The 288358-nt window shown below is 42.1% G+C and overlaps 2 protein-coding genes and 2 long non-coding RNA genes across 7 annotated transcripts; 2 read left to right on the top strand and 2 right to left on the bottom strand.

Moving 5' to 3' along the window:
* Positions 1–64964: 64964 nt before the first annotated feature.
* Positions 64965–67324, bottom strand: LOC138784437 (uncharacterized). The gene is made up of 3 exons (XR_011361841.1): positions 67235–67324; positions 65274–65344; positions 64965–65041 (listed from the first exon to the last, which is right to left on the bottom strand). It is a non-coding gene; the product is annotated as an uncharacterized lncRNA (long non-coding RNA).
* A 7628-nt stretch (positions 67325–74952) lies between these two features.
* CLVS1 (clavesin 1) lies at positions 74953–118443 on the top strand. Its single transcript, XM_069960008.1, has 5 exons — positions 74953–75341; positions 89867–90041; positions 103627–103737; positions 108923–109158; positions 117289–118443. The coding sequence occupies exons 1-5, from the start codon at positions 74953–74955 to the stop codon at positions 117374–117376; spliced, it is 999 nt and encodes a 332-aa protein (XP_069816109.1). The 3' UTR covers positions 117377–118443.
* A 16613-nt stretch (positions 118444–135056) lies between these two features.
* On the bottom strand, positions 135057–279664 carry ASPH (aspartate beta-hydroxylase). 4 transcript variants are annotated; one of them, XM_069957539.1, is made up of 30 exons: positions 279448–279664; positions 266328–266366; positions 253643–253783; positions 251014–251058; positions 248511–248579; positions 222271–222339; positions 217850–217915; positions 216873–216920; positions 216171–216242; positions 215015–215500; positions 212705–212761; positions 212505–212570; positions 211033–211056; positions 210029–210073; positions 208619–208645; positions 208232–208270; positions 207405–207446; positions 205995–206039; positions 191917–191952; positions 180171–180256; positions 173801–173887; positions 167661–167811; positions 159424–159560; positions 156854–156952; positions 154844–154933; positions 154042–154179; positions 145042–145177; positions 141858–141949; positions 141384–141517; positions 135057–136185 (listed from the first exon to the last, which is right to left on the bottom strand). In XM_069957539.1, exons 1-30 carry the CDS (start codon positions 279479–279481, stop codon positions 136035–136037), a joined length of 2751 nt encoding a protein of 916 aa, XP_069813640.1. In that variant the 5' UTR covers positions 279482–279664; the 3' UTR covers positions 135057–136034. The 4 variants fall into 4 exon arrangements, with proteins under 4 accessions (XP_069813640.1, XP_069813641.1, XP_069813642.1 ...); XM_069957540.1 differs by lacking the exon at positions 266328–266366; XM_069957541.1 differs by lacking the exon at positions 251014–251058 and having other exon boundaries at positions 135058–136185.
* A 217-nt stretch (positions 279665–279881) lies between these two features.
* On the top strand, positions 279882–286129 carry LOC138784434 (uncharacterized). The gene is made up of 3 exons (XR_011361840.1): positions 279882–279963; positions 280511–280755; positions 285614–286129. It is a non-coding gene; the product is annotated as an uncharacterized lncRNA (long non-coding RNA).
* Positions 286130–288358: the final 2229 nt, after the last annotated feature.

The following is a 288358-nucleotide window of genomic DNA, read 5'->3' as shown; positions in this document are numbered from 1 at the left end:
GAAACATTGTCTTAGTTTGTTGAATGCCCTGATAGCGTCTGGGGTCCAGTTTACCAGATCTGATCCCTTCCTGGTTAAATCCGTGAGGGGTTTGGCTATAAGCGAAAACCCCTTAATGAATTTTCTATAATAATTGGCGAACCCCAAAAACCTCTGCAGAGCCTTCAGGTTATTGGGACGCTCCCAGTTTTCGATGGCTATGACCTTAAGGGGGTCCATACCAAACGAGTTTGAAGTTATTTTGTACCCCAGAAATGAGACTTCCTGTATACCAAACTGGCATTTTGACAGCTTTGCACAAAGGTTATTGGCTCTCAGAAGCTCCATGACTGTACGGACATGCAGGATGTGTGAGGACCAATTGGGAGAAAAAATTAAAATATCATCAAGATACACAACTAAAAAACGACCCAGATACTCTCGGAATACATCATTTACGAAATGCTGGAAGACTGCTGGGGCATTGCATAAGCCGAAAGGCATAACAAGGTATTCGAAATGCCCTTCAGGGGTATTGAAAGCAGTCTTCCATTCATCACCCTCCTTGATCCTTATCAAGTTGTATGCTCCCCGCAAGTCAATCTTGGAGAACCATTTAGCACCCACTATCTGGTTGAACAAGTCAGGAATTAGGGGTAGCGGGTGTTGGTTCTTAACAGTGATCTTGTTCAACTCCCGGTAGTCTATACAGGGCCGAAGCCCACCATCCTTTTTACCCACAAAAAAGAACCCCGCCCCCAGAGGAGAGGAGGATGGGCGAATGTGGCCCTTACGGAGACTATCCTTAATATACTCCCGCATGGCCTCCCTCTCAGGACAAGACAGATTGAAGATACGACCCTTGGGATATTTGGCATCGGGAATTAAATCAATCGAACAGTCATATGGTCTGTGAGGAGGCAATCCGTCCACTGCACTTTCATCAAACACATCCACATAATCAGACAAGAACTCAGGAATTTCTCCCTCCCCAGGGGAACATTCTGCAAGAGACACAGCAACGCAATGGGAGGCACACTTAGGTCCCCATCGAACAAGTTCCCTGCTGGACCAATCGAATACAGGATTATGTGCTTCCAGCCAGGGTAAACCTAAAATCACATCAGAAGAAAGATTTTGCATGAGAAGAAAATCCAGGGTTTCAACATGAACAGACCCCACCTTAACTTCAAGGCAGGGGGTAACATACTGTACATTCCCTTGAGCAAACGGGGCAGAGTCTGCTCCAGTGACATTTACTGGACACTTGAGCAGCAGGGGACATACCTCTAAACCTGACCAGAAAATGGGGTTAATAAAATTTGCAGAAGACCCAGAATCGACCTGGGCATACCCAGAAATACATCTTCCCCCCAACATCAGAGAAATAGGCAATAAGAGCTTGTTCTTTTTGGTGAAGGTTACCTGTGCGCCTGAGTGACCCCCTCGATAGTCACTCAGGCGCCTGGAGTTTTCTGGTGGTGGCACCGGCCTGGAAGGACATCCTCTTACACGATGTCCAGCCTTGCCACAGTATAGGCAGAGGTTGCTCAGAAGACGGTGAGCTCGTCTGGTCTTGGCGTCTGCTTCCATGGTTTCTCCCAGAGTGGGTATCACAGGTGGGAAAGGTTTAGGGAAGGAGGGTCTGGTATGGTCTAAAGTACCCCTTTCCTGCTGTCGGTCCCTCAATCGTCGGTCTACCCTAATGGCCAGGGTCATGCTTTCCTCAAGGGTGCCAGGCGTCAGGTAGGCCACTAACATGTCTTTAAGTCGGTCGCTCAACCCGGCCCGGAATTGGAACCGGAGGGCAGAGTCGTTCCACATGGAAGGACCGCTCCACTGCCTGAACTCCGAGCAGTAGTCCTCAACCGGTCGGTCACCTTGCCGTAGCATAGTCAGGCATCGCTCAGCATTGGCTGCACTGTCCGGGTCATCATAAAGCAGTCCCAATGCAGAGAAGAACCGGTCGACTGTCTGCAAGTCAGGGCAGTCAGGTGACAAAGCCCACTCCTGAGGGGGCCCCAGGAGAAGGGACATAACAATACCCACTCTCTGAGCCTCATTACCTGAGGAGCGAGGACGCAGTCTAAAAAAATAGTTTACAACCTTCCCGGAAGGCTTGGAAGCTTCTCCTGTCCCCCTGAAATTTCTCTGGGAGCTGGACGGGAGGCTCAGGAGGTACCGGGGAGGTCATGGTAATTTGTCGGGGAACCGTCTCTTGTACCTGGACCCGTTCAGCAAGCTCCTGGACTGAGGTATTGAGCTGCTGCATACGGTCCACTATCGTTGTCAGGGCGTCCATGACCCCAAGGCAATTTTGGGCTGGTTATTCTGTCAGGACTGGCAGGCGTAGACAAGACAAGAGACAGTGGGCCCTAGATCTGAACCCACCCACTGTCACCTGCCTACTTGCCTCAGTCGGCCCTAGGCGGCCGTGGACAACCACGTTGACGTTCCCTGCGCTAAATACGTGCACACGGAACAAGACGGACAAACAACACAAAAGAATGGTCAAACAAGCCGGGTCCAAAATCCAAACAGGCAAAGCAGTACAAAATCAGCAATTAAACGGGTAGTCAAAAAGTCAGGCAGGAGGTCAGGGATCAAGTCGAGCAAAACAGAGGGATTAGGAGTGGGGATCGCAGGAGTAGACAAGGGAAGCTGGGATCAGGGTATTAACCCTTTGAGGACCAGGCCCAAAATGACCCAGTGGACCGCGCAAATTTTGATCTTAGTGTTTCCGTTTTTCCCTCCTCCCCTTCTAAGAGCTCTAGCACTTTCAGTTTTTTATCTACAGGCCATGTAAGGGCTTATTTGTTACAGGAATAGTTGTACTTTGTAATGGCGTCATTCATTTTACCATAACATGTATGATGGAATTCCAAATATATTATTTATGAAGATATAAATTGGTGAAATCGCTAAAAAGAATGCAATATGGTAACGTTTGGGGGGTTCCTGTGTCTACGTAATGCACTATATGGTAACAGCGACATGATACTATTATTCTATAGGTCAGCCCGAACACAACCATATGCAGGTTTACGCAGATTCTCTAATGTTATATATTTTTTTTAAATGAAATCCTTTTTTTTGGCAATTAATTATAAATAAAATGGGACTATTGTGACGCTTATAACGGTTTTATTTTTTCACCTACGGGGCTGTATGGGGTGTCATTTTTTCTGCCATGATCTCTAGTTTTTATTAATACCATATTTGTGAAGATCGGACGTTTTGATCACTTTTTATTAAATTTTTTTTATATATAATGTAACATAAAATCGGTAATCCGCGCACTTTTTTCCCTCTTTTCGTGTACGCCGTTTACCGTTCGCAATGACGCTTGTTATATTTTAATAGATCGGACAATTATGCACGCTACGGTATATTATATGTTTATTTGTTTATTTATTTTTAGATGTTTTATTTATATAATGGGAAAGGGGGGTGATTTCAACTTTTATTGGGGGAGGGGTTTTGGGGTTGTGTGTTAGTGTTTTTAACTTTTTTTTTTTTTACACATTTGAAGTCCCTTTGGGGGACTTGTACATACATTAGTTTGATTTCTACACTGATGAATGCTATGCCATAGGCATAGCATTGATCAGTGTTATCGGCGATCTGCTCATTGAGCCGTCCTGTGCAGGCTCAGTGTAGCAGATCGCCGATCGGACCGCACGGAGGCAGGTGAGAGACCTCCGGCAGTCCGTTTCAACGATCGGGACCCCCGCAGTCACACTGCGGGGGTCCCGATCGGTAAGTGACAGGGGACTCCCCCTGTCACTTACACTTAAACGCCGCGGTCGCGCCGCGATCGCGGCGTTTAAGGAGTTAATGACACGCGGCAGCGCGATCGCTGCAGCGTGTCATTACCGGGGAGGTCCCGGCTGCTGATTGCAGCCGGCCCCCACCTGCTATGAAGCGCGCTCTGCTCCGGAGCACGCTTCATAGCGGGAGAAACACCCAGGGCGTACAGTTACGCCCTAGGTCGTCTGGGGACAGACTTCCATGGCGTAACTATACGCCCTGGGTCGTCTAAGGGTTAAGCTAATAACCAGCACTGGAACTCTGTCTTAGCTTCCTATTTATACTGAACCAGAGCCCAGTCCGAATCCCCCATTGGACCGGCGCTCAGATATCCAGGTTCCAGATAGGCAGAGATTCCTGTCAGTCTAAAGACCTACTCAGCTGGAAAGATCAAGTCTCCTAGGAAATCAGATTAACTCCCGCATTGCCAGGTAGCAGAGAAGCAAGCGGGTGTGGCACACAGAAGCAAAAGCAGGTTCAGTTCACACCAGGTTTCAGCACAATCCTGACAGATGCCTGGCTGATGGTAAGTTAGCAGGGACACCCTTGTTGTTGGGGTGGTGCATGTATGTAAACCACTGAGAAAAAAATAAAAAAGTCATGCCATATACAGATGGGTGGCTCATCCACAATAAATAGACTGTATCCTCAAGTATGAACAATTAAATCTTTATTAGTGCATGGAACTACAAGTGCAAGACATACTAGGTAAAATCATTCAAAAACACTATAGACATGGGACTGTGTATGGTAAATACAGACTCGGACACCTCGACATGTACAAGTGTACCAACCCCTTCTACAGCTGATTACAATGGCCCAGGCTAAACAGAACCAAAATAATAAACAAGTATAAGAATATGTATGTAAGCCTATTACCTGATAGACACAAAGCAAAAATGGCAGAAAATAAATAAGGCCAAATGAGAGCCAAAAAAAAAAAAAAATCAATATCACCAAAGAAAGGAGTCCATGTCAGGGTCCGATGAACCCACGCATTCTGTCTCAATCACGAGACTTTCCCTTGTGAAAGTCTCTTGATTGAGACCACATTGACCAACAAAACACAGAAATCATTGAACTCAAGGAGATCAGTGAAAAAATTACAATGAAGTACTCAATCAAGAGTCTCCACTGATTCCCCCCAAAATTTAAATATGCAAAACAAGAGTCCGTGGAGCCTCGGTTGCGAGTCTCAAAACACGGGATAGCCAGATATCTCTAGCCTGTAGCCACGGGGTGCCTCCATGATGCGGAGAGCACCACACCAACCTGATAGGTAGCCACTTGAGACCACATTGAACACATGGCAGTAGGTATACTGGTATTAACACTAGGGACAGCCCTGAGTTTCATGGAGGGTCAGAGATGCGAGCGAAGCCTTAATTTACCCTTCAGGTTCGGTCATCTTCATCAGACAGACTTGCTCAGCTTTTATGCACAAAGCCAAGGCTTCCTCAGGGTCTCTCCCCTTCTCCTGCATATTGCACAAGCTGGGCCCTGCTTCCCTGTGATCTAGCTGTTACAGACAGCAACCCACCATTATGCAGAACAGTGAAAGGTAGGTTGAAGATAAGTCCAATGCATAGTAGCCAAGACCATTGTGATGCCCATGATGAAGATGAAAGTAATAGTGTAGGGCTATCTGGGAGAAGTAGTACTCTATTCTATGGTATCACAGTTGCTTGAAGGCATTAGCTGGAACTAGGGATGGTCCGAACCGAGTTCGGTTCGGGTTCGTACAAACCCGAACCCTCGGTAATGATTCCCGCTGTCTGCCCGCTCCGTGGAGCGGGCGGATCCAGTGGGAGGACTGCCTAGAAAACTGGGATACAGCCATAGCCATAGGCTGTATCCCAGTTTTCCAGGCATCTTTCTGATGGACTCATCAACCTTTGTCAATGAAGGACTGCATGTGGTGGAATAGTCTTCTACCCATAGTGATGTTGTCTGGGTGCATATGTCCCCATGATCTTAGATACTAAGAAGTTGGACTTAATTGTACACTTGCCTTATGTATGAGAAGAGATTTCAGTCCCCTTAGTAATTTGTGTGGGTCGCTTGTGAGGACCTGAAGCTCTTGTTAGTGTAGAGTCCAGGAATAGATTATCTCTGCTAAGAGGGGGTCTTGAAAGCTTGTCTCACCTTGATGAATACTTAGAAGACTCTTACTCATGGTTAGTTGCACTAAGATACCTTGTTGATACCGTGTAGAGTATAAGGTTGTGGTGTCAAAGTCATGTAGCACTAGCTCCGGTGTTTTTTTGCGTATTTTACTGTCAGTTTCACCACAGATGATATCCTTGACAATGAGTCATTCTGTTATGAAAATCTGCTGCACGCTTAAAGGGAACCTGTCACCCAGGAAAGTGGGCCGGCCCTACCCTACCCCTTAATAGTGTACCCGATACGTACCCCTTCCTGGCGGTCCCATTGCCCGGAAATTACCGTTGCTCCTATCGGTGCTCATTATGATAATGAGCAGAAATGAGTCCAATGTCCATAAGAAAATCACTGCTAAGTATCAGGCCCTCTATTAAGGGGTAGGGTGGCTTCTGCCCCACTTTCCTCAGTGACAGGTTCCCTTCCAATTTCCAAATAGAAAAAGTCTTCAGCATGTTGAGGAGCTCTGTGAAATCTCTCCATGCCCCCCCCCCCCCAATCCCTTTTGCTTGCTGTTCTCCTCTGTAGATTTCATCCACACAGGTCTGCAGGTAAGATTTGCAGCATTCTTGAAATGTGTGAGTTTAGCGTTTGGAGCGCTGGAGAATTTCTCTCTATAACAGAAGAATAGCTTTGCAAGGTCAAATATCTACTTTTGACTCGGATTCTGCAGAGCCACTTTTTTTCTAGTCGGGGGAAGAACTTCTCTGTTCCCTTGACAGTTCTGTAGATATAGGGACAACTAAAATAGCATCCTAATGGAAAAGCACAAAACAACAGCATAGAGGTCAACTTATTTTACCACAGAGTATAATTTAGAATAATGGAAGGAGGAGTGGGAAACAGGTTAACAGATAAAGGTGAATTTTGCCGATGTGCAGATCTCATATTTTCTTGGAGAAACTGACATGATAGTATACATAAACTATGCATCTTATACAGTGGTAATAAATTCTATATCGCTGTACAGAGAGTCATCATTAACATCAGTGCCTGTTCCTGCTGAAGCCTTTGTCCTATTTTGAACTTTTTATCGCCTTTTTAGCCCTCCTAGGGCACTTGCATGACGCCATTGCATTACACTAATCTATTCAATGACTGCCTATAGGAGGTTGTAAGAGATCAGTCATGGCAGCCATAGAAGCCTAGCAAAGGCCATGAGAACAGATTGTCCCAGGGTGCTGATCTGGCCACCTGAACCAAAAATGCACTTAAAGGGGTATTCCACCAAAAATCATTTTTACACTAATAAATAGCCCACCTATAGCTTTACATATTTATAAAAGCAAGTATTTATGAGTTCTGCCCCGTTTTACATCAACTCATGCCTTCTGGATGCTAAAAATCAGTTAGACGGAGTCCTCTCTGTCTCTCTCCTGCCTCGTAAGCCCCTCACTTACAAGACATGGATCACTTGTCCTCCGTCCCTTCAATGGGCTGGATTATCGGTTATAATATCTCAGTGGGCTGTGCCTCCAGGAGGTACCACTCCAGTAATACCACTCATGTGCCTCTGCCTGCTTCAGTATACTAGTTGGCACCATATTGAAAAGAATGCCAGAATTAGAAAAACTTTGATCTGGAGAATGAAAGCACATAGAAGCGTGAAAATGGTGTCAAAACACTCAGAAGAGCCTGGTGAGTACAACAGGGCTGCTTTGGTACTTATTTTAATGGGGGATGGGGTAGTAATTTTTTTGTGCGCTACAATCTATCGTTTTTATTAATATCATATAGAGGGGAGATTTTGATCGCTTTTCATGCTTTTTCCCCCTCTTTTCATTTATGCCTTTCTCCATACATAAACTGGTAAAGAGAGATGATTCACACTTTTGTTGTCATATTTAAAAAAATATTTTTTTAATTTTTTTAAACACTTTTTACTCCCCCCTAGGGGACTATTACACACACTTGTTAGATTGCTAACACTGATGTATGCCATTGCATAACATTTATCAGTATCATCTGCAATCATCTCATAGAGTCTTCATGGTTATCAGACTGCACAGAGGTGAGTATTTACCTGCAGCAATTAGGGAAAACTATTGTGACCCCCACAGAGGGTCCTGATCAGACAGGAGCCTCTCCTGTCACTAACACTTAAAAGCTATTGGCAGAGTTACTTCAATGAAACTGAGTTTCAAACCCCACCCAAACTGAAGACAACAGTAGGGAAAAAGTGGCCATGTTTTTGTAGCGCTGGATAACCCCTTTAATGTGTTTTGGAGTGTGGCCAGAAACCAGAGTGTCCTGTTGTATAATTAGAGTCTAGGCTTTCCCCTGTATACCAGGAATGAGTGCTGAGACACTACTTTTTGTATTATTGGGTGACAAATTCTTCCATCAGAATAACCTCAGTTCACATGCATATAAGGTATATTCATGTTATAGAAGAGCTGCACTGCTCAGGTCCTCCATCTTTGAGGAAGCAGCGCTTCCTTCTCCAGATGACTTAAGTCGTCTATGTTTTACTTAGATGGCCATTCATTTAAATGGCCAACGTAATACTTCATTTCATCTGCAGTGACACGAGCAGTCAACTGCATCATCCCCTGGCAAACTCAGCTAGTGGTTGGGGGTCTCTGGAGTCTCCGATTAAAGGGATCGTCTTCTCATATCCAAAGACAAAACATAATAGTCATGCTATGGTTGGGAAATAAAAGTCTAATTGCTTTACAGTATAAGGTTTATATCCCATTCCCGAATGATATTTTTACTTAATAGCATAGCACAAACACTGCATGATAAAACCTATAAAAGCAAGCCTGCTTGCTAGTGATATTTATAAGACCCCCTCCTGTGAGATATTCCATTATGTTGAGGTCTCACAACAAGACCAATGATTTATAGAGGCACCGCTACCCTGCACAGGCAATTACAGCCGAATATGAGGCTGGTTTTTACATAACACATCAAATAGTCATTAACTGCTTTAGTGGAATCCTGGAAACACTCAACAGCATTTATCAATGGAAATTCATTCAATTGCTAAGAGGAAATGTCTTCCTTCGCTGGAAGTATCATCATGAAAATAAAGGCCAATACACTTTATTGGGTGAATATTGACATTTCTTTCACAGAAAATAAAAAGCTGATGTTACAAATATTTTTTAACATGACACGAAACCCGGGCCGGACTAAGACTGAAATTTAGCTTCTGCATTGGAAGGCACAGAGGCCCACTAGCTGTATGGTTTATGTTAAACATGTTTATAGGGGTACACCGGCACGTAAAACCTTATGTGTTGCTACCCTTCTATGAACATAATAAACATCTTATTCTTACCTCACCATGCTCCTCCAGTGTACTCCTGCAGCATCTCCAAGCCACTTCCATGATAGGTACATCCCAGCAGTGAGATCAGTGACTGAGGCCGAGTAGGCTGTCATTGCCATTGCCATTGACAATTTCGCCTCGAAAGGAGGACACTGGGGGAGCATTAAAAGGTAAGAATAAGTTGTCCTCCATTCAAACAATGGACATATACTGTGTCACTAACATACCCACTACATATACCCCCTCATAAAAAACACCCACAAAAAGCCACAACCCTCGCTGTCAGAGCCAAAGTATCCCTGGAAAAAGTTTCCAAATGTTGGCAACTATGACATTGTAATCAGGGACATTGTACTTTGGGTCTTTTCTTGCCGCATGAATATTAGAGGCAGCTGGTGGAGGATCTATATCCGGCACGCAAAAATACTTCTGCCCTATGGACATTATATTTAAAAATTTTAAAAGTTTAAAAATTTTCAAGCGAGTCAGAAACATCAGTGAGGAATCATAAGCGGAGTCAGGTCCTCTCTGTATCCTCAGAGGTGACTGTCCACCTGAGGTACAGGGACCAAGATGGGTTCATAATGGGGTGTAACTAGAGATGAGTGAGCAATACTCGATCGAGAATTCGAACGAGTATTGCACTACCCGAAAGATTTATTTTCGATCGAGTATCCAATCGAATATTCAAATCTAATATTCAAACAGACTTATATACTGTTGGGGGCAATAAGAGAATAGGAACAGCATCCTCTTCCCGTCTATTCCATTATAGCAGGAAATTAATTAACTGTATATTAAATTAAAACAGCAAAAGTTAATTCTAATATTGCTATTGTAAGCAAAAAATATTAATATTAGAATGAAAATGTGCTATTTTAATTAAATATTTCGTTAATATTGATATTTTTGTTTACAATAGCAAAACTGAAACAAAAAAATGTTGTTTCAATTAAATATACTGTAAATATATATATATATTTATTTATTTATTTATTTACAGTATATTTCATTGAAACAGTATTTTTTTATTTCAGTTTTGCTGTAAATGAAAAATAGCAAAATGAAAACAAAAATTAGCTGTTTTAATAAAATATTAACTATAACGGGGATCAGTGTTATTGCTGGGGAACGCTAGTTACCGCTCCCTGTAATAGTGGTTTGATACTGCTTCCCTGCTTTCCCTGTTGCATTCCAGAGTTTTTGGCAACATTTTCTAAAGGTGTCATTATGGACTTAGTGACCTCCAAGTGGTCGAATTTAGGTTTCCAAGAAACGAGAATTTTTTTCCCTTTGACCTTAAAGGAGTTTGATACTCGATCGAATAATCAAGCATCGCCGTTTATTTGAATCAAATTTCGAGCTTTCAAATATTTTACTACTTGTTTATCTCTAAGTGTAACCAATGGGGCGATCGGGTCCAATTAATTCACTGATTATCTCCATTTGCCGAAAGTGAAGCTCAGACATGATCGGACAAAAGATTCCATGAAGTTGCAAATTTACTAAATATTTAGCAAAGAAATCCTCCACTGTTCAGCTAATAGAGTGGATACGACTGTTGCAAAACCTCAGCTCTGGGGAGTAAAGTAATGGAATGCAGCTCTGGGGAATAGTGTTTCTCATTGAATAAATCACCTTATGTGGAGTTCTGAAGGCAATGATTCATGGGAAAAATATACAAATTAGCTCTTTCAGGAGGAAAAACACACTGGCTGGTGCCACCTGGTGGAGGTAGCTGCTCTCTAAGCGAATGTATATCAGCCAAGCCTAGAACCCATATGTAGACAGTTGTTGGACATTAATCTACAGAGAAGCTACTTCCAATATGTGGCACTAGAGAGTTTTTTTTACTGGAAAAGAATGAATTTGCAGAAGTTTTTCCCAAGGAGCATTGCCTGTAAGACGTCACCCATATCTGGATCTCTTAATTTATAATCATCACCTCTCATATAAACAGAACAGAGATTTAATATGTTTAGACTTTCAAATTATTTGTCACTTTAAATCTACCAATACACAATTCACACAATGATTCTTGGGTGGACTCCAGCTTGGGCCAGGCACGGGCTAGCGGATCAGAAACACCCCACATTTCCTATGATATCACTCAAGAAAACATAAATGGATAGAGCTGCCTTAAAAGGGTACTCTAGAGAAGAAAAAATGTTTTCAAATCAACTGGTGTCATAAAGTTATATAAATTTGTAAAGGAGTTCTGTAAAAAAAAATCTCCAGTCTTTCAGTACTTATCAGCTGCTGTATGTCCTGCAGGAAGTGGTGTATTCTTTCAAGTCTGACACAGTGCTCTCTGCTGCCACCTCTGTCCATGTCAGGAACTGTCCAGAGCAGGAGCAAATCCCCAAAGAAAACCTCTCCTGTACAAATAGAAAGCAGGTCTTCAGGAATAGGCCATTAATGTCACAAAACCTTTAATACTATTATAAACAATTTTTTTTATGTTAAGTTATGTCGCTTTAGTTTATTTAATTATTTTTTTCCTATATTATTATAATGATATTGCAAAAATCAGCTCATTATTGCTAAATCACACATGCCATCTGTCTGCTCTTTACATCCAGTGTCAGGCCCACCAAATGAATACAGTTTTTGGGCTAACCAATTATCTCTGTCCCTTTTAACAGAATGAATAGTTATATATATACACACACACACAATTTTCAAATAATATGAGTAGAGAGCGCATGTGCGCGGGGTTCATGGCGGACGCGTCCTGCTGAGCTCCGCAGTCCCGCCAGCCTCGGCAGCGCTAATTAAGCGAATATACCCTCCGGTCCAGCTCCTCTTCTCCCCGAACAGCTCGGTGACTGTCCGGGCTACAGGATGGCGACGAGGACGGGCAAGAAAAGCAAGGGCACGGGCCACATTGCAGCTCCCCATGTCGCTACACAGCAACGGCCCTCCGAGCAGACTCGGTCCGGCGCCATCTTGCCTCAGCGTGCGGCCTCACAGGCTTCCCCCAGGATCGACACGGGACGGCGGGCTTCTCCCAGGAAGGAGGTAATAACTGCCCAGTCCCCCATGGCGTCCACCCGCGCCAGATCACCCAGCCCCTCCTCTGACATCTTTGGGGACCAGGATACACAGGGCTCGTCCCTGGATAAAGTAATGGCGGACATAGCCCTCAGTCAGTCAAGTTCTGACTTGGCACCCAGCCAGCACAGCCCGGACAGACATAAAAAGGAGGGAGGTGACATGGTGGATAGAAACTCTGCACACATGATGCACTATTCTCCTGATAAAGTTCTCCTGTCCAGATTTTCACTACTTTTACAACAAGAATTAGGGAAAGCCTGTTCCAGGATTACTGCTGATTTGAAATCTGACTTCCAGGAACTGGGGGTGAGGTTAGAGGCGATGGAATCTAAAATAGATGCTACTGTGAACACAGTTAACCAACACTCTTCCTGCATGGGGGAGCTATATGATCAACTTGATGTAGCACACGCAAAAATAGAAGACCTTGAAAATAGGTCACGCCGTGAAAATTTCCGTATTAGAGGCCTATCTGAGAGTGTCATGGACCTAGAGGAAGTGGTTAAAGAACTGTTTCATCTTCTTATTCCTGATCTCCCGGACCGCTACTATGACCTAGATAGGGTTCATCGGGCTCTGACGGCGCCCAGGGCTGACGGCCTTCCAATAGATGTTGTGGTTAAGCCTCACTACTATATGGCAAAGGAAAAATTGCTGAGAACTGCTCGAGATAATCCTCGATGTCGATGCTCGATGCTCCGCGACATGCCCATCCAGATATATGCGGACCTGGCTCCCAGTACGATCCAAAAGCGACACACGTTGAAGCCTTTGCTACAAATTCTGTGATGGCCTAATTGATGTTTGAGCATGTCCTGTCCTTGGACTTTGGTGTGAATGGGCGCTGGACTGTCACTGTTTCTATAGTACCCTTGCTTATTCAGTAATGTTTCTTTGATTTATGTTACTGTTTTGGCTTCATGTAGGGAGCCTGACCCACTATAGGCTGCCGTGGACTGATGGGGTTTTGCTCTTGTGCTCTCCCTGACCTCCTGAGCTTGCTCCTCTAATTATGGGGGGGCAATCTCTTAAGGTCCTGTTTTGGGGACCTTGGTCCCTTGTAGATTTTCTTTTAACTTCTTCTTTTCTGTTCCCTTCCTTCTCTTTTCCCTCTTGTTTGTCCCTCTGTCCCTCGCTCCCCCTTGGCTTGATGATTAGAGTGTTCAGAAACATACATAATGGCGTCCCATAGGTCTGACCTCAAGGTTGTTACACACAATGTCCAGGGTTTGAATAGTCCAACTAAAAGGAAAAAAGCTTTTCAGTTATATCATTCTATGAAGGCTGATGTTGTTTTTTTGCAAGAACTTCATTTCTCCACGCATTCTGTACCAAAATTCATGCATAACCATTATCCTGTGTTTTTTTTAGCTTTGGGGGACGAAAAGAAGAAAGGAGTGGGCATCTTCTTCTCCAGATCGGTTGATTTTACGCTATCCAATTCTTATAGCGACCCTGACGGACGTTACCTGTTGCTGACGGGTACTCTGCAAGGCTCCCCAGTCTCCTTTCTTTCCTACTATGCACCCAATACGGGACAGGTACAATTTTTCCAAAACATGTTTAAACTACTAGCACCCCACCTCGAGGGGCGCCTGATTTTTGCTGGTGACTCCAACTTGGCTTTGGACGCTTCTCTAGACAGAAAACCTGGAGGACTGTCCAAGTCCAGAGCCCCATCCAAACAGGGCCTTCTACTGGCCAAATTGTTTCATACTTACGATTTGATTGATGCCTGGCGGGCAGCGAACCCTACTACCAAAGATTATTCCTATTTCTCTGTAGCTCATTCCTCCTATTCTCATATAGACCATGTTCTTCTCTCTTCGCAACTCTCCTTTAATCTCTCTAAGGCTAGTATTTCCCCTATACCATGGTCTGATCATGACCCGGTTTCAGTGGTGCTAGATTCTTTATAGATCACCCCCGCTTTTCTGCCCTGGAGATTAAATGAGACCTTACTGACCAATCCTGTAGCTTGCGCTGAAGTCCTTTCAGGTCTTCAAGATTTCTTTGCTGTTAATTTACCTCATGAGACCTCGCCTGCGATTAATTGGGAGGCCCATAAGGCCACGATTAGGGGCACCCTAATTAAATTAGCTTCTAGACTCAAAAAGGAGAGGGATGCTACTCTACGGCAAAAACTATAGAATACAAGCGGCTGTGCACCCTCCATAAGAGGAACCCGAGCCCTGGGCTTTTATCTAAAGTTGAAGTAGCGAGGACTGAACTGAATATTTGTCTGACCTCGGTGGCACAGCGAAGCCTGCGGTGGACGCAGTATAGATTCTTTAGTCAGGGTGATAAGCCTGGGTTTCTCTTAGCTAAATGTTTGTCTCCAAAGTTTCGACATATGGCTATCCCCACTGTGAGGCTCCCTAATGGGACGGTTTCACAGCATCCCCCCTCAGTATTAGAAGCCTTTCATGGATTTTATTCTAAACTTTATAAACGGGAGGGTGAGTTTCAAAAACCAATGGCGCAATCCCTATTCGCAGACTTGGATTTGCCTACTTTAGCTGTAGCACACAGAGACTTAATGGATGATCCCGTTTCGCTGGAAGAGGTAAAAAGCGCCATTAAAGGGCTTAAACGCAGTTCCGCACCAGGGCCTGATGGCTTCTCCAGCTTTTATTATAAAAAATTTGTGGACATTCTAGCCCCACATTTAGTTTTATTGTTTAACTCTTTAAGAGAGGGGTCTGAACTCTGTTCTGACTCACTTAAGGCTTATATCTCGGTTATCCCCAAGCCCGATAAAGATCATCTCCTTTGTGAAAATTATCGGCCTATATCTCTTATTAATGTCGACATTAAAATCCTTACTAAAATTATGGCCACGCGCATTAACTCCTTTATAGAGCAATATATTCACATAGATCAAGTGGGTTTTGTCCCTAATAGACAGTCAGCGGATCAAACAAGGAGGGTGATAGACCTTGTATCCCTGGTGCACTCGCAGTGGGCTCCGACCTCCTCCAAACAAGCTTTGTGTTTGTCGTTAGACTTGCATAAAGCTTTTGACTCCCTTGAGTGGGAATATTTGTTCTATATTCTAGATAAATGGGGCTTCGGTCCTAATTTTTTAACTCTCTTACGAGGCCTGTATTCTTACCCTACAGCTCGGGTAAACATTAAGGGTCATATGTCTCCTGCTATAGGGGTAGAACGCGGAACTAGACAAGGATGTCCGCTGTCCCCCATTCTATTTATTCTTGCAATAGAATCCTTAGCGTGTCTGATTAGGGCACATGGTAGCATTAAAGGAATAGAGGTGAATGGTGAACAACATAAGTGTGTGCTTTATGCGGATGATATCCTGTTACTACTCACTTCCCCCTTGACCTCTCTTTCGAATGTATATAGCCTACTAGATAAGTTTGCTAGAGTGTCGGGTTTGGGAATTAACCATAGTAAGTCAGAAATATTGAATGTAAATATCCACTACGCGGCCGCTAAATTGATCCAGTTAAATTTTGAGATGCGTTGGAGAGAAGATAAGCTAAGATATCTGGGAATCACCCTTACGTCTTCTCTTTCCTCCCTCTTCTCTTCAAACTGTATCCCTCTTAAGAAGAAACTGAATGAGGATCTGAAACTTTGGTCCACTCTTAACCTTTCCTGGTTGGGCCGCATCGCAGCAGTTAAAATGACCCTACTTCCGAAATTATTATACTTATTTCGTACGGTCCCCATTGGTATCCCACTTCCCTTTCTCCGGGGTCTACAGAGGGAGATCTTGGCTTTTATATGGGGTCCTCGTCGTTGTCGCGTGCCTCAATGGACACTGTACTCCAGCCGGACTAATGGAGGCCTTGGTCTGCCTAATATAATTAAATATTACTACTCTGCCCGCCTGGCCCCAATCGTTTCTTTACATCGTACCACTGCCCATCCCGGCTGGGTTCCCATTGAACAATCTGCTTGCCCGGCCTTCCCGCTGGATCTGTTGCCGTGGCTTCCTATGAAGAAGCGTCCACCGATCTTATGCCCACTCCTTTCTTTTATGCTGTCCCTGTGGGATCGGCTTAATTGTTCTTTTGCTTTGGGATCGGGGCACACTCCGGCTGCTCCCCTTTTTGCCAACCCTGCATTTGCCCCAGGCGTTCGCTCCTCTGTCTTTAAATGGTGGTCTGACAAGGGTTTATACAGGATTGGCAACTTTTTTTTATAGACAAGGCATTCGCCCTAGAGATTTTTTTGTTGCAATTCATAAATTGCCTGAAGCTGAACACTTTAGATATAACCAGATTGTTCATTTTCTCACTGCTTGGAAAGATAGATGTGCGGATGTAACTGTGACTACGTTTTTTGAAGGTTTATGTATAAATTCCCCGTTAGGGAAGCATGTTTTATCACTGTTGTATGCCCATTTCACCACACCTTCAGATAAGTTGAGTTACATGGTGCAGTGGGAAAGGGATTTGGCTCTTTCCTACTCCACACGGGAATGGCAGGATATTGCATCCAATAGTGCTAAAATCTCAATTAACATGGCTTTAGTGGAAGCCAATTATAAAGTTCTTCTCCGCTGGTATTTGGTCCCGGCTCGTATTGCTAAAATGGTTCCTAACTACTCACCGCTCTGTTTTAGACAATGTGGTGGAGTTGGTACCATGAGCCACATTTGGTGGGACTGCCCAAAGGTAAAACGGTTTTGGAGACGACTTTTTAATTTATTATTCTCATTGACACAGTGCAATGTTCACATGTCTCCTTCTGTTGCCTTGCTGAATGTGAGGGTCCCGGGGGCGTCCAAGGCCGTACAACAGTTTGCCTCATTTCTGTTTCTGGCGGCCAAGATAGCGATTGCCACCTCATGGAAAAAAGGGGAGGTACCCCTGGAATTGGTGAGAGTTAAACTCAACTGGATTATGGTCAATGACCGGCTGCATGCTCTTCTTCACGATAGGGAAGAAAAATTCCTAAAGGTCTGGCAGCCCTGGATTTCTTATATATCATCCTCTACGTAGGGTTGTTGGCCCTGGAAGCCCCTGCGGTTGTATGGGCTTGGGTGGTGCGAGGGCCTTACACTACCTCCTTTCCCCCCCTTCCCTTCCCCTCTTCCCCTTATTCCCTTTCCTGTTTTTCCTGGTTTGTCTTGTCTGACTTTGTATTTCATTTGCAATTGTTTGCGGAACAAAACAAAAAACGTAATAAAACTTTTTGGAAAACAAATAATATCAGTATACAATAGATAAATATCACCATACATATTTTTGCTGTACTGCTGTACCGTTACTTGCCAGAAAGCAGAGACCAACATTTCCAATAATACCAATATAGGCTATGTTCACACAACGTTTTTAGTTCTGTTTAAAATTATGTCCGTTATTTTGAGTCTAAAATAACGGATTTTTTTTTAAGCCTGGCATCCCCTTGCAATGACTGGTGTTTGCACATTATTTAATTTGGAGTTACTAATTGCCCTTTGGCTGTGGCTTAATTGAAAAATCCATTGAATTTAATAGTAAAAACGGAGAAAGAGCGGTGACAAAAGAAGAACTGTGTGTGAACAACTAATAAAAAATGTCCGCTATTTGCAAAAAACGTCAGAAAATAATGTTCATGTTCATTATTTTGACGTCCACAGCAAAAACGTCCATTTTTCAAAACAATGTGTGCATAGGACGTCCGTCTTCCTATTGACTCCAATGCAATGGCATTGCAGTCAGTTAAATTGTGGCAAAAACGGACGTTTTTTAAAAATAGCGAAATCGTACGTTTTTCCTCCATTTTTGACGTTGTGTTAACATAGCCATACAAGGAGGAGAAAACATCACCATAGATACTATGTATTATACAAGGGAGGAAGATACTATATATTATATACAGGGGAGGCAATACTATGTATTATAAACAGGAGAGGAAATATTATGTATTATACAGGAGAGGGAGGGGTGGCAGTAGAACCTAACTAATATGTGGGTGCACAAAGGGCACAGAGGAGTACTATTTTCTACATGGAGCCCCACCTGTTTTTTATGTACATAGCATGTATCCCTCATATGACATAAGACAGCATTTTGATCCAGAGCAGTGTCCAGCAGCAGCGAGTACGGATCAGCTGTTTCAGCTGTACCTAATTGGTATCACTATTTCCATAACACTCTAAACTAGAGATATACAATTATTTATCCAGTTTGGTAAATGTTATATTAAATGTTATTTTGGTAAAAGTTATATGAACCCTAAAAAGCGCAACTTAAAAAAAAATAAATAATAATAATAGCAATATAGTCCAAATTGCCTTGGTCACTAAGGAGGATAAAGGTTATATCTTGGACAAAAAAAAAAGATGGTGATAAAATATTTTTTTTTTTTTGTTTTACGTTAAGCTTTAGAAAGTGAGATGCAACTTGTGCTCGTAAAGCAGACTTGGTTTTCGAATAGGCCTGTGCATTCTAAAGAAGACATGACTGAAAGCAGAAATAAAGTTGTCCCCCGCTGCTGCCTCATTCTGCCCCCACATTAGGTGTCATAAGGTGCATAACACTCAGCAGATTTCCCATATCAACTGTTTAGTTGAGTTAAAAGGGCCTATAAAGGGACATACCTGATACATGAAATATGAGGATAGAGTCACCCTATCTGGACCCCACTGTTAACCATCACTCTAAAGCTATCCTTATCAAATGGGAATAGCAACTTTACATCTGTACAGGTTATGCTGTTAACGCCTAATAGATGTTGGTTCTGCCTTTGGAACCCAAGAACGGCTGTTTCATAAATCCTATTGAAATGTACTGTATGTAAGAGATCTGTACACATGGGATTACAAAATATAACTAAAACTAATTACATGCCAAAAAATAACCACACGTGCAGTCAAACGTTTGGTAAAAAATAGTTAGGCCACGGCCATCTTTATTAAAGTCTAACTTCAGGGGGCAGTCCTATTAAGCAAAAGTGGTGAAATCAGATATATTCCACATGTTCACACAACGTTTCTTCAGCTCCGTTTAAAATGCCGTCCGTTATTTTGAGGCTAAAATAACGGACATTATTTAGCAGCCTGGTCTCCCCTTGGTGCAATGACTGATGTTTGTACATTATTCTAGTTTTAGTTACTAATTGGCCTTTGGGTGTGTCTTGATTGAAAAGTCCATTGAATTTAATAGTAAAAACGGAGAAAGAACGGTGACAAAAGGAAAACTGTGTGTGAACAACTAATAAAAAACATTAGTTGTTTGCAAAAGATGTCCGAAAATAATGATCATGTTCATTATTTTGACGTCTACAGCATAAACGTCCGTTATTCAATACATTGTGTGCATTGGACGTCCGTCTTCCCCTTGAATTCAATTAATTGCCATTGCAGTCAGTTAAATTGCGGCAAAAACAGCCGTTTTTTTAAATATGAAAATCAGACGCCTTTTCAATATTTTTGACGTTGTGTGAACATGGTCACATAATGTGAGGTAGTGCAATTATCCTGTTTTAAGTAAAATAACATACATCTCTTTACAGTTTTTCTCCCCCATGAATCTGATCGCTTCCTGGTTCTCAATCTAAACTGGAATTTCACTGTTGCCATGCAACAGTGCACAAACTTTTCCACAACCCCTCCTGCTTCCATGTGTAGAGAAGACTAACTGCCAGTACTATTGGGCCAGATCAGGATGACAACACATGGATGTCCAAAAGCGGGTCGTAGCGAAGGGCAACAGACAAATAAAACCAAGCAGACACATGAGGGAAGACTATGGGGGAGATTTACCAAACTGGTGTAAAGTAAACTGGCTCAGTTGCCCCTAGCAACCTATCAGTTTCCATCTTTTATTCCTCATAGACTCTTTGTAAATAAAAGGTGGAATCTGATTGGTTGCTAGGGGCAGCTGAGCCAGCTCTACTTTATACCAGTTTAATATATTTCCCCTATGTCTATATCTCTCAAAAGGAACATTCTCAGAACTGTTTGCACATTAGACATTGCCTAGTTTAATGTCCCCTACAGTAACTTCCTGATCTGCAAGTTTTACCAATAAAATTTGCTTGACTTGATGGGTTCATGCCCCATGGAGAAGACAAGGTGATAAGGAAGTGCAAAGTAAGTGAAAGATGGGAACTTGACAATCTACAGACTGACAACTTATTGCTGTCTATAATGACAAGCTGCAAATTTTATGTGACATCCACCTGAATAGGTACAGTGTGAATTTCGTATTTATGTCACACATTATTTAACATTTCCTGCAGCAATCTTCATTAGCAAGTTATTACGGAAATGAGTACAGTCTCTGGAAATGTATCTATAGAGAAACTATCACTGGGACAGCCTTTATGACTTATAAATCAAATGCCAAATAAACTCCAATATCACTTTTAGATGAAAGACTTGACATTTTAGATCAATGGGGAGAATTTATAAACTGTTTAAAGTGATACTGTATCCACTAAAACACACCCCACCCCCCAAACCGCTGATCCCTACCATTTGATGAGAGTAAGACGTTCCCAGTTGTGTCTTTTAAAATGTCCCGATGCCTTGGTTACGTAAAAAAATGATCTTTTAGGGTGCGTTCACACCTACAGGATCTGCAGCAGATCTGCAGCAGATTTGATGCTGTGTTCAGTTATTTAAATGAAATCTGCTGCAGAAAATCAGCTGCAGATCCTGTAGGTGTGAACGCACCATTAATCTGCAGCAGCCGAGTCAATGAGGCGTGGCATGTACATTGTTTAGATAAGCAATGTATAGGAGAAATACTGCTCAGGTGTGTTCCTTATGATGAGGAAAGTGGGGAGGAAGAAAGGAGAGGCGCCATAGGCCTAGGGTACAGAAGCTCTAGGCCACGCCACATTGACTCGGCTGCTGTAGATTAAAAGATATTTTTTTACCCTAACCAAGACACTGGACACATTTTCAAAGGCACAACAAGGAAGGACTTAGTCTCAACCAAATGGACAGTACCTGTGGTTTGGGGAGGTGGGTTGGTGGATACAGTATCGCTTTAAAGGTCCCCATACACATTATACTTTTGGTGGTATAAGGTATGTGGGGTTCTTTCGTCTGCCCACCAACAGAGGATGTTGGTGGAGATAGCGGTCAGGCTGTGGCTTAACCTTCCCCTTCCCATAGAGAACACAGGATCACTCGCCATGCCAAATGTTCCTGTGTACAGAGAGGAAGGGGGCCCCCTCAGTTATTAAAAGTGTATGGGGACCTTAATTCTTAGACACTATAAACATAGAGAGTCTTTAACCCCTAGACGACCCTGGACGTAGGGTTACGTCATGGAAGTCTGTCCCCAGACGACCCATGACGTAACCTTACGTCATGGGTGTTATTCCCGCTATGAAGCGCGCTCCGGAGCGGAGCGCGCTTCACAGCAGGTGGGGGCCGGCTGCAGTGAGCAGCCGGGACCTCACCGTTAATGACACGCTGCAGCGATCGCGCTGCCGCGTGTCATTAACCCCTTAAACGCTGCGATCGCGGCGCTACCGCAGCGTTTAAGTGTAAGTGACAGGGGGAGTCCCCTGTCACTTACCGATCGGGACCCCCGCAGTGTGACTGCGGGGGTCCCGATCGTTGAAACGGACTGCTGGAGGTCTCTTACCTGCCTCCATGCGGTCCGATCGGCGATCTGCTACACTGAGCCTGCACAGGCAGGCTCAATGAGCAGATCGCCGATAACACTGATCAATGCTATGCCTATGGCATAGCATTCATCAGTGTATAAATCAAAGTAATGTATGTACAAGTCCCCCAAAGGGACTTCAAAAGTGTAAAAAAAAAAAAGTTCAAAACACTATTACACTACCCCAAAACCCCTCCCCCAATAAAAGTCTAAATCACCCCCCTTTCCCATTATATAAATAAAACATATAAAAATGAATAAATAGATAAACATATAATATACCGTAGCGTGCGTAATTGTCCGATCTATTAAAATATAACAAGCGTCATTGCGTCCGGTAAACGGCGTACACGAAAAGAGGGGAAAAAGTGCGCAGATTACCGATTTTATGTTACATTATATATTAAAAAAAATCAATAAAAAGTGATCAAAACGTCCGATCTTCACAAATATGGTATTAATAAAAACTAGAGATCATGGCAGAAAAAATGACACCCCATACAGCCCCATAGGAGAAAAAATAAAACCGTTATAAGCGTCACAATAGGCCCATTTTATTAATATTTAATTGCCAAAAAAAAGGATTTCATAAAAAAATATATATATAACATTAGAGAATCTGTGTAACCTGCATATGGTTGTGTTCGGACTGACCTATAGAATAGTGGTGTCACGTCGCTGTTACCATATAGTGCATTACGTAGACACAGGAACCCCCCAAACGTTACCATATTGCATTCTTATTTACGATTTCACCTATTTATATCTTCATAAATAATATATTTGGAATTCCATCCTACATGTTATGGTAAAATGAATGACGCCATTACACAGTACAACTATTCCTGTAAAAAACAAGCACTTACATGGCTTGTAGATAGAAAACTGAGAGTGCTAGAGCTCTTAGAAGGGGAGGAGGGAAAAACGAAAGCACTAAGATCGAAATTTGCGCGGTCCACTGGGTCATTTTGGGCCTGGTCCTCAAAGGGTTAAAAGAGCCTGATTTATCATGGTGTATCAGGCTGTTTGATAAATCCAAAGGCTGTGTGGTGTAAGTTTTAAGTGTTAATTAGCTTACTTCCATGATTAATCGGGCAAGCTGGGCTTACATCAAGGAAAATTAGCATATTTTCGTGCAAACTGGGGGGTTTGTGTAAAAATCTGTGCCTTTTTCCTGGCAAACGCCAGAGACACAAATTATAAACTCCCCCGTGTGTTCTTTTACATATAGCAACTAGTTTTTACATACTTAGCAATAGGCTTAGGCTGGGTTCACACTACGTTTTTGCAAAAAACGGATGAAAGACTGATGCATTTGTGTGCATCTGTTTTAATCAGTTTTTCCATTGAGTTCCATTTATAAAAAAAAAAAAAAAAAGATCAGTTTTTTTAAGGACACAAAAATTAGGTCAACTACATTTTTGTGTACATTAAAAAAAACTATCCGTTTTGATCTTTTTTTTATAATGGAAATCAATGGAAAAACGCATCAAAACGGATACACACAAATGAATTAGTTTTTGTCATCCATTTTTCATGCGTTTTTTTTTTTTTTTTTTTTTTTTTTTTCAAAAAACGGATGAAAATAAAAAATATTGCAAAAACATAGTGTGAACCCAGCCTTAGTGGTTTCAAAGCAACTGAGAAAAATTAAATTTATAGGGATCAAAAAAGAGAAATGTCATGAGGCCCAAGCAGAGAAGAAGACCCAGGCTGACGTAGAGCAAGAGATGTGGCTGCAGAGACAAGCCCTGAACTGTAAACTACATGTATGTTTGGCCCATGAAGTAAAGTCTGGTGTATAATTTTCATGAGTGAAAAACTACAGCAGTACTAAATTCTATGTACCCTAAGGCCGGCCCTGGACCTTATTCACAAGTACGTTGTGCAGCCCATGATTGTGGACCCACAATTCACAGAACACTGCATTGGAAATACCAATCCTTTCTTCGTTTTTTTTTTTGCGACACTGAACTACGGACGTGTGAAAGAGGCCTTTGTTTCATGTAACTTTAACTAAAGTGCTCCAGCATCTGCAAGCAAAGGACTGTGTCTAAGATATTATTGCTGCAACATCTTCTCAGCAGAATGGTCACCACTAAGCTCCTAGCAATACCACCACTAAAATCCTGGGAGTCACCTGCAACCCACCACACACATTTGCCCGCTCTGAACACCCCCCCGCGGCACCATGACGTACCAGGTACGTCATGGGACGCTAAGGGGTTAAAGAAATACACTCTATACATTGCTATTATGGTAAATGACTATTCTAACTGCAAATGTCTGGTTTTTGGTGCAATATCTACATAGGTATATAGAGGCCCATTTCCAGCAACTATGACTCCAGTGTTCTAATGGTACAATGTGTTTGCTCATTGGCTCAGAAGGCTAATTGATGATTAGAAAACCCTTGTGCTATCATGTTCACACATCTGAAAACAGTCTAGCTCATTACAGAAGCTACAACACTGACCTTCCTTTAAGCAGATTGTGTTTCTGGAGCATCACATTTGTGGGGTCAATTAAACGCTCAAAATTGCCAGAAAAAGAGAACTTTGATCTGATACTCGACAGTTTATTCTTGTTCTTAAAAATGAAGGCTATTCCATGCGAGAAATTGCTAAGAAATTGAAGATTTCCTACAACGGTGTGTACTACTCCCTTCAGAGGACAGCACAAACAGGCTCTAACCTGAGTAAAAAAAGAAGTGGGAGGCCGCGTTGCACAAATTAGCAAGAAGATAAGCACATTAGAGTCTCTAGTTTGAGAAACAGACGCCTCACAGGTCCCCAACTGGCATCTTCAATAAATAGTACCCGCAAAACACCAGTGTCAACATCTACAGTGAAGAGGCGGCTGCAGGATTTTGGGCTTCAGGGCAGAGTGGCAAAGAAAAAGCCATATCTGAGACTGGCCAATAAAAGATTAAGATGGGCAAAAGAACACAGACATTGGACAGAGGAAGACTGGAAAAGAGACGCAGAACAAATGAAAAGATGCTGGAAGAATGCCTGACGCCATCTGTTAAGCATGGTGGAGGTAATGTGATGGTCTGGGGTTGCTTTGGTGCTGGTAAGGTGGGAGATTTGTACAGGGTAAAAGGGATTCTGAATAAGGAAGGCTATCACTCAATTTTGCAACGCCATGCCATACCCAGGGGACAGCGCTTGATTGGAGCCAATTTCATCCTACAACAGGACAATGACCCTAAACACACCTCCAAATTGTGCAAGAACTATTTACAGCAGAAGCAGGCAGCTGGTATACTATCGGTAATGGAGTGGCCAGCGCAGTCACCAGATCTGAACCCCATTGAGCTGTTGTGGGAGCAGCTTGACCGTATGGTACGCCAGAAGTGCCCATCCAACCAATCCAACTTGTGGGAGCTGCTTCTAGAAGCGTGGGGTGCAATTTCTCCAACTTACCTCAACAGATTAATAGCTAGAATGCCAAAGGTGTGCAATGCTGTAATTGCTGCAAAAGGAGGATTCTTTGACAAAAGCAAAGTTTGATGTAAAAACAATGTTATTTCAAATACAAATCATTATTTCTAACCTTGTCAATGTCTTGACTCTATTTTCTATTCATTTCACAACGTATGCTGGTGAATAAGTGTGACTTTTCATGGAAAACACTAAATTGTTTGGGTGACCCCAAACTTTTGCACAGTAGTGTGTATATATAGAGTACATATACAGTGGTGCTTTGGATTACGAGCATAACTCATTCCAGAACTGTGCTTGTAATCCAAGTCCACTCTTAAACCAAGGCAAATTTTCCCATAAGAAATCATAGAAATGCAGACAATTGGTTCCACACCCCAAAAATAATGATTTATTACAAACATTTAGAAACAGCAGAATATGTGATATTATAAGTTACTGTACAGGAATGGAGATGATGGGGAAAAACAAGGGCGGACAGAGACTGCAGGGAGCATGAAGGAATGAGCAGGGCATATGTCGGCACATAAATGCAGCACTCACTGTCAGGGCAGAGAGGGGTTACAGCTATGGAGAGATTACCTCCACAGTCCTGTCCCCTGATGCAAGCCCCAGCCTGAAGTGGATCTGCCATGATTTGGACTTTCTGGGTCAGAGTACAGTGCTGTAGACCAGGCTATGCAGGCCATGTCCCTCCTCCATTCGCACTCCCATCTAGTACAGGGAGCTCTTAAACCAAAATGCTCTTAAACCAAGTTACTCTTAAACCAAGGTACCAATAAATATATATATATATATATATATATATATAATATTTTTTTTTAATTTGTTGATTATTGTTGTAAATACTTCAAGAAATATCAAGAAATACTGCTGCTGCCACCTACTGATTTGCCAAGGCTGGGTTCACACTACGTATATTTCAGTCAGTATTGTGGTCCTCATATTGTAACCAAAACCAGGAGTGAATTAAAAACACAGAAAGGATCTGTTCACACAATGTTGAAATTGAGTGGATGGCCGCCATTTAATGGCAAATATTTGCTGTTATTTTAAAACAACGGCTGTTATATTGAAATAATGGCAGTTATTTACTGTTATATGGCGGCCATCCACTCAATTTCAACATTGTGTGGACAGATCCTTTCTGTGTTTTTAATCCACTCCTGGTTTTGGTTGCAATATGAGGACCACAATACTGACTGAAATATACGTAGTGTGAACCCAGCCTCAAAATGGAAACATATATTATTATTTAGTGCTAAGCAATAGAACATAATTCACCCCATGTTTATGGGCTTCTTCAGTATTACACATTTGGATAAGAAAACAAAGAATCTAAATGTAGTATGTTCAACCTTGGTACACCCTTTATTGCCCCAAATCATTTTGTATAAGCACAGCATTTGCATTTGGATTTTAGATTTCACTGAAACATACCTTTTGCAATGCCACAAAGATGGCTTTATTTCAGTTGTTTTCCCATTGTAGTGTAAATTATTATAGGTGTTTTTTCACTCTGCCTTGTTATCCTTACATTTTTTTCACTAGAAGTCTTTATCATGTGATTCTGGGAGTCTATGGGGTAAAAGTACAACATTTCTGTTGAAAATGAGAGCAGAGTCTGCTGCAATTTCAAAAAAACTGCAAATGTGCAGAAAAATGCCAAACTGCCCTTAAAAAACTCCATATATATATATATATAAAAAAAAAAAGTCCTTCAGGTATTGCATTAAATTTTCCTCATTGAGTTTCAGCTAACTTCTGGCCGCAGTCTTCTTTAACTAAAAAAAAAAAGTCATGTGCCAAATTTGGTAGTTTTAGTGGTGTTTTATAAAAAAAAAATGTCTAGTCCGAGTCCAGCCTTATGTTTGCTCATTGAATGTAAGAACTAAAATCACGTCAGCCATAACAGGGCAATTACTCTTGCCTACTTGTGCAACACACACATTTATATCTAATTCAAATAAATACAGGTCTGTGTGTCACAAGAATTGTTAATGAAAGTGAAAGAACAGAAAATATAGCGACGGTCTGCAGGTGCTGCCCCATGTAGTAGGAGTGACGGCAGCAGGCCGTCGATGAGCAAGTGATGTGCTGATCTGACGGGTCGGCGCTCGCTTGCTCCTTCAGATTGGGCCATGTAATAGGGCCCTTAGTGTGTACTGCAACTGAGCCATGTTAAGTGACTACCTTACACCAGAAGGCTGGCAGCTGAGACTCACCACATTGTCTCATCACCAATGCATCAGATTCAACAGCAGCATGCAGCAAGGGACAGAATTGAACAGGCAGGGAGAGATAAGGAGGATTCTGTGCAGTAAAGAAAACTCCATAGTACTTAAAACACTCTTAGACTACCTAAAAGTGTGTTGCTGGCCTTTTTGGAGTTTAAAACACTGTTAAATTCAAGTTTTTTTAAAAGCCTGATTAATTTAGAATTTAGATTAGAGTTGAAATTCTGCGAACCAGACTAACTGAACTTTTCTTAAATTTGTTCATCTCTAAAAACAACGCACTGGGGACTGGCATTATGCTGGATTATAGGATTATCTGCACAATCATATTAATCTGAGAAAGATATAAAGACACTTCCATACAATATCCAGCTCCAGATGCAAAAGAGATTTGGAAACTCTGATATTGACCTGTCCTTCCTAATATTGAACCAATAATTGAGACACTTTAACCCCTAAACCAATAAGCACACATGCATGTACATTTGGGGTTTCTTCCCTTTATTGTACTGTCCAGGAACCCGTGGCCACTGATGGGCTCTCTCTTAGTCCAGTCAGCCCTGAAGCTATTTCTGTATGGGTTGCCTATGTTCTCCTATATGCTATTTTCAGAGATGTCTTATTTTTTCCAGCACATTGAAGTCAATAGGAGTTCATTAGGAATGGTCAGAACCTGCCGAGGTTCGGGTTCGTATGAACCCGGACTCTCGGCAATGATTCCTGCTGTCTTAAACCTCCGTGGAGAGGATGGATACAGCGGGAGGACCGCCTGGAAAACCGGGATACAGCCACAGCCATAGGCTGTATCCCAGTTTTCCAGGCGGTCCTCCCGCTTTATCCACCCTCTCCACGGAGGTGGAAGACAGCGGGAATCATTGCCGAGAGTCCGGGTTCGTACGAACCCGAACCTTGGCAGGTTCGGACCATCCCTAGAGTTAATGCATTGGGTACGTTAAGTGATGTTTTACATGTGCAAGATTCCAAAAAGTTCTCACCAATGAGACATCGAGTTGCCTAACAGTTCCTCCACCAATAAGGGTATAGCCCAGATTTAGCCCTTAGGGGTAGGTGCTCAGTTATGGTTTATAGTCTTAGTCCTAGTTCCTGAGCTGTTGAGTACTACTGTTTTAAAGCATTTACCTCAGGGCCCACACCAACTACAGTCCTGATTTCTTTACATTTTACTACACAGCAGTATGGCCTGCTAAAACCCTAAGAGGGGTAACTATCGTTATGGGACCAAACCTGACTACGTCTGGGGTGACTAAGTTCTACAAAGTACAAAGTAAAACCGAAGTACCCCTCTAAACTTCACTTGAACACCTTGGGAAATCATGAGGGATTAGCTACACCCAGTTGTTTAAGCCCAGGGCCCATGTTCCTGCATCTGGCACTCTCTTCAAGGATAAAGTGGTATTTTCTAAACCGTGAGTACAGATTTCTTCTATCAAGGGTAAAGTGTTGAGGTCATCCTGACAGTTCTGCACTGCGTAGACAGGTACCCCTGGTAGCCCCCTATCTACTCTACAAAATCTATCTAAAAACCTACTAAAGAGACTGCCCTCATTTAAGTATAACCTATCCAAAACTATCTCCAAGTATTTTAAGTGATTGGCAATGATACTGAAGTGCAAACCATTTACTCTAAACTTGTGCAAAAGTCTTGAGCTGTATTGTCAACTAAACGAACATTTAACGGTGAGTGTTTGGGACCCAGGGTGGGCATATACCACTCAGGCCCTGTGACAAGTTAGAACGTTAGCAAAACCCTACATACATGTACGTAATTGAATTAAACAAAATGGCAGGTGTGACAGTTTAACTTTAACTATGTCCAGCAACTGGTGACAGTTTCCCACTAGCCGCAGCTGGGGATCGCTGTAATTGGTCTGTCATTACAGATGGACCAAACACAATGTAAAGCTTTTGACAGCTCTTCTGACTCTAATGTCCTCAGTTATGTGTGAGAGGAGATGAGAGCCAAAAGTGCTGAACAGTCCCACAGCATAATGTAAGAATAAATACATATTTAAGAAAAATGAGCCCCTTGCTCCGATGATCATTGCCCTTGTCCCTTAATGCTGCATCTAATTGTCATCCCTGTCCCCTGTTGCTGTACCTGATAATCGCCCATGTCTCCTGTTGCTATACTAATAGTTTCTCATATCCCCATGACTGTACCTGTAGTAACCCCTGTTACTGTACCTGGTCATCGCCCCTGTTAGAGTACATAAAGTTAGAAAGTTTTCTGCTAAACTTCTAAGCCATAAAACATGCTAAAAATTAAAAAAGGAACTTTACCAAACAGAGTAGACGTATTGTAAATGTGAATTATTATCTCACTTGTGTTGTGTGACTATCTTTGTTCCAATTTCTTTATAAATTTTTAACTTTGTTTTTCAATTGCTTTCAATTGAAACATTGTGCAAAATTTATGTCTGCCACAAGCCTTATGTTCCACGAGTCGTTTGGAGGAGCAAACGAGCGCTATTAGCGCTCGTTTGCTCCTCGTTCCCCGCTCGCTGCCGCCGCTATTCAACGCGGCTGCAGCGACCGGGTGAGTGCGGGAGGGGCTGCTCGGAGGATCGCTGATCGCCCGGGCAGCCCATAGGATATAGCAGCATCTGCTGCCGACGCTCCTATTGAATGGAGCGACGGCAGCAGATCGCTGCTATATCAGTCGCTTGTTTTTCTACATGTTGAAAAACAAGCGACTGCAACGATCAGCCGACATGAACGATGTCGGCTGATCGTTGCACTCTATTCCACGGGACGAATATCGCTCGTAGCGGCCGATATCGGCCGAATACGAACAATATTGCTCCTTTAAACGACCCGTGGGGACCCGACTATGTCCCCACTATGTAAAAAAGAAGGCTATCTTTCCAGACTTCCGTCATTTAAGCTCCAAATGACGGCCATCAATCGGCAATGAAGCGCATCATTTCTGATAGACAGTCATCATTTTAGCTCCATTACTGATAGACAAAGCCAAAATGATGGCCTTTCTGTAAAGATAGTCGTCATTTTTACATAGTGGAAACATAGGGGGAGGTTTATCAAACTGGTGTAAAGTAGAATTGTCTTAGTTGCCCCTAGCAACCAATCAGATTCCACACTTCATTTTTCAAAGAATCTGTGTGGAATCTGGATGCTAGGGGCAACTAAGTCCATTCTACTTTACACCAGTTTGATAAATCTCCTCCATAGCCTTATAGCTTTGATCTGTGGTGGTTCTACTCCTGGTTTTGGCTAGTAATACTGACCAAAATACTACAATTGAACCCAGTCGTGGTCGGTGGAGCGCTCGATTTTCTAATACAGAGCTCCAAATCCTCTGCATAGACATAGATTGACAACATAACACGCTGCCTGGGAGCTTTAGGCATAGCTATACATGGGATTCAACGACAAAACAGTATATCAAAATGGAATTTTTAGGTCTGAAATTCTGTACTGATTATTTTCTTATTATACCTCCATAGTGGTTTTGTTTTTCTGCTCTAGAGCTTCAAATTCCCTGCACAGACATAGATATAAAAGATAATGTGTTGGCCGCCTGCAGCTGCCATTAGAGGAGACGTAGCAGTATAATGCTTTCCGTCTCATCCATGCATTCAGTATATAACAATATGTAGTAAGCTCCCGTGCTCCCTGTAGTGGTGGCTGCAGGTAGTCTGCACGTATGATGTTATCCTTTCAGTCCATGTCTACGCAGAGGATTTGGAGTTCCCTATTAGAAAAAACAAAGCCCTAAATATATAAAGCTACATTATAAAAGCAATTGGTGCAGGATTTCTAAGCTAAAAACAATAAAATTATAAAAAGTGATATAATTTCTAAACTTAACTTTAACAATAAAAACAACTTCTGAGAGCATACCTGTCAACCACAAACATAGGGCATTCAGTTATCTCAATCCTATGTATAGGAGAGACGCAGAAAGTTCTGCAACAAATCTGCAGTGTGTGAATTCACCCTAGAGGGTAGACTTACTTTTTCAATCGCCTTCTTCGTGTTGGCTTGTTGTTTTCACATGTTTCACATGATAACATTCATTTCTAGTATCTATTTCTGGAAATTGATGAGGACATGATAAAGTAAAACAACAAACTGCACGGGTATGTTCACACATCACGGTTATATCACGTTTCTTGAGGCAATTTTCACAAAATGATGGCAATATACTGCTTGTTGGCCTCAATATGTAAATATACCGTAAGAAGGACATACTTTGCCATTGTGGAGGTTGTATTTAGGGTACAAACACACACACCGTATACGCAGCAGATACGCAGCAAATACGCAGCAGATCTGCAGCAGATTTGGTGGTGCAGATTTGATGCTGTGTTCAGTTATTTAGATCTAATCTGCTGCGTATTTGTTGCGTACTTGTTGCGTATTTGCTGCGTATCGCAGCAGTAAATACGCTGCGTATACGGTCTGTGTGTTTATACCCTTAAAGTTTGTTTTATAACTTTATTAACCACATATGTACAGTATATGTAATGTATAGTGATTACAGTATATAAAGATTGTCTGGCCACTTAAAGGATCGCTGTCACTTGCATAAATGTTTGACATGTCGTAGAAACATGTCAAAAATTTGGATTGGTCAGGGTATGGGGTTCAGGCCCCCACCTATAACCTGAATGAGCTGGAAAAGGGTGAAAGGGGGCTGAGCGACGGAATCCGCAGCAACTTATCCGAGTGATTTCCTTAGTGTGCGTATACTCTTAAGTTGTTGGTTCCACTTCTGGTATTTGCTACAAATATTAACAAAAATACTGACGGAAACGCTGGCTAAAATACCATGTGGGAATATAGCCAGAAACGAACCTTACCTTACTAACCCCTGCCACCCTTGTTCTTTTGATTCCAACTGGATTCACTACTTGTCTTGTCAACTGCTACTCCCTGGTCTCTCTAAAGATATATAAATGTACCCACTGCCGCCAGTCACTGCCTATAGTGGGGTCACGGATACCATTGATATGTCCTTATTAAGGACTATAAAATAGAGTAGAATGGCCATAGAGAAAGGATCAGAACTGGAGTGGTGGAGGATTGGTAAGTATGACTTTTATTATTTTACTACATTTTGAAATGTTTCTCACACTCAATAGTGAGAAAGCATAGCTGGAGGCAGATCTTTGATGCACTGGCCAGAATGGCACAGAGCAATAAACCACAAGTAAATATGGAGAAACTGAAGAACATGTGAAAGACATGCTGATGGACAGAGCCAAGGTTGAAAGTAAAGCAGCAGGCAATACCTATTGATGGTTTGTGAATCAGGGGGTAAAATCTATGGAGTCAAACTTATAATCCAGGAATCATAAGAAAGATCAATAACACAGTTGGAGGAATTTTAATGAACGAATCATAAGAAACCAACAAAGGTCTAACAGAGCAAAACTAACCGAACCAAGGAAATTCTGGAGAATCAGCAATATGGGCAAGATGAATTTTCTTCAGGTCCAAACACTTTCCATGCCATTAGAAAATGGGGAGATGTTATTGGCTGCCTGCAGTCATGGATCAGTACCCCATTTTCTATACTGTCCATATACATGTTTGGGAATAGAACAGTCATGACTAGAGATACAGTAGAATAAATGGTTTTAACAAAGATGCGTAAAAAAAAAACAGGACAAAAGAAAAGTTGCTGGTCGCCGACCAAACTCTTTTTACACAACAAAATGTTTCGCAAACAAGGATTTTTTTTTATTCACATAAAAGATTTTATCTTTAAGCAAACACGAGTTTGCTCATTTGTTGTTAGATTGATGGGAATTTAACATGGACCAACAGCTTTGACGGCGTCTTGAGGCTCCTGGTCTGTCTCCCATGAGAACATGCAGGCATGCCAGGCAGGGGATCATCTCCCTACCATATGTAAGTATGGCTAATCTGTGCTACTCTCCTCCCTGTGCACCTCACCTACCTATATCTATTGATAAGAGGGGGTCTCATTTTGAACTAACATGCGACATGTCAGAAGTTAGTTTAACTAAGAGTAATGATATAAGAGTCTTGATGCCAGATACTAAAAAACACTATTGGGAGTCTTGAGTCCACATCTCACAAAGGTGAACTACACAATATTAGTTGGTCTAAATGTTATGGCTGATCAGTATATAGTATGTAGTGGATTACTATGAATACTATCATATCGGTTAAATTTGGTACTGAGCTGGCTGGAATTCCCTGAACTTGTCCCTTGTCACTCCATAGCATCAGAATATACAGATAGTTAATGCATTAGGGAGTACTGGTGTACTCTGGTGATCGGGTTGGCTCAGAAGCAGAGGCCATTGGTGGCAGGAGTCCGCTATCAAACACACCAGTTGTTTATCCCCAAAAATACTTCAGTCAGGAATTACCAGTGCAGCTATGGAGTTGACAGGGGGAGGGGATTCCGCCTGTCAGCAGTTGCCAACCCAAAATAGAATTGTGGGTTTTCAATGGGTGCCATGGCAGCTGGAGGCCAAATCATGGCATAGGTTTTTCCAGCTATGGAAGCCTGTGAGGCCCAGCCACAGGCTGTCAGTGTACTAGTGAGAGTATATAGTACACAGCAGTATAGATGTGCTACTGTGTACTATGCTAGTGTTATCTGCAGTCTTCTGATAGAGTCTGCCTGAGGCCACACAGGTGTAAGTGTTTCTCTAGCAGTGTAACTCCAGTAGGAGAAAAAAAAGATTGGAAACTATGTGGACCCTTGCAGTCACACTGTGAGTGCCCGGTGGGACAGGGACAGGAGTACAGCTCCTGTCACTAATATTTAAACGCTGCAGCTAATAAGGGATTAATGGCAGGTGGCAGCGCAGTTGCTGTATCCCATCAATAATGGTGAGGGCCAGGCTGCTGATAGCAGCCCATCCACACTCTATATGAAGCGAGCACAGCCCCTGAGATCGCTTCATAGAGCACATTATCGCACATTATCATGTTCTGGGACATCATGATGTATGAACTAACTTATTTTCATGATGTCATTTTGTGGCAAGGGAATAAAATAGGTTCCCATCTTGACACAGTATGCCCTCTCCTCAGTATTCACGGGGAGGGGAATAAAGAAAATATTGCTGAAAATTTGTCCCAGCATCCGGACCGCTGTTGTCTTTGTTATACCCCTTTAAGTCCCCTGGGGAGAGAAAAAAATAATTTTGGAGAAAAAAAATAAAGTCCCTTATTATAAAAATTACACATTAAGTATTTCCGCATTTGGAACAACCCATGCTACAAAACTATGATATTATTTATTCAACAAGGTGTAAAGCCATAAAAAATTCCAACATTGCTCATTTTTGTCACCTTCCTTAAACAAATGGAATGATAATTATGAAAAGGTCCCATGTACCACAAAAATTGTATCATTAAAAAGAACACCCTATTCCACAAGTACAAAGACCCTACACAACACAAAATTGTATGAATTTAAAAAGCTGTATAAATTTGGCGTGGCTGTAATTGTACTGACCCACGGAATAAAGATAACATGTCATGTATACCATACAGTGAACAGCATAAAAAAAAATTGTGACATAATTAAAATTTTTTGGCTCACTTACCCAAAACACAGTTTGAGTGGAATTATAGTGCTTATACACAACCACTGGTTTACTCAAACGCGGCACTCAGACTTACAGGCTCCCATAGCTGGAAAAACCTATGCCATGATTTGGCCTCCAGCTGCCATGGCACCCATTGGAAACCCACCAATCACTTATCATCACCTGTAGATGGATGATAAATTGTATTGTTGAGATAACCATTATAGATTGATGATTTAGGGTAAGGTAAAAATGCTCCCTACGCCCTAATTGAATTTCTTGTGGGGTGTAGTTTGCAAAATGGGGTTACTTGGCAGGGTTCCCAGTGCAATGGTTTCTCCAAGGTTGTGTATATGTGACATGGTGCCCTGTAACCAGTCCAGCAAATTCAGGGTGCTCCTTCCCTTCTGGTCCCTGCTGTGTGCCCAAACAGCAGTATATGGTCACATTCAGGGTATAGCTATACTCAGGAGAAATTACATTGAACAAATTGTGGGGTGCATGTACCCCCAAGCTTCATGTGAAAATTTTTTTAAAAAAATTTAATATCTAAATTTTTAATAATTAAGTTTGCAACAAAGGCCTTAAAGCTAGGCCGACAAAATCAAGTACAAAGTAGTAAACAAACAAGTGTATACAAGCCATAAAGAAGAAGTACACTGTAAATTAGTAATATTAAGCTAAACGTTCATAATGTCTGAAAGGGGAGTATTTTCAAATCTGTGTGTGTGTGTGAGGGGTCCCATATGGAGGGATCCATTGTATTTACACCATGGGGGTACCTCAAATGCACATGGCTCCCTATGACCATTCCAGCTAAATCTGTGCTAAAATAGCAGTCATGTCTTTCTGAGGATATATGTATTCTTGTCTTGTAAAACACTGGGATTCACATATTAGATGTAAACAATTTGATAGAAATCATAAAAAGTTCCATTTATATAGTAACACACAGGGCATAGTGATGGATTGTACATGTAATTAAAAGGAAGCGCTGGAATATTCACATTAACATGTTGGACAGCAGAGGTCACTACAGTATTAAAATCGGTCTGCCTGCAATTTCTGCTTCTTTCTGCCACAGCATTCTGCTCCGGAGCCTCCTGCTACTGAGCGCTGGAGTAAGGACAAATAGAAGACATATTTAATTAGCATTACAGATAAGACTCGCAGGAGAAAATTAGAAATGCTGTTATCACAATTTGTATTTCATACCCTAGAATCTATATATATATATAAAAGGAAAAAAATATATATATATACACTACCGTTCAAAAGTTTGGGGTCACACTGAAATGTCCTTATTTTTGAAGGAAAAGCACTGTACTTTTCAATGAAGATAACTTTAAACTAGTCCTAACTTTAAACAAATACACTCTATACATTGCTAATGTGGTAAATGACTATTCTAGCTGCAAATGTCTGGTTTTTGGTGCAATATCTACATAGGTGTATAGAGGCCCATTTCCAGCAACTATCACTCCAGTGTTCTAATGGTACAATGTGTTTGCTCATTGGCTCAGAAGGCTAATTGATGATTAGAAAACCCTTGTGCAATCATGTTCACACATCTGAAAACAGTCTAGCTCGTTACAGAAGCTACAAAACTGACCTTCCTTTGAGCAGATTGTGTTTCTGGAGCATCACATTTGTGGGGTCAATTAAACGCTCAAAATGGCCAGAAAAAGAGAACTTTCATCTGAAACTCGACAGTCTATTCTTGTTCTTAGAAATGAAGGCTATTTCATGAGAGAAATTGCTAAGAAATTGAAGATTTCTTACAACGGTGTGTACTACTCCCTTCAGAGGACAGCACAAACAGGCTCTAACCAGAGTAGAAAAAGAAGTGGGAGGCCGCGTTGCACAACTAAGCAAGAAGATAAGCACATTAGAGTCTCTAGTTTGAGAAACAGACGCCTCACAGGTCCTCAACTGGCATCTTCATTAAATAGTACCCGCAAAACACCAGTGTCAACATCTACAGTGAAGAGGGGGCTGCGGGATTTTGGGCTTCAGGGCAGAGTGGCAAAGAAAAAGCCATATCTGAGACTGGCCAATAAAAGAAAAAGATTAAGATGGGCAAAAGAACACAGACATTGGACAGAGGAAGACTGGAAAAAAGTGTTGTGGACGGATGAATCCAAGTTTGAGGTGTTTGGATCACAAAGAAGAACGTTTGTGAGACGCAGAACAAATGAAAAGATGCTGGAAGAATGCCTGACGCCATCTGATAAGCATGGTGGAGGTAATGTGATGGTCTGGGGTTGCTTTGGTGCTGGTAAGGTGGGAGATTTGTACAGGGTAAAAGGGATTCTGAATAAGGAAGGCTATCACTCAATTTTGCAACGCCATGCCATACCCAGTGGACAGCACTTGATTGGAGCCAATTTCATCCTACAACAGGACAATGACCCTAAACACACCTCCAAATTGTGCAAGAACTATTTATAGCAGAAGCAGGCAGCTGGTATTCTATCATAGGTAATGGAGTGGCCAGCGCAGTCACCAGATCTGAACCCCATTGAGCTGTTGTGGGAGCAGCTTGACCGTATGGTACGCCAGAAGTGCCCATCCAACCAATCCAACTTGTGGGAGCTGCTTCTAGAAGCGTGGGGTGCAATTTCTCCAGCTTACCTCAACAGATTAATAGCTACAATGCCAAAGGTGTGCAATGCTGTAATTGCTGCAAAAGGTGGATTCTTTGACGAAAGCAAAGTTTGATGTAAAAACAATGTTATTTCAAATACAAATCATTATTTCTAACCTTGTAATGTCTTGACTCTATTTTCTATTCATTTCACAACGTATGGTGGTGAATAAGTGTGACTTTTCATAGAAAACCCAAAATTGCTTGGGTGACCCCAAACTTTTAAACAGTAGTGTGTATATATATATATATATATATATATATATATATATATATATAATTTTTTTTTAAATCACTACACCAGTAAGCCTCTGCCAAGTCAGATCATCTCCCAAAGATTTGTGGAAATGTGAAGGCAAGGTGGTTTCGTTCCTGGAGTTATAATGCTATGTTATTCCAATAGGGACAGGACAGGAGAATAAAGCATATTCTTTTCTGTGAGGGCTATTCCTGCTGTGACAACTCAGGGGTCAGTTAACTTATAGGGGTCGCCATCTTCTGGATAGGAAGGTTGGGATCAAGAAATGTCAATTTGATGGTATAGGTTTGAAATTAGCTGCAAACAGTTTTATTTTTCAACATGGGGAAATACTTAAACATAATCGTTGGTCATATGGTCTCTACCTAGTACAATACAGCCTCCCTAGCTGTCAGTCAGTATCCTCCTCCACTCCAAGGCGGGTAAAACAGGCGCAGGTCCAAGGGGTAATAGTGATATAAAATATCATAAAATTTATTAAAAGAATTATGCCAGCTACACAATGCGTTTCGAGACCGTTCCGGTCTCTTTATCAAGTGTCTAATACCATAATAATACAAAGGCACATATATATAGAGGGAAAAAAATATAAGGGTGGAACCACCACTGCTTACATCATCATGGGGAGTAGGGATGGTCCGAAACTGCCGAGGTTCGGGTTCGTATGAACCCGAACGCTCGGCATCAGATTCCCACTGTCTGCCCGCTCCGTGCAGCGGGTGGATACAGTGGGAGGACCGCCTGGAAAACTGGGATACAGCCTATGGCTATGGCTGTATCCCAGTTTTCCAGGTGGTCCTCCCGCTGTATCCACCCTCTTCAAGGAGAGGGCAGACAGCGGGAATCATTGCTGAGAGTTCGGGTTCGTACGGACCATCGGTTCGGACCATCCCTAATGGGGAGGATCAAACAAGGGTTAACCCTTACCATCCAAAAAAAATACATAATTTGCTATACCATAAATAACTCTCATGTATATAAATCCACTTTAAAAATACACATATCCCTAGCGGTCATAATAAACAGAAAACACCATGTTTGTCTTATCCCAGGCCGCTTCCTGGTTAGAGATGAGACCACCTGGGATGTGACATGTCAGGCTCATTCAGCCAGTCAGCACCCAAGTTGGTACCCCACTATGGCTAATGACTGGCTGGGCAGGCCTGGAACCTCCTGACCCAGGTCTCTTCTCTAACTAGTAAGCAACTGGGGACATTTTCTTTGTCGTGTTTTTTTTGGCCTCTTTGACCAGAAGAAACTTCTATTTGCACTAGATACATTCACACCATAACATGACTGTAGCCTTCACAGATTTCTCTATAAATGCATAGTTTATGCATTTTAGTGATTTGTTAGGGCCCAATTACACTCACAGGCCAGCTGGGCATTCATGCATTCTCAGTAGGAGTGGAATTAACCACCAAATGGGGAAATCCCACTGTCCGATTCTTCATTTCTTTTACATCAATGCCATCCCCATAGAAACTCCCGACTCAGCTGGTCACTGTCTTAGTTTTTAAATGTTTTTTGGGCGGCTGGAATACCCCTTTATGACCCTTTTGAAGATTGATACATTGCTACATTTTCTATCATGACAATATATTTCACAATATGTTCAGATTCTCCCCTTTCCCTACAGTTAAATTTATGTTCTTCAGTGACGAGTGGAAGTGTTTCTAGGAAATAAGGGTCTGATTAACCCTTTATATTTCACTCTAGCAATTTAGCAAACTCTAGTCAAAAATGTTCTTTCTCTAAGGGTATATGCACAGTAAGGGACATCCAGCAGAATCCTGACACATGAGTAGCACTTACTTAATTGAGCTGCAAGGACTCCTGTGGGGTGCTGGTTCTTTGTAAAAATAAGTAACTTGGCAGTCATAAAGTCTCTAGGCCTGGCCTGAAGCCCTAAAAGGTGCCAGAATGATATGGGCCTCCTGCACAGCATCTCCCTATTGTCACATCAGGATTTAAGCTTCCCTTCGCAGGAGCTGGTACGCCTCCAACAATGCTAGTCCTCCCTAGTTTAGGGGCCACAAAGGAACTTTGACCCTTGTTCCCTCCAGAAGGAATCCTGAAACAAATAGTTAAAGCATACTTTTATTAAGTCATCCACTCAGGGAAAACAAGTGGACTGCAACTTCAGTCAAACCTTTTAAACATGTTGATACCAAAAAAGCATCCATCCAGGCATTTTTGTCAACACCTGAATGCTGGTTTTCTCCAAAGGGTATGATGCAAAAAGGCACACCAAGCTTAAAGGGCAACTCCAGCGAAAATGTTTTTCTTTCAAATCAACTGACGTCAGAAAGTGCCAGAGATTTGTAATTTACTTCTATTTAAAAAATCTTCAGTCTTCCAGTACTTATCAGCTGCTGTATGTCCTGCAGGAAGTGGTGTATTCTATCCAGTGTTACACAATGTTCTCTGCTGCCACCTCTGTCTGAGACAGGAACTTTCCAGAGCAGTAGCAAATTCCTATATACAGGGCAGTTTCTAGGGCATTTTGGCAACCGGGCGAATCGCCTGGGGAAAAAGAGCCTGGGGAATGAAGGGGGGCTTTTATAAAGATTCGGGTTACCAGGAAGAAACAGTGTGTGTATTATGGCATAGAAAAGTGTTCCACCCCTACCAAATATTGTTCTACTGAATACAGAAACATCATTCAGTGACTCACAGGTGACGACTTCTTTGATCTATCTTCTATCTGGCCTGGACAACCGTTACAATTAAACTCTTCTGAACCTGCCAGACAAACATCTTAGGTTCCGCTCTTCCAGCAACATCCTTCCCTTTTTCCCTCTTATAGGCTCCGAAACTGTAGTAATTCTGCTGTTTGGTGCACTAAAGTCAGTAGGTATCTGGATTGCCCCTGTATGTAGGATCCCCTGCTGTACCTCCATGTAGTAATAATACCTCCTGCTGTGCCTCCATATTGTAATAATGTCCCTCTGCTGTGCCCCATATAGTAATAATGTCTCCTACTGTGCCCCTATATTGTAGTAATGTCTCCTGCTGTGTCCTCATATAGTAATAATGTCTCCTGATGTGCCTCCATATAGTAATAATGTTTCCCTGCTGTGCCCACATGTAGTAACAATGTCTCCTGCTGTGCCCCCATAAAGTAATAATGCCCCCTGCTGTGTCCTTATATAGTAATAATACCCCCTGTTGTGTCCCCATATAGTAATAATGCCCCCTGCTGTGCCCCCATATAGTAATGATACCCCCTGCTGTGCCCCATATAGTAATAATGCCTTCTGTTGTTCCCCATATATTAATAATGCCCCCTGCTATGTCCTCATATAATAATAATGTACCCCTGCATTGCCCTACATATACTAATAAGGTCTTCCTGCATTGCTCCACATATAGTAATAATGTCCCCTTACATTGCCCCATATACTTTTAATGTCCCCCTGAATTGCCCCACATGCAGTAACAATAAAGTCCCCCTGCATTGCCCTGATATACTAATGATAATGTCCCCCTGCATTGCCCCCATATACTTAGAATGTCCCCCTGCATTGCCCCGTATACTAATAATGTCCCCCTGCATTGCCCCACATATAGTAATAATAATGTCCCCTTGCATTGCCGCATATACTTATAATAACGTCCCCCTGCATTGCCTCACATATAGTAATAATGTCCCCCTGCATTGCCCCCATATACTTATAACAATGTCCCCCTGCATTGCCCACATATACTAATAATAATGTCCCCCTGCATTGCCTCCCTATACTAATAATGTCCCCCTGCATTGTCCCCATATACAGGGCCACTTCTGCCATGAGACGGCAGATTTTGTGAGTCTTCAGGGGGCCGGCAGAATTTTCCCTGTTGTTGTCGTCATTTGCACCCCAGGCCTCCCAACATTGTGCTCTGTCCCAGCTACCTCCCTAAGCAATGTCCCGATTTCTGTGTAATGAAATCTACCGCACTCCAGGGCAGGCCAATCAAGGAAGCAGATAGCACTTTGCCTCAGACAGGACTCCTCCCCGCCTGCAGGGGGCAGTATTCTGAAAGCAGCCAGCTCTGCTTACCGGCCATAGATCTGTTCCTGGCACCCAACACTGGTAGGCAAAGTAAGAAGCAAAGGTAGCAAAGGGTATTCCCTGACACTGATCTATGTTACACGGCAGCAGGGAGATGCCGGGGGATAGAAGAGTAAGAGGAGGGAGAGCCTGTCCATAGTGACTGGCTGCTCAGTTCTGACAGGGCAAGTTTAGGATAATAGGCAGGTTTAGGACAATAACAATCTGTAAGTCCTGTCCCTCTCAGAAGATCTCCAGCTGTCCCCTCACTGCTCAGCTGATTTCTGCACAGACCCTTCATCATGGCAGAGACCTCATGTGTACAGTATGTATACCAGTGCATTCACACAAGCTTCAGCTGCTGCATATTTAATATTTGCTGAATTTTTCCACAGTTTTTTTTTTAACTATTTTTCTGCCGTAAACTTGCTGTAAACTGTCTCCAGCGTTTTTTTTTCTGCTGGATTCCCATTTACTTGGCTGGCACTTAAATCTGCTGCAAACTTGACACAATAAAACACACAGCATAAAACAACTAAGCAGAAAACATGCAGCATCAGATATGTAACAGATTCAGTAAGGGGGTGTTGAACAAGTTCCCCACGAACAAGCGGAGGGCCAGGCTGCCACTTCATGCACACCAGGTAATTTATTATGTTGAAATCCAGCCCTCAGCCCCTCTGGGCTATATGCTGGAACTTGTAGTACAACAGTTACAGCTAAAATATAATTCTGGTTCTTTAAAGTAAGAGGCTTATGAGATTCTGCAGAAGCTGAGGTGTATTATGAAATTCTGCAGAAGCGAGGTGCATTATGAGGTTCTGCAGCAGCTGAGGTGTATTACAATGTTCTATGTGCATTATGAAGTAGGTTACACCAACCATAAGTTCCAGCATTTAGCACAGGTGCTGCAGAACATCATAATATGCCTCAGCTGCTGCAGAACCCCATAATACACCTCAGCTGCTGCAGAACCCCATAATACACCTCAGCTGCTGCAGAACCTCATAATACACCACAGCTGCTGCAGGACCTCATCATACACCTCAGCTGCTACAGAACCTCATCATACATCTCAGCTGCTGCAGAACCTCATCATATATCTCAGCTGCTGCAGAACCTCATCATACATCTCAGCTGCTACAGAACCTTATCATACATCTCAGCTGCTGCAGAACCTCATAATACACAATAACAAAATAATAAGTTTACTGATAGCTTGGATAATGCGGGAATAGTTGCTACACAGTTGATTCTAGCATCAAGAGTCGGGGGGGGGGGGGGGGGGGGGGCAAAATTTTAATTTTCGCCTCGGGCAGCATAAAAGCTAAAATCGGCCCTGCCCATATACTTATGATAATGTCCCCCTGCATTGCTCCCATATACTTATAATAATGTCCCCCTGGATTGCCTCCACATACTAATAATGTCCCCCTGCATTGCCCCCATATACCTCAGTCACCTGAAATGGTCTTCCAACAGTCTTGAAGGAGTTCCCAGAGATGCTTATTGGCCCTTTTGCCGTCACTCTGCGGTCCAGCTCACCCCAAACCATCTCGATTGGGTTCAGGTCTGGTGACTGTGGACACTAGGTCATCTGGCGTAGCACCCCATCACTCTTCTTCTTGGTTAAATAGCCCTTATACAGCCATGCCGCTACAATCTACAATTTTCATGAAATAGTCATGAAAATACAGAAAACTTTTTAAATGAGTTGTGTCCAAACTTTTGGTCTGCACTGTGTGTGTGTATGTACAGTATATGTATATATATATATATATATATATATATATATATATATATATATATTTATTATTTATTTATTTATTTTTTGCTAGAGCACCCCTTTAACGTATTCTTTCTGTAGAAAGGCTAGTTCTCAAGTGGCTTAACTTTCTTTCTCTGTGGCAAAACAGGCTGGGCTACAGTAGGCTTATCCCACTTGTTAGAATGGTGCCGAAAATAATATTTATTTCTACTGATTTATGCAGCATAACATATCAAGTATATAGGCTACATGTGGACATATCCTTACATAGCAGCATGGAACATACTGTAGCTTTATGGCTTTAAGAGTTCTGCTCCTCCTTGCACACAGCAGCTTATACTGAAAAGAACCTAGAAAAGACAGGTACACTTCAACAGGCCGTTATCAAAAGGTTATCCAAACTCAAGTTCAGTTCTGGCTGATAGTGTAAATGGTTTCACTATTATATTTGATGGATAGAGATCATAATGTGTCCGACCCCAATACACAACACAGCGGAGACCATTTTGGCTATGATTTATGTGCGAGACAGAGTTTTGTCTCAGGCTCCGGTGACATATTACTCATCAATTCCAGTTGCAGTTGAAAGGTTTCCATCTGTCTGGGATAAACAAAGCTGGATTCCGCCACAAGACAGCTCGGTCGCATTAGGTCCTGAACATACAAGGGGCGCTGTTAGTTTTATGTTTTTATAAACATAATGGGGGATTTATTGTGGCTTGTATGACAATTGTCTGGCACACATATATTGCAAAATGTTGAGCACTGCTTAAGTATGAAAACATTTGTGCTTTATGCCTTGCTCACTACTTTTAAGAAAGTGGGCAGGGCTTAGTAGGAAGGGTGCGTGCCCACCAAAGGCCAGTTTATTTATTTATTTAGGAAGGCTGCACCTCTTAGTAATTTTTCATCAGTCCCACATTCTGGCTAACAGTATCCTGCTAATAGTCTAAATTATAAAGGGCCCAAAACAGCAACACTTTATCCCCAGTTTGGGTGTGGTTTTGCAGCTCAGTTCCATTGAAGTGAATGGACCTGAATTGTAATACCACTCTCAACCTCAAGCCAAGGGTTGAGCTGTTTTTGCAAAAAAACAGCTGTGTGTTATATAATCCTGGAAAAGCCCTTTAAGTGTGTATTCCCACCTTGACATTTATGCTTGATAGATGTGGGTGTTCTGTGGTATGCCCTCAGATGATGTTCTAGCGGTGGGATGGCCGGTCACTTGCTAGGTGGAAGTGTGATGCCACTACTTTGGTGGGTGGCCGAGATACAGCCGGACCTTAGGGTTTTGTCACATGACGCCAGTGCCTTGTGGGCACACAGGTGTGATGGCATGCCTGCTTTTAGAGTGTAAGGCCGGTTGTACCCTTTTCCCCTGTGGTCGGTGTCTTGTCGGGTTGCTGCAGGGTCCCTTGGGATAGTGTTGTAGTAACCCTCCCGAATAGGGGTAGGACCCGCCACCCACAGAAAGGGGAAATGTTCCAAGGCTGCGGTGCAAGTGCTGTGTAGGTGGTAGTGAATAATCACAGACTCAGGTGATAAGGTTGACTGGGTTTACTTCTTGTATAGGTGCAGCAGGTAATACAATGAATCTCTAAATACACTTGATACAGTTCCAATAAATACACAAACATAGAACCACCAGATCTGTGAGATAAGTGCTGAGTAGGTGTAGTGGAGTTGATAAGGTTGTACTGAGGCAGTAGGAGAGTGCCGTGAGAGTCTCAACCCAAGTAGTAATGTGCTCTGCCGGGATGTTGGAGTGTATAGAAGAATACTTGTTGAAGAAGAAGAAACAACCTGTGCCTGTGTTTTGACCTTTTCCTATAGTCTTCACACCACCTGATGCCCACTAGCGTTGCCCGAACCGTACCAATGGGTGACACAGGCCCAGAACCTGTTACCTGGGATTAGCAGAATGGTTAGGATTTCCTAAACACACCCGTGCTGCGAGACGGAGTTCATAGATTTTACGTAACTTTGCTCCACCCGGATCAGTTCCTAGCTCTTTGGCTCTCTTGTGAATAGTATCCTGCACTGTAGTTACTCTTAGTCCTCTGCGTGGGTTGAGGTTATCTGTTGGCTAGTCCTCTCTTTAAGGGTTTAACAGTGCATCATACAGCTTGTTTGATGCTTCAAGAAAGAGGTTTGTAAGCGGACTCTGTCCCGTGTCCTACCCATGCGGGGTACAGACTAAGACTAGATACTGTAGAGGGGACCTGGCAGAGGGCCAGGGCCAAGGTAGAACCATGGTGGAGAGCTATCTGAGCTACTGTACATCCTTTTTCCACCAAAGCTCAGCTAAAACTCCTCCTTCACCCAAGAGACTAACCTTCTAACCAGCAAGTAAGGTGCGCTGTGGTTGGGTGGAAAGAGTGCAACAGAAGAGGGGAAAGAAGAGAGGCGATAGGACAAAAGAAAGGAAAGATGCTACTGGCTTACAGAATCTTGTACATACACATACAAAGAACCCTTGAGATACTTCAGCCGTGCAGCTTCCATACTTTAGTTACACAATACAGCGACATCTAGTGGTCATCTCTAGTAATACTGTAGCTGCAATAAGACCACACAAAAGTACAGACTTTTACAAAGGGTGTAAATAGGAGCAACACCCATAGTGGGACACCACACCTACCCCTGGGACCTGCACATAGCTCTAGAAAACGCACGTGCAGTTAGTTTGCCGGTAGAGGGGCCCCCAGCACCGGAGCTAGAGAGGGCCCTCTGCAGTGTCTGACTGGCCCACCAGAAGAACATCCGGTGGACCCCTAGCTTTACAACATGCACAAACACTGATTCACATGTCTGTTCTTACTATTCCTTCATTGGTGGGCCCCTAGGATCATTTCCTATGGTCGGCCCCAGATACCCCAGTCTGACACGGGTCCTCTGCATGGTGTCCCTCGCATCACCCATGACAGCACCCACTTCCTCCCGCTCAAGCTCACCAGTGAAGTTACTTGTGCAGTCAGAGCAGGGGAACAAGATACTGGAGGACTGCAGAGCTGCAGACAGGCAAGTATGACTTTTTTCTACATGAAGGGGATACCTATATGGGGGGGGGGTAACTAAAAAGAGAGAACATTTGGGATGCTATCTGGTGGAAGACTAACAATGGGATTACCTACAGTTGAGTACCTACTATATTGAGGGATAAGAACACAAAGAAAAAGGTTCGGGATCTGGTGATAAAAATTGTATACAACCAACAGTATATGGGGAGTATTGCAATACTAAAACGCCCCACTAGGTGTCACCAAATCCTACTGTGAACAACCCATAAAGATAACAGGTACACAATAAAGAAAACACATGGGTATAGTTCAAAACATTTTTTAGAATACTCTTTTTTTCACATACCGGTACATAAAAATTCTGAATGCACATGTACAAACAAGTATAAATTAAAGTGATCACAATTATCAAAAAGTAATGAGACACTGACAAGTATGATGGGAATTAGGCCTATAGGGTGCTGGACTACACTGTTACTAGACCATATATCACTATACGTGGTCTTTCACTGTAAATAAAGGTTCCTTGAAAAAGCTGGGTGGTGAAACGTACGTAGGGACATTCCGGGATGCTGCAATACGATGGGTGAGTGCGGGCTTTAACATAAGTTTACAAGTGGTTTGGTGCACTATTTCACTTTATATACAGTGAAAGACCACATATAGTGATATATGGTCCAGTAACAGTGTAGTCCAGCACCCTATAGACCTAATTCCCATCATACTTGTCAGTGTCTCACTACTTTTGAATAATTGTGATCACTTTTTTTACTTACTAGCAAACGTTTTTTTTTATTATTATTTAAACTTGTTTGTACATGTGCATTCTGAATTTTTATGTATGTGAATAAAAAGAGTAATCTAAAAAAAATGTTGAACTCTACCCATGTGTTTTCTTTATTGTGTACCTAAATGAGGAATACTACATACTGAGTGGGCTAAATGTCTTCTGGGGAGCAGAAGGGGGCTAACTACCAGGGGAGATTATCTATAGGGTGATGTCTACATGGAGTGTTCTATATAATGGGCGGCTACTTCTGGGGCAGATGCCTACCTACAAGGGAGATTACCTACAGGGGGGTCTAACCACTATATGGATACAAAGAGGGGCTCCCAACTATATGGGTGCACAGAGGGACATAAGTACTATATTGAGACAGTGGTCTCTAATGACTAGATGGGGGCGTAAATGTGACCCAACTATGATATGGGGGCACAGATGGTTTACTATCTACTCTTTGAGGTTGTAGAGGGGCCTAAGTACTATTTAAGGGCCCAAATTGGGTCTATATACTACATGGGGCACAAAAAGGGCATTATTACTGTGTGGAGAAATACAAACAGCCAAAAAAAGTAACTTACCACAGAGAGGTGCTGCCTAAATCAATGCTCTGAAAAGAATCTCCAGAGTTAGCGATGTACTTCAAAGGCAATTTATTGCATAAAAGTTTTGCATAAAAATGATAATGCTTTTTGGGGAATACCCCTTCATCAGATCCAAAATTTAAAAAATGCATTGCAATGCACCTAACAAAATACTGTTTAATTTTTTTCCAACACATTTCAAAGTCAGGCATACGTTTTCATCATCTGACAAAGCAATGGTGGCATACAGTATAGTGCTGAATTAATGCTTCTCTCATGTATACATAGAAATTCACAGATTCCTATTAAACAATATTGCATGCCTGGCCACTGCTGATAAAACGTGAAGCAGAGTAACCATTACAATACTGCAAAGTCTGACTAGCGGCCATATTAAGTAACACTTACATTTTTTGACTGATCATTAAGTCATGCTCTATAACGTAGAAATCTTTCTAATCTGCATGCAAATTTTACCATTCCCTTTCTAAAGAAACTATTAGCATTACACAGAGCCCGGATCTCTTCAGGGTGTCATAAATTCCATTAAAACGAACCACCACTTAAAGTAATATTTTTTTCCATCACATGAATAGAAAGGTCATTTTTAATGGTGTAAAACTAAAGTGTGTGCTACAAATTGTCAGGGGATGAAAACTTTAGAATGTGAAAACTCTGCAATTCCCCTGTTTTGCTAATGGCTTACAAGTCCGTACATATGTGATACTGCAATGTCTGTCTACATGCTGCTGAAGAATATAGGTACTAGAGCAGCTGTAGTTGGGCCTGTTCACATTACGGATTCAGCACAGAGATTTTTTTTTTTATTTTTATTATTATGTTAGTTGTTGGCCTAAAGTTTGTTTAGTAGGTATTCACATGCAAAAATGTTAATAACAACAATATCCAATCGTCCAGGATCACAGACTGAGAAAAATCATCCTGATGAGAAACGTGAAGTGGTAGAGAAATTTGCTTGATCAAAATGAGGCCAATTTGTGCAGTTTTATATCTTTATAAACGGCTAAGAGAAAACAAACACCAAACTAACACTATGATCAAAGAACGACTCCTGTTTATTAGTATGCAGAACCCAAGGAAACGGTCCCAATGGATATATAATATTGATAGTAATGTTAGTGGAGGATAAAAGTATAGATTCATCTGGATATATCTAAAGATTCTCTTAGACTGGCTGCTGTGAGCCTCAAAGGCAGTAAGAGTACTTGATCTCTCTATATCTATCTATAGGCATTATGCAGGAACAGTATCTTAGTAGTATATTACTGTAGAGTGTTCCCAGCTAAAAGATACAAGTCTCCTATGCATACTCATTTAGAATCAACAAGGTTGAACAAGTGGACAGAACATTTTAGAGTAATACCTCTGCCATGGTTCTGCTCACTTCAATACATAGAAAAAAAGAAATACATATAATATATATATATATATATATATATATATATATATATATGTCAACAGGAGAACTCTCCTGCCTGGCACTGGAGGTGATATACTGTATAATTCTGTGCATATTGTTATGCATCATTAGATTCTCTAATATATTATGCAAGGCCATAACTATAATGTATACAGAAGTAACACTGGTGTTTATTCTCTGTAGTGTGATATGACTGTATTCTTTATCCTTTCTTCTTAGCTATGTACAGCATATTACTTCTGTGCTCTTGTGTCAGTAATTATCCCTGTACTGCAGCGCTTCTCAAACTGTGAGGCGCAGGCCGCGCAGCTCACAGTCCGGTGAGGCGCGAGGTCTGGTGCGCAGGATGACACTTACAGCTGGAGCTGCTGCTGTGTGCTGCAGTGCCCTGTCTGTAGCTGCTTCCTAAGGAACCTGGTCACCCTGCAGTGTGGTCACACATAATACTGACCCCATCTGCAGGGGGTGCCAAGGAGGCGCTGCCGGGTGTACTAAGGGGACATGGGGTGCTCTCCCCGCAGGACCTGCTAGTGCACCTGTCATCAGCCTCTCTTCCAAATTTGCAGTGAAATCCACCGCTAATCCATGGAGACCCAAACATTTGGATTAGCGGTGGATGTCACCAAGATTCTATTCACTGACAGCAAGCACCAACTGAAAGCTGCTAAAGGGTTAACTATGCACATGCTGTTTTTCACATACTTGTCTGCCACCTGCTTCAGGAGCCAATCTGTCTGTATCTTTCCCTCTTTCTAGGCCTATTAGGGCCTTAGCACAGTCTCCCATTTTCTGTCAACCACTGGCCAAGTTACCTCAGGATGCCTACACCAATAGTAAAGCCTTCCTGTTGTATAGGGTGGTTAGTGCAGGCCTAGGGGTTCTCTCTCCAGAGATTGTTCCTGAGACTATTCCTGTACCAGGTAGTCTTCCTTCAGGGGTCTTGCTGCTGGCCAGAGCCCAATACTACCTAAGCTGCTTCTGTTCCTGCTAAACCTCTGGGTTGCGGCTACACCTTCGAAACTCAAGTCTAATCCTGCATTCTGCAGTGTGCCAAGTCTACTCAGGGGTTGAAGAAGCTGCATTTCTTGCCGAAGTGCCCCCTGCTTTCACCAAGTTTATCAAAGGTCAGCTCCTACCAGTGTTGCAGTGGTGCCAAGTACTCATGGAAGTGTAACCCCACAGACTTATCACAGCAATATCTAATTCTTTTACCGTGAGTACTGGTTGTCTCTTTCTATGTCTTTTAAGTAACTGCAAACCAACCAAAGTTGTCAGGACCCTTTTTTTTTTAGCTAAGCACAGTACTGTATGGACAGTGCCCCTTTTAGTAGTCCACCCTATCACTCTTGTCTAACTCTTCTACAAGTAACCTCAAGTCAGAGACTATACAAAAGCTGTCCAAAAGTCTTATTAACTCTGCTCAAAGCAGTGATTTCAACTTTCTTAAAGGGGAATTAACTGACAGACATGCTTCTTAACTAACCTGCCTTGTGAACTAAGTCTTGTATCTCTCTGAACTGTGACTGTTACTCTGTACCTGCAGCTTAAAGAACTTTTCAAGTAAAGTCTAATGTTCCGCAGTTATGGCAGTTCCGCGAGTCCTGGCTCTTCCCACCCTCTGTCCCTGCCTACTTGCCTCAGTCAGCCCTAGACAGCTGCAGAGAACAACGAAGGTGGTCCCTGCACTAGTGTAAGGGTCCTACTACACGGGAAGATTATCGTGCGAAAAATCATTAAATCGTTTGAATTTAAATGATAATCGTTCTGTGTAATTGCAGGCAACGCTTGAAAAATCGTTCATATGTGGTTGATCATTGATTTAGATCTGAACCTAAAATTATCGTTAATCGTTCCCTGTGATACCACATTCGTTCGCTCAAGTTCTGCATTTTTTCACTAATTGTTTAGTATAATTGCACATTGTTCATTGTTTTCCTGGGATCAGATGGAGTAAACGATCATAGTAACGATCGCAATAACAACCATAGTAACAATCATAAGTAACGATTATCGTTCTGTGTAAAATTGTGAACGATTTCAAGTTAACGATAAACAATCTCATTTGCAATTAGTCGTTAATCGTTAAAAATCGCTCCGTGTAATAGTACCCTAAGTGGAACACAGAGCACAGAAAGACAAACAAACACAATTAATCGTAGAGAACAGTCCGGTTCAGTAACAGTGGGGAACAAAGGTACAAGAAACAGAAGCAGTCAGATAGTCAAGGGTCAGGCAATACAGTCAAGGCAGGCGGCAAAACTGAGAAGTCAGGAAACAAGCGAAGGATTAGAAAACTAGCAAAAGGTTAGAGTACTATAAGTCATAGCAGGCTAGCCTAGCAAGGAACTCTAATAGCCAGCACTCTCTGCTGGACTTACACACTATTTATGGTGGATCAGGGACTCCAGCAGCTGATTGGACCGGTCCCTGATCCTCCTCAAGCTGCTAAGGCTGAACAAACCAGATATACACCTGAGCATTCCGCCTCAGGCGGCAGATTCTGCGGTCCTGCAGGGGGCAGCATAATATTCCCCCTGCTGTCAATTTAGTTTCACTAAACAAAAATGACAGCAGCCCTGCAGCCGCTCACCTGTCCTGCAGCAGCCGGCCTGCAACCCCCACTCACCGCTGTCCGCATGTTCCGCCAGGCTCCCGCGACGTCACCCAGCAGCCCTTCTGGCTTGGGTGAGTGCCCAGGGTTAAGATTCTTATATTGTGACATCACTGTGTTCATTACACCTGCACAGTCACATCATTTTGGTTTTTTTGTGCTTATACTGTAACATCACTGTGTTTATTGTATATACATACTTTGAGATCACTGTGTTTTTAAACTCAATAGTGTGACATGTGACATTATGTTTGTCATCCCTGTACTATGACTCAAAGAGGCGTTTCCAAGCTGCTTAAATGCTGCAAACTGAAATGTCTCATAGTTTCCTCTCTAATTCCAACCCCTTTCTGAAGAACAGTCTGGTGATAGATGAATCCCATACAAGGATAAAGAAGAGAGGTGTGCAAGGAGGTTTTACAGCTTGATGCATTTAAGAAGCCTGAGGAAGTCTCTGTCACTTTTCACCAGATAATAAGTGTTTTTCTATGCTATGGAAGCACAGATGATATGAAAGGTACCATGTGTTTCCTTAACAGCAGTTTGGATCACAAATTGCCACTAACAAATTAATTTTAAATGTGTGCCATGACCATCACTGTGTTTATTATCCATGTTCTGTGACATCACTGTTTTTGAGATCAGAATGACCAAGTAACCAGGTTTTGGAGATCAGAATAACCAGGTATAGAGATACAGATACCTAGACAGGGTATGTCCAGCACAGCCAGAGAGTCTAATAGCTAGCAAAGATTACTGGACAGACAAACACTTTATAGGAGGTCAGAAACCTGGCCCAGCACATATTTGGACTAGGCACACAGAACACAGACTGACAAAGCAAAGGATAGATGGAAAAGTAGGATGTCAATCACAAGCAAAACATAGATACTTAGGGCCCTATTACACCAACAGATTATTTGCCAGATTTTTTTGAGCCAAAGCCAGGAATAGACTATAAACAGAGAACAGGTAAGAAAGGAAAGACTGAGATTTCTCCTCTTTTCAAATCCATTTCTGGATTTGGCTGTAAAAATGTCAGATAATCTGTCAGATACCTGTTGGTGTAATTGGGCTCTTAGGGAAGAGATGGGTGTGGTGAACATCAATTACCAGAGAAGAAGAAATTAGCTGTATTCAGACAGTGTTCAGACTGGTGCAAATGAAAACATAGAATTCAAATACCAAACCACGGCTAAGAGAACAGTCATACCATGAACCGAGGACTGCGCCGAGGTCTGAACAGGCATAAAAAAGTATCCTGCTGGCCTTACAGGCAGCGGATTGACTTTGCACAATGCAATACAAACATATATTTTTCTTCCAGTAGTTCTACCAGTTTTATTCCCACTTGGAAAAATGTAGATTCTCTGTACCGAGATGCATAATTTTACATTAATCTACAACAATGTAAATTTCATTTTCCAAGTATATTCCCTCCAGGGCAAAAAGAGTATTATGATATTATCTTGGCGGATGAAATTAACAAAATGGCAGTAAAAGGGATATTGTAGATATGGGAGACTTCAGCATGCTGGATGCTGAATGGAATAGCTCTTGTGCATTTAGAATGCAATATAGGTATTAGAGGGGCACCTCCAAAACAGCTTGTGAGGTCACCCACCAGAGGAGAGAACATTCTAGATTTAGTATTAGATTGGAGGAAAAAGTTAAGGTAGAAGAAAATTTACTGTAGGTTCCAGTGACTACCAGTGTTTATGGTGTGACATACAAACTGACTGCACTATTCGGCTATGTTCACACAACGCATGTGATGCATAAATCACAGCCATTGTTGCAATTTGCTACAATTTATGCAAAACATACGTTGTATTTGAATAAATGGAATCCTGGCCGGAGTGTATACACATAGTATACGCTCCGGACGGTTGGAATCGGAAAAACTGACATGTCAGTTTTGTGTGGCTGCTATTCATTGAATGGCATCCGCACTCTCCATTGTCTGCAATAGTGAATTGGGATGCGGGCGCATCCCAATTCAACAGCAATGAAGATCATCTGGCCGGTACTGCAGTAGCGGCCGGGTTGATCTTCACTGACACGGGCCGTACTGTGACACAAAGATGCTTATGGTCTGACAGTGGTGAACAATATTTAATAGGGCCAACTTAAAGGCAACTAGGCTATATGTACTAGAAATTAGCAAGAGTGAAAGAAAGAAGGAACCTGAGGGATGGAAGCACTATAGTAAAAGAAAAAGTCTGACTATAGGAAGTATAAAGAGACTGGAAGTGTAGCTGACAGAGAGTTGTATAAAATTAGACACAAGGAGATAAAGCGCATTCAAGAAGTCTAAAAAGAGGAATGTATAGCCAAATCTGTTATGAAGGGGGAGGGACCCTATTCAGATATATTACTGACAGTAAGAAGAAAAGCTGGAAAGTTACAAAAATAAGCAATGGGGACAATACTCCCAAACAAATGTTTATTAGACATTTTTGGTAAATATACAATTGAAGTTAAAGGGAATCTGTCAGCTGTAATTCATCTCCCAAACTGCTGACACTGTTGCATGCTGTTAGGTAAAGGAGACACATGGTGCCTTTCATATATCTGTCTGTGCTTCTAGGGTGTAGAGAAATGCTTTTATTCTCTGGTACAAAGAATCAAAGAGGCTTTTCCAAACTCCTAAATAGCTGCAAGCTGGATGTCTCCTAAGCAGTCCTAAGCAGAATCAGGTATGGGAGGGGTAGGGAGGAGGTGTTAAAGCTTTCTACACTTCAAGAGCCCGTAAAAGCCTCTTTGATTCTTCTTACATATCATAAAAGCATTTTTCTACATTATGGAAGCATAACTGGATATATGAAAGGTACCAGGTGTCTCCCTGATCTATCAGCTATCTAACTGTGTCCATTTGGAACATGAATTCAGCTGTCGGATTCAGCTGTCGGATAATAAAGGAAATAAGATATTGTAGACTAGATAGTCCAGGTGGTCTTTTTTCTGCCAATAATCTTTTATGTTTCTAAAAGAAGCTACATACAGGAAGACCGAACTACATAAGATGAAGACTGGGCTGTGTTGGATCAAGAGTGAAAATATATATTTTTTTTCAATTTAATAAAAAGGTCAATAAGAGGTCTCAATTTTTACACCACCATAGGGGTACTGGAGAGAAGAAGCAGGTACCCTTAAATCAGGAGCACCAAAAATGATGCCTGATACTAAAAAAGCAGGGGGACCCCAAGGAATCTACAAAGCACAGCTTTACGCAAACTGCTGGCCACAGTAGAGATGTGCTGACACCCTGCTACACCAAAATTTTGCACCAGTATGACATCTTTAACCCCTTTAAGACCGAGCCCTTTGACGCCCCTATGTCCAGGTCAAATTAATACAATGTTCCTCCCCACCTTCTAAGAGCCATAGCGCTTTTATTATTCCACTTTAAGGGCTGGTTCGGGTGTCATTCTTTGAGCCATGATCTCTAGTTTTTAATAATTTATTGGTGTAACAGAAAAATTTTGATTGCTTTTTATACATGTTTTTATGATATATAATTTAATAAAGTCAGCAATCCTGGTGTATCTTTTCCTTTTTTTTGTTTATGACGTTCATCATGCGGGAACAATAATGTTATATTTTAATAGATCAGACAATTCCGCATGCTATGATATGTAATATGTTTATTGGGAGGGGGGTTTATAAGGGTTTTTTCATACTTTTAAAAACTTTTTTTATTGCATAGCATAGATCTGTGTTATCGGCGATCTATGCATAGAGCCTGCCTGAGAGCAGAATCTATGCACAGATTGCTAAACCGACAGGTCAGAGGTAAGAGGCATACCCCCACCCGCCAGTACATGCGATCGGGACCCCCAAAGGGATTAATGAGATGCAGCTGCGGGATCGCAGCTGCCTCTGATTACCTCCGGCCCTGGACACACTGATGTGTGCGGGACCGCTCTCACAGCAGCGGTCCCGCACACATCAGTAAGCCCCTCAATCAGGAACGTGTATGTGCAGTAGAACGTATATATATGTATAACTGACGGGAAGGGGTTAACACATGTATAACCACAAGATCAAGGACCTCTAGTTATGTTTTAAGGTGAAGAAAATAGGTCCCTAACCCTGATATGCAAATAGAATAAAGTTCAGTATAAATTCTTTATTTTGTATAGTTCTAGCAAATCAGATTTATAGTAACCTTTTTCAGTCGGCTCAACCTTCTTCAGGCCATCTGATTAGACCAAGGAATATAAAAATGCTTGAGAAAATGCAAGAACCCTGCTTCTTCTTTCTCTGGATTGGTGGGGTCCCAGTAGTTGGATGCTCACCAGTGAAAAAATGTATTGGCATCTCCTAGCAATAAGAAGCATTTTTTTCAGGATGATGAACTCCTTTAACTGGTTCAACCAACAACACCTGCTTTTTAACTGCAACACTTATCATTTCTAACTAAGGCTGGCTTTACGATGCGTTTTTGCAAACCGTTTTTTTTCCATCTGTTATTTTGCAAAAACGGATGAAAAAAATGGATGCATTTGCATGCATGCATTTTGATCAGGTTTCCATTGACTTCTATTATTAAAAAAAAGGATCAAATTGGATTGGATTTTTTTAACGTACAAAAATACGTAGTCAACCTCATTTTTGTGTCCATTGGAAAAAACAGATCAGTTTTTGGCTATGTTCACACAACATCAAAAACAGAGAAAAAACGTCCGGTTTCGCTATTTTAAAAAAAGTTAGTTTTTGCCGCGATTTAACTGACTGCAATGGCAATGCATTGGAGTCAATGGGAAGACGGACGTCCAATGTACACTATGCATTGAAAAACGAACGATTTTGCCACAGACGTCAAAATAATGAACATGAACATTATTTTCGGACATCTTTTGCAAACAGCGGACGTTTTTTATTAGTTGTTCACACACAATTCTTCTTTTGTAACCGTTCTTTCTCCATTTTTACTATTAAATTCAATGGACTTTTAAATTAAGACACACCCAAAGGGCAATTAGTAATCCCAAACTAAAATAATGTGCAAACATCAGTCATTGCACTAAGGGGAGGCAGGCTGCTAAAAAAACGTCCATTATTTTAGACTCAAAATAACGGACGTCATTTTAAACAGAGCTGAAAAAACGTTGTGTGAACATAGCCTTTATCTGGTTCTTTTTTATAATGGAAGTCAATAGAAAAATGGATTAAAACAGATGTACACGAATGCATCCATTTTTTTTTACAAAAGAAGGGATGAAAAAATGGATTGCAATAACGCAGTGGGAACCCAGCCTAAGGATAGGTTCACATTTGCATTGTATTTTCTATTTATCTGCATTGTCATTGGAGCAAGAGAACAAAAAGTAAAATGGAGTTCGGCTGCATGCCAGACACCAATGGCACCTGATAGACCCCATTGACTTTAAGGTCTGTCAGCTATCTGTCATCATTTGGTTGAAAAAAAATGTGTGTCTGGTGTTATGGACAACCCCCAACAGAGCAGATGTGAATCCAGCCTAGGGCATCACCTGCATGCAGCATATCTGTTTTCCCCATGCTTGTGCTTGGTTTCCTCTCGTATCCTAAATACATAAGGATAGATTAAATCTTCCAATGGAATTGGTTAGATTATATATAATACATTTTTTTCCATTTTACATATGCTATGCAATGTTGTTTTCATTGGCTTTTCATTTACCTCAAATAAATTCTGAATTTCATCACTTTTTAATTTCAATTCTCCTAGGCAGGATCATGTTCATTTTTTATATCCACCTATTTATTTATATTCACTTTTTTTTCTATTAAATAGTATAATAAATTCATGTATTATCTGCTGATCTTTTCCGCATATATTAGGCTACATCTGTTCTACAGAGAAACACAAAATTCACTTTCAATATTTGCTCCACAATCCCAGATCCACCAATGAGATATCAGGGGTGGGTCTGATCCTGCAAGCAAAGCTTTTTTTTTTTCTTTTTCCTCTATTGCCTTGAAGACAAGCACTGCTGGGGAGGACTCTTTCACTGCCTCCTTCCAGTTCATTCTCTGGCACGCAAGCCTTCTGGCAAAGCCCACAGCTGAAGACATTATTGTGGAAACTTGACTCAAGTAGACGGCTCATATTTCCATATACAAGATGGACAGCTTGATTCTTTCTTCACGGATTTGATGCGTAACAGGTATGTGAAGATTATACATTGTCCTGATTCTATTGTAGCTGCAGCATTTCAGCACTTCAGCTCATGGACAGCTCCCATCTGCAGTCTGTCAGCTCAAGCCTTCCCCATCCAACAATGCTCTGCATAATCTGCCACACACAGCCCCTATCACACAGACAAAAGGCACAGGAGTTCAGGACCAGGACATGCTGATGGTTCTGGTGAGTCAGCATTATGGGGCAGAAGATAAAATAACACGGACTCTGATCAAATCAATATGCAATAGGATAAATACTCAGAAAACCAAGGAATATTTTGCAATTTTATTATAGCCTTAAAAAAACAAATGAGGGTTTGTATTGATGAATGAAAGACAAAGCAATGAAAGCAGAAGGCAGCCGAAAGGGGGTTTAGTGGTGGGCAAGGAGAGGGCAAAAAAAGTGATTGGGTGCAATGGTTAGGAGGCTGCCGGTAAGGGGAATAAATAGTGTAAATGAATTTGTTAGAATAGACGATGCTGCTGGTAACCTTAGGTGTTTAGAAATGAATGGGTTAATGCAGATTAAAGGGAAAAAAAATAATGGTAGAAAAGACAGGGGCTTAGGTGAAGGGAAGAAGCCTATATGTGGAAGTGAGTTCCTGTTGAAATAACTGGGAAAATGAATTTATGGATACGGTATATCTATATAGTAGTATACAGGTTTCTGTAGAATCTGTATCTGTCTGATAGGTCATAGCTTTTCCTCTACTTTATTTTCTTGCTAAATTAAACAAAGATACATTTACATTATTTTTGGACATGGACATTGTATTCTGAGCTGTATGTATAGCTATAATTTCAGAGGTCAATGATGTTCCATAAGAAAAACATGTAAATTAGAATATTGAAGGGGTCACCTTTTATAAACTACATACATTTATATATATGGAATTTAGTTCTGCATATAAATGCTTCTAAGGAAACCTTATTAGTCATTGTGACCCATGTAAAGTATAGTCCAGGGAGTCTTGTCTTCAATAATGCTTCATCATGCCTCTAAACACAAATCTTCTGCATCCGGATATTCCAGCCAATAGCCTTACTACTGAAGTGGATTGGATGTCTGCCTTGTAACAATCTCTATGTGGAAAAGGATGATGGATGTAGTTCTTGTTACTTTTTTATTATGTTAATAAATTCATTTAAATGTGATAAACGAACAGCTCCATGTAGCTCTACAGAAGGTGCTGACCTGTTGGATGGATACAGATACAGAAAAACTTTAGGGGTTGTGTATTCGTTGTAACTATGTTGGTACATGGGACATTGACAGGGAGTGTTGCACTTCAGAAATTTGTTGGGGTATGACCTGAAGCGGAGCCCCTTGGTCACATGTAGCCTTGCCTCTGCCACACCCCTAGAGGAGAAAGAAGAACACATTTAGATATACAGGTGGGATAAACATTGAATACATTTATTCTGTATCATAGTTACTTATGTATTTGCACAGTTTCTTTGTTGTAGACAGTTTGTTACATGTGCCCCTCTTTACTATAAAATGCCTAATTCTGAAATCTCACTGCATTAGTCAGCAATTGGTTATATTTCCACTTGTACCTCCCCCATGATCAGCACATCATTGCTCCCCCATGATCAGCAACATCATTGCTCCCCCATGATCAGCAACATCATTGCTCCCCCACGATCAGCACATCATTGCTCCCCCATGATCAGCACATCAGTGTCCCTCCATGATCAGCACATCATTGCTCCCCCATGATCAGCACATCATTGCTCCCCCATGATCAGCACATCATTGCTCTCCCATGATCAGCACATCAGTGTCCCTCCATGATCAGCACATCATTGCTCCCCCATGATCAGCACATCATTGCTCCCCCATGATCAGCACATCATTGTTCCCCCATGATCAACACATCAGTGTCCCTCCATGATAAGCAGATCATTGCTCCCCCATGATCAGCACATCATTGTTCTCCCATGATCAGCAACTCCATTGCTCCCCCGTGATCAGCACATCATTGTTCTCCCATGATCAGCAACACCATTGCTCCCCCGTGATCAGCATATCATTGTTCTCCCATGATCAGCAACACCATTGCTCCCCCATGATCAGCACATCATTGCTCCCCGATGATCAGCACATCATTGCTCCCCCATGATCAGCACATCATTGCTCCCCATGATCAGCACATCATTGCTCCCCATGATCAGCACATCATTGTTCCCCCATGATCAACACATCAGTGTCCCTCCATGATAAGCAGATCATTGCTCCCCCATGATCAGCACATCATTGTTCTCCCATGATCAGCAACACCATTGCTCCCCCGTGATCAGCACATCATTGTTCTCCCATGATCAGCAACACCATTGCTCCCCCGTGATCAGCACATCATTGTTCTCCCATGATCAGCAACACCATTGCTCCCCCATGATCAGCACATCATTGCTCCCCGATGATCAGCACATCATTGCTCCTCCATGATCAGCACATCATTGCTCCTCCATGATCAGCACATCATTGCTCCCCCATTCAGCACATCATTGCTCCCCCATCATTAGCACATCATTGCTCCCCCATGATCAGCACATCAGTGTCCCTCCATGATCAGCACATCATTGTGGACTTACTACAAATGTCCCAGATGGGAATATTCCTTTAACTGTACTGTTAGAGTAAGTGCTTAAGATATATATATATATATATATATATATATATATATATATATATATATATATATATATATAAATATATATATACAGTATATGCAATTTCCTATGATCAGGGCCAACACTTACCGTAGTCACTGAAATAAAATGTGTCAGTCAGTTTTAGAGAGGTTTTGTTTTTGTTTTTTTAAATAAATGAAATGTATTGGTTATTTTATAACCTTTCTGTAATCTTTCTTACTTTCCTTCTGCAAACTCTCTGCCTTACTGTACTTCCCGTTTGGTGTACATCTTGTAACATATGTTCTGTTCCTATTGTATACTCTAGCTGGGAATTTAGCTCTATCTCCCTCTAAATACACCTTCTTCACTATAACCCCACCCACTATACCCACAGGAGCATCCTACATAGTGGGAGGGAGATAACATTAGCTGAATTCCTTGCTAGGGTGTGGAGCAGAAACAGGAAGTCTGCTACAGGATGTACTTTAGACAGGAAGTGGCATAATGTAGACAACAGAGAAGACAATGTAGACAACACAGAACACAACAAAGCAGAAATTAAGAAGTAGTAGGAAAGCATGAAAGACCAGAGAAGGGTAACAAAAACCTTAATTTACAAATATTTGTTCATTTATTTGTTAGTTTATTTCTTCGACAGCTCTGGCCACAATAGACCAATGATCTATCCACACAATAGCTCATCAGGCACTGACTGGCGGGGTGTTGACACCCATCACCCGCGCTGATCAGCTTAGGCAGCTACACTACACAATGAATGGCGACCTACACAGCTGTCTCTGGTCATTGGGTAGCAGTAGAAACCTGTAATTGCAGCTCAGTTCAAGTGAATAGGAGTGGAGTTGGAAATATATATATATATATATATATATATATATATATATATATACAGTATATATATATATATATAATGTCATTATTGGAATTGCCTCATGTAGCTGAGTTATGCCACCATATTAAAACGCATTTCAAATTTCCCATGATACAACTCAAGACCTGCATGGTTTCATCTTAATGCTGCAACATCTGTTTTACGGCAGCGCCTAGTCTGCTAATGGATTTGCAGGGTGACCACGATGAATCTGACATTCCCCTGGCAGCCATACAGATTATTGCTGAATCGCTCCAGCATCTAGGGAAGTATGTTAAATGATACCATAATATCCCAGATTTACTATGTACATAATCGCTCAATGTATTCTGTAATGCAGTTCGATTACTTAATTGAGCCAGTATATGAGCCCAATCTGAGATATCTGCTTCTCAGTATGCTACTCATAGATACATTTTATAACAACATATAAACCAAAAATGTGATTTCTTCAGCTGTGAATTCCCCATTGCACATGGTTCATGAGATGCTTCAGCTGAAACCGCTTTCCTACTTTCTTTCATAAAAGAATCCGCAGCACAGTGTTAGAGTTCAGTTCCCTGGTGCTGATGGTGGACTCTAGGTGGGGGCAGGGAGAGACGTTTGCATTACAATGTTTGTTTATATGTGCTCATCCACATGGATGAGATACAGCCACAGATAATACCCTATGGACTTATCCAATGTCTATTGATAAATGCCAGTAAAGAAACAATCTGCTGCTGCAATTCCCAGGACCAGAACACAAGGACTAGTATATTACTTTAGCCATTCTCTTTAGATGACCTCTAATGGGCACTGTTATATACATAAAGAGACATTGCAGAGAAAAGGAATATGTGCAATATTTTCTGTGTTGATGTGGAAGAACAAAACTATTTAAAAAAGAAACAGATCCTTCTTCTCCTGTTAACTACTTATATCAGGGGTGGGGAACCATGGCTCTACAGCTGTTGCAAAACTACAACTCCCATCATGCCTGGACAGCCAAAGCTAAATCCTTGGCTGTCCAGGCATAGTGGGAGTTGTAGTTTTGCAACAGCTGTAGAGCCATGTTTCCTTACCCCTGATATAAGAAGTTAACAAGAGAAGAAGGATCTGTTTTTCTGTTTTTTTTAAATAGTTGTGTTCTTCCACATCAACACAGAAAATATTGAACATATTCCTTTTCCTTCCATATTTCCTTATACTGTATGTAGTCAAAATGAATAAAGTGACCATAATAAAAAAAAAACCAAAACTATATAGTATCATATCAAAAGTATTTTTCAACGATCAGCGATTAAAAAACAAACAAAAAACAACTATATAGTATCATATCAAAGCGATTTTTCAACGATCAGCGATTAACGATAAATGATCGCAAATGACCGCTATGGTGACCAGCGTTCACCCAATTACATGGAACGATGATCGTTACTTATTGTTTTTGCGGTCGTCTTGTCGTTGCTATTGCGTTCGTCGCTACTGCAAATGACCAAACAACGTCTTATTCCATGTGAACGATTTGCAAACGATCAACGATAAAAATAGGTCCAAATTCTATCAAACGACCAACGATTTCTCGTTGATGGTTTAATCATTGTCTGCTGTTACACTAGATGATTATTGTTCAAATTCGAACGATCTAACGATTTTTCGAACGATAATCGTCCCGTGTAATAGGGCTGTTACATCTGCCGAACCCGCCACTCCTATTCCTGTTCAAAAGTATACATGACAATTGTTTTCTGCTGAAGGTTGATCAACAAAAGAATGGATGGATGACCATCCTACTAACCTGCCTGGGGCCAAAAATATGTGCAGCTTTTCATAGGTCTTTTTTATCTGTGCCTCAGCAGTGCTCAAAAATTGACAAAAAATGGATGGTCGAGTGGTAGACATATGCAAATTTACAAGCATTCGTTTGGGCCATATGTTCAGTGGACTATTTCAGAAGGTCCCATTGAATGTAAAGCCTGAATGTTGTGTGCTATCATTTCACACAGTCCAGATAATATTAGCCGTTTCCTTATTAAATGTTTCTTAACCCTGTATGTCATAATGTTGGAAATGTTATAGGGAGCAGCCTCATACTCTCCTTACATAGTGGGTACTGACTGTGTTTTACACCAACACTTGCCGTCAATGGCCAGGATCAGTGATAACTTAGCTCCTGGCCCTGTAATCCTTTAATTGCCATTGTCAATAGCAACCACAGCCACTGGGGGGTTAGAAATCAGGTTGTGCTATCCTCTCTCCTCTAAGTTGGTCCTTGTGGTGCAATGGCAGGGTGCTGCGGGGTTCACCAAGATATATAACTTACTAATATAGCGTTATTACTAATAGCACTGGCGTTTCACTCCTATAAGAAAGCTTCAAATAGAAAAACTACAAAATGTGTGTTGGTATTGTATACAAGTCTATGTCTCCTTCCTCTCTCCTTAGACAACACATCATCCTCTGATGTCACAGGAGGCTTGGCTGAATCTCGTCTCTGCGCTCTAACCCAGTGGCATAGCTACCATAGAGGCAGGGTAGGCAGCTGCTCTGGGGCAGTGAGGGAGGGGGAGATTTTATTTTCTGGGCACATCACCGAGCCTACATGTATATATGCAGTGATTTGTGTTGTGAATGGGGGGGGGGAGATTACCTCCACAGTCCTGTCCCATGATGCAAGCCCCAGCCTGAAGTGGATCTGCTATGATATGAAAGGTGAGGGAGACTTCCTGGGTCTTCCTGCAGACCATGCCCCTCCTCCACTCATGCTCCTACCCAGTACAGGGAGCTCTTAAACCAAAGCAATGCTCTTAAAGCAAGTCACAATTTTGAAAAACCGTGAGCTCTTAAACCAAAACGCTCTAAAACCAAGTTACTCTTAAACCAAGGTACCACTGTATATCTTTGTAGGACCTTTAGGAAGAGTGAGGTGTGTTTACAGCATGCTGCCTTGCGATGAATGATGTTACAGAATGAGCAAACATAGAGTGAATTCAGCAGGTGCTGCAACCTCCCTGATACTCACTCACTGTGCAATAGTCTACAGTGACATGAAATGTTCTGCAACAGACTCAGTAGTGGTAGAGGAAGGATGATGAGGAAATGCTGAGGAAAAGCAAAGCATTTTAGATATTATAGTACTGAGCAAGTGCTCAACCAGGTATCCCAATGACAGCATACAGAACTATGACTCCTGTAGCAAATCCCTGGATAGTACATTGCATGAGGATTGGGACTGCCACTAGACAATCTGAGTACATGATAAGGTCATTTTCTTGTAGAATAAACTTTCCTAATGGTGCATACAACCCATTGATTTCTCACGTTAATACAATACCACTTGTAATGTATAGAATGGTGATGGTCCTTCCCCTTCCACTGTAATAATTCAGCCACGCTCTATTTCAGCTGAGAAAACACAAGAAAACAAGTGTCTGATGTAAGAATCAGAGAATAATATTCAGATTCCTGGGTTTGGTTCATGCTCCTATTAATAGACGTGAAGCTTAGAACAATTTACAAGCAAAATTTCATTGACCAGCTGGTATTTGTGAGACGGTGACAGATGGGAGGCACACAAAGCAGGGATCTTAAAGATGCAGGGTGTAAATGAAATGCGCCAGAATAACAATTAGTTAACATTGATTTACTTCCATTGCTTATTGGAAAATCAGTATAACAATTAAGCGCAGTACAGTAGCTGTATTAGCATTGTATATTTTACTGTCATTGTATAATGGCTTACAGGTCATTGAGCCAATTATTTCACATCCATCTACAGTATCTACCGATCCGAACAGAGGACATATATATATGCAACTGGACACTATCTATTTATCTCTATCTACCACAGTATACATATATTTGAGTGAGGACCAGTATAAAGTCTTCAGGTTGCTGGCACCCACTACACTGCTGTGGCATTGCATCTCCATTGTGGACTTTGTCTATCTATCTCCTATCTATTATCTATCTATCTCCTATCTATTATCTATCTATCTATCTATCTATCTATCTATCTATCTGCGGAGGCCGCAGAAACGTCGCCTCAGACTCACTTTGCTGTGTTGCACTGATTATTGCTGCTTTGGATATGAAATAAATCACAACGTTTGAATTCTAAGCTGTGCTGTGGGGAATTTCTTGCTATATCTATCTATTTATATATCTCCTATCTATGTATCTATCTATCTGGCAAAAAAACGCAGCATTTCAAAAGTAAATTTAAAAAAAAAAAAAAAAAAAGGTGTTTATTTAACCCAAAGGCTATGTTCACACAACGTGAGAGCCCGGCCGGGTCACGGAACGTCCGGTCTCTGCACGAATCATCCTGGCCAGTGATCTTTTGGCCGCTGGGTTCTGATGCGGGCGCATCAGCACGCGCCTGCATCAGAACTCACCACAACACACAATGAAGCAAGCGGCTGGAGCCGCTCGCTTCATTGAGTGAACTGACAGGGTTTTCTACGGCCGCAATTCATTGAATTGCGGCCTGCAGAAAACGGACATGTCAGTTATTTGCGGCCCCGTACGGGATCCCGGCCGAATCGTAAACGATGTGTATATGTTCCGGCCAGGATCCCACAGAAGATAAGGCCCACACCGCTCGTTGCAGAAATGTTGCAGAATTTGGGTGCAATAAACACCACTTTTTTAATTTACTTTTGGAGTGCTGCGTTTTTTTGCCAGTACTTTCCGCTATTGCACCACTGATTATTGCTGTGAGGAGTGCTACAGGACCTTTTTTCTTTTTTTTATCTATCTTCTATCATCTATCTAATGTATCTATCTATCTATCTATCTATCTATCTTTATATCTATAATTAAGTTTCTGTCTGATGCATTCAGTTAGGGGCTGTAATATATAAGAGTGCATTGTCCCCATCTGGCACTCTTATTTGTAATATTTCATGTTCTCTTATTGCAGCCTTGCATTTAATTCCTTTGTGCCCGTTCTACACCCAGCCATGCAATATTTGTGGACTTTTGTGCATATTCTGACAGACTATTAGCATATGTGCACACATTCTTTTCAATGAACATCTGCTCCTTTGTAGAACACACACATCTTTCTCGGCTGCTTAGCTGATCTTGAGAAGTCTTTTGTGAGGCCGAGCATTACTGGGATTGAGGACCGCCCTGAACTATTTCATTTACAAGGCATTAAAGAATAGGCCGCCATAATCATGTGGTTGCATTCAATCTTTGTGACTGATAAAATGGCTTACCAGAAACCTTCAGAAAGGTTTATTTTGCAACATGTTTTTTATAAGATTTTTCTTTTGAGAACACTCTTACCTAAAGACGTCTCCTCCATTAAAAGGGGCTTTGCATTCTGCGACAACCTGGAAAACATTGTAGGTTAGATGTCACCTTGAAATGTTAGAAATTTGGTTAAAAAATTATAAAGTGATTCTGCACTTATTTGTCCATATTGAAGAATATTCACATCTTTGAATACAGTTGAAGGGGTTGTATACTTGGAATGGTTCATTGACAATAAGCAGATCACATAGTGTTTCACTGCTGTAATCCCAGCAATTAGCTGTAATATGCAAGGAAATCAAAAATTAAATGGGTTATCCAGCAAACATATTTTTCTTTCAAATAAACTGGTTTCAGAAAGTTATATAGATTTGTAATTTACTTCTATTTAAAAATCTCAAGTCTTTCCACACTTATTAGCTGCTGTATGTCCTGCAGGAAGTGGTGTTTTCTTTGCAGTCTGACATACAGTAGTGCTCTCTGCTGCTTCCTCTGTCTGAGGCTATGTTCACACTGCGTATGAGTCCGGCCGCATTTCGTACGCCGCCGTACATGTGCGGCTGAAACTACAGGCGTGGGAAAAGTAGACATGCGGCCGGATGCGTACGAACCGCGAACATACGCCCGTAGTACAGTAGTTTCGAAGCGATCTGAGGCAGGTCATTTACTAATCTTCGCCCAGCCCAGTAAACCACACAGAACCTTTTGGATAGAAAAATCAAGTTCAATTTGGCTGAAATAAGTACTTCGTACGGGACCGCATGGAAATCCACGGCCATGAGTTTCAACATTTCCGTCCTCAAACAATGGTCTTGTTCATTTTTCACGGCGCCGTATACGATCCGGCCGTAAGCTCATACGTAGTGTGCACTGTGCGGGCGTATATCGTATACTTTCAAGCGAACGCATCAACCTCAAAACAACGTGCGTATATTCGCCGTTCGCACTACGGCCAGGAAACATACGCAGTGTGATCATAGCCTGAGACAGGAACTGTCCAGAGCAGGAGAGGTTTTCTAGGGGAACTTGCTGCTGCTCTCGACAGTTCCTGTCTTGGACAGAGGGGGCAGCAGAAAGCACTGTGTCAGACTGGAAATATTACACCACTTCCTGCAGGACACAAAGCAACTGGAAAGTATGGGAATGTTGGCTTTTTACCACCTTACCCTACTGTTCTTGGAGGGATAAGCCATCACCGGCTGTAGCTTATCCCTCCCCATAGAGAATCCATGAATGTTCAGCCTACCTGAACCTTTAAATGTATGGGAAGGGCAGAAGAGACAACTGCCAAATGGAAGTTATTGAAAATGTCTGGCCACCTTTAGTTGTGTTAAATCATCTTGGCTGCAGAAGGCCACAGCCCTCATACTAAGGGCCCTATTACACGGGATGATTATTGTGCGAAAAATCGTTATATCGTTCCAATTTAAACGATAATCGTTCTGTGTAATTGCAGGCAATGATCTAAAAATCGTTTGTATGTTGTTGATCGTCGATTTAGATCTGAACCTAAAATTATCGTTAATCGTTCACTAATCATTCGCTGTAATTCCACGTTCGTTCGCTCAAGTTCTGCATTTTTTCACTAATCGTTCAGTGTAATAGCACATTGTCCATTGTTTTGCTGAGATCAGAAGGAGTAGGCGATCATAGTAACGATCGCAATAACGGTTATAGTAACGATCGTATCTACGACCATCGTTCTGTGTAATATGGTGAACGATTTCAGGTTAACGATAAACAATCTCGTTTGCAATCGTTTATTATTAGTCGTTAATCGTTAAAAATAGCTCAGTGTAATAGGACCCTTAAGGCCCTATTCCACCAACAGATCTGACGACAGATTATCTGCCAAAGATTTGAAGCCAAATCCAGGAGTGGATTTGAAAAGAGGAGAAATCCAGTCTTTCCTTTATGACCTGTTCTCTGATTATAGTCTGTTCCTGGGTTTGGCTTCAAATCTTTGGCAGATCTGTTGGTGAAATAGGGGCCATGGATACAGCCATAAAAAGTCATCTCTAAAAGCTCATTTTGACCTTTTACGCTACGTATGCTTAGTGTGAGGGTCGTGGCCTTCTGCAGCCAAGAGGATTTAACATAAGCATATGTAATATTTTGACAAATTGAGGATCATTTATGTGTATGTGTAAAGTATAAGCTAAAGGTTTTTATACACTTTGTACTAATGTTGGCCACCAGTCAGTGTAAAGTGTTTGGGGGTCTCCCAAGAGATAATCCACTGCCAGAGCTATGTAAATGACTAGTAAATATAATTGATATGTATAGCTCACTAGGAAGATGAAGTATTGGAAATAAGGTCACGTAAAACACTAAGTAAAACACTAAGGTGTCAAAGTGACTCTTGGGGAGTAGTAAGTAAGCCCAGGGGGGTTGAGAATCGCTGCTGTATGTCCTCCAGGAAGTGGTGTATTCTTCCCATTCTGACACAGGGCTCTCTGCTGCCATCTCTGTCGGTGGCAGGAAATGTACAAAGCAGTATGGGTTTCCTATGGGGATTTGTAACTGTTCTGGACAGTTCCTGTTACGGACAGAGGTGGCACCAGAGAGCACTGTGTAAGACTGGAAAGAATTCACCACTTCCAGTTTTGATCTCCCTTAATGTCTCTCTAATTGGTTTATTCAAGTCCTAAATACAATATTTCTATTTATGTGTCTGTATCTGTGTACATGTATTCATACTATAAATAATTGTAGAGAAAGATAGATGTTCCTGCTATTCACTTAAAACTAAAAAGAAAAAAAAAATCCTTTATGCCGGAGTGCCAGGCTTTTATTAGAGTACTCCAGGCATGACATGTTTATGTGTAGAACAATGTATAAAGTGGAAGATAATGTATTATTAATTGTACTATGAATACTTGACAGCTAGTTCATCTCTATCGTGTATTATTTTTCAATAGTGTTATAAAATTATAGGCAACTCGTTTCCACTCCAGCAATACACATATTAGTTCCACTCCAGAAATATACTTATAGGTTCAGAATTTACAATTTATTTACATTTATCTAAAATTGCCCACAGTGTAGAGTGCCCAGTGGTGTAGCTATAGGGGTCACAGCAAGAGGTGTAACTAGGATTCATGGGCCCCATAAAAAAAAACAAGATGGGCCCCCCCAACATGCTCACCTGGCCCGGCGCGGTCCTCCGGCATGTCACTCATGCGTCAGGGAGCTGGGAGAACAAAAGAATGATGCTCCAGGAAGATTAGTGTGTATATCAGGGGGGCTCTTGTGGCTGGAGGTGTACCGTACCACCATCCCCTCCTCTTGTACTGTCTTATCTGTTGCAGAACTACAACTCCCATTATTTGATTTAGTCCTGCAAATTACCACACACAACATGCTGGGAGATGTTCTACAGTTCTACAACTTACCCTATACAGCATGCTGGAAGATATATTCCTGCACACAGTGTGTGTGTATTGGAGGAGGGCTGGGGGGACGTGGGCAGGGCTGGAACATTCTGATGTAATGGTAGCCTGGGTCTGGGGGGGGGGGGGGGGGGGGGGGCGCTGTGACAAGGGGGAGGTTGAGATAAATGGCCCAGGCAGTGCTGGGATACTGGGGGGGGAGGGGGGTGGTCCACTGGGGGCCTTCTGACATGGTGGGGGGTGTAAGTGTGCGTCCCTGGGATGCTGTGCTGGGGGGGGGGGTGTTGGGCTGCTGGGGCCACTCTGACACTGTGCTCCTGTCGGTGTGGCTGTCATGGGGCCCGGGCCCCATGGAGGTTGCCTGGTTTGCCTCCATGGTAGCTACGCCACTGGTTACAACTGCAATCAGGCCCATAAGTCAGTGGGCCCCGAGATCCCCCTCACCTATTTAAGGTTGACTGCTTATGCCTGAGCTGCTACAATTCATCTTCAATGCTATGCATTATCAGGGCCGTTTCTAGGGCCGGGCGGGCCGGGCCACCGCACGGGGCGCCAACAGCTAGGGGGCGCCCGGCGGCCTCCGACAGCGCCCGACCCCCCGCACTCACTAAATCAGCAGGGCCTCCTCCACCGCATCGCCCGCCGCTATCGTGCGCCCCCCGGGAGGGGGGGGGGCGGGGGGTGGTGGTGCTGGTGCGGGGGTGCGATGGGTCCGCCGAGGTGAGCTTCCGGCACAGACAGCCTCTGTCAGACAAGCCGGAAGCTCACAGCTGCAGCCCCGAACCTCTCTCCTGCTCGATGACGTCATTTGTGCTGGGACCGCGGGGCTGCAGCTGTGAGCTTCCAGGTTGTCTGAGAGAGGCTGTCTGTGCCAGAAACAGCTCACCCCCGCCTTGTAACAGCATCAGAAAGGTGCCCCGGGCTGCTCCCCCTGCCCCCCCCACTGCTCCTCCTGCCCCCCTGTTGCTCAGCCTGCCCCCTCCCCCTGCTCGCAGACTGCCCCCTCCTGCTCCCTATACTCCCCCTGCCACCTTAGCTGCCCCCCTACCTGTCACCCCAGCTGCCCCCATCTTCTCCCCCTGCCACCTTAGCTGCCCCCCTGCCTGTCACCCCAGCTGCCCCCATCTTCTCCCCCTGCCACCTTAGCTGCCCCCCCTGTATGTCACCCCAGCTGCCCCATCTTCTCCCCCTGCCACCTTAGCTGCCCCCCCTGCATGTCACCCCAGCTGCCCCCATCTTCTCCCCCTGCCACCTTAGCTAACCCCCCTGCATGTCACCCCAGCTGCCCCCATCTTCTCCCCCTGCCACCTTAGCTGCCCCCCCTGCCTGTCACCCCAGCTGCCCCCATCTTCTCCCCCTGCCACCTTAGCTGCCCCCCTGCCTGTCACCCCAGCTGCCCCCATCTTCCCCACGCCACTCCAGCTGCCCCCATCTTCCCCCCTGCCTTCCCAGCGGCCCCCACTACCAACTTAGCTGCTCCCCCTGCCCATCTGCTCTCCCTGCCCCCCGGCCGCTCCCTCTCCTCTCCCTGCCCTCTGGCTGCTCCCCTTGCTCCCCCCCCAAGCTTCTCCCCCTCTCACCGTAGCTGCGCACCCTGTCCCTGTCACCCCAGCTTCTCGCCCTGTCCCTGTCACCCCAGCTTCTCGCCCTGCCCCTGTCACCCCAGATACGCACCCTGTCCCTGTCACTCCAGCTTCTCGCCCTCCCCCTGTCACCCCAGCTGCTCCCACTGCCCCCCTAGCTGCTCCCATAGCTTCTCCCCCTCCCCTGTCACCCCATCTGCTCCACTTCTAACCCTAGCTGCTCCCCCTCCCCCAGTCACCCCAGCTGCTTCCCCTGCCCCCCTAGCCACTCCCCTTGTCCCTGCCCCCTAGCTGCTCCCCCTTTCCCTGCACCCATAGCTTCTCCCCCTCCCGCTTTCACCCCATCTGCTCCCCTTGTCACCCTAGCTGCTCCCCCTGTCCCTGCCCCCTAGCTGCTCCCCCAGTCACCCCAGCTGTTTCCCCTGCTCCCCTAGCTTCACCCCTTGTCCCTGCCCCCCAGCTGCTCCCCCTTTCCCTGCATCCATAGCTTCTCCCCCTCCCGCTGTCACCCCCAGCTGCTCCCCCTGTCCCCTGTCACCCCAGTTGCTCCCTTAGTCACCCCCAGCTGCCCCTCTGCAAATGAGTTGTGGTCGGAGAAGTCTTCATGATGGCTGCGCCAGATGGAGAGGAAAGCAAAGAGTGAGTGAGAAGACGTCACCTGTGAGTCTTTAGTAACTGCACTGTAATCACTTCTGTAGTTTGCAGAGTCTGTGTACCATTGGTGTCTAAATGGGTAAGTGTATTGTTTGCGGTAGTGTACTGACACAGCCCTGTGGTCACTACAGTACACTAGCGCAAACTTTTAAACTAGCTGCCAACAAACTAGCTAGCAACAGCTGCCAGCACTACAACTCCCAGCATATCCTAAGGGCTGCAGACTGTCAGTACATGCTGGGAATTGTAGTACCTGCAGCTGTTGTAGTTGGGTCCTATACACTGGATGCTTTGTGGCATATAAGAATACATAGATCTGTGGGGGCTCAGTGTAGGGAAGTGACCCCAGAACGGCACTAATAAGGGACAGAACAAACACATCTCCCCCTATATCATATTAGTGATGTTCTGGGGTCACTTCCCTACACTGAGCCCCCACAGATCTATGTATTCTTATATGCCACAAAGCATCCAGTGTATAGTGCACCTAGGACCCAACTACAACAGCTACAAGCACTACAACTCCCAGCAAATGCTGACAGTCTGCAGCCCTCAGGATATGCTGGGAGTTGTAGTGCCTGCAGCTCTTGTAGCTGGGTCCTATACACTGGATGCTTTGTGGCATATAAGAATACATAGATCTGTGGGGGCTCAGTGCAGGGAGGTGACCCCAGAACATCACTAATAGGGGATAGAACAAAAACATCTATCCCCCTACCATATTAGTGATGTTCTGGGGTCACTTCCCTGCACTGAGCCCCCACAGATCTATGTATTCTTATATGCCACAAAGCATCCAGTGTATAATGCACCTAGGATCCATCTACAACAGCTGCAGGCACTACAACTCCCAGCATATGCTGACAGTCTGCAGCCCTCAGGATATGCTGGGAGTTGTAGTACAGTGTAGACAGATTTATTGCTCTACCTTCAGGGCTGATGGTTGTCACCCACAGATTGCCGCTACCGGGAGCCTCTGTACACAGTGATTTGTTAAAGGGTTGTCCGCTAAGAAACTACAACTCCCAGCATACCCTGAGAGCTGTATAAATGTAGGGGGTTCTCAGAGTTTTAGTTCGACTGAAAACACATGGGATTTGTCACAGATACAGATGTCTCAGCATGCAAGGAGCCTAACATGAACTCTAAACACAGGCCTGCTCTAGACCAGCAAGGTTTCTCAATCTGTGCCACGCAGGCTGAGGGGGTACGGCAGGAGGCATCAGGGACCAAAAGGAGAGGACCTTAATTTAAAAAAATCAGGCCAGGGCTGAGCAGTTAGAGCACTGTCGGCTCCTGTCACACGGAACCGACAGTGCAGTGTGTACACACTGCTTCTTCCTAGGGACCCGAATCTTGATAAAAGCCCCCGTTCCTTTCCCTGCGCTGAACTGAGTAAGGTCCAGGAAGGGGGGGGGGGGGGGGCGCTTTTATCAGGATTCGCCCTGTTGCCAAAATAGCCTAGAAACTGCCCTGGGTATCTGCCTAATACTGTGATTTCACCCTGGCTAAAAGGAGTCTTCAAATGCCTTTTCCACCCAAAGTAAAGATGTGGAAATGTCTACAACCTTCCTCTTGGCTTTCAGCAGGGCTCATGGGTCCCACTGGTGCAACCTTAGTATTTCTCTGGTGGGGAAAGTCACTTAACAGTCACAACCTTTCTGTAGTGAATATGACTTTTTACCCCTTAGGGAATAATTGAGGTTACATATGAATTGCAGCAGTTCAATAACTTTGCTGTGATTTATGGGGAACTGTGTGTCACCAAATAGCCCTATCAGCATTAAATGAGATATTGACATCCTATACATACCTATATTAATGACATTTGAAAAGGGAAAAAAAAAGTACAGTTCATAATGGCATTGTATATGGAAGAATACTCTTTACCAAAAAATTTTTAACTGAAACATTTTATTTCTTTTGTTTGTAGATATCAAGCCTTAGTTTCTGGATACACTCATCGCATTTCACCCGTCCATTCCCTTTATCCTGGTATACTGGGACACGGAAATAATAAATCATTTTGGAGGATTTGATGTCCAGCCTTGGTGGAGGGGATGAGCATTTCCACATCTATTTAAGCAGAAATTAAGGTTTAGCAAATCCACAGGTTTTAAAGATGACCCACTTACAAATCGGACTAAGTCCAGAGACGATAGAGAAAGCCCGCTTGGAACTGAATGAAAATCCAGACACTTTACATCAGGATATTCAACAAGTCAGAGACATGATCATCACTAGACCAGATATTGGTTTCCTACGGACAGACGATGCCTTCATATTAAGGTTTCTAAGAGCAAGAAAGTTCAACCAAATGGAAGCTTTTCGACTTCTCGCCCAGTATTTCCAGTATCGCCAACTTAATTTGGACATGTTTAAAAATCTTAAAGCAGACGATCCAGGGGTTAAGCGGGCTCTTATGGATGGATTTCCTGGTGTGCTCGAGAGCCGTGATCACTATGGGAGGAAGATTCTTCTTCTATTTGCAGCCAACTGGGACCAGAGTAGGTAAATGTAGATAGCATTTAGTCTTTCTACTGATTCTTACATTAAATGTTCTGTCCGTATTTTTATGGAATATTTTATTATCAGTATGTATAATTCGTTCAAATCATGATGAATGCTCCACTGTATAAAGAGGCCGAAACGCATTGTGATTTGAATAAATTACACTTTGTTATATGCAGGTTCGCTGGACTGTGTTCGCATTGCCCAACTGTAACGATTGCAGTTGGTGAAAAGTCACACATGTGGTTCTGTTGTTTTTGGGCTTGATCAAGGCCTGGTATTAGAATATATGCTTGAAGGAGATGCTACGAGGAAAATGTTTTAAGGTATACTTCACTTAAGAAAATTTAACCCTGTTGAATTCCTACCCATAATCTAAGCTTGTGTGTAATAGGTTTCTATTACATGAATTGGGTCGTTTGTCTGCAGCACATCCTGACTCCCACTCCAATCCTCTGTCCTCCCCCTCCCTTCTGAGACCAAAGTCACATGATCTATCTCTTCTGTTGCCAGGCAAGCTGTAACACCTCCCCTGTTACCCCACCCACCACTGACATCACACCAATCAGTGAGCCCCTGGTCAAGGAGAGGGGAAGCAACAAAACAGTAAAAGCCAGTATAGGGGAAAGGAGACACAGTTGTTTCATCTCTCTTTCCAATCTATTTATGTAGCTAGATAGATAGATAGATAGATAGATAGACAAGCTTGAAAATGGCGAAGATGGTTCTCTGAAACGTTGCTCCGGTTTTTTGTATGCTGCACTTTGCTGTTATTATGTTTGACGTGGATCACTTTTTGCATATGGAATAAATTCACATTTTTTCACCGTATCTGCCGAGTGCTGTGGATTATCTCCTGCTTATTTAATCCAGCCTTTGGTCAAGGCAAGATCCGCTGGCACCAACTCATCCAGGAGTGCTGCTGAATTATCCCCTGAATAGATAGATAGATATTTTGTTTACAGTGTAAGGGTATGTTCACACTGAGCGAATGGGGTATAATCCCACCTACTTCAGTATCAGACAGAATCTCTATGAGGGGACTTGTGCGCCTCCGCTCAAAGAATTGACATGTCAATTCTTTATGCAGAGAGAGGAGGAAAGCGGCAGGGCGCGAACTCTGCTGCGGAATTCCGCCCCAAGCAGAAGCAGATTGAGCCTGCGATGGGCAGATACTATAAGATGAGGTTGATACTTGGAAGGTGGCTCTGAGGTGCAATGCATGCTGGGAGATGTAGTTTCCCATCTGGCGCCATTTTGGATATAGACCAGCCTTTACAAAAACTTTTAACACAGGAACAGCCTCAGCTAGAAAGACGGAAGAAGGCTCAAAATATTCATGGGAGCTTGGTAAGACCAGCTAGGTTTGGGAGAGTTTCATTTTTTTAGCTCTTGGGTGGAATGCCCCTGTCAGGGCTGGGATAAACAGACAACAAAGGAACGTGAGCCCTGAGCTACCCCCAACCTCTGTCCCTGCTTATTTCTTCACCCATGCTAGACCGTGGGGCGACAACCACGATAACTGTGATATAAACCGACTAGGGTGCAGGGGATGGGAGACAAGAGACAGACAGACAAGCAAACACAGAAGAATGGTCAATAAGGCTGAGTCAAAACCAGGAGGGTGCGTCAGGACAAAATCACAAAGCTACCGGTAGTGAAGTACAAAGGGATCAGGCAAGGTGATGGTCAGAAACATGAAGCAAGGTCAGAACTGCAGAAAACAAACCACTAGAATAGCTGGTGCAGAGAAACTCAAACACTGGCAACTAGCATACTGTTTGCAGGCCTTAAATGCAGCCTGGAATTCCCACCCTCACAGGTGAGGGGAGGAGAAGCTCCATTGAACATTTAACCCTTCGGGTGACCAGGTCTGTACAACATAGCAATGGATTAAAACGCTTGCGCTCTCCGTTGTGCACCTAATGTCCAAGAACTCAGGCAAGCATCCACATCACCTGCAGAATCAGAGGTGGGACCAGCGGCACCGAAGTTATAACCGCCAGTCCTGACAGCCCCTTTAAAGGTAAACTGTCAAATAGAAGCTATGTTCTCACTATGGATTTAGTGTAAAATGATGACCGCAAAAATCATTCATGATCATTATTTGCAGCCGTCTGTATCATTTCTTCCTAAAATCCTGTAGTGGGAACAAAGCCAGAAAGTGAAGTCCAGCATACAGACAGCATGTTATACAGCTGAAGGCTGCGTTCACACTACGTATATTTCAGTCAGTATTGTGGTCCTCATATTGCAACCAAAACCAGGAGTGGATTAAAAACACAGAAAGGCTCTCTTCACACAATGTTGGAATTGAGTGGATGGCCGCCATTTAATGGCAAATATTTGCTGTTATTTTAAAACAACGGCTGTTATATTAAAATAACAGCAAATATTTGCCATTAAATGGCGGCCATCCACTCAATTTCACCATTGTGTGAACAGATCCTTTCTGTGTTTTTAATCCACTCCTGGTTTTGGTTGCAATATGAGGACCACAATACTGACTGAAATATACGTAGTGTGAACCCAGCCGAAAGCTGGGCAGACTGATTTATGTTTGTGGGACTAATTTCATAATAATTCATTTTTTATTTCTGGAAATGCTTATTCTTGCCTAAGTAGTCATGTGGGTGGTCCTACTCCTACTGCGAATGACAGCTCTTTCTCTATGCACACTTATACACAGATATCAATCACTCATTAGCTCTGAAAAAACAAACAAAAAAAATATACAGTATATATAAATATAAGTCTGCTCAGCTGATTCTGCTCCACAACACAATGCGTGCAGATTAGACTGCATTTTTATTGAGACAGGTTGTCTTTAAGGTGGCATACTACACATCCCTGCATTTTAATATTCAGCCGAGGTTTGCTATTTCATTGAATTACTTCTACTTGTAAATGTCTAAATAGCAGTTTACATGTTACCTAGAGATGCTGCATAGAATCTGCTGGAGGTGGATTCTGGTATTTGAACATAATTATTATGAGGTCTTTGGGTGGTTATTTCTATGTAAATGTGCTTACTCGCCTAGGACTGTAATTGCCAAGCAGCACGCCGTATGTTGTTGTCGGATTTGATTAGATTTTTATTTTTCTAAATGTGATGTTGAAGAGATTAGGAAGCTATCCGTAATGAGTAAACCTAGTGTTCAAAGTCCTTACTGTGCAATATTATTTAGACTTTCCTAAGAGAAGCTTTTGTCTGGAGGTTACATTTCATTGTTCTTAAAAAGTTCCTATTTTAGGAAAATGGGGGGGGGGTATTAGCTTATATAATACTCATTTATACTGAGTAGTCAAACATATCATTACCTTGATCACAATATAAGAAAACATCTCTTATTACACTTACTAGAATTCTGCAATGTCTCTGCTGCAAGTTTTTGTCTGGAAATTTATAACATTCAGTTAAAGGGGTGTTCCACTCAAACATAACTTTTCATATGTTGCTGCCCAGGGTGACATTAACAGTTCATTCCATACTTGTTATTATCTATTCAGTCTCCTTTTCCCAGTTCTAGGCTGCTGCTTTCTGCTGAAGACACAAATAAACTGTGTTTTAGTTTTACTCTCAGTCTCCCCCTCCTGTCCCTCCCTTCTGAGATGGCTGATGTAAACAAATCCATATGTACCTTTGTAGCTTCTTTGTAATGCTGGAATGATTAATTACAGTGAGTTCATCAGCAACTAGACCTCAGATTAACTCTCCCAGCATTACAAAGAAGGTACAAAGTTGCAGATAAAGCCTGCCAGGAACTTGCTTACATCAGCTGTCTTGAAAGGGAGGGGGCAGGAGGTGGAGACAGAGAGGAAGGACAGCTCACACACAGTTTTGTGTGTCTTTAGCAGAAAGAAGCAGCTGAGAATCGGGGGAAGGAGACTGAATAGATAATAACAAGTATGGAAGGGATTGTTAGTCTCACAATGTGCAGCAACATATGAAAAGTTATGTTTGAGTGGAATACCCCTTTAAAGGGGAACTATCAACAGGTTAGACCAGTGCTATTCAATTCCAGTCCTGAGGCCTCACCAACAGGTCATGTTTTGGGGATTGCATCAGGTATTATCACAGGTGTTTTTTGTATGAGAAATCCTCAAAACATGACCTGTTGGTGAGGCCTGAGGACTGAAACTGAGAAGCACTGGGTTAGACAAAGCTTCCTATAGTACACAGGGCCCTGAGGATCCCCTGCAGTTTTACATCACGTTCACACACCGTATATCTTAATTAAACAACAGTGCAGGTTTACAACAATGGCCGTTATTTAATGACAGCGGCCAATCGCTTTAATTACTAATTACTGTATACACTCCGTCCGGATTCCATGTGGATGCCCAAAAAACTGACATGTCAACCCTGAACTAAAGAACAAGAGGACACAGTGGGAGGTTAGTTGGGGGGAAAGATCAGAAGCAACGCAAGAAAATATTACTTTACTGAAAGAGTAGTAGATGCTTGGAACAAACTTACTGCAGATGTGGTTGGTAAACATATATCCTGGGATAAATATACATCTATCCTAAGATAATAAGAAGGGAAATACTAAAAAGGGCAGACTAGGTGGACCCAGTGGTCTTTTTCTACCAACTATGTTTCTATGTTTCAAAGGAGCTCTCTGTTGCTTATTTTATAAGTCTAGTATAACATATGTCCAAAGAAGAAGGCAGCAAGTAAAACTAATAAAGTAGCAAGGTAATTGTAAGGATGTGGCGCAAGTGAATGGCTGGTTCCTGCTAAGCTGATAATTGCACCAGACCAGCACTGCATTGCCTATATATAAGTGGTGTGCGTCACATAATTGACTACTAAAACTCTTTGTGGTTCAGACTTCTTGCAGCTGAACAGGATAATGCACTTTTTTTTCAAGACTGTATTTTACAAAGATTTGTCAATCATAGTAGGTTCAACCCATAGTATTCCTAATACAGACAAGAAGCAATGAGAGGTTCCTATGGTAGGGTATCATCCATCTGTGCATCACTTGGCAGAAATTTAGACAGATGTTATCAAATTCCTGACAAATCGAGAGGGTTAAACCCACTAAAAGCAGTAGATGGCCACCAACAGCTTCCATGGGTCTATGAGGATAGTCATTTCCCAACCACAATAGCAAGCTGTAAATTCAACTGAAAACAATCCATTCAGGAACTCAACCCACACATGACAGGTTGACAGTGTGGAAAATACTTTGTCAATTGTATGGGGAGACTTCAAAGACAAGGACAAATAGATAGAGCCATGCCTAGGTGGGAGAATGTGTGAATCCTGAATCTATTTCAGTGAAGAGACAGTATATAATCTTTAAATAACAGCTTGTTGAGTGGATTGAATTATTCTCATTGACATTTATTGCAAGATTTAATGGCAGGTTATACAGTATTTTCTTGTCAGTATAGCATTGTAAAAATGGGCTATATATAGCAGATTTCATATCGTACACATGGTAAGCAACAAATAAGCATCTAGCATTGAAAGTACAGAGAAAGTTTAGCTCAACCTTTTATTCCCTGCGCCAAGTTATACTCATGGTAGCCCAGGAAGCTGAAATATTGGGTGCTATCTGTATGACATATCCAAACTAGAAAAGTAGCCTATATTTGGCGTATATATCAACCTATTGGCATAAATGTATCCACATGAAACCTGTTTCAGCTTTTCTTGTGCATCAAAAACTGATACAAAAGGAAGAAGCTTACTTAGTCACTGCTTATTTTTCCTTTTTTTTTTTTTTTCATTTGCTTTTCTTTATTTGTTTTTGCAGCATTTTACATACTTTGCCAATTTTGATCCCTGTCCCCATTAGGGCTTACAATCTTAAGGCCCTATTCCACAGAACGATTATCGTCCGAATTCGGCCGATATCGGCCGCTATGGACGATAATCATCCCGTGGAATAGAGTGCAACGATCAGCCGACATCGTTCATGTCGGCTGATCGTTGCAGTCGCTTGTTTTTCAACATGTTGAAAAACAAGCGACTGATATAGCAGCGATCTGCTGCCGTCGCTCCATTGAATAGAAGCGTCGGCAGCAGACGCTGCTATATCCTATGGGCTGCCCGGACGATCAGTGATCACCCGGGCAGCCCCCCCGCAGCTCTCCGCCGCCCCTCCCGCACTCACCCGCTCGCTGCAGCCACGTTGAATAGCGGCAGCAGCGAGCGGGGAACGAGCAGCAAACGAACGCTCAGAGCGCTCGTTTGCTCCTCTAAACGACCCGTGTAATAGGCCCTTTAATTCGCCTATCTGTATGTTTCGGGAGGAAACCCACACAAACCCAGAGAGAACATAAAAACTCTTTGTAGATATTGCCCTGGGTGGGATTTGAACCCAGGACCCCAGCGCTGCAAGGCTACCATGCTGGATAATCCTGGATAAACATTATGGCTTTAAAAAACTATCTATACTGATGCAATATGAGAACAACATTTTTCAAATGTCTAAGCATTTCTGATAATGTACTTCTTAAGAGACATAGCCTTACTAATCCCCCATGAGCCTGCATTGTTTTGATAACCTGGTTACTGGTTGGATGGGCACTTCTGGCGTACCATACGGTCAAGCTGCTCCCACAACAGCTCAATGGGGTTCAGATCTGGTGACTGTGCTGGCCACTCCATTACCTATGATAGAATACCAGCTGCCTGCTTCTGCTGTAAATAGTTCTTGCACAATTTGGAGGTGTGTTTAGGGTCATTGTCCTGTTGTAGGATGAAATTGGCTCCAATCAAGCGCTGTCCACTGGGTATGGCATGGCGTTGCAAAATTGAGTGATGGCCTTCCTTATTCAGAATCCCTTTTACCCTGTACAAATCTCCCACCTTACCAGCACCAAAGCCACCCCAGACCATCACATTACCTCCACCATGCTTAACAGATGGCGTCAGGCATTCTTCCAGCATCTTTTCATTTGTTCTGCGTCTCACAAACGTTCTTCTTTGTGATCCAAACACCTCAAACTTGGATTCATCCGTCCACAACACTTTTTTCCAGTCTTCCTCTGTCCAATGTCTGTGTTCTTTTGCCCATCTTAATCTTTTTCTTTTATTTGCCAGTCTCAGATATCGCTTTTTCTTTGCCACTCTGCCCTGAAGCCCAAAATCCCGCAGCCGCCTTTTCACTGTAGATGTTGACACTGGTGTTTTGCGGGTACTATTTAATGAAGATGCCAGTTGGGGACCTGTGAGGCGTCTGTTTCTCAAACTAGACACTCTAATGTGCTTATCTTCTTGCTTAGTTGTACAACGCGGCCTCCCACTTCTTTTTCTACTCTGGTTAGAGCCTGTTTGTGCTGTCCTCTAAAGGGAGTAGTACACACCGCTGTAGGAAATCTTCAATTTCTTAGCAATTTCTCGCATGGAATAGCCATCATTTCTAAGAACAAGAATAGACTGTCGAGTTTCAGATGAAAGTTCTCTTTTTCTGGCAATTTTGAGCGTTTAATTGACCCCACAAATGTGATGCTCCAGAAACACAATCTGCTCAAAGGAAGGTCAGTTTTGTAGCTTCTGTAACGAGCTAGACTGTTTTCAGATGTGTGAACATGATTGCACAAGGGTTTTCTAATCATCAATTAGCCTTCTGAGCCAATGAGCAAACACATTGTACCATTAGAACACTGGAGTGATAGTTGCTGGAAATGGGCCTCTATACACCTATGTAGATATTGCACCAAAAAACAGACATTTGCAGCTAGAATAGTCATTTACCACATTAGCAATGTATAGAGTGTATTTGTTTAAAGTTAGGACTAGTTTAAAGTTATCTTCATTGAAAAGTACAGTGCTTTTCCTTCAAAAATAAGGACATTTCAGTGTGACCCCAAACTTTTGAACGGTAGTGTACGTAGTGCTGCCTTCTAAGGAATCCCTTGTGGCACCGCAAGAAACTGACATGTCAGTTTTCTATGTCCGCTATTCAGTGAATAGCAGCCACAGAAAACCCGTCAGTTCACACAATGGAGTGTGTGGCTCCGGCCACACGCTCCATTGTGTGCAGTGGGAATTTAGATTCGGGTGCGCACGGATGCGCCCGAATCTGAATTCAGCAGCAGTCAAGATCATCTGGCCGGTACTGCTGTACATGCAGGGATGATCTTCTCTGACATCGCCATTCCACGACCCGGCCGGGTCACAGAACGGCCGCTGTCTTACTACGTGGGAACATGGCCATAGACTGGATGGACATGGATTGTGTTTATAGCTGGCAAGTGCATCACAGCCACATATGAAATCATGCATGTAACCTTACTCTAAGGGCTCGTGGACGAAGCCATTTTCAGCTATGATAAGATTGCCATAGAGCAGGGATGGGGAACCTTTGGCCCTCCAGCTGTGCTTCAGCTGTCCAGGCATTATGGGAATTGTAGTTCTGCTACAGCTGGAGGGCCGAAGGTTCCCTATCCCCATCGAAGTACACAGAACTATCCATTTGTATGCCTCTGATTTCTATTTTTTTTTTTTCTTGGCTGATATTATATGAATATAAAAGAAGAACCAAAGTATTTTCTGCTAGAAAGACTGCTGTACTCTCCTTAAGGAATCAGTCATTTGGCTTCCATGCAGCCGTATACTGCCGTATAAACTCCGTGCCCGTGTGCATGAACCCGAAGACATAGTTGTACCTAATTAAAATTTATAAGATTTCACCAAGACACGGAGAAAAGTATGAGTCACCCGTTATTTCAGTCCTTGAATGAGAATATATGAAAAGAAAAAAAAATATTAGAATTTCTGGTGACAGCTATAGTTTAATGTATACAAGTCATGTTGATTAAAATGTCACAGCAAATAGCCAGAGTCCTTTAACATGACACATAGTAGATACATAAGTTCCATGGGATATTTTATTGACCAGGAAAAGAGCTGATGTGCATTGTCATCTCTATTATTTGCAACATTGTGTTTGTGATTGAAAAATCAATTATTGGACATTTCTGTAAGTAGTAGTTAGATAGAATCAGCCCCAGACAAAATCAATGTCTGCTGTTATTGCTAAGAACCTCCATACAAGTGGACCATAAGACACTGGAAAACATAACAAGATGTCAACAGAAATGTTCTGTAATCGCTAAGAGCCTGTGGTACCTTATGTTTTAGACATTGTAGGTGTTGCTCTTACATACAAATTTAACCTCCATATGGCTCATTGACATCTCTGATTCTAAAACTTTAGGAACAACGAATATTCTTTGGAATATATTTACAATATATCTTATTATTTTTTGATTTTTTGCATGGCAGATAAAAGCTGAGCTGTGATTGGTTGCAATTAGAGATGAGCGAACCTCGAGCATGCTCAAGTCGATCCGAACCCGAACTTTCGGAATTTGATTAGCGGTGGCTGCTGAACTTGGATAAAGCCCTAAGGCTATGTGGAAATCATGGATATAGTCATTGGCTGTATCCATGTTTTCCAGACAACCTTAGAGCATTATCCAAGTTCAGCAGCCCCAGCTAATCAAATACCGAACGTTCGGGGTCGGATTGACTCGAACCCGAACTCGGTTCGCTCATCTCTAGTTGCAATAAATCTTCCCCATAGATGGAGAACTAATATGTAATATCCTGACATTTGTATGAGTTTTCTGACAATAGACAATCCCTTAAAGCTGCTCACATTGAAATAAGATTTGCATTATCATATTCTGAAAATGTGCTCCAGCTACCAGCCATTGTCTGTTCTCACCACTCATGGATTGTGGACGTATGACATATTGTACATGCTGAAGCCATTATGGACAAAACTACATCATGGCCTGGAATAAATGGTGATGTGATGTGACAGCGTTATTGACGACTTGTGTCAGAATCTAAACACCCTAGGGACAGAGTCCAACAGAGTCCAGGGGCCTCAGCATATACAGTACAGTACAAAAATCCCATGTATAGGAACAGTACATTATAGGCATAAGAGAGGAGACATAGAAACTTAGGAAACTGAATGCAGAAAATAATTACTTGGACTATCTGATCTTTCCTTACATTATTTTCATTATTATTATTATTATTATTATTATTATTATTATCATCATCATCTCAGAATAGACTCATGCTTATCTAAAGCAGGTTTATATTCAGTAACTGTAAATTTACCAATCTGGATGATTGTTTCAAGCATCTACTACTCTTTCAGTAAAGTAATATTTTCTCACGTTGCTCCCGATCTTTTCGCCAACTAACCTCCCACTATGTACTCTTGTTCTTGTGTTTAATTTCTTACTAAAACACTTCCCTCCTGAACCTTATTTAGTCCTTTAATATATTTAAATGTTTAGTTCATGTACCTTCTGTCCTACAGACTATGAAGATTTAGCTCTTTATGCCTTTCCCTATAAGTTTTATGCTAAAGACCCTCCACCATTTTTGTAGCCCGTCTTTGGACCCTTCTATTTTATAATTATCCCTTTTAGGTGAGGTTTCCAGGACTGGACACGTTATTCCAGATGTGGTCTCACTAGAGCTGTATAAAGCGGAATCACAATCTCCCTCTTCCTACTGGTTATACCTCTAGCTATACACCCCAGCATACAAATTGTTTTCCCTACCGCCTTGTTGCACTGGTGACTCATTTTAAGGCTTTAAGAAATCACTACCCCTAAATCCTTCTTTTCTGAAGTCTTTATTAACACAGAACTGCCGATATGATTCTCAGATAGAGGAATCCTCCTCCTAAACTGCATTATCTATTACATTTGGAAACATTAAACTGCAGTTTCCATTGTATTGACCACTTATCTAGTGAAGCTAAATAATTTTCCACATTAAAGACAAGCCAGAACTTAGGACTCAGAACAGACCCCTGTGGCCACCACTTGTAACCAGTCTCTGCTCAGAATACACACCATAAGCAACCATCCTCTTATATCTATACGTCAGCCAACTGCAAATTCACTCATCTATCCAGAGATTAAGGGTCCTATTCCACAGTAACGATAATTTGCCGAAACGGCCCGATTCGGCCGATTATCGCTCGGTGGAATAAAGAGAATGATCAGCCGATGATCGTGTCATTGGCTGATCGTTCATTTAGGGCCAGACCTAAAATCATCGTTCCCCCACCGTGCATCGCTACGGTTAAATAGTGGTGCGCGGCAGGCGATCGATGATTTGAGAAGCAGCAGCATACATTACCTGTCAGGTCTTCTGCTCCGCTCTGTCTTACTCCCCGGGTCCCGCGCGCTCTAGCTTCAGAATGGCCTGTCAGCCGAGCGGCGATCTAGCAGAGCGGCGCTTGTTTACATCATTGATCGGGCCCTTGGACCCTAAGTCCAATCCTTGATAGTTAAGGATTTGTGCAACTGTATTAAAAGTCCAGATAGGTGATAGCAACAGCACCACTTTCATCCAGCACTTGGGAAGTAGTGCATTAAGGCTATGTTCACACTACATAAGAGACCGGCCATTCCGTGACCCGGCCGGGTCACGGAACAGCCGGTCTTAGAAAAGATCATCCCAGCCGTTCTGCAGTACCGGGCGGATGATCTTTAGCACCAGAGAGTTCTGATGCAGGCGCATTCGCGCGCGCCCGCATCTGAACTCTCCACTGCACACTATGGAGCATGCGGCTGGAGCCACTCGCTCCATTGTGTGCACTGACAGAGTTTTCTGCGGCCACTATTCAATGAATAGTGGCCGCAGAAAACTGAAATGTCAGTTTTGTACGGCGCCGCTAGGGATCCCAGAGGGGGCCAGGATTCCCTCAGAAGGCAGCACTATGTAAGTTCCATGGGTATCATAGCCATTGTAACAACGGTGTGGTTCCCAAAGAACTTACGTTTTGTGAACATAGCCTAATACTGCATCTAGCCAAAAGGCAAAAGAATACCAAAATAAAGAAGAAAATTGAAAAGGTGCAGAACTTTTTGACCCTATTTGAATAAGTCCTAAAATAAATGACATGTTATACAGATGTACAGAGCAGAGAGGTGCCTTGCTGGAATATATTTCTATGTACCTAGTAGCTAATGTATTCGGTGCTTTGTGTTGGAATTTGTTCAGTCCTAAAATGGCATTCTTTTTCCCACTTGCATTTATATCTTTAATAATAATAACCTTCAGTTATATAGCACGAACATATTCCACAGCACATTATGTCCATAAAACTTTAAATGTTGCTACAAATCCAGAAATAAGGTTGTAGAAAATCACTCTCTCTTTTTGGCAACACAACATTTCTAAGCAAACTGATCAACAACCATAATTCTTAAAATTATTAGACATGCAAACTACACACCACAGACTTGGACTGTGCACTTTTAGAATTTTATATCCTGTTCACACACATTCTTTCCTGTACAATACATTAATTACACTTTCAATAAATTAAAATGTAGTCTTACTAAGAGCCCTATTACACAGGGTAATCAACAAGAGCAAAGGAGCAGAGCTCGCTTGCTCCTAGTTGTGCTGGCACTATTACACGCGTCGGCAGTGACTGGGTGAGTACACGGGGGGCGAAGGGAGCTGCCGGGGGCTGCCAGAGTGATGGCTAGATCATCCGGGCAGCCCATTAAAAATAGCAACGGTCTGCTGCCGTTGCCCCTACCCCACATAGCAGCAGATCGTTACTATCTTTGTCGTTTGTCTTTTAACATGTTGTATGATAAACACAGACAACGATCAGCCAACATTGTTCATGTCGGTTGATCATTTTCTTCTATTACACCAGATGATTATCGGCTGTAACGATTATCGGCTGTTAATCGTTTTGTGTAGTAGGGACTTTTCTAAGATCCCTATTACACAGGGTGAATTTCTGCCCAAGCAAATATCGCTCGTGTAATAAATAAAATGCTTAGCTGAGGAGCCAATCATTGACTGATCGTTGTCCTTCAGCAAGTTTGATAATCATCGGCCACTGTCAACACAACGCTACGTGTAATAGTGATGCATGGCTGATGTGAGAGTGAAGAAAATAATAAAGACGCAAGCCTACCTCTCCACACTCAGCCGATTTCCTCCTGGCTTATTTCTGTGATCCCCCACTTACTGTAGCCGCCTCTGGCAATTCCAAACCTGTTTAACCAATCACTGGCCACGGTGCTGTCCCATCATTGATTGGCTAAGGAGCCTGTCACGGGATTAGAAGTGTCAACGGCGACTGCGGTGAGCAGAAAATCCCACAGACAAGGCTGGAGGACACAAGGGAAGCTTGGGCAGGTAAATACATACAGTATATATATATTATTTTACACCTTTACGGCTATGTTCACACTACGTAAGTTTCCAGCCGTAGCGCGTTCCGTGAATAAGCGGCCGGAGACTTACGTAGTTTGCGTATAATGGAAAGTATACGAAGTACGGCTGCACAGTTCACACTACGTATGAACTTGCACCCGGATCGTACGCGGCGGCGTAAAAAATTAACCAGACCATTGTTAGCGGACGAAAATGCCGTAACTTACGCCCGTACCGTTACATGCGGTCCCGTACGTAGTGGTGATTTCTTAATTTTTGCAGCTTTTTGTGCCAATCCAAAAGGTTCTGTGGGGTGTCTGGGGCTAGGCGAAGATTTCCAAGTAAAAGACTGCTGTCAGATCGCTACGTAGGGCGCTTGGGAAGCGTAAGTAGACTACGGGCATAAGTTCGCGATCCGTACGTAGCCGGCCGCAAGTAGCGTAAATCTCCGGCAGGAGTTTACCGCGTATATGTCCGGCCGCGAAAAATATGCGGCCGGACATATACGCAGTGTGAACATAGCCCTAGGCTGGGTTCACACTACGTATATTTCAGTCAGTATTGTGGTCCTCATATTGCAACCAAAACCAGGAGTGGATTAAAAACACAAAAAGGCTCTGTTCACACAATGTTGAAATTGAGTGGCATCCATACATTGCATGAACTACCTTTATTTCGACCGGCTAAGTACAGCCAATTGCAGCTTCACCCAATGTTAACATCTGGGATGAGAAAAATGTTCTGAGAAATCTACAATTTACGACCATCGTGTTCAAAAATTGTCCTAGTAGTCAGCAATTTAAATAGTGTTCAACTTATGCACTTTTTAATGTTTCTTTCCAGCAAAATTTCTGTTGTGGGTAGGAGTGAAACCCATGTTTTTTTTTAGAATTGTAAGCTATTTTATACCCTCCTTCAAGTATATGAAAGTAAAACATTTAAAAACTACTAAACCACCCACTTTATTGGCTATATGCTATATGTGACTATGGACTTCCATGTAAATTTGGTGTATTGTGGGACATAGAAAGTGTGCATTGTAGACTAGTAGACACAATGGGGGAGATTTATCAAACATGGCGTAAAGTAGAACTGTCTCAGTTGCCCCTAGCAACCAATCAGACTCCATCTTTCATTCCTCACAGACTCTTTGAAAAATAAAAGGTTGAATCTGATTGGTTGCTAGGGGCAACTGAGCTAGTTCTACTTTACACCATGTTTGATAATTCTCCCCCAATAGGCTTTAAGATAACTAAACTGTTCTCACATCCTTAAAAATAACTGCGTAAAGCTTGTATTTTCTCAGGATGCCCCTGAACTATCATTTATTTCCTTTCAGGAACTCCTTTGTGGACATATTACGCGCCATTCTTCTATCACTGGAAGTTCTAATAGAAGACCAAGAGCTTCAGATCAATGGCTTTATTTTAATAATAGATTGGAGCAATTTTTCCTTCAAGCAAGCCTCCAAGCTCACCCCGTCAATCCTCAGGCTAGCCATTGAAGGGCTGCAGGTATGTGAAGATAACCTAATACTAGAGCAGTATAGTATGAAATGGCGAAATTCGTTTTCTATTTCCTCCTAAATCATAGATACAGCTGGTATTCCTAAATGCTGGTTAGAGATTTTCTATATCATCCATCAGTAGAGGTTTGGGGATTAAACTGCTCAGCATCTGGTAAAATAAAATTAAGTCATTCAACTTCACTGTAACATAAGTGGACGAAAAGAAAAGATTTCATGGCTTTTATAGGAATAGATATTAAGATGAATATGTAAAGTTGGGCATAAATGACAGGGTTATTGAAGAGTATGGAGAATGAATCATTCTTACTTCCAGCATTTCACTTAAAGGGGTAGTGCGGCGGTAAGCAATTATTCACTAAATAACAAACATTACAAAGTTATACAACTTTGTAATGTATGTTATGTTAGTGAATGTCCCCCTTCCCCGTGTTTCCCCCCACCGACGCTAGACCCGGAAGTGTAGTGTTCTATACTCACCTGATTCGTGTCGACCCCCGTCACCCGAAGATGACATCATTGTTACAGGATGGCGGACGGGGGTCGACACGAATCAGGTGAGTATAGAACACTACACTTCCGGGATGGGGGGGAACACGGGGAAGGGGGCCATTCACTAACATAACATACATTACAAAGTTGTATAACTTTGTAATGTGTGTTATTTAGTGAATAATTGCACTACCCCTTTAAAAAATGTCATCTGAAACAAATACAATAGGGCTGATTTACTAACAGGTTCCTGACAGCAATTGGTTGGATTTTTGTCAATTTTCCCTGTCAGTTTAGTGTTCCAACATATTTACTTTGTGTACTACACAATTTTTCTAGAAACCTGACAAACCCATCATTTTGTCACAAGGCGTGTCGAGTGGCTGTGTCGTGGCTGTGTCATAGGTGTGCCCTTTAAAACCCGCCACAACCAACAGATTTATTAAGGAAACCATCATTTTTTAATGGGTTTTCTGTTTTGAAAACCAGCCACTTCTAGTGTAGCGGGACGGTCTGGTTTTAGTTTTTTACTTTGAAAAACCTTCCAGATTTAGATAGGGCATTCACCTCAAAAATGAATGACAGCATAACTGCTTAAAAATTACGCATTGTTAGTAAATGAGGTCCAGTAACTGAGGCCCAGTTAGTAAATGAGGTCCTAAAACAGTAAAAAGATCTATTGAATCATTTAAAAAATAAATATGTAGAAGTTGAGTAAAAAAAAATATTTTCAAGCAAATACTAAAATACTCTCAGGGTGTATTTTAATATCTTTAATATAAATATCTAATATTAATATATCTTAATAATGTCAACCTATGATGGATCTTAATCTAGCCAGAGACCAGTGTTCCTTAGGTCCCAGAAAAGTATATTGTATTTATTTGGTAATACAATATAATAGATAACATAACTAGGGCAACAATCTGATCAGTGGGGGTCCATCCAATAAGTCCCCCTTGATCCCAACAATAGAGGAAAAATGTCTCACCATGAATATATTGCTCCACTCCATTCATTCAGGAACCATTTTTCTTTGTTATTGTGATCTATGGTGGCCCCAGTAGTTGGACCCCTATTGATCACTTTTGAATCTTCAATTCTCTGAACAGGAGGTAACATTTCAAGTTAAGAATACCTTCTGGGATCCCTTGCGCAGTCAGTGTACGTCACGCTACCTGCGCAGGGAAACGGGCCAGGAGACACGCAAAGGCCGGAAACGGGCCCCAGGTGACTTAACTCTTTTTTTTTTTTTTTTTTATTAGCTGTAGTTAACCCCTGCCTGACTACAGCAGGGCTGCAGTCAGGTAGGGGTTAATATTTTCCGGCATATAAGGCGAACCCCTTACAATATTCTTAAAAGTCAGCGGTCGCCTTACATGTCGGAAAATATGGTAGTATTTTTTTTCTATGTAACGTCTGATCTGCTAACCAAAAGTGAACTTTTGTCATCTATAACATATTTTGTCATCTTTAATATAGTCATATTTAGAGACTACACAACGTAAACTGTTGTAGTTATACATAACTGTGTGGATGCACCATGCATGGCTTGTCTGATCACATAGTTCTTCACATTACTATCTACATACTATTATATTTAAAGCGACTCTGTACCCACAATCTGACCCCCCCCCCCAAACCACTTGTACCTTCAGATAGCTGCTTTTAATCCAAGATCTGTCCTGGGGTCCGTTCGGTGATGCAATTATTGTCCTAAAAAACAACTTTTAAACTTGCAGCCCCGTGCCCAAAGGGAGTATCTGTGCCCTTACTTTGCACCACCCCTCCGTCCCTCCTCCCCACCCTCCTTATCATTAGGAATGCCACTGAAACATTTTCTCCTGTCTGAACATTGCACAGGTACTTAACGATCCAGCCCATGTGCCGGGCTAACACAGCTAATGAATAGGAGGCAATCTGCCTGGAGCATTCCTAATGATGAGGGCGGGGAGGAGCGACAGAGAGGTTGTGCCAGCCTCATGCATACACAATCTAGGCCACGCCCATTGGGCACGGGGCTGCCAGTTCAAAAGTTATTTTTTAGGACAATAACTGCATCACCTGCCGAACGGACCCCAGGACAGATCTTGGATTAAAAGTAGCTATCCGAAGGTACAAGTGGTTTGGGGAGGTACAGAGTCGCTTTAAGTACTAATGTTCTAGTAAGTATCAATGTTATTCCTTAGTAACAGTGAGATCTGCAAATATGTTTCTTGGTTATGTAAATGATAGCAAGGAGATTTTTGAATGAATTGCATTAAGCTGAACGCTAAAGTGGAATGTACTTATTATTTCACTCTACTCCAGAAAAAAAAAGAAAGATCCTAAGCAAACCAGAGTTACCTCCAAAAGGAACATCACACCAGCTATAAATACCCTTTCAGGATTCTTGCCACCGATTGGTACAAAGCAGTGTACTAGTTGGCTACAGAGAATCTATAAGGAGACCATACGCCTACAATAATTGACAGACGACCAATCGCTCAGCCGTCAATTATCTCTACAGTCCTCCCCTTTCCTCCTCACACTCGGGAAAGTTCAGCACGGCTTACAGATTCTGTGTCCTGATTCTCATTAAAGAGAGCCTGTTGTATATGGAGACTTCTTCCTTCTGGAGAAAATTGGCTTTTTTATTGTACCAGCTTCCAGAGGTCTTTTGAATTTCGTGATTTCTGAGCCTTCTTGTTAGCACAGAGTAGACCTACAAAATATTTAGGAGACATTATGGAAGATAGTTGTATGGCTTTATCATAGCTTTTTTTTGATCTGTCTGTATATCTATTTGCCTGTTTACTTGTGTGTCTATCCATCATATGTCAGTACCAAACAAGGGAATGTGTCAATTTTATCTGCTTCCTACCTGTAACACCCCAATGGAAGTGGATCCACTCTGTCACCCAACTTTGGCTTTGTTCAGAGACAGCAGTCCAGGTCAAGCACAGAAGGGTGAGCATTGTGATTGGGAGGTAGATGACCACAGTGGGAATGCTGGGTCTGTACACTGAAGGTAGGGCATGCACATGGGACCTATGGACCAGACCAGGAACTGCAACCACAGAAGGGGGAATGGAGGAAGAAGTCCGGTGAGCAGAGCAACAGCAGCGATCTAGTGGCAGTGAGTTGGGGCTCATAATACACTGGCAGGTTCTGACCACCAATGTTAGACTGCCCACCATTTAAACTGGGGCACAGGCCACAGTCCAGAGGAGACCTGCAGCCTGAGGCATTTCATTTATTGTTGATAACATTAACATATGGAGAACAAATGTTGTACTACTACTACTAGGAAGTGCACAAATGTTAGGCATTATCTATCTATCTATCTATCTATCTATCTATCTATCTATCTATCGGTATACATGTAAGTAGATGCAGACCATCAACCTCAAGAAAGTAAAAAATCGTTATCAGCAATTATTTTTCTATTTACTTATAGGCAATAAAACGCACATTACACACTTACAGATCTTGCAGTCTGTTAATCGGATGTTTCATTGCCAGAACATTGCTAACATTTCACACAAAGTGATTTTCTTTACTGCATTCAAGATTCTCTTTATTGCAGCAGTTTCACTCAATTGATCCTCTACTTAGCCACACACATTATGGTTTGGCACACAAGCTTAGTCAGTTTATTATGGTAGACATAGGTTTTTCAACGCAGTCAAGTCCAAAATGGAATGTCATTTGGATTACGTTAGCAGAAGTCAAAAGCAAATATGGCAATTTGCTGCCCTATATCAAATCAGATATAAAAGTGTATGACTAAGCCCAAAATACAAGCACTTATTTCAGACGGGCTCAATTTCTCTTGACACCACCTATTATTTAGGGTGCCACACACAGATTTCTGTTTCCTTTCTGTACAAAAGAGCAATACATCTGTATTATCTGTCAGTAAACTGATCTGACCTGCTTAAAATCCGACTACATTATCGCTGATTGTAGCCTGTAAACATCTGAGAACAGTATCAAAGACATCTCCATCAAGTGAAATCGAACTGTAAGATGAAAACACATACAGGAGATGAGAAAAGGAGGTAAATGGAGGCTAATCATACACATATGAAAATGGTTGGAGTGAAACTACTCTCTATTATTATTATTATTATTATTATTGAAAATGCCCTTGATTCCAGAGTGCTGTACATATAATAAGGGTTGAAATAAAGAATGTAACATAAAATCAAGAAACAAGACACAAATTACATGCGTAAAATAGATGCCAGACTAGTAAATAGGCATAGAGGGCCCTGTCCGCAAGGGCTTACAGGTGAGGGGAGGGAGGCAGTAGGGAAGGGGGCAGCTAGTCAAGGCAGGTAGATTTATTGTAGGTTGAAGCCTAAATTAAAAAGAGGGTTTTCAGGTTGTTCATGAAGGTCTTGATGGTGTATGAGAGCTGAATGTGTTGGGGTAGTGAGTTCCAGATTATGGGGAAGGCTTGGGCAAAATCCTGGAGGCAGTTGTGTAAGGTATGAACAAGAGGGGGTACACAAACAAAGGTTGTGGGAGGATAAGAGGTGGCATGGAGGACCCTAACAGGATATTAGGTGGGAGATATACAGAGGAGACAGGTTGTGGATGGCCTTGTATATCATGGTTAACAATTTCAAATGAATTTGTTGGGCAATAGGGAGCCAGTGAAAGGATTGAAAGAGGCAGAGCAAGAGGAGAGGTGAAAGATTAGTTGGGCTGCAGAGTATAGGGTAAACTGGAGGAGAGCCAGGGTGTTAGATGGAAGGCCAGAGAGGAGGATGTTACAGCGGTTCAAGAGGAGATGAATAGGGCATTTACCAGCCATTTTGTTCAGTCAGGGTTGGGAAAAGAGCAGATTCGGGAAATATGTGTTGAGGTGGACTGTGATTGACAGATTAGATAGTGGGGTGGAACAAGATGGGGGAAAGAGGATTTATTCTGTTTTGTTGAGTTTTAAAAAGCTTTTATTGGATCACCATAGATCCTATAGGCCCCTATACATTACATTATTGGCCAATCCTTAAAAAATAGGCATGTTTAGTCAACTTTGAAATAATGGAGGAGATTTATCAAACCGGTGTAAAGTGAAACTGACTCAGTTGCCCCTAGCAACCAATCAGATTCCACTTTTCATTTCTCACAGATTCTTTGAAAAATAAAAGGTGGAATCTGACAATTCTACTTTACGTCAGTTTGATTAATCTCCCCCAATGTGTTTTCTGAGAGATCGGCCTCCGTCAGAGCTGTCTGGCAGCCGTATACCCCTCACCTTGACTGAATGTTCAGCCATGCTGAATGCTGGTACGAGTGGGGAGAATAGGATATGATAGGACAGCTATTGAAGGTGCATGGGCATCTTAATGTCCCACTAGCAGTCAGATTCTGAATGATGAATATTCTATTTACCACCAGGCTCCAGATAGTAAATGCCATGGACGGTGACCTTTAGGAATGACATACTGAATCCCATCAAATCATTATTGTCGACTGAGTGGAAAGGTGGTTGAGGCTAAATGACATCTATATCTGCCAAGAAAAGAAAATTACCTCCTTAGCTTTTGTTACATTTATCTAATAAAGGATCATACCTCGCCGCTATTCAGCTCCTTACTGGACTGTTCTAGTTCTATTCTTTTCACGTTTGGTTTTGCTTTACATTTATGCTATCTTTTCTGCTTCCATTTTCTGACACTGACGGAGTGCCTTTTTCTTGGGAAGGAATAGTCTTATACATTTGAAGAGATATTAATTAATGTTCTATACTCACAATGTCACAATGGAGATTTGTACATTTACAGCTCCAGCTTTATGTCCACCTGTCAACACCGTCTATTGTAGATCAAGTACACTATATATAGTATATTTCACATGTGATTAAACTCCGAACCTCGTAATAACAGATTTACCACTTTAGCTGGCGTGTAGGTGTATTATAAGCTTTGACATATAATAATACGGTTTGATGTAACCCCAGGATTGCTGTCTGTAGGTGTTGTACACGGTGTCATTCAAGAGAAGTTAATGGGATTGTTTTTTTTCCTTCGCTTTTTACTCCTATGTTATTAATAATAATATTTATTACACTGTTTTATGAATAGTGGATACTTATAAAATCATACCATACTGGAGTTCATAGCAGTCGTCACTTGTATATCCGGTGAAGTTTAGCATGGATGAAAAGCCTATGTGGATTAAAGGGGTCATCCAGTCTTGTCTTTAGAATAAGACCTTAGATAAGCGGGGATTTGACTCCCGGATGCTATAATACTACAGTACATTGCACTGCTGCCACTAATAGTACAGCAATGCATAAATGAGCTCTAGTAAATATTGAAGAGGCTACAGTGCTTGTAAACAGCTGATCAGTGATGGTGCCGGGAGTTGAACGCCTGCAGACCTAATATTGACGACCTATCCTCCTGAGTACAGGCCATCAATTCTATAAAGCTAGATAGCCCCTTTAAGGTAAAACTATAAGACAATCTGGTTGGTGCAATGTGGTTGGTAAAAGTGAGAAAAGTTCTTTTACCCCTAACACAATTATGCAGGCACAAACACATGTCGATCTTATGTGCTGGTGAGACTTAGTGCTTGGTTACAAGTAGTGTTGAGCGAGCATGCCTGGTCAAGCCCCGTGGTGCTCAGGTGATTGGGAAAAAGTGGCCATACTCCTTCAATAACCGATAGCTCAACAATCATTCAGCCATAAGTTATACTATTACATTTTTCATTCTGATTTTTGTATATTTCGACCCTTGAAGGAATGTTTTAATGAAATATACAAGAAAATAGAACATTAAAACTATGGCGGTATGATGAAAGTAGCGGGACTTCCAATGTGTCCTGCAGAAACCTATTATATTTTTTTAGTTCTAATTTTTGTATATTTCGTTTAAACATACCTTTCAGAGACAAAATATACAAAAATTAGAACAAAAAAAAGTAATAAGCTAACCAGGCATCCTCCACTCTGCCTGGTTAAATGCTCAAGTCTCCCATTCATTTTAATTAAGTTCGGCACTGGAGTCCAGTACTTGAGCATTGAAAAATATTTGACTCGACTAAAGAGCATTCACGTAGTTAAGTGCTTGTTCAATAGTAGTTACAAGTCCACAACACTGGAGCCGCTGGATTGTTGCTGTCTTACAATACAAGGTACCTGACACTTCCCTATTGTCTCACTATTGACACCTGGGGAAATTGCCAACTAGTCTGTCTCTGAAAGTAAAAATTTGTTCTCATAGCCTTTGAAGAAGGCTCATACTAGGAACCTACCTGCCTTTTACTATTCCCAATAACTGTAAGGGTCCTACTACACGGGGCGATGATCAGCCTGTCAGGCTGCTCAGCCAATCAGAGGCCGAGGTGGTCACCGGGTTCGGGAAGCTGCGGAGCACAGGAGATAAGACCAGGAGTGGGAAGAGGTAAGGTATCAGGTGTTTAGGCAAGGGTTGCATGGACATCACTAACGATGTCCATGCAGCCCTCACTGCCCGATTATCAGACCGTCTAATAGGTCCAGTAAACAAGTGACGATTAACAGATCAGCGCTTGTTTACTAAAATGATCGGGCCATAGTTGGCCTGTGTAATTGGACCCTAATACAAGCATTTATCAATCAGTGCAGAGCTGCATCCTCACAGTGTTATGTGTCCACTTCCCTGCTGCCGTTTGGTTCCCTCTTATGTGCCCCTCCCCCCCCCCCCCCCCCCCAATACGTCATGCAAACAATTTTAGCATGTTTGGTTTGTCAATTGTCATGTTAGATCTACACTTGTTGTTGGACATCAATATACAGAAGGAATATAGATTTTAAATATGACCGTGCCTATAAGCCCAATGTGTGTGCATCCTGAGCAGTGCCCCCATAACTGTGATAAAGACATAAAAGTGTCAGCCAAAGTTAAAAATCACAACAATCTAGAAGCTTATGCTGCTCTGATGTGAATAAAAACAGTGTATAGTTATGAAGAGGAGGATGGGTTCACATAAGAATGCCTGGTGAATGCAGATCTTTGGGTGCAGAAGGTTTTAATTGTTGCTGTTTTGCATGTTAGAAGATTCATTGGGAATAAGAGCTTTCAATTATGCACAGACATTCTTTGTGTTTTCTATAGTTATATTCAGGTGGCTTCACCGTGGACCTATGGGATTGTGTGGGTGAGGAAGCAAAACGCTACAACCGAGAAGCCATTAGATTGTTTGCTGCATTGCACACATACACTGCATAACAAATGCTCTATTAAAGGAAGGAGTCGGACAAATTGGAAATTTTAATTCAAAACAATTTCTTAATACCAGTTAGATGTAAATGAACGGGCGACACGCTCAGCATCGGCAATCCGGTTGCGGCATAAAGTCAGGGTTTGGTTAATTAAGAGAGCGTTTTAAGCTTTCTCTAGTTTTACATGAAATAATGGAGTAATTAGTTTATGAAATATATTGAGCTGAAATATTCCATTCTTATTTCCACAATGAAAAAGTATCACCTATTCATAGACTAGGTAATAAGTATCTGATTTGGAGGGTCTGACCGCTGGGACCCTTATTGTTCCTATTTACCCCTGTTTGAATGAAGAGGTGATCTAAAATGCTGCTGGGACCCCCACTGATCAGGAGAATGGGAGATCCGAGTACCATTGATTGAATGGAGTGGAATATGCTCATGTCCTCGTCTGCTGCATTCAAACTTGATGAAACTGCATTAGATATATGTTTTACAATAGTTAAGTGATACTTATTAGTTTACTTAAAGGGATACTCTCTCTGGCAAATTATTATTATTATTATTTTATTTATTTATTTATTTCAAATCAATTGGTAACAGAAGGTTATATAGAATTGTAAATTACTTCCAGTACTTATCAGCTGCTGTATGGCCCGCAGGAAGTGGTGTATTCTTTCCAGTAAGGGTAAGTGAATTTACAGCAGGATCAAAGCAAAACGCTTCATTAGGATAGGCTGACAGCTTGTCAGGCAGTTGGCTTTGAAGTCTGTGCCACTCCGTGACACTCCTCCTCAGCTTCTGGGAAAAGCTGGATCCATTCCTGGGAAACAAAGCTGCTGGTCGATTCTAATACAGTCTGACACAGTACTCTCTGCTGCCACCTCTGTCCAGAGCAGTAGTAAAATCCCAATGAAAACCTTTACTGCTTTGGACAGGTCTTGTCATGGACAGAGGTGGCAGAAGAGAGCACTGTGTCAGACTGAAAAGAAAACACCACTTCCTGCAGGATATACAGCAGTTGATAAGTACTGGAGACCTGAGATTTTTAAATAAAAGTTATTTACAAATCTATGACTTTCGGGTACTAATGAATTAAAAAAAAATATATATATGTATTCCCCTTTGAGCGATAAATAATAATATGTGCAAGATACAATTGATACAAACAAACAGGTAGATGGAACATTTGTAGAGAAGCCAATGGCCTCTCTACATTAAGCTTTTGTACACCCTGAGCTAAGGCATCTGTATGGACTAATAATAAAAAGGCTTAGGGATGCGGTCTGGTGTCCACCTATACCAGTACATAGTAAGAAACAGCTATGTTAGGCCTCATGCACACTGAGCAAAAGGCCAGGAATTAGAGAAATCCGCTCTTAAATTCTGCTTGAAATTCCTCCCGTAAAAGGATTTAGGGCGGGTTCACACTACGGAATTCTCGCGGACAATGTCTGCGGAATTCCGTCAGCTGTCTGCCCGCACATCTGGGCGCCTTTCCGCCGGCCACATAGACACCATTCTATGGGCCGGCGTATTCCGCAATACGCTCAAAGAAGTGTCATGTCACTTCTTTTAGCGGATCGCCGAATACGCCGGCCCATAGAATGGTGTCTATAGAGCCGGCGGAAAAGCGCGTGCCCGTGCGGGCGGACAGCTGACGGAATTCCGCGGACATCGTCCGCGAGAATTCCATAGTGTGAACCCACCCTTGGGGTGTAAAGCAGATCTGCGGCAGAAAATTCTGCTTGGAAATTCTGCAGTGTGAACAACAGAGCGGAAATCCCATTGAACACAATGAGACATTGCTCTGTTCATTCTTTTACGGGAGGAATTTTAAGCAGAGGTTAAAGTTTGTGATGAGCCAGGTGTAGAAAGTTTAGTGGTTGCTATCTGTGTATAAAAGGGATACACTGAAGAAAAATAACTGTTTATAGTATAGGAAGTTATACAGATATGAAAATTATTTCTATTTAAAACTCTAAAGTCTTCCAGTGCTTATCAGCTGCTGTATGCCCTGCAGGAAGTGGCATATTCTTTCCAGTCTGACACAGTGCTCTGTACTGCCAACTCTGTCCTTGTCAGGAACTGTCCAGAGCAGGAGAGGTTTTCTGTGTAGATTTGCTACTGCTCTGAATAGTTCATAACTCAGACAGAGGTGGCAGCAGAGAGCACTATGTGAGACTGGAATGAAAACTTCCTGCAGAGCATACAACAGCTGATAAGTACTGGAAGGCTTGAAACGTTTAAATAGAAGCAATTTACAAAACTTTTGCACGAGAAGTTGATTTATTTTTCTCTACGGAGTACCCTGTGAAGACAACTTATAAGATATAACTCATGTCATGAGGGGGTCCAACACTTGGGGCCCATCTATTACCAAGATCAATGGGCCACCTCTGTGGCAGACTCAAGCCATCAACATATTACATGGAAAACCATCCATAAATATTAAAGGAAATGTCTGATGAGTGGTGGCTACCTCCAGCAGAGTCAGCTGTTTGCCAGGAGAGCCGGAAGCTGGATGGACGGTAACCAGCCAATCACTGTACCCTCTCCTATATGAAATGACTTGTCTGTGGTGTGGTTAATATAAAGTCCCAGTTTGGAACCACTATTAAAGTAGAAGCTTTATAATAACAATCTGTCTGGCTGCACATATCCTGATAGATGAACCAGAAAAATACAGCACAAATCACTGCTGACACAGCATGCGGCTATACGCTGAAGTAAAGCACTTGTATTCCAATAATGAATCCGACAGAGCATTGGAAGGAAATTGTAAAATCCACTCAGCCTTGTACATGTCAGGTCATTTTGTTTATGAAGGGGGTGTTACGGAAAAAGCCAACTATATTAGGTTACAGAATGGTAGCACTAAACGAAGGTAGGTGGCACTACCGCAACACAGTTCATGGTAGAAGGCTGGCTTCCAGTGTGAACAAGAGGCATGACCCTGGCGGTGCCAACTATCATTAAACAGTCATGTGAAACGTATCACGGAATAAAGAAGGAAATAGTTGCACTCACCAATCCGGTCTTCTTGAATCTTTATTTCTTACATGAAAAAGTAGAAAAACATAGTGCAGACATAACAGTGAGCAGACACTAAAAGCAGAGCGGTGACAGCTTGTTTCGCGCTCTACGGAGCTTCTACAGACCTTCCCTAACCACACACGTCAGCACGCTATTCAAATAGCTGACCATTGTCTATGACATGTGCATACATGTGAGATAAATCAAAGCAAGTGTATAATACAATTAAAAACCTGGGCATAAGTAGTCTAAAAACAATAATACTGAAGAGTGCTTAATTATCATAGTATAAATATTAAATGAGATTTAGGGGAGGTCTGTAGAAGCACCGTAGAGCGCGAAACAAGCTGTCACCGCTCCGCTTTTAGTGTCTGCTCACTGTTATGTCCACACTATGTTTTTCTACTTTTTCATGTAAGAAATAAAGATTCAAGAAGAGCGGATTGGTGAGTGCAACTATTTCCTTTTTTATTCCGTGATATATTAGGTTACAGATATAGGGGGAGATTTATCAAACATGGCGTAAAGTGAAACTGGCTCAGTTGCCCCTAGCAACCAATCAGATTCCACCTTTCATTCCTCCCAGACTTTGGAAAATGAAAGGTGGAATCTGATTGGTTGCTAGGGGCAACTGAGCCAGTTTCACTTTACGCCATGTTTGATAAATTTCCCCCATACACTTAATTTAGTGTTACTTTCATTGCACATATGGTAACCGGCTGATACATTCATAATCAGAATAGTTCCCCTTAGATGTGGACTGCTGGGTACTACCCACATGATCGCATTGCTGTTTATATAGTAGATGCGGTTTCTGAACATTACAGTTTTATCTAGGCAAAGTTTTAGATTGTTGCCCTAAGGTCTTCTGTATACATTTGTAATTGGTCCCATATGACATAGACAGCCCAAGGAGTGCCACCAGTGCACTTGTTAATGAGGCAAAAGTCTATGGAGCTTTGGCCACAATATGGTCTGTATAAGTTCATGTCCTTTGGCCACAATATGGTCTGTATAAGTTCATGTCCTTTGGCCACAATATGGTCTGTATAAGTTCATGTCCTTTGGCCACAATATGGTCTGTATAAGTTCATGTCCTTTGGCCACAATATGGTCTGTATAAGTTCATGTCTGGACTATGGCATCCATGGTCATATGCATTGGTCCATGGATTAGAATGGGTCCGATACAGTATGCAGGCCTTAAATTGTGCAAGGGATGTAATACCTGTATCGGCATATCCTGGCTAAAGGGGTTGTGGTTAGAAAATCTACAGCCACATATGCTATCCTATTAGGTAATGCTAAGTTGAAAGAGGGAAGAAATAGTAAAAAGCTAGTCTAGAGGAAAGCTCCACCTCTGCTTTACACAGTCATTTCATTGATGTGAATAGACACGGTGTAATACTTCATCTCCCCTGTGGAGGCACTGTGGGGAAACTGAAAAAATGAGTGCCAGGCTCTCCCACGGATTACAGCCAATCACTGAAGGCTTGTTGGCACCTAAGCTGCAGTTTGATCAGCATAAAACTATGCTCCTGCTGGTAACCGGCAATATTCTGATAAAAAAAACACTGTATTAGTGAAATTCATTTTTATGGTATATATTTGTATATATTTTCCAAACGTACATATACATTAAGTTTTATGTCTCCTAGAAGTCATAATGTAATCCTTAATTGCCAGCCTTTTCATTGATGTTAGTCTATGCATGCTTATGTATAATAAGGTTCAGTGATAAAACCGATCTAAGCGCATATCAATGATGTAATGGATTGCCATTTTGACCAGCTGGCCTTCCTATTATACCCAGTAATGAGCGTCTGTTCTCCTCTCGTTTCTAGGACAGTTTTCCAGCACGCTTCGGAGGCGTCCACTTTGTCAACCAACCCTGGTACATCCATGCTCTGTATACAATCATAAAACCTTTCCTTAAAGACAAGACACGGAAAAGGGTAAGACACAAAAACTCATGCAAGGCTGTATCCTGGACTCCCTCCAAGTCTCCAGAGACCCCCACGTAGTCCGTTTTTTCCTGGTGACCTCTGAGATTAAGACATATGGTGTGTTGTGGTCACAGCTGCGGATTGCAGATTGTCTGCTTCCGATCAATACAGCTATGGCAATGGATTATATTCAGTCAGAGTCTACGGGATGAGGGCATCTTTGATCTTTAGAAAGAACAGGAACTAACCAGTCAGAATCTCATTTGTGATATGAAGGAGAATATATTAAAAGGACTGGCAGCACTACAAGCTGTAATTACAGGCAATTGTATAAAGGTTCAGCTGCCGTATATAATGGAGCAGATCTCTGTACAGCAGAAGGTGCGCTGTTTTATCATTTCATTCTTTTCCTGCAGCTGTATCTGTCCAGCTTAGATTCTATTTTTCCTTCTCCTCTCACATTGAGTGTTTGGGCTTAGTATAGTTGGGGATAATCTTAACAATCTGATATCAGAACCCGTCATACTGTATAGCTTTATGTCAACACCTGTAAGTAGATTGGGAGGCTTCAATTTCTCTAAAATAATGGAAGTATAGAAATAGAATCATCCGACAGCTCACATATCCCCCCCCCCTCCCGTGCATCTCCCTTCCCGTGCCCTAGCATCTCCCTCAACCCCTCCCACCCCCTGCCATGCAGCAGGGTAAGCGGCAGATAAGGAGTGCTTTCCCCGCTGTTCAGCAACGGGCAGCACGGAGCAGGAGCAGGGAGATGAGCGCACAGGCACTGAGTATCACAGAGAGGGAGATGCACAGGGACTAGGCAGCATGAGGAGGGAGGGAGATACACGGGCACCAGGCAGCACAGGGAGGGTGATTCCACTACATATACTCTCTACATAGACTTCTTCTTCTATACTTCTACATATACTGTGCCCCCTGCTGGATCCTTCACGTATATTGATGGGGTCTGATGTCTGATATACCACCATATGTACATTAGTTTACATTAGGAATTTGTTTAATTCTCCTTTAATTAAAATAAGTACACTTGTAGCAGGATTCGTCAAGTTAAATATTTTTGCATATACAATCATTTAGCAAACTTTCCTGATATTCCCAATTATTCCCTCCCATTGTTGGCAGCCCATTGTCTAGGTTCACAGAAGAAGAGAAAATGCAACAGCTCATTGCTAATGCCAAGGCATAAACAAAATACAGTGGTACCTTGGTTTAAGAGTAACTTGGTTTAAAAGCGTTTTGGTTTAAGAGCTCACAGTTTTTCGAAATTGTGACTTAGTTTAAGAGCATTGCTTTGGTTTAAGAGCTCACTGTACTAAGTGGGGGCGGAGTGGGGGAGGGGCATGGCCTGCATAGCAGGGTCTACAGCCCTGTACTCTGACCCAGGAAGTCTCCTTCACCTTCTAAATCATAGCAGATCAACTTCAGGCTGGGGCTTGCATCAGGGGACAGGACTGTGGAGGTAATCTCTTCATAGCTGTAACCCCTCTCCCCCCGGACAGAGAGTGCTGCATGTATGTGCCCACATATGTCCTGTCATTCCTTCCTGCTCCCTGCTATCTCTATCAGTCCTGATTAGTCCATGCTGAACACACCCCTTCCCCATTGCTGTCATGTGACCACACAGACCTCTGACAGCAGCCCTGCTTCTGTATTTTAGCCTGTTGTACTACCCTATTGCGGGGATCTGCAGCTCCAACCTTTATCTAAAAACTGCTGCTGTTTCTTCAGGTTTATGCACTTACTATACATTATACTCCACATACTGATTGCTATACTGTACAGTAACTTATAATATGACACATTCAGCTGTTCATAAATGTTTGTTTCTTTGTTTTACATGTTAATCAGAATAACAAATCATTATTTTTGGGGTGTGGAACTAATAGTCGCAGTTCAATTATTTCTTATGGGAAAATTTGCTTTGGTTTAAGAGTGGATTTTGATTACAAGCACGGTCCCGGAACCAATTATGCTCGTAATCTAAGGCACCAATGTTCAAATATTACAATTGCAAAACTGCTATAAAAAAATAACAATGATGAGGTTCCCCTGGGAGTACACACAATAAAATCCTGCTCTATAGATATTAAAAAATGAGTATCTTAGCAAACCATTTGATCAAACAGAGTGAACCATGTCACCACGTTAAGGACTCCTCAGAGACGTGGTCCCTACTCTAGCATTCTTACACTAGAAATGGCCTCTACTGGGATAACAATAAGCCTACAATGGGCAGATAGGATCCAAATAATCTCTATTTACAGCACCCACAGGACATGGGTGGAGTGCAAAGGAACAGGAGGTAGCCACACCCCCACATACAACTAAAAAAACAAAACAAAAAAAAACAGAAATTGGCAGCACCCCTATGTCTTTGTTCACACTATAGGTTGCACGCTGCATGTTGCTAAAGTACAGACAAAAAAAAAACACAGAAAGTGCAACAGCAACATACAGGTGCAAATGTAGGTTGCTGTTGCGTTCTCTGTTTTTTTTTCTGTACTTAAGCCATGTGCAGCGTGCAACCTACAGTGAAAACAGAGGCATAAAGGTGCTGCCAAATTTTTGCTCTTTCCTGTCATTAGCCTGGGACAGGCCAGAGTATAGTGTAGGTGCATCCCGTATATGGGGCCACCTTACTGTGGTGGGATAGTATGCTTTATTTGCAAATGGTAAGCCAAGAGCCTTTCAAATACATTTTATATAGCAGTTTTGAAAATGATTCTGGAGTGAATTGAAACGTTGTATCCTGCACCTTATTGATGGAATAAACCTCTTCACTACATGCTGGTGTGCTGTGGACTCTTGTTGCTCTGTGTTTCGGGATCCTCTGCCAAAGGACTTTCTCTGCTCAGCACCCTCCATTTAGCCCTGGATGTGCGTCTGTTACCATGCTTTATATAGCAGTTTTGCAATTTTAATATTTGTATTGGGCTTATGTCTTGGCATTGGCATTGGCAGCGAGCTGTTGCATTTCCTTTTTTTGTGTGTCTGCATTACAGCCATGGCAACGTGATCCTGCATAGTGTGAATGGTGCAGATGTGGAGTTGACCAAGAGTTTTTTGCATTTTTGTCTTTGTGCATTGCTTAGATTACCGACCACCACTCTGCTCTAAAAGTAGTGGTCTTGTTAATACATCTACATTTCAGCTATATATACACCAGCCAGACCGCTGCTTTTAGTGTAGAGAAGTGGTCTGTAACCTAGACAACCAACTGTCAACAATGAAAGGGAGAGTGCAGCATATAAGGAGAAGACTAGTTTGCGAAATTAATGTGTTTGCAAAAATATTTATCTTGACCATCCCTACAAGTATACCTATGTTAGCTGTGATTGGAATACCTCTTATTGGTTTCCTCTCTAGTTCTCCATGGTCTTTGTTTGCAATTTTTTAATTATTTTGTAGCATTTGGCTGGATTTACACAGTATTTTAGTCAGTATTTTTAGTCAAAACTAGTAGTGGACCACCCAACACTTTTTCTGTGTTTTGGACCCACTTCTGGTTTCTGCTAAAACTGTTGATCAAATGCTAAACAAAACTCAGAGAATTCAGTCTTTATGTGCAGAAATATCCCCAAAATACATAAAAGGGGGGGGGGTACATAAAACAGGAAAACACAGTTACAGCTGGTATATATATGGCAATAACATTAAGGGTACGTTCACTCGTACCAGATCCACAGCGGATCCACAGCAGATTCCTGCTCCGGCTTGCTTCGGGGCTCCCGGTGTCTTCACGTCCCGCTCAGCCAATCAGTGTGCTGCTGCGGGGCATCGCACTGATTGGCCAAGCGGCACATGCCAAGAACCCCCCGAAGCAAGCCGCAAACCACACCTGAACTGGAGACAGGAGTGGTGCCGTCTCTGGAAGAAAGTGTCCATGTTTTTGTATCACTGGATAACCCCTTTAAACTACATGTGACCTGTCAGGCATTTTCTCAGGGTATTTACTGAAATTCAGAGGGAAAAATAGATATGGAGTTGTTTTTCAATTATAAAACAAGTTTGTGCCTCAAAAAAACACTTAAAATTTCTTTGTAAAGCTAGGTTCACAAATTGGGTGCCTCAGTATCAGTTCTGCCCAAAATACTGGACAGATTAGAGCAGCACAAATCATTTTTATGTCCAGTCAACTTTTTTTTTTTTCCCAGTTCTTCTGCTCCAATGATGGAAAAATAATGCAAATTGGAACCGGTCCTAAACATAGCCAAAAGGGGATGGTGGGGAGTATTAGGCCATGTTCACATGCTGGCCAGGTCACGGAGAGGCCGGTCTCTGAAAAGATTATCCCGGCTGGTACTGCATCCGTGCGTGCCCACAACAGAACTCTTCACAGCACACTATGAAGCTTGCACTGACATAGTTTTCTACGGCCGCAGAAAACTGACGTCAGTTGTTTGCGGCACCGTGAGGGATCCCGGCCGGAGCGTATACTATGTGTATACGCTCCGGGATCCCATAGAAGGCTGGGAAACGTATCTATTCGTTTAAACTTTGGTCGTTGTTGCAGATTGCAACAACGGCCGTACTTTTACGTTGTGTGAACATAGCCTTAACCTTAACCTGCACTTGTATACCGGTATATATTAAAGAGCAGGAAATCACAAGAGGTAGTGATTGACTCTGGGGTAACCCTAGACGCAAGGATTGAGTGGAAGCAATGCATTATGTAAATCTGTGAGGGTATCTGTATATAGTATAGGCTCAATGTTACTTTTGGGTATGGTACTTATTAATTCCATATTAGTATTATGGTTGTTGTGTGCATAAGGCATTAGTGATCAGATGTCGTCTCACGTTGTCATCGCTCTACAAGAAATCCCATGTCGTTTAGGTTGTGACAGCGCCATGACAGGTGTCTGCAGCCATATTCACAGATTTATCCTCTAGAAAATAGATTGCAAATAGCTTTACCATTCTTCTCATTATTTTTTGTTACACTGTTACAGTCAGTAGATAGAGTTCTACCTCTGGAAGACATGACATTATCATGCTGAAAGGAATGTAGGAGGAAAGAAAACACAATTGCAGAGAAACACATTCAATAGAAGGGATTAGCAGCACAACAAGACAATAAATAGAATAATTATTGCCAGCAAACAATTTCGAGTAATTCCAGACAATCCTCCTGTAACATTGTAGATGTTTTATTATTTCTATTTTTCAGATTTTCCTCCATGGTAACAATCTTAACAGTCTGCACCAGCTGATCCACCCAGAATGTTTACCATCTGAGTTTGGGGGTACACTGCCACCGTATGATATGGGGACGTGGGCGAGAACTCTGCTTGGTCCGGATTACAATGATGAGAACGAGTATACTCACACTTCTTACAATGCCATCCATGTGAAGTGTCCGCCTGCCAGCCTAGACAGAGATTGTTCGCCAAAATACATGAAAAGGTAATTACGTTCTGTGTCTACATCGAGAAATTCACCATTATTAAAGGGAATCTGTCAACTGCTATTCAAGTTACAAACTGCTGACACTGTTAGATAGCCATTAGGATAAGGAGACACATGGTACCTTTCATATATCTGTCTGTACCCTTAGAACATAGAAAAATGCCTTTAGTATATAATTTGAAGAGTCAAAGAGGCTTTCCCAAGCTCCTGAAATGCAGCAAGCTGTAGCACTTCCTCCCTCCCATGCCTGATCCTGCTTAAAGGGGTTTTCCAGTGAAAAAAAAAAAATCTGTGGCAGAAAGTTTAATAGATTTGTAATTTACTCCTATTTAAAAAATGACAAGTCTTCCCATACTCATAAGTAGGGATGAGCAAAACCGGCTGAGGTTCGGGTTCGTATGAACCTGAACTCTTGGCTTCTGATTCCTGCTGTCTGCCGGCTCCGTGGAGAGGGTGGATACAGCCTGAGGACCGCCTAGAAAACTGGGATACAGCCATAGCCATAGGCTGTATCCCAGTTTTCTAGGCGGTCCTCAGGCTGTATCCACCCTCTCCACGGAGCCGGCAGACAGCGGGAATCAGAAGCCGAGAGTTCAGGTTCATACGAACCCGAACCTCAGCCGGTTCGCTCATCCCTACTTATAAGCTACTATATGTCCTGCAGGAAGTGTTGTTTTATTTACATTCATACACAGTGCTCTCTGCTGACACCTCTGTCCGAGACAGGAACTGTCCTGAGAAGGAGAGGTTTTCTATAGGAATTTGCTACTATTCAGGACAGTTCCTGACATGGACAGAGGTGGCAGCAGAGAGCACTGTATCTGAATGTAAATAAAACAACACTTCCTGCAGGTCATACAGCAGCTTATAACTGTGGGAAGACTTGAGATTTTTAAATAAGACTGAATTACAAATCTATATAACTTTCTGACACCAGTTGATTTGAAGACTCAGCTTCCAGGTGTCAATTAAATAGAGGAAACATTACAGCCTGCCGCAGATCAGGAGTTTGGGAAAACCTCTTTGACTCTTTGAACCCAAGAATAAAAGCAATTTTCTACATCCTGGAAGCACAGATGGCTATATGAAAAGTAACATGTGACTCCTTGTCCTCACAGCTAACTAATAGAGTCTGCAGCTTAGAACGCCTGTTACAGCTGACAGATTCCCTTTAACGAACATCAATACTTTAATCCTTTATATAATAATAATTTACCATGTATAAAACGGGCAATGTACATCAATGTTTAGCAGTTTTTAGAGATATGAGAATCAACGGTTCCTATCAGTGTGGAGCAGAGATGTCAAACTGTTCGGGTTCGGCAACATTCTCTGAACCGGAATGTTCGGCATTTGATTCCCGGCGGCTGCAGAAGTTGGATGCCGCCCTACAGAGTCCTGGAAAACATAAACGCAGCCATAGGCCTCTGTGCACGCTGCTTGTACACGGCTGTTACTTGTGCAGAAGGCCTAAAAATTACTACATTTGCAAAATACATACAGTAAATATCTCTTAAATCATAGATAGTAGCACAAATGTCACACGCTGCTCTGCTCGCCTAATAAAATAATAAGAGCTATTTCCATGTGATTGAGGTAGTGCTGAGATCTCAGTAATGACATTTTATCCAGGATGTAAGTTATATTGCCTGAAGGACACAAGATCAACAATCTTCAAGCTGCTTTGATATCCTAGTGTAAATTGTTCCTTGTTATTGGGCTGTAAGAATAGACATGGGTGGCTAAGCTTCTTATTAGGAGTTGTAGGTCAATTTCTTACCAGTTTACAGTATGGTTCCTGTCATTTCCATCCTTAGGTTCATTTACGTGTCATTTGTCTTTCTCCTACTTGTACATTTATAATCATTATTGTTTCTTAGGCTATGATTTTGTCCGTAACATGTACAATTAGCACGAGATGAATCATTCTTGACGCTGATTATTATGATGGTTTTGTCGAAACAATAAGAGACAGATAGAGTAATAATAACATAGAGGATGATTTATTTGAATTACAGTAAATTCATTCTCTTCAATAATAAAATAAAATAAAATTAAAAAAACCTCATTGACAGAAATAGACTAAGCGGGATATTCATGAAGGCTGTGCCACTGACATACGCCAGGGAGCAGGCGCAGATTCGCCCCTTCTCCCCGGCGTACGCCAGCTGTATCCCCCGCTTGCCTGATGGGTCTCCTCCGGCACCAGATTTACCATGATTTATGCCTGCTCACGCCTCTTAGTGAATCTGGTGGGGCAATTGGGGACAGGGCCTAATTTAAGATCAGCGTATGAGTACGTTGGTCTTCATAAATGTCTCCCTAAATTTCTAGTTCTAGTAGTAGCTGGTTCCAGGGTTACTGTTCCACCACAGTAGAACTTGGTTATTTAGTGGAGATTTACTATTAGGATTTACTTGTGCTATATTATTTGAGATTTATCCCCGTATTTGTATGGCCATTACATTTGTGTTTCTTTTATATGGGACAAATAATGCTGCCTGACTGTTCCAAGTTGGAGTACAAAGAACAAAAGTCTCTATTTTACTGTAGTTTTAGTTTGCAGGATGTATTTGTAAATCAGTTAATGGATCCTATTCATTTGTATGGGTCATACTGCTGCCAAAATGTATCACTTTGCCACAATGAAAAGATATAAAACTAAGAACACTGATGTGGGCATCACCTTTAAATGTATCTGCATGGTCAGGACTTGGATAGACTGTGTTTCTCTGAAAATAAGCCCTAGCTTCATTTTGTAGGATCTTTGGAGTAACCTTTAAACGTCAGCCCTACTCCAAATATAAGCCCTAGTTACAGTCAGCTGACCAGATCCCTGACACTGGGTGCTGACCAATCAGTGCAAGACTTGTTATGCCCCACCCCCACTTGCTCAACACAAGCTGCAGGGGAGGGAGAAGTTGTAAGAAAATGCACAATAGGGGACATTGAGTATGGGGGTGTGTGTGTGTGGAGGGTACATGCGCCAACTACAGAGGGGGGAGGGAGGTAAGTATAAAGTATGGGGACTACCTGCAGAGGGGGATGTATACACTATGGTTGGGGCAGCTACAGAGGGGGGAGGGAGGTATACTGTATAGGAGCCCATACTGTGGAACATACAGTAATGGCGGCTATCTAGCCCTATAAAGTGGGGCTACATTGTAGGGGCATACAGTGTTTTCCCAAAAATAAGACCTACCCCAAAAATAATCCCCAGCCCATGTTTCAGAGGAAAAAATATATATAAGACACTGTCTTATTTTTTGGTGAAACACGGTAGTTGGATAACTGCCACTCACTCCAATACAGGCCATCAATGTATGGGGGATTCAGCAAAGGCTAATGCAGGCTTGGGTTGGTTTAGGTAGTTAGGGCACCTGGGGCAATAGCAAGCATGGAAATGGGAGCTGCAGCAGGATGGTACTGTTAAAGGGACAGTAGAATGGGAAGTCTTTTTTTAGAGAGTGGGAAATGGTCATAGTCAGGATCATGGTCAAGGGGATTTAGAAATGGTCATGGTTGGAATCATGGTCAGTGAGAGTGAGGAATGGTTATGGTTGAGATCATGGTCAGAGAGAGTGAGGAATAGTCATGGTCAGGGAGAGTGAGGAATTGTCATAGTTGGGATCATGGTCAGGGAGAGTGAGGAATTGTCATAGTTGGGATCATCTTACATTGTCAAGGTGGTTTGGGTCAAATGGAAAAGAAAAGGAAATGTATCTCCCATGTCACTGGCTGTAACTGTACTGTATTCACTTACATGGTCTGCAGATCAAACGCCCTATAAAATAAAGAACGTGCCCCTGATCTCCACCTGTCTCCTTTCGACCAATAGACACAAAGCCTATACTGTAAAACAGTGCTATTGCACACGCCAACATGGTGCATCATCTTTGATGTATATAATGTAGCATGACAGAAAGTAAATGGAAGAAAGGAACCATACACTCCCCAGCTGTACTGTAGCCTGCAGCACAAGATATAAGCGTGGTTCAGCAGTCGCAGCTGTGACTTGCAATCAGATTAATGGCATTGACCTACACCAAGGACATGCTCGCAATTAAAATAGCAATCCCATTTATTATTCCACCACACAGCGCTCTAAGTAGTTTACATTTTGAAGAGTACTCAGCGGAAATCTCGCTTGTCATATATTTCTAGGGGGGTTTCAAGTGATAATCATGTATATAAGAGCCTTTACAAAAGTTAGTATAAAGGTACATTGTAAGGTAATGGTGTGGCAGAGGTCCCTAAAAAAGGTACTGCTAAAGAGAGTAGCGTGACTGAACTGATAGGCAGCACAGTGGCTCAAAGGTTGCAGCACTGAGATCCTGGGTTCACTTGCCACCAAGGACAACATCTGCAAGGAGTTGACACATTCTTCCTATAGAAACAGGTGAATTTAGACTGTGAGTCCTAATGGGGACAAGGACTGATTTGAGCAATGGAAAGCTATAAACAGTGCTGTGGTATAAGGTATTATTAATTTATTCTCTCTCTTTTCTCATGAATGTTTCATGAATCTTCCCTAGATACATGAGCAGGGTCGGATCCAGATATATGCAGGCCCTTGGGCGACAGAGCCTTGGTGGACCCCTTTCAGTGCACTTTAAACAGCAGCAGTAAAACAGTAGAAATTACTGGCATCTAAAGTAATTGTTTGGAAGCTTTCAACTTTGGTATTTCAAAGGTTAAAAGCAGTGGGTGAAGCGAGCAAGAATAGTTGGCATATTGGGGTATAACAGTTCACCATGCATTGTGGTTTTAGTCACAGTATGTGGATGGGATTTGTTACTATGTCATATACTATACTGCTACTGTACATCACAGCTGGTCAGTCATGTGGCCATCAGTTGTATGGGCAGCTTTACTCATAACTACAATCATGTCGGCAGTGTCAGTAAGTAGTGATTGGTGATAATAAGAGGTGCTGGCAGCAGGAATATAGTCATTGATGCAATGCTACAATAGTTGATGGGGGGAGAGGGTAAATTTCCTATGTGACTGCCTACCCTTTGCCCCATCTCTGGTCAAAAGGTATTGGCTATATGAAGTTTCACATTTCCTAGTTTTATGTATACAGCTACCATGTGTCTGCATGGTTATGAAAGAAAAACCAACCTAGCAGATACAATAGTGCTTGAACCCTTCAGAGTTTTTGCATAAATTTTACCTTAAATGGACACCGTCACCCAAAATTTTTTTTGATGTCATAGAGACATATAAAATGTTTTTATCTCAGCTCTTCGTGTTCTCTCAGGGCTCTGTGTCATGTAACCAAGATGGACACATAATGGGAGTCTATAGGGCCCGTAGACACACAGTTGGGAGAGCAGACCGCTTGTTCTCCTAATCAGTCATGGTCTGAATACTCAGATCATGGCCGAAAAAAACTTTCACATGTCTCTGACAAACAAAGTGTTGTGAGGGTTAGGTGTAAACATACCCTAACAGAGACACAGAATGGGAAGATATTTTGTAGCCTTTTTTACAAAGTCTGTTTGTTGAGTCTGGCCTTTTATTTTTATTGCTATAACAGAACAATCTCTTTGATGCTCTGTAATAAAGTTGGTGCTTTTCATACCGATAACAGATTGTCAATAGTTATTTAACTTCGCAGTGATGCACTTTTGAAGCATTACGAGATCCGAGGCCATTATATAGTGATGTTCTAATTCCCTCAGATGAATTAGCCACATTTTCTTGCTATATTCTGACCTTCACATGAGTTAGATTTCATGGTTGCATAATTTAGAAGATCCTTTGAGTTCTGCAATATAAATCAAACAGCAGAATTTATTAGCAGCATTAGCCTCCATTGGCGAGATGTAGACATTTGATCTCATCAAAGCTTTATAAGACTAATTAGGTAATTAACAGAACTCATACTATCAATGAACCCTCACCCTCCGCTGTGCAGAAGGCTCCCTCCCTATCCCTGTGCTACATGGTCGGGAAATAAATTGAAATAAACTGCAGTGGACTAACATGATATGATCTGGACCACTGGAGTTCCATGGAAATTAAAGTTCTTGACATGTTTTTAAAAGCAAAAATCTGTAGCACAACCCCCATTTACCAATGAGAAATTTGTAATGTGTTCTTGCGTGGCAGAGCCCCCATAGGAGCCAGAGCACCCCCTAGAACAGAGAACTTGGTGTGGCTCTTAGATGGTAATCCTATAGCATCACACACAATGTCACAATGGAAGCCATTTGGTTATGCCTTGGCTATGGCTAGATTTCTATCACTCTGCTGGCAGACTAGAGGCCAAACGTGATGTAGAAACTGTACGCAAACTCTTAAAAAATGCTGTATACCTTCCATATGACATTTATAACACAAACATCTTTCTAAGATGACCCCCCTGTCATAAAAAAAACTGTTCACATTTTGCAGTTTTTGACAAATTTTGATCAGCTGGACAGTTGTTCTGGGTGTTCAAAACCCCACTGAATTCTAAAAGGAGCCAATAGGCATGCAGTTTCCAGCTCACTGCCTTTTCCATCTCACTGCACGAGCAGTGGGACAGAGATAGTATCAAGATGGGGAGTCTGAGAGATCAGTGGGTCCAAACATTCAGACGCCGACTGATCAAAACTTTTGTCTCTGTGACATGTCCCTTTGACATGTGACAAGTACACTTTAAGTGACAGAAAGATGAGTGAGCATGGTATAAAGAGTATAGTACTCACTCAAGTATCGGGCTACTTGGTGCTTGATAATCCAGCGATTACTGCATGCTGCTCAGGTGCTCGTTAACAAAAAGCTTGTTGAAAGGCTGCTGGAAAAGAAAAATTCATGGGGGAGGAGCGGCGAAAGTATACTTACCACTCTGGTCTTACGTTTTCACTATTGCTACTCGGCCAAAGTCTAAGATGAGACAGATAGAAGGACAGGAGCGGTAAGTATACTTTCCCCACTTTTGCCCCCCTGCCCACCACCACCACCTGCAGAGCACAGTCTGGGTCCCAGAGCCCCCAGAGGGTTCATTTGAGATTAACCAGATACCCTCCGCTCTGTTCAGGGGCACCTAGTTAAATACTCGAGTCTTCCATTGTGGTTAATGGGGCTCTGACTTGACTCGAACACTCGAGCATTGAAAAATACTCGACCCGAGTAACAAGCACTTGAGTATTTTGGTTCTTGCTCATCTCTAATTAGCCCCATCAGGACCCTGGTGTAATTTCTACCTCTGTACCCCCAGTAGTTGAATTATTTATGTTTCAGTAATGATCCAGTATTGAGGTTGTCGCTAGTAAGAACAAGACAAATCAAGAACTATTCCAGAGGAAGTCCTGTGAACAGGACGGAACGCGTGGGACACCACTGGGCCGTAGTTACTGGTTACTTGCCTCTCCCCCTCTGTCCTTTACCACTTGTTTCCTGGTCATATGTGTTTTGTTTCATTTAGGTGCTGTATGGTTTTTTGTCTCAACACTTTCCACCTTTGTCACATTTTCCCTGTGCTTACATATAACTGCCAAATACATTGGCTTTCATTTGTATAAGGGGATATGTTACAGGTTTGGTAGGGGCTGGTATATTACCATCTTTTATGTTCCATCCATCTTCCATGCACTTGCACTTTGTCTGTATATACCTTGGCTCATGTTTTGTATTTCTGACCAGAATCCTTTTGGTGATGATGGACTAGTATCATGTTATTAGATAGGGTATCATGTTGTAATATTAATTGCACACCATGAAACAGTTTCATGGTGTGCAATTAATATTACAACATGATCTATTGATGTTCTAATTGTACCCAATAGTGTGCACAGATATAATACTACTGTTATTAGATAGGGTTTGAGACATCTATCTGGAGTACATTGTTCTCCTCTACTGGCCCTGAGTACATGACTACAATCATGGTCTCTTGTTCTGTTTTTAAGTGTTTTTAATCCTTTTCAAGTGTTTCTTTTTTGTTTCATGGTTTGTTAAATAAAGATATTTACATTTATTTCTACTTTGGTGTGCCATTGCCCTTATTGCATACTTACTTCTGTTCGTTTCCAGTGCTTTGCTTAAGAATGTTTTTTCAGTCTGGAGAACTGTACTCACCACAGTCCATTTCATACATAGTACTCAGTAAGTATGACATTTGCTTATTTCTTGCAGGTCTCAATCAGTGGTAGAGCCCGGCACTCTGATGCATGAGGACCACAGAGACAGTGAGAACACACAGCCGCTACTTGCCCTGGACTGATCTCCCGGACATCACTGCAATCACTTTATAATTCACCAATGGGTCTTTTTTTTTCCCTTCCTTTCTTCCTTTATTTATTTTTATTTTTTTTCCTGTCACTTTGCAAAATGCTCACCAGCTACTTGCACAAAGTGCAAAGACTTGTTTGATTTCATTGCCATAGTGCCAACAAGCAGGAGCAACTTTATAACTGTGAAGTTTCCTTTACTGCCAAAAAGGACCCAAACAAAGTGCATTAGAGCCTTCCATATAGTAAGACATATATTGTACTGCCTAATGTAAAAGAAATATATTATAGGGTACATTTTGTCTAGAAAAAAAGCTTATATGGTCAGTATTTTTCTACCACGTCTTAGGGACCCATGGGGTTTCATTAGTTTACCAAGTAAATCACCAGCAGAAAGTTGGCAAAATATAACAAAGCTAAACAAATCTGAAGTCACAATTATGAATCTATTATAAGATATCGGGTTAGTTGTAAGAAGTATTTCCCCTACACATTGTAATAGGTTTTTATTTTATTTTTTATTTTTTTTTTTCAGAACTTGATTAGGAATTGTTCCATCCCTGTTTTATTGAATTTGTATTGAATGTTATTTGTATCAAAGCAAATCTGTTCACCTGTACACAAGTTCGATTGAATGTATTCAGGTTTACCTGATGGATACTTGTTTTCAGTGTTTCAAGGATGAGGCCCTGTTTAGGTGGTTCACACTATACACTACACATTAAAGGACATTGCATTGATATTGTATACGTTATTTTGTAATTGCTTATACTATTTTATATAAAGCTGCATTCAAAGCCTCTGTTGGGCTTGTCAACATAACTTCTTTTATACCTTGTATGGCTAGGTTCACACTATGTAAAAATGACGGCCGTCATTGTGCAAATAACGTCCAGTAATAACACGTTATTTGCGCAGTGACAGCCGTTGTTGTGAAAGACGGACATCATTTTTACATAGTGTGAACCTAACCTATGACATAGCTTAGTTCTCTACGCTACTCAGGCATCTGAGAATAAATTTGTACAGCATTACATGTGAGAATAATGTGGCATGTGTCAGAGGCAAACAATGGGAAATCCTCTCAATGCGCACCCTGATGTACACCGCTGTTTTACAGAGGATTTTAAAAAGGAGAAGTCTGGCCGTTTTGAAAATTCATCAGCCGGCAGGGGCAGGGGCGAATTTGACAACGAGTACACACTTACCTCTCCCCATGCCTGCGGTGAGCGATGGGACCGGCCTCTGAACCCCTGACGGAAGGCATTTTTCCTTGAGTTGTGATGACGCCAGGACTTGGGGAAAAATGCCTGTCCCACTCCAGTCACTGATTGGCTGAGTGACCAGTCCATCAGCTGGGTTGTAACGTGTACACCCTGGAGATCCCGTAGCCACTCACCTCGGGCACGGGGAAAGGTTAGTTAATACGTGTTATAAAATTCTCCCTTGCACCTGCCGGCTGGCGGATTTTGGAAATGGCCAGACTTCTCCTTTAAGCATGCAAGAATAGGTCCACGTGCAATAGCTAAGTTAGTGAATAAAGTTTACTTAAGTGATAGAGATAAATACAAAGAAGAAATGCAACAAGACAAAGGAAAAATTGCAAAAAGATACAAAGAAATAAACATAATGTAGCAAGACAAGATATAAAGTCTTACACTGGTCCATCGGGGAGAGGCCTTCTGTTGGACAGTCAAGAAACACCTGTATTTGAGAGAAACTTCATTTCTAAACACTTGCATAGTTCGATGGCAAGGAATCACACCTAAACGGTAATGTTCCAAAGCCCCCCCCCCATGCTTACGTGAACTGTGTGTCTGTAATCCCTCTCCCTTCTCAAACCTTTCACAAAGAACCTACACCTTATGCCTGCCTGTCCCCTTTAGATTTAAACAAGCACAGATCAACCTAAACAAGACATACTAAACCATAAGGGTCATATTATATTGCATGAGCGGCTTAGTAAATGACCGCTGATCTTTTTGATTGGTGCTTGTTTACTGAGCCTATTACATGGCTCAGTAACTGTGCGGCCAGAGAGCTTGGTACATCATTAGTGTGGGCCTTTGCTTTAATCAGCCATCAGTCACACATCCTCAATTACAGAATGATTATTAAGCATGCCAGGACAGCCCAATCAGGCAACAAATAAAATGCTTATCACTGGCCCTATTACATGGGGAATATCAGCCGGTTTGGCCAATAATCATCCAGTGTAATAAGGCCTTACAAAATGTGGTCTAGTACCTGTCTGTACCAGATAGCTGACGAGAGAGACCCACAAGATGGCCAACATAGGAGACAGTGAACAAAGAAGGCATAGTGAATAGAGAAGAACGAGCCTCAAGCACTCTGCATTTGATTACCAGTTGCTGAAGAAACTGGATTCAGGCCTAAATCTGCTTGGAAAACATGGATACATTCTATGCCTCTATCTATGTTTTCCAGGCAGTCTTAAGGCCCTATTACATGGGCCAATTCAGAGTAGCAAGTCAGCGCTTGATTGCTCCTCGTTCCCCCCTCTCTGATGGTGCTATTACACACGCCAACAGCGACCAGTTAAGTGCAGGGGGGCTGGGGAACTGCGGAGGATCTAATCTAATCAAAGAGATAGCGTCAGGCTAATGCCGCCACTCCTATTGCACGTAGCGACGGCAGCAGATCGTTGCAAGGTTGATCGTTTGTGTTTCAGCCTGTTGAAAGACAACAATTAGCCGACATGGTCTCTGATTGTCTTCTGGTGATTATCGGCCGTAACGGACAATATATGCTGATAATCGCTTCACGCAATAGGGCCTTTGGGGCTGCATCCAACTTCTTCAGCCACTGGTAATCAAATGCAGAGTGTTCAGGGTCAGATGAACCCAAGCATGCCCAAGGTTCGCTCATCTCTGATACCACCACCACACCACCAGGTGGAGAAAACTTTATAGCTAAGTATGTCCTGCTGCCTCACATCTGTTTGCTTCTTTTTATTTTGTTGCACTTGTTACTTTGTATTTATCTAACTATATCTTTTCACTTAGCTGTTGTACGTGTACCTATTTTTTATTCATTCTTAGAGTCTGCTATAAAAAAGCTGCAAACGCTCTGTGAATAGACCCTAGGTTTCTGATACTTAAAAATACAAGGCATTTGAGGAATGAGAAGAGAAAATACATAAATACAATGAGCTCTTTGAGCACTACTATTGGCCAAAATATTTATTTTTTATGTAATTTTAGCCAATAGAAGAATAAATCTGTCTCTTTAATATGCTGGCTAACCTGGGGTCACACATGTGGACAGATGTGCTTTAGGTTTCACACACACATAGGCACAGACTAATAAAAAGAGAGCCTCCCACCAAAAAATAAATAAATAAATAAAAGTCGTAACAAAACCAGTAAATGTTACAAAATAAAAAATGCCAACAAAAAGCATTTAAGTCATTGGGATCAGTGGGCCTCCCTCAATAAACCTGGTCTCCCATTAGCAACCAATACAAGATTATCTTGCATAGTGTAAACATGCTTTGGGAAAAAAAAAGCTGGACTGTGATTGCTTATGGGGAACAAAGTAGTGCAAAGTTTCACTGTCATTATAACTTTCTATATCAACAGAAGATGTGATATAAAGTTTGTAATTTATTTTCATTACTTGGTTTTTTTTTTGTTTAGTTATGATGCTGTAAAACAAAGCTGAACTTACCAGAAATCCAGGTCCAGTCTCCAGAAGGCAGATTTTCCGACTTGTGCTGGTTGTAAAAAAACAGACTAAACACAGGAATTCTGGCCAGTACAGAGAGTCACGGCTCAATGTGTCCATCAATCACTTGACTGCCTTCTCTCTGTGAGCGCTCAGATGGCCTGGGATACACAGGACTTCCTATATTTAGACTCTTTGGGGGGGGGGGGGGGGGTGTCAGAACACAGGAAGTGCTGTGTTTTCCAACATAAAATAAATAATGATTCTGCAAACTTGTTCTATATGACATCTACTGTTGATTTAGATTCTTTAAATTATAACGATAGGTACACTTTAAATCATCATTGAAAGAGATGCTTTTAATGGACCTCGAACCTTGTCGAACCTGCCGCATTTGATTTCCGATGCCTTCCCGGTCTGTGGGGAAGGAGGAGAAAGCCCGGGTACTGCCTGGAGTTCCAAGATTTAGCCTAGGTAATAGGCTGTATCCCGGAATTCCAGGCGGTACCCGGGCACTCTCCTCCTTCCCCACGGACCGGGAAGGCATCGGAAATGATCTGATCACTGGCCCTTTTACTTGGCCCATGTAAAAGCACCTTTAAGGAGCTCTGAACAGTTGACTACAGGTTCCTTTAAAGGAGAAGTCTGGCCAAAATATAACCAGTTTCTCTGGGGTTCTGGTGTGGCCACAACCTGGTGGGAAGCATCTGCTAAGCCAGTCAGTGACTGCAGCAGTGTCCCGCCCTAGTCACTGATTGGCTGAGCAGGAATTCCTGAGCTAGATCGTGATGTGGCAGGAGGGGGAGCTGCAGGAGGCCGGTAGCGGTCAGGGAGCAGTGATGCAGCACTGCGGGGGCACAGGAATGGGTAAGTATTCATTCTTTAGTATGTTCCTGCTCTGCCGTGACTGCTATGTATTTTGTGTTTTGCCTGGAATTCTCCTTTTAATGTGAAAATCAATTTGTAAAGCGTTTTCTCGAACTTTTGATATTGATGGCTTAGCTTTAGGATAGGACATCAATATCAGATCGATCTGCCCTCACAGTCAGCTTAGTGAATTGCCTGTGGTACTCTGGGTGCTCTTTGTTGTTTATCAGATGCTCATTTGGCAGTGCCTTCCCAGCCAGGCCACATAAACAATCCTTGCATCGTTTGTGCAGCCATTTAAGTAAATTGCTATCAGCACACATCCCGTTTACACAGGATAGGATCAGCATTTTCCCGCTCATTGGCTGATTGCTGACACTTTTATGCAGGCAGATTATTGGCTGAATAAACATTTCTAAGAACACTCGAAGCCATAGTCAGCCTGTGTAAATGAGCCTTTAGAAAAAAGCCAATGTCAAAGTCTTAGAAAACTGATCAAACCCTTTGTAACCCTATTTACCATAACATCAAAGATCCAGCCATACACATCGCTAATGCACCCTCAATTCCTGTGAATAGTCAGTAATTTTGGGTGCCTGTATAACGCAATGGGTGATATAAATTTTCTCATTGGGCTTTAGTGATCATGTATCTGGATTCCCGGTCACAGTCATGGTACTGTATTATGTTCTAAGCTATATGAAGAAGGAACTGTATGCTGACCTCATGATACATATGAACAATCACTGACTGGGGGAATAAAGTTAGTAATGTGAACAGTAAAAACATGGGAAATAGTTGTACATTGGATCTGTACACAGTGTGAATGAGCTTTTAGTCCTTTAAACATGTGACCACCATCTAGAATTATCTGTATTTTAAATGTGAACAGGTTCCATTATGACAATTTAAGGGTTAATTCAACAGTTATATCTCAAGTGCCAAAGATTCTATTTGCTTTCCTTTTATTTGCAATGTTCCTCACCATGTAATAAAATTTATGCTATTAATCATTAGCCTTTGATTTTTTATTTTCTTTAATGTGCCAGCCCAAAGGCCTACAGTATACTGTGTGAATATAATGACTGATGTATACAATTTTTATTATTATTTTTATTATTATTTACAATGTTTTATCACAATGCAAAGTTAGAGAAGCAAATAAAAATGACAGCTTTGTTCGCACCAAGTTACAGCAGTAAGTGAGATGTATACATTGGCATACTGTAAAAAAAAAAGTACACATACACAATCCTCTAGATCCATGAAAAATCTAAACTTCATTGTGTATCAACAGCGTAAAACCAACACATTTCAGAAGCCTTACATTGTGGTTAATCATAGTTCTCCAAAATATTATGGTGTGTGCCCCAAATAATACTGCACATTGTCTTCACCCATACAATTTACATCATAACTGCATGTTTCTTAGCACATTGTGTCCCAGATATGAAATGCTGCACACCACATGGTCCTTTTTCATATGTGGGACCCCCTGCTTCCTTGATATAAATTACATGGATGTATACAATGTGCAATATTGTTTAGGGCCCGTTCACACTACGGAATCAGCGCAGAGATTCCACTTGGAATCCCCACTGCCGGACTTCACGCCAGATCCCACCTGCTCTTTCTTTCAATGCGAGGCCTCGCGCGCCTTAACTCTCTGCAGTTTTCTGCTCAAAGAATTGACATGTCAATTCTTTTCGTGGAGAGGTGGGTTCTGAGCGGAATCTCCACGCCGATTCCGTAGTGTGAACGGCCCTAAGGATGATTAAGGATGCTCTAAGGCTTCTGAAACACGTCAATGTGCAGCGATATACAAATAAGTTATTCCACAGCACAAATGAGCAGCAATTTTCAGAACAAAAAAGACACAGTAGAACTTGAGTGGAGTCAAAGGTGAGCCACCAGTGTAATTTGCTGATCAGTGCTCTGAGGGTGGGACTACTACAATTTGCACATCAAAAAGGAAAGAATTCACAAAAACAGCACTGAGGATAAAAGTAAAAAAAAAAAAAACATTCTTAGGCGGATTGCTCCACCCCTCCTAAAGAATATAGAGACGGCTCTCTGCAGTAGCGTCACTTCGGCGCTCATCACTGCAAAGAGGCGGATACATTTTCAGGGGCCAGCGGAGATGCTCGCTTCACTGAGGGTGCCAGAGCTCCTAAGCCATCGCTTTAAAAACACATACTGTATGGGTGGTCACTACAGGGGATAAGCTTTAGTACTGATTGGTGTATATTATAATCTTATAGATGCAGCTTGTACTGCAGGTTTCAGCCGATTTGTCATACTCTTTTATTGGAGACAAGGAACAATTCCAGGTTGATTGCGTCTTAAAGGGAACCTGTCACCCCCCGTGCCGGAGTGACAGGCTCCCGACCCCCCGTTAGAGCCCCCTATACTCACCTAATCCCGCCGGGTCCCGCTTCTGGAGGTGGTCGGGTGATGAAGATCTCAGCCGCAGCAGCCCGGCGCGCGCACTGAGAGATGAGTCCAACACCCATAGAGAATGACAGGAGAGTCCAGCGCTCCGTCATTCTCTATGAGCATTGGACTCATCTCTCAGCGCGCGGGCCGGGCTGCAGCGGCTGAGATCTTCATCTCCCGACCACCTCCAGAAGCAGGACCCGGCGGGATTAGGTGAGTATAGGGGGCTCTAACGGGGGGGTCGGGAGCCTGTCACTCCGGCACGGGGGGTGACAGGTTCCCTTTAAAGGAATTGGACACACTATGGAAAATCTATTTTGCAGACTTTACTGAACATTAGAAGCACTATACACCTGAGACTTCATTAGATCAGATTTTATACCTTGAGTTTTAAAGCGGCTACGCTAACACAGAACAATGGTTATTTTGTGCCCAAGTGTAATAATACAAAAAGACAACAAACCATTTACTTTCTCTTCATAATATCAATATTTTATTTGAAAAATACAACAAAAAAGGAACAATAGCAAAATAAAAAAGCACAAATTACAGGTTTTAAAACCTTCATTAAAAAAACATTCCAAATTCTGAACTGAAGACACAAAACAACATGATACAAAATACACAATTTTATCCTAAAGTGGTTATCAATAGAGATGAGCGAACCGGGTTCGGGTCGATCCAAACCCAAACGTTCTGTATTTGATTAGCGGGGGCTGCTGAACTTGGATAAAGCTCTAAGGTTGTCTGGAAAACATGGATACAGCCAATGACTATATCCATGATTTCCACGTAGCCTTAGGGCTTTATCCAACTTCAGCAGCCACCGCTAATCAAATGTCAAAAGTTCGGGTTCGGATCGACTCGAGCATGCTCCAGGTTTGCTCATCTCTAGTTATCAAGAATTAGGAAAACATGGCCACTTTCTATCAGATACAGCACCACTCTTGTCTCCAGTTTGTGTGTGGTTTTGCAAATAAGCTCTATTCACTTCAATGGAACTGCAAAGCCCCCTTAAAACTGGAGACATGAGTGGTGCTGTATCTGGAAGAAAGTGGCCATGTTTTCTCAAGCCTGGACAATCCCTTTAAGTTTTGAATATTAGTTTACGCATATTGAACTCTTTTACCAGTGGGCTTTGTGACTCGTATATAGGCGAAGGGTAAGTCATTCATGTTGTCTCTTGCAGCAATCTTAGTAAAGTTTCTAATATGAACTAAATGTTATAAGATATGTGCAAATAGATAGAGGTTACGCAATCGATATAGGTCAGTGACCTTTCATGAAAAGTTTTAAGAATTAATATTGTGACACCTCTAATAGACGCCTAGAAAGGCAAAATCAAATGTATAACCCATAAAAATGTCTACATAGGATAAGGCAAAGTTTATTTAGTTTGGTATATTAGTGTAGATTATAGCGTCATGATGGACGGATTTTGGTAATGCATATAAAAAAAAAGTATAAAAGCCGGCCCTCAATCTGTGGGAGGGTAGCAAATGGCCTGTCATCCTGTTTGTATGTGCTGTTTCTCCTGTGTATTTCTGTTGTTGTGCTGTCTTGAAAAACTTTTTCGAAATGTTTGCAAAGATTTCCAAGACTCATCAATCTGCTTCAGACTACACCCTGCAGCTCTCAGGATCAAGAAAATCGCAACGCTCAGCGAGAGTCACACTGTATAGTGCAATCCTGGACAAACATTAGCTGCTCCAGAGCATCTGTAGGATATCTGAAGAGGATGGAGATAAAGGAAATGATACAGGCTTCTGAGATCAGGGCTCTTTGCAAAGTTATAAAATCATGTTTGCCTTCCAAGCAAAAGTGTCATAGAGGCTATGTTGAGCTGCAGTATGCACACATCCTCTCTCCCCCACTCTTCCCTGGTCTGTATGATTGATATACTTGGTTTGGCTAGGCAGGGAGGGATGAGGTATGCATGCTGCAGCTCAGCACAGCCTCCATGACACCTGAGCTTAGTTGGAAAACATGATTTTATATCTTGGCAAACAGCCACCAGATAAGATACAGGTATCACTTGTTTTATCATCCTATCAGCTATTTTCTATCATCCAGCTATAAATGGACATTCATTTCCAGAAAAAAAAAATTGCTGGAAAACACAGAAGAGAGATAATCAACTAAAGGTGGTCCGTCATTAGTTTTTCATGTGGAATATAAATATGGACCACAGACCCTATATAACTGATGGCGGCTTACATTGTGGCCAGGACATATAAGCCAGGGTCTGCTGTATGGAATAGGGTCGACCTTTGCACCCTTCTATTGACTACTGCGCAAGACCCTATGTATAAGAGATGCCACTAAGTGGACTAAGGACTTTACCCAGCATGAACGTCCAACAGACCCCCAACCCCCCTCCCCCTTACAGCTCATATACTTACAATAGCTTTCTTAGAATCCTGAATAACAAACATGTCTCATGATGTGGAGATAGAAACGGATTTTGTTCTGGGTTATGAAACATAAGTCATAAGACAGAGCACATTATTCCCACCCTATACTGGGTAAATATAATACATTTATTCTCTATTACTGTTGGTAATCGGGCTCTTAATTCAAGTGCATGAATAGAGGACACAGATGATGACATATTCATGTTTTTCTATCAGCCGCCGTATGAGCCTTAGTTCATCCATGATTTAAGATGATGAAGCAGCCCACACTCCTATCACCGAGAGATCAAACAGAAATATATAAGATTACCATCAAACACAGCGACATTGCAGCAGCGAAGGGAGTAAACTAAAGACAAACTGCACCTAATATATTTACCCGGCAATCTAAATGGAAGCAATTTTAGTGCAGTGTATGATAAATAGTTTATAGAGTAATCCTGACCCAAGTGCTCAATCCATTTACTGTCATAGGCGGAAAAAAGAAGTGTCATTATATACAATACAGAAAAATGAATGCAGAATATACAACTGACATATATAGCAGCATTAAACCATAATGGCTCGCTCATACATTGACTCATTTAATGCCCCTTTTTCCCCATAAATAGCTCCTCTAAAATGCAGAACTGATGGTGAACAGATATAGCAGAGCTAGGTTTGTCATGAAAACAAAGTACAACACATTGTGAAGTTATGATTGTGGCTGGCTTGGTTATTGTGAACTCTCGGATGCTGCAATAGGGGCAATATGGATCACTCTGCTATGGGGGCTCTGGCTCTATTACGGGAAGCATTATGACCTCTTAAAGGGGTATTTCAGGGTTAAAGTTTTTTTTTTTTTTTTGCTTTAGTTTAGGAAGAAAAAGTCCTATCCTTCTATTAATTTCATGTTGCACTGCAGTCAGAGGGAATCATTGCCAGAGTGTATATACATAGTATACACTCCGACTGGGATCCCTAGCGGCAGTTTTGTGCGGCTGCTATTCATTGACTGTTCAAACAATAGAAAGTCCGGCAGTGGCCACACTCTCAATTGTGTGCAATGGTGAATTAGGATGCGGGCACACACGGGTGCGCTCGCATCCCAATTCAATAGAATTGAAATTCATCCAGCCGGTACTGCAGTACCGGCCGGGATGATCTTCACGGACACCAGCCATTCTGTGACTCGGCCAGGTCACAGAACCACATAATGTAAACCCGGCCTTAACAGAACTGAGCACTGCAAAACGGTATATTCCAAGGTCAGAATTCAGTCCTATAATTAACCACTCATGTCTCATGGGTGAATTGCCATCCAGTACAGCATGTGAGAGATGCCCCTGGACTCCGGGATAATTCCCAATGCAGAAAATATTACAGAACTGAGCACTGCTGCTTGTAAATATTACCGTGGTACTACATTTGTATATGCCTCTTGTACGTTGTACTGCATAAAGCAGAGGGGTGAAAGACCAGGCGGAGAAGGAAACCTCGACACAAAGCGGTGCTCAGTTCAGTGGATGCCACATAGGGAGAGGAAAAGTGTCATCCTGAAAAGCCTGTTAAGGGTATATACAAAAATTTAATGGAAGGACTGCCTCTTCCCGCTGGATCCACATCTAACACGGATTAAAAATGAAGATGAACGATCTGGGCCGAGGTTCGGGTTTGTACCAACTCCAACCATTGGCATTTGAATCCCACTGTCTGCCAACTCTGTGGGGAAGGTGGAGACAGCCCGAGTCTCTCCTGGAAAACATAGATACAGCTTAGGTCATAGGCTGCACCCGTTTTGTAGGTGGGACTAAGGCTGTCTCCACTGTCCCTACGGACTGGGAAGACATCAGACATCAGGATTCAAATGCCGACAGTTTGGGTTCCTGTGAACACAAATTATGGCCCATCTCACTCATCTCCATTTAATGAGAAACAAAAAATGGCTAATCATTTCTCTATTACACAGGGCGATACTGGCCTGTTTGCCCAATAATCTTTCCATGTAACAGGGCCCAAAGTATTGAACTTTATATACTTTATAGTTGCCTGAGCTATTTTACCAGCATTTAGCTATATGATTTACAGTAAGCCCCATGGCAACAATAAACAGGACCTGTTCCAGTCAGATAAATGAGAAAGATTTATGGGCATGCTCAGTGACCTTTATAGAGGTCATTCTCTACAGGTAGGGGGACACTGCTTTGTGGGCCACAGCTATTGTTTTACCTCTGCTATCGATATACTGGTTTCGTCTTTCACTGTACTCCTGTTTGTGTTTATATGGAGAACACTTTTGTGAAATTATATGTACAAAACAAAAAGTCTCTGTTTTTTTTTATTATATTTTTTTAGGCTTAGTGGCCAGAAGGGAAACTGGAAGATTTCACGATTTTTTTTTAAATATATGTAGTAAACTTTAAAAAAAAAAACTAAAATAATAAGCTAAACATACAAACTAGATCAATTTTTGATAACATATTCCCTTTAAGACACCCAGCTTCAAGACACTGTTAGAAGGTCTTTATTACCATGTACTTTGATGTCTTTATATGCAGGAATTCAATATACAATGATTTTATCATCTGTATTGATTTTTACATGATATTTTCCACCAATTCCATTTCCTGTCTTCACATTACTTACATCTCCTTGACCTTAGAGAGAATAAATATCTATACTGTGTCTGTATATATGAAACAGAATTATTACCAATGTGTATGAACCCTGGATAAGAATTTATGGGCTATAGATGCAACATCTTAGAAAACATGCCCGACTAATGGAACTCTGCATCCTGAAATAAAACAGAGGACGTTAAACCTCACAATCATTTTATTGTAACAATTGTATCATACAAAACTAGTGTGCAAATGCCATGTGCAAATGATAAAGTCTGCTATTTTTTTTTAGATATTAAAGGGGTTCTTCAGGATTAAAATAATTTTCCATAGCAACACTCTTGTCCATGGGTTATGTCTGTTATCGGAGTCCATCCCTACTGGAGGTAAATGAAATGAAATAGAGCTAAGCTGCAATACCAGACACATCCTATGGAAAAGAAAAATGGTATTTCTTAAAAAAAAAAAAAAAAAAAAAAAAGTAAATAATAATCCTGAACCATCCCTCTTTTAATGCTATGTAACATGACCAGAGGATGAGTGATGATGAGTGGTGAGTGGTAGTCTGACAAGGTTTGTGAGTCAAATGGAGAATTCAGATAGAAGCAATGTAAGAGTTACATATATATACTAGTTTAGTGCTTCTACCTTAAAGGCACAAATGGCAGCATAAACTTGGGGAAAAAAATGCTGAACAGAATGGTTTATTACATACTTCATTCTATTAAGCCGTTCTCCTGACATGCATGACAATGGGCTTTCTACCACACCACTCCCTCCACCTGTCTACAGACAGCATAGCATAGACAACTGCCAATCAGTGCCTGGTGGGTTGAGTGTGTTGGTGCTCATGAATATCCAGAACTACTGAGCACACACACATATAATAGAGATGACTACTTATTGCCTTGTTATTCTGGAGGATATCTGCACAGAAAAATGTAAGTGATACATCATTCTGTTCAGCTTCTCTGTCACTAGTCTATGTTACCCTTGGCCATAGATGGCCATACACATTCAATAACTGTTGGCCACATGATCAGTCGGCCAACAGTTATCTCTCCTGTCCACTCCATACACATGAACATCCCGCAGGGCATCTGTCATCTGTTGGTGGAGTCTTGGGAAGGGTTCCGCTAACAGGAGCATAAGGTTAGGTTCACATCACAATTTTGCAATCTGTCTCACTGTATCCATTTTGCAAAACATACAGAAAAGAGTGGTCAACCATGTTTTTGTGTACATTATAAAAGGTAAAAAGAGAATATGGATTTGTACAGATAATGTAAGTCCATGGAAAATGGATCAAAATGGATGGCATACAACATCATCCATTTTTACCATCATCCATTTTTTTTTTTCTTCACAGAACGGATTCATTAAATGGACAGCAAATTCATGATGTGAAGCTAGCCTTAGTAGTGTGGGGATCCTTTAGAGTCAGGTTTGTCTTCTAGTAGGTTTCCCCTAACAACAAATCAACTTTTCTGGAGGATCCAAGATTTTCAAACAATACAACCTCAGGGTGGTATTACACGGGACAAGCAGGGCCCGATAATACCTGTAAACAAGCAGCGATCTGCTAGATCGCCGCTCATTTACTGGGCCTATTACACGGCCCGATAATCGTTAAACAAGGGCTGCAAGGACATCGTTACCGATGTCCTTGCAGCTCTTGCTTAACTATATACATTACCCATCTACATTCCAGGGCGGCTGCTGCTGTCTTCTTCTCCCCGGGTCCCGCACGCTCTTACGTCAGAGTGGCATGTCTGCTGACAGGCCACTCAGCCAATCACAGGCCGGGACCGCCATGGCCTGTGATTGGCCGGACGGCCTGTCGGCTGACAGGCCTCTCTGACGTTACAGCGCGCGGGACCCGGGGAGAAGAAGACGGCAGCAGCAGCCCTGGAACATGGATGGGTAATGTATATCGTTAGTCGCCGCCCACGCACCTCTATTACACGTATCGGTGCGCGGTCGGCGCCCGACAAAAATAGGCCAGAACCTATATCAACGATCAGCCGATGATCGGTGTCATCGGCTGATCGTTTTATTTATTACATGGAACGATAATCATCCGAATCGGGCCGATTCGTCCGATTATCGTTCCGTGTAATAGTACCCTCAGTATCACAAATCCCATACACACAGAAGTGCAATTCTGTGGATAAATAGCAAAACCCCACTAAGGAAATACCCACTTAATATCTATAGCAAGGGTTGGAGAAAATACAATACATTTTAGGAACCAAGGGAATCTATTAGCACAATCTATTATATACCATGTAGAGTCCACAGCACACCAGCTCTGATAGTACAAAGGTGTATTTTATTCCAAAAGATGGTGAACAGATGCAACGTTTCGACAACCTCCCGTTGTCTTTCTCAAGAATGCTTGAGAAAGACAACGGGAGGTTGTCGAAACGTTGCATCTGTTTGTTCACCATCTTTTGGAATAAAATACACCTTTGTACTATTAGAGCTGGTGTGCTGTGGGGCTCTACATCTTCTATTTGCAGAATCCTTGGCCTGAGGATCTATTCCCTGAGCACCCGCCACATTGGAATTGGACTTGCGGCTTGTTTTCTATTCTCTATTATATACCATGTACAGACCTTTTGGTATAGGGTGAAAGCTGCTGACACTCTAAACCATGGGTCTCCAAACTGCGGCCCTCCAGCTGTTGCGAAACCACAACTCCCAAAATGCCTGGACAGCTAAAGCTTTGGATTTGGTTGTCCAGGCATGATGGGAAATGTAGTTTTGCAACAGCTGGAGGGCTGCAGTTTGGAGACCCATGCTCTAAACACATGTATGCTTTAGTTATTGTATTACAGATATATGCACAAAAATCTTTTAAGTGACCAAGGATGGTCCCAAGCTGCTCACTGTACCCACCTCCTAATAAATAGTCATCATGGGCTATGCTGCACAGTAAAAGTACTTTTATGGCAGTCAGTGACTCTTACTTCGAAATTACACGGGGACTGAAGGGACTTCAGTGTCATCTAATGCAAAAAACACTAGTTCTAACTTTAAGATACGTTGGCTCCTATGATTCTCCCTGGACATTATATAGCAGCCATTTCCTAAAGTATGGGAACACTTACGGGAAGCATTATTATTATACACTGCTTTTATACAGCCTCTGTAAAAGGTGTCTATTAAGATTATTATTTTTACAAAATGTCCTATAAAACCATTTCCTTTCTCCTGTTAGCTGATGAAAAGAAAAATAAATTGTAGAAATATATTAGTAATTGTCACCAATCTAAAAAGTAACATCAACAAAGCACTAGTTCAAGCAATAATTTCTTGGGATCCACTGTCACCATTGCTGTTCATTTCATTTTCGAATACGCAGCTCCAAATCCCACTTTTGACGTAGATTTCAAAGTTGACATGCTTGCTTCCGACATTGAGAAGAAGTACTATGTATCAGAGCCAGGTATAGTGTGCCCGCTTTAGGAGGAGCTCCTCCATACCAATGTCAGATGTTAGGGAGCTTGGACCCCATTCACATTTTGGCCACATGTCGTAGGTATCAGTCTGCAACCTGTAAAAAAACTATATGCAATCTTCCCACTGGGCCTATTGCTATAAATACTGTAGTCTAATAGTGACTATGTTCAGGCCATTTGCCAAGCGTATTCTTTATTTGTGCAGCATTTAAAAGCGAGATCTGCTGTTTTTTTTTTTTTGTCAGATTGCCAATGTATACTTACACCATGTGGCTATAATGTAACATAAATGGCTCTTTACAGAACTTGAAAAAGGTCTACATGCAAAAAATGTTCCTGTGTCTCCCCCCCCTCCAGCAATATTACCCGTTAAGCAAACATCTGACACAGTTGGCTCTTAAATTTCTTATAATGATGGCTGAAAATAGTCAACACTGTCTCTATTATTATTAAAGGGGTTATCCAGTGCTACAAAAACATGGCCACTTTCTTTCAGAGACAACAATGGTGTATATTCTGAGCAGAGACTGGTTACAAGTGGTGTGCCACAAGGGTCTGTTCTGGGTCCTATTCTTTTTAATATGTTTGTAAGTGACAGGAGAAGGTTTGGTAGGTAAAGTTTGTCTGTTTGCTGACGACACAAAAGTAAGCAACAGGGTGGATATTCCTGGAGGTGTCAGTAATATGGAAAATGATTTAGCTTTGCTAGATAAGTGGTCCAAACAGTGGAAATTGAAGTTCAACGTTTCCAAATGTAAAATAATGCACTTGGGGAGGAGAAATCCTCTATCCGAGTATCACATCGGCAGTACTGTGTTGGAAAAGACTTAAGAAGAGAAGGATTTAGGGGTAATGATTTCTGACAGCCTTAAAATGAGTCACCAGTGCAACCAGGCGGTGGGGAAAGCTAATCGTATGCTGGGGTGTATAGCTAGAGGTATAACCAGTAGGAAGAGGGAGATTGTGATCCTGCTGTATAGAGCTCTGGTGAGGCCACATCTGGAATACTGTGTCCAGTTCTGGAGACCTCACCTAAAAGAGGATATTGATAAAATAGAACGGGTTCAAAGACGGGCTACAAAAATGGTGGAGGGTGTGAGGCATAAACCATATCAGGAAAGAGTTAAAGATTTGAATCTGTATAGTCTGGAGGAAAGACGGGAAAGGGGGGACATGATTGAAACCTTTAAGTATGTTAAGGGACTAAATAAGGTTCAAGAGGGGAGTGTTTTTAGTAAAAAACTGAGCTCAAGAACAAGAGGACACAGTGAGAGGTTAGTTGGGGGAAAGATCAGAAGCAATGTAAGAAAATATTATTTTACTGAAAGAGTAGTAGATACCTGGAACAAACTTCCAGCAGAGGTGGTTGGTAAATCTACAATAACAGAATTTAAACACGCCTGGGATAGACATATATCTATCCTAAGATAATAAGAAAGAAAATACTAAAAGGGCGGACTAGATGGACCCAGTGGTCTTTTTCTGCCGACAATCTTCTATGTTTCTATGTAACACGACTCTTGACTGCAGTTTAGGTGTGGTTTGCAATTAAGCTTTATTCACTTCAATGAAACCCAGTTACAAAACCCCATCCAAGCTGGAGACAAGAGTGGTGGTGTCTCTGGAAGAAAGTGGCCATGTTTTTGTAGCGCTGAATAACCCCTTTAAGTCTAAGTCTATACTGGGATTGAAGCCAAGTATTAGTAAAATAGAGCTCCAGTTTTGGTAACAAAATATCAGGAAAAATAAACATTGAACCCATGTAGTACGGCAAATTTTTTTTTAAAGTATTGTACTGCCCCCCAAAATTTATACAAATTAGCAATATAGACTTATTACAGGAAATGCTTATAAAGTGCTTTTTTCCCTGCACTTATTACTGCATCAAGGCTTCACTTCCTGGATAACATGGTGATGTCACGCCCCGACTCCCAGAGCTGTGCGGGCTGTTGCTGCTTTAGAGGATGATGGCAGGGGGACACTGAGGGACACAGGGCACTGGAGGGACACTGAGCATCTCTCTGCCATCATCCTCTCCAGCAGCCACAGCCCGCACAGCTCTGGGAGTCTGGTCGTGACATCACCAATTTATCCAGGAAGTGACATCACCATGTTATCCAGGAAGTGAAGCCTTGATGCAGTAGCAAGTGCAGGGAAAAAGCACTTTATAAGCATTTCCTGTAATAAGTGTATATTGGTAATTTGTATAACTTTTGGGGGGCAATACAATACTTTAATAAAAGTTTTTCGACAGACTTCTCTTTTAAGGCAGAAATGTAAATCTTTTTGGAAAAACTTAGACATGCAGGGCGAGCTTCAGCATTTCTTGTTATGTATTAGATGTTGTGCCACAATGCTGTCCATCAGTGGAAGCTGTGAAGTTAAATTTATCTCACAACAATGTTAAACATCAAGCAATAAACAACAGGAATAAATGTGCAAGAACTAAAGCAGCAAAAAGACTGAACTGGTAGAACCCAGCAGTGTTGTGGATCGGGATAGGAAAGATGTGCCCAATGCAGTGGGTGTGCAACCTAATGACAAGTCCCAAAGGTAGGGGGGGATGTGGATCTGTAATATAAACTACAGAGTCTACAATAAGCTAGAGAGCCAACGGCCATTCAACATCTACCTCAATATGCAGACAAACATCACTGTACGGTCAGGCATTGTGGTACATCATTTTCAAGGCATCCAGAGTAACTGCACCAGGCTTACAGTGAGGTTACATTCTCATCACTGCTCTATGGTTACATTCAATGAGTTTTAAAAGTTTATGGCATATATATTTCATAGTGAACAAAAAGGACTGTGCATTATTCACTATAAAAGAACAGCTTAATATTCATAATAGGCTGCAGTACATATTGGTGGTGGGTATCTGGGTAAGTGAGTAAAGGGTGCTGCTAACAGTGTAAAAAATAGTTTACATACAAAACACAATTCTAGAAAAAAAATATAGTGGTTTTCATAAAAAAAAAATAAGAGCACGTGAACTATATGAAATTCCTTCAAAAGTCTTTAGACTAACACAAATCAGTTACACCCTGTATAAAGTATTCAGTATCAAAGAAACAGAAACTCATACAAGTAGGCAGCAAAAACAACGGGAATAGTGTAGGGCTGTAGACAGTAACCCTTATCCTTCACATATTGGACCCTGTAAACCTCTTCTGATGGAGACTAGATAGCTGGCAGTGTCCGCCGTTGATGCTGTGTTAGCTCCGGATGCCAAACGTCCACAATAAAAATCAGGCGGTAAGAATTAGCATCCTGCCAAACTTCATGTTCAAAAGAGTCATCAAATATGAGCACTTTGCCTTCTTCCCATGACCTGTAAAAATAATGGCAGCAATTTAACTTACTTAGAACTTACTCAGGACATCTCACAAGAATGTATAAAGACTTCATTGGGGAAGGGGGGGGGGTTCTCTATAGCTGGATTAAAGTTGGTGAATCTACACCTGACCTACCTATCCGAGCCACACATAGGAGATGTAGGCATTAGAGATAAGCGAACCTCAAGTACAGGTACGTCCATAATTCAAAGCTTTGTTGACAGGTCCACACACATGCATACCTACTAGAGATGAGCGAACCTTGAGTAGATTCAGGTTCATCCAAGCGTGAGCTCTTGGCATTTGCTTACTGGTGGCTGAAAGAGTTGGATGCAGTCCTAGGGAGACCTGGAAAACATGGATACAACCTATGGCCGTTTCCAGTCAACCTTAGGACTGGATACAACTGCTTTAGCCACTGGTAATCAAATGCAGAGAGTTCACATTTGGACGAACTTACTCCTTTATCAAGAGAGAAACAGATTGCTGATCTCAGGGAGACCAGCTAAACAATAACACTGCCGGCTGCTAGTGAAAGTGCTCAATGCAGTGAAATCCTAGGTGCATTGCCCCCTGGAAAATATGAATATGCAAAAGAAGAACCCGTGGAGCCTCACTGAAGAGTCTCAAAACAAAGGACTAGCCAGATATCCCTCCTGAAAGGACCCAGCCAAGGGGTGGCTCCTGTAAGGAAACCACCAAAACCACTATAAGTCAATGTAATGACATGGTAAAAAACCAAGGCCAGGTAACCATCCACATACAGCTGTTTCGGGGTGTTGCCCCTCATCAGTGTAGAGCAAGATTCTGGCTAGGTGGAAGCAATGCCTTTATCAAGAAGTTTTACTATCTTCTCCTTATAAAGATTATACGCTGATATAAATTGCAAATTTGAGTGTTGTGGTTTTGCTAATTATTTCTTTGCATATCTGACCAGGCTACGAACAGTTCCTCCTATCTTCCTTGTCTTAATCACATATTAGGCAATAAAACATTTAGTCATCTTTTTATAGCCTTCTGCTGCTTTATGAGAGTTAATTATCTTTATTTTCAGAGCATCAGCTGCTTAGAGGAGTTCATGGATGATGGGAAAAACCACAACATCCTGAGGGGGCTCATAGGTCACAGAATTTATTAAATTCCAGAATTGTCCACACTTGACCTCTATTAAAGCCTCACAAGTTAATTACATTTCGAAACCTTACAATTGGGGAATTTTTTTTTTTTTTTTACAAAAAATATAATGTGAAAAGGGTGCCAAGACGATATATAGTGTTAAAGTGTATGCGGAAAGATAACAAGTAGTACTTGTTATATTTTCATATTCCCATACTCTTTTTTCATGGAAACACAAGACGTGAAAAAAAGCTGAAAAACCACTAGGGGATATAAAAGATTAGCTGAGATAGCATGTCATCGACTGCAAGGATTAATACAATAAAATCTCAGCTTAATTGGAGGCCTTAAGGAGAGCTTTGATGCTGTCAGCAGTGTTTACTTATTTATAAGGTACATGCTTCACTTAAGCCGGCTACAACCGTGCTCGAGAAGACAGCCTGGCATCGCTGGCGAGACAAAGAAAATTGCAGCTATTGGATTCTTCAAGAAAATAAATTGAGGTGCAGAACATCTTCTCAAGTTTACAATATTTATATGGTTAAGATCAAAATATTTGTAATATTTTACATAAATATAACAATTCACCCTTCGAATCCAGCTCCTTTACTGGTTATATTGTTCTGCAGGGCACAAATTCTGTTTTGCACAAATCACCCAGACAGAATGTTAGGGCACAGCTGCCGGATAAATGCTAACTCGGTTAACAGGTATTCTACCCGACTCTGCCACAAACACCTTAATAATAACAAATACAGTATAAGAACAGAGAATTGTGATGCCAAAGAGATACTCGTAATCCTAATCTATATGTCAGTCTGCTGAAATCTTCCCAATGTTCCTCGCTTCGGCACATCTTCAAACCCAAGCTTGTCTGTCAAAAATTCCTGTAGGTTCAATATACTACAAACTACTGCCGATTTTGATCATATTGCTGTTGCTGAAGAAGTGCAAGAAAAGGACTGTGCGGGATGTAATTTTATTTATTTATTTATACAGTACTAAGAGAACAGATCTCTTGGCTATGACTGCAATAGTACTGTATACAGCATGAGGAAAGTTTTAAGGGAAAGTGCCATCAGAAAATAATCTATTGTTTGAAGTGTAACAAAACTTTTGATTGGCCCGGGTCTGAACACTCAGATCATGATACTGGTCATGATAACAAGCGGGATAAGGACCATGCTCCCGAACGGTCTGTTCCTTGCTGTGTGTCAGACTCATCATGTGACACAGAGCCGGGTGAGGAGTCGGATCTTCTCCTGGTTCGTTCTCATGATCGGTCAAGGTCTGAACACTCAAAAACAGGAAAGTACACATACTCCCTCCAACATACACACGATTAAAACCTATTCTACTCTAGCAATGGCATCCCTTGGGCTCACATTAAGCACTCAGACACGAACCAAACAAGAACTTTGACATGTCAAAAGTTGTTTTTTTTTTTATGACAGTGGCACTTTAAAGCAAATTTTTGTTTTAAGCAAATATAAAAAAAGACATCCTGTTTGTGATCATAAGAAGCTGGAAAGTGATTGGTACAGAACTACAGAGAAAGGTGGCATTAGTAGATAGAGAAGACAATATAAGCCCAGGCTTCCCTCCCCTATAGAATGATCTTCGTACAGGTCACAGAGCATGCCTCAAAACCTGTCCCATAAAAGGAATAGTGTCTGGAAATGTGGGGCTTGCTGTAAGGCATATGATTAAAGTAATACTGTCACCCCCTAGCTTTATGTGTAGTGTACAGTGTCACCCAGGCGGGTTGCCGTGAAGCCCCATTAAGGTGACATTGTCCACCAATGAAAGTAAGCAATTTAAGAGCAGAATTATACAGGTATACATCAAATGTGCAGCATTTAAGCTTGTGGATGGTATGGAGAACAGCACACAGAATAAGGGGGTGACACTATTACTTTAAGATCTGTTAAAAACAAGATGTCTGCACCCAAACTTATGTACTAAAAATAAAATTATTAAAAAAAAAAAAACAGATTAGAATTAGTATCTTTTTCAAGCTCTAATCTGGAAAAAAAAATGTAGGCAACGCTTTTACTTTAACTTATAAATGTAAGAACATATTGATTATTTATGTAAAAGCATTTTATTGTATAGTTAGAGATGAGTGAACCTTGAGCACACTGGGGTTCTTTTGAGCCTGAGCGTGCAGCATTTGATTACCGGTGGCTGCAGAAGTTGGATACAGTCCTAGGGAGTCCTGGAAAACATGGATACAGCCTATGGTTTCAGCCACCAGTAATTAAATGCTGGGGAACCACTGAATCCCAGGTCCAAAAGAAGGCATCAATTCACTATAATACAACTGGAGGTATTGATCCCCTCAAACGCCTATATTCCCCAATGGTAAAATATAACTTTTAATTATTCTCCTAAAATCAAGATATATGCAAACAACAAACACACAAAGTGAACAGTGGTTTAAAAACTACACACTGTCTGCATAAAGTGCCAAAAACAATTGCACTTTACCCGCTAGTGTAGCATCCAACAGTCATGCAGTACCCCCGTCGGGGTTACAATCAATTCAATTTACTTACACACCGGGGATAAAGCTCAAGACACCCTGATGTGTATAGGAGCTCTAACGGTGCACTAGATACTGGCTTGTCAGACTAGATGGGTATCCTGTCTAGACCCACAGGAGCGATTTTACGCGATACGCTGCAACTAGCTAGCCCCCCATTTTTCAATAGTTATTGTCAAGATTAAAATGAGGCTAAGTGTAGTATTAAAAGGCCTTCAGTCTGACAGGTTTCGTCACTATACGTGACTTTATCAAAGACTACAGTTGTAATAGCCATAATACTACACTCTGCCTGACTCTAATCTTGATTTTAGGAGAATAATTAAAAATTATATTTTACCATTAGGGAATATAGGCGTTTGAGGCGATCAGTACATCCAGTTGTATTATAGTAATTAAATGCTGCACGCTCAGGTTTGGACAAACCCGATGTTGCTCGAGGTTCACTCATCTCTATCTGTAGTGTATGTATATGTATAGTGTATACAACCTACAGGCTGGGCTGTCCTGCTCTATGGTGAGTCTGTCCATAAGATGGCTGACATGGAGGAGCATGAGACCATGCCCCGCCCTCAGTGTCCACCATAGGCATGTACAGGCTCAGTGTTGGACGCTTGGGGATGGGGAATGGTCACATGCTCCTTCATGCTCAGTCATCTTATGGACAAAATCACCACAGAGAAGGACAGCACAGTCTGGAGGAGGGGAGTCTGATTCTAGCACTATGAGATACACAGGGAGCTGCTGTCAGTAAGATCCATGAGTACAGTAACAAATACTGTACACTGAGAAATTTTACCATAAAATGGCCAACCCCTTTAATGATGTATTCTTTTCCACAATTTTGACACTATTTTTCGGCGATTGCACAATTTACTGCAAAATAGGGTCAAAAACATTATTAAAGGGGTAGTGCTGCGTTTAACATTTATTCAGTAAATATATACTTACTGAATTGCTGTCCCCCCCGGCCGCCAATTGCGGCTGAGCAGATGATGATGCGGCAGAGGGGGGCCGGCATTAGGGATGTCTGGAGCGGTTCAGCCGGCCTCCCGAAGATGATGTCGTCGACCCAAGATGGCGGCCGGGGTTGGTGAGTATAATGCACCATACTTCCGGGGTGGGAGGAACACGGGGAAGGGGGCCATTCACTTAAATAACACACATTACAAAGTTGTATAACTTTGTAATGTATGTTATTTAGTGAATAAATGTTAAATGCCGCACTACCCCTTTAACGCAAAATAAATGCCATGTGTGAACACAGCCTCAAATTATAATTTACTGCCTCCATCCAGATTTGTTAGCAATCGTTGCACAATAGATGATTGTCCTGGCACCAATATAAACAGCAGCCATGATGCTAATGTCAACAGAGCCGAATATATTCAAATATAATTTACCAATGTTCCTTCTCTCCTCTCTTCCTCCAAAAATTAGTTTTACCAACACTTTGCAAAACCATGAGGCACTAAAATTAAAACACAATAAAAAAAAAATGTAATAAACCAATATGCAACTTGTAAAAGATACCTGGTATTATTGGCGCATCTTATCTTGCACCCTTGGCTTGGTATAACTAAACCCAAGTGCATTCGTAGTCTACAATTTGTTGGTCCTGTGTGAGGCCACACGTGAGTCCCTGGGTGCATCACAGAATATTTGATCTGTGGGAGAAAAGAAAACTATATTTATTAGGCAAAGGATTTGACTGAAAAGTTGAGCAAACCAGAATGCTTGGTATTTAATTCCCCGTGGCTGCAGAAGTTGGATGCCGCCCTAGAGAGTCCTGGAAAAACAAATAGTTACCGCCGTAGGTTGAATCAAACGCCAACCATTTGGATGGTGTTACCAAACATTGTGACAGATCTGTTCAACATTAGCGCTGACCTCAACAAGACAAGTGGACATGTATAGCTTTAAGTTCCAATACATTCCATGTCCTGCATAAACTACACATCGATCAAAAAAATTGATATACCTAATGAAACAGTAATGGACCCATACCTGTCCTCTGCGGCATCCAGTGGACTCAGGGAATCTTTCTAACAAAGCACACGTCTTAGGTGCGGCTTTACAGGATTTCTCATTCTTTCGCCCTATCACAAATAAAATAAATTTAGCCATGAATATATACAGCCCGTACTGTAATAATGCTGCTGCCCTGGTATAATGCCAATGGTCCATCCACACCCCCCTAAAGATTTTCCTGGCAGTCACATGAAGATGTTAGGGCCCTATTCCACGGGACGATTATCGTTTGCATAATCGTTAATGATAAACGATCCAAAAGACCGCTATTACGAAAGACCTGAAATCGTTCCCCCATTTACATGGAAAGATAATCGTTACTTATGATCGTTCTTGCGGTCGTCTTGTCGTCGATATTGTGTTCGTCACTACTGCGAACGACCGAACGACTTCTTATTCAATGTGAACGATTTGCGTATGAGCAACGATAAAAATAGGTCCAGGTCTTATTAAACGATCAACGATTTCTCGTTCGGTCGTTCGTCGCTAACTGCTATTCAAACAAACGATTTAATGATAATCTGAACGATAATCGTCTGGTGGAATAGGCCTATATAGCCTAGATAAGTAGTGTAGTGACATGCCAGACTGTTCGGATTCAGCAATGTTTTCTATACTTTTTTTTTTTTATTTTTTTTTTTATTTTTTTATTTTTTTTAAGGGTTAACATTCTTTTTATTTTATGATCAAAAAAAAAAAAAAAAAAAAAGAGAATTAACAAATAACAGGAACAATTCATCTAACAAAAAACAAATACATACATCAAATTCATAAATAAAACAGAAAACACCACATATAATACAACCTTATCACCTTTTACCCACTCCCCCTCCCCCGTCCGCTAAGATAGGGAACAAACAAACAAAAAAAAAAAAAAAAAAACATCAATAATATTTTTTATACATAGTAACACATCTTTCCCAGTCTATAACTTTCGGCGCTTCCCTTGCTGACCAGTTCCGTATTAACACCAATCTGGCATAAAAAACTAATCTCACTAAGGTCCTTCTATTATCTCTCGAAACTTTAATACTACTTGTATCGCCCAATAGAACGAACTGAATCTCTCTAGGGATTTTCACCCCTACATCATTCTCCACTCTCTGAAGAATTAAGGACCAAAATTGAAATTTTTTTTCACATGACCACAACCTGTGTATATAGTCTGTTCCACTCACTCCACACCTAGGGCATTGATCATGCGATTTATACCCGATCTTGTACAGAAAAACTGGAGAGTAATATGAGCGATGAACCAAGTTGAACTGTACAAGCTGGTGATTTCCGGATCTGGAAACCCTTTTTATGTTCTTAAAAATTAGGGACCAATTCCAATTCATCTCTTTACCCAATTCTTTTTGCCATTTTTGACAACTTCTACCCCTAAGAGAGGAGGCCATTACATTGTTGCTTAAATGTTTATACAAAAATGATATTTCTTTTTTCATAATACTCTGATCCATTAGTTTCCCCACTAGCCAGTCCCGCTCTTCCACTTGCAGCGAATTATATTTTAAATCTGCCCTCAGAGCTGTTCTCAAACCCTCAAATTCTAGCCATAGACCAGGGTCAATATTGAGCTCCTCTTTTACCATTACCCAACTTTTAATTACCTCCCCCCTAACCATATCTCCAATTCTCTTAATCCCCAGATTGTGAAACCTCTCTACTGTCTCCAGATTACCCGTTCTATATAAATGTATATTTCCCCAGATCGGTGCAAAGTCACAGACCCCTTTAATACCACGTGTCTTTTTTAGTTCTTTCCACACTTTTATAAGCAATTTTACCATGGTCCAGTGTCTAAAATCCCCCATTTCTAAGCTCCCTGCCTCCAATTTCTGAAAGATATCCCAATCACAATTCTCCCCTACTACTTCCACTTGATCAAAAAAAAAAACTTGTTCTATATTTCACTAACCAGTATACTTGTGAGGCCAACCAGTATCTTTTTACATCTGGAACACCCAAACCACCCTTCTCTCTGGGGATATATAAGTACTCTATTTTTATTCTAACTCTACCTCTCCCCCAAATCAAAGCCTTAAATAAAGATCTAATACGTCTAAACAATTTCTCCTCAATACAACAGGGGGAGGCCGCAAACAAAAATAATAACTTAGGGAGACACACTGACCTGATTAAAGTAATTCTATCTACCCTCGATATTGGGAGATTCCGCCATACTTCTATCTTCTTAGCTAGCTCATCAACTACCGGTTTGGTATTTAGACTGTTAAATTCTTCCAGACTCCTAGAGACCCTCACCCCCAGATATCTAAAGGACTCCTCCCCCTCCAGCGATCTCAAAGGGGGAAACTCAAATCTACGATGTCTATCTAGGGGCATTAGTACCGACTTTGACCAATTTATCTCTAAGCCCGAAAAGGCTCCCAATTCCTTCACTATTTCCATCACTCTGGGCACAGATGACTGCGGATCTTTCAAGAACAAGAGCAGGTCGTCTGCATATAGAGACACCCTGTCCCCCTCACCTCTCACCCCAAACCCTATTACTCCTTCGTCTGATCTAATTTTAATAGCTAAGGGTTCAATACACAGGGCGAAGAGCAAGGGGGAGAGGGGACAACCCTGCCTTGTGCCTCTACTCAACAGAAAAGGTCTCGAGGAATCTCCTTCCAACAAAACAGAAGCACTAGCACCTAAATACAGCAGCTTCACCATACTAATAAAACCCTCTCCTACACCAAATTGCCTTAAAGTCTCCCACAGATATTGTTTTCTAAACTTGAACGTTCAGCATTTGACTTCTGGTGTCTGGAGAAGTTGGTTGCTGCCCTAATGAGTCCTGGAAAACATGGATATAGCCATAGACTGTAACCCATGTTTTCCTGGCAGCCCTAAGGCAGCATCCAACTTCTCCAGACACCAGAAGTCAAATGCTGAGCGCTTGGGTTTGAAGAATGTTGCCGAAACCCAACAGTTTAGCAAATTGGCTCAACACTACCTATAAGGTTATATAGTGTTATTTTTATTTATTAAGAAGCTAAAGACTAACAAGGCAGCAGTAGGGAGAAAGTCGACAGAACTTAATACAGCGCGAAGCCTGGGACAGATGTAGTCGTTTTATTCACCAATAATGGTGGACGACACCCATAAGGCCTGCCATAGTCTCATTAGCTCAGCTCTACAGGGTTACCTTGCTGCCACAACGTATATTGACTCCAGTCTCCCTTTTCTCTTAGGTTTTCATCTTCAGGAAGGAAAAGGCCTTTGCTTTTATCCATGACAGCAAGACCCTCATCACGGACCATCTTCCAGTTGGATTCCAAAGCCTTCATGGGGGATAAAAAAATCTAAGATCATTACAGTATCACACAGAACATCACCACAAGCCTAACAAGAGACTGACCCTTATATACAGGGAACGTGTGTGATCCAGTCAACTAAAAATAACAGGCGTCCAGTAGTTATCCAACCACAATGAGGTCTTGATATCTGGTGTCTCACAGAAGGAAGGTGTTAGTATGGATGTACAGCAGGTAACTAGCTGTGGATAATAGAACACTAGACATTTGCCTGGATGCAGCTCCTCCAGCTTGGCTCATTGCTATTCAGAAAGCATCTCACCTAAGGAGAAATCTTATCACTGCCTACAAATATTAAAATCGCTGTAGGAGAAAGAGAAGGACCATTTACATATTATATTGGAAAACGACTGACAATATATTGCAGATTCTGGTCACTGTAACAGAGGACTAATCCACAAATCCTATAAGTGTGCAGCTTGTAATAGAGACTGTATATCTATATCCGTGTATCTATATATCCGTGTATCTATATATCCGTGTATCTATGGGACTGCTGCTGGAGGTTATCATGTGAGGAGATGGGTGAGATAGCGTAGTGATTGTCATGGCAGTCATTTTCTTTTTAGCTTATTGTAAGCAATCCTTCTGAATACTATACACGGTCTCTCACTGGGATGAAATGGCTGGTTACACAGTGAAGATTGCATTCAGTTAGTGTAGAGCGGTGGTGTCTGCCTTATGGGAGGCATAATAATGCCTAACATCTACCTTTAGGAGTTAGGGTTACATGCGCTGTTGCAAGTATATCAGACATTAGCCCTGATGCCCAGCCAAACCTCCAAAATAAACTATTAATGTCATCTAAAGACTATATAACTATGTGGTCTCTACATACTAAGGCTTGGGCCATACTGCCACAAAGCCTCCATCACATAGTGCGTTTTAAATTACCAGAAAAAAAGCTGTGTTTTTCTGTCCCGTTACATTGCTAGACATGCAAGTGAAAACCCAACAGACCCCATTAACATCAATGGGATCTTACAAGCTTCTTGATGTCAGTTGGTACAGGCTCCAAACATTGCAGGCAATGCAGTAACTTACACAACGTAGCGGCACATGAGCGCTACAGGAAGCATGGTTGCACTAGCATAAGGAGCTTATCTTTTATAAAGGGCTCTCAGTGGGACCCATTCTGAGATTTGCTATATGGGTCCCAGATGCCTATCCATGTTGTATGCCCTTACATGCGCACAAAACTAAAGAGAGAAAAACAAAAAACTTATTTCTATCAATTTGTAGCCTCCGGTACCCTGATTATCCTAGTGCTTTTCACACCTGCTGAATCTAAGGGCTCTTTTACATGAGATGATTATTGTTAACAAGTATTCTGGGAATACCCATTCACCTGATAATTGTCCAGTTTTTGCATTTTAATGGCTGCAAGAACGATACAGCTATCATTTATGCGTCCTGCTGCCCTACTATAAGATTCCCACCTCATTCTGAACGAAAGTCACTTTAGATAAGCGTATGACAGGAGACAGAAGTCGTACTGTTGGTCGAGCAATCCCTGGGCTCAGATTCCATGGTAGCAGCTCCAGTCAGTGTATGAGAAGCAGGAAGGAAGAGGGACATATACATCCACCTTACAAGTATATAGCTGGCAGACATATCCAAGACATTTTTTTTTTAAACATCTATTTAATATTATCAAGTATGGTGAGACTACGTGAGTGGGGGTGGCCTGGCTTGCCCTTTTGGATTGGGGACGGTGGGCGGGAGTGCCGCAGAGTATGAATGCGGTATGAATGTTGATGTGTGTTGTGCGGTCTTTTTCTTTTCTCCTTTACTTCGGGCCCTGGGCATCGAGCTGTTCTCCTTACTGTTACTGTTTACATAACGGGATGCCATCAGGGACCAAGGTTCGGATTTTGATTAGGGATCCAGTGGTAGCTACTCACTGTAAGCTTAGCGAACCAGTACTCTTTTATTGCTCTGTATAAGCATTCCACTGACTAATTTCATATGTTATGATCTGACGCCGATGTTAGGCGTATTGTTTGTTCTGGTTATGTTCAATGGTTGTTCGTATTGGAAAACTGCATAAATAAAACCTTTTAAAAAAAGTATGGTGAGACTACCTCTTCCATAGGTTTCGACATACTTAAGACTTTTGACAGCTGTACTCTCAGATCCCTGTGGGTTTGCTGTTAATATAAGGTGTATAGGGCTGTCCCAAATGACCACTGACAGATGAGGTCAGTAGTGATAGGGGTTGGACGTGATGGAAAATCACCCCCATTCCTTTGTTCTGGGAGAGATAAGGCATAGCAAGAGGAAGAGAACCAATGGCAGAACAATTGTTCATCCATCAGTGATTAAAGATGTACCTTAAAGGAAAAATCAGTATAGGTTAATGCTGATAGTTCCCGGTAGCCCCCGCCCCTCTATCTAGCATCCCTCTTGAGATCCTTCTAAGTTCCGCCATCTCTGTGAAATTTGATACAGTAAAATATGTAAATTAGCTCCTTTGGTGCACTAAGGGAATTCCTCGGTCTCCCCAGTGCACCATTCGGCCTGCCTGCCACCACATACAGTCCCATCATTGATGCATATTTCAGTATACTGGAAGACCAGCCTGCTTATGGATTCTTGAATATACAATATACAAGTAAGCGTGACCATAAGAGTCGGCAGGTGGGCCAAACAGTGCGAAGGAGCTAATTTACATATTTTTACTGGATCTAATTTCTAAAAAAGGCGTGGCTTAGAAGGATCACAAGAATGGCGTTAGACAGAGGAGGTAGGGGGCTACGGGGAACTTTCAGCAGGAATAAATATGTTGTAAGACATTAGTTCTAAAGACTCATCTCTTATTACTTTTGTCCATTAAATTTAAAACCTGTCCTACTTGATGGAATGGAGACTCTCTTTGTACAGTTCTTCATACAACACTACTGATTTTCTGACGTGTAAATATAGAATGAAATGTACATTGTATAGCACATACAAGTAAATATCAATGCATTGTATGTAGGTGACAGATTCATTTTTACACGGTAATTGTCATGCTTTGACTGTAGATGAAAAGACTCAGATTGTCGTCTGCGAAGCGATAGCATGACAGAGGCTTTGTCTCCGAGGAGCTAATGAGCTTTATATTATGACAGTACTGTGTGTCCCCAAAGCAGTTTTACACCTACGCTGAACTTGGACTAACATTCATTACTGAGGAGACGTAAAATGAAAATGAAATATTATAAAGAGTTCTCAAATACATAAAGTAAAATGTTATCCTCCAGTCACATAAACAGTCACTTCTGATGCACGACGATAATGATAACGTTACAGAATTACATCTCACCACCCCCCTGCCTGCCATGGTATGTCAGATATTTTTCATTACAAGTCCTGGAACAAAAAAGCAATAAAGAAGTATAAAGAAGTCAAAAAGAACAGACACAAAGTCATTGTTGCTGACTGTAAAACACTAAAGAGAGTTCAAAGAGTTCAAAGGATCCCACCACTACATTGACTAGAAAGTGACTTCCTTTACAATGGCCGATTATCGGGCAAATGAACATTCATAGAAAAGCTTCCTTCTTATAACTGGTCCTTGTAAAAAGGCGAGCAAGCAGTTGATGGGTGAGAAAACGCTTGCTCACCGGTTGATCTCTTCTGGGGCCAATAGAAGCTTGTTATCATCTGCACATCGCTCTGTGCAGACAACATCGCTCTCCCAATCCTTCCATACATGTACCTGCACAGCTCCCAGAGCATTCATATGTTCTGCATGGGGGGAGAGGAGACACTTCTAGTGCTGTTGTATCTTCCTTCAGAGAAAAAAGATCAGGGCACACTGAAATCCAATGGCCTTAATAAAGACAATGATCAGCCGAAGAGCTGATCATCGGCTGATCATTGTTTCTCAGCAAGTTTAAAAACCCTGTCTCGGCCAGTAATTTGGCTGAGCGGCCTGTCACTTTAGAGATGGCTTCAGACATGCTGACAGCATCTGTGATGAGTGGGGAGGACACGGAGTGTGGACGTTAATATTTTTAAAATAAGCATCACTAATTGTGTGTATATATATATATATATATATATATATATATATATATATATATATCTGCACGACCATCGAGCAATGTAATGGGCTCAGAAAGCAAGCGCCAATCTAGCAGATAGGCACTCCCTTAGTGTAAGTTCACACAGGCGGAATTCAGTAAAATTCAGTATATTCAGTAAAACAGGCAGAATTCCCTTTTGCCTCAATGTGTCAGTGGGATGCCTCGTGCATTTCCGCTCTATGCTCAAAGAATCTAAACGTCAGTTCTTTGAGCGGAGGCGCGTAAGGCATCCCACTGACACACTGAGACAGACGGGATACCGAGCAAAGTCCGCGGCGGAGAATTCTAGCTGTTTTACTCCGTGTGAACGAGCCCTTACATAGAAAAATTAGGCAGTGGGATATGGGCCTTACATCATCTGTCTGGGGAAGGTCAGAAGGCCCCATACACTTTAGATGATTGGATGGCTACACAGATATTAGCCAGCTAATACTTCATTTACGCTTATTTTATTAAACAGATGCACATCAGGGGTATAAATAAAGAGGGTGCAAAGACTGCCCCCACATCCAGACCCTTGAACTTGAGGGGCTCAAAAGTCCCTTTATTACATACAAGAGACCAGTACTAATAAAGACTATAATAGATAGAGATTTGTATTCGATTTTTATAGCGGCCAAGCTGCCTCTAGGTGATGCCTCATGTCCAGGAATGGTTACATTACAGCATCTTAACTTACTGTTTTAGTAAATATTTAGCTTTACTTTAGTCTTTCCTTCTGTAATCCGGGGGGTTACAGGATGACTGACGTTCTGAACGTATAAAAGTATAAGAAGTGCTAAGAGCCAGTGACAAAGGGGGACACATATTTCTTCTATAGCTGATTATTACTAGAATAATAACCTGAATAAGTGTAGATCCAGAACCTTTATAATGTCTAGCATGTAAGGGGGGTGATCATAGGGATTTTACTGTAAAGCAAATAAAATCCCCCTGAAAAAAAAAGCCTAAATTCATTTTTCCGATCATGACAAATGGCTAGATACTTAGGGTGATAAAATGATGATAAAAGGAAGGGTCAATATCCTGGGATCGGAAGAAGCATCTGTCTTTCCAGCAATTTCCCTAGATGGGAAGAGCAGACCATAGATATGATAGATGTCGGACAAACCCTGCTCTCTGTATGTACTTTAGTGTGACATGAGAGGTGCTGCAGTAAACAGGTAACATGGTTATGCTTGGCCTCATATCTAGAATTCATCATCGGAGAAGACAGCTCTCTACTGAAACTTTACTCATCTGTACTTTGTTATTTCCCAGCAGAAATGCTTTGATAAATTGATAGCTAAAGGGCAACCAAAGAATAATAATGTTCATTTTGAGTGGACAATCTGGGGGCTGTTGAGCTCCATCCATCATTTCAGAGGACTTTCAACTTTCCTGAATTCTTCACCTAAGTTCTTGCCACAGGGAAACTTATATTGTTTCTGCCACATTACAGATTGTTATGGCCACAGGTGTACCAGTAAGATCTACATTAACCTATATGTTTGCCCATGATGTTGTCTGTGATTAAGTGAGATGTTCATCCGTATATTATCTGTTCTCAAAGGACATGAAAAGAAAAGAAGCAACATACAAAGGTCAAGTGCACAAAACAGCAGCCACCCTTACCTAGCAGCTATCAGCCTCAGCTCATAGAGGACCTGCCAGAGCCATGTATTATAATGGAAATAACTAAAAACCTTTGTACACCAATATGTTTCAGTAGTGCCGCTGGCCCGTCACAGCACTTCTTGGGCTACATGAGTTATGGAACTCTGGACTAAAGCGACTCTGTACCCACAGTTCCCCCCCCCCCCCCCCAAACTGCTTGTACATTCGGATAGCTGCGTTTGAGCTTTTAATCCATGATCTGTCCTGGGGTCCATTCGGCAGGTGATGCAGCTATTGTCCTAAAAAACAACTTTTAAACTTGCAGCTCTGTGTCAAATTGGCGTGGCCTAGAGTATCTGTGCTCTAGGCTTGCACCGCTTCTCCGTCCCTCTTCGTCATTAGGAATGCCCCAGGCAGGATTTCTCCCATTCACTTGTCAGAACACTGCACAGGTACCTTAACAATGTTCAGACAAGTGATGATTAGGAGAAATCCTTCCTGGGGCATTCCTAATGGTGAAGAGGAAGAGAAGGAGGGACGGAGGGGAGGTGCAAGGCGTAGGGCATAGACACTCCAGGCCATGCCAATTTGACACAGGGCTGGAAGTTTAAAAGTTGTTTTTTAGGACAATAACTGCATCACCTGCAGATTGTGGGTACAGAGTCGCATTAATGATTAAACATGTTGGGATGTATACTTGGTATTTTAATACATGTTCCACCTGTCTTCCACCATTGTTATTGCTGTATGACAAGTTCTTGCAGGCAGTATTAGCAAGTTATGCATGGTGTACCTTTTCTTCCATACCCTTTCACTGAATGTAGGGATACCATAAATATATATTGAGCATTTATAGGATTATGTCGGCACAACCCTTGAGATACCTAAAAAAAAATAAAGAAAAATAGTATAGGGCAGCGGTCTGGTTCTAAAGTGTAGGGAGATATTGCCCTGCACTCACATGAGGACAAGATGAAATGAATGCCCACCCACCAGGAGTTATACAGAGTCACATCAGGGAGGGATGGATGAGCAAATGGTCCGAGAGAATAATTAGCATGTTTATGTTTTATGCTGGTTTACACATTTAAAATAAAAGAACTGCTGCCAAAGGATCCCTTTAAGGATTTCACACCTAGAACAAAGTTGGGAGAATATATCGCACAATCTCATTATAAAGAGAAGCCAGGTATAAAATATATTGAATCTAAATGCGGTGTATCAAAGGCAGAGTCTCAGCCGCAGAGCAGGAGAGCAGCGTACTGTGAATAACTGAGCGGCTGCTAATCAATCTGATGAATAAGATGATGCTCAATATTCATGGCCAATGTTCATAGTGATAAATGTCTATTTTACTGGTATTTTAAGGGTTTATTGAGAATGTGATAATAAGTATGGCTTACTACAGCGTTCTCCAGCTGCCTTCCCTTTGAGGCACAGAACAATACCATTCTAATTACCAACATCTCAATTTCTTGTATGAATGAATCACACTGGGAATCAATATATTTTTAATAGCTGAAATCTTTTATAGAGTAAGTAAATAAACGTAAGGCATTTGCTACATGGAAACAGATATCCTTGTACATACATACTTTCAAAAGGTCCTTTGGTAAGACAGTCCTCCAAACAGACCACAGAAGGGGCAGGGTTTATATGAACCCCACCTTAAGGCTACTGTATGTTCACACAATATATTTTTTATGACATGAACGACCATTGTTTGCAATTAAAACAACATCCGTTCTCGTCAATGCAAACATCGGCCGTTGTTCACACAGTGTACTTAACAATAGTCGTTGTCAAGGTATGGCCGTGGAAATAATCAACATATCAATTTCTAGCCATTGTGCATTGAAATTAATGCAATTTTCAGCCCAACAGCAGCCGTTGTTTTTCAGTGCCAAACAACGGCCGTTGTTGCGGCATTGTGTGAACATAGTCAAAGAGTGTAAATATTTGAGGTGTCCCTAGCAGGACTTAAAGGAATCTTGTCATCACCGTCATTCTTCCTCATAACTCATAACTTCATCAGGGCAGTTCTTGGTGGGTTCACTCTGGGATCGGCCTTGATTGATAGTTCTTTTCCTTTTGTAGATCTTTTCTTTTCCTTTTCCTTTTGTAGATCTATCAATCAAGGCTAAGGAGCAGGCACAAACCACCAGGAATTTCCAATGACTCATGGGTCAGTCAGCATGAAATTCAGGACTGTTTTTTTTTTTGTTTATATTTTTTTATATTTTTGAAATTTAATAACCAGCTTATAGCCAGGCTGCAGGACCTTAATTACTATTAAGTCCACTAGAATATTAGTCCGTTCCCAATCTGAAGCTGGAGCTCCTACATCTATTTTAAACAATATTCTCATATGGACCTTTTCTGGGACTTTACAATTGATTGCCTATCCTCAGGATAGCCTATCAATAACTTTGGGGTGCTGACACCAGGCACCCTTGCCGATAGGCTATTCAGGTGACCTGCAGTGCTTACAGGTGTTTACAGTAAATGTTGATTTTTTATTCAACGATATTTAAAAGGTGATCTGCCCCAATGCTTTCTTTATTCTCCTAATATACCATACAAACCAATTGTAACATGTCTTTATTCTAGTGTTGCATTGGATGACATACAATAAAATCATCATATATCATACAGTAAATGATAGTAGTTATGTAGTAGATTCCTTTGCTGAATAAGAGTATAAAAAAGGAAGCTTTATGTAAGCATATGGCTTAAAGTGAACATTCTCCATTTATCATTGTGCTGTTTTTGGGTTTAACATACTGATTACTTTCCTAATATATCTCTATAAGGGTCAGAGCTGAGTTTATCTGATCCAGAGCTACAAATTTCCTGCATGGGTATATTCCATACACTTTAATAAAAGATTGCTCTTTACTGAAACAACAGAGAGAGAATAGATTATGTGGAATCCCCAAGTGCAAAAAGAAATTCTGCAGTGGCGGGTGTTCTCCGACATGCAATTGCCTTCCACTAAAAAAAACAGATATACTAAGGAGTTAATGACAATAAACACCTATGCCAACTGTCAGTCCTTGTTGTAATACACATAGAAGTATGGGATCATAGAGAAGCATGACAACTGTGTCTGCTATGTACCATGTCTGATTGTTTTCAGTGCAATGTCTGTTTCAGGCTTACCCTCACTAAGTCAGTGTAGCCAGTTTCTTTTGCAGTCCACCATGGCTGGGCTTTGAGTCCATCCACATTGTACAATGACCTCTGCCAGACAGAGGCAAAATGTCCCTTCTTGTGGCCGGCCTCGTACCATACGTATGCCTGAAAAATATTGGAACATTGAAGATTACTGAATTTTGAATATTTGGGGATGAGAGAAAACAAGTATAATGGTTGGCCCATCACTTCTTTAGAGATTATTGAGAAGTGTGTGTGTGCAGCATCAGATATGATTTGGGCTGTATAACGCCTAAAGAAAATCTTTGGATGGCACAAATCTTTGGCACTGCTCAATAGAAGCATTTATAGCAACCTAACATCTGGCTGTATAAAAACTATAGTTTTTGTGTGTTTTATTATGGTTTACAGATCTAATAACCACAATTACCAGTAGCTAAGCTATTCTTATGATGCTATTAGCTTAGTCTTTTCAACTCACAGTCAGACTGAACACTAACAATATGAACACTAAAGATGAGATGGGAGGCACCTGTGGGTATGGTGGTAGGGAGATGCAGTTGGCTGAATTCCAAGCTAGAGTGGATAGCAGAAACAGGAAGATAAACACTAGGCAGGAAGTAGGACAATGCAGAGAACAGATCAGAAGGAAAGCATAAAAGACCAAGCACAAAAAGGTAATAAAATATATAATAATATATGGCCTTTAATTAGACAATTAAAATAAGTATTATTTCTGGGAAACCCTTTCAGAGAATGGGTGCATGATGACAGCTATCCCCCATTTTTATTCTAGTAAATTATATACCTCTTTGTTTCCGGCTCTCTGCAAGGCGTCCCCCAAGTGAAAGTAAAACCGACCATCATCAGTTCCAGGTTCACCAGACAACAGGCCTTCCTGAAATATGACCATTATTGTCAATTTATAATAGAAGAGATAAATAAATGTCACTGGGACATAAAATCACAGACCCTTCAATCTTTTTCATCTTGTTTTAGAAAATATTTTCTTAGATATTCCGATACAATAAACATTCCTAGACGTAGAGAACCCCATGTTGACACTTTCTATGGTAACTAATGTAAAGTTCTATTAACCTCTACACCACAATATAGTCAACAAAAGACATACCACAAAAATACTGGGTGGAGGAAAACTTTTTATATTACCCTAATTTTATAGTGTGCCGACTGTGGGCCTTTTTAATAGCTTAAAGAAGTATTGTGCTTCTCCAGGTGAAATAGCATTATCAGTTTTATAAATGCCATTGACAACTAACAAAACAAATACAAAAATAAAAATAAAAAAGTGTTTTCAGAAATATGCCCCATTCACATCACAATTGCAAGCTACATCGCCAGTATACCATAGTACATTCACTGACTTTAATACATCAAACACTGCCTACATGTGACTGTGAACACACACCGTATACGCAGCAGATACGCAGCAGATCTGCAGCAGATTTGATGGTGCAGATTTGATGCTGTGTTCAGTTATTTAGATCTAATCTGCTGCGTTTCTGCTGCGTATCGCAGCAGAAAATACGCAGCGATACGGTGTGTGTGAAGCTACCCTAAAGGGAAACTATCAGCAGGTTATCTCCCCATTAAGAAGGAGACGCCAAGGAGAGTTACTGGTTTGCTCCAAAGTCCGGTAACACCATTAGGGGCACTAGGCCACAGTTAGGAGCACTGCCCCACTTCCACATAGACGATCCGGCTGGTCCGCTCCATTGATTATCATTAGGAAGGGGTAGGCCGGCAAGGGCAGATCGGTGCTAGGTGGGCGGAGCAGTGCTCCTAATGCTGCCTAAGTGCCCCTAACGGTCTTACTGGACATGGAGCAAACAACTAAGGCTCGGTCCACACTATGTTTTTCCCATCCGTTTCACATATCCGTTTATATTTGGTTACTTTTAACGGACAGAAAAACATGGTCAACCCTATTTTTGTATACGTTGTGTATAGGGATGGTCCGAACCCTCCGAGGTTCGGGTTCGTATGAACCCGAACGCTCGGCATCAGATTCCCGCTGTCTGCCCGCTTCGTGGAGCGGGTGGATACAGCGGGAGGACCGCCTGGAAAACTGGGATACAGCCTATGGCTATGGCTGTATCCCAGTTTTCCAGGCGGTCCTCCCGCTGGATCCGCCCCCTGCACGGAGCGGGCAGACAGCGGGAATCATTACCGATAGTTTGGGTTCGTACGAACCCGAACCGAACTCGGTTCGGACCATCCCTAGTTGTGTACAATGGATGCACAGCAGCATTTGTCCTGATACATAAAGATTTTGGTCCCAAATCCTAGCTTTAGGACCAAAACACACTTGGTAAGGTAATAAACTGCACTGAAATAGGCTATTAACCTAAGGGGCCATTCGGTTCCTATAATAACCCAGCCATTACTAACAAGTCTACACTAAAATGTAGAAATGTGGGTCAAACAACAAAACAGATTTATCAAAAACCGACCTGAGTTGTAGTTTTTCTCATTATTGTCTTTTGTGTTTAAAACACGCAGTGACTTTTTGCTGGTGCGGTAGTATCTGGATTCCCAACCACTCTACTATTACACTACTGAACTCAGTGATGTTACACAAATCATGTTATTCCATCCAAATCAATCAGAACTATACATGTTTCACCATAAAAAACAGCTTCTTATGGGACTAGGGCATAACATGAATACTTCTTGCCAGTATCCTTACATATCTCAGCAAAATAGCCCAAAGCATGATAGGAATGGGACCTAATTATATAATAACAGTTCATGATTATACTAATTAGGAAGAAAGTATATCACCCATGTTGGTTACCTTTAAATAAGGAATGCTTTCAAAAATTTTATTTTCTGCTTTGAGGATGAACCCATAATGTACTTTGGCAAATCCATTACTAGGGTCCAACGATAATACCTAAAACAAGAAAAGGGAATACAAAAATATAAAAAAGGATTCTTTTGTATGCTCTTGCCAAACAGTAATTCCCTTGCAAGTTATTTCTCAGCTAAGGGTCCTTTTTAGAGTGAGCGAATTTACAGTAATAGCGCTTCATTATCTCTGCAACCGCTTATTAGCCTGCTTCCATTTAACTGAATGCTGCTCCTCCACGGGTGCTAGGAAAAGCTGAATCCAATCCTGGGAGACTGGGAGATGTGCCACGTGGTACAGAGTGGCAATCAGTTTAATGGAAGTCGGCTGATGAGCGGATTGCAGAGATAATGAGGCGCTTTGCTATTACTGTAAATTCAGTTATCTCTAGTCCTTTTACATGGTCTTGCGTGTAATCGGCCAGTGTCGGAGGTGCTTAAGACTCTGTTCTTGGTGTCTTTGTTGCACAAGGACCTATTTGCTCAGTAAATCAGTAGACAAAGTGGTGTCTCACCTGGCTAAGAGGGAAGGTCCTTGTGTGAAATAGAGACACAACAAAGTGCTGTGCGGTGGGGGACTGACACAGATATATTAGCAATGGGGGGGGGGGGGCGCTAGTCATTTTTTTCTATGTTACTGAGCGCTGAGCAGAGTTAAATAGAAAAATAAAATCTCCACAATACCCCTATATAGTGCCCTATATGAATTCCATGACTAGAATTTAAAGGGAACCTGTCATTTTTATTCTGCCCGAACCCCAAGATTCATGGTGGCCTCTGCCTGCCCACCAACCTTGATTAATTTCTTCTCATACCCAAACAGCAAAATCTATAAATAAGGCGGGGTGGGGAAAATAACAACTCCCCTTTAAAGGAGAAGTCCGGCCAAAATAAATTTTTGATATGTTGTTACTTATGAAAAGTTATACAAATTTCTAATGTACATTAATTATGGGAAATGCACATATAGGGCTATTTCCCTTAATTTAGTAGATCAGGAAGGGTTAGAATTCTCTCAGAACCAGTGACGTCACGACGAAAGGTGTAATTCCTATGGAGTGTCCAGCCGGGGGCGCTCTCTATATAGAAGTCTATTGGACTTTATTGTTTCTATGGATTTCTATGTAATGTAATGTAGTGTACAGTGCTTTATTGAATGAATACATCTATGGAATACTTTGGGGAGCAAGTGTCCCTGCTCCCCAAAGTATTGCATAAATGTATTCATTCAATATATTAGGATATCACAGTAAGCCCGCCAATCCGCCGCATTCCCGACGATCCGCCGCATATACACTGAACTACAGCTCCCATCATCTGCTTATAGTATGAGCAGGTGATGGGAGCTGTAGCTGGGTTATGGATATCACTTGCCTGCGATTCCACTGCTTATGCCGCCAGGCGCAGGGGGGAGCGGCTCAGTAAACAGGAGCGCTCCTCCCTCCTCCTCCCTGCGGGAACCTTCCCCCTATACCACTGGTTGCAATATGAGGACCACAATACTGACTGAAATATACGTAGTGTGAACCCAGCCTTGGGCTGAGTTCACACAAAGTATATTTCAGTCAGTATTTGGTCAGTATTTTGCAACCTCAACCAGGAGTGGATTGAAAACACAGAAAGGCTCTGTTCACACAATGGTGAAATTGAGTGGATGGCCGCCATATAACAGTAAATAACTGCCATTATTTCAATACAAAATATTTACCATTAAATGGCGGCCATCCACTCAATTTCACCATTGTGTGAACAGAGCCTTTCTGTGTTTTCAATCCACTCCTGGTTTATGGTTACAATATGAGGACCACAATACTGGCTGAAATATACGTAGTGTGAACCCAGCCTTACATGTTAAATTTAACTTTCTGCATCTAGAGATTAAAAATAGTGCTCAACGTATCCATGGTGTCATAAAAAGATTAAAACTATGCAAATGTTACACTCATGTGAGTAGGCCTGGCCCCTGCGATTTTGGAGTCAGTAGAACAAAGAGGCTTTATAGAGTGTCACCCACAAACAGCTAAGTGGATGAGACTATAAGATAATACTCTCCAGAGGGAGAGGTCTGGTGGAGGTACAAAGGGTAACCCCAACCTTGCCCCAGGAAAAAAAGCACATATTAACAGCCCATCCAAAAAACATTGGGGGAGATTTATCACACATGGTGTAAAGTGAAACTGGCTCAGTTGCCCCTAGCAACCAATCAGATTCCACCTTTCATTCCTCACAAACTCTTTGGAAAATGAAAGTGGAATCTGATTGGTTGCTAGGGGCAACTGGGCCAGTTTCACTTTACACCATGTTTGATAAATTTCCCCCATTGTCTACATTATTTGAGAAGCTTCACATCTGAAGCTAGTCATACAATCTGCCAATTTATATTTGTTGACAAAATTCAAAACGTAAAAATTCTAAATATGTAGAATTCTAAACATTCTAAAAATTTTAAACAGTCAAAACAAACTGGAAACCCCCCTTGGGGGGCTCACACAAATTACTCTATGGTACTCCATTTACCTCTTCATATACTTCTTTGGCTTTCTGATTATCTCCAAGCAAAAGGTAGCCAACCCCAAGATCATTTCTGAGTGATATATCTTCAGGGTAGAGCTGTACTAACTTCTGAAGAGTAAGTATAGATCCTCGCATGCGGCCTGGGGTGTAAAAACAGAGCCGAGAAGTTATACTGTATAAAATTGTTTTCCTTATGAAGATAAACAGGTGTTCAATGATTTGTTTAACCCTTAGCCGCACCAGGACGTTATTGTACGTCCTGGCAGGAGGTTACTTTCCGCACCAGGACGTACAATAACTTCCCGACTCCCGGTGCTCACTGTTTACATAAACAGTGACCGGGAGCCGCAGCTAAACTGTCAGCTGATAGCTGACAGTTTAGTGTAGGTGCCGCTGGACCCCCTGAAGGGGTCTGGCACAGGCGATCACCGGCATGAGTGGATCGGTAACGTTCCACTGATCCCGGTGAAGACAGTATTAAACCCCCGATCCCGGTCTCTGCTGAGATCCGGGGGAAGCTGGGGCAGACCTCCCTCCTGCTCTGCGGTCCATTGCCGGCCCCCTGCACCGCCCCCCGAAACCCCCCCATGTCACACATACCGGTCCCCCTAACCAGCTCCCCCCGCTGACTGCGACATCGCCGCCCCCCGTTGCCGTGTCCCCCGATCTCCGCATGATGCCATATCCTCCTTGCTGCCTATCCCCCGGCCGCTGCCACTCCGTCCCGGTTCCCCGATCCCGCCCCCCCCCTCCGCTGCCATGTCCTTTTCCTTACCCCCTCCAGCTGATTTGTGTCCCTCCGCTGTTCTATCTTCCTGTCGGGCAGAGTAGCGGCGGCAGGCGGGTGTCGGATGGGGTGTCCCGGCAGAGATCGCTCTTCTCCCTCCTCCTTGCAGTAATAGTTTGCCGGATCGCGGAGCTCACAGTGAGTTCTGGGACCGGGGAGCCATTGCTGCAAGGAGGAGGGAGAAAAGTGATCTCTGCTGTGACCCCCTCCTGCTGCAGCAGCATGTACCAGCATCAGTCTAAAGATGCTGTTACATGCTGCCATATACTGTGATTGACAGCTCTGTGATCAGAGCTGTCAATCACAGTATATGATCGTTACTGGAGGGCAGAGCATGGATGCAGGCTCTGATCCCTCACTTTGTGATGAAATCAGAGCCTGCATCCATGGAGTGTAAAAACACACACACACACACAAACACACATACATAATAAAAAAATACCCCCTCCCCTGTGATCTCCCAGTAATAAGGGAGATCTTAGTAAGTGTTTATCAGCGTCCCTTAGTTAGCGTCAGTCAACGTCCCTTAGTAAGCGTCAGTCAACGTCCCTTAGTAAGCGTCAGTCAACGTCCCTTAGTAAGCGTCCCTTAGTAAGCATCAGTCAGCGTCCTTTAGTTAGCGTCAGTCAGCACCCCTTAGTAAGCGTCAGTCAGCACCCCTTAGTAAACGTCAGTCAGCACCCCTTAGTAAACGTCAGTCAGCACCCCTTAGTAAACGTCAGTCAGCACCCCTTAGTAAACGTCAGTCAGCACCCCTTAGTAAGCGTCAGTCAGCACCCCTTAGTAAGCGTCAGTTCAGTAAACGACCATTAGTAAGCTTTAGTCAGCGTCCCTTAGTAAGTGACAGTAAGTGTAAGTGTCCATCAGTACGTATCAGTCAGAGTCCCTTAGTAAGCTAGTCCCTTAGTAGTCAGTAAGCTTCAGTCAGTGTCCATCAATAAAACTCAGTAAGCGTCATTCAGTGTCTGTCAGTCAGCGTCCATTAGCAGGTGTCAGTAAGAGTCAGTCAGCATCAATTAGTATGTGTCCTAAGCGTCAATCAGCATCAGTCAGCGTCCATTAGTAGGTGTCCGTAAGCGTCATTCACCTTCTGTAAGTGTCGGTCAGCATCAGTCAGCGTCCTAAGTGAGATTTAGTCAGTGTCCATTACTAAGGATCAATCAGCATCTGTTAGTCAGTCACCTTCCGTAAGTAAGTGTCAGTCAGCATCAATCAGCGTCCGTCAGTAATCGTCAGTCAGCGTCTGTTAGTCAGTCAGTGTCCGTGTCAGTCAGCGTCCATTAGTAAGTGTAAGTAAGCGTCAGTCAGTGTCCGTTAGTAAGTGTCAGTAAACGTCCGTGCATTTACTGCTACAGCAGGAGTATACACACACACAGAGGTGCTCCTTCTCTTCTGAGCCCTGTTGTACGCCCATATGATACTTTACGTTCACAAATCGGTTATTTCTGTACTCGGGAGAGATTGCTTTACAAAATTTGGGGGGCTTTTTCTCCTTCAGGCTTTTTGACATTTGAAAAATTTGGGGTTTCACCAATGCATAAGTGTGAAAAATGTGGTTTTTCATTTTCACAGGCCACTTTTGCAAAAAACTGTGAAAAACCTGTGAGGTCTATATGCTCACTGTACCACTTGTTACATTCCTTAAGGGGTGTAGTTTGCAAAATGGGGTCACTTTTGGGGGGCTTCCACTGTCTCGGCACTAGGGGGGTTTGTAACTGTAACATGTTCTCCTACATTTATTCCAGCCAAATCCACACTCCAAAATTAAAAGGTTGGTCCTTCTATTCTGAGCCGTGTTGTGCGCCCGCACAACACTTTACGTTCACAAATGGGGTATTTGTAAAAACTGCAGACTCAGAGGAATAAATATTTCATTACATTTTCCTTTTTATAGCTGTGCGGTATGAAAGAAATAGGATTGAATTGGAATGTCTGCAAAGAAAATTGAAATTTTTACTTTTCACACTTACTTTGCAGTTATTCCTGTGAAATGCCTAAAGGGTTAAAAAACTGTATGAATGTCAATTTTAATACTTCAAAGGGTGAAGAGTCCAAAATGGGGTGAATTATGGGCGTTTCTAGTATCCAGGCCTCTAGAATATACTCCAAAACTGAACTCGTCCCTAAAAAATTCTGAGATTAAATTTTCACGAAAATTTTGAAAATTACTACTAAACAATTGCAGCCCCTAAAATCCTAAAAAAGTTAAATTGTGTTCACCAAATGCTGCCAATATGAAGAAGACATGTTATAGATATGAATTAATCAATAATTTATGTGATATAACTATCTTCCTTATTAGCAGAGACTTTCAAATTTAGACAAATGCATTTTTTTTTAATTTGTAGTAAACAGAAAGGGAGGGCACCACAGACAATAACAAAAGAGAAAGGGGTGCTACAGTACTAAAAAAATGGAACTATGAATATCAAAAAGAAAAAGAGAAAGCACTGAATCAGCACACCCAAGACGATATATCAAAAGAGTCAAATTTTATTAGAGTACTCTAATAAAATTTGACTCTTTTGATATATCGTCTTGGGTGTGCTGATTCAGTGCTTTCTCTTTTTCTTTTTGATATTTTTTTTTAATTTTTCACAACATTTTGGAGTTTTTCACAAAAAAAAGCTAAAGGTATCGGCCTAAATTTACCACTAACATAAAGTAGAATATGTCACGAAAAAACAATCTTGGAACCACAAGGATCGGTAAAAGCATTCCAGAGTTATTAATATATAAAGTGACACATGTCATATTGGAAAAATTTGGCTGTGTCATAAACACCAAAACTGGCTGTGTCCCCTAAGGGTTAAAGGAAAGGAGTCTTTGGAAAAAATTTCCTGCGTTATCGGATCCATGCTCTATCACGACTGCATTAGTGCTAACAATTGTGTGTGCAATTTTTCTGTCAATAAATTATAAGGATGTGGGGGAGAAGGATGAAGCTTCTTAAAGGGGTACTCCAGTAAAAAAAAAAATGCTTCAAATCACCTGGTGTCAGCAGTTTATATAGCTTTGTAAATAACTTCTATTTAAAAAATCTCCAGTCTTCCAGTACTTAACAGCTACTGTATGTCCTGCAGGAAGTGTTGTTTTCTTTCCAGTCTGACAAAATACTCTCTGCTTCCACCTCTGTCCATGTCAGGAACTGTTCAGAACAGTATCAAATCCCCATAGAAAGCCTCTACTGCTCTAGACAGTTCCTGACACAGACAGAGGTGGCAGCAGAGAGTATTTTGTTAGGCTGGAAAGAATACACTACTTCCTGCAGGACATGCTGCAGATGATAAGTACTGGACAGCTTCAAATACAAGTTTACAAATCTTTCTGGCACTAGTTTATGAGTACCCCTATAACGTAGACACCAATACGAGCGAACCGACAAAAGGCTCAATGCTCTTGTATAGTGTTTGGATAACTCATACACCATAAGTACCATTTGTTCATTCCAGTGTTGTTTCACTGCAGCAGAAAACATATGATTTCATTGCTATGCATCTTAATAGCAGATCCCTGGCTGCATAAATGAGACTGAGTCCAGGTAATAATGGAAATGTTTTGTTCCAGTAGGTTTGTCATTTTCATTACACTTGTGTGTTATTAATGTATGCATGGCGGGAACGCCGAGTCCACTGAGTAATCAGGCCGTGCCACTTGTCCTGTCATCGGTGCGGCAGCATGGTATAAACACCTTGCCTCCAGTCCATGTCACTTGGTAATTACAGAGTTCAGACCTTTACAGCATTCACCCCAATGAATTCTAATTCTCAATCTGTACAGAGATGCAGGTTTTCATAGACTTTTAAGTGTCCCCTATGCTGCTAGTGTAGGTACACATGGCTAAAAGCAATTTATACAACTCCAATTGTTTCTGAAGGTAAAGTCATTATCTATCCATGAATGACAGTAAATAATAGATGTATAATTCAGGTGAATGGAAAATCTCTACTACTGACATGGATATAAATAAATGCCAGCATCAAGATGTATAATTCAGATATATAACTCTACAGTGCAGAGGAGTGCTACAGCCTCACACGAGATCCTGATATTAACAATGATTGACAAGTCTCCTAAGGATTTTTTGCAATGGGCTGATCAATACACTGTAGAATGCAAACTACAACTACTGCAAAGTATCATTTACTGGAAATAGTTTTTCCTTTAAGCGTGAATTAAAGGGGTTGTGCAGCGAATATCTTTTTCTTTCAGTTCAACTGGTGTCAGAGAGTTAAAGCGTCACTGTCGTTTTTTTTTTTTTGTTTTTTTTTGCAGAAATCAATAGTACAGGTGATTTTAAGAAACTTTGTAATTGCCATTATCTGCATTCAAAAAGACTTTCCCCAGCCCCCCCTCTCTCATTCACTGCTCATTATCAGAAAATCCAGATTTTTTTACATCAGTTGGATCCTGTCTGTGCTATGAAGAGGGGAGGAGGGAGGAGGGAAATTAGTCAGCAGCAGAGAGCAGAGAACAAAGGAGTAGCTGTGTGAAAGCCGGTATTCAGATGTCAGAGAGGTCAGTGCTGACTTTAGAGGAAATAGCCCGGTGATGTAGCTGTAAATTAACTCTTTGTTGTTCTGTTTTGGTGCCTCATCTTTCTCAACCCCACCCCTCCTCATAGGAGAACAATGAAGACAGGGGGGAGAGCTTCAAACTGCTTTTTCATGATAAAAATGCATTTTTTTCGGCTAATAAACCCAGTTACAAAGTTTCTTAAAGTCGCCTGTACTATTGATTTCTGCAAAAAAATTTAAAATGACAGTGATACTTTAAATAGATTTGTAATTTACTTCTATTAAAAAATCTCAAGTCTTCCCACACTTATCAGCTGCTATATGTCCTGCAAGAAATTTTGTTTTCTTTTCAGTCTGACACAGTGCTCTCTGCTGCCATCTCTGGCAGAGACAAGAACTCTCCAGAAAAGGAGAGGTTTTCTATGGGAATCCCTATAGTAACTTCTCCTACTCTGGACAGTTCCTGCATATCCGGCATTATGTATCCTGAGAGACTGGGGGCCTGGAGTTTAATGATCATGTAAAAACGCATGGATTCTAGAAGATTTTTTACTGGTGATTATTAACATTTTGGATTGAACAAAGGAAAGGGTTATTCGTAGGGCTGGGCGGTATACCGTGAAAATACCGATACCATCTCTGACATCGGTTAACCGATCTCAACTTTGCCAGGACGGTATGTGCGGTATTTTCACTATTTCGCTGTCTGAGCCCTGAGCTGCACAGGTTGGAGGATGTCATTAGAGATGAGCGGACCGCATGTCATATGTGTGTGCAGGGACGCACAGACAGCACATAGGAAACTGGCACTGTGTCTAAGCGCCCCTGCCACTCCCAACCCCCGCCCGGTGTGTCAGAGCGGCCCGGTCGTCTCAGTCCGCCCCAGCGCCCACCAACCCGACACGGCACAGCACAACCTCCCGGTGTGTCAGAGCGCTCCGCATCACCCGCCCGGCACACCGCCCCTGCTCGTCTCAGCCAGTTCCAGCAGCCCGGCACAGTGGAGCCGCCACCCGCCCATTCCACCACCCCCCGGCGTGTCAGAGTGCTCCGCATCACCCGCCCGGCACACCGCCCCTGCTAGTCTCAGCCAGTTACAGAGGGCCGGCACAGCGGAGCCGCCACCCGTCCGTCCCAGCGCCCCCCAACCTGCCCGGCGTGTCAGAGCATAAGCAGTTACTACTGTGCCGCTCTGACATGCCGGGCAGGTTGGGGGACGCTGGGACGGGCGGGTGGGGGCTCCGCTGTGCCGGGTTGGTTGGCGCTGTGCCGGGCCGCTGGAACTGGCTGAGACAAGCAGGGGCGGTGTGCCGTGGCGGGCAGGTGATGCGGGGCGCTCGGGGACGCTGGGACGGGCGGGTTGATTGACGCTGTGCCGGGGCCCCTGAGTCACTAAAAATCAATCACTAAATAAAAAATCATTAACAGTCATTAAATCTTCCTAAAATCTCTACCGTAGTCTGATCACTATTAACGCAGCTATCAGGGCGGCCAGTAAAGTTCTCATTAGCACCAGGGAACAGTCAGCAATAGATTTATTCACAATCCATGTGAAAAACAGGTGACGTTTCTGACCACAACCCTGATCTTTTCTCAAGCCAAATGACATTTGCCTTGAGAAAAGATCAGGGTTGTGGTTAGAAACGTCACCTGTTTTTCACATGGATTGTGAATAAATCTACACGTTTTTTCATTCAATTTGAGTGCTGCTACCTTTTGGACACAGACAGAATTGATAAGAATAGAAAGATAGATATCTTCACGGCGTGTAAGCACAGTGCCATCTACAGCCCCCCTATAATGTGCCACTCATAGTGTCCCCATAACTGTGCCTTTGTGCTGTCACCTATACATAACATACTATATACCCATCATATATACTGTATGTCCCTGTACTCTGGGTCCCTATAGTACATAGCTATATACCTGCATATACACATCCTGTAGTGTGTCCATAGCTGTATACCTGTATATACACATCATGTAGTGTGTACATAGCCGTATACCTGTATACACATGTCCTGTAGTGTGTACATAGCCGTAAACCTGTATATACACATCCTGTAGTGTGTACATAGCTGTATGCTGTATACCTGTATATACATGTCCTGTAGTGTGTCCATAGCTGTATGCTGTATACCTGTATATACACATCCTGTAGTGTGTACATAGCTGTATGCTGTATACCTATATACACGTCATGTAGTGTGTCCATAGCTGTATGCTGTATACCTGTATACACGTCATGTAGTGTGTCCGTAGGTGTATGCTGTATACCTGTATATATACACGTCCTGTGGTGTGTCCATAGCTGTATGCTGTATACCTGTATATACACGTCTTGTAATGTGTACCTACTGTAGCTTGGGTTGCTGCTCATTGAGTTACTGTACTTTTTTTTTAACTTTGTTGAAACAAAATATCCCTAGTTTGGCATGGCCAAATGGGTGTGGCTTGTAAAAAGGGGCGTGTCATAGTTATCGTCCAATTATCGTTACCGCAGCTACATATGCGATAAGCCGCGATATTGATTTAGGCCAATATCGCCCAGCCCTAGTTAATCGGTCTTTGCTATAAATAATTTCTTCACTTTGGTTTAGGCTACAGATTTGCAACAAGCATGGCTGCCAGTGGCTGACATGGCTGAATCTCCACCCGACTGGTGAGAAGAACAGGTAGAACACATAGATTCTTGTCACCAGCACTTCTGCCTCTGTCAACACAAAAAACTCATGTCCCAAAAATCTATAGCAAAAGGATTTTTCAGTAAATGGATCACTAGAACAGGCACTCGATATAGAGAACAGCTCTGCTCTGCATTGATAAGTCAATTACAAGAATATGATAGACACGGTTGTAAATAAGTGGTCCTGCCAATCTACATACAGGAAAAAAAATCAGCCATCATTTTCAAGGCTTTTCAAAAGTCATCTTACCAAGAAATTGCTGGCGATTGGCTCTTCTCTTGAGTGCAAGTTTCACTAGATCTGTAGGAACATTGGGCAGGACAGTCACTTCTTCATAAGTGGCAATGGCACGCAACAGAATCTCATTGCTCCTCATCTTCTCAGCCAGGTCATCTTCAGACTGCAAAGACAATCAGAGGTTGAAGGAATATGCTAAATAAGAAAAAAGTTCTATCATCCTGATATGTCTATGCTAGGCCCTGTTTATATCTGTGTTATACGGTAGCTGCATTTGTAACGGGAGCTATAGGACATATTAGAATAATGTTTGGATAACCATACTGACTTATAATGGGTTCTGTTGGGTTTTGTTTAGGTTTCTTTTGTTCTGATGGCAAGAAATGTTATCCTACACGTACTGTATCATATATATGATATAATGCTCTGATGCAGTGGTGAATACAAAATTACACTCTAGATGTAGTTTAAAAAAAAAAAAAAAAAACCTGAAATGTCATCAAGTTCAATGACTTGTGTGACGTCCCTGCAAAAATGGCAAATTTGGCAAATGTTTGTAGTGGCATTTAAATACCATCTGTCCATTCTTTACCCTTCTACTTTCCTCTCAATTTAACTTTCTCACTCTCCAATGTTCTCTCATCATTTCTCAGAGAAGGTTCCTGGTTTCCAAGTAGTGGAGTACACATAGATATGTGACTAAGAGCAGGCAACTGGACTATACTGGTTATAATGCAAAAAATGGGTGTGACAGTGTCACTTTAAATTAAAGGGGTTGGCCACTTTATAGTAAAATTATTTTGTGTGTAGTATAAGTAAATGTATTCACTTTACTTACTGACAGCAGCTACCTGTGTACCTCATAAAACTGAAATCAGACTCCCCTCCCCCAGGCTGTGCTGCCCTGCTCTGTGGTGATTCTGTCCATAACATGGCCGACATGGAGAAGCATGTGACCATGGGCCGCCCCCAAGTGTCCACCATAGGCATATACAGGCTCAGTAGTGGACACAGGGCGCAGGGCATGGTCACATGCTCGTTCATGTCAGCCATCTTATGGACAGACTCACCACAGAGCAGGGCAGCACAGCCTGGAGGAGGGGAATTTGATTTTAGCTCTATGAGGTACACAGGGAGCTGCTGTCAGTATATACAGTGAGTACACTTACTTATACTGTATACTGAACTATTTTACTACAAAGTGGCCAACCCCTTTAAACAATAAATGACTGCAAGCAGAGATCTTGAAAACTGCATGGAATTGGTATACAAAGTATTATATAAAATGGTCTAACTCTATGAAGAATAACCTTTATTCGGTGAACCATTATACTGCTTTATACACGGCCATTGCTAGATAAAAAATGAAAGCACAGAGTGGCTAAAGATGCTGCCTGCGATATGCCCGACAGCAATAAATCGACATTCATGTACAGTTCCCATGCCGTGTTAGTTCAAGCATTTTGTATAGTAGAATAACAAGGCAATGAGTCATTGTGAGCTTGTTATGATTGGCAGTGCTCTCTATACTAGTAATAGAAGGACCAGTCAGGCAATCATCAGAGATTCCCTCAACAATCAGTGATGATAAAGAAACAGCACTGGGTGACTCTCTGAGGCTCAGGATAGCATGCTGTCTGACTATCAGCAATAACATTTCTCTGAAATACACAGTAGTGCAATAATACTATACAGAATCCCAAAGGCCAACAAATCTACATTGTGGAATATATCACCTACCCAAATCAGACAATTCAGTGAGGATGAGCCAAAGGAAGAAAATGGAACATTAGACAAAGTGAAAATACACATATGACATACAGTACAACATGCTTTTAGTATACGCTGTGAGGATGGGTTTACCCTTTAAACTGCCCATTTGGCAAATTGTACAAAGTAATGCACCAATCTGACAGCCCTAATATTTGACACCAAAGCTGTAGACTGCTGAGGATTTTTTTTTTAATTCAACTGCAGGTAAATTGCTGAATAGTCTTAAAGGGCACCGACAAACTTTGGTGCAAGGTAAATGACCGCTCAGCTTTCTCTATACATTATTAGCACCCTCTTGTTTCCGAGGGATAATACACTGTACAGTATTAAAGGGTAATGTGTCACATGCTACAATACATACAATATATGAGAAGGGAGGCCCAGATGGAGAGCAGGTAACACATGCTGGAGTGCAGTGGTAGTGGAGATGAGTGGAACAACTACAGGGGGACATGTGCAGAGATGTGGGACATCTACAGGAGGTTAGTGACACATAAAGGTCCCCAAGGTAACAATTTTAAATGCATGTAGTTATGTAGTGTTGCATTTATAATAATTGTACAGTTTTGGATGGAACAACTATGAAAACACTAATACTGTTTTACTATTTATAAGGTTAAAGTGACTGTACCACCAGGCCCAGGCTGAAGCAATGGAGGCGGGCCGACCCACCCTTAGTGGAGGAAACCCTGGACCCTCTATGATAGGGTTCCATTGATTCTAATGGAGTCACGTCATGGAGGGCCTGGAGTTTCTTTCCACTAAGGGTGGGTCGGCCCGCCTCCAGTGCTTCAGCCTGGGCCTGGTGGTACAGTCACTTTAAGAATTATGTAATAATGTAAAAGTTTGGGGCTTTTAATACTCTGTGCTTACCATAGCGAAAAAGTGGCACTCCAATAAATAAGGTAAAGTAAAGAGTGTATTCACCCATGTTTACAAATATGATACAGATATACTGTACAGTGGAGGAAATGGGTATCACATACACTGCTAATTTTGCAGGATTTCCCACCTATAAAGAATGTAAGAGACGGAATTTATAAAAACAATTCCAGAGAATCACATTGTTTGATTTGTAAAAAATTATTTTGCATTTTATTACATGAAATAAGAATGTGATACAAGAGAATAACATATTTTAATATTTTGTACAGAAACGTTTGTTTGCAGTTGCAGAGGTCAGACGTTTCCTGGCGTTCTTGACCAGGTTTGCACACACTGCAGCAGGGATTTTGTCCCACTCCTCAATACAGATCTTCTCCAGATCTTTCAGATCTCAGGGCTGTCGCTGGGCAACATTACGTTTCAGCTCCATCCAAGGGTTATCTATTGGGTTCAGGTCTGGAGACTGCCTAGGCCAATCCAGGACCTTAGAATACCTCTTACGGAGCCACTCCTTGGTTGCCCTGGCTGTGTGTTTTGGGTTATTGTCATGCCAGAAGACCCAGCCACGACCCATCTTCAATGCTCCATCTATTCTCCCTTCAATACGGTGGAGTTTCCCTGTTGCCTTTGCTAAAAAGAACCCCCAAAATATAATGTCCCCCCCCATGCTTTATGGTTGGAACTGTGTTTTTGAGGTTGCATCCATTTTTCTTCTTACTCCAAACATGGCGAGTGAAGTTGATACCAAAATGTTCTATTGCGGTCTCATCTGATCACATGACACTCTCCCATGCATCCTCTGGATCATCCAGATGATCACTGGCAAACTTCAAACAGGCCTGGACATGTGCTGTCATCAGCAGGGGGACCCTGTGTGCCCTGCATGACTTTAATCCATGTAATCTTTGAGACTGAGGTCCCAGCTTTCTTCATGTCCTTGACCAGGTCGCCCTATGTAGTTCTAGGCTAGTTTATGGCTTTTTTTTTCTTAATTATCCTTAACCCACAATGAGAGATCTTGCATGTAGCCCCAGACTGAGGAAGACGGACATTCGTCTTGCATTTCTCCTACTGTCTAATAATAGCACTAACAGTTGTGGCCTTCTCACCAAGCTGCTTGCATATTGTCCTGTAGCCCATCCCAGCCTTGTGCAGGTCTACAATTTTGTCCCCGGTGTCCTTAGAAAGCTCATTGGTCTTCGTTGTGGTGGAGAGGTTGGAGTGTGATTGATTGTGTGGACAGGTGTTCAAAAAGAAACAATTAATAGATAATAAGTGCATAGTAGGAGGAGCTTCTTAAAGAAAGACTAACAGGTCTTTGAGAGACAGAATTCTTGATGGTTGGTAGGTGACCAAATACTTATTTCATGCAAATAAAATGCAAATTCATTATTTAAAAATGATACAATGTGATTTTCTGGAAATTAGTAGAGATCCTGTCACAGTTGAAGTGTAACTACAATAAAAATTACAGACCTCTCTATTCTTTGTAGGTGGGAAAATTGCAAAATCAGCAGTGTATGAAATACAGCTTACAGAGTTAGCTATTGTGTGGGCACGAGAAGTCACTAGTCCTGGCCATTATATGACTTATTGTTTATTCTACATTTATCAGCAGTTTTCCCATCAGCAGGCTCATAGAAATATAGAAGAGTGCCGGCAGAAAAAGACCACTGTGTCTGCCCTTTTAGTATTTGCCTTCTTATAATCTTAGCATAGATAGATAGATAGATAGATAGATACATGTTTGTATAAATTATCTTATTGTAGATTTACCAACCACATCTGCATTTCAGTAATATTTTCTCACTTTGCTTCTGATCTTTTCCCCAACTAACCTCTCACTGTGTACTCTTGTTCTTTAGTTCATTTTTTTTTCTAAAAACACTTCCCTTCAGAAGCTTATTTAGTCCTTTAACATAATTAAAGGTTACACTCATGCCCCCGCTTTCCCTTCTTTCCTCCAGACTATACAGATTTAGATACCAGTTTTATGCTTCATACCTTCCACCATTTTGTAGTCCGTCTTAGGACCCATTCTATTTTAGGTGAGGTCTCCAGAACTGGACACAGTATTCCAGATGTGATGTCACCAGAGCTCTATACAGCGGGATCACAATTTTCCTCTTCCTACTGGTTATACCTCTAGCTATACAGCCCGGCATATTATTTGCTTTCCCTACCGCCTGGCTGCGCTGGTGAATCTCTTTAAGTCTGTCAGAAATCACTCCATACTATAAATTTTCCTTGAGCCTAGCTTCAGAGCAGCTGCTATTATGTCTGTTATATACTTCACACAAAGGTGATCCTACTTCCCTATATCTCTATAGCACACTCTTTGTAGCAGAGGCAGCATGGAAGACATTATAGAGCAGTACTGGGCAGTGTAAGATGTGAACAGTACTTAAATGGAGTAAAAATAATAGTTTTTTTTAATCTTTGCTGGTACTGGATTTGTGGAAGCTTTGTTTAAACTGCTCAGCAATAGTATTTTTAACAGTGAAAGTTCACTTTTTTCTTAAGGCGCTATTACACCAAAGGATTATTATCCATACTTGGCTGAATATCGTTTGGTGTAACAGGCTGATCATGGTCTTTCAACATGTTGAAAAATCCGATAACTAAAGTGACGGTCTGTTGCTTGTCACTCTGTGTTATAGGAGAAGCGGTAGCAGAGCTGCCCCTCTCCGGCCCCCTGCTCACTGTCTGTGCGTGTAATAGCACAGTACGCGAGCTGGGAATAAGGAAGAAGCAAGGGCCGCACTGACAGGTTGGCACTCTCTTCCTCCTCTATATCATGCCGTGTAATACAGCCTTTACACAGAAACCAAAATCCTCTGCAGAGACATGAAATTAAATTATAAAAAATGTGCCTGCCTGCAATAGCCACTAGAGAGAGTTTAGGAGTGTGCCGCATACAGATTTATTATTGATTTCAATGTGTAATCCGTATGCAGTAAACTCCCTCTAGTGGTGACTGCAGGAAGACCAAAATCTATAATAAAATCTCTCTCTATTCTATTTATTTTAGAAAGATGGCATAGTGACTGCTATAAAGTAACATTATAGGACACATCAGCACAGAAATCTGGACACAATGAGTTAAAAAGAAAACATAAGAACAAAACGATGTTCATGGGTAGACACTGGCCTTGGGATCAGTTAGTCCCACCACAGTAGACATATAGGGGGGAGATTTATTAAACATGGTGTAAAGTGAAACTGGCTCAGTTGCCCCTAGCAACCAATCAGATTCCACCTTTCATTCCTTACAGAAAGGTGGAATCTGATTGGTTGCTAGGGGCAACTGAGCCAGTTTCACTTTACACCATGTTTGATAAATCTCCCCCATATTATTTGGGGGACTACTCAAAGGAAACAAAGGGAATAATCTTCTAAGCTACTCTTACTACTTACCCAAAATATCAACCTCATTGTTTAACCTTGTTAGACTGTACAAAGCAGCATATTACATTGTATATAAAATGACATACCTGAGCTTTCCCGTATCTGGCTCTTGGACTCTGGGGATATTTAGTCACCAGAAGTTCAAAAGCTTTTGAAGCTTCTTCAACTTTTCCCTGTGATCATAAACAAGGTAACAATTACTGGCAATAATAAACGTAAAGCACAAAGGAAAATAAGTCATATAACCACCCCGGCAAAACACACTAATAAAGCTTCATAGTAAAATAAAGCAATGAGTGGGCAGAGGAAAGAGAGCAGCGCTGGGTATAAAGATCACTAAAATGACAGCCTCACAGGTGGATGCCTCTGATAAACCTGCCTGCCTGAGAAAGTCGCTTGACTGCTTCTGCTAAATATGGAGCTTGATATAAAATTCACCCTGAGTTCTCCATCTCAGTACAAATCAAATTATTCCACATCACCAGAGGTGGGTGAGCAGTGTGACCTTGCATCGGTATCCTCCAGAATCCCAGGTGCCGCTGAATAAACCAGCGCTGGAAGTAAAGGATATGATTTAAGCATGCTATAAATAGAGCAATAATTCTCCGGGAAAAGTCTATTAAAACCTGGGAGCTTCGGAAGAACAGGTTACAGTTCATTTACAGAACACAAAATACAAGAAGCATAGATTAAGTATTTATTACTCTATACGCCCTGATTTATTTACATACCGGCAACGTTAAAAGAAGGAGAATGAGGAGCGGAGCTGCGGCACTACGACCTACATCTCTGCAGTTACAGAGGCGCTCCGGCTAATAACTAAACATGTCTATGTATCTATGTACTTCTCTTAATTACCGCTTAGAGCTTTAGGGTATACATTATACAGAGGTGCGCTTCCTTCTGTGACTAAGGTGAATGGTGGTTTTAACCTTAGGACCAGCAAATTATTCTAGTGGAGGATGCTCAGTCCGCCCTGACTGATTATGGAACTGACAGTTTCTAAAAGATAAGGAAAAATGGAAGGCGTCCCTGTGCTGGATCTTAAAGGGGTACTAATCAGGGGGAAAAAAATCTTAAGTCTTCCAGTACTTATCATCTGCTGCATTTTCTACAGGAAGTGGTGTATTCTTTCCAGTCTGATATATGGCTCTCTGCTGCCACCTCTGTCCATAGCAGAAGCAAATCCCCATAGAAAACCTCTCCTGCTTTGTACAGTTCCTGACATGGACAGAGGTGGCAGCAGAGAGCACTGTATTAGACTTCCTGCAGGTATACAGGAGCTGGAGACTTTTAAATAGAAGTAATGTCCAAATCTATATAACTTTCTGGCCCTGATTAATTTAAATAAATTTTTTCCCCCTACAGAATACCCTTTTAATATCAAAAGTGTGTTTAAAGAGCAAAAAAATCCACTCATCTTTGGACACTGAGCATACCTGAGCCCTGTGCTTGGCTATGTTTGGATATTCCATAGACAGGGAGAAAAAACTGGGTATCAATTCCCTCCATTCCCTCAGAAGGCAACTGACCTCTATTCTCCTGATCTGTGATCTGACCCCCACCAATCTGCTATTCATCCCCTGTTCTATGGATAAGGAATGATGTTCTATGGACTATAGGCAATAGGCCCTATAATCCTTATTGTATTTAGTAAAATCTCTATATTTGCACCTGATACTATACTGTACAGTGGTTGATACAATAGAAGACATTGGCAGTGCATTGTTACAAATGAACCAGGTGGAGGCAGCGGCAGAATTCATCACTGATAAATGTAAGGTTACACACACGGGAAGGAAAAATGCTAGTACAAACTAAATGGAGAATAATTGGGAAAATGTTATTAGACAGTTAATGTAACTACAGCAAGCAGTGTCAGGCAGCTGCAGAAATAATAAGATCATGGGGGGGTCACCTAAAGGAAGTTGTCATGGTGAATTCAACAAAAGAGGTTAGAAGGGGTGCAGGATGGATTTCTTGGGTGCAGCAACATTATAAATCATGGTTCTAAATTTGGAATTGGGAAGGAATTATCTCCCTAAGAAAAATGTCTCCTTTTGGTGCAACATTACAGGATAATAGGGTGAACTGGATGGGTTTGTGTTTTATTTTCATCCCTACAAACTATGTTACTTAACCTATTACACAGAACGATTATCGGCCATATTCGGCAGATAATCGTCCCGTCTAATAGAAGGCAACGATCAGCCCACATGAACGATGTCTGCTAATCGTTGCTGTTGTTTGTCTTTCAACATAAATAAATAAACTTTTGATCACTTTGCATATTATCTGAGTATTATAGGAAAGGAAGTGTATTAAACTTTTATTGGGAGGGGGGGGGTTATAAGGTTTTTTTTTTTTTAAACTTCTTTTTTATGACCCTTTTTTTTTTAAACACTTTTATTCACTTTAAAACATGGAATCGTTAGATTGCATATACTGATCTATGCTATGCCATAGCATAGCATAGATCAGTGTTATCGGCGATCTGTGCATAGAGCCTGCCTGAGAGCAGACTCTATACATAGATGGCCGACCCGACAGGACGGAGGTAAGTGTCTTACCCCTGCCCATCGGTACAAGCAATATGGCTGCGGGGGTCCCGATCAGTCAGTGTCATGGGCTTATCCTGTCACTGAGTACCTTAAATGGCGCGATTGCGATAGATCACAGAGTTTAAGGGGTTAATGACAGGCAGCTGCGGGATTGCAGCTGCCTGTCATTATCCTCGGCTCCCTGGACACTGATGTGTGCAGGACTGCTCTCACTGCAGCGGTCCCTCATACATCAAAGGCCCCTCACAGTCAGAAACGTACATACACGTTCCTGCTGCATGAGGTATGTGCAGCAGGAACGCATATGTACGTGTTGCTGATGTGAAGGGCTTAAAGAGGTACTCCAGCAAAATGTTTTTTTCCTTCACATCAGCTAGTGGCAAAAACTTGTGTAGATTTGTACATTACTTCTATTTAAAAATCTCAAGTCTTCACGTACTTATCAGCTGCGTGTCCTTCAGGAAGTGGTGTATTATTCCACTCCGACACAGTGCTCTCTGCTGCCACCTCTGTCCGTGACAGGTACTGTCCAGAGCAGGAGAGGGTTTTTTTATGGGGATTTGCCACTGATTTGGACAGTTCCTGTCAAGCACAGAGATGGCAGCAGAGAACACTGTGTCATAATGGAAAGAATACACCACTTCCTGCAGGACATACAGTAGCTGATAAGTACTGGAAGACTTGAGATTTTTAAATAGTAAAAGTAAATTACAAATTTATATATGTCTTTCTGACACCAGTTGATTTAAATTGTTTTGCCAGAGTATCTATAAATGTAACCCCTTCCTTGTGCTGCCACTGTATGTACACTGTGCTGCCTCCGGTATTTAAATTTTCCACCCTCTCCTTTCAGTCTATGGGATTGTGATCAGAAGCAGCTCAGTGCTTAGTATAAATCTTTCCTTGCTGTGCTGTTGTATCTTTCATGTCTGGTCACAAAGCACTAGAGATAAGCGCTACTTGAGCATGCTCGAGTCTGATCGTTCAGCATGTAGTGCTGGGAGGGTTAATCACAGTGAGTTCATTAGAAACCTCCCAGCATTACAAAGAAGCTACAGTGTTGCAGATAAAGACAGTCAGGGACTTGTTTATCAGCCATATTACAAGGGGGGGGGGGGCAGAGAGAAAAGATTACACACAGATTTTTGTGTCTTCAGCAGAAAGCAGCAGCTGAGAATTAGGGGAAGTAGACTGAATAGATAATAACAAGTATGGAAGGAGTTGTTAGTCTCACCATAGGCAGCAACATATCAAAAGTTATGTTTGAGCAGACTACTTTTTAAGGCCTGTGGCTATATCCTTGTATTCCAGGCAGCCTCAGGGCTGCATCCAACTTATTTAGCCACCAGTATTTAAATGCTGAATGATCGGACTCAAGCATATTTAAGTTGGGCTCATCTTCACTGATGCACCTACCAAGTGCATCAGTAACCCTCTTCTCCCCCACATGCTTTCTATAGTAGTTTACTGTTAAAACTGTTAAAATTCAGTGCACTTTCACCATCACTATGTCATAGTAAAGAGGAATAGGTCTTGTGCTGTTCAGTGACTGGACAAGCAATTCTCATTGGCTCAATAACAGCAGTGAGAGCACTGCAATCGCCTCATCACCACTCTGAAGGGTTAATCTAAGAAAACCAGGCAGGTTTTAAAAAATCTTTTGAAATGACAGGTACACTTTAAGCAAAGAATACGCTATTCTTACCCAATGACAGAATGATGCGTAAAAAGAACATTATTGCCAGAACTGATGATATGCAAAGCGAGAAGCTGATCTATCACTCGTATATGAGAGTGAGCACCATAGAAATGAGAAATGCAATAACTATGACAAGATAGCTCGCTCACTGCACTGTTATTAACCGGCACAGCTGTTGCTTGGAGAATGACACATTCAGCTGATATACTGCTGCTAAATTCAGCCCGGAGCAAAGGCCTCCATGAAGGGAAAACGAATGCAGCTTTATTTTCACTTATGTCGGCTGGTTATGACTGGGAGATATGGTCAAATAGGATTACACTGTGTGCGATGTAAAGTGATCACTTAATCCAAGATCCCAGAAGAGGGAAGCTGGAGTAATGCCTTTGTTTACCTCAATGTATTCCAGAATTATTCAGGAATATATCCGCCTCCTGTATATATTTATAGCATGTACAACCTGTCAACATTTCACGCGGGTAACAAATGTCCCTGGAACAAATGAAATAATGTCCTCTGTAGCGTCAGCACTTTTAGTGATGCAATATAAGGGAAATCACCTGACCACTAACCCAGCGCCACATTGGCGCTTAGCCCTAGCAGATCTCTACATACAGAAGCAACATCAGGGGAAATCCAAGATATTTTGTTATGCAATATATGTCTCTATCACTATGATAATAAAATGATGTTGCTACATGACATATTAGGCTGGGTTCACACTACGTTTTTGCAATCTGTTTTTTTTTCATCCGTTTTTTGCAAACAAAACCTGATGCATGTGCGTGCATTCGTTTTGATCCGTTTTTTCCATTGAATTCTATTATAAAAAAAAAGATCAAAACGGATCCGTTTTTTTTTTAACATACACAAAAACGTAGTCGACCTAATTTTTATATCCGTCAAAAAAAGGATCAGTTTTTTTAAATTATGGAATTCAATGGAAAACGGATCAAAACGGATGCACACACATGCAACCGTTTTTTTCCATCTTTTTTTCACCCGTTTTTTTGCAAAAAAACGGATTGCAAAAACATAGTGTGAACCCAGCCTTATTCCTTTTAAAGGGGTTCTCTGCTTATAAAATGCAACAACAAAAGTTCAATCTCCAGGATGCATGCCCACAAGACAAATTTCCAAATCAAAAAAGTTATTCCTTATCTACTGGATAAAGAAAAATAGTCTGGGACCCCCACTTATCCCCTCCTAAATTTACCAAAATTGGAACTTGTACCTGATAGCTGAAAACTACATGGTGTAGTAATATTTTGGCCAAGGTCTTCTAATCTACTGATCTGTAAATAGCCCAATAGACAACAATGCGCACTAACTCGAATATGGAAATACGGATCCGTAAATGACAGGATGTGTGAAAAAGGCTTAAGGCTGCGCTCACACGTAACGGATCCGCAGCGGATCCCTGCCCTATACACTTATGGGCAGACAAACTACCACTGTATGTCCGCAGCCCACCCCTTTAGTCCCCCCCTGCCGGAGCGTATACATCACCTTCTCCACGCTCTGGCTTGCTTCGGAGTGCAAGCCGGAGTGTGGAGAAGGTGATGTATACGTTCCGCAGCGCACTTATTGGCTGAGCAGGACGTGGAGACACTGGGAACCCCCAAAGCAAGCCAGAGCGGGGAGCAGGTGAAGTATATGCTCCGGCGGCGGGGGGGGGGGGAGGTTAATGGGGCGGGCTGCTGACATAATCACAGCGGGATGTTTATCCCGCTGCGAGTTTGTCTGCCAATAAGTGTACAGGGCAGGGATCCGCAGCGGACGTCTGAACGCACCCTAAGTCTGCAGACAATGCCAGCACTTGTAGGAAATGTCATGAAAAACACTGGAGGGGTGGGCATCGCTGAAGGACTGGTCACTTTATACCAAGGAGAAAAGCGCAGAAGAACTGGAGAATGTAGAGATTAGTGTACAAGTTAAATTGTGGGATGAGAATATTTATTCTTTTCTTATATATTCTTGGATGACATACCACACCTGGAGGATTATCACCTGAATAAATGACAAGTGCTGCCAACCCCCGAAGGGCTGACGTGTTCATCAGAGCAGTACTAAATGTGAAGGGATAAGAGCTATTCTGTGTAATTCTCAGGATAATATATCAGATAGACATTCCCATATACTACAACCTGGGCAATGTAGAGCCCCAAAACAATGCTGGAAAGGTATAAGACTTGCCTTTTTCCGTAGCTTCTCAGCAGCATCAAGTTCGGCCTTTATTGTTTTATCAAATTTGTTGAACAGCTTGGGCTTCTTTTTCTTTGCTACAAGAGAATTGTCCAATATAAGCATTATTTCAGGCTCAATATACAATTCCATTCTGATTCATTTCTTACTGTATCTTAATTGGGGTCAGAGCTCATCCAATACACAGCTATAAATCCTCTCCCAACCTGACAGAGTGAAAGCATTACTGTCATTTAAATAAAAAACCTATTGACATTACACAAACACATATATATTTCAATCATTTGCTGAGACCATCACCAATCTCTAGCTGGGAAAACGGCACAGCAGCACGCTTCACTTCCTGGCTCGGCGCAAAAATCCATCTCATTGCAGGAAATGGGCTCCATTATAAGCCTATTGAGCACGTCTCCTGCAATGAATTGGAACAACCAGTGAGCTGGAGTTGGAAGTGCACACTTCTCCCGATCTATAAAGCAAGGGAAGTCTTAAAAAGGAGACCACGACTGATCAAAACTTCGACTAGTCTGTGTGATGTCAAAAATTGTTTTTGTTTTTTTAAATATACAATTCTGTCTGCTCGCAGATGACCACTAGAGGGAGGTAAGGAGCTAACTGTATACTGCCTATACATTAACCTAAATCTAAAAAAAAATGTATATTAAGCTCCTAAGCTTCCCCAGCCATGGCTGCAAGCAGATCTAAAGTTGGCTTTTACTTTTACTAGGTCTAGGCAGGGAATCTAAAGCTCTGTATTAGAAATAAATACAATAATACTGTATATTAAGAAATCAGAACAGATTGGTAGACATAAAAAGGAAATATTGGTAAAAGGTAATCTATCACACATCCAACCATTACCAAATAAAGGTGGTGCAAGAGCCATAACTTTACAGTTCAGATACCAAAGTAACGATTACAAAAACGTCTGAGGAAATATCATTCCAACCTATCACACTGGTATTAATAGTAGTTATTTACATATGTATATTAGAAAATCTCCCCCCCCCCCCCCCCGGCCTTAGCCGTCTCTCCTTGAGGGTGAACGCATTTAGCTTTGACAGGCTGTCTTCATATCTGAGATCTTCCATACCTCCCATTCACCGATTTGTCCTTCTGTGAACTCTCTACAGCTCTGATGAGCATTTTTTGGACTGGTGCCCAAAACTGGACTGCATACTCAAGATGCCACCATAACAGTGCGTTATAAAGGGGCAAAATAATAAACTGCTTTCTTTAAAAGGAATAACTTTCCCAACATCATATATCTAGTTAGCCTTCGATGCAACAGATATGCACTGTGTGCTAAAAACCAGTTTATTATTAAAGGCTAAAGATGAGCGCAACTCGATTCTGATCATTCAATGTTTCAATACTGGTGGGTGAAGAACATGGATACAGTCTATGGCCTATGGCTGTATCCATGTGTTTCAGGACTCCATAGGGCTGCATCTAACTTCTTTAGTCTCTGGTATTCATATGGTGAACGATTGGACTTGAGCGTACTCATCCCTATTGAAGATACCCAATCCTCTTTTGTTGTAAACTCAAACAATAGTGATCAATTTAGTGTATAAATAGAAGGCATGAAAAACATGGATACCGCTGAACACTTCACTCAACACTAGTAACAAGGTGATTTTTGGACTCTCACTGTGGATACTGAGCCCATCAATGTCTCCTTCATGGTGCACTGATTCTCCTATGTAGAGGGAGAGGACCAGAGCTGGCCTGTATGTCAGCAGTACTCAAAAAGGGACCTTCTTTCCCTTACTTTTTTGGCCAATCACAAGGCAGCGCCTACTGCTTTCTTTTATGCAATGCTGGAGAAAAAGCACTGGTCCAATGCTAGGGGGTGATCCAGTGATCTCTAGCAGCAGCTTGTCTCTCCAAGAACAAAAGCATCACAAAACTGAAATACAACATCCCCGACCCTGTTGTCCCCCGACATCTATAGTCATTGGAGAGTAGTAAAGCCTTCATACACACTGGATGGTCGACCAATCCTCTCAAGACTGGTGGATTCAACTGATTTTAAAACAATGTGTATGGCCAGCTTTATTCTGCTACCAAACGGAGAATGTTACAGCCACTTGTAGCACAGAATAAGTTTGAGACAGGCCGTTCCTCTTGTAACTGCTTAATTACCATTTTGGCTCATTAAGCCAATTGAACTCCTAAAAAAACAGAATAACACTCTTTTTAATCTGATTTATTATCTGAGACCTAATTAGAAAATACGTGAAAAAACTGATAATTTCACGTAATTAAATATTGATTTTCCTTCAGCAATGGATTAAACCGGCGCATGTTAATTTCTTGATTCCTACTAATTCAACATTTATCTAGAATTATGTAAATAGCTCATTAGCGAGGTGTAATTAAGTGTTTAGAGGGTAATGGCTGGGATGGTAAACCTCATCCGGCACGGGAACACAATGCACCAGGAGATGGAACCACCCATTCATCAGGGCACAAACAATACACAGCTTGCGTGAGGAGTTGAGCAAGTTGTCATTATACATTACGTAAGAGTCAAATAAAATAGCAAAAGCTAAAAGGACAAAGCTTAAGTTCCTCTGCAGTGTAATGATATCTCTAGCCATGCCAAGTATATCATATGGTTGGAAAGTGGATACAGCAAAAAAGGAGGATGGTCTGGCACAATCCACACAGAAGATCCAAGCAGTTAATAAAGATTTATAGAATAAGGAACCAAACATTGAGGGAAGTCTGTAGGAAACAAATGACATTCATACTATAAGGCGGCTAGATAAATCTTGGATTTTATGAGTAGACCGTGGCAGATGATCCTTTTTTTTTTGCAATTTCACTGCTTGAGTCAGCACTGGAGTCCAAGGACTTCAGCATTTGCTTATGGTTGGGGATTGATAACATACAACTTGTCTAAAGTGTGACCATTCATCTTAGGGGCCGCGCTGCCCGTCTGCTTCAGCCCACCCCTGACGGCTGACGTCACTTCCGGGAAGCGCCGCAGAGAATCTTGGAGGGCTGAGCTGAAGACGCCACCGGGAGCTGGAACAGCAGGAAGCAAGAAAAAAGACACTGCTGCTGGGGAGCGATGTGGCAGGTGAATATGCTTGTTTTTTTTTTCCACATGGGGGCTGCATTGCAGGGGCTGCCTATTCTACATGGTTATGTTACAAAGGGGTGCGGGCTATTCTATATGGTGGGGCAGGCTATTCTATATGGGGGGCAGGCTATTCTATATGGTGGGGCAGGCTATCCTACATGGTGGGGCAGGCTATCCTACATGGTGGGGCAGGCTATTCTATATGGTGGGGCAGGCTATTCTATATGATGGGGCAGGCTATTCTATATGGGGGGTAGGCCATTGTATATGGGATTACAAAAGAGGGGCCTATTCTTTATGGAGATGTTACAAAGGGGGGGGGGGTATTTTATATGGGGATGTTACAAAGTGTGTGGGGGGGTAATTTTATATGGGGGTGTTACAAAGTGAGGACTACTATTTGGAGGCACAAACTGGGCCTAACTGCTTATATAGGGGTACAGAGGGAGCAAGGTTACTGTGTAAAGCAATACTCTTGGGGAGTTTGTATATAGATGTGGATAATGCTGGAGTGAGGAACCTAAAATGTTTGTTCGGTAGATCCTGCTGAGAGGCGTCACGGCCGGAGAAGTCTTCATGATGGCCGAGCAAGAAAAAGCAACCAACTTCAGCAAAAACATCACTTGCAATTCATGCAGAGAAGACACCTCCTGTGAGTAGATGTAATTGCACCAGCTGAAGTGTCACAGTGACAGCCACAGCCCGGCCATGTATGTCAGTTAGAGGTGCTGCTGTGGCTAGGCTCCACCTCTGTGACACTTTTGCTAGTAATGAAATGGAGAATTATAAAAGTTTACACTGGCTAAAGGTCCTGTCACTTATACTGTATCTCCCCCGCACCTTTCTACAGCTCTGTACCTGGTATGGACCTCACAGATTCCTTTCTTTAATGGCATGTTCATACATCCATTGCAGATTTGATGCTGCTAAAATACATAAATATGCTACATCAAATCCACACTACATTATGTTTTATCTTTATTTTTATGCGTTGATCATGGGGTTCACATATTTAAGTAAGTAGTTAGGAACATGGCGAAATAAAGCAGAATTCGCTCCAGCATGTATAGCACACTGCTATCTATAATATATTGGGGATGATATGGTATGTGGGCTGCTGAGGTTTGAGTGCCAGGGCTGATTTCAAGTCCCAGTCCGGCCCTGACTGGTGCATAAACCAAAAGAAGAAATCAGTTTGTTTTAATAAGATATTTTTACAAATCAAACTCCCCTACCCTTCATTTCTTCAACTAGCGTCAGCAAAAGTGTGAGCATCAGGGTTAAAGAACTGACAGACCTGTAATATAATATACTGCAAATATCTTATAACCGGGACTGAATGTAATTCAGCCACTGAAAACCTGTACGTATGAGTGTCACGCCATACATGCAGGTAGAGATAGAGACCGCGGAAGCCAGTGTGTATGTATATATATATATATATATATATATATATATATATAGGGCCGGCGTCAACACCCGGCATACTCGGGCAAGTGCCGGGGCCCACGACACTTGCCCGAGCAGTGAGCCAGACGCCCGCCGCATCACCGACCCCGATGCTGCCGACCCCAAGTCCGGGGGAGGGCTGGGGAAGGACCTGCCGTGTTTGCTGCACTGGGGAAGGACCTGTGGTGACGTCATAAGGGGGCGGGGCTGATAATGGGAGAGGATGCAGGTGGATGAAGGACCTGTGATCATTGTCATGTGACATGAGGAGGCGGGGCTCACTTATACCTCCCCTCTGTATGCTGTGAGTTTTAGTCCTACTCTTATATCTCCTCCTGTAATGTCCTCTGATCTCCCATAATAACAGGCTGTCCATGCTCGGAGTTGTAGTACTCCTCTTAAATTTCCTCCTGTGATGTCCTCTGATCTCCCATAATAACAGGCTGGATATGCTGGGAGTTTTAGTCCTATTATATCTCCTCCTATGATGTCCTATGATCTCCCATAATCACAGGCTGTCCATGCTGGGAGTTGTAGTCCTAATATATCTCCTCCTGTAATGTCCTCTGATCTCCCATATTAACAGACTGGATATGCTGAGAGTTGTAGTCCTCCTCTTATATCTCCTCCTATGATGTCCTCTGATCTCCCATAATAACAGGCTGGACACGCTGGGAGTTAGAGTCCTATTATATCTCCTCCTGTAATGTCCTCTGATCTCCCATAATAACAGGCTGGACACGCTGGGAGTTGTAGTTCCCCCTGGTATACCTCATGTAATGCCTCCTGATTGTAACTCCATTCTAGCCTGCTCTATGGTGAACAAGCTAGAATACAGACTCCAGGGGGACGACCTTCTTCTAGCAACTCCATTCTAGTCCATTCTAGCATGGATGCGCTCTCACCAACAGGCGCAGAGCGCCTGCTGGTGGATCCACAAGGCGCACACAAGGGAGAAGAGGACCCGTCCCCCGCCCCGATTAGTAAGTATGATTTTATTTTTTTATTTTCTTGTGCTGAGGGAGAGCAGGGGCATTACTATGGGGGCAGGGGACATTACAATGGGGTAGAGCAGGGGGCATTATTACTACATGGAGGGCACAGCATGGGGACATTATTACTATATGGAGGGCACAGCATGGGGACATTATTATTACTATATGGGGGGCACAGCACAGGACCCACAAACCTCCTTACTTTACTGTACATGACACCAAACAGTGGAGTTACTACTGTATAGGAGCCTATGGGTGGGAAAAAGGGAAGGAAGTTGCTGGAGATGTGTGGAGCCTAAGATGTTTGACTGACGGGTCCTGAACAGATGAATTGTAGCTGGAAGAAATCATCATGGAGGTCTGGGCCAGATGGAGAGGAAACGGAGAGCGATCACCTCAGATCAAAGAAGATGTCACCTGTGAGTTACTGAATTATGTTTTTTTTTTGGTATTTTGTCAAACTTTATTTGTTAGGTGTTCCCCGAGGTGTGCTATACAAAGGGGCCCGTTGAGGCTTTCTCGTCCAAGGGCCCACAAAAACCTGGAGCGGGCCCTGTGTAATATATATATATATATATATATATATATACACTCACCGGCCACTTTATTAGGTACACCATGCTAGTAACGGGTTGGACCCCCTTTTACCTTCAGAACTGCCTCAATTCTTCATGGCATAGATTCAACAAGGTGCTGGAAGCATTCCTCAGAGATTTTGGTCCATATTGACATGATGGCATCACAAAGTTGCCGCAGATTTGTCGGCTGCACATCCATGATGCAAATCTCCTGTTCCACCACATCCCAAAGATGCTCTATTGGATTGAGATCTGGTGACTGTGGAGGCCATTTGAGTACAGTGAACTCATTGTCATGTTCAAGCAGAAATCGAGACTCATCAGACCAGGCAACGTTTTTCCAATCTTCTACTGTCCAATTTCGATGAGCTTGTGCAAATTTTAGCCTCAGTTACCTGTTCTTAGGTGAAAGGAGTGGCACCCGGTGTGGTCTTCTGCTGCTGTAGCCCATCTGCCTCAAAGTTGGCCGTACTGTGCGTTCAGAGATGCTCTTCTGCCTACCTTGGTTGTAACGGTTGGCTATTTGAGTCACTGTTGCCTTTCTATCAGCTCGAACCAGTCTGCCCATTCTCCTCTGACCTCTGGCATCAACAAGGCATTTCCGCCCACAGAACTGCCGCTCACTGGATGTTTTTTCTTTTTCGGACCATTCTCTGTAAACCCTAGAGATGGTTGTGCGTGAAAATCCCAGTAGATCAGCAGTTCCTGAAATACTCAGACCAGCCCTTCTGGCACCAACAACCATGCCCCGTTCAAAGGCACTCAAATCACCTTTCTTCCCCATACTGATGCTCGGTTTGAACTGCAGGAGATTGTCTTGACCATGTCTACATGCCTAAATGCACTGTGTTGCCGCCATGTGATTGGCTGATTAGAAATTAAGTGGTAAAGTGCAGTTGGACAGGTGTACCTAATAAAGTGGCCGGTGAGTATATATATATATATATATATATATATATATATATATATATATATATATATATATATATACACATACACACACACACACAGTATATATATATATATATATATATATATATATATATATATATATATTTTTTTTTTTTTTTTTTGCCATGGTCCCATTTTAAAAACCCTTTAAGATGCATTTGAAAAAAAAAAAGAAAGCAGACACACTTTCCTAATTGTGGATGGCAGATATACAGAAGTGCATAAAATCCATACATTTATTTCTAATGCATATTCAAAAGATGTAGGCGGAAGGAATAGAATGCAGATCATCCACTGTAGTTAAGAAGCACCGGAAATTTTACCATAAGGAAAACATTCACAGAAAACTTGAATCCTGGGGCCACCTACTGGACACTTTAAGAACATATTACCCATCAATGATGATATATCTGCTATGACACTACTTTACTCCTGCACAACAAGAGATCTGCTGTGCTGTTTACTAATTGTGATGAACCCAGTAAACATAAAGAAGTGCAATATGACCCAAGATACAACTACATCATCAAAGGTAGTCACAGATAATGAATACCTTAGAGGCCTGGCAAGTATCCTTGCGGTATTTTTGGCCTTGTATCAGCGAATAACCTTTAGGACAGTTTTAAAGATGTTTCCACCAAAGTTATAATGTAAGATAGGTGCCATAGCGGAAAATCATAGTGGTAATAGAGCAGAACGGAGTGATGGATTCACTCACCTGGTAGTGTTATACTTAGGGCCCTATTACACGGGCTGATTATCATGCAAAAAATCGTTATGTCGTTCTAATTTAAATGAGAATCGTTCTGGGTAATTGCAGGCGCCGATCGAAAAATCGTTCATATGACGATCGTTGATTTAGATCTGAACCTAAAATTATCGTTAATTGTTCACTGTAATTCCACATTCGTTCGTTCAAGTTCTGGATTTTTCTGTGTAATCGCACATTGTTCATTGTATTGCTGAGATTAGAAGGAGTAAACGATCATAGTAACCATCGCAATAACGATCTTAGTAACGATTGTAACTAACGACCATCGTCGAGGTTTGGCGGCATCCCGGAGAGCAGTGTACTGTCCATGGGTATGTTATGCACTTTGCTTCCTTGTTTGCACTAGTCACTTTACTAATGATGGGATATTGGGTTATAGTTCAGCAGATAGCCATATACTATGTTCCCTAGTCCATCTAAGTACTGTTAGACTTATTTAATAGTGGTTTACAGCGTATGTGCATACTTTATCATGAGGTGACCCTAATATGCTATACCTGGGTTGCCGTCTTCCATGTGTGGATTTCTGACATTTTTTACTGCTATATTTTAATCAATAAAGGTACAATTTATACACAATTTATACACATTTTGTGATTTCATCTATTGTATTAGAAATTTATTGCACATAAGGTCTTAGTACTATTTTAGATTATATGGGATCAGAAAGAGTAAACGATCATAGTAACGATCGCAATAACGATCGTAATAACGATTGTAACTAACAACCATCGTTCTGTGTAATATGGTGAACAATTTCAGGTTAACGATAAACAATCTCGTTTGCGATCGTTTATCGTTAGCCGTTAAAAATCGCTGTGTGTAATAGGACCCTAAGTGCACACTACCTATATGCAGAGTCATTGAAGAAGCCTGAGCTGCCATGTTCCCAGGAAACAGCCGAGGTCCAGCGCTAGTGAATCTCGGCTAGATGCAGAGATGATCGGTGTTAAATGGAACATCAATCAGCCCTGACAGGTAAAGGATGTGAGACAATTCCGAGCAGGTAAAGTCTCATAACGATGATATTTGGGGTGCCAAAACCCTTTCACAAGTTTAGGAGACATAAGATCAGTTTACAAACACCACCAGTTTAAATAGCTGGGTATGTGGTTAAAGCTCAAAAGGAAAGTACTGCCCGCCAGGGCCATATTAACAGCTGCTGCTGCCCTAAGCCTGAAGACCCCCCATCTTGGGAAGCTTGGTCTCGGCCACATGCATTTCTCTACACGTAGAAACATTGTCTGAATCACGTTTTTCATGGTTTTTAACGGCTTAAAACATAAACAAATTTCCACATACAATCAATGATTAGAGCATATTGTCTGAAGGAAAATAAAAAACAACAAAAAAAAGTTATTTCCTACCCCCTGCAAGGTGCTGCCCTAGGCACCGGACCACGGGTGCGTAGTGGTAAGTAAGGCCCTGCTGCCCACATTACAGACATAAGAACAATAAGCTAAAATAGCTAGTGGATAAAATTGCTTTTTTTTAGCTAGTTTATCTTTTACTTACAGTTATTTTGTCTGCAATGTGGGCAGTTCCTACCTGATCTTGTCTCCTACACTTGAGAAAGGGGTCTGGCCCCTGAAATGTGTGGTTTTGGTACTCTGAATAAACTCCTTAACTTTACCTGCTCAGAACCATCTGCCATCCTTCACCAGTCAGCGCCGATTGACTTTTCTATTTAGGCTTCAAATAATCCTAAGCTTTCCCCATTGTTCCCACCAATGTAGGACTAAATTTTCAGGGATAAAACTCACTGTTTTAGTCCCTTGTACAATGAGAACTATAAAAGAGATTTTTTTGAGAAAAATTAAAGAGAATATACAGGATGCACCCAGCAATGTGCTTCCTCTGATATTATTGGTGCCTGTCGCCAATCATGCCCAGAGTACAATGAAACAGAAAAAGAGGAGGCTGGATCTCATATCACGATACTGCTCCACACAAATCTCTGAGGCGCATACATAGGTGGAGCAATGCCGCCCGTGACATGAGATCAAGACTCCTTTTTTTCTATTTCATCATATTCTCAGTGACTGTGAACATTGGGAGCATCCCAGACCAAGGGCCTCCAGTTAAGCAGCTCCTCTCCAAATCAAGCCAGAGAACATTGCAGCTGGCATATGACATAAGCTTTAAACAGCCAACGGTACAGGTGCGATAATTCCGAAATACATTACAACGAGGATCCTATAGGTTTTTTTCTATTCGTTTTTCCAATAACAAAATTCCATTAAACAATAAAGAGGTAGATTGTATCCAGCAGAAAACCATAGAGTGCTACCAGGGCCATATTATAAGCTGCTGCTGCCCTAGGTACTAACCCTGCAGACGCCCCATCTTCATTCACCAATTAGCATCATCATGACTTTCTAGTTTCTGATATTATATTGATATCTGATCAGTCTTAGGCCGCTTTCCCACATTTACTGTACGTCACCACATGCAGCCGAAACCAGACCCTCATGAGGTAACCAATAGGCGTATGGCCAATAATCCTGGTAACAGCACATGACTACTGGGGAAGAAATAGAAGCGTGGGTTTTGACCACATGCATTTCTCTACATGGAGAATCATTTTTTCATGTTTTTTCACTGCTTAAAACATAAACAAATTTCCATATTGAATGAATGATTAGAGTCATCTGCAGATTGTCTGAAGGGATTCTCACCACAGGATTGGTAGATTGGTAGGTAATAGCTCCAGGCGTCACATTTAACATCGCCACACCACACCTGAACAATACCACCATACTGTGACTGGATAACACAGCCACACCACACCTGAACAATACCACCATACTGTGACTGGATAACACTGCCACACCAGACCTGACCAAAACCGCCATACTGTGACTGGATAACACTGCCACACCAGACCTGACCAATACCGCCATACTGTGACTGGATAACACTACCATACCAGACCTGACCAATACCGCCATACTGTGACTGGATAACACTGCCACACCAGACCTGACCAATACCACCATACTGTGACTGGATAACACTGCCACACCAGACCTGACCAGTACCACCATACTGTGACTGGATAACACTGCCACACCAGACCTGACCAGTACCACCATACTGTGACTGGATAACACTGCCACACCAGACCTGACCAAAACCGCCATACTGTGACTGGATAACACTGCCACACCAGACCTGACCAATACCGCCATACTGTGACTGGATAACACTGCCATACCAGACCTGACCAATACCACCATACCCCAACAAATCCCCCCCTCCCCTTCTTCCCTTTAAAAAGACACCAGATTTACTGGCAAGTCTGAAAGGGAGGTGGGAGAGTAAAAAAAAAAAAAAAAGTTGTTATTCCCCCTGCAAGGTGCTGCCCTAGGCACCGGACCACGGGTGCCTAGTGGTAAATACGTCCCTTGGCGCTACCTCCTCTTCCATATACGTGGTATAGTCAGGGGTACCCCTTAAATGAACAATAATGGATGCCATATTTCAATGATCAATGTACTGAGCAGTGGTCACTACATCATGCAGCTAATATAACTGCTCCCCCCTTCTCCTATCCTTCATGGCTGCTCCAGCCTACTCAGAGCTCACTGTATCGTAATGAAAGTGTGAGTCTGTGATATACATCCAGCATATGGCCTGTATATCAGATGTGTGAACACAGGCTTAGAACAATTTACAAAAGCAAATAATAGTGGAACTGAGAATAAAACGCAAAATTTTGTGGGGAAAGTGAACTGTAAAGTTGTTCCACCTGGAAGACAGCGCGGATCTCATCTTCATCACTCGGCTGCGTGAAGAAATATGGCGCAATCTGTCATTATGTGTTATTTGTCATTCCGCACATTTGTGAACATTAGTGGAGAAAACAGATACATTATTCATGAAGAAATGGCTCTACCTTTCTCCTTTTTCTCTTGTGATGATGATTCATCTCCTACAGAGAAAAAAATATATATAAGTCATTATGAAGCTAGTCTTAAAGGGCAGAAATCACATATTTTCATTTTCAACGTATTGTGGACGCCTGGACATATGTAATAAGTCTTCACTCATTGAACGTTTGAAATATTTGTCACATTTCAGCTTTATATTATTATGGAAATGCTCTTATTTCTCTGACCTGTATGAACATATGTGGCCTATGGGCTGGTAGTTGCCCTCAGGCATTCAACCTGCTCATAAGAAACATTCATATTTTCTTTTCCTTAGTGTGCTGCGTGCTATCCCTCTGATGTTCACATCTAAGTACATAGATATAGTTATATAACCAAAAGTAGGCTTAAAAGGAATCTGTCAGCTCTAGATCATGTTCAAAGATACTGTGCTGAGCCACAGCATGTCTGCCTCCTACCTCCCCCACCCCTCTCTGCCTTCATTGGGCTCATCTTCCAGCCATGCATATCAACTAAAGGCAGGGAGGGGTAGAGGAAGGATGAGGCATGCATCACTTGAACTCTGAGCATAATCTAGAGCTTAGAGATTCCCTTTAAACCTCCTCTAAAATAGTAAGCTTGGTTACTTTGACCACATTTTAACATGGCCATACACTATAAGGAACTTTTGGAAAAACATCCCTCAGGCTGACAGCTCTCTCCCGATTTGATCATACACATAAATTTTGGAATGTCCTTATCTTCTCTGTGGAGAAGGGTAAACGGCAACCAAACAGCTCTGGTGGTGGCTTATCTGACCTAGGACAATAGGGCTAGGCCCAACCCCTACTGTACATCCACCAAAATCATCTGGGCGGGCAAGAATCAGGAGGCAGTCAGCGGCTTTGGATGACTTTATTCAGCAGATGGACCAAAGAACCGTACAACACCCAAGGTCTCCCATGTATAGGAACAGTACAAGAGAAGTTTCACATGTCATACAATTGCCTCCATCAATAAACATTAGCAGAAAGGCTTTCACTGAAGACCTTGATGCCTTTCAAAATGACAATGTCATAGGAGGTCACCTATTCCAATCAGTTTTCTTCTGCAATAGTTGTTCAAGACAACGGTATGTGTGATTATCGAGAAGTGAACCAACAAAAACAGTAATCACTGAACTCAAGGAGAACAGTGAAAAAACTCCAATGAAGTACTCAATCAAGAGTCTCCACTGATGCCCCCAAAAATTTAAATATTCAACACAAGAGTCCGTGGAGCCTTGGTTGCAAGTCTCAAAACACAGGATAGCCAGATATCTCTAGCCTGTTGCCACAGGGTGCCTCCATGATGGGGAGAGCACCACACCACCCTGATAAATAGCCCCTTAAGTCCCACTTGGTTGCGAGTATTGGAACATAAATAGGGAAATACCAGGGTGGCTCCTTTTTTGTCAATGTCTAACTCAAGGTGCGAGTATTGCGATCATGACAAGGGCTTGCCAGGGCAGGCATCCATCCACACACAGCCATTTCGGGGTATTTGCCCCTCGTCAGTGTGGGGTAGGATTCTTATATTATTATTTCCCTATTTATGTTCCAATACTCGCAAGTGGGACTTAAGGGGCTATTTATTAGGGTGGTGTGGTGCTCTCATGGAGGCACCCCGTGGCAACAGGCTAGAGATATCTGGCTATCCCGTGTTTTGAGACTCTCAACCGAGATTCCACGGACTCTTGTTTTGCATTATCGAGAAGTGGCCAGATACACCTGGAGCTCGGAGACTGGACACATGCTTAGGTAAGATGTGCAAGTGTCATATGTTGTGGCTGCTACACCTACTTGAAGATTTCTCGACTTCTGGAAGCAACATGTCCCCCCCCAGAAAGCAGAGTCAGATAGACACAGATTACACACACAAAAAAAAATAATAATAATAATTTGTTATATATATATATATATATATATATATATATATATATATATATATAACAATCTTTTTGAGTAAGGTCAGTTCATAAGTCAATTCTTTGAGCGGAGAAGCGCGCAAGCCCTCCCATAGACAGCCTGTATGACAAGGAGGCTGGCGGGATTCCGCAACAGAGTTTTCTTTTACTCTGTGTAAACTGGCCTTAAGGTTTAGTAAATAGTACAGTATTATGCGGGAAGCCATTTTGCCTGAGCTGTTTTTCTTTGTTTGTATTTTTAAAACCGCATTTAAAAAGGTATGGTTTACAGCCCCATAGACCTAGACAAAATAGACCAACCCCCTATTCCTATGAATGACTGCATATTTGGGTATGCTCTGTGACCTGTGCAGTCTCTTCCATTCACAGGGAGTAGTTTATTCCGTGACATGCTGCCAGCAAACGGACTCTGTTTTATGGACAGAACAGGGTCATGTGCAGCCTAAAGATCCCCATACACCTTTAGGCTGGGTTCACACTACGTATATTTCAGGCAGTATTTGGTCCTCTTGTCAGGTCCTCATAGCAACCAAAACCAGGAGTGGATTGAAAACAGAAAGGATCTGCTCACACAATGTTGAAACTGAGTGGATGGCCGCCATATAACAGTAAATAACGGCCATTATTTCAATATAACAGCCGTTGTTTTAAAATAACAGCAAATATTTGCCATTAAATAGCGGCCATCCACTCATTTACAACATTATGTGAACAGATCCTTTCTGTATTTTCAATCCACTCCTGGTTTTGGTTGCTATACAGCCTCAAATATACAGCCTCAAATATACGTAGTGTGAACCCAGCCTAATTACACTGATGGCTTCAAGTATGGTCGACAGAAGTATAAGGTGTATGGGGACGCTTAGTCATGTGATGGTTGTATGGCTCTGAATCTGAAATAAAAATAGTACTGCCTACTTTCAGATGGTTGTAGTACGGCTACCTATTCATATATCTCTTTTGCAACCATCCATTCAAGCACATTTCCGGTAAACACAGGGAAAGATCGGCACTCTTCTGCAGTGTCTTCAGAAGGCACAATCAATTGTAATCATTCTTGCAGCTAGAGATGAGTGAACCTCCAGCATGCTCGAGTTGATCCGAAACCGAACTTTTGGCATTTGATTAGCGGTCGCTGCTGAACTTGGATAAAGCCCTAAGGCTATGTGGAAAACATGGATATAGTCATTGGCTGTATCCATGTTTTCCAGACAACCTTAGAGCTTTATCCAAGTTCAGCAGCCACCGCTAATCAAATACCAAACGTTTGGGTTCGGATCGACGCAAACCCGAACCAGGTTCGCTCATCTCTACTTGCAGCCATTTAAATATATTGCTGTCGGTCGCACATCCCGTTTACACAGGGAGATGTGCAGCAGATAGCGATATATTTTAGCATGGGACAAAAGATGTGATCAGGCATTTTCCCACTCCTCGGCTGATCACTAAACCTTTTACACAGGCCGATTATCGGCTGAAGGAGTATTTCTAGCAACATTCCTTCCCAATCGGCTTGTGTAAAAGAACTCCTCCACAAGCTGATAAATGCCAGTGAGGGTTCCTGATCTAACGATCCTTAGATCAACACAAGGTTCTATTCTGAGGTGCTCATATTGCGCCCAGGACGATATGCAAAGCAGCTGTCTGATGCCACCTTCTGGAGGCAAGCTTTCCCTTACAGACAGTGTCTGACTAATAAAAAGTCTTAAACATGGCTAGGAATGTAAGGAAGGTGCTGGTGTTACCTTTCACTGTAATTCTGTACAGGTCACTTTACAATACCCTCCTACTCATCACCACAGACAGAACAGGAAGTCTCCGCTTAGTTTTAGGCTTAAAGAGACTCTGTACCCATAATCTGACCCCCCCCCCCCCCCAAACTGCTTGTACAGTACCTTCGGATAGCTACTTTTAATCCAAGATCTGTCCTGTGGCCCGTTTGGCAGGTGATGCAGTTATTGTTATAAAAAAAAAAACTTTTAAACTGGCAGCCCGTGCCCTACGGTGTGGCCTAGATTGCGTATGCATTAGGCTGGCACACCCTCTCTGTCCCTCCTCATCATTAGGAATGCTCCAGGCAGATTGTCTCCTATTCCCCACCTGTTTAGCCCGGCACATGAGCTGGATCGTTAAGACACCTGTGCAAAAGTTCAGCATGGAGAAAATGTTCCAGTGGCATGCCTAATGATGAAGAGGGTGGTGAGGAGGGACTGAGAGGTGGTGCAAAGTTAGGGCACAGATACTCAGGTAGGGCACAGGGCTGTAGGTTTAAAAGTTGTTTTTAAGACAATAACTGCATCACCTGCCAAACGGACCCCAGGACAGATCTTGGATTAAAAGCAGCTATCTGATGGTACAAGTGGTTTGGGGGGGGGGGTCAGATTGTGGGTACAGAGTCACTTTAATGATGAGAATGTAAACTGCAAGATTTCAGGATTTTATTGAAAAAAAACACATTGTACTTTATATTAGAGGTAAATTTTGGTCATTGCATTCACTGATTGATGCATTTTCGGAAGACACCTAGCAAAGAGAACCTTTCATGGAAAGACAGTTCTCAGTAGTGTATGCTATATTGTTCTTCTGGATGCAGCAAGGCATTATTTCAAGAGTTCAACTAATCCAAGAGCTGGAACCCCACTGATCACAGGAATGTGAGTTTTAAATGCACATTAGAGTAAAGCCATCTTCAATGTTGTGTATGGGCATTGCAACTTCACTCAAAATCTATGGGTCTGATTAAGATGGTGTAATACAGGCTCCAGCTTTCTTGAGCAGTCCCATAGTGTGTAAAGTGTTAAACAGCAAGGACAAAGTACTGTTCAATGATGGTGTTGGGGGATAATGGCAGATATGTAAACCTTTTTTATTTTTAGCCCAGCCTGGCAACATTTACACCTAAAAAAAATTATTTCAACTTTCAGGCACAGTGTGGACCCTCTGAATTACACTGTACTTTTTCCTAGATAAGGCAGACCGCCTCAGATTACAAGCTCAAAGTCTCTCCTGCATAGCACAAACTAGGCCACACCACCACTTCCTGTGTTCTAGCTTTGTCGCTCTACAGCTAGAGGCAGAAGGAAAGTGAGACATCTAATGGCCAGCATTTTAGGGGCAAAAAAGTAATTTTTGTAAAATTAAGTGATTTACAAATATGTTAGGAGTCACATAGGCAATGAACAATTATAAGACCTTTACAAGTAAACATTCCAATAATGACACACAAAGCTTTTACTCTTCTGTATTTTATTTCAGACAAAAATACGAAAGAGGATTACTGTACAGTATCTTGAAAATCCTATAAACCTCATCAAGGTTGGCACACTTTCATAAAACACCAAGCCTTAAAAAAAGAAAATCAGTATGGGATAAACAAACTCCAAGTAAAATCATCTCACAGCATAATGCATTCCTAACATCAGCAGCAACCTATGAGTATTATCACAGACAAACACGACAACTTATTACACGCAATCATTCATCGGTAAAAGGATTCGCTATATAATGCATTAGGCAAGAACGAACACCCCGTTTTTTTTTTCTTTCTAAAATCGACATAAAAATAAGCAACTGCAAACGGTTATCTTAGATCCCTCTCATAAAATATGGCTCTCTTAAAAACACAGTAAATTACAAAATAAAATTGACTAGAATTTTAAACTACATTATAGTAATTAAAAAAAAAAATCACATCTTTGGAAGATTATTGCTCGTCATCCCTACCCTGGAGTGATAAATGTATAGCAAAGTTACCTCCTCTTTGTAAGTATAACCAATGGCCAAGTTATACGGATTACAGTCTAAAGTAGAGTTATATACAAAAAGGTGTTGGCAAGTTACCAATTAGTGGTAAATAACCCCTTAAAATGATATAGGCCAAGGATATACAGGACACCCATTACAGAGGCCTGAAAAACTTAGGCTACCAAGAAACTTAGGGGTTGTGATATCATGAATTATATGGCATTTTGCACAACAAGCCTAAGTACCATCATAGTTCTGGAGGAACTGAGCTACTCGGCATACTTATTTTTTAACCCTATGGAGCCTATGGCTCCTTTTGGTTTTCTACTCAAAGTGGAATTTTACCTCCTCTGATTCCAAAACAAAAACCCTGGAGAATCCACTCTAAACAAATATATTATTTTTAATGGAAAAAACAAACAAACAGTCTATACCAAACCAATTTAATGGGATATCTTAAACGCAGACTATGGAGCAAAGCCATTTTATTAAATGGTGTCTAATGGTCAACATGTTTCTGGGCTAATAGACAGGTCTGTGTGACTTGATAAAGGGGCTATATGCACAAAAACATGTTGGCTATTACACACTATTCAATAAAGGATCTTTAAATCACTTTACACTGTTCACTGGTATATGACCATGGAGGGGATTGGTTCAACTTTCTTCTTAACTGAAAGTGTTCTGACTTAGCTCACACACAGTGGCTATATACTGACTAGATATGCACAACCACTATGGGAGAGGGTCTTTGTACCTTTTCCGATCTCCATTGATACTAGTGCTGTGCTGCCCTATGAGGGCCTTTCCTATTCTTTCTCCAAAAGCCATTGACTGTTATCCTTAGAACAAAGCTTGGTGGTACTTCACAAGAGAGTCTAAAATGAGTGAAAACATATCTTATACATTACAAAAACTGCCTGACAAGAAATTCACCTATTGTGCTTCCTGCTACATCAAATTTAGTTTGTTCAAGTTTCTTAGTTTCTGCAAATACCACATTTCATTAGATCTTCATGTTCCCCCTACTCCTGGCAGAACCCAACAGAGCCACATTTACAGGACACTACGCCAGTGTACACAAATCTATAGCTTATATACGAAAGTAACCTCATGCCAACGTCTAGATATTCATAGCCCTAGCACAAGGCCATGAACCCAGAACACTTTTCACAGTTGCCAAGAAGAACGTAGGAGGCATCATCCATTTTGAATGTCACACTGTGCTGTCGATATTGGCTCAATGTCAGAACATACTACTCACACCATGTATGTGTCCTTTACCCCTGAGTACTGTCCAGCCTGACAGAGGAAGAGATCAGTAGAAAAATACTATAAATCTGAGAACCCACCCCAGAACACAGTTGCTATATCATTAATAAATCAGAAGCAGTGATTGTCTATGCATAGCCCAAGAGAAGATCCCTAAAGGTGCAATTATTTGATACTTAATCACGAGTATGAGGAAGGAGAACAAACCAGGTCGATGTGCCGTGCAGATCACACCATAGACCCCAATGTTATCGTGTATTATAGCCTAAATGTCATTGTAGTACACAAACACCCATGTAGAAAGTGTGCTGGTAAAAACACAAAAACAAGAGATCACGCATCATATTCCTACATAAAAACAATGAGCTTTTCTTGGTTAGTGTTCCAAATTCTATCCATTTAGTCATTATAAATTACACAAGCTCACATAAGGCCCACACAAAGCCTACAAAATGATCTAGGTATGTACTCACAACATAAGTTATATATTAACATCTAAAAACAAAACAAAACAGACCCACTGCTTCTACCTCATAAATAGACTAATCGACATATGGTCCATTAAGATGGGAAAGGACAAACAAATGCAAACAAACACAACAGAAACACCCACAAAGATCTTGGCTAGATTGGAATGAGATTAAAGTCTAAAAAACATTAAAAAATAGTCTAGTTTAAAAAACAAATGGTCAAACATAAAAAGTGTACCCCGAATAAAAAGAAAAAAAAAAAAAAAGTCTAATGTGATAATGTTCTCTCCCAGAGACTCAGGAACTGCTGCTTTGTAATATACTTCATGGGTTCCATTAAACCCTCTGTTCCCTTGAGAAGTATTTGGTTAGGGCTGGTCCTCTTGATGTAGGGGCAGGCTTTTTGAACTTCTTAAGTATCTGCAAAAATAAGGGGAGATCTAAATTAAGGACCAACCAAATACATAAAATAATGACTTTGCTAAATCAGTCAAAAATAAATAAATAAACCATATGGTAAACTTATGTACAGGTCTGACTTGCCTGTTCACAATGACTAAGACTTGTGTGGGGTAACGGTACCCTATATGGGGTGGAAGAAGGGACAAAACAACAACTATCTCCAGATGTTAATACGTAATTCCAACCTCAAGCTATTTATATTGCATCCCAAGCACCTGCACCTGCCCAGACATTTGGTTCTCCCATAGAAGACACAAGTCCAATCCGAAGAAACTTAGAAATCTCAAGCAAAACGCAATCACAAGTGTGATACCCGACATGTTGTGCAATGTAATATAAAATTATCCTTAGTGTCTTACAATGATATTTTATAAACGTAAGTAAGTTGATATCATTATGACAACGGCTTGGCCTTGATGTATACTTTTTTCAAACACAAGATAGACTATATGTATATAATCTCTCCTATATGTATATAATCTCTCCTAATCAGTTACTATACTAAGTCAATGTATTCCTCTGCAGAGATTAATCTTGGATTAAAGACCCATTCAGTGATCTAATACATTGCGCAACTTGCATGATTATCTCTTTTACGAACTGCATCTAGGCCCCTTGTAATAAGTTATCCAAAGGAATTTCCTATAGGCAGAGAGTACTTCAGTCGTACTGATCTCAGTAAAGAGTTCTATGTTGATGGCAAAACCATCTCTGGACATAGATCCTTTGTTGTATTCCTGGTTATAATAATCAGACAGATCCTGGAGAGTAGTTATAGGGGGTGAAGAGGGTACAATGCTTTTGCATTGATCAGTGCTTTGTTTGTACAGTCTGCCAAAGACAGACTGTACAAGATTTACCCTGACAACTAAAGAGGTAACCGATCGCCCCCTCAGTGACAAAATCATGGAGTGCCAAACGGTCCCCTGACAGGTGTGCACCTGTCTGTTCACAGTTTGCATGCTGCGATCATTATTGACCAACCGCTACTGTTAACTGTCCAACTGTCACTGATTTTCCCTGACCAATCCCTGAGCTAGGTATTTCAAGTGATCTGGCCAATCACTAGTCAGAGTTAAGGCCTTCAGTCTCTTTCCAGCCAATCAGAGAGTAGTTTATTCCCTGAGGGAGATCTAGTCAGTTGTTCCAGTTAAGATTTCTTAGAGGGAGGTTCACGCCAGAGGGAGCTCCTGCTATGGTTCCCTGTACAGGACTCAGAGCCAAGCATTTCTTCTCAAGGAACCCCATCTCGGATTTGTCTGGCTAAAAGCACACAGAGGAGGAGGCTGAGGTAAAGAGGACTAAAGAGACAACTCTACCTACGCTGGGTGGCTACTCTATACTCATCCCGATAACTGAGACCGGATCTCAAGTCAGTGCCTACGTAAACAAGTAAAGCTGAAAGACTACACTGCTGTTGCTAGGTTTCCTTAAGGGTCCCACCCGACGACTAGCTGTACCCACAAGGTGGGGCCTAAGTTCCTGTTTCTATGTCATAACATGCCCATAGACAGCAACGGGTGGATGTTCATACCCAAGTACTCTCTCTCTCTAAGCCCCCACTGCTGAATACCTTAGGATCTAGGTAGGGCCCCCAATAACCCTGAAGTAGCCCTCAGTCCACTCCTCTCTTTCTTAAACCAGCTTTCCAAACCAAGTTTAAGTTAGTAACCCAGAAACTTGTCAAGTGCTAAAAACTACTATTTCTCCAGCGAGAAGTTGAGTTTAAGTCAAAAGTACTCAGCTCAAGGGATTGTTGTTTTTTTTTTTATTTGTTTGTCTTAACTCTACTGGAAAGAGACTGTATATTCTGTATTGCATTTCTAAGGATCTAAAGTAAATTGGTTCCCTGTTCCAAGTTCAAAAAGGACACCTACACCTGTACTAACTAAAGAGTGTGTGTTAGTATATCCACACCTGTACTAACTAAAAAGTGTGTGTTGGTACATCCAGGGGTGGGCGCATACCACTTCTGGCCACCATGACAAATGCCTCAGGGGTACACTACCATCTTGCCCAGCTATACACCACCTGGCAACCCCTGGTCACCACATAAGGTAGGCTCAATATTCAACAACCGCTAAAGTACCATCACAATCAGTCCACTTCTATCTACTAGAAGCAAGAATGTTATAGATGTCACTTTAAGGGTAGAAACCCACTTGCCGGATCTGCAGCGAGCTCCCTCGCTGCATATTTGCAGCGAGTCTTGCTGCGGATCCTGTCCCTATAATTTGAATGGCAGACAAATACGCAGCAGGGATGTACATCCCTGCTGCGAGTTTGTCCACAGGCCGCCCCGTTAACCCCCCAGCCGCCGGAGCTGATACTTTACCTGATCCCGACTCCGGCGGTTCCCGGTGTCTTCAGCAAGCTGGAGTGGGGACCAGGTGAAGTATATGCTACAGCTCCGGCTGCCCAATCGCCCCCTGCCGGCCCGCTTGATCGCGCCCCCCCCCCTCTCCAGCCCGATCAACCCACCTGCCCGCCCCGGCCACCCGATCGCCTGCTGCAGACAAACTCGCAGCAGGGATGTACATCCCTGCTGCGTGTTTGTCTGCCATTCAAAGTATAGGGACAGGATCCGCAGCGACTCGCGCTGCAAATATGCAGCGAGGGGACTCGCTGCGGATCCGGCAAGTGGGTTTCTACCCTACAGGGTTTTACCCACACCTATTTTACTCAACTATCATCTCAGTTACTAAAGATTAATATTTGGGGGTTTACCATTTATATTGGCACCATTGGCAGGCTACTAGGCCATTGTGTACAAGAACATGCACTTACTGCACATGATATGCCTGCTATATATCCAGACCAGACAACTCACAGAGAAGGTTAATTCTCACGTGTCTCCCTAAATATTGCAGGCATATTGCCATCAGTCACCTGGCTTTATTTAGCCATACAATGCTGATCTCTGCGATTTCCATGTCAGCTGCTAATCCTTCCTCAGCGTAACCACATTAAACCCCTGGGACAGGAAGCCCAGCCAAATTAAGTTTCCTTGGGGACAGACAACATGAGTTCTCTATCCTTTGGGCAAGCAGCAGCCTCATTAGAACACAACACGGCAACAACAACAAAATTTCATCTGTGTATCCAAGGCTGGCCAGAGACGGCGGATTTATCCCCTTGGCGACATAGTAGCAGCAGATTAGCTTTGGTTTCCTGCCTACAAAATATCTCAATTCATTTAGGTTTTTAGCTTTGGATGACGTCACAACTGCTTTCATTTACTATATTATCCAATGACAACAATCATAATTTGCTCTGAGCCTGCCGTTCTTCCTACACATCTAACTGGGACTGTCCTATTCCATGTGCAGCCAGTTCCAGGCCTTCCTATTTACTAGCTATCAGTGTTAGTTTCCGTACCCAATAGGTTTATGATGGCTTAGACTGCCAACTATGCAGGACTCCAGAGGAAGAGCACCCAGATCCACTCTGCGTTGACAAGTTGAGCAGTGGTCACCTCCCCATTGACAGTCTATAGTAGAGATGAGCCGAAGCGCTCACCGAAGTGAAGCGAACCGCTCCGCTTCATTTGATCGTCGCTCTGCTGATCACGCCGCCTGGCTTCCTGCACTGCTCCGCTCCGTGCCACACCTCCCAGGATGCCAGAAAAAGCTGTATTCAATCCTGGGAAACTTCTAGTTTCCCAGGAATGGATCCAGCATTTCCCTGGCACCCGGAGTGGTGCAGCAGGGAGCGGAGCAGTGCGGGAAGCCCGGTGGCGTGATCAGCAGAACACTGATCCAGTGATGCGCTTTGCTATGCTTAGATGAGCGCTTCCCTCATCTTTAGTCTATAGACATCACTGAAGGCTGTGGACTGTCAATAGGGCGGGAACCTGATCACTTATGCCCCCCCCCCCCTTGAGAACCATTTTGACAATTAAGGTCCCCCAAAGACAACAGCCTAAGAACTCCTTAGCATCTGAGGCATTATCGGAGTACACCAATAGCTATTAAAGTAATAATAATAATAAAAAAAAAGTGTCCAAATCATCTTTTTTTTAGAGGCTACCAGGCCTATTTAAATGCAAACAAATTCAAATTTCGCAGGATTACCATGGGATCGCTCTTCGGCTAGTAAGTCCAAGAAGCAGAAATATGTTCAATAACCTCTATTGATGTATATTGATCTATATTGTGATGCATTTCGTCTATGTACTGTAAGAATCTTCAAGCATCTTGCCGTCCGAACATCTTTCCCATGGAAAACCCGCAAATTTGAATTTGTGTACATTGGATCTGATCAGTAGCGACGGTGAACTGTGGCTGCCAAACTACCAGACAGTCTCTGCCTCATTGTGCTTACACCAGCGTTGTGCCTGTCCGATGCACAACCCTGCAAGGCAAGGAGACCATCCCTTAGGGTTCTGAGGATCCCTGACCTCTTTCTCTGTATGGGAGGTTATTGCGCTAGGGAACGCTTCTTCTGCTTTGTTTTTCCACAGACCTATTTAAAGTGGGATTTCCATAAGTTATGGTCCCCACTTATGCTACAGAGACAGCAGTGCAATGTGATTTCTGATATGAAACATATCACTGGCACCCAATGACTAATAAGAGGATCCCTCCATGTTCCATTGTGTTGACATGCTGCACTATCCTTGAGGCTCCAGCACAGGTGTGGCCACACCAATTTAAGAAAAGAAATACAGCACTTAAGTTGCACTGATCCTAAGGCAGTGTAATATTACAATTTTCTTGGTTGTCACTGGAGAAGTTGACAAGCTTTTTGTCGGACACATCCCTAAGTGCATAGCTCCAATAAGGTTAGGAGACAGTTCATAAGATTACTGTACAGATTCTTGTGTAAAAAAACATTTCCCAAACTGTGAATTATCAGATGCTCTGTACAGATATACTTAAAGGGGATTTCCGGAGAGCAGGAAAGATCCTACCTTATCTGCTCTCTGGCACTCCACTTCCCTCTCTGCCCATCCGTGCTGATAACTTTCACAGATGAGAAGGGAGCAGGAGCAGGTTGTGTAAGGCTCCGTGTGCGGGTTGCAACATCGGTAACATCAGGCATCACTACCTGCAACATGCTCCTGAAGTGGGAAAGTAACGCCGGAGAGCAGACAAGGTAGGAATTTTCCTGCTCTCCAGGTATCCTCTTTAACAGGTAACAAATACTGAGAAATTTCAGCTCTAATCTATGCCAAATATTAGAGAAGTCCGACGAGAATTTTTATTAAAGTATTGTATTGCCCCGAAGAAGTAATACAAATCACCAATATAAACTTTTACGGGAAATACTTTTCTCCTGCACTTACTACTGCATCAAGGCTTCACTTCCTGGATAACATGGTGATGTCACGACCCGACTCCCAGAGCTGTGCGGGCTGTGGCTGCTGGAGAGGATGACAGCAGAGGGATGCTCAGTGTCCCTCCAGTGCCCTGTGTCCCTCAGTGTCCCCCCTGCCATCATCCTCTCCAGCAGTCACAGCCCGCACAGCTCTGGGAGTCGGGTCGTGACATCACCATTTTATCCATGAAGTGAAGCCTTGACGCAGTAGTAAGTGCAGGGAAAAATGCACTTTATAAGCATTTCCCGTAATAAGTGTATATTGGGGATTTGTATAACTTTTGGGGGCAATACAATATCTTAATAAACATTTTCACCGGACTTCTCCTTAAAGCAAAATTCTGGACCTTACTACAGACTAATACAACGGTAATAAAGTGTCATCTGCAGCTTTTCATCCTACCACCATAGAGGTAAAGCGCACGTGTTGTTTCAGGTGACTTTTCAGGATAAGCTGCAGTGTATTTGCTACTGCTCTGGACATTTCCTGTCTTGGACAGAGGTAGCAGCAAAGAGCACTGTGTCAGACTGGAAAGAATACACCACTTCCTATAGCACATACAGAAGCTGATAAGTATGGGTAGACTTGAGGTTTTTTAAATAGAAGTAAACTACAAATCTATATAAAACTTTAGGAAACCAGTTGCTTTGAAAGAAAACAGTTTTCACCGGAGTACCCTTTTAAAGGATTGCCTGTTAGTGGTTTCTCTCTTTGCCTGTATACCCAGACAGGTATCAGGCAATGCCTGTCTGCCATATTATACAATGTGGTCTGGTGTTTTGCACATACACGGAGGGCGACGGGCTTAGCATAATCTAAAATAAGCAATTTACCACAAAACACCAAGCTAGAGGAAGAATAGTTATTTACCTGCATGATGTTCTTGCTGGCCCTCCAAAGGTGCTGTATTGTGTTCTGGAAGGAATATTATAAGAATGTAAATTACAAAACTGAACAGTGCATCAAAAATAAATCGACAATCTCTTGATGTCTTAGCCAGTTCTGTTTGCACACTCTTGTAGCACGGTCAACATCCCACAATAAGTAGTCAGATGAACTTCCTGTATTAAATCCAATAAGGACTGCAGGCTGTGCCATGTTCTGTAGAGTGTCTCTTCACAACAGAAGAGAAATGGCCCTGTGTGGTCTAACGGACTGTGTAATGACTGTCACATACTGGACACACCGAACCTACGAAGTATAGAGGACTTACTAGTTTGTTTGGTATGCAATGTGGAAAGAAAGATAAAGAGAACAGATGGAATAAAATGACTAGAAACCGCACAAAGCACTATTTTACCCCATCACTATGGGCAACTTGACATAACCCAAAGAACATTATTATAAATCAATAGAGATAGTTGGGTGCTCATGGTGTCCATCAGGAAACATATCCAGCACTGTGCTGTGATTTCTATAAAGGGGAAATACTACAGAAGTGAACAGGGCCTTGTGTGCAAACAAGTTATATTCATGTATAGACATTGGATAACTATGTATGTGTGAGTCCACGAACAGAAACGGCAATGGGCTCCAAGTCAGGTTTAAAAAGGTTTATTACCTTAGAACCTAACTCCTTCCCTACTAGAGTATCCTCCCCTACTATTTGACTATAATCCAACTCTACTAGTATTTCTAAGGGCCCTATTCCATGGGACGATTATCGTTGGCATAATCGTTAACGATAAATGATCCAAACGACAGCTATTACGAAAGACCTGAAATCGTTCACCAATTCACATGGAACGATAATCGTTGCTTATGATCGTTCTTGCGGTGGTCTTGTCGTTGCGATTGCGTTCGGCACTACTGCAAACAACGTCTTATTCAATGTGAACGATTTGCGAATGAGCAACGATAAAAATAGGTCCAGGTCTTATTAAACGATCAATAATTTCTCGTTCGGTGGTTAATCGTTAACTGCTATTCAACCGAACGATTATCACTTAGATTCAAATGACTTAACGATAATCTGAATGATAATCGTCCCGTGGAATAGGGCCCTAAGACCTTTGGGAGTTAAAGCAGCCAGCAACTTCTTAGACAGTTTTACGGTACTGGTAGAACTGCCCAGTAGCCAATCACGATAGCCTGGAAGTCATCTTGCTGGTCTCAGCAGTAGCTGCAGAGTGGTCACAAGATGAAGGATTGCCCAGTGGGCAGGAAAAGGGTGCACAGGACTGTAAACTGGGGACCAGGAGTCAGAGACAGTAAATTCTAACTATTACATATAAAACAGTACAGCTCCACTGTAGCACCTATCTAAATGGATGTACATACCTTCTACCTTTTCACTTGGCCTGTCATCCACAACTGGATTTTCTGCAAATAAAATTGTTTTATTAGAGCCTGTAGATGAAAGTAGTATGTAAATGTGTTGTGTTTTTCTATATTGGACTATAGTGGTACACAGTAATTATCCTATGGAACAGGTAATACATATAGATTATTGGTGTTTAGACTGGTATGAACATTCCTCATATACAGTACAGTAATGTGTAAATGTGTTTGTGGTCTGACAGAACACTGTGAAAAATATACAGTAACAATCTAAATCAGAAACTTACAAAACTATCAGGACTAAAAGGACTAAATTAATTTTTATTGACTTCCTAAATCAGGCAACATTGTAAATAGTGTTCACTTAACATCTCTCTGCTGTATAATCTGAGTAACTCCTTCACATAGCCTAATGTTCTGCTGTATCTGACTGCAAACTGCTCCTGGTTGTATTAGCTGTTCCTCCCTTTCCTCAGTGTTAAAATTAGCAAGGAAGGAAGGTAGAGGGGGCAGATTAGGGGAGGAAAGAAAATATCCAAGGCTGTGGTTTATCAAAGGTAGGGCTGTGCTCACATAAAAAAAAAAAAAATTATATTATATTATATTATATATATATATATAACCAGGAGGAGGAAGCTGGCTTCAAATTGCAGCCCAGAGGCACTATAAAATGATGATGATTGAAGCCTGCAACTTTATCAATCTAGGTAACCTCGAACATATGTAATAAAAAGCCCAAACCAGGAGTGGGTCCAAAACACACAAAAGGTGTGTGTGTGTCTGCGTGTGCATGTGTAAAGGGCTGTAAAGTAAAATTTGACTCTCACCAGGTATTTCATTCTGTTCTACTTCAACATGTTCATGAGCTAAAAGAAAAAGAAAGGCATTATTGCAGTAGGAAAATTAAATGGTTATGGTGACATTTACAGCTAAAAAAATAGTAAGGTCTGATTCTTATGTTCTATGCCCAGACTGTACGCAATGGATTGGACTTCAGAACTCCCAGCATCATCACTCATGATGATGCCATGAGCTCCTGAAATAGTTACATTTCCACACTACTTTACCGACACAGCAGCGCAAAGAATGAACTATTTTAGACAATGAACATTCATAAATACGCCATATGGATTACCCCTTTATTACCCTTTTTAATATAGCAAGATTTTTGGGTCATTGCACAGAAAGGTAAAAAGGTCATCATCAATACTCACGACTCTCCGGCTCCTCACTTTGAGCTTCTGATTGAGAAAAGATAAAAAGACACAAGTCACTAAATGTATTTTAAAAAAAACAAAACAAAAAAACAGACAACATAATAGCTGCCTATGTAAATAGTTGTGAAAAGGTTGCCACATTATTATCATTATTTTTATAACAAAAAGCTAAAAAAGATACAAACAGACATATTGACAAAATTGAACTACAAACAAAAAGTAGTGAGGATAGGGGTAAAAAAAAAAAAAAAAAGACATTTTCTTGGCACCATTATCAGGAGCTTTGTAGTTTATTAAATATGTAAATTAGGCAGTTTGATGCCCTGGGGGCAGGACTACAGCCCTTAGTGTACCAATCCGCCCCCGTCCGACCATGCGATTAATTGTGCTTTCTAAAGACACTGCAAACGAGTGCCGATCTCTCTGACCCTAAAGGCTACACCTAACAGAATGGCTACTTTGTTACGGCTAGTGGAAGGCCATCGGATGCAGTGCATAATGGAGGGATGCAATGGCTGAATGCTCCAGCACCTCACACCCTGTATAAGGTATAACACAACTGGACAAATTTACCACTGAATGTACACTTTTTAGGCACTGGTGCGTATACTCACCGCAGGTGATTGGTGTCCTGCATCGTCGTTTAACCCAGCCTCCCGCTCACGTCAGACACTGCTGTGTGACTCCTCTTCTGTCTCCTGTGATTGAATGCCGGAAGTCCTGCGGTTCCACAGAGAATGCATTGAAGCGCGTGACTTCCGGCATTCAATCACAGGAGACAGAAGAGGGGTCACAGCAGCTGCTGACGTGAGCGCGCACCGGATTTGAACGGCGCTGTGGGACCGGAAGGGAGCCGCGGGACACAGATCACCTGCGGTGAGTATTCGCGCCTTGGGCTGACAAGGAGTATGGTTTAGCACAAAAATTGTATGGCTCAATAAAGGGTGTATTACCATCTTCTAAAGATGGCTTTCTTGCCCCCTCTGGTCTGTTTACAGCCTAAGGTGGTCAGGAAGCCGAAAATAGTCTACGTTTATACAAGTCACAGTTTACGCACTACTCATTGACTTAAAAGGGAAGTTTTTAGATGACACAGACCCATCGGTTTTGCTATAAGTGATTTTCTTTTACTTATTTGCACACAGTCCTGCCGTATCTGGTGGTCAACATGGTCAAATGGTATAGCAGGACAAATATGAAGCTTTATTCAGAATAAGCATGTTAAAAATTCGATACACCTACAACTCTAATTAATGGCTTCTAGGTTTGTGCAGTTACAGCGCCCTGATTGAATTGCTTACCGACATATTGTGCTTACAATAGCAATAAGTTATTTATTGAATCACTAAAAGGGGGGGGACCATATGAAATCATCCCATTTATTACACAGACTATAGCAATTCTTACCATTAACCTCTTCTTCACTGTCATCAATGACAATTTCCTCTATAACTAGAAAGGAAAAAAATTAATAACGTTTTACTAAAAGACTGAGAAATATAACAAGTGGAAATGCTGAAGCAACACACTAGTACGTAATGCCCCGATCTCATTACTAAGAGAAGTGATAATCATAAAACGCAAAGAAGAAAATCCCAACTCAACACTTTAACAAAGCTAATTGAGAGTTGGCATTGATTCTTGCAATGTCAGCATAAAGGAAGCCGACCATCTAAACAACTGACTATTACATCATCTGCACAGAGATGAGATTCATAATGAAGCATTAGAGACCAGGATTATTGGAGATGTACATTACAGACACGGGACTGCTATACAGGGGCACAGGCATATACACAATCCTGGATGACATAAAGGGGTCTTTAAACTAGAAGCTTCAATTAAGAGCGTCTAACACAAACAGCTAAAGATCCTATTATGTGGGGTGATGATTGGCTGGAAGGGGGTAATATTGCCCTGAATAGTAAGCCCAGCAATCAGCAGATTATACAGCCCATTAAGACAGCTAATAATTTAGGCTGAATTTACGTGATTCTGACTAAACTATAATAATAATAAAAAAAAAAAAGACAAAAACAGAATACTTACCTAGCCCCAGTCCCCTGCAGGTCCTTCACAAAACACACATCTCCTTCTGTCCTCCAATCTCCTGTCTCGTTCTTGCCTCCAGGACTCCAGGATGAGAGCTAAATGAAGAACCTGCCTGTTCAGCCAATCACTGGCTGCTGCAGTGCCCCATCCTACTCCAAGCTCTCATCTCACGAGCAAAAATGAGACAGGAGATCAGGGGAAAAGAAGGAGCTGAATAGGAGCTGCAGTGGACTGGGGATAGGAGAGTATAGCTTTTTTTTTTTCAACCTATCAATTACTAATGATCCTATCCACCAAAATGCTAAATAACACCAACGCTTATAATAAGGACACTTCTTTTGTACACTATTTATACGTACCCTCTACAGTATCTTCATCTGTTTCTAGATTAAGAGAGGGAAATATTTTTATTTAATGCTTGAACAATAATACATTTCAAAAGTTCTTATTGTTGTTGTAAAAGGTAAAAACTAATGCAAAAAAAATCTATGACCTAAACAGCATGCCCATCCACAGAGACTATTGTTCTGCCTTATATGATTGTGGTTGGTTCCGTGCAAGAGTGGCCATGGAACACTTCCACATCTGAATATGAGCATAATGGTTGGGAAGAGGGTTCTTCTAGATTCTAGGGAACTATTACATGGAGTTATAATCTGCCAAATCAGGCCGATCGGCAGATTATCGCTCCATGTAATAAAGACAATGATCAACCAAGGCAAAGATCATCAGCCGATTGTACCAGCTCAGAATTACTTATTTTTTTCTTTACCCTGTCGGTGACGACATGGTGTCAATTTTTGAAAACGCCGCCCGGTTCTGTGTTCTTCCCCCCGCAATGTAACTATATCCCATTCCATCCCCACCCCTCGGTGACACACATCCATTAAAATCAAGAAAAGTGGCAACACCAAGAGGAGGGGATATTGAAACACAAGGGGGCGCTGGGTCTGCCTTCAGTGCATAGAGTAGGCCATGCACAACCGGAATCAGTCACAGTTTTGAAAAAATGTACCATGCCACCAGGATCGCTGTGTCAGCAACAACAGTGTTATGGAAGAAAAATTTTTTATTCCGAGATGACCCATTCAATTAAGGCATGTTTAAGGATCTAAAGGATTTAAAGTTAAATTTAAAACCTCAAATGCGGAAACGCTGCATGGCGTCTTTCATGCTAGCTTTGTGTCCTATGGTGCAAAGGGCCGGCCGGCTCTATTTAGTGCAGAATAGAAAATACAAGAAAGGCCCTAGAGCCTACACCACAGTGTGAACCTAGCTTTACACAATTTTTACAGTATAAGAGGTGCACAGCGCCTCTGTGTGGATGTCACTTACAGTATGGGTATAACTCAGATAATTCAAGCAGACGATAAATAACTTGTGATATTCTTATATAATATAATCATTTGACAGCAGTATTATCAGTGTAACCTGCATAGTAACAAATTGCTATAATAAGGTATAAAGAGGAGCTGTCACCACTCCAGACATGTAGCTTTCAGTAAATCCTTGCTTTCCTCATTACATAAGAGTTCACGCTCCTTTCAAACTTTGCATTTTGTAGAGAACACACAATTAGAGGAATTAGATGTACAAATCCTCTAAAGACAATGCCTTCTACAGAATGACTGCAATAACCTCTTGATATTAGCTAAAAATACTCATTATGGGACAGCAGGGGCGCTGACCTACTAGGACTACAAATCCAACAATGCAGATAGAAGCAATCACATAGGTGGACTTTAGAAATATCCACCATAATAGGTCACTGCTAATACAACATGCTGTAGTCATGATCATCATACCGTATATCTAGGCTTTTATTGGTTACCTGATGTTTCCGTAACAGATTCCTCTGTTTGTTCAGGCGCAGTTTCTCCATCTGGCTCTGGAGCATCTAGACAATAGGGAATAGGATGTTAATACAACATAACTAAAGAGCTTTCCTATGCCCTATATGTAGTAGTGGGCAAACGTTTAGAGCATGTCACGATTTGGAGTTCCCAAGGCATCTAACTAAGATGTACATACCTAGTAATTCAACCGGTTCTTCCTCTTCCAGCTCTGTCTGAGGACTATATTCATTTACTGAAAACACAACAAAGATATATAAAACCTATACAACAATACAAGGCTTATTGCTAGTGCATTAACTACCAATGGGACTATGTGCTTGGGTTTATGAGGAAAACAATACTGACATCTTGTGGTGCGCTCCTTACAATACTGCTTCAGACTCTATATACAGAAGGGTCCGTGGTGTGCAGCTACAGCAATCCCATAAACGTAACTAAAATCATCAGCAACTTACAACAATCTAATTTATAAGTGATCTCCCATGGATTAAAGGGATACTAAGCAATTTCTATCTTGGAAAGGACTAAGCCTAGTGTACTCGAATAGATAACAGAAAGTCCAGAAAAGGATCTGTCTCCATATTAGTGTTCTCTCTTGTATTTCCAGAAACATTTACATGTAATTTCCAGCATTTACAGTACTATAACCAGCAATTTACAAGCCTTCTGCTATAGGTTTAGTTCTCTTTATTGGGCTGCATTTATGTGAGGATTAAAAGAGGTTTCACAGGAATATACATGGATAGCCTACTTTTATGGTATCTATAGCTGGGCCGATGTGCCTGAAAAGACAATGATGGTGCCACAGCACCTTAGTTCCACAACTGGCCAGGGTATTATTAAAGGATAGGCTATCAATGTACATACCCAAACAAATCCTTCAAAACCCCTGTGTGGCATCTGTTTCACAAATAACTGGTTATAGAAAAAAAAAGGCTATAACCAGTAGAAAGAAATACTCGCTAAGAGAATTCTCTCCTCACTCTGATGTTAATACAGGAGATCGACCTCAATACAATTTATGGGACAGTCTCCTATAGCAAAATTAAGGGAGAAGTGTTCACCACATGCATCTCCCCACTCATTCTAGCGATCAGCGGAGGTACTAAAACCCAGATCCCAAATGATCAGAAGTTTTTCTTTATGACAGGTAGACTTTAAGGGCCCGATCATCAATAGAATGAAGAGATCAATCGATGCAATACATAGGTACTGCATTGATCTCTATGAGCAATCATGGAAAAGGTGACTAAAAAAATGTGTTTAAAAAAGGTTTGTAATATATAAATAAATCCATATAATAAATTTTAAAGTTTAACTATTAGAGATGAGCGAACCTTGAGCATGCTCGAGTCCATTCGAACCCATTCGTTAGGCATTTAATTAGCGGTGGCTGCTGACGTTGGATAAAGCTCTAAGGCTGTCTGGAAAACATGGATATAGCCAATGACTATATCACTATATCCATGTTTTCTTCATAGCCTTAGGGCTTTATCCAACTTCAGCAGCCACCGCTAATCAAATGCCGAACGATCGGGTTCGGATGAACTTGAGCATGCTCAAGGTTCGCTCATCTCTAATAGTTAAACTTTAAAATTTATTATTATTATTATTAACTATCATTTAAAATATTTTTGTGGAAATCAATAGCACAAGTGGTTTTAAGAAACTCTGCAAAAGCCTCTTTCTGTACCCAAAAAGCTGTTTGACAGCCTCCGCCACCATCCCCCCCCACCCCCCCGCGCGCACACACACACACACACACACACACACACACACACACACACACACACACACACACACACACACAGTCTACATTTCAGAAAAGTGAAGATGGGTTTGCTGAGTCCATGGTAACCTATGGAGGGGGGAGGGGCCGAGATGGGATGAGTGAAAAGGAAAAGGAGAGAACCAGCCCTGCGGTTTGGAGACTGCCTGGGCTTATAAAATGCTGGATTCACAGGTCAGAAAGCTCAGTGCTGGCCTAAGAACTTTGAGGTAAGATTGCAGGATGACGTGCTTTGCAGGGCTGCTTTTTCTCCTCTCCGTGCCCCCTTGGCCCGTCCCCCCTACATAGACCATAAGAGACACAGAAATCCTGCTTTTTCTGAAGGGGGAAGGCTGCAGAACATCTTTGTGAGTACAGAAGGAAACATTTTGCTTAATAAAACCTATTAAAGAGTTTCTTAAAATCGCTTGTACTATTGATACTTATTGAGTTCTGCAAATTGAAGTTTAAATGACGGAAAAAATGCTACAGCAACCTGCAAATGTCAGGACTGCCGCCGTTATACACACAAAATAAAAACCTGTTTTAAAGTTTTTTTTTTTTTTTTTTTTTTATGAGGTTCTTAGCAAAAAAAAAAAAGAAAGGCCTCTCTGCCTGTCAATCATCCACGCCCTGCCTGTCGCATCCACGCTCTGCCTGTCAATCATCCACGCCCTGGCCATTTATTTATCCGTTTTCTTTTTTCACCTTACATACCTTCATCATCCTCTGAGGGTTCTTCCTCCCCCATCAAAACATGTTCATGTGTTTCAGATTCTTCCTGATCTTCTGACACCTCAGCTTCGCCTTCTTCCTCTGTTGCTGGCTCTGCTTCAGGTGTCGGAACTACTTCTGCTTCCTCGGCATCCAATGGCTCTGCCTCATACTCTACTTCTTCAGGCTCTTGTGTTTCTGGGTTCGGAGCATTCAGAAATTCAGTGTCTGCCTCCTCCACCTCCTGCTCTGCAGGTTCTGGTTCTTGATGTTCTGCTGTTTCATGTTCATCTTGTGTTAATGTTGCTTCCTCCATGTTGTCGTCATCATCATCATCATCATCATCATCATCATCAGTAGCAGCAGGTTCGTGCGTCAAAACGTGCTCTTCAACTATTTCCTCTACAGCTACAGGTTCTTCAACAATAGCTTGTTCCTCTTCTGCTGGTTCTTCTATCACAGGTTCTTCCTCCAGCTCATCTTTTACTTCTGTAGGGGTTACAACATACATACAGTATATAAAGATTGTCTGGCAGCCAGTCACAGGAAGCAAAACCATTTTTGATTACTTTAGGAAAATGGATAGACATGGCAATATTGGTTATGTTCTATAATAGTGTCTCCCCTTGGCATATTGGTCTTGGTCCTAGAGGTCAGAAACCCACTGATCATGAGAATGAAGGGGGTGCAGCACTGGTACCCCAGTGCTGCACACCCTTCTAAGTTTTTGCTGGACACCAGGGGTGGGGAATCTTCGTCCCTACATCTGCAAAATTACAATTTCCATCATGCATAGACAGCCAAAACCTAAGCTGTGGTTGTCCAGACGTGAAGGGAATTGTAGTTTGCAACAGCTGGAGGGCTGAAGGTTCTCCATCTTTGCTGCAGAGCATGCTCCCGGCCACTCAAGCAGTGCAGTTAATTGAAGATGCTCAATATGCATGTGACAAGGGACCACTGTACAGGGGGAAAACCATAATGGGGATATAGCAATACACCAACATTGAATCCTTAATGAATCTTATGAACCACGGGAGTCCCAGGGGTCAGATCATCACTGATCATAATATTACGGTATACTCTAGTGATGAAAACACCCCTAGACTCATGAGATAGAAGATCATATAACTTACTAAACTACGTGGGTTTTAAGTCATACCTGGTTCTGAGTGAAGGGTTTCATGAACATTGGCCTCCAATGCATCCTCTAAAGAGAATTCACTCGCCGCATCTGAGGGAAATAAAAACAAGAAGGGTCTGTGAAGAACGCAGCCAATACCCACATGTGTGAACAACGCCTAAAACATATAGCAACCACTGACATTATCTGACCAGTTACTATCTCTTAAAAGGAGAAGTATCACAGAAATAAAAAAAATTAAAAAAAAATATCACAGGCAGGCGGGAGGTGGCGGAAACATAATAAAGAACGTATAGTTACCCATCCCCGTGTCCCTGCAGCACTGCCTTACCAATCTAGAACAGTCACAGGTGTCCTGTTGCTCCTCCAGCTGCAACATCACATACTCAGCTGATGGACTACCAGCTCAGCCAATCAGTGACTGGGATGGGACATTGCTGCAGTCACCTGACTGTCTGAGCGGGCAGTCCATCAGCTGAGTATGTGACGTTGCAGCAACAGGATCTGGAGCCATGACGTATCAAAGCCAGCTGAAAAGGGCATCCGGCCACTGTCCGAGAACGGTGAGAGCGGCATTACAGGGGCACGGGGATGAATAAGTATTATTAGGTTTCTACACTCCATGACCTTACTGTAATTTTTTTTTTTTTTTTGGTGGGACTTGTTGCACAAAAATAAACAGACATAAAAGAGGATTTAAATAAAAATATAAAAAATTACCATCTTGTATTTCATGATCATCCAGAGCATCTTCTATGTCAAACACATCTGAAAAGAACATCAATTTGTACAATTACATCCAAATATAAGAACAAAAAGTATTCCCATCTAATGTCAGATTGATCAAGGTATCCTCTAACTCTAGAGTTACAGAAAGCAAATTCTATTCTGTTTGTGAAACTCCCTTTCACACTAATGGAAGTTATGCAAAACGTGTAAAACGGCCATCTAGTCTTGCAAACCACGTCTGGCGGAGACAACAGATTTCAAGATTGGGCCAGGTCCTAGATGCCCAAATGAGTAAAAGTTAATCTAATTGTGTGTAAATGTACATTGCTGGTAAACAAGATATCAAAATGTTTGTCACATATAAGTCTCAACAATCAGCTTTGCACTAGTTGTTGTTATAATGAAAAACGGGGGGAAAAAAACCCGAAAAACATTACTTTGCATAATATGCAATGGGTGTCTGCATGCCTAAGAAACTGTTGTATTGCTCCCGATTCTCTTCCAGTGGGATAACAGGTCTATACCAAATACAGAATTCTATATAACACAGTGCAGCCTTTATAGGGGTTATCTACTTTGGGCAATCCTATATTATTTACTGGATTATGATACTAAGTGAATTGGGTCTCCAGTAAGAATCCACATTGTTGGAGGAAGAGGAAAGTCATCTACAGCTTTTCTTCTACCAGGAGAACCATAAGAACCTACAGAAAACTCAAGCGTGCTTATCCATATCAATGGTCATCCAGTGCACCATGTGCATTATGGTTCCCATACTAGTAATTACTGAACTTGTGTCTCCCAGTTGCAAGGTTATCCCACCCTTTATCCCTAATATCACCTTGTCTAAACCCAATTTATAAGCCTTGATTTAATTTATCTGATCAAAATAGAAACATTTCAAATAAAACTTTGTTTCTTCTATGGAGATACAGGCGGGAACCTTGCAAATACCTGGCAGCCCTTACCATGATCAGACTGTGCGGATTCCTTTATGGCGTTCACGGCTTCCTCTAAATCTATATCAGAGATATCTGGAAGAAGAAATGACAGTAATACAATAAAATGTTTCTTCTGTAACAGTGTATATGTGCCCTTTACACAGGATTAGCGTGTCTTCATAAGGTCACGTATATCATTACATAGACTATGTACACAACCAGGCCAGAAGTGCAAACATGACACATGAGGAACATTTACATTTCTGCTTACTGCAAGAACCCTATATGAGATATTAGGTCATTCAGTGAAGCGGTAGACACTACTAGCAGTACATATAGTCCAAACCCTAATTTCTATACAGCAGTATTAACTGCAATAACCAAAACTGGTTATTGGCTATAAAGAAATATATATATTTTTTTGTAACAATGGTTTTCTGTAGGTTGTAAATAAACGTTCAAAAATGCATACAGTTAAATCAGGATTTTTTTACTGGCTGACATCTAAGGGCCAACAAAACAAAGGTCTGGATAGGTTATCACACAGTCCTAGCATTAACCCCCCCCCCCCATAAAGGTCCTGCCACCCCACTAGTGTAATGTATGGATTACAACTAGAGATGAGCGAACCTGGAGCATGCTCGAGTCCACCCGAACCCGAATTTTCGGCATTTGATTAGTGGTGGCTGCTGAAATTGGATAAAGCCCTAAGGCTATGTGGAAAACATGGATATAGTCATTGGCTGTATCCATGTTTTCCAGACAACCTTAGAGCTTTATCCAACTTCAGCAGCCCCAGCTAATCAAATGCCGATCGTTTGGGTTTGGATCGACTCAAACCCGAACCCGGTTCGCTCATCTCTAATTACAACCCAAGGGCTTACATTTTTTGGCAAGGATCCCAGCTTGTGTAAAGGGCCAGTATACATAGGTGCAGTTTTGTACTTTCGTAACTCTGAATAATACTCCCTGCTACACTTGCATCACTGCTCTTCTACAGCGCCTTCATCTCTTCATTCCTTACCTGTTCCCAGTACTGGTTGTAAGGAACTGTGTCCTCATATTGGTAAATGGGTTGGAAGATGTAAAGAATAATGTTTAGGGGCAGGAGTGGAATCCAGTTTGTATGGCTAGTTATGAAGGTGGTAGCTGTATATCATATTAGGGCATTTGTCCATTAAAAAGGGAGGTGTCCCACTCAAGACCCCTTTAGGAGCATACGGGGTGGCTACAAATAGGAGACACAACATACGACATGGTGGGAGGTGGAGGAAGAAAAAAAGAAAAAAAAAACACCACCAACAGATCAAACAGGTTTTATTTATTCCTCAATTTTGGAAGTTTTGGCCACCTCAGGTGTTCATCTTACCCATGGCACTCATGCTGGAGTACCTTCAATGTCTAAATCGGCTGAAGGCAAATTCGTACTTGCAAACACCGCACCTATTTAAAGCAGCAGTGCAGAATTATCCCATTAGCTTAAATGGGACAGCACCACAATACACTGCAGCCAGTTACAAGTAGTACAGCGTTTGCAAGTACAGCCTGGCCTGTAGCTGATATACCAATGAAAAGATGACAATGCTTGTACATTATGTGCACCACATCCTCGCCAAGCAACTGACTGGTAGGGGTACCAAGAGTAGGGCACACATAGGCCATCCATATTTAGAGGTTAGATAACCCCTAAAAGGAACTAAATCTGCATAGTGTGAAGAAAAGGGAATAACCTGGAGAAAGAAAGAAAAAAAAACTTTTCAAATGGAGATAACCCCTTTAACGAAGTTATTCTCAGCGCTAAAGCATCCAAACAATCTTTTTGTTTTTGACCTTGAATTCCAGTAATTCTGGAATCTCATAACGTCTTGTTTTTGGGCATGACTTCTTATATTTTATATACTAATGGTACATTAATTTGTGTTATGTTTTGCTAAAATACATGGTGAAAAATCTTGTTGATTTGAAGCAGTTAAATTAAAACCACCACATTCTTGAAATACATACTTTTATTTCCAAAAATACTGTGTTATAATATTTAGTTTATTTTTAATAGATTTTACATAATAACGGACTTGCATATAACCATCATGATCAGGTAGCTGTCAAGTCCTTCAACAGACCTTGTGCTTTCAACCCAAGTAAGTGTAAAGAACACTTCACAGGGCATTCCTGTAAGGTTGAATCTTTTTGCTTTCCTTTTATATGCTGCCACTAGGCTTGTTCTGTTGTGGTTGTTGTAATCCCAGCCACAGTCCTGCTCTAACAGCTGTGTATTCCAGTCAGGGTCCTGATCATGCAGCCATCAAAAGTACAGTCAGAGTGGTGTAGGTTTATTTTTCAGGACTTCTGCTGTATGACAGTTTTTAAGGGATTAAACCATAATACATACAAGTAAATAAATTATTGGTCCCAACTCTTTGCCACTTGAACTTGTCATTTATTATCAATGCTACACGTATATAAAATCAGGCACCTTCCAATGCAGTCTGCCTTTCCGAATATTTGTGAAAGAACAGGTCGTTCTCTACAGCTCAATAAATTTCTGTACTGCAAGTCAGGTCATGATTTTTTTTTCCTTCTAGAGCTTTCACCACTAGCTGTGACTTATATTATTAAGAAATGGAAGCATTTAGCAACCAAAACAACATATCAATGAAGTGAAGACCACATAAGAATGACAGTTGACCTCAGGAAATTCAATCAAAAGACCACAGAGACATCATATGTTTCTCAACACATGTCTCTGCGGTGTTTTGGTTGATCTTTCTGAGGTCAACCATTATTTTTATGAATGCACTTACTAGGCATTCATCCCACTAGAGAGAATCCTGCTCAACACTGATGAGGGGCAAATACCCCAAAACAGCTGTCTGTGGATAGATACCTTGCTTGGGTATTTTCAAAAGTACTGTCATTTTAAACAGTGGCTTGTTGAAAGGTGGTTTCCTTGACTGGAGACCCCCCATGGCTTGGTTAAACCTTCCCGGTCTGGCTAGCTCACTGACATTGAGGAACACATGATTTTGTGCAAAACTACTTCGGAAACACCATGTTAAAGAATGCAGTCATGGCTTCTATTGCATGGGTTTCTATGGCTGAGCAGGTGTATGCAAGCCTTGGCACTTTTGGAGTGGTATAAAGTATGCTACAACTGGACCCTACTTCTGTGGAAACAACTTTTGTTGAGCGACAAATTAAACTTCTCTGGCAGTCTGATGATTTACACGGGTAGATTAATGCCAGAAATAAAGTAACCTGACTACATTGTAATAAGACTATGGGGTTATTTCTCAGGGGTTCACCTAGCAGCCTTAGGTCCAAAGAGGGAAAGTCATACAAGATATTTTGGACAACTGCATGGTTTTAAAGTGACTCTGTACCCACAATCCGACACCCCCCCCTCCCCCCCAAACCACTTGTACCTTTAGATAGCTGCTTTTAATCAAAGATCTGTCCTGGGGTCCATTCGGCAGATGATGCAGTTATTGTCCTAAACAAAAATACTTTAACGGTAGCTTCACACACACCATATCGCAGCGGATTTTCTGCTGCAGATCTGCAATGGATTTGATCTTAATAATTGAACACAGCATCAAATCTGCTGCAAATCCTGGATGTGTGAAGGCACCCTTAAACTTTCAGCCCTGTGCCAAACTGGCATGGCCTAGAGTGTGTATGCATTAGGCTGGCACAACCTCTGTCCCTCCTCCCTGCCCTAGTCATCATTAGGAATGCTCTAGGCAGGTATTCTCCTATTTATCAGCTGTGAGAACACGGCACATGGGCTGGATTATTAAGGCACCTGTGCAGTGTTCACTGCAGAGGAACAGCAAATATCCTGCCAGTGGCATTCCTGATGATGGGTGGGGAGGAGGGACGGAGATGTGGTGCAAGTTTAGGGCACAGATGCTCTAGGCCACGGCAGTTTGACACAGGGCTGCAAGTTTAAAAATTGTTTTTTAGGACAATAACTGCATCACTTGCCGAACGGACCCCAGGACAGATCTTGGATTAAAAGCAGCTATCCGAAGGTACAAGTGGTTTGGGGGGGGGGGGCAGATTGTGGGTACTGGCCTCAATCCCACTGATCACCTTTGGAAGGAAATAGAATGGAGACTGTGAGCATAGCCCTCTCATCCAAAATCAGTGTCTGATCTCACAAACACTCTTCTGGGTGTATGGGTAAAAATTCCAACATGGACCTCTAAATTCTTGTAGACAGTTCTCACAGAAGAGTGAAAGCTGTCATAACCGCAAAGCAGGGCAACTCCATATTCACGTCTATGGATTTAAAATGGGATGTACCTAAAAGATTCTGTAGGAGTAATTTGAAGGTGCCCCATTACTTTTGTCCACCATCAATCTATCAACTACATTATTCTTACAGATTACGGAAACTTTAGGAAGAAAAAGGTAAAATACAAGACTGAAGCTAGAAGTTCACTTACCGGATGCTACTGAATCGGTTTCATCGAGGTCTTCAGAACTCTTCACAGACACAATTCTCTCTTTCAGTCCTGCATGTTCCAGTTATAAAGTTTATTAAAACACTGACTATAATATAACAGATAAATATGTAACACAGCTGATCACTTATGTTTGCTCATGTCACCAAAATTTCACTTACTGATGGGTTCACCTTGTAGTTGCTTTCATTTTTACAAGATCCAATAATTTTTTTAATCCTCTACTGGCAAAAATAGCCTGGTCATCATGGGGAGGAGAATCCCGATAGTAATAGCATGAACAGAATATACAAAGGAACAGCAAGCACAAACTAGCCCTGCATCCTAGGGCTGGACCTCCCCAACACCTACCATCTCTGCTTATTCCAAGAGGGACCACTCACTTGATTTCTAAGGACCTGATAAGCACAGATTTAGATTAATAAATTACAAGTTGTACTGAAACAGAACTATATCAATTGGCTCCGTTTCTTTTGCTTGGCCCTGCGGGAAGCCCCGGCATCATTGTTGGGGGTTGTCCAGGCTTAGAAATTCATGTCTGCTTTACTGCAGAGACAGTGTCTCTCCTGTCCTTAGGTTGGGTGTGGTTTTGCAGCTCAGTTCCATTGAAGTGAATGGAGCTGAATTACAATACCACACACAAAGTGAAGACAGAGGTGTTGCTGTTTTTGCAAGAAAGTATCCATGTTCTTTGTAATCCTGCATAACCCCTTAAAGGAGTTATCCAGCGCTACAAAAAAACGGCCACTTTCTTCCAGAGACAGCCCCACTTTTGTCTCCAGCTTGGGCGGGGTTTTGCTGCTTAGTTCCATTGAAGTGAATGGAGCTTAATTGCAAACCACATCTGAACTGGAGACATGAGTTGTTTTGTCTCAGAAAGAAAGTAGCCAAGTTTTTGTAGCACTGGATAACCCCTTTAAATTTTATGTGAATCTGTATGTGGGAAGTATGGTTTTACTGAAGGTAGACTGGCAGCCCATTTGGACACTGTAGGTATTGTCAAATTAGCTATTTTGTGGTGGTATTTAGACATATTTAGATAGATTGTATTTATGGCGTATACAAGTATACAAAAATGTAGTGCACATATACGCAAGTCAAAACTTCTAGTATACAGTCAGAATGCAGACACCCTTACATAATGATTGTTTTATTCTGAACAACATGCAGACCTGATGAAACAAATAATGAGAAACAGCTGAATATGTGATATTATAAGTTACTGTACAGTATAGCAATCAGCATGTGGAGTATAATGTATAGAAAGTCCATAAACCTGATAACACAGCAGCAGTTTGCAGATACAGGATGGAGCTGTAGATCCTCATAAATGCAGTAGTGTAGTACAACAGGGTAGAATAGAGAAGCAGGGCTACTGTCAGAGGGCTGTGTGGTCACATGAAAGCAGTGGGGAAGGGGTGTGTGTTCAGCATGGACCAATCAGGAAGTGAGAGTCACAGAGCTGTGCAGGAGGACAGAGACAGAAACCTTTCTATACAGCAGTGTGAATAGCTGAGTGTAAGTGCAGGTACATTATACCAGGAATTGAGAGGATGGGAGACACAAGGGCTGATAGATCTGACATGATTTGGAAGGTGAGGGAGACTTCCTGGGTCAGAGTACAGTGCTGTAGACCACCCTGTGCAGGCCATGCCCCTCCCAGACTCCTGCTGTTACCAAGTACCGGAAGCTCTTAAACCAAAGCAATGTTCTTAAACTAAGTTAAAATTTTGAAAACTCTGAGCTCTTGCAAAACGCTCTCAATCCAAGTTACTCTTAAACCAAGGTACCACTGTATAAGTTACTGAGCAGTAAATCATTTAGCAAGTGGTGTATAATGTTCATAAGAATATAAAAAACAGCAGCATTTTGTAGATACCAGGATAAAACTGCAGATCCCCATAATGCAGTAGTATAGTACAACAGGGTAGAATAGAGAAGCAGGGCTGCTGTCAGAGGTCTGTGTGGTTACATGACAGCAATGGGGAGGGGGGTGTGTTCAGCATGGACCAATCAGGAAGTGAGAATCACAGAGCTGTGCAGGAGGACAGTGACAGAAACTTTCCTACGCAGCAGTGTGAATGGTTGCATGTGAGTGCAGGCACATTATAGCAGCAGTGTGTATATCCAAGTGTAAGTTCAAAAGAGAAAAATCCCGGCACTTTCGTATGCAATGAAGAAAATCGTGTTTTATTAACACATGTGGTTCGCTGCACGCGTTCCGACCATAAGGTCTTTATCAACAGAATACAAGGTAATGCATGGCGCAGCCATTTATAGTAACTCGGCAAACAGAAATGACGTCATCAGAGTTATCCCGGGCCACAATCAGCCAAACAGCTGACTATTAACCCATGATATACCCTGTTACAAAAGGAAATAAAGCAAAATCACTGAAATCACATAACAAAAACGTGATATGAAAAATGTGTCATGTATGTCTTCACCGAATGTCATATGAAAATAATCCCAATTGTTGTATCTGTCAAAGAATTGAGTAATAATAAACGTTAAAATAATAAACAAAATCATGTCAAATGTGCAATCTCATAATCTCAGTTTAAACCATTTGGTTCTAAAGTGTTTAATACATGTATCCAAAATGCTTCTCTGTATAGGAGTAATTTCTTAATATCACCACCACGTCGGGGAGGCTGTACTCTTTCTATCACTTGAAATTTAAATTGAGAAAGATTATGATTACATTTGTTAAAATGTGCAGGGACGGGCAGTAATGTATTTTTACACCTAATAGTGGACTTATGTTGGCTCATACGTTCACAAATTTTTTGCATAGTCTCTCCGATATATAACAGTCCACAAGGACATTTAATTAAATATATTACATTATTACTATTACACGTATGATAACCTTTAATTTTGAACTCTTTACCTGAGTGGGGATGATAGAACTTATCACCTCGGACGATATTACTACAGGACTGACAGTTCAAACAGGGAAAAGTACCATTTTTTTGAGTCATTAGTACTCGCTGTCGCAGTGTCATTCTGTCACTACCTAGATCGGCTCAAATCAGTTTGTAATGTAAACTAGGTGCCTTTTTATTGCACAATAGCGGGGGAGAACTGAACTCGGGTATGTGTGGATTAGAATCACGTAAAATATGCCAATATTTACGAATTGTAGCATCAATTTTAAAGTTAAGTGGATGAAATTTCCTAACAAATGGAATACGAGGTGTTTTATCTCTAACAGGTCGAGGTGTGTCACTACGTGCTTCTTCTAAAATTTTTCTAGGGTACCCACGATGTAGAAATTTATTTTGCATCTCATTCAATCTAATTTCTTGTGTGTCAACATTGGACACAATGTTTCTTACTCTCTTGAATTGAGAGTTAGGTATAGCTTTTTTAGTTGCAAGTGGGTGTCCACTAGTAAAATGCAAAAGACTATTACGATCTGTCTCTTTACTATATAAATCTGTGAACAAATGACCTGCAGAACAGACACAGTAGTGTCTAAAAAATGAACACTATCCTGGCTGTATGTAATAGTGAAGTTCAGTTCCTCCCACACATCGTTAAGTGCCTGAAAAAAAATTGTAAAGGTGTCGAGCGGCCCCTCCCATACGCAAAAAATATCGTCAATAAAACGTTTCCAAATCTTTGCATGTTTCAAAAATAAAGGATGATTATAAACATAATTTTCTTCAAAATCCGCCATATAACAATTTGCGTATGGGGGGGCCACGTTCGACCCCATCGCCGATCCCCGTAACTGGACATAAAAAGTATCCCTGAACAAAAAGTAATTTTCATGTAGGACTAAAGATAGAAGTCCCAAGACAAATTCCCTTTGTTCAGTAGTGTATGTACTGCTCAAAAGAAGTTTCTCCACGGCTGCAATGCCTTTAGCATGTGTAATAGATGTATACAAAAGGCACCTAGTTTACATAAACAAACTGATTCGAGCCGATCTAGGTAGTGACAGAATGACACTGCGACAGCGAGTACGGATGACTCAAAAAAAATGGTACTTTTCCCTGTTTGAACTGTCAGTCCTGTAGTAATATCGTCCGAGGTGATAAGTTCTATCATCCCCACTCAGGTAAAGAGTTCAAAATTAAAGGTTATCATACGTGTAATAGTAATAATGTAATATATTTAATTAAATGTCCTTGTGGACTGTTATATATCGGAGAGACTATGCAAAAAATTTGTGAACGTATGAGCCAACATAAGTCCACTATTAGGTGTAAAAATACATTACTGCCCGTCCCTGCACATTTTAACATATGTAATCATAATCTTTCTCAATTTAAATTTCAAGTGATAGAAAGAGTACAGCCTCCCCGACGTGGTGGTGATATTAAGAAATTACTCCTATACAGAGAAGAATTTTGGATACATGTATTGAACACTTTAGAACCAAATGGTTTAAACAGAAATTATGAGATTGCACATTTGACATGATTTTGTTTATTATTTTAACGTTTATTATTATTCAATTCTTTGACAGATAACAATTGGGATTATTTTCATATGACATTCGGTGAAGACATACATGACACATTTTTCATATCACGTTTTTGTTATGTGATTTCAGTGATTTTGCTTTATTTCCTTTTGTAACAGAGTATATCATGGGTTAATAGTCAGCTGTTTGGCTGATTGTGGCCCGGGATAACTCTGATGACGTCATCTGTTTGCCGAGTTACTATAATTGGCTGCGCCATGCATTACCTTGTATTCTGTTGATAAAGACCTTATGGTCGGAACGCGTGCAGCGAACCACGTGTGTTAATAAAACACGATTTTCTTCATTGCATACGAGTGTGCCGGGATTTTTCTCTTTTGAACTTGTCTGGTTTCCCTGGGCACCTCAGCTACTGGAGTGCCGATCGTTGGTTATCACTTGTATCCAAGTGTGAGTACAGGCACATTATAGCAGCAAAGTGTATATCAGAGTGTGAGTGCAGGTACATTATAGCAGCAGTGTCTATAGCAGAGTGTAAGTGCAGGGCACATTATAGCAGGAATGGAGAGCATGGGAACCACAAGGACTGAGAGACTGCAGGAAGCATGAAGGAATGAGCAGGACATGTGTGGCCACAGTATAGCAGCACTCTCTGTCCAGGGGGGAGAGGGGTTACAGCTATGGAGAGATTACCTCCACAGTCCTGTCCCCTGATGCAAGCCCCAGCCTGTAGCGGATCTGCTATGATTTGGAAGGTGAGGGAGACTTCCTGGATCAGAGTACAGTGCTGTAGACCCCGCTATACAGACCATGCCCCTCCCTGACACCCAGTACAGGGAGCTCTTAAACCAAGTTACAATTTTGAAAAACTGTGAGCTCTTCTTGCAAAACACTCTTAATCCAAGTTACTCTTAAACCAAGGTACCATATACTGCCATACACTTATGACACACACTGTTCGGCAGAATATTTCAGTGAACTTTAACACTATATTTGATATGGACGCGTCTTCCATGTGTTTTATGTCTCCTATGTGTTTCATATCACATGTCATTGGACTAAAAGCTATTTTATAAAGTGCTGCTAAAATAAACTGATCTTCCATTAGCAAAAATATGGGAGTGAGAGGTGCTGAGTTATATCATGTACAGGAAGCATTGCCGTTAAAAAGGAATTTCAATGACCATTTGATTCCTGAAATAGAATGACAAGAGAGCAGATTCATTTATGACTCAAGTTTACTTACCTCCAGTCTAAATCATCAATGGCTCCTAGGCCTGGAAGGGTAAGCCGAGCTCTGAGCACCATTTTACAGATGACACCTGGCTATAAATCCACACATGATGCTGAGTAACTATAAATACTTTGCTTATCTTGAACTGTCCCATAGTTCACAGTCATCTAGAACCACATTTGCCAAGCCTGTGCTTACATCTTCTCTAATCTCTGCTGGTTTAGTGTCTGTACAATGTATGTGGTGTCAGCTCAACCTCTGGGAGGTGCAGCTTTTACACTATGCAATGTACAGTAATGCAAGGTACAAAAATAACACTCCCAAAATGCAATGTTTTACTTAAATATTTAAATACCTGTCAGCAGCACATTTAATATGGAAATAGGGCTCAAGTTAACCAGAAGGCGCAAGGCAAGAGACCAGGGTTACCCCTACCCTCCCCGGCGAATAAGATATGGGCTGGCCAACCGAGCTCTTGTTAAGCTGGGGAATGCCCAGGGCACTTTAGCATCCCTTAACGTGACACTGTGTACTAGAACAGATGGTCTAAACTTAAGGCCCTATTCCACGGAACTATTTTCGGCCGTATTCGGCCGATAATCGTCTGGTGGAATAGAAGGCAACGATCAGCCGACATCGTTCGGCGTCGCTCCGTAGAATATGCTCCAAGGTTTAGTGCATCTGAACCAAGCCCCCCACCCCCACCCCTTTCCACAGAAAATACACCAATTTTGGGATAAGCTCTACCGGTCACCAAGCAAAGTATAAAAAAAAAAAAGTCTGAAAAGGTCTAAAACACATTAAAAAGACAACTTTTGGGACAAATTGCACTTTTTTGGCACAGAGTTTTCTTAAATCCCCCCCAAGGTAAATTACCAAATAAATACAATAGGATGTGATAGGCGATGCCTGGACACACAAGGAAACACAAGGTTTTAAACAATTGTGTTTATTGAAATCCCTAATCTTGTAGTCAGGCGTACAACAGTTATCTCCTTACCACTCAAGTTTACTGCATGAGCAACTACCACTTATGTTAAGGACATGTCATAGGATGAAAGGCGGCACAACGAGACAAAAAGAAAAAAATAAAAATAAAATGGTTTGGCTGATAGCTGAATGCTCCTATGGAGCGCTGAAGTACCACTACAGAGTCATTCAAAAACTAATTTACAGTCCTCATTGCATTTTATAGCACATTAAATTCTGTAGTTTTGCATTATTACAAATTCAAAGTACTACTTAAGCAGTCAGAGCAAAATGGTGCTCTGCTATACAACAGCCTCTGCCGAGCACTGATCTAATGCTTCTAGGCTCATGTATCTAGACTAGCTCAATCCCGCACCGGACAACCAATAGATATATTTATTTGTCTGCCTTTTTCTCAGTCTTTTGTCCTCGGTCTCTGTCTGAGGTTCTGCCGCTTGTTGTCCTTCTTGTCGTCTCCCTGGGTTTATCATCTTTTCTCCTCCTCGATTCGCTCTTCTCTGCGTGTTTTTCTTCTTTGTCCTTTGACTCTTTGGCTGGTTTCTCCTTTGGTCTGTCCTTGCCATGACCTAGATATTTTTCTTGTACCTTTTTAAGTTGCTCTTTAATACCCTCTTTAACTTGTATTGTAAAGAAGAGAAAAATCAGTCACCTGACGATTTGTAAAAGAATGCCTATCACACATAACCCCATGTGGAACAATGCTGCAAAATCTAGAATATATCTCATCTCCTTAGAACAAAAGCAAGACAGATACCCAGATATGTTACCTGCAACTCCTCTCATAAAAACACATGCATAAAATATACTGGGTGGGGAAAACAAACTTTCTGGTGGAGATTTATCAAACATGGTGTAAAGTGAAACTGGCTCAGTTGCCCCTAGCAACCAATCAGATTCCACCTTTCATTCCTCACAGATTCTTTGGAAAATGAAAGGTGGAATCTGATTGGTTGCTAGAGGCAACTGAGCCAGTTTCACTTTACACCATGTTTGATAAAACTTCCCCTTTATGTTTTGTTAACAGGCAGAGGAGCACTAAAGTTATCACTCAAGAATAGAGGGAAGGACTTGCTGCCGAAAGCTCAGGCACTTTACTGGCTAAGGAACGGCCTGTGGACAACTAGGGTCCTATTACACGGCGCAGTCATAAACTTTAACCCCTTAAGGACAGAGCCTGAAATGGCCTTAAGGACCGGAGCAAATTTTATGAATTTGACCAGTGTCACTTTATTCATTAATAACTTCGGGATGCTTTTACCTATCCGGCTGATTCTGAGATTGTTTTCTCGTGACATATTGTACTTCACATTTCTTGTAAATTGGAGTCGATACTTATAACGAATCTTTATGAAAAAACCCAAAATAGCGTGAAAAATTGTGAAAAAATGCATTTTTCCAACTTTAAAACTTTTCTGCTTATACAGAAAATGGTTATACCACATAAATTATATATTAAATAGCATTAGCAACATGTCTACTTTATGTTGGCGGCATTTATTAAACTATATTTCATTTTTTTTTAGACAATAGGAAGCTTAAAACATTAGCAGCAAATTTCCAAATTTTCAGTAAAATTTCAAAATCAGATATTTTTAGGGAACTGTTCAGGTTTAAAGTGTATTTGAGGGGACTGTGTGTTAGAAAGCCTCACGAAGCACCCCATTTCAGAAACTGCACCCCCTAAACTCTGCAAAAGCACATCCAGAAAGTTTTTTAACCCTTTAGGGGAGTCACAGAAATAAAAGCTAAGTGTGTAAGAAATTTGAAAATTTTAATTTTCTGTGCAGAGATTTTATTGTAATCCAATATTTTTCATAATTATAAACCTATTACCAGAGAAATGCACCCCAATATTGATTGCCCCATTTCTGCAGTTTATAGAAATACCCCATATGTGGCCCTATTGCGCTATTTGACGCAACCACAAGCCTCAGATATAAGGGAGCGCCTAGTGAATTTCAATGGCTCCGTTATTTTTGGTCATTTTTGACTGTACCACTTCAGGTTGGCAGAGGCTCTGGGGTGCCAAAACCTAAAAAACACCCCTAAAGGGACACCATTTAGAAAACTACACCCCTCAAGGAATGTAACAAGGGGTGCGGTGAGCATCTGGACCCCACAGGTGCTTCACAGATTTTCCAAACAATATGGCTTGAAAAAAGACTAAAGTATTTTTTACACTAAAATGTTGTTCTAGCCTTCAATTTTTCATTTTCACAAAGGGATAAAAGGAAAAAAAAAACACAAAACATGTAGCGCAGTTTCTCCGGAGTACGGAAATACCCCACATGTGGACATAAAGTGCCAAGCGGGCGCAGGACGAGCCTCCAAAGGGAAGGAGCGCCAATTGGCTTTTGGAAGCTGGATTTCACTGGAATGGATTTCAAGGGCCATGTCGCATTTACAGAGCCCTCGTGCTGCCAAGACACTGGAAACCCCCCACAAGTGACCCCATTCTGGAAACTACACCCCTCAAGGAATCTAACAAGGGGTGCAGTGAGCATATGGACCCCACTGGTGACGGGCACAAATGTGGAAAAATGTGACGTGAAAGTGAAAATTTTCATTTTTTCACTTTCATGGCACAAATGTGCCCGTCATCCAGGGGTCCATATCCTCACTGCACCCCTTGTTAGATTCCTTGAGGGGTGTAGTTTCCAGAATGGGGTCACTTGTGGGGGGTTTACAGTGTTTTGGCAGCACAAGGGCTCTGTAAATGCGACATGGCGTTCATCATCCATTCTAGCCAAATCCAACCTCCAAAATCCAAATGGCGCTCCTTCCCTTCGGAGGCTTGCCCTGCACCCACATGGCGCTTTATGTCCACATGTGGGGTATTTACGGACTCGGGGGAAATTGCTCTACACATTTTGTGTGTTTTTTTCTCTTTTAACCCCTTGTGAAAATGATAAATTCAAGGCTAGACCAACATTATAGTGTAAAAAATTTAATATTTCATTTTCACGCCACATTGTTCCACATTTGTGCCCGTCACCAGTGGGGTCCATATGCTGACTACACCCCTTGTTACATTCCTTGAGGGGTGTAGTTTCCATAATAGGGTCACTTGTGGGGGGTTTAACTGTCTTGGCAACACAGGGGCCTTTTGAATGCAACATGGCCCCTCGAAATCCATTCCATCCAAATCCAGCCTTCAAAAACCAAATGGCGCACCTTCCCTTTGGAGGCTTACCCTGCACCCGCATGGCGCTTTATGTCCACATGTGGGGTATTTCCGTACTCAGGGGAAATTGCTCTACACATTGTGTTTTTTTTTATCTTTTAACCCCTTGTGAAAATGAAAAAATCAAGACAAGATCAATGATTTAGAGTAAAAATTTTAAAAAAATTACACTAAATGTTGGTCTAGCCTTGATTTTTTTCCATTTCCACAAGGGGTTAAAAAAGAAAATGAACACAAAACGTGTAGGGTAGTTTCCCCTGAGTACGAAAATACCCCACATGTGGACATAATTTGCCATATGGGCACAGGGCAAGTCACCAAAAGGACAGAGCGCCATTTAGAGGCTGGAATGGGGGATGGAGGCCATGTCGCAATTACAAAGCTCCTGTGCTGCCAGAACAGTAGAAACCCCCGACAAGTGACCCCATTATGGAAACTACACCCCATAAGGAATCTAACAAGGGGTGCAGTGAGCATATGGACCCCACTAGTGATGGGCACATGTGTAGGACATGTGCCGTGAAAATAAAAAATACCATTTTTTTCATTTTCACGTCCCAAATGTGGCCGTCACCAGGAGGCCATATCCCCACTGCCCCCCTTGTTAGATTCCTTATGGGGTGTAGTTTCCAGAATGGGGTCACTTGTGGGGGGTTTCTACTGTCCTGGCCGCACAGAGGCTTTGTAATTGCATCATGGCCTCCTCTAATGGGAATGGCAGCCATACCTATTTAGCTGGGGAAAAGGGACAATTCTAATTTATTTGGGGGTATTAGGCCAATTATTAGTTTATAAGGTTGGAAATGACAGGTGTCCATCAAACTCAACCTGTGTTGATCCAGAGGAAGGCAAAAAACCCCTCGTGAGGCAGACGACAGTAGCCTCATCACAGGGGAAAAATTCCTTCCCGACTCCATAATGGCGATCAGAATAATCCCTGGATCAACGTGACCCCTGAAATAGGAATAAGGGACAGAATTTAGATAATGTAGAACCCCAATGACGTGTGGTGCGCCTTGGAGCGATCCAGTATGCAGAGGCCGGGGGGATCAGGACAGGTGTCACACTGGTAAATGGTGTCCTTCCTGATCCCCCTGTTACCCCACACTCTGCACTTCTTCTGGGGTCTCCTGTTCTCCAGTGTGGGGGACGTCACCTGGAAAATGTTGCCCTGGTGCGATACGGGGTCCTTCATATCCAGAAGCGCTGGGTCCGCTCCATGGCTGCTAAATATTAGGGCTCTATTACTACTTCTGATATGTTCGGATCGTGCCGCAAGCTACAGGGCAGCGAGGGACCGGAAGAGGGGGTGCTGGTATAAGAGTTATCCCCGTACAGGTGGTGACCTTTATCCAGCAGTGGGAAGATCAGTTCCCGGACGATCTCCCCACTAACTCCGAGGATGGGGGGGGGAAGGGGGCATCTGGGGGCTGGATTCGAGTGTCCCTTCCTTCATACACTCTAAGGGTACGTGCACACTGCGGAATCGCGAAGGATAACCCTTTGTGCATTCCGCAGTTGGCACCCGCCGGCGGACTGATGCAGGCGCACGTCTCCGTCCGTGTCGTAGACTCCATTCTATGCACGGGCGGATTCCGCTCTGCGTCCAACGTGTTGATGGAATGACGGATAATGGAATCCGCCCATGCATAGGATAGAGTCTATGACACAGGCGGAGACGCGCCCCTGCATCAGTCCGCCGGCGGGTGCCAGCTGCGGAATGCACAAAGGGTTATCCTTCGCCATTTCGCAGTGTGCACGTACCCTAAATCTGTAAGTGTACCCTGAGGTACTCTCACAGAGTTTGTAGAATTTCACGCCATACCGTCATCTCTTATTGGGACGGTACTGGCGGAAAAGACGTGTCTGGGGGGCAGCGTACGCTACGCTACCCCCAGACACGTCACTGGATGATGAGGATGAGGATGAATGGAGGAAAGAAGGATCCCCCCAATTCATCCTCACTGGCTGTTTCGGTGTCGGAGGCAATAATAATGTATGCGTCCGACACCGAAAACACCCTGGGGGCCATCTTTATATGGGGATTGGTATATGGGGTATGTAGTGGTGTAGTGTCAAACTTTATTCAATGTAGTGTGGTGTAATGTAGTGTTTTTTTACGTGTTTTTTACAGTAAGTATACAAAAAAAACCTACGCCAAAAATGGTGTTGCTGATGAATGCCGCACTTATGTTCGGCACTTATCAGCAGACCGTGGCAGTAGGATATAAAAAAAAAACACCCTACGCCAAAAAGGAGGAGTTGCTGATTAGCAGCGCACTTTCGTGCGATGCTGATCAACACTCAGCGGCGATAGGGTGCGGAAAATAGAAAAAAAAAAATTGGGAAAAAAATTTTTTTTTTTACTACATTCTGAACATCCCTGTAGTGGCTGATACGTGTATTACACTTATCAGCCGCTAGGGGGCAGCAGAGCGCAAGATCCGAAAATAGACGACGCTGGAGCCGGAAAAATACGAAAATAGACGACGCTGGAGCCGGAAAGAGACGATCGGGACTCACGGAAGAAGCCGAAGATGAAGAGGACGCCGGGAACCCGGAAGACGCCGATCAGGACCCCGGGACAGGTGAGTAATGTACAAATACCTGCTCCGGACCCCTCAGCTACCTAGCTGAGGGGTCCGGAGCAGGTATTTATTACTTGTGGGGACTTTGATCGCCGTGAACGGCCGGCCGGCTGGCCGGCCGTTCACGGCGATCGGGACGGTGGTACCGTGACCACCATTACTTTTTACAGTAATGGCGGTCGGTGCCGTCCTCGGACAGCACCGACCGCCATTTTTTTCCGGGTCATCGGGCCACCGATGGCCCGGAAAGGTTCCGATCGCCGCTATGGGCTTATCAGCCAATAGCGGCGATCGTCGGCATGGGGGGGGTTAACAACCCTCCATGCCGACAGGGAGAGATGGCCTGCTATGTATTATAGCAGGCTATCTCCCCCGATCGGGACCCGGCCGGCCGCGGCGCCCGTTTAAAGGGATGACGTACCGGCACGTCATGGGTCCTTAAGTGACAGTGATCCATGACGTGCCGGTACGTCATGGGTCCTTAAGAGGGTAAACAAGCACCGATCTGCTAGCTCGCCACCTGTTTACTGACCAATTACATGGGCCGACTATCAGGCAGCAAGGGCTGAATGAATATTGTTAGCGATGTCTGTGCAGTCCTTGCCTTCAGTGCTTCCCGGTGTTCTTAGAGGCCTTTGATTGGCTGAGCGACTGCGGCCTGTCAGTGCAGAGAGCTAAACAGAAGGGAGAGCAGCAGACACTGGGGAAGGCCTCCGAGGACACCTGGGACCGAGTTAATACTTTATTTTATACTACAGTCATCAGCCATGCATCGCTATTACATAGTAGAGATGCACGTCTGACTATCTTAGGTCTGATCATTCTCTCTATTACACGGAGCGATAATCGGTCGATTATCACTGTGTAATAGGACCCTTAGTATCACAATGCAGAAGTGGCTTTCACTACTATGGAACTATAATCTGCAGCATAGGCATGTTTCATGCCACCTATTTAGCATTATAAGCAGTTTGGAGGGTGAAACGTGTGGATACAAAAAGCAAGTAGGATCCAAAAAAAGCAATATTTGAAAGTATTTTTATCTAAATTTATCGGATATTCTATACGACCTCAAAATGGGGGTTGAGTTTCCCACTTACAAACCATGCAAAGGAAAAAAATAGCAAAAGCATGCAGAAAAACCAGACGCCTTCAAATAGAAGAAAAAACGGCACAACGGATACTCTGTCATCCAACCGGTAAAATGACATGTCCATTAATTGATGCGTCTTTACCGCTGTGTATGCAAAACTGTTTAGTCGCTAATAGAGATGAGCAAACCTCGAGCATGCTCGAGTCCATCCGAACCCAATTGTTCAGCATTTGATTAGCGGTGGCTGCTGAAGTTAGATAAAGCTCTAAGGCTACGTGGAAAACATGGATATAGTCATTGGCTGTATCCATATTTTCCAGACAACCTTAGAGCTTTATCCAACGTCAGCAGCCCGCGCTATGAAATGCCGAACGTTTGGGTTCGGATGGACTCGAGCATGCTCGAGGTTCTCTTATCTCTAGTAGCAAGGTTTATGTGATATAATGATAGTGCTGTAGTCTCTGAAATGCTCCGATTAACATACATGCTTTTCATGTCAATACTAATGTGCACACATAGCGAGTCCTAATAAAGTAGATAGGATATGACACGCTCCAGTGCTGCAGGTTTATTCAAAGTTTAAAAAAAAAAAAAAAATTCCAGTATAAAAAAAGGTAGGTAGACCCTTACATGGGGGAATATGTCAGCTGTAAACTGCAGACGTGAACAGTTAGTAAATTGATTTATCTCCCTGCCTCTTAGCAGATAGCTGTTTAAAAATTACAAAGGATACTGGGTTTCTTAGCCGATTGCTGTTTCTTATAAACTCACCGAGGCCTGGCTGAGCTGCAGCATGCAGGCCACCTCCATTCCCCACCCCTGCCTGTACTGCATGATTGATACATAAGGCTTAGTGGTGGATGGCAAACCCTGTACATCAATACAAAGAAGGGAAGGGGGGTAGGAAAAATCCAATGCTGATAGGATTTCTTCCATAAGCATATCTGCATAACATCAATCGGTCAGTCTGCTGCGTATCCATTTTATATATGTAAATTTTCTTAAAATATAATCCCCCATCATTCCAACCTACCGAATATGGATTTAACACTGATCCAAACCAGATGTGATCATTTTTTTAGGCTGGGTCCACACTGCATTTTTGCAGTCTGTTAAAACGTATCTATTTTTAAATGGTTACTTTAAACATAGCAGATACTGGGTTTAGTGGAAACTAGGATATCAGAAAGTTATAAACTAGAGATGGTCCGAAACTGCCGAGGTTCGGGTTCGTATGAACCCGAAAGCTCGGCATCAGATTCCTGCTGTCTGCCCGCTCCGTGGAGCGGGTGGATACAGCGGGAGGACCGCCTGGAAAGCTGGGATACAGCCTATGGCTATATCCAAGTTTTCCAGGCGGTCCTCCCGCTGGATCCGCCCACTGTACGGAGCGGGCAGACAGCGGGAATCATTACCGAGAGTTCGGGTTCGTACGAACCCGAACCGAACTCGGTTCGGACCATCCCTAGTATAAACTGTTGGGTGAATTAACCTTTCATGTTATTTTCTCCATTCAGTAAAACCAAGATTAGCAACAGTCCTTTTAGCAAACATGCTCAAACCAGCAGAACCACACTGGATGCAAAATACCTTCTGCCTTGGTTTTTGTCTTGGTTATGCCTCCTATTAAATCTGAGTTTAGAGTGGAAAAATATTAGAATAAAAGACCTAAAAACACAAATAAATTCACATGCAGCAAAAATGTCACTGCCAGATTGGCCCAGCAATACATCTAACGTCTGCCAGCAATGGCGCTTCCCATGCGAGAAAAAAGAATTTTACAAATCCTGTAAGAACACCATGTGCTGTTGCCCCTACCATAGGGGGCAAGCAGGTCTAGTATAATGGCAAGCAGCATTGTTTTTTTTTTGTACCTGTCAGCAAGAAAACAGGGGTGTAAATAAGCTGATGGCTAGATGATGCTTTTTGTTGGGATTCTGGGCATGACTTTATTAGTTCTCTCCAGTGGCGAGATAGAAGCTTTTTTGTTACTATACACATTAGGCTTAAAGCGACTCTGTACCCACAATCTGTCCCCCCAAAACCACTTATACCTTCGGATAGCGGCTTTTAATCCAAGATCTGTCCTGGCGTCCGTTCGGCAGGGGATGCAGTTATTGTCCTAAAACAACTTTTAATCCGGCAGCGCTGTGTCTAACGGCTGGGGCTTACATTTGTATATGCATTAGGCTGGCACCAGCTCTCCGTCCTTCCTCCCCACCCTCCTCATCATTAGGAATGATCCAGGAACATTTACTGCTGTTTGAGCTTTGCACAGGTGTATTAACGATCCAGCCCATGTTCATTATACACACAGGTGGGGAATGAGAAGCAATCTGCCTGGAGCATTCCTAATGATGAGAAGGGTGGGGAGAAAGGACAGAGAGGGTGTGCCAGCCTAATGCATATACAAATGTAAGCGCCGGCCGTTAGACACAGCGCTGCAGGATTAAAAGTTTTTATGACAATAACTGCATCCCCTGCCGAACGGACCCCAGGACAGATCTTGGATTAAAAGCAGCTATCTGAAGGTACAAGTGGTTTGGGGGGGTCAGATTGTGGGTACAGAGTCGCTTTAAGGGCCCAGAAGGCGTTCCCCAGCACACCAAGAGCCCAGCTAAGTCCAACTCATGTCCTCTTTATCTAGTAGTTGTCAGCCAAACAGGGTTTGCCGATACAAAAAGGGTAATGAGGCGGTGACTGAAAAAGGCATAGGCTGGACTCATCCGGGCTCTTGCCATGCTCAGAAACACCCCCTGGGCACTTGGACAAGAAGTATTATATTCTGACAATGAAGAGGACTATGGAAATAAAAAAAAAAAAAAAAAAGCTATGCCGGGAATCACAATGAGACACTCTAGCCATGTACTTTCACCACTGTTCTGCTTACTGGTCTGCTTTAATCCTGTATAACCCCTTTTATTTTTGTCTCTATGGTAAAACAAATGTCTTACTAACATTACTTGGCAGTATGGATTACACAAAACATATGCACGTTGACTGGAAGGTTTTTGCTTCACAAATGTCCGAAACCTATCAAATCCTAACACTTTATGATCAAGCAATATAAATTGTGAAATCATAGGCGATGCACCCACAGACACTAGTGCAGATGTTTCCTGTTGAAGCAGATATGACTGCTTACAGGGGATGGGGGCAGCCCCCTCTGCACCTCGAAAGGGTCACAATGAAGCCACATGCTGCAGTGGACACTGATTTAAGGTACATTACTGCACCATAAAGTAACAACGTTCAGACTATTAAAATCAGTAAGAAAAAGGGACCTGATGAAGTCATCATGCAGCAAGAGTAAGCATGTTGCATTAATATCAGGAAGATCAGGTTCCGAAGCTTACTGTGCCAAAGGTGAGATCTCTTAAACCTACAATAACCTGCAGGGAACCATGTAGAACATCAAGAAAATAACGTGCCCTAGTATACGGGCGGTTCCTGAGCATAGGCCGTGCTTATCCAACCAAAGCATGCAACGGTTAATATACTAAAACCACGTGGAGCAGTTATGGAAAACCAAAGTACCTGGTGCCTTGACAGCTTTCTCAGTTATTGGAGACTGCGCAAATCCTGAGGTTTATAAAATAAAACGTTGTTAGAAACAGAATCTATAGAAAAAAAATAAATGAAAAGTTTAGCTTTTATTACAATATTTCCCTATGTCAGATGTAAATAAAGATAAAAGCAAATCTGTGAACCCCGAAGAGCCTTCCCAATAGGTGGCACCAGTGGACACATATCAATACCAGCATCCAGAACATACCTCTGTTGCCAGTGTCTGTGTTTCTCTCGGACCCAGCACCCCTACACGGCATTGTGTTGTACGCCGACCAATTGCACAAATCGGCTACGCGCACTGTACATACAGTGAGGCATAGTGGTGCTACATGCTTTTATTGATATCCATCCTGCAATGTCACCAGCTTAGTAGGTTAAGGGGGTGACCGTTTCCCTTTAAAGAATACTCATCAGAGCTTGTTATCTGCTCTCCGTAGGAAAGAGGATAACAAGATGATCGCTGGTGGTCTGACCACTTGCAACCCCACTGATCCTGTAAATAAGGAAGCAACTGTCCCACAACAAAGGTAGTGCTGTGCGGCCTCTGAGCTGCATTCTCTCCATAGGGCGATCATACGTATCTGAGTGTGGACGTTAAAAATGTTTAGTGGCTTTATAAAGAATAAATAAAGCTGTAAGAACCATTCATTGGTCTGTGAGAGACCCTCAATGAACAGCTTGTTATTCCTCACCTTATGATGGTAATACTCATTTAATGTAAAAATCCCTTTAAATGTAATATAGTGTATATTACCATTAGAAATGAGCGAACCTGAGTGTGCAGCATTTGGTTACCGGTGGCTGAAGAAGTTGGATGCAGGGAGTCCTAGAAAAGAGGGTCCAACTTCCGCAGCAGCCAGTAATCAAATGCTGTACGCTTGGCTATGGATGAACCCAAACATGCTCGAGGTTCGCTCATCTCTTGTCACTGCTATGTGAATATGAATCACTAATTTTTTATGTTTGAAGACAATGGGGGAGATTTATGAAAGGATATAAATATACACCTGGTGCAAACTGCCCACAGCAACCAATCACAGCTCAGCTTTCAGCTCTGGTAAATTATAAGAGGAGCTGTGATTGGTTGCTGTGGGCAGTTTACACCAGGTGTGTATTTACACCCTTTCATAAATCTCCCCCAATATCTCATGCATATCATTTTAGTAACAAGAATTTTACACAGAGTAAAATTAATGCTGTATTTTTATGAAGTTTTTTTTTTTAAACATGAACGATATGTAGCGGGGCTTCATGGCTCTCTGGATTTCTGGATCAGGTTTAGCACTTATGCATGGTAGAACTGGGAAAGAAAACCATTGGCTGAATTGCATGTGTATCATCATGCCATATCAAGAGTCCTCCAGAAGAACAGTCAATAAATCCCCCAACCTCTATAAAAAGGAGAAGTCCAGACAATTTTAAAATCTTCCAGCTGGCAGGAGGGAGGAATTTGATCACGAGTACGAACTTACCTCTCCTCATGCCGGGACAAGGCTCAGGACCCCTGCTGGAAGGCATTTCTTCCAGAGTTGTGATGATGTCACAACTTGGGGGAAAATTCCTGACCTGGCTGATGGACTGCCTGCTCAGCCAATCAGTGACTAGAGCGGTGTCCCACCCCAGTCACTGACTGGCTGAGAAGCCAGTCCATCAGCCAGGTCATGACGTGTCTGCGCAGGAGATCCTGTAGTCCGGCAGGGGGCCTGAGGCCAGTCCTGCTTCTCAATGTGGGAACAGGGAGAAAAGAGTTCGTACTCATGATCAAATTCCCCCCTGCCCCTTCCGGATTTTAAAATTGTCCGGACCTCTCCTTTAAGAATGAAACATTAAAGATTACAAGTGGCAAAGAACAGGAAGAGTTTGCGAATTGCAATAGTGGTCAGCAGTAAAGAGAAGATTAGTTCCTGATTCTTCTGAACCAAAAAAAAATATAATGTCATATTTCAAAGGAAAAAGGCACTTCCAGACTACAGTATTACATGTTGAGAAACATTTTCCCACTGTAGAGAAGTGAAACCGAGCATGAAGGACATATTTAGCTATGTTAAAGCCTTCAGTTATCTCATGTCATTATTCACCGCAGTAATGCACACGCCTCAGACAGTAACGCAAATAGCAGGACGATGAATACAGGGAACTGATGTCTTCATACAATATACAATCAGGCAGAATCGCTACGTCTTACAACTGTTTCGTTTGTGACCATTGATTGCATTTCATGTGGGATTATGCCCAAATATTGAAGGTTGTCACAGAATTCTGGGGTTCTTTCTCTTCAAATGAAAGGGTTACATATATACAGAGCAAGCACATGACGTGTTCACATACATTTCTGGTATTGCACTTGACATACATCATGCACAGGCGTAAATGCAATTCTAAATGCCAAAGACAAACCCATCACTGAAATAATCCATCTACAAAGTGATGTCATTCTTTCATTTATTTTGTTCAGACTTGTAATTAGCGTTTGACATTACTTCTAAGTCAACCAACAAACGCTGCCATCAGCAAGAGAAACCCTAAACATTAAAGCCTACCAACAAATGTCCTGATAGCCATGGGTTTAGCTTTGTAGAAGCAGAAATAAATATGCAACTAATGCGATATATGCAGCGATATGTATAATAGAACAGCAGATTTTTTTCTTAGTGGCTCTCCATAGTGGCTTATAGGAGGTCCTATGCTAGCACATTAGGAAATGAGTTCTCTTGGTGAGTATGATATATATAGGCAAAAGGTTCTCCATCCCTGCTCTAGTCCCTTTAAAATCTCACAAGTATTATATTTATTCACTTAAACTAGAGATGAGAGAACCTCGAGCACTCAAATTCATCCAAACCTGAACGCTCTGCATTTGATTATCGGTGGCAGATGTAGTTGGATGCTGTCCTAAGGGCCGGTTCACAGGGAGCAACAGAAACAGAATTCTGCGGTGGGACTCTCCACTGCATGATTCCGCCTGCATCAGTGTTTCACAGTGTCTCCATGGGAGGACTTGCACGCCTCCACTTTCGTTGCCATCCGCTCAAAAAAATTGACGTCAAGTCTTTGAGCGGAGAGCGACAGAAGCAGAGGCACACAAGCCCACCCATAGAAACACTGTGGAACACTGATGCAGACAGGATTTCTTGGCGGAATTCATACGCTTTTGCTCCATGTGACCTGGCTCTAAGACTGCTAGAAAAACATGGATACAGCAATAGGCTGTGCCTAGGGCGGCACTTGAGCCATTGGTAATCCAATGTAGAAGGTTCAAGTTTGATTGAAACAGAGTATGCTTGAGGCTTGCTAATCTCTCTATTTAAAACCTGTGCTGGTATCCACATACACAGTTTTGTTGAGTTTTGTGGTTTACATAGGAGCTTAATTATGTGGGTTTTGCCATTTTTTTTTTCAAAAATGACTGTCTTGGCTTTGATATGTGATTAACATTACCAGACTATCAGATTGTTCAAAAGAAAAACACTTGTGATGAAACCTGGTAATGCTAAATCACATGGCAAAGCAAACACCGTTAGTTTGGTCTAAATTGCAGAGCCTACATAATGAAATGGGCTCTAAATATGTAAACAAAGAAACACAATAAAACTGTGAATGTGGGAACACTGCCTTAAAAAGATTGTAATATGAAGTAAATAATGTAATTTTTTTTTATTATTATTTCCATAAATAAAACAGCAGAATTTGTAAAACCCCAAAATGGAAAAGTTTTGTAGATTTTAAGGACATAGACACTAAAACTTATTGGGAAACATTTTATTTGCATCAAAAACTTTTTTCCAATTATAAATAAATCAAAACAGAGAACAACAAATGGAATTTTTTTTAGATTTACAGAAAACATAAAACAGGTAGAAGAAACAGTTTTTTATTTGTACAGTTTATAGAAGTCCCGATCAGCACTTAGGGAAGCAGAATTAAGACACATAAAAGTTACACAGCCAAGCAAAAGTTATGACCGGAGAATTGTGCCATAAATTTGCTACAGCCAAGCAAGAGCAAGGTTAGATCTCCTGGGTTCCGGTCACTGTTAGAAACAGAAAGCTTTGCAAGCAGGAACAGTATTCCTTGCCAGGCTTAAAGGGACATAGTAAAGGCTAGTAAGACAGATGAAGATGAAAAAAAGTTGGGGTAACTCTACTTTAGTCTCACTGCATTTGGTACCTCGGGGCTATGGAGGACATGGAATGGTGCAGATTGTCTGGAAGCATGTGGCATATGCCAGTGACAAGTGGTACAATGCCATTAGTAATATGAGTTCAGTGCTTGCCTCCTAACCATGGAAGGGTCATTGTGCAAAGCTTAATGAAAAGTTAAAAAAAAAAAATGATGCAAAAACACACAAGACCTGAATTGCAGAAATCTCCACTGGGATTTAAGACCACCCCGTACTATTAATCACTCTATTGTGTACAGGATCTGCCAAGTAGGACTCTCAGCTATGTAGGCACCACTTGGCTTCTTCGATCCAGATTGTCCACTAAGAAGTGGGAGATCCCGTATCTTGTGGCTTTACTTATGAGAAAAAACAAAACCACAGAGAGAAATTAGTATCTGGTCTGTAAAGAGAGGTTATTGGTTCTGCAAATCCAGTATGACACAGGTCTTTTTTCCCTGAACCCCTTCGTTCTGTGACGTACCATCAACATCGTCTGTGGCATCGTTCTCTTCTTCTTCTACATTTTCAAAAGGAGTCATTACATCATAAAGAAAGGAAAGGAAGCCATAAAACCAATCAGAGCTTTCCTCAGCTAAAATATTAAGGACTTCCTCTAGAGAATCAATATTCACACTACTGCCATCTTTGGTGAGGCCTACACAAAAGAGTAAAGGAAAAAAGGGAAAGAGAGAAAAGAGAGGAGCGGTTAAGTAGACCCAAGGGCCGTGAAGAGCAGGGATGTGCAAATGGCTTCATCCACTCACTTGTGTAGGACAATGGAGGTTGTGTGTATACAGGAAACGAGGATGGTGGTTCGATAAAAGATGAGAAGATAATTCATGCAGATGTTAAACAGGCAACAAGGGAACATAAAGGAGGGGGGTTACATGCAAACAAGGACCAGCCAAAGCTTAGCAAACAGATATATCAATCTTGCGTGATGATGTTCACAAGTGGGTTACTTGTGAAAACGGAATCCCACCAGTACCATCATCAATTGGGTGCCCTGTCTCTGCTGACCAGCACCATTATGCCTGGCCAGATCAACTCAACTTAGTTAAGATGATAGGTCTGCCATGCCAAATGAAATACTGCTGAAGATTTCACAAAGGCCATTATGTCATATGCTGAGGGGCAGCTTAGTATTCATGGTCATATGGTATATGCAAATATGAAAATATGCAAATGTGCTCATTAGGAGCACTGGGGGCGTTTCTTGACCCCGCGGAGACACCCGACCCCCTGCCCCAGCGCCTCCTTCACTGAAGCCTTTCCTATACATAATCGTGTGCACATAATCGTGCCGGCAGGTCTTTGACGCGCTTCCTGACTGGCCTGTATTGTATACATGAATATGCATAGGAATAGTCACTGAATAAGGCGGGTCGCTCCTGGTGCCAAGAAACAACCCAGTGCTCCTAACAAGCACATTTGCATATTTGATCTTAAACAGGACAAAACAACAATGCTAAAAAGAAAAAAGAAGCACAGCTGGGTGATTTTCAGGTATGAAGCTGCAGGTGGATATCAGCAGGTCCGTGTAAACAGTAGTTTGTGCAAACAATAGTTCCTCTTTAACATGCTCAAATCTGGTGGTAGGCTCCCTTAAAGGGGTTATCCAGTGCTACAAAAACATGGCCACTTTCTTTCAGAGACAGCACCACTCTCGTCTCCAGCTTGGGCGGGGTTTTGCTGCTCGGTTCCATTGAAGTGAATGGAGCTTAATTGCAAACTGCACCTGAACTGGAGACAAGAGTCGTGTTGTCTCTGAAGGAAAGTGGCCATGTTTTTGTAGCACTGGATAACCCCTTTAAAAAAGCATTGTCATACATCCTTATACACAAGGGGAAAGATTTATCAAACCTTGTTCAAAGGAAGAGTGAAGCAGTTATCATAGCTACTTTATAAAAAGATTCTGGCATTAATTCTGTAAAAATCTGGTTCCTATGGGCAACTCCCACAAAAATTAATTCACTATATTAACATGGTAGCGCAGAAAAAATTACAATTACAATGGTTCTTGCAAAACGTGTTTGGGTTCCAACAACAATGCCTATGACCTAGATATATGCTTTTGGGTGATGTTATACACATGAATGGCTGTGTTGAATTATTTCCAAAAGATATCTTTGGCACAAAAAGTCAAAATGTCTCCTAACACCATGAAATATTTTATCAAGAGTCAAAATTTTAACCATAAATTGGAAAGATTCATTTACAAATATGTAGCCCACAGCTCTGTAAAGCAACTAAATCAAATCACTAATAACCCTTATCAATATTACTCAATATTATTAGTGGTTAACAGGAGGACAGGGGTGGTGATGTTTTTACAAGAAAGTTGCCATGTTTTTTCTGATCCCAAATAATCCCTTTAGAGGAATTACATAGTGTCCAACATGGCTTTAAGAAAATATTAACAGCTTGAAGCTAGGTTTATACACAAAATAAAATCTAAATACGGATACAACTTTGCGTGAAGATAAAACAATGCATGAACAGATTAAATAAAATGGACATATTTTGCAAAAGCTGGTGTTAAATAATGAGCATGTTCATTATTTGGACGGTCGTAATCAATTACGGACGTTATTCAATATGGTTTTTACACTGTCAGCTAATTTCCCATTATCTTCAGTGGAACGTATTAAATTGAAAATAAGACTGCATTTTGACCTCAAAATTACATCCGTATTTTACAGTGTGTGAATAGCACCTTAAAAAAAAAGGATACTATTTGTGTTATGTGATATTGAGAGACCCTTGAGTTTTTAGTACATTTTCTATAACAAATCATAATTCTTATAATCTGATAGATTATCCACTGATAGCATCCACTGTAATAACGTCCCAATTTATTTCAATCTTTTAATATGACATCGGTTACATGTTCTAACCGTTAAACATTCAAGGTCTTATTTACTGAGCAGTAGAATTGAAAAGTAAATTGTAGCACAAAGGACAAATGGCGCCTAACAATGCTAAGTAAACAGAAGGAGAGAATACACCCTTCTTTGTACACAGACCAGCCCGCTCCACTGTTTAACTAATATTGCAAGACTGTAGAAGTGTTCACTACGCCGAGAAGGGCTTAAGCAACAAAACGTCTGCTATGTTTTTAAATCCTTCATAAACGGAGCTCAAGAAGGAATTTAAAAACAGAACAAAAAGGTCACATTAAAAAGTGTATATTAAACGTTTAGCTGTAAGAATGTGGAAAAAAACTACAATAAGAACAATAGGATCCAAATATTGTCCAGAAGAAACAAACAAAAAAATAAAACACTCAGGAAAACTTGCACCCATTGGGCAATATAAACCAACATATGATTGTGAAAATATGTCAAAGTTAATAACATAGTATGTAAATAATACAGATGGATAATAAAACTGTCTCACTATAATCACCCCTTTCAAAATAAAGCTAGTCCAGTGAATGCAGTACTCTCAAGCGGCAATGTAGGGCCATTCAACTATATAGCCTACCATACCATATCATATACTAATAGGCCACATCTGGCAATTAAAACCTGGTAATCAGCAGCTAAAATTACAATGACAATGATATGGACCAAACATACATGAATTCTGACCAAGTGAAAAGGAACACATTAGCAATACATATATCCAGCTGGTTTAACAAACATTAAGTCACGTATTTAAAAAAAAAAAAAAAAAATTGGGTGGTGGGGGGGGGGGGGTTAAACAGATATAAACCAAACCAAGATACTAAAATAATAAAAATGTTTCATATACGTATCTCGAGTCTTTGTCACGGTGAGGCATCCACAGTTGCCATTTGATAAACCTCATGTCAGTGTGACACAGGCCTCTAAGTAGTTGTGGATTACAAAGTTGTGTAATCAAATAGAACGAGGGTCCACAATGGTATAAAATGGAAATCAGCAGACCTCGAGCACCCTAAAGGCCCTATTCCACGGAATGATTATTGGCCATATTTGTCCAATATCGTCCGATAATCGTCGCGTGGAATAGAAGGCAGCGATCAGCCAACATCGCTCATGTCGGCTTATCGTTGCAGTCGCTTGTCTTTCAACCATGTTGGAAAACAAACGACTGTGATAGCAGCGATCCGCTGCTGTCGCTCTGCAGAATAGGACCGCCACTATCCTCTATTGGCTGCCCGGACGATCTAGCGATCACCCGGGCAGCCCCCCCGCAGCTCCTCCCGCACTCACCCGCTTGCTGCTGCGTGTAATAGTTGCGTCAGCGAGCGGGTAACGAGGAGCTCCTCGCAGTCGGCCCCTGGAAACCTTGGATACAGACATAGGCTATATATCAATTGTTTTCCAGGACTCCCTAGGGCAGCATTCAACTTCTTCAGCAAACAGTAATCAAATGCTGCACGCTCGAGTTTCGGATGTACCCCAGCGTGCTCGAGGTTTATTAATCTCTATTGTAAAAAAAAATTTTTTAAGTTTCACACAGTTCCGATGCTTTGGACTCTACAGGACCAGAAGTCTGATTAGATACATAACCAAGGACCCGAAGGTATGCGGGCAAGAGAATAATGAAGAATTCTGGTGGTGTGTTTAGAACTGTATTTTTTAGCATTTTGCCCTTTTTATTTTGTCCCCCTAATTACAAATGGAAATAAAGCAGCTTCATTTCCAATATATTAAGATACTCATCTTCAAAAGACAATGAAAACAAATTATTTATATGAATGCATAATGGGTGGATGGGTTGAAAGCATGCATGGTATAAAAAAACACAAGAGAAGCAAGCAAGCATAAATTAACCTTGCAATAAAAACGTACATTGCGGTATAAAATAAGTCATCGACAATTTGTCCCTGTATTGTGTGTAGGATGCTCTATACACTATATTTTAGGACATGAGCAAACATAATAAAAAGGCAAGAGATATATTAAATGGTTTGCAGAATTAGGTCTTGGCAAATCGATCAGCATAAACAAATAAAATTGTAAAATGTACTTGCCTAGCAAAACTTTTGCGTCATCCACGTCAAAGTCTCCATCGCCGTCAGCATCGTAATCTCCTAGTTTTCCTGGTTTAGAAATTCAGAATGAAATCAGATTTTGCAACATGAAGGTAATGTATTCATTTACTACTGAAAAAACAGAAACAAGTGAGCAGTAAACCTTCCATAATTAAAAATATTGGACTGTGGTAGGGCAGATTACTACATTCACAACCTAGCTGGAAACTAATAGCATATTTTTATAAGGATGGGGCAGATAGATTTCACCATGCCCAAACTTTTGTTGCCAAGGCATATAGACTGTCCCCATTTAGAGCACATGCTTGTGTGGCTGAGGAAGGTCAAGAGGGATAGAGGTCAGACAAACATTCAGACATCTATGTGAAATATATGGTCAGCTTTAGACCCCTGACTCTTAGCTCAGAGGTACTTCTTCCTTGCACAGCCTTGGATAGCTCAGCCTAATATGTTCTTATATTTTATATGTATTTAAAAAAAAATGGGAGTTTACTTGTCATTTAAGAAGCTATAAATAGGCTTAAAAAAGTTAAGCGTGCCACTAGAAATGCCATCCATGGCTGCATGCTACTGAATTTCTTTCCAAAACCAATGCTTGGTGGCAATAATATTTACTAGTCACAATATACCACATGATCATGGTATAACAAGCAATACCGCATGTGATCCTCATCAGTGTTATAGCGTCATTGAGCTTTTACAAAAATTTTGACATTGATCACTAGAACAAGTTGGGAGAAATCCACAGTAAGCACATTCTCGGCTCTATGCCACATAATGGATGGGGCCATCTTGGGTGCACATACGAGTAGAGAAAAGCACCAGTCAGTAGTACCAGTTCTAGAAATTGTAACACCCAGATGAGTTTCTAGCATATGTCAAATGATTCTTAAAAGCTCATGTACCATTAATTTTATAAAACCAAGTATACAAGTTGATCCAGTAACTCCATTTAAAAAAAAAAAATCCTTTTTTTAATGAAAGAAGGAAATGGACCTCCCCCCCTCCTTTTTTTTATCGTGAGCTATTGTTGCTAAGCAAAACATTTAAAAGGAATGAACACTGGGTTCTTAAATCACTTTTTGGTAAAGTTGTCTAAATTCGCTTGCTACTTCAGGACGACCTTTGAGCAAGTCTACAAGATTTAGCAAAAAAATTTAGAATAGAAAAAGGCCATGTGGTTTCTGCTTGAGGTGACTTGTTTCCAATGGTTTTAACCCCTTCCTTTATAAACACATCATGGTTTTATAGAAAAGGAACTATGGGGAGATTTATCAAACTGGTGTAAAGTAGAATTGTCTTAGTTGCCCCTAGCCACCAGATTCCACCATTCATTCCTCACAGATAATTTGAAAAATGGTGGAATCTGATTGGTTGCTAGGGGCAACTAAGACAATTCTACTTTATACCAGTTTGATAAATCTCTCCCTAAATGTTAATGCAACCAGATAAGCAAATATTTTCTGCACATACAACTAGTAGGAACTTGCTTTATCACAGTTATCTGCTTAGTTCCTTATTACCTTCATTTGTTCCTACTGTATTTTGGTTTCACTTTTTGTGGGTTCCAGAAACAATTACTAGTTTTCCATAGAGATTTTGGGCCATTATTTTTAATTTACAACGGTCTTTGTGAAGTCGATTAATATTGTAACTTAAGGGACCAGTGTACAAAAACAATATGGCTTCCTGTGACCGTCAATAAAAGGAGTTTACTGCATACTGTTCTATTATTGTGTTTGAAGTAAAAATCTCATTTCAAAACTTTTGTGGTGTCACATGTGAAATTTAAATCAGTGGGGGGTCCAGGTGCCAAGACCCCACTAACATGAATGGAAAGAAGCACTAAATGGAGTATGATTTGCTTATTTGTTGAAGACTGGCCAACTCTCCAGAGCCAGACTTCGTGGTTAATTTAAGCGATCGGTGTGGGTCTCTTAGAGCTCCATTAACCAAAATGTCTAATTTCTCTCTCTGACAATTTCATTTTAAACACCATAATAAGTTGGAGACAAGCTCCAGTAACCCCACATGGTCCCAAATACTGGCACCCTACTAAAGAGATACTGATGGCTCTTCATTGGAAAGTCCATCGAAAACCAAATGTATAAATGGTATGCAGTAGGTTCCTCATTTTGTATCAGTGGTCTCTCCAGGTAAGCCTGAATTGTTGGATTTAACACTATGTTAGGAATTTGTATATAGAAATGAAGCACCAACCTCTTTAAAGATAGATTAAGAAACACCAATACACTAATCAAATTAAAAAAAAATGCAGATAAAAGAAAGGTTGCAGTAACTTTGTCTCGTTAAAACGTTTGAAAAAGGAAAATATGGTTACTTGGAGAGGACATTGAAGGGTAAAAAACATATAGGGGGAAAAAAGTTTAATCTGAAGCAAAGCTGCAAAAAGTGTACTCAAAAAAAAAAAAAAAAAAAATACAAAAAAAACACATTGAGTGTTCTCTCCGAGTGATCCTACCTTGAAGAGCCTCTGACAAGTTATAACGGAAATCCTTTGCCTTGGCTGCATGTGTGATAAAATACAGAAATATGTAGATATTACTCATGATTGTTAGATATCATATTCACAGGAAGGCCCTTCCACAATGTATACCGGTCACTAGCTGATGCTTAAACACGGTCTAAGGCCTCATTCACACGTCCAGTGATTTTTAAGGACCATCGTTTTTTAAGTCCGCTAGCTAGCTCTGTGTAAAACAGTCCATGACTGCATCAGTTTTTAAATTGGTGTCTTGTTTTTTTTCACTGATGTCAGGCATCACGTCACCGCAGCATGTATTCTACTATGGTTAAGGCATCCCACCCCAGTACATATTGCACCATGTGTAGGCATCCCATACCCCCAGACTGTTCCCCCAAATTAGGCCCTGTCAGTTAGCCAGCCTAGCACACCCCACGCTATATTTACCTACTGTGCTGCACTGCAGGCTTCATCATTCAGTTCTCATTCAGTCAGTTCTCATCCCGCTCTGCGTGCACATAAGTGACATCCAGGGGCGTAACTACCACCATGGCCCGCTCTTATAATACACTGGGCCCCCTGAGCTGTTATCATATGCAGCAGCCAGTGGGCGAGCAGGCCTCTTAGGGTCGGCAAATGTCCCTTTAACTGAAAGCCCTTCCGTCCAGCGCTTGCAGTTATGATTACACTTGAAGGCCTAGTGGTCAGTCGGAAAGAGGAGGGGGGGGGGGGGCAATTTATAGTTTGCTATGGGGCCCAGCCATTTCTAGCTACGCCCCTAGTAACACCACGGTGCACAGGGGGGGCAGAAGCAGCCTCTTGTGGCTGGAGGCAGAAAATTTCTGCATCCAGCCAACAAGAATGATAGGCGTGACCCATCCCTTGGTTCCGCTGATGCCGAGCAGGCTATCAAGGAGCGCAGCCAAGAACTCTTGAGGTGAGGAAGGGAGAGGGAGCAAAGTCTGTGCATTTAGGACTTAATTTCACTACCAGTGCCATTACATCAATTCTTTTCACAGATTCCATGGATGTGGCATCTGTGGAATCTGTTAAAAACACTTGTATTGCAGCAAGGTCCGTATGAATAAACAGATTGAATTCAATGGACCCTAAAACTTCATGGGACGTGTGATTAAGGCCTAAGATCGACCACAGGTAGAATCTGGGGAGGGTGACTTGGAATCAGTTTGTTAATGCTCGGCTTTAGAGTGATAACCTCAACACAATAAAAAAAACAAAAAACCTTTGAGGCAAAACTTTGCGGCCGAGCTCAATAGGTGACTGCAACACTTTAAGAAAAAAGTTGTGTAATAAAGCTGGTACTCCAAATGGTAAGAATGCTGCCGATACTTGAAATGAACAGGAAAGCAATTGTATAGAAATGGATTTTCTGCTTCCATCCTCTGATTGAATTATACAACGGGACAGTGATCCATAATACCACCACAAGGGGAGGAAGAAGGATGCCTCAATATCTCACATTGTCAGTTAGAGTTATTCAAATTTAATTGAAAACCCAACTACAGCATGCTACATTGTGTGAAATAACCTACAGCATACTTACCTCTCCCAGTCCTGTCCAGATGCTCCGGTCTATCTGTTTACTTTCCCTGATGACTTCCTACTCGGCCAATTATGTTTTAAACAAACTGCAGCTTTAATGAGTGACTGCAACTTGTTCAGATCATTAGCAGAGAAAGGAGAGCATATTGTCAGGGCAGGTAAACAGAGGGACCATGGGGAACTGGAGCACAGGCACTTCACAGAGAGGTCAGTATGTGTTTTTAATTTTACACATGCAATATTCTGTAGATTTGATTTAATTAAAATCCTAATTCTTGACAGGTTAAGTCGTAGCCGAAGTATTAATGGACAGGGATTAACTAAGATAATGGGGGGTTCAACTGCTAGGCTTCTCAATGATCTGGAGAACGGGGATCACAAATCTGATAGTCAGGCAATGCATGTGTGCCTCCTGAATAAGCTGCATTTGTCTTTTTCTGTAGGCCCCATAAAGAATAAATAGAGCAACGGTGTGCATCCAAGGACTTCAGGGTCCTCGTACTCAAGATCACAGGGGCACTCAGTGGTTGTAAACCCCCCCCCCCCCCCCAAATCCAAATCTTTTGTGTCCAACCTCTTAGGTAGTGTGGATGGGGCATTACTTGGGAATACCCGTTAAGGGCCTTCGTAGTTAAGGTCACCAATATCTGCCGTACAGCTGATCAACAGGGGTGCAAGATGAGATATTGATGGCCTATGCTTAGGATAGGGCAATCACTATGCCTCAGAAAAACCCTTTTCAGTCTAACTTTTTTAAATTTTTACTTTATGACATATTCCTGCAAGAAACAATTTTTTTCTTCTTTTGCGTATTTAACTTAAACAATTTATATATTACACGGGCATATAAAACGTAATGACACATACAAAGTAATAACAGTTCAACCACTTCCCTCTGCACCAATAAACTAAACGGGTAGTAAAATTTTCTATATTATACAATAAAACTGTAATGTAACAATAAACTAAAAATTTCATGTAAGCATACACACATTTCTAGTTCATTATCATAATTAAAAAGTGTGATAATGACAATGATCACAAAAGCAACCCAAGCTCTTACCAAGAAATTCTTCATAGTCTACGAGGTCAAACCACACAACAGCGACTGATGTCCATACACCCAGCAGAGCGATAACCATGAACCAGGTGAAGGAGCTGCCGGACAGGCCTTCCTTTTTCCCATTCTTGCCATGTTTTTGGTCTGATGAAAAATAAAACACAGTATAAATACAAGTGGTAAGAACTGTATCCCAACAACAAACAAGAAAGTCTGACTCTTAAGAATGCGCTTTTCCTTGTTCAATGGCTTTTGTCATTAGTTAAGTGATTTAAAGGGGTAATCTGGTGGGGAAAAAAATTGTTTTTGAACCAACTGGTGTAAAAAAATTTTTAATGACTTCTATTTAAAAATAAGGTCTAAGGCTGCATTCACACATCCACAATTTTGCAGACCTTGCGGACGGGGAAGTCAAGTAATGAATTGGTTTCCCATCCGGCATGATGTATCAATATCATGCTGGCAGCAGGGAAACGCCCCCCCCCCCAATCGCTTATCCGCTTGCTGCCGTGTAATAGCGCCGGCAGCGAGCAGGGAACGAGGAGTAAGCGCCTCAGCACCACCCCGTGTAATAGGGGCTTTAGTGTTTAAACCCTGACCGATTGTTAGAACGAGCTGGGTAAAGTCCGCACTCTTCCAGCTCGGTGTCATGCGATGAGTCGGACTCTTAATTACTGACAGAACGGGAAGCAGACCGCGCTGTATCACAGTCCTCTTCCCGCTTTTTCTCACAATCAGTTAGGGTCTGTACACACAGACTTTTGACATGTCAAAAAAGTTTTTTATAACAACGCCACTTTAAATAATAATTTTGTAGAAAGTTGCACTATTACTCTGTTATTCATCCTGGAAATATATAATTAAACAGATTTGTATTACCAGTGGATTGTGTCGGACAGTACAGGGAATTGTTGAAATGAGGGTCAGCAGGGTCCCTTAACTGGTGGCACATGGACACCCCCACACATGCTATATTTCCAGTACTGTCCCACTGCACTCTATGTTGTGAGACTCTGAGGATACAGAGAGGCAGCAGGAGCGGGAGGAACATCACTGTTGCCCACTGCCAGCTCTCTCGTGAGCCGCGTGTTACGGTCTATTGAGCGACTAACAGCAATGATTTTTACAGTTGTGATCGATCAGGATCATTAACAAACAAATCACCGATGGTTCTCTGCCTTTACAGTCATTATCATTATGATTGCCTGGGAAATGTGAATCATGACGGTAATTGTTCTGTGTAAGAGCTGCCAATCTCAATCACACATACATATATCAATGTCCCAGAGCTTCTCAGGCATTAGGATACACCAGATGCAGCAGCCCTCATGTGTAGACTATTTTCTCAACTTTTCGCTAGTCTTGTAGGACTGATCTAATCTAATTCTCATTACATTACATTGTGGGAGATCGACAGCATAACCATATGTGGTAGTATCACAACTCTCATAGCGCCATTAACTCTACCCTCAATACAGTGCAGAAATTACACGTTCTTAGGACAATGAAGTCCTTTTCTCACAGACAGCTATAGCCCACAGCAATGTATTCTTTCCCACAAAGAGAGGATGTCACAATTGACATTACTTCTCTGTAATATGCGCAAGCTGTACAAATCACAACTGGATCATAGGGCAATGGAATAAGGTAGCCTGGTCTGATGAAACGTTCTTTACACAATGTAGATGGTCTGGGGTGTACATGCATAGGTTTATACATTGGGAATGGCTCCAGGGATGAAGGTAGGCCAGCAGAGGCAATATGATGATGTAGGGGAAATGTCCTGCTGGGAACCTGTCCCCTTATCACTTTGATAAACACAAAAAGTTAGGGATATCTGGCCCGTGGGTGAAATTTCAGGATAAGGACATGTTCTCACTACGGAATTAAGTGCGGAATTTCAAGCAGAGTTTGTGCCGCAGACTCCGCTTAAAGTTCCGTATGTCCTATTAACATGTCAATTCTTTGAACAGATGGTGGATTGAGCCTCAGAACTGCATTGAATCAATGGGACAGGCGGAACTGTAAGGAGTCCGCGGCACAAACTCCCCTTGAAATTCTGCACTGTATTCCGTAGTGAGAACATACCGTGAAGCTAGAAAGTCCTCTAACCTACAGGTAAACTTAAAGGGGTAATGAGGCGCCCCCCCCCCCCAAAAAAAAAATAAAAATAAAAATAAATAAAATAAAATCAGACACACAGAATATATAATTACCATCACTCCGGTGATGATCGCCGTTCGAATTTCCCGCCACCCTCACTTTGGTGCACACCGGCAGCCTTTTCATTGGCTGGAGCGCATCACATGGCTTCCAGAAAGCCCCACTAATTGGGCTAAGCAAGCTGGAAGCCATGTCATGCGCTCCAGCCAATGAAAAGGCTGCTGCTGCACATGTGCACCAGCAGTCTTTTCCTTCCCATAGACTGCTGTGGAAGACAGCGAAGAGGAAGGAGACCAGGATCGCCCCCTGCAGTGCCGACATCGACCCAAGATGGCACCCGGGAGAAGAGGATGGGGTTGACAGTGGTTTGGTTTATTTACCTTCCGGGGGGAAGGGGAGGGGCTGCTGGAGACTGGGAGACCTCACATGTAGTGGCCTGCACTTTCTTCAGACCTGAATCCCATAGAAAACGTATGAGATTAACTGAATCGCAGTATATAGGCTGGTAACTCTGTACCCCAGAACCTCATTAGCGTAGCGTATATAAACTCCACCCCACCCCTTCCCCAGATATTCCCTAAAAGCAGGGGCCATCACAAAGATCAAGGTACTGACTTCGCCACCGTGTCACTAAGATCTCAATCCAGTTGGGCATCTGTAGGGGTTGAACTAATATAGAAAAAAAAAAAAAAGTTCGATCCATAGGGCACCTGCCTTGAGAGATACAGGACTTGAAGGGGTTGTCTAAGGCAATGAGAATGTGCTGTAACTCATACAGGGACTTACTTTCCACATAGTCTAGGTCCAAAATAAATTGTTTTTGAGTCACACATTAAAATACAAGACAGTATACCCTAAAAAAAATGGGTTACAGTATAATAGTGTGAACATAACCCAATAAAGATCTAGCTCAGGCCTCAGTAATCACCATCTGTAGGCAAACAAGCGTCTTCTGGTTCATTTACCAATGGCTGGCCCTTTCACATGGACCTTTCCTACAAATGTTTATTCGGCCAGAAATTAACTCCTGCAATAGGGACTTATAGGTTTAACCACAATATAATTTCACCTGCTCAAAAATTACACAAAATTGTCAAAAAGAACACATACAACTTAGACAACATCATTCTGCAATCTGTCATAAGAGACCAGTTTGGCAATGCCCACAATGATCATTTTGGTTCTAAATAGAGAAACAAAAGAAATGCAACAAAAAGAGGAGAGTGGAAATGCAGCCAAAATCTCCAGGGGCTCTCAGCTCCCCCCTGTAGGCAAGAGGATTAGGTATGCTGGACTTTAACATGCCTAATTCTTAAAGGAGAAACTATGAGCAGGTTAGAAGCATCTCCCCATAGCCCACAGGGCACTGAGGTAAGTTTTTTACCTTCATCCTCTGCTCAGTTTCTGTGAGATTAGCTATGCTAAAGTTGTTTTGGCACACTTCGGATGGGACTACAGGCCCTAGTGCAAAGACTGCCCGTTGTGCTGAAATTTACTATGCTAGGCCGGCCGTGGCAGATCGATGCACTTTAACAGTAGTCACACTCCCAGTGCGCCAAAACAAAAAAATAACGTAGGTAAACTAATATTAAGGAAACAGCGTCGAGGATGAAGATGAGAAACTTTTAGAAAATTTTTGATCAGATGGGCAGATTATTGCCAATGCAAAAGATCCTATGATCTGTTGCTGAATAAGCAAATGATTGTTTGCTGGCTGACTGCTGGAGAAGGGCAACAAGAATAGTCATTGTTAGGCGGCTGCACCTTTCTGAGTAAGCAGGATGTGCGGATAACAATGTAAACGAAGAGCCGCACAAATTATCCAGTGACCAACTAAAAATTAAGCCATATACAAGACCCTCTTAATAAACCATCTATAACACCTCTTAGTCCTACCAGGAGACAGGTTGCTATAGGTTTATAGCTCTCAGATAAACAGGTGTTCTCTTATGTACATGGAAAATTTACAAGTCTCCTCTCCTTCTTGAGGTTAACTTCACGAACGGTTATCATTGTGTATGCATATTGTTTCATTTGTACGGTGCCAATCAATATTTGACAATAATCCGACTATAATCCGTAATTACAGCATGTACAGCTAGTGACTACGAACAATACGTTTTCCAGCCAATGGCTACAACATCTCAAAACAATCTTAACCACCATAACCATCATTAAAATTGTTGAGAATATTCTTCATCACTGTTACGTCTATTGCCAGGTTTTTAAAACCCAAACCATTACTCCTCTTACAAAATGTGCCAGTCAGCAACTTATCTTGTTTGCAGTTTCTTCTACCCCTTGCTTTATAAAGAATTATTTCGGAGCACCGTATTTTGCTGACCGATATAGAACGCTCTCCTTTCCTGATGCTATTTTGACATAAGCAGACGATCTGCCAGCAAATGTAATACCAGAGGAGCATTCTAATTTTACTTTTCTTCCCCGCCGCCTATTAAAGAAATACTATGCAAGATGTGTACAAATATAAAAGCTATGTAAAATGGTTGTACCAATCAACAGATTCCGAAAGTGGGATAGGAATAGAAGACAACTCATGAGAGTTCATAGCTGTATTGATAGTGGTGATTGATGCTTCAGTATCGGCTATGTATAGGAATGTGCCCCCAAGGCTCAACCTGTACCCTCATGCAGAAACAAGAATGCTCGCTGCAATAGGAGACATTCAAATGAAGTTAAACAGGTGTAGCTAGTGTGTCTGGGGCCAGGACCACTCTAGCCCTCTACATTTTAGAAATTGTAGACAGAAGTGTTTACTCTAAAACTGACCTACTCCGACAGTCAATAACATGAAAATCACAACTACAAAATACTACATGCCAGGCTGGTCTACACTTCTTCCAATTTTAGAGCCAAACTGTTAAGCATATATAACTTCACATAATAACGTACCTATATCCTCAGTCATGCTTTCAGCAATCTTCACCCATGAATATTAGCAAAAAACAGGCTTAAGAAAATTCCTCCGTATCCTCCAACCAATAACACCCAAGATGGGAACCAGTTTCCCCCATCCAGTAGGGGTGAAATGGCTATGCACAGATAAGTCAGCTAGATTCCCGAAACTAGACCTGCCCAGCAAAGCTGCTGAATATCTATTAATAGTCCTGCCTTCCAAAGGCAAACTCTTGCAGGCACTCATATGGAAATCCTGCACTATGTAACAAGTCTTAACTCTTTCATACCTGCAGAAAAAGGGCTGAGCCGGCCACATCAAGGGAAAGCATGCCAATGTTCCCTACGGACCTTGTAAAAGACGATGACAAACATGTTCAATCAGCTCTGCACCATATAATCCATAACTATTTGGAGAGTGAATTAGAGCAGACTGCTGTACAGCTGGCTCCGGACCACATATATTCCATCAATCCATTTACTGCTGAAGTGCGTCGATTAAAGAGCAGCTGCAGAACCTGCCCAGAATTAAATGCTCTGCTGGCATTTTATTTTGCCAGTTTAAACAATCATTCAACAATGGAGGAAATTAAAGGGGAATACACACACTAAGGCCAATAAGAAATAACTTAAAAGGGGGTATTGCAAGATTAAAAGTGATCCCCTATCACCAGCATAAGGCGGAGCCATATCTGCCATGAGGTGAGCTGAATATCTCGTCTCAGGTAGCAGACTGCACAGTCCCTGGCATGTTCCAGGGAGTGATCATTAATAGTCATGAGTGAAAGTGTTGAATGTTCGGCTCAATCAGAAACTAAACTTTGACATTTGACTCCCAGGGGTGGGAGAAGTTGGATGTTTTCTAGGACTCCCTAGAGCTGCACCAAACTTCTCCAGTCGCCGGGAGTCAAATGCCAAAGTTCAGGGTCAGACGAACCCGAAAGCTCAGCAAGTTTGCTTATCGCCAGTCATGAACCATACTGTCTGGCATCTTTTACTACACTACTGGCTACGCTAACCCCATGACCTGCAAATTACAGCTGGACATATATGTGGAATACAAGGCAGTCAGGGCAGCGGGAATAATCGGACCTAAAATAGGGAATAACCTACTTAACTGATGAGGGTCTGACCAACAATAGCAAGAACATAGGTCAACGGTTCTATATACTATTTAGTCACCTTCAGGACAGAAGTCCCAAAGAGAGCTAATGCAACAGCAGATAGGTGCTCCAGTTGTTCAGGGGACAAATGACCACCGTTCTCATGATATAAATGTTTAAACTAGAGAAAAACTATTTAACCCCTTAATGCTCTGCCTCATACAAGTAAACTGCAGTTCAATGTTTCTAAATGTAAAATAGTATCAGTCCAAGTATCATATTGAAAGTTCTGTGTTGGTAAAGACTTCAGAAGAGAAGGATTTAGGGGTAGTGATTTCTGAGAGCCTTAAAATAAGTCACCAGTGCAACCAGGTGGTGGGAAAAGCAAATGGTATGCTGGGCTGTATAGCTAGAGGTAAAACTAGTAGGAACAGGGAAATTATGATCCCGCTGCCTAGAGCTCTAGTAAAATCACATCTGGAATACAGTGTCTAGTTCTGGAGACCTCACCTACAAAAGGATATTGTTAAAATAGAACAAGTCCAAAGACAGGCCTCAAAAATGGTGGAGGGTGTCAGGCATAAACCATACCACCAGACTTAGGGGTCATTCAAACAACCGCAAAATTCTGTCCGTACACAGACTGTGTTCTGCGGACTGAACTTTGGAGCTCCCAGCATCATGATTAATGAGGATGGTGGGAGCTCCTCATCAGTTTAAAGGTTTACGCTAGTGTACTGACAGCTGCAGCTGATAAGTACTGGAAAACTTCAGATTTTTAAAAAAAAAGTCAATTATAAACCTATATAACTTTCTGATATCAGTTAGTTGGGGGGGGGGGGGGAATCACTTAAGTACCCCTTTATTTTGCTAATAAATAGCAGCAATCAGGGTGCTTAAAAACTGATGAGTATTTTGGGAGAATGTAACATTAGGCAAGTTACTTGTTTTAAAGAGGCACAAAACAGTAAAGTATCCAGTGCCAAACCACTTACACAACTCCCTTAAAAGCGACTCCCACAGTCTGCCCCCCCCAAACCACTTGTACCTTCAGATAGCTGCTTTTAATCCAAGATCTGTCCTGGGGTCTGTTCGGAAGGTAATGCAGTTTTTGTGCTAAAAACAACTTTTAAACTGGCAGCCCCAAGCCCTACGGGATATCTGTGCCCTAACTTTGCACCAACCCTCTGTCCCTCCTCCCCACCCTCTTCATCATTAGCACCAAGTTTGGTAGTCTTAGTCGACTACTGGACCAGAAGGAGTTCCCACGAAACAGGATCAGCACTGGAGTTTGCAGCCAAGATCATCGAACCATGCGTGTAAAGTAAACTAAATACTCTTTATTGCAACGCGTTTCAGCCCAGTATATACAATAGGCAATACTCCTTCTGGTCCGGTAGTCAGCTGAGATTACCAAACTTGCTGCATTCTCTTCTCCTACCCCGAGTGGTGACGTTCCTGGGAATAGCTGCGGAGTACGCTCCTACACGTCTTCTATAGAGTAGTGCCTATTTCTTGCACAACTTACTCAGGTGAGTGGTTCTCTGCAGCACTTTGCTAGCACACTCCCTGTTTGCTTATACTACATGAGGAAGCGCCCCTCCCCGCCCCTTCTCGCTTCATCATTAGGAATGCCACTTCATGCTGAACATTTGCACAGGTGTCTTAACGATCCAACCCATGTGCCATCCTCTCACAGCTGACGAACAGGTGGCAATCTGCCTGGAGCATTCCTAATGATGAGGAGGGTGGGGAGGAGGGACAGAGAGGGTCTGCCAGCCTTATGCATACACAATGTAGGCCACTCCCGTAGGGCACGGGGCTGCCAGTTTAAAAGTTGTCTTAACACAATAACTGCATCACCTGCCAAACAGACCCTAGGACAGATCTTGGATTAAAAGCAGCTATCCAAAGGTACAAGCGGTTTGGGAGGGGTCAGATTGTGGGTACAGAGTTGCTTTAATGTCAATAACAGTTACTGTATGTAAATTGCACAAACAGCCTGGAAATAGCTGGGAACACAGCTGAAATGGAACTACTGTGTGAAATTTGGAACTACCATGTGCCGAAAAGTGATTCTATTATATTATCACATTCCGGATCAAACATGGTCAATAAAATTATAAGTCTAACATTCATTATAAAATCCTTTCTGTAAAACTATTCATTGTAATAGGAGCTTCACAGCACAATATTTCTACTTGGCTAGCAGCAGAGACTATAAGATCTGCTAAATTATACAAGTAGAAGAATTACATAAACTGTGATTACTTACAATGCCATTCCTTCCGGGGTTTACAGGAGAAAAAAGTTAAGTCATTTGTTGTATATGACAGTGGCTTACATATAAGCTATCCTCGCCAGCCCATTAGTTTACATTTAAGAATGTCATAGTCACTAAACTACTTGTGATGGTAAACTAAAGATAAACCATTCTACCAATGTTATTCTTTCCAGCGCGAACCTTACAACATGTGACATACGCTATGAAAGCCATGTGGAACGTGTAATCCATCAATCACAGTCTCACATATTTGACAGCTGTCTGAGGACAAGAACAAAAAGAACGTAATCTACCAACCGCAGGGAAATGGTGCACATTGCAGACATATCCTACAATGACAGAACGGAGTAAAGGCAAAGGCAAATACCCGGAAGTTGGCACATACCTGAAGAGCTTTATCTCCTAAACTATTGAGGTGTAACTGTCATTAAAATATTATATAATATAATATTATAGTATATAATATATTATATTATATTTTTTATTTTTAGCAGAAATCAATTGTTCAAGCGATTGTAAGAAAGTCTGTACAGTAATAGCTCAGTTTTCGAACGCTTTGGAACTCGAACTGCTTGGTATTCGAACGAAAATTTACCCAGAAGTAGTGTTTGGAATTCGAACTTTGCTCGGTTTTCGAACGTTTTTGCAAGCGTGAATGGTGGGTTGTACCTGGTGAGTTAAGCAGTGGTGAGGCTTCACATACAGTACAGTGCTGTATAAGACTGCTGGAGTGCATATACAGTGCAGTAGTAGTACAGGCAGTGCACCACCATCTCCCATACATTACAGTGCTTGGATGGGGGGACGCTATACAGTAAAGGATGGGTGAGGAGTTGGTGACTACTGTACTATAATTGCTGGTTCTAATGAACATTTCTTATGTTTAATGTCCTGTACAGTATAGTGCTGTTCTGTACTGTACTGATTATACTGAGCACTTATCAGTGTAATAAATGAGGATTGTAGGTAATTATTGGTGGCTGCTGGAACCAATTAACCACATTTACATTATCTCCTATGGGAAGACACTGCTCGGTTTTCAAACTGCTCGGTTCTCAAACTACCTTCCGGAACCAACTAAGTTCGAGAACCGAGGTACCACTGTATTAGGTTTTATTAAAGGGCCTATTACACAGGTCGTTTAGAGGAGCAAACGAGCGCTCTCAGCTCGCTGCCGCCGCTATTCAACGCGGCTGCGGCGAGAGGGTGAGTGCGGGAGGGGGCGGCGGGGAGCTGCGGGGGGGGCTGCCCGGGTGATCGCTGATCGTCAGGGCAGCCCATATGATACAGCAGCGTCTGCTGCAGGCGCTGCTATATCAGTCGCTTGTTTTTTAACATGTTGAAAAACAAGCGACTGCAACGATCAGCCGACATGAACGATGTCGGCTGATCGTTGCACTCTATTCCACGGGACAATTATCGTCCGTAGCGGCAGATATCGGACGATAATCGTTCCGTGGAATAGGGCCTTAAGCAAAAAAGAGTTTCCTTGTGTACTCAAAAAGGTGTTCTGCAGCCTCCCCCCTCACTTATCTGTGTCCATTATGGTCTATGGAGAGGGGAGGAGTTGAGGGGAGTGAGTGAGCACAGAGAGGAGACAAACTGCTAATGTATAGCAAAGAGCACAACACAACATCCTGCAATCTTATTTTACCAAGTTCCCAGACAAGCAGTGAACAGTCTGACCTGTGAATCCAACATTTAATGTGCCAAGACACACAGAGTCTCAAAACTGCACAGCTGGCTCTGTCCTCCTCCTGCTCACTCATCGCCCTCCATAGGATATAATGGTCTAAGCAGAACTCGTCTTCACTTTGCTCCTCTGTAATGAAGACAACTGTGCCTTATAATGAGCAGGTAAGTAGTAAGGGGGGAAAGGCGGCAAAACAACTGAGTACAGAAGGTAACTGTTTGGCCAAATATAACTTATTAAAAAGAGTTTCTTAAAGGGGTTATCCAGAGCTACAAAAACATGGCCACTTTCCCCCTACTGTTGTCTCCAGTTTGGGTGGGGTTTTGAAACTAAGTTCCACTGAAGTAAATGGAGCTTAATTGCAAACTGCACCTGAACTGGAGACAACAGTAGGGGGGAAAGTGGCCATGTTTTTGTAGCAGTTACACTAAGTTTTGATAAGTACAAGCAATAATTTAGCTTGAAGTGGTATAAATCATGTTCAGTAGACCAAAAAATACCTAGTAAAATGACAGGTTTTATATGCGACAGCAAATACTTCAGAAGTGAAGGGGTGATGATTTCCGACAGCCTCAAAATGAGTCACCAGTGCAACCAGGCAGTAGGGAAAGCAAATCGTATGCTGAGCTGTATAGCTAGACGTATAACCAGTAGGAAGAGGGAGATTGGGATCCAGCTGTATAGAGCTCTAGTGAGAGTACTGCACCCATTTCTTGATACTGACACAGTGCTCTCTGCTGACACCTCTGTCTGTTTCAGGAACTGTCCAGAGCAATAGCAAATCCCCATAGAAAACCTATCCTGCTCTTGACAGTTCCTGTCACAGACAGAGGTGGCAGCAGAGAGCACAGTGTCAGACTGGAAAGAATACACCACTTCCTGCAAGACATACAGCAGCTGATAAGTACTTGAAAACTTCAGATTTTTTAATAGAAGTTAAAGGAGAAGTCCGGCAAAGATTTTTATTAAAGTATTGTATTGCCCCCCAAAAGTTATACAAATCACCAATATACACTTATTACAGGAAATGCACAAAAAGTGTTTTTTTTCCCCTGCATTTACTACTGCATCAAGGCTTCACTTCCTGGATAACATGGTGATGTCACTTCCTGGATAAAATGGTGATGTCACGACCCGACTCCCAGAGCTGTGCGGGCTGTGGCTGCTGGAGAGGATGATGGCAGGGGGACACTGAGGGACACAGGGCACTGGAGGGACACTGAGCATCCCCCTGCCATCATCCTCTCCAGCAGCCACAGCCCGCACAGCTCTGGGAGTCGGGTCATGACATCACCATTTCATGGGAGAGCGCACTCTTCTCCGCAGCCACTGCTCTCCACTCAAAGAAGTGACATGTCACTCGAGTGGAGAGCCGCGGCTGCGGAGGAGCTCGTGCTTTCCCAGTGAGATGCTATGACACACTGAGGCAGGCATAATTCCGCGATGGAGAGTTCAGCCGCAGAATTACGCCTGGCACGGGGCTGCGTCTGAAGACAGAGCGGTGGCCAGAGAGCAGGCAGCGCGCTGACCGTGTCACCTACCCACCTCTGTGACAGAGACAGCCTGAAGACGCTGCACCACACAGAAGCGCTAAAGGTAACTATGTAATGCTCGTGTGATCAGCAGCTGGAAACTGGCAGCACGGATATATGCATATAAAATGGCTAAATAAAAGAGGCCATTATGTCCAATTCAGTAAGGTCCCTTGACAGGGCTTTAGGTATGATGTGTGTGTGTGTGCACACACACACACACACACACACAAACACTTACATAAGTCTCTAGTCATAATACCCAAAACACAACCATTTAGCTATTCATTACACACTTAAGTCAATAAAGCACGGGAAGTGATGGGAATATCGTTCATATCACAAAGTTCCTCCTTTATTCCATTATAAAAAGCTTTATTAGTAACCAGCTTACTGCCCTTTCTTCTAGTAGTTATGTCAGCTGGTAGGAATTTAGCATGCTGGGAAATTGCCCCTCTGAACAATGAAACAAAGGATATATTTGGGCTCCAGAATACTTCTATTATATAACAAGCTCAGGATGTTTAACCTCTTGTGAAAATCAATACGAGTAAAACTGTGAGCACCTTATACAGGCCGTGCATTGTGAGTAATCCTTATACAATGCTCCCCCTGCTGGTGCACTGAGGGCTGACAATGTGCGAGCCTGGCACTGAATGCACGGCCCGGTGTAACGTTACACATTACTGAATACAGAGGCTTGACCTGTAATAGTATACAGCCTATACCAAAGCCATGGAATCACAGCAAATATTAATGGCTCCTCCGCTTCCATACATAACAGGCGCTTTAGGGCGACACTGGCATCCGCCCCCTGCTGTGATGTGGGGTCAAAGCTCCTGACTCCCTGAACTAACAAGGATTATATGTGACAAGCGGGTACTATATTGATGGATCCTGTATGGTATCTGAGGAGAAAGGTAATCATAATGATTGGATGGTAATAATAAGATCAAAATAATTGTGATTGTAAATGTAAAGAGATATTCCAACATGCCTTTGGTTTTTGCCGCTTTGCTTCCTGGTGGAATGGGAACTGTAAAAAACAAAAATCTCCCATTATCCAAGTGCATATTTGCTATATACATAGATCCTGACATGTGATTTGCATGTGACTTTAAGGGGCCACTTACACCATGAAGTGCACACACTTCAGGTATACATCAGCAACCTAGCAAAAGATTTTCTCCCAGCAGCTGTACCAATTTAAAGGGGTATTCTGGTATTATAAAAGTTTTATATTCTGTAGAGGGCACAGAAATAATGTAAGTGATACTCACACCTACCTCAGCCCTCCCACAGATTCCATTCCCTAGTTGGTTACCGCTTATTCTACAGTTTTTCATAGAGGATGTGTGTTAAGACAACGTACTGAGACGTCTCATCTCAAGCGGTGACCAGGAGGCACTGGAATGGTGGCGGTAGGGGACTGGGGTAAGGAAGCATGCATTTTGATTTTTTTATAACCCACACCCCAAACATACCGTGTTTCCCCAAAAATAAGACAGTGCCTAATATTAATTTTTATTCCCAAATGGGCACTTTTATTTTCGGGGGAAGTCTTATTCTCCCTGGGGGAGAGAGGAAGATGAGCATCACAGAGAGAGGGGGAGAAAGGTGAGAAGCATGGGACAAGCACAGGGAGGGAGGTGAAGGGCACTGTACAAGCACAGGGGAGGGAGGGGGTGAGCAGCACCGGACAGCCACAGGGAGGGAGGTGAGCAGAACTCTACAAGAACAGGGAGGAAGGGGAGCGGCACCAGACAGGGGAGGGAGAGGGGCGAAGAGGTGAGCGGCACTGTACAAGCACAGGGGAAGGGAAAGGGTCATGGAAAAGAACGAATCAGCATCTGCTCACTCGTTGACTGATATCTGGCCCTTATACATGGGCCGATTATCGGCTGAATAAACTTATTTTTAGGAACACTCATTAGCAGTAATTGCCCATGTAGAGAGGGCCTTTACCCATGCTTAATGTTCCTGTGTATGGGGGGGGGGGGGAATGGGAGAGATAACTGACAGCAGAATGATTGTTGGGCCAGTAGTTATTGAAGGTGTATGGCCACATTAGTAGCCACTATTAAAATGTATACTGCTACTGTGCAGGACACAAAAGCAGGTTTGCTTTGAGTCCTGCTGAATGTAGTCATTATCAGACTGTTCATGCCATTAAAGCCAATGTGTTCACCGGGATCACATCACAGTATACACTGACAAAAGTGTTTTGCTAGGTTGCTGATGTATACCTGCTAAATGTGCACAAAATCTAGTGCAAATGCTTCCTTAGGGATTAATCTAACATGAATTATGTTGCAAAGTATTACAAAAAAAAAAAAAAAAAAAAAAATTTTAACTCACACCCAAAACAGTCCGCACACACCAGAAACAACCCCTGCTACCACCTGTGTTACGTGCAGTATTAAATAAATCAAACATTTCACATTGCACAAGTGGTAAATATTTACACATTCTCAGAGGCTTTTCTGCTCCCTTGAGATTAGGAAGGAACAAAGGTTGCACACCTCAAACCTGGATCTTACTCTGACAGGTAGAAGAACTCTTCAGCCTACATTAACTCCTCACTTTATATTCTGAGGATACAACCTGTATGTGAAATACAAGGCACAGTCTGGAATCTCTGCCATGGACATGCTGCCTTGTATGCTATAGATTCAGCACTCCCTGTAGTTCTTGGGTCATGTTTACAGAACTACTAGTCCATTATGCAGTTAAAGGGAATCTGTCAGCACCCAGGCCCTACCTGCGGTGGCGACAGTGTGCTGAAGTCTGCAGTCCCCTAGTGAGCATGTACTCTTTGTGCATAATCTACTGCACAGACAAATTACCATTGTCAGGTCTCCTACTGTAATGAAGAGTCAAAGAGGAGTTGTGGCTCAGTGTTTGTGCCACACTCTGGCACACCTCACCACTCCTTCTCCGCCCTCTTCTTCATGAATAATCAATGCTGCTCGTCCTTCTGCTTATTTAAGGTCCTATTGCAAGGGCCGACTGGAGGAGCAAATGAGCGCTGTCAGTGCTTGTTTGCTCCTCATTCCATGCGTTGGCAGTGAGATCGTCCGGGCAACCCATAGCACATAGCAGCGTCTGCTGTCAACGCTTCTATTCCATTAATGGCAGATATCGGCTGGATACGGCCGATAATCGTTACGTGGAATAGGGCCTTTAGCTGTCAGTCAGTATCTGCCAACAGAGGACTGATGTGCAATCAGAGACACTGGCTGACAGCTGAGCGAGCAGAAGGCCGGGCAGCATTGGTTATTCATAAAGAAGAGGAAACAGTGGTGAGGCGTGCCAGAGTGCGGCACAAACGCTGAGCCTCAACTCCTCTTTGACTCTTTGTTACAGTAGGAGACCAGAGATTGTGCATAATCCATGCTACAGATATATTACCAAAAGGCACCATGCACACTAGGGGACTGCTAGCACCTCAGGTAGGGTCTGTGTGCTGACAGATTTCCTTTAAGGTGTATTGTGAACGGGCAGTAAGGTAATAAGGGGGAAGGAGCATGGATGGAATAACGCACCTGTACACATATACACTATGCCAGACTCTGCTGTATATTGGTATATTCCTAGGCTGGTTACTAAAAGAAGCAGGTCAGTTTAGTTAGGGGTTGAGAGTTATGCAATAGCAGGTAGTAGCTCCTGTCTGTATATCCACCACTGCACAGAAAAAGATATTTACTCAGGACCTGGGGCCTGCAGCACCATACCACTTGGCCCACATTTAAAGAAACAAACACCCAGAAAATGCATGGAAACTAACAATTTGCGCAGTTCTTGCTATGCATATCACTCCGTTGGGAGGAAGTTACGTATGAGCAGCCAGTTGCATTGCTTCCTGACTTGGTGTAACAAAGTGATGCAGCAGCACATAAGCCGCTGTGATGCTTCTCTGCTCAGAGGGACTGGTCTGTGACCACTTCAGAAGGGAGAGATGGAGTCTGATGCGATCAGTCACCACACCTAGCTTTATACATTCACTCGGTCAGGTTTCTTTAGGCCACAGGTTTATGCGATTTCTATATCCAAATTATTTGTGACCTCAATAACAACATGGTCAGCTATGACATTCCGGCTATAGGGCTGCTTTGACTGTAAGCAACACAAATAAAGCATAGAACTGTGACTACACAATAGTAGTATATACAGTGAATTCTATTCATTCCTTCACAAACCTGCCAAGACAGAACAACATTCTTTCTACTCCCAATATCCTGTGGCACTAAAACCTGTAAACAACCCTACCCCCTCCGCTACACTGCGAGACACTAATACAGCAGAGACTGCACGCTATCACTTTATGTCATCGCACCCAACAAGCATTTTCTTTAAAAGTAGAAAAAACTAAAAATCTCCATAAATGCAAGCAAAGTTTTGACACTTCAGAGGATGAAAAAATCTCAGATTTCATTTATGAAGGAGTATTTTTTTTTTTTTTTTACTTTTGAAGAAAACCTTTGTTGGTTGCGATTACCATATATTTTACATGTATATTGGGCCTGAGGTTGGTTCCTGGACGTAGTGAATTACTGGTAAATCCTTGATCCCTTAAAGGTCACCACCTTACAGGTAACGGAATCGCAGCGGATTTCAGGCTGGGAATTCCCGTACTGTCAGTTTAAATAGCATTACATACTCGCAGCAGAATTTCATACCGCTGCGAGTATGTGAATGCCACCCCCCCCCCTTAACGCACAGCAGCCCGGTGAATACATTACCCGTTCACACTCCTGCTCCCGACTCCCTGATGTCCCGCTCAGCCAATCACTGCACTGTCCTGCCGCAGCCACTGATTGGCTAAGCGAGACTTTAGGATGCCAGGTGCAGGAATGTGAACCGGTAATGTATTCACCAGGCCGCCGAGGGTTGGGGGGGGGGGTGGCGCGCGTTTACATACTTGCCTATGGGATACTGTTAAGCTGCCCTTACAGAGAGTTTCCTTAAATCATTTGAGGGGAAAAGAATTGAGCCCTGAAACCTACAGGAAACTGATATTGAAACAGCTGACAGGGACCCCAAGCAAATGTCAGGAAAAACTATCCAGATTTCTTATGAGTAAATCCGGAGAGAATTTCTTAGGGTTCTATTAGGTACAGACTAGAGATGAGCGAACCTCGAGCATGCTAGAGACCATCCGAACCCGATCGTTCGGCATTTGATTAGCGGTGGCTGCTGAACTTGGATAAAGCCCTAAGGCTATGTGGAAATCATGGATATAGTCATTGGCTGTGTCCATGTTTTCCAGACAACCTTAGAGCTTTATGCAAGTTCTGCAGCCCCAGCTAATCAAATGCCGATCGTTCGGGTTCGGATGGACTCAAACCCGAACTCGTTTCGCTCATCTCTAGTACAGACACACAAGGATTTTTAGGTCTGGAAATTAAAGGATATGTTCTACTTTTGTTCAGAATTCCAGCATTGGATGCCCCATAGAACCCTATGACTATGTTCACACATAGTATTTCTGTCAGTCTGTCTGACAAGGCAAAATTATATTGGGAAGATTTCAGTGTTTTCAAAGCACTCCTAACTTTGGTTTAAAAGAAAAAAAAAAAAAAAAGACAGACCAAAAGAATGACAGAGATACCATGTGTGCACACAGCTTATGGGAGCATGCAGAATTCTGAACAACTCTGGATGCACTGTCTGCCAGACACATACAATTTAATGTGACGCTGTAATTGACAGAGTGAGGAGCCTCTCCGCCCCAAAAAACATTTGTGGCCGCAAGCAGCTTCATATCTCCGGCAACTAGAGGACGCTCTCACCCCACATCGATGGTAAGTATGAGCGACTTTCCTTATCTGCTCGCAGAGCAAGAAGTAGAAAGAAGCCGGGGACCTCCCCTCTGCAGCAGGTGAGTATGTCGTTTTTTTTTTCCCCCTCTGCAGTTTTTACAATGAGGAAATACCAACTATTTCCTGAAGTCTCCTGAAAGGCTTCCTGATCGATATTTCCTGACTGTAAAAAAAGAGCCATGGACGTGTACATGGGGCCTAAGTTTTTGCACATTCACTAGCTGATCACTGAGCCTGAGAAAATACTGGGCTTTTCGGCTGGGATTCGGCTGATAAGCACCCTACGTAATCAGGGCCGTATTTACCACTAGGCACCCATGGTCCAGTACCTAGGGCAGCACAAGGGAGCAGGGAGAAGGAAACAACTTTTTTTTCTTGTTTTTATTTTTTTAGTCTCCCACCTCCTGTTCAGACTTGAAAGTAAATCTGTTGTCTTTTTGAGGGGGGTGAGGGGTGGTATTGGTCAGGTCTGGTGTGGCTGTGTTATCCAGTCACAGTATAGCGGTATTGGTCAGGTCTGGTGTGGCGGTGGTAAATGTGATGTCTGGAGCTATTACCTACCAATCCTGTGGTGAGAATTCCTTTAGACAATATGCAGACTTCTCTAATCATTGAATCAATGTGGAGATTTGTTTTATGATTTAAGCAGTTAAAAGCCATGAAAAGCGCGATTCAGACAAATGTTTCTACATGCAGTCATGTGCCGTTACCGAATTATTGGCCATACGCCTATTGGTTACCGCATGAGGGTCTGGCATCTGCTGCATGTGGTGACGTACAATAAATGTGGGAACGCGGCCCAAGACTGATTATCAATATGATGTTCAGAAACTAGAAAATCCTGATGCTAATTGGTGAGTGAGGATGGGGGCAGGTTTAGTGCCTAGGGCAGCAGCAGCTGGTAATACGGCCCTGTATGTAATAGTGCCTTTAGTTCAGGCTGGAGCTCTGTATGCCTACAGTCATTCTGCATACATAATAGGTCAGCCATGTCCAGAGCTACTAGAGTCTTTCAGTGCTAACCTGTCAAGATGGTGCTCTCTCCACCAATAGTCAATAGTAAAACTGCACATAGTTATGTAAAAGTTGTAAAAAAAATAAAGCTCATTCTTCATATAAAGGGCAGGTCATACATATATCAATATAAAAGTATGCATTCTAGACATAGACTGAGCTTACTAGCAGACATTACCCTCTTGCAGGTTTATCAGCGAAGCAGAATCTGAACACAGTGTGGTAATCCCTAAGAGTCCATCACCGTCCATTTACACCCTGCCCCAGGAATTCTGGGACACAGCTTCAACCTCAAGTCTTCAGGGTGCTTTTACAACACGATATTGCTATAATCAACCGTATACTTTAAAATAAAGGGATAATAATATATATATATATATATATATATATATATATATATATATATATATATATATATATATAGATAATTGTATTGCTCGATGTATCCATAGATAAACCAGAGAGTGCAAAACGGTATACATTAGAATTCGAGCGTGCAGCATTTGAATACCGGTGGATGTAGGAGTTGGTCGCAGCTCTAGGAAGTCTGGGAAAACATGGATACAGCCATATACAATTGGAGTCATTGGTAAATGTGTAGACATGCCTGTGCATACGCTTTATATATACAGTCGACATATAGCAAAGTTATGGTGTGAACACAGGACTTACTACGGTTTTCAGAATCTGCATATTAGACATGGGTTTGTGGCATAATAATTAAGCATTATATGAATCCAGCCTTAAAGGGCGCAGAAAACAGAAATGAAATCCAAATATTGTATACACATTCAGCACTAGCTAAATACTCTCTGGAGATCCTGAATGCATGCTGATAGTCTGTAAAACCGCATGCACATATGTAAAGCATGGCAACCGTAGCGAATCATGGCATTAAATTCTAATGTGATTTCAAGGTTCATACATACGTCGAGCAGACATCCAATTTAACGCCAAGACGTTGTATTTGATCTCTTAACAGTAGGAAGGATATGCCTAATCTCCAATGGTGCCACACGATGAAAATATGAAAGAACAAATGTAAAAAAAATAAAAATCCATACCAACTGCATATTTGTCACTCCATGCATTGTTATCCAGCAAGTCCAGATCAAACACTCAAAAGATATTACAGATATCATGCAAATATCAATACAAAAACATAGCACACATATGGCAGCTACCAAGAGGCACAACACCAAGGCCACACAGTTACCCGGCTGGTTTCTCCGTCATGACAAGTGTCTTCTGACTTGACAACAACATCTAAAGTTGAGGGACAACCCAACAAAGGAGACAATTAACTGTAAAATATTTCATATTTTGTAGTATAACATAATGTACATGGTAATCGGTTATGGTGGTTACCCATCAGTGCATAGGCTGCAGGTACACAATAAAAGGAGAAGAAAATTTAGGGGGAGATTCATCAAACATGGTGTAAAGTGAAACTGGCTCAGTTGCCCCTAGCAACCAGTCAGATTCCACCTTTCATTCCTCACAGACTCTTTGGAAAATAAAAGGTGGAATCTGATTGGTTGCTAGGGGCAACTGAGACAGTTTCACTTTACACCATGTTTGATAAATCTCCCCCTTAGTGTCTTATGGTGGTTTTACACGGAATGATGTATCGTTCGAATTTGCACGTTAACGGTCGAATTGGAACGATAATCGTACGTGTAAACGCAGCGAACGATCAAGCGACGAGCGAAAAATCTGTTTGAGTGGGAGGGCTCTCGCACCTCCGCTCTAGATAGGGGGCAGGATTTGGTGCAGGTTTTGGTGCAGAGTCCGCACAGAGGGGTTCGGTTGCCAATTCCGTAGTGTGAACAGGCCCTTATAGGGGTATTCTCCCCTGGATGCAATGCCTCTGTAATATGGTCACGTGTACGACTTAAAACTTTTTCCATTCTATACGGACCTCCATAGACCACGATGGGCACCATATTACAACTTCAGCCTGCAGAGCTATATGGTAAAAGTGCATGAACCCAGAGTCAGTATGATAAAATCCAATGACAAACTCATAATGATATTATCAGAAGACTTCACCTGAAAGAGGTGACACACCTTGAACCAGAATGACTCACACCGCTGTCAACTCAAACCAGTTCATATATACGTGACAAGCATGTGAACCTTAAAGTGACAGCATATCAATAATGTGACCATCTGCCATCTCTGGCGTCCCCCTTAACGTTTTTTTTTTTTCTTTTCCCGTCACCATGCGTACGATGTTGCGAATGACAGTTTTGGAGAGCTGCAATATTTATATTTTAGTATTTTGCTGTCAAAAGGGGGAAAAAAAACAGGATAAACCTGCAGGTAAAAGAACCTTTATAAGATGCAAATTGTAAAACTATTACAACTTGCAGTCCGCACTGCAGGTCTCACATAACACCACAACCATAGAACACCAAGTAGAGGAGCGATTGTCCCGGTTTTGCTTTTTCTATTCCACAGAACGAAGTCTGGCCCTGGGGCAGCACAATATACAGCATATTACTATATAAACATAGTGAATACCAGGTAGCCCACTGCAGTACCATAGTTATGTACAAAAAGAGACAACACAGCTGGAGAGCCACTAATAGAAGATCTCTGCTAAGCTGGAGCCAAGTTTTTTTTTCCCCTTCCTTAGCCACAAAAGGGTTAAAAGGGTCCTTTTTGTGTTATTCAGAGAAGGAATGTCCTATGTTCTTTTCCAGCTCAGATACGGCTGAGTCAGCTCTTGTACATGGAGCTGTTTTGTGATGCACTGAACCACACATCACTGTATTACTGCCACCTTATTGAGTCCGGCTCTCATTCCAACAGCAAATTACTATAGCTATGGCAGAATGACGAGTCTCATGTGGACAGTGGACGCTTTCATATAAAATGGAGAGGAATAAGCCAGAACGCCGCTACATGGATGTCTGCCATGTTAGAAGTCTCAGAACCAAAGCATCTGTTCGAGAGGGCAGATATGCTGCAAAGATTGTTACCTTGTATTACCCCTAATGGAAATATATTGTAGATCACCTCTATCCGCTTCCATCACGACACTGGAAATAGCTGGAAATGCTAATAAAAAATAATAATAATAATAATAATAAATATTTCTTTGTATAGTGCACGATTCTTCAGCGCCATGCTTAGCCAATCACTGGCTGAGGCCAGTCACCAAATTGACCAGCAAATGGCTCAGTGTTGCTAACCATGGGTTGAGATGGGGGACCAAGAAGCTCAAGCCAGCAGGGACCTGGCAGGTGTCAGACTATAAAGGAAACTATTTTAAGTAGCTATTTATATGTCATAGATCCAAGGGATACTAATTCTCCTTAAAGGAGAAGTCCAGCGGACTAGGTGGGGGACATAATATTTATCCACCCAACTCCTGCGCAGTGCTGCGGCCTGCTCCTGGACACGGCTGACAGTCTGCAGATCTCCCCTGCAGCTATGTCACAACCCAGCTAACGGATGCCCCGCTCAGCCACTCAGTGAATGGGTCAGGACACTGCTGCAGTCACCGATTGGCTGAGCGGGCTAAATGCCACTCTTCAGTGACGTGTCAGCTGGGTCGTGGCGTACCCTGAAGCTGGGAGAAAGCGACATCCGTCAGGGTTCGGGAGACCGGTCATGTGGCACAGAGCAGGCACGTGGTCCAGTAAGCATACGGTCTTTTTTATGATCCCCCACCCGCTTCTCGAATTGGTTCTTCACCCCCCACCAGACTTCTCCTTAAGGAGAGTCTGTCGTGAGAACAGCTCCCATATACCCTCGTAGTTCTACCAGACAACAGGCAGACAACTCTTTGCCATTGCAGGGTTGTCACTATAGACGCCGGCGGGCACGGACACCTTACCAGTGCCTCTTGTTTGTTATTTGTTGTCCACTGACCTTTAGTAGTAAGTGTGCCTCACCTCCTTGAGGACCCCGGCATACCCGGCAGAAACGTGTGGGAAGATGAGGGACCCGCACACTAGATAGGGACAAGTAAGGATTGCTACAAAGGGGTAGTCCGAGGCAGGGGTCACCCTTTTAAGGGTGAGTGCTCCGCTGGTCCCTGTGCGAGCAGGACTAGTTTGCCTATTAAGCCTGGCCAGGGTATAATAGGGCTAGAGGGTCTTTACCTGCTGGACTTCAGACCCCTCCTACCGCTGAAAGTTCACCCTGAGAGGGAAATGATCAAGCCTATCGGCGAGACAAAACCTTTATTAACCTCTCTGTTCCTTGGCATTTGGAGCCCCCGTGATTGTGTAGGGGGAATTGGCATAGTGGTCAGGTGCCACTTTTTAGTGCTGTTTCTGAGCATTTTTGGGATTGAATTTTGGTATGTAAGTAAAAGTTATGTATTAAAGTTGTAATACCCCTTCTGATTGACATAGAATTGTTCAAACCCACATAAACTAGGATTTTATCCCAGTTTGCTTGATACAACAGCATAATGTTGCGGAAATTTTAGGAAACCGTGCAAAATATTAATGTGGAGGTGAATAACTACTATATCCTGATCCCACCGAGATAGCAGCAGCACAAAGATAATGCTGGGAGGGGGAGGGCTCTGCAAGCTGTCAGGAGGGATTGGATAGGAGATTATGTCATCCCGTAGTTCACAAGAGGGCAGACCACTTCCTCTGTTACATTAAAAACTAATAATTATACATGTAGGGCTAGCCATGGTAAATATTTTTACAAATACATTCATTTATCAAACTCCCCTCCTTCTCCTGATTGTTGAGAGCTTGTTGTCTAGGTTACAGACCATTGCTCTGCTCTAACAACAGTGGTCTGGCTGGTGTACACACAGCTGGAATGTAGAAGTATAGAAATATGGGGGGAGATTTATCAAATATGGTGTGAAGTGAAACGGTCTCAGTTGCCCCTAGCAACCAACCAGATTCCACTTTTTATTCCTCACAGACTCTTTGGAAAATGAAAGGTGGAATCTGATTGGTTGCTAGAGGCAACTGAGCCAGTTTTACTTTTAACCATGTTTGATAAATCTCCCCCATGGTGTATATATAAGTGTGTACTAGAGCTTTATATACCAGCCAGACTCCTGATTTTAGAGGAGAGCGGTGGTCAGGAACCTAGACAACAGGCTGTCAACAATGGGAGGGAATGATCAGCATATCAGGAGAAAAATGAATGAATGTATTTGCAAAAATAATTTTGCCCGACATGTCCTACAAGATTAGCTATGTTAAATGATATGTGAATCCCCAGGTAAACGCTGTGCTTTTCTGTAGGTCAGACTGGTGATCACATGACCAGGTTAGGATGCAACTGTGCTGGAATGAAACAGATGGCACTGTGGGATTTGTCATAGTGAGTTTGCATTTTATGGTGAAAAAAATCTTAAGTGCATTTATTATTTGTGACAAATACCTAGTGGCATCTATAAACCCTAAGCCAATATGGTAAAAACTGTACATTTTGACCATATACTTTTTGGGCTTGTCCCTTTATATCAGGTGAGGTTTATCTCTGACGTGATAGAAAAGCTTATCAGTGGTAATGGCATAGCGGACCAGATAGAGAAACTCTGCACAAAACTATCTGCCATCAGACTGTAAACCTTTAGCCTTTAGTCTACAAATAATAAGTTTTGCAGAGTACACACTAAAATTAAACAAAAATCTTGTGTGAACAGGCTCCAACTGGTTAGAATTGGTAATTGAGAAGAACGCATACAAATTTAAGTTAAAAAAAAAAATAATAATAATAAGATCCATAAACAGCAATGTGCAGGCTATGGGGAAAAAAATACAGCAATTCAAGAAAATCTCAGTAGTCACAGATGTAAACTGATAAGAAGTGGATGAAGGGTAAAGGATTAGAGCAAGGTAAATACACACGTCAATGTCTATCACCTTGTTACTGTGTAACTACAAGGAATGTGATGTCAGGGAGGATCAGCAGCCATTGTCCTCAGTCACTGCAACATCTGGATCACAGCTTAGCACTACCGGCTCTACTACATAGCAGGGAGGTGCAGAGCGGAGACATCTGCTTTCTCCATATAACTCCTCCTCTGGTATCTCCTAAGACCCTGTTCCAGACTGACACGTGAGCAAGGCTGGGGAGCCACATGGGAAGGATTTCCTCTCCACCTGAAGGCACAGCGCTCTCATTCATTCTATAGCTCTGGACACCTCGTAGGAGCACTGCTGATCTGGAAACAATTCAGCTGCTGCCTTGTAACGGGGAACCTCAGGAGCAGCTCTGTACTATGTGAGAAAGTATATATACACTATATGAGAAAGTATATACACACACACTATATGAGAAAGTCTATATACTATAGGAATTTAGGAGCCAACTAGATCAACACAGAAGCCACAACTTACATAGACATCAATAGAAGACAAAAAAAAAAAGAGAACAAAAATTTAGGCACCAGTATGGCATTTCTACCGACAAGAGACGTCCGGCCCTGACCCAACAATCATTAATCTCCAATGGCCAAATTCCACCCGTCCATTCACCGGATAACACTGACCAATGCCCCCCGAGCCGCTCTTATAGTCCCAACTACACCTCTCAGATCAATGATAAACATAGTGACAGCTGCGCCTCCCTGCAACTTTTACTTTTGGCTTGAACACATGACTAATGACAGATTGCAACCATCCTGCAACTTTTGCACAGTACTTGCACCTTGGTAAGATATTCTCACACACACTTAGCAGCCATCCTGCAACTTTGCATTCATTACGCAATTCATTCATTGCCACCGTGCAGAATGTCAGGCCAGACACACAGCTGGGGGCATTCCAGTTCTATAAGACACGGTTGGGCGCTCGGTATAGAGGCGAGTGCCTGCATGTCATCACATCGCTCAGCACTACCTGACAAGTGGCGGCTATACACTACTACACCCATACAACTACTGCACGTGTTCACATAGGAGGGAATAGCAAAAAACTCAAAGTTGCTTGAAGGCGCTTGTTGCAACACAGTTCCAGCAAGATATGTCTCTCCCCCCACCCTTGGCTTACATTGCCTTAAGCTGTCACTGCATGCTGGGACTTGTAGTCCCACAACAGGTGAAGACCTTCAGGGTAGGGGTGATTGTGATACAAGCTAAGGTTACATAATACTACTATACACACACATTGATAGATAGATGGCTGTGGTATCATGCACTTCAGTGTCATCATTCATTCATATATACATTGCAGGACTACACATCCCATAATGCCCTGCTCTCCTGCATATACAGCTCCTGCCCCCCCTGCATAGCCGTGAATGGGCACAGCATGATGCCAAATACTGGGCCCCCCATATACTGACCTCTCTTCACTGTTTTGGCTTTCTTGGAAGCCATGACTGTTCAGCGCAGGGATTAGAGAGAGGAGGAAGCGCAGGGAAGGATGCTTGTAAGGAAAGCAAACAAGGCGATGCGTCTGTACACAGGGAAGTGATGCGCTGACAGCAGCCTCGGCTTCTTAACCCTGGCTTACAGAATGCACCGAGCCACGCTTCGTTACGTGACCACCCCGCTCCTCCACCTCTCTCCGTAACAGCGGACACGCCCCATTTCCTGAACGACGGGAGAATTCAGCCAATAGCGATCGTGACGGGGCGTGGTTTGAGACGTGAACACGCCCCCTGTAAACGCACATTCACTAAGCTCTGACCCCGATAAAGCACAATAGTGGGCGTGGCGTGACCTGGAGCTGTGATTTCTCTGGTGCGTTCCCGCTGCGTTCCAAGAGCGTTGAACGTGGCAACATGGAAGGGGCGCAGATCTCGCGAGAGTTCTTCTTGGAGCTCGGAGAGACGTCCGCGCCTTATCTGGAGTGTGGGGTGGGGGCTGCTTGTGTGGAGATACACATGCATATAGCTATATACATTACACCCACAGGACATACCATGCTGAGCCCATAAGCTCAGGGCCGGGGTGGGCTATGTGCAGCCTGGGGAAAATTAAAAGCGGGGAACCTAAATTCAGAAATATAGAACTAGTACTGCCAGTCAGTATATAAGGACTAACATTGATAATAATAATAATAATAATAATACAGCTATACCCGTAACACCACCATCACACACATAGGTATATAAAGTGACTGAATAATGTCACTAAATAAAACCACTATATACATTATATATCATTAATCCTCCATGTGGTGGTAGATACCAGTAGCATTCAGGCCCTGCAGACCATAGGTACATCCAGTGACTCATAGGGGGCATCTTGTCTCATCTGAGTCATTCACCTTCCATTTTTTTCTCCTTCTGGCTCAGTCACACCACCATGATGACTTTTTCCAGCCATAAATCCTGTTTGCGAAAGCTTCCAAACATCTTAGGCTCTTTGCTTTTCCAGCAAATTTTTTCAAGTTATCCATAGGGCCCAAATGGTAATAAAGGTCCCACACAGTGGCATGAAAAAGAAGCTATACTTACCTCCTCCAATCCATAACAACTGCCACTCCAACCTTTCCAGTTCCTGATCACCACTGCCTCCTCCTGGTGATGTATGGTCCTTAGAAGACATGCCGCTCAGCCTATCACTGACTGAGGCTGGACACCACTCTGCCCAGTGATTGGCTGGACATGGCAGTTCCTGCTGAGAAATCCCTGTCGGAAGCCGTGGTAAGTAAACCTCAAACAAATATATGTAACAGAGTATAAATGTGCTATTTTTATTAAAGTAACTTACATCACTGTACAGTTTTTTCCCATGGTTTAAATCACATCCTGGTCTCTTCTCTGAACTGTGACCTTGCTGCTGTTGTCATGCAAGAGCACACACACACTTTCCCACAATCCCTCTTGCTTGCTGGCACAATGGATACCACCTGCCAATACTTCTTGGAGATTGCAGTTGTACTGAGCATGCCTTAGTAGGTCATAACCAAGGGCAACAGGTTATTAAAAAAAAAAAAAAAAAAAAAAAAAACAGGCACAGCTTATACCTTAAAACATGTTTATTTCACATAATGAATCAGTTTTGAAACAACCTTTAAAGGGGTAGTTCGGCGCTAAGAAATTATTCACAAAATAACACACATTACTAAGTTATACAACTTTGTAATGTATGTTATGTCTGTGAATTGCCCCCTTCCCCATGTCCCACCACCCCCGCCCGTGTACCCGGAAGTGTAGTGTACCATACATACCTGACGCCTGTCGTCCCCGACCCCGATGTTCCGTCAACGACGTAATCTTCGAAAGGCTGGCCGAATCGCTGCAGCCGCCCCCTATGCCGTCCCCCCTCAGCCGTATCATCTGCTCAGCCGCGATTGTGCCACCAAAGTCTTTGGAGTGAACGGGAAAGATACATGGTAATAATAGTGCGTGTATATATATATATATATATTTATATATATATATATATATATATATATATATATATATATATATATTTTGTTCATTCCAAAAAGAACTTATATACCTTGTGCCTGCTGTAATAAGATATTCCGCTCTATTTGCGCTGTCCTATATAGTGGCCACTATTAACACAGCGATGCTTTTGGCATCGCGAGTGTTAACCATTGCGCATGCGTACAAGACTGCAGCTTATGTCACCATCACGTGCTGATGCTGCGCTCACATGATCACACATGTGATGAGGAAGTAATGGCGCTGTAGCCACACATGTGGTGTAGGATGCATGATCCGGAGCCTCCTCCTCTGTGTGAGTAATCGTATCGAGCGCCACACATTTCATTCTTATTACTAATTATCTTCTGATATAAATATTTGCAAAAAGAGACTCGAGTCTCACCCTTGAGAAAGGTCCTGGTGACGGAGCGTGTGGGATGTTCTGGTCTGACCATATCTGGGGTGGCAGCAGTTATTTTGCACAATGCATTATTGCTTTGTATTCCTTGGTTATTTATATTTAGTACTTCATTCTTTCTGGATATTGGGGTATTAGGATTAATGAATTGAGTTTCTCTACATTTTGGTTATTTCTTTATGATTTATGCTGCTGCTCCCTGCATATGCCAATGGTAGGTCAGTTTTTGCCGCATTGGATTGGAACCGGTGAATAGTAATGTGTATGTTTTTAAATGATTTTAAATGTTTGTCCCTTGCATACATGTGTAATAAATAAAGCTTGTATATATATTTTTCTACTACTAGGAGGTGCAGTTTACTTTTAAGAAAACTCCTTACCACTAAATTGTGCGCACAGAGTGTATTTGTTAACGTTTACCCTTTTGTTTGTCACACAAAGATCTAGAATCCATGACAAATTGGGAATATATTGAGCCATTCTGCTGTGACATTCCTCAACTGTGATAGAGGATCAGCCCCTGTGTGCATTGTGTCTTATTTAGAGGGAACCTGTCCACCCAGCTGATACTTGTCCCCATAGCCGTTCCTTTAAAACAGTGTTCTGAAGTGTATGACAGTTTTTTGGAATGAGGGACCCTGTCATTATTTTATGCTTCACATGAATCTACTGACCAGTTCCCTTTAAAGAAGAACTCTAGGCAAGAGTAAAAAAAAAAAAAAAAACTGTGACTGAGGCGAGACACCTCTGCACCGCTAGTGATGTTGTTCGGGTCATTTTCTAAGCACCCTCAAGTTTTGGCTAGGACTGAAAAGCAAAGACAAAACTTGAATATGCTCAGAAAATGTCCTGACCATAGTCACTAGCTGGCTACGCTCGGGCCACTGAAATGGATATGGAGTCGGGATATGTCAACATGTCCTTTTGAGAGTTTCCCTGTGGTGTGAGTGAGCACTTAAACATGCAAGAACTTTAAAGCGAATTTACTATCAGGTACATTTGCTTTAAGTGTTGCACATAAATAGAACGGCACCAGCGCGGGGAAGCCAGTGCCGCGGTCCTTTCTTTGAACACCTCCAGTTATTTAAAAGCACCCCCACAGCATAATGCTGCCACTTCCATGCTTTACTATAACGATGGTATTGGGCAGGTGATGAGTAGTGCCTGGTTTTCTCCAGACATAATGCTTAGAACTGAGGCCAAAAAGTTCAATGTTCGTGGTAAAATCTTGTATATCACACTCTGAGATTCCTTAAGGAGCCTTTTTTTTTGCAAATGATAGGCAGGCTGTCACGTTTCTTTTACTGAGGAGTGGCTCCTTTTTGGTCACTCTGCCATAACGCCCAGATGGGTGAAGGCTGTAATGATGACCTTCTGGAAGTTTCTTCAATCTGCACACAAGATATTTGGCGCTCAACCAGAGTGACTATTGGGCTCTGTATAACCTCGTACCATTGCCCTTCGCCCCTGATTATTTCGTTTGTTGTAGTGGCCAACTCTAGCAGTCCTGGTTGTTCCAAACTTCTTCCATTTGTTCCTGGTTGTTCCAAGAGCCATGGAGGACACTGTGCTCTCAGGAACTTTCAGTACAGCAGAAGTTTTTGTACAAGGTCAGCTCCAGCACGTTCCACAGTGACAATTACCAGTGCCAGGACAGCTGAAAGTCTGCAGCCAATCAATATCCAAAGAAGTAAAATCCAGCACTCCAAGATGAGGTAATATCAGCTTCTTCCATTACAGTACCAAAAGAAATAAAGGGATCATCAAAGTGAATAAAGGGATCATTGAAGGAACGAGTTTATGTTTTCAATATGTCACCGCACAATCCTTTCTCTGAGCTCTACAGGCAGTTCTTTCCCCTTCATGGCTTGTTTCTTGCTCTTATATATATTGTCTGCACTAAGACCTTATATAGACAGGGCTGTATATTTCCAGATCATGTTCAATCAGCTGAATTTAGAACAGAACAGCCAATTTGGACCGACAGGGCAATATGCAGTACAATGTTAAAGGAGAAGTCAGTCAAAAAGTTTTATTAAAGAATTGTATTTCCCCCAAAAAGTTACACAAATCACCAATGTACACTTATTACGGGAAATGCACATAAAGTGCTTTTTTCCCCGTACTTACTACTGCATCAAGGCTTCACTTCCTGGATAACATAACATAACACGACCCGACTCCCAGAGCTGTGCGGGCTGTGGCTGCTGGAGAGGATGATGGCAGAGGGGACACTGAGGGACACAGGACACTGGAGGGACATTGAGCATCCCTCTGCCATCATCCTCTCCAGCAGCCACATCCCGCACAGCTCTGGGAGTCGGGTCGTGACATCACCATTTTATCCAGGAAGTGACATCACTATGTTATCAAGGAAGTGAAGCCTTTGGTGGTGATTTGAATAACTTTTGGGGGGCAATACAATACTTTAATAAAATTTTCGCTGGACTTCTCCTTTAACAAAGAAAGGGGAAGAAACATGAAAATATTTTGGTAAGCTGCGAGTGGCCAATGATAACATAAAACAAGAGCTCGCAAATATAAGAGAGTATACAAACAGCCATAAATAAGCATTAGATTGTAGTTCGACCAAATGATAGGACTGCAAACAAAAACAGAAATGAAAAAGAAGACAAAGAAATGAGAAAGGAAAGAAATGCGGGGAGGGCATGAAGGACACAGGATGTCACAAGGCACTGAGAGGATGGGATGCAACAAAATTTGCCAAAGGAAGATTTAAAAAAAGAGACAGGGGTATCATTTAGAGATGTATTTGTTTACATCAGTGGTAAATGTCGCTATTAAATGTGGGTATGTGTTATTTCAGTAAACCTCTCTTCCAAAGGTCAGATGTCCATAGACTTCCAGTGCCTTGATATAACAGTTTTCCCAGCCTGCTAAATTTTTGTTTTTCTTTTTCGAAGTGAAAGGGTAATCAGTAAAAAAAATAAAAAATAAATCTAAGCGATACCTGTACATTCTCTTGTAGCAGTGCTTCTCAATTCCAGTCCTCATTGTCCACCAACAGGTCATGTTTTGAGGATATCCCCTACAAAGAACACTTGTGATAGTACTTGATGCACTATAATTATATCACCTGTCAAATACTAATGGTCCTTTAACAGAGCGATATTTCGCCTAATCGATCGTTTAACAATTTTGAGGCAACAATTTTGTTTTTATAGCGATCAGCGTTTAGATGAAGAGATAAATTGATAGAAAAATCGTTATTGCGATCGTTTTTAAGATCGTTTAAGCCCATCTCACAAATAGGGTGAATCTATGAAAGACTGTTTACACAAAGCGATCTGCGAATTTTCAGCGAACAACCAACGACAATTTGACAACATGTTGAAAGACCAAAATGAACGATTTTTCGCTTATTGCTTGATCGTTCCCTGTGTTTACACAGAACGATTATCGCTCAATTGCTATCGTTATCTCGAAAATTCAAACGATAATCGCTCCGTGTAAAAGTACCATTAGGAAATCATCAGAACACGACTTGTTGGTGAGGCTTGAGGACTGGAATTGAGAAGCAATGCCTTATAGAGAGTGTATCTTATTTAGCATATGGTTTAATGAGTGAGTTCTATAAGCTGTGTATATGATTTTATTATCTAAGTATAAGTAGGGGATTTGGATTTCATCAATTCGGAAATTCATCTTTTCTTATTCAACTCAAAAGCTTCATTTTTTTTTCCACAGGTGACACCAGACGTAACGGAAAACAATGTCACATTTCATTCAGAAACATGCAGCCTACTTTTTGTGGACTGTTTGCCAACTTTTTACCCAATAGAATTTTACTAACTATCTAAGAATCACTTGATACTTTTTCCACTAAAAAGAAAAGAGATTTCATCTTGTTATATTGATACAGGGTTTTCAGATTATGTATATTCTCTGTAATAAATCCCACATGGTGAGTTGAAGCCAAAGGAATTTCCTGCAGGTAAGAAGAACAAAGAGGGCTTATACATATATTGCATATGTTCTTCATCAATATCACTACTAACCTCCCAGTTTATGGTCATGTGTGAATTCTCATATTTGGATATGTGCTTAGACAAGGAGGAGGAGGAGGCCCCATCCCTGCCTGCTCACCTCCAGGCTATATTGTCTGTGGCCAAACCTCTCAGCCCTGACAGCGAAGAAAGGGGGCTATCATTGTAAACATCCCACATGACTGCTTCTACGCATATACATGTCTGATGTGCTTATGCATAGTCATATCCGACATGTAAATGAGTAGAAGGAGGCTTGTATTATTTATTCTACAGAATTGTGAGGACACAGAGCATTGAGTAGCTGACAGGTACAGACGGAAATGGTAGTCACTATTGCTCAGTATTTGTTGTAACTGCATAATTCTATGCATAATATGGGTATACTGTATGGATTGCAGATTTGGATGCCGGATCACCGAACACAAAGGACAAAAGAATGCACCTTGCCGTGTGTCATACAACTGATGGGTAATGCGGGTGCCTGATGACAACTGATGCATTTTTTTACATCAGTTGTGGCATATAAATTAGTAGAAATTTACACCCGCTGGTTAAAATTTTTTTAATAAATCCAGCATAGAATATAGGGATAGAGAAAAGTTCCTTTCTGGTCTGCTCCCATGGGTTCTACTTTGAATTTGCTATTATGGGGGCAGATAGATGACATGAGCGTCTACGATGCTAATGTCATGTATCTACCCCTGTATATCCCACCACAAAACGCTAGTGTTCCTAGAGACTAAAAATCACAGTCACCTGTAAAGAGCAGATACCTGTACAAATTGTAACGGTGGGTGTTGTGGATTCGCTGTACCACCACTAGCTTTGGCTTAAAGCCGCATGAGGGAGCGGAGTCTAAGAGGCCGCTGGTCTTCACCAGTGCCTGGCTTGCTAGTGGCGGTGGCGAGGTGCAGCTGGAGACACGTAGGCAAATAGTCTTGAACTCAGCAGGAGGCTCTTGAACTGACACAGCAGGCAGATGGCAGGGATCAGGAATGGCTGAAACCACTGGGCAGGATACACGGGCAGAAATATACGGACAGGATACCCAATAGCTGGGCCACACACTAATGGGAAGCATGTAGAGGCTCCAACGTGTGGTAGGGAGGGCTGTAATTTATAGGAGAGCTGCAGAGCAGCAGCCAATTAAGGGCAAACTGGCCCTTTAAATTAAGGCAGAGCTGGCGCGCATGCTCCTTGGGAGACAGGGACACACCCGTCGAGCTGACAGGGAGCCAGAGGAGGAGGAGCTCTGGCACAGGGCAGGAGATGGGGCAGCAGCAGCAGAACCCGCGTGGCCGGGGACGAGACCGTGGCTGCGACCAGAAGTGACAGTGCGGCCGCGACACATACCTGTGCCGCGGCCACGCTGTCACCCCTGGTTACACAAATTATCCGGGCAGAGAGAGAATGGGACTACAGGGCCAAGGATGATTGGCCTAGCGTCCCTGATTAGCTAACCAGCCGCACTAGAAGCAGGCCTATAGACTTATGCTCATTGCTCAATTGTGGCTAAGTAAGTATACTACACCAACAGTCTGAAGGCATCTAGATGTCTTTTGTGAGTGTGTGGTCCCTGATTGAACCATGGTTTGACAGTAACTGTCAGCAAAATTCACCAAAGCAGTAGATGGATTAATCAGGAGGGGGTGGGACCAAAAGGTCAACAGATTTATTCGGCTGTAGGTGTAGATTCCATTATCTGTGTTTAGGAGAGGCCACAACATGCCAGATTTATTTAATCTCTTAATAGGTTTAACACATTTTATTTCAATTTAGGACATAAATTTCCCAAAGTGATTAAGACTGCATCGCTCCCTGTGTCAGAAATAACACAATATTGTATAGAAAATAAAGGAGAACAAGAAAATAGAAAAAATCATAAGAATATCTGGGGTGGGGCATGTCATGGTATCACAATACATATACAAAAAAGGTGTTTCCTGCTAGAGTTGTGAAAATACTAATATTGTTGGAAAATTTACAACTAGTTTTTTGGAGATCGGTGATTGATCTTTCATATACTATCTCAGCAAGATGATGCTGCGGTCCTTCCGCTGCTGGTGCTCTCAGGGAAAATTAAGGGTGCGTTCACATGTACAGTTGTTTAGGTGAAATCTGCTGCGGATCCGCAGCAGAAAATCCGCTGCGGGGTCGGTACGTGTGAACGTACCCTAAAAGGCATAAAAAAGAATACCCTGCATTTCTTATTAGTAGCTGCACATACAGTTATACTGAGGAAGTGGAAGTCAACTTCTTTGACAATCTCAGAATGGTTCAAGGATATTTGGAACATACAAAAAATAGAGGGATGATTTTGGTGGCAAACAAGTTCCTAACACATTCTTGTGAAAGTCTAAGGAAGACAAAAACATGGCCACTTTGTTCCAAAGACAACATGACTTTTGTCTCCAGGTGTGACTAGCAATTAAAGGGAACCTGT

The sequence above is a fragment of the Dendropsophus ebraccatus genome, chromosome 2 (assembly GCF_027789765.1).
Source record: "Dendropsophus ebraccatus isolate aDenEbr1 chromosome 2, aDenEbr1.pat, whole genome shotgun sequence".
NCBI classification, from domain to species: Eukaryota; Metazoa; Chordata; class Amphibia; order Anura; family Hylidae; genus Dendropsophus; species Dendropsophus ebraccatus.
Note: the sequence above shows the minus strand (reverse complement) of the source record. Positions and strands in the feature narration are given on the sequence as shown.

Excerpts from the sequence above, each read along its gene's own strand:
- ASPH (XM_069957539.1), bottom strand. The coding sequence starts at position 279,481 with ATGGCTTCCAAGAAAGCCAAAACAGTGAAGAGAG. Across the intron at positions 212,762-215,014 it reads ACCCTCAGAGGATGATGAAG|TAAATGAATATAGTCCTCAG; the intron begins GTATGTAAGGTG and ends TTGTGTTTTCAG. Across the intron at positions 141,950-145,041 it reads ATATACGTTGTGGCAGCAAG|GGCGAAAGAATGAGAAATCC; the intron begins GTAACCCTGTAG and ends TATTTGTGATAG.
- CLVS1 (XM_069960008.1), top strand. The coding sequence starts at position 74,953 with ATGACCCACTTACAAATCGGACTAAGTCCAGAGACGATAGAGAAAGCC. Across the intron at positions 75,342-89,866 it reads GCCAACTGGGACCAGAGTAG|GAACTCCTTTGTGGACATAT; the intron begins GTAAATGTAGAT and ends ATTTCCTTTCAG. Across the intron at positions 90,042-103,626 it reads TAGCCATTGAAGGGCTGCAG|GACAGTTTTCCAGCACGCTT; the intron begins GTATGTGAAGAT and ends TCTCGTTTCTAG.